Source organism: Neofelis nebulosa, chromosome 8 (assembly GCF_028018385.1).
Source record: "Neofelis nebulosa isolate mNeoNeb1 chromosome 8, mNeoNeb1.pri, whole genome shotgun sequence".
In the NCBI taxonomy this organism is placed as follows: domain Eukaryota; kingdom Metazoa; phylum Chordata; class Mammalia; order Carnivora; family Felidae; genus Neofelis; species Neofelis nebulosa.
This window is the reverse complement of record NC_080789.1, coordinates 9,806,671-10,050,342: the sequence shown is the minus strand read 5'-3', so window position 1 is coordinate 10,050,342 and position 243,672 is coordinate 9,806,671. Positions and strand designations below refer to the sequence as shown.

The 243,672-nt window shown below is 48.6% G+C and overlaps 8 protein-coding genes and 1 long non-coding RNA gene across 23 annotated transcripts; 4 read left to right on the top strand and 5 right to left on the bottom strand.

Annotated features, from left to right (window-relative positions):
* Positions 1–6,298: 6,298 nt before the first annotated feature.
* DMC1 (DNA meiotic recombinase 1) lies at positions 6,299–49,746 on the bottom strand. Of its 3 annotated transcripts, none has more exons than XM_058741276.1 (15): positions 49,577–49,746; positions 48,200–48,285; positions 47,551–47,595; positions 46,505–46,651; positions 43,721–43,803; positions 37,937–37,989; positions 35,697–35,738; positions 34,503–34,575; positions 29,429–29,520; positions 28,529–28,602; positions 28,285–28,399; positions 27,871–27,931; positions 14,604–14,720; positions 7,962–8,065; positions 6,790–6,865 (listed from the first exon to the last, which is right to left on the bottom strand). In XM_058741276.1, exons 2-14 carry the CDS (start codon positions 48,248–48,250, stop codon positions 7,999–8,001), a joined length of 1,020 nt encoding a protein of 339 aa, XP_058597259.1. In that variant the 5' UTR covers positions 48,251–48,285; positions 49,577–49,746; the 3' UTR covers positions 6,790–6,865; positions 7,962–7,998. The 3 variants fall into 3 exon arrangements, with proteins under 3 accessions (XP_058597258.1, XP_058597259.1, XP_058597261.1); XM_058741278.1 differs by having other exon boundaries at positions 7,962–8,041; XM_058741275.1 differs by lacking the exon at positions 7,962–8,065 and having other exon boundaries at positions 6,299–6,865.
* On the top strand, positions 48,148–64,562 carry LOC131518850 (uncharacterized). The gene is made up of 5 exons (XR_009265310.1): positions 48,148–48,258; positions 55,734–55,808; positions 56,420–56,555; positions 62,576–62,946; positions 64,326–64,562. It is a non-coding gene; the product is annotated as an uncharacterized LOC131518850 (long non-coding RNA).
* Positions 56,324–125,867, bottom strand: FAM227A (family with sequence similarity 227 member A). 4 transcript variants are annotated; one of them, XM_058741274.1, is made up of 15 exons: positions 125,692–125,867; positions 123,445–123,527; positions 114,950–115,026; positions 113,987–114,136; positions 110,871–110,972; positions 110,294–110,398; positions 108,530–108,653; positions 102,953–103,060; positions 100,955–101,034; positions 93,016–93,103; positions 86,654–86,748; positions 78,364–78,520; positions 75,997–76,150; positions 68,358–68,498; positions 56,324–56,562 (listed from the first exon to the last, which is right to left on the bottom strand). In XM_058741274.1, exons 4-15 carry the CDS (start codon positions 114,032–114,034, stop codon positions 56,481–56,483), a joined length of 1,284 nt encoding a protein of 427 aa, XP_058597257.1. In that variant the 5' UTR covers positions 114,035–114,136; positions 114,950–115,026; positions 123,445–123,527; positions 125,692–125,867; the 3' UTR covers positions 56,324–56,480. The 4 variants fall into 4 exon arrangements, 2 of the variants coding, with proteins under 2 accessions (XP_058597257.1, XP_058597256.1); XR_009265308.1 differs by lacking the exons at positions 123,445–123,527; positions 125,692–125,867 and adding an exon at positions 62,520–62,656 and having other exon boundaries at positions 114,950–115,019; XR_009265309.1 differs by lacking the exons at positions 123,445–123,527; positions 125,692–125,867 and adding an exon at positions 62,525–62,656 and having other exon boundaries at positions 56,489–56,562; positions 114,950–115,019.
* A 3,596-nt stretch (positions 125,868–129,463) lies between these two features.
* On the top strand, positions 129,464–137,725 carry CBY1 (chibby 1, beta catenin antagonist). Of its 2 annotated transcripts, none has more exons than XM_058741283.1 (5): positions 129,464–129,548; positions 132,484–132,599; positions 135,260–135,365; positions 135,452–135,570; positions 137,063–137,725. In XM_058741283.1, exons 2-5 carry the CDS (start codon positions 132,522–132,524, stop codon positions 137,141–137,143), a joined length of 384 nt encoding a protein of 127 aa, XP_058597266.1. In that variant the 5' UTR covers positions 129,464–129,548; positions 132,484–132,521; the 3' UTR covers positions 137,144–137,725. The 2 variants fall into 2 exon arrangements, with proteins under 2 accessions (XP_058597266.1, XP_058597265.1); XM_058741282.1 differs by lacking the exon at positions 129,464–129,548 and adding an exon at positions 129,564–129,759.
* A 5,267-nt stretch (positions 137,726–142,992) lies between these two features.
* On the top strand, positions 142,993–145,063 carry TOMM22 (translocase of outer mitochondrial membrane 22). The gene is made up of 4 exons (XM_058741284.1): positions 142,993–143,150; positions 143,397–143,515; positions 143,994–144,111; positions 144,322–145,063. Exons 1-4 carry the CDS (start codon positions 143,034–143,036, stop codon positions 144,394–144,396), a joined length of 429 nt encoding a protein of 142 aa, XP_058597267.1. The 5' UTR covers positions 142,993–143,033; the 3' UTR covers positions 144,397–145,063.
* A 1,060-nt stretch (positions 145,064–146,123) lies between these two features.
* Positions 146,124–157,925, bottom strand: JOSD1 (Josephin domain containing 1). Of its 3 annotated transcripts, none has more exons than XM_058741279.1 (5): positions 157,584–157,925; positions 156,491–157,323; positions 149,393–149,521; positions 149,078–149,272; positions 146,124–148,235 (listed from the first exon to the last, which is right to left on the bottom strand). In XM_058741279.1, the coding sequence occupies exons 2-5, from the start codon at positions 156,673–156,675 to the stop codon at positions 148,136–148,138; spliced, it is 609 nt and encodes a 202-aa protein (XP_058597262.1). In that variant the 5' UTR covers positions 156,676–157,323; positions 157,584–157,925; the 3' UTR covers positions 146,124–148,135. The 3 variants fall into 3 exon arrangements, with proteins under 3 accessions (XP_058597262.1, XP_058597264.1, XP_058597263.1); XM_058741281.1 differs by having other exon boundaries at positions 157,657–157,925; XM_058741280.1 differs by lacking the exon at positions 157,584–157,925 and having other exon boundaries at positions 156,491–157,534.
* A 2,252-nt stretch (positions 157,926–160,177) lies between these two features.
* Positions 160,178–197,693, top strand: GTPBP1 (GTP binding protein 1). Of its 4 annotated transcripts, none has more exons than XM_058741269.1 (12): positions 160,178–161,482; positions 164,523–164,634; positions 170,353–170,533; positions 171,170–171,518; positions 174,786–174,909; positions 175,740–175,854; positions 177,559–177,703; positions 177,835–178,017; positions 178,844–178,979; positions 179,559–179,737; positions 181,085–181,285; positions 195,742–197,693. In XM_058741269.1, exons 1-12 carry the CDS (start codon positions 161,291–161,293, stop codon positions 195,847–195,849), a joined length of 2,025 nt encoding a protein of 674 aa, XP_058597252.1. In that variant the 5' UTR covers positions 160,178–161,290; the 3' UTR covers positions 195,850–197,693. The 4 variants fall into 4 exon arrangements, with proteins under 4 accessions (XP_058597252.1, XP_058597253.1, XP_058597254.1 ...); XM_058741270.1 differs by lacking the exon at positions 195,742–197,693 and adding an exon at positions 182,199–184,980 and having other exon boundaries at positions 160,180–161,482; XM_058741271.1 differs by having other exon boundaries at positions 161,344–161,482; positions 170,327–170,533.
* Positions 186,067–205,565, bottom strand: SUN2 (Sad1 and UNC84 domain containing 2). Of its 4 annotated transcripts, XM_058741268.1 has the most exons (18): positions 205,378–205,565; positions 202,281–202,439; positions 201,215–201,405; positions 200,706–200,843; positions 200,028–200,123; positions 199,554–199,647; positions 198,281–198,351; positions 195,934–196,049; positions 193,249–193,506; positions 192,762–192,839; positions 192,249–192,292; positions 191,522–191,687; positions 190,961–191,182; positions 190,551–190,635; positions 190,024–190,139; positions 189,700–189,867; positions 189,287–189,379; positions 186,067–187,802 (listed from the first exon to the last, which is right to left on the bottom strand). In XM_058741268.1, exons 2-18 carry the CDS (start codon positions 202,400–202,402, stop codon positions 187,689–187,691), a joined length of 2,172 nt encoding a protein of 723 aa, XP_058597251.1. In that variant the 5' UTR covers positions 202,403–202,439; positions 205,378–205,565; the 3' UTR covers positions 186,067–187,688. The 4 variants fall into 4 exon arrangements, with proteins under 4 accessions (XP_058597251.1, XP_058597249.1, XP_058597248.1 ...); XM_058741266.1 differs by lacking the exon at positions 205,378–205,565 and having other exon boundaries at positions 190,551–190,632; XM_058741265.1 differs by lacking the exon at positions 205,378–205,565 and having other exon boundaries at positions 193,249–193,503.
* Positions 205,566–225,119: 19,554 nt separating this feature from the next.
* Positions 225,120–236,946, bottom strand: DNAL4 (dynein axonemal light chain 4). The gene is made up of 4 exons (XM_058741263.1): positions 236,816–236,946; positions 229,204–229,415; positions 227,456–227,539; positions 225,120–226,213 (listed from the first exon to the last, which is right to left on the bottom strand). Exons 2-4 carry the CDS (start codon positions 229,270–229,272, stop codon positions 226,049–226,051), a joined length of 318 nt encoding a protein of 105 aa, XP_058597246.1. The 5' UTR covers positions 229,273–229,415; positions 236,816–236,946; the 3' UTR covers positions 225,120–226,048.
* Positions 236,947–243,672: the final 6,726 nt, after the last annotated feature.

Genomic DNA, 243,672 nt, shown 5'->3' with positions numbered 1-243,672 from the left:
CTAGTTCCCTACTTCTTTGTAGGCCGTGTGACTGAGTTCAAGTCAATGACACACAAGCAGAAGTGTTGTGTGGGAGGGCTGCTTCACAGGGGCTGACTCAGCTGGAAGGAGCCTTTTTTTTTTTTCTCCTTCTGCCTTTCATGCTTCTTCCCCCAGCTTGGTTTCTCTGACTAGAGTTCCAAGCACTGTCTTAGGCCATAAGGTGACCTTGAGGACGGAAGCCAAGAGCTAGGGTGGTCAAGCAGAAAGACAGAGCCTAATGACAGAGCCACCATAGCATCTCTGGACTGCCTGGCTGCCGCTTACCTGCCGACGAGAGAAATCCAAACCTTGATTTTAAGACATTGCTATCTTTCAGTTTTTCTTTTATATTCAGCCACGTAAAACCCCGACTTTCCTTTTAAACTATTGATGACTGGTTGGGGCGCCTGGGTGGCTCAGTCGGTGAAGCGTCCGACTTCGGCTCAGGTCGTGATCTTGCGGTTTGTGAGTTCGAGCCCCGCGTCAGGGTCTGTGCTGACGGCTCGGAGTCTGGAGCCTGCTTCGGATTCTGTGTCTCCTCCTCTCTCTGCCCCTCCCATGCTCATGTTCTCTCTCTCTCTCTGTCTCTCAATAAGAAATAAATGTTGGGGCGCCTGGGTGGCTCAGTCGGTGAAGCGTCCGACTTCGGCTCAGGTCACGATCTCGCGGTCCGTGAGTTCGAGCCCCGCGTCGGGCTCTGGGCCGACGGCTCGGAGCCTGGAGTCTGCTTCCGATTCTGTGTCTCCCTCTCTCTCTGCCCCTCCCCTGTTCATGCTCTGTCTCTCTCTGTCTCAAAAATAAATAAAACGTTAAAAAAAAATTAAAGAAAAAAAAAGAAAGAAATGTTTAAAAAATTAAACCATTAAAGATCGGTATAGAGGAGGAATTTCTCATCTGAGTGTTAAGCAAGCCTCTCCTGGCTTCCTTTTTCTCCATTCCCCAGAAGCAGCATTTGGGAGTCACTTTCTCTGTGCCTTGGTTGGAATTCTAGGTTGCAAGTAGTATAGTCCAACTCTGGCTAACTGAAACAAAGGACAATTTGTCAGAAGGACATTAGGAGTCACTGAATTGGCAGGAGGCTGGAAAACCACCCTGGGAATGGACGGGAGTCTGAGCGACACTGCAGTTTAGCTTTCAGAAACCTGCAGTCTAGCAGCAGGAACAGACTGCCAGGTCACTGCCACTGCTGCTGGCTCTGCCGCCCTGCTGTCACTGCACGAATGAATAGCTTCTAACCCATGTTTTAATCCTTGCAACTGTCACTCAGTGTCCAATGTCTCAGGATAGACCATATGAATTGGGGAGAGGTAACTCTTTTTAAATTTTTTTTTAAGTTTATTTATTTTGAGAGAGAGAGAGAGAGACAGAGGGACAGAGAGACTGTGAGTGGGGGAGGGGCAGAGAGAGGGAGACAGAGAATCCCAAGCAGGCTCTGCACTATGAGTGCAGAGCCTGACACAGGGCTCAAACTCATGAGCCATGAGATCATGATGAGGTCATGACCTGAGCTGAAACCAAGACTTGGATGCTTAACTGACTGAGTCATCCAGGTGCCCTCCCCTTTTGTTAAAAAAAAAAATCTTTTTAGGGGAGAGGTAACTCTTTTTTTTTTTTTTTTTTTTTTGAGAGTAACTCTTTAAAAGAAAACCAGAGTGGGGGGTACCTGGGTGGCTTAGTCATTAAGCGTCCAACTCTTGGTTTAGGCTCATGTCATGATCTCGTGGTTCATGAGTTTGAGCCCCACGTTGGGCTCTGTGCTGACAGCGCAGAGCCTGATTGGGATTCTCTGTCTCCCTTTCTCTCTGCTCCTCCCTGTGTGCTCTCTCTCTCAAAAATAAAGAAGAACTTAAAAAAAAGAAAAGAAAAGAAAACCAGGGTGCTATTATGATGGAGAAATGGAAACTGCACAACCAAAAAAGTATACATATTCACTACATCCAAGTCAGTGTCAGGTGAAGAACACTTGACTGGCTGCAGCTTGGTTTCCAAGGTCCCAACCCCTCTTTTCTCCAGGAAAGATATCTCTTCTCAGGTGTCTTGTCTACTGGATTCCCTATTTTTGACTTGGCCACCTTATTCTGATCTTCTGGCTTTCTGAACTTGGTTTTTCTTTGCTCTTTAAGGAACAATTGAACAGGAAAGTAAGAAAGGGGTGGCAGAGATACTCTATTTCAACGCCTTCATTTTCTAAGGCCATTTTTATTTTATTTTATTTTTTATTTTTATTTTTTGAGAGAGAGAGAGAGAGAGAGAGAGAGCACAGAGGAGGGATGGAGGGAGAAGGAGAAAGAGAATCTTAAGCAGGCTCCACACCCAACGAGGAACACAAGGCAGGGCTCAATCTCATGACTGTGAGGTCATGACCTGAGCCAAAATCGAGAGTTGGCCAGATGCTTTACCGACTGAGGCACCTAGGGGCCCCTCAACCTCTTCATTTTCTAAATAGATACCAGGTTTCCCCAGATCTTGACTTACATGTTTCTGACTGTAGCCAGTATTGAGTAGAGATTGTGTCTTGTGCATCCTGGGGGGATGGTCATGGAGGGTTTGCAGGGAGGTCATGGAGAAGACCTGAATGCCTATTGACCTGTGAGCTGGACTCAGGTGATCAGAGGCTCCTTGCCCCTCGTCTGTCCTTGGAGTATGGATTTCACTTGTGTTTCCCATTTTGCCAAGGACATAGCCTTGAGATAGTGATGTGAAGTTGAGATGCATGGTATAATACGTAACTGAACCCAGTTAAGGCCTCTACATATACTTTTAACATTTGGCCGGCAGGGGCAGGGATCCATTTGTCTTACTGCTGCCCAAGACAAGCCTCATATTTAAGTTCCCTTTGCTTACTAAAATGACCACCCACCAACGGAAAGCCCTGCCTCTTTCTTCAGTCTCTCCCTGCCTTCCACCCTGGGAACCGATTTCAGATGACCCCCAGGAAGCTCCTGAGGAAGTTACAAGCCATCAGTGGTTGACCCTTGACTGCACCTGATTCTTACTCACTGCTATTATGGGTTTGTGTCCCCCCCTAAAATTCATATATTGAAGTCCTAACCTCAGAATGTGACCTTATTTGGGGATAAGGTCATTATGGATGTAATTAGTTAAATTGAGGTCATACTAGAGTAGGGTGGGCATCTAATCTAACATGACTGATATCCTTAAAAAGGGCCAATTTGAACACAAAGACACACACACACAGTAAGAATGTCATGTGAAGGGGCGCCTGGGTGGCTTGGTTGGTTAAGCGTCCGACTTCGGCTCAGGTCATGATCTCACGGTCTGTGAGTTCAAGCCCCGCGTCGGGCTCTGTGCTGACAGCTCAGAGCCTGGAGCCTGTTTCAGATTCTGTGTCTCCCTCTCTCTCTGCCTCTCCCCTGTTCATGCTCTGTCTCTCTCTGTCTCAAAAATAAATAAACGTTTAAAAAAAAAAAAAAAAAAAAAAAGAATGTCATGTGAAGATGAAGGCAGAGATGGGGTGATTCTTCTACAAGCCAAGGAATGCTGAAGATCACCAGGAAACCACCAGAAGCTAGGGAAGAGGCATGGAACAGATTCTCCCTCATGGACCTCAGAAGGAACCAACCTTGACCTTGGACTTCTAGCCTCCAGAACCATGAGGCAATAAAATTCTGTTGTTTAAGCTATCTAGTTTGTAGTACTTTGTTTTGGCAGTCCTAGCAAACAAATACACTAACCTTCCGAGGTAAAAGCCCTAATCTCTAGTTGACACTTCCTCGTTCCTGTTCATGATACAAACATAATCTCCTCTCATAGGTCAGAGAACTTTGTCACCTGTGACTCCTGTTTTTTACTGAATCTCACAGCAATTCTTAACTACCTTTTGTTTTTTTTCTAAAATATATATTTTTTAATTTATTTATTTTAGAGAGAGAGAGAGAGAGCATGTGAGCAGGGGAGAGGCAGATGGGGGGGGGGCGGAGAGAGAGAGAGGGAGAGAGGGAGAGGAAGAGGGAGAGAGGGAGAGAATCTTAAGCAGGCTCCATGCTCAGTGAGGAGCCCGACATGGGGCTTGATCTCACCATCCTGGAATCATGAGACCTGAGCCGAAATCAAAGAGTCCGACATGCAACCGACTGAGCCACACAGGTGCCCCATTAATTACTTTTGAAATGTCTATTTCACTGCTACCCCTCCAGTCCCATTCTTTATCTCACAATTTTGTTATTATAACTGTTTCCTAATTGTCTCCCTGATGCCAATGTTATTTCCTTTATCCATTTTCCACATCACCATCAGATTAATCCCCCAACTTCCCATGGCCACAACTTCCAACCGGAGCACACCTAAAGCCTTTCCTTTTTTCTACTATAAAGCTTTCCCCGTTCCTCTGCCTGCCTTTGAGTCTCTACCAAAAGCAAATGGAGGTCACTAACTCTCCTGCCATAGCAAACTGCGAATGCATAGCCTCTGTCCTCATTTGGTAGTCTTTGTTTTTTGTTTTTGTTTTTTGTTTTTCTACAGAATGAATAATGGAGGGAAAAAAGCATGCTTTTTCTAGTGGGTTTTTTTTTAATTTAGTGGGATGTAAGCCTAGAGCTGCAAGCAGCTTCTTGGCTACTGTGTGGGGAAAGCCTGTCTGAAAACAATAGCAGCATGGAAATCATCAGAACAGGAAAAGGAGGCAGGAAGAGCAAGTCCTGATGATGCTGTTTGAGATCTTGGCTCCATCTGTGGCCAATGTCAGCACTACTTCTGGACTTTTCAGTTTCATGAGCCAATGTATTCGTGTCTTCCATTTGCCGCCCTGAGTTTCTGTGGCTTGCAACCAAACGAATTCTGACCAATAAAATCTCTTTTTTGAGCTCTTCTGTCCCCCTTAGGATAAGGGGCGAGAGCTGTTTCTATAGTCAGGTGGAGAGGGAGGACTGAGAGCCCTGACAAATTGAACCCTGGCCTAGCAGAATTCCATGGGTGCCACACAATCTGCTGTGCTGTCCCAAAGTTGGGCCCCAAGGTCACAGCTTCTTAATTCACTGTCCTCAGTTCTCAGCTACTGTTCTCCAGAGCAGGACACAAAAGAGTAGCTGGGCCCAGAGAGCTTTAGCTACACGCCATATTAAAACTAGCCTCTCCACAGAACTATATAGGCTCTTTCTTGTATTAAGCCCTGGTTTCCAAACCCACTACCCACCTCTTGGTAAATTCTCACTGGTGAGGGGGTTACTCAGTTTAACCCAGAAAATTTTTCTGAATTTCCAATCTTGGGACTTTTGTTTCCTTTCCTACCAAAAAGGCTCTGGGCGTCTACATAAATTAGTCCATTCCCCTCCAGGGCTCCACATACCGTGGTATCTTTAGTTGTTATTCAGTTTTTATCAAGTAACAAAATCTTCCCTTCCCCAGGACAAAAGTATGCATTTATATTTGTATACCAAAAGAAGCCATTTGACTTTGCTGAATACAGAAAATCTGCTCCTAGATGACTTTGTCTCTGCTTATTCAGAGAAGCAGCTTCTGTGGTTTAAAAAAAGTAAAAAAAAAAAAAAAAAAAAAAAAAAAGCTCTTATTTCCCAGTACACCACTCTGAACAATTTCTGCTTGTCAGGCTGGTCTCTGTTTCCAAATCCCAACTTCTCTGCCTTTGCACACGCTGTCCCACAGCTTAACCTTTCCTCTCCCATTTTTGCAATCCTGTAATCCAAGACCACACTACTGATTAATTATATAATCACTTGATCTCTCTCATTCTTTCACAACTATTAGTATTTTAACACTAGTATCTTAACTAGTGTTCACATTCTTTGAGGACAGGAGTCATACTTTCCTTGTACATCTTTTAGCTCCAAGCATTGGTGAGCGAATGACAATGGATAATCCAATACCTTGTGTAACAAATGGTACTTTCGATACTTGTATTTTCATATGAAGTGATGCAACATAAGCTATGAAATCTTTTTGTGGTCAATAAAGACTGTCGTAAATATTGCTAGTATTTTAATTTGTAAATACTTTCAATCATACATTCATTTTGAAAACTACATTTTATTTTTGTGTCACAGAAAAACAATATTTTTTGTACATTTCTAAAATTAGTACTCAGAAATTTTACATGAAATTAACTTTAATATATCTTTTTAATATTTTGAATTCTCTACCCCAAACTTAAAATATAAAGCTCATGCACTATTGATTACCCCGAACTATAGAGTTCCTAGTTACCTTCCTCTTTATCTTCCCAATAAAAAATGTTTGTAAAAAATAAAAAATCTAAAAAACACGTTTTTTAAAAGTAATTTCAACTTGTCAAAAAGTCAAATGGTTTAAAATTTAGTTTAATATTTCCTTTCTGTTGCTAAAGGTGAATATACAATTTAATGCTGTAAATACAACAAAAACTTTTGTGTGTGTCCTGTAAACATTCCTTCCTTAAACGGTTCCCTCCTTTGGAAGTGTATCTATCTCTGTTAAGTGTTCAAGAGGGAATGGGACATTTTCGAACTCATGTTTTCCATCTGTTTAGTGTCTCACTTTGGACACTAAAGTGAGGGGATCAGTTATCCCTTCTAGTTTTCAATAGGTTTATATATATTTCAATAGTTTATATGTATTCCTGAATTGACATTCAATGTATAGTTATTACACATCAGAGACTTTTAGCGTAAATGTAAGATTTACATTTCTTTTGCTGACTTTCCTTTAACAATAACACATGAAAATAACAAACTCTTACTTCGAGACCTGAAATTTGAGACTGCTTTGCCATTTCTTTAGTTCCTAATAAGCACTAAGAAGCAATTTGCATCAATTCGCCACCTACTCCTTGGCATCCCCAATTCCTCCAGCAGTTATTGCGAAGGTGGCTTCATTTTCAGGCATCTCGGGGCTAACAGAATACAAGGGAACAGAAGTTTATAAAAAGCTCCATTTCTATAAATACCATATTCATGTCACAGGCATCACACTCCTATCAGTCTGAGTCTCCAGAGACATTTCAGAGTTGCTAGAGCTAAATGTGGACTACAGAAATTTACCCACAAGTATTATCAACTCTCACACTTACTGAACAACTTCCATTTGCAAGGTTCTGAATATCAAGAAAAATTACCCCAAACTTGGAAATAGGCAGAAGGAATAACTAGGGGGTTCTTTTAGTATACTCTCAGGCATTGTGTAGCAGACCTTTAGGGGCTCCGATTTGAAAGGGATGTGCACATTTCTACTGACTAAACTAACGCAGGGGAAAATTGTGAAAGGCTTTGAAGCGAACTAAAAGATTACTGAGGGCCTTCAGTGGAAAAATAGGTTGGGGTGCTTGGGTGGCTCAGTCAACTGAGCGTCTGTCTGACTTGGGCTCAGGTCATGATCTTGCGGTCCATGGATTTGAGCCCCACGTCAGGCTCTGTGAAGACAGCTCAGAGCTCAGAGCCTGGAGCCTGCTTTGGATTCTGTGTGTCCCTCTCTCTCTGCCCCTCCTCCACTCACACTCTGTCTCTCTCTCACTTTCTCTTTCTCTCTCAAAAATAAACATTAAGGGGCGCCTGGGTGGCTCAGTCGGTTGAACGTCCGACTTCGGCTCAGGTCATGATCTCACAGTTCGTGGGTTCGAGCCCCGCATCAGGCTCTGTGCTGACAGCTCAGAGCCTGGAGCCTGTTTCAGATTCTGTGTCTCCCTCTCTCTCTGCCCCTCCCCTGTTCACGCTCTGTCTCTGTCTCAAGAATAAACAAACATTAGAAAAATTAAAAAAAAAAAACAAAAAAAACATTAAAAAAAAGAAAAAAGAAAAGAAAAGAAAAGTAGGTTGCCCAGGACACCCTTCCCAGTTCCCCAGTTCTGTGACGACCCTGCCTTCCATTGTCTTTGAGCTATTTACAACTCTGTAAATTGTAGGTAACCAAGAGTAATACAAATTATTCTTGTCCATAGAAATGTAAATTGTATGAGGAGGAATACAATGGATTATTGTCCTATGGATACTGACCTGCTTTTGATCAATTTATAATTCATGTTAGCATTCCTCATTTGGCGCCATATGTGTGCTCATTTGATTTTTTCTTTGATCTGGTTATAAAATTGTATTGGTTCCTGCATTAATTAATGAGTTAAATAAAATCTTTGACATTTCATATTTGTATGTGATTGTATGGTCTTTAAATTTTTACCTTTTAATTTATTCTACAACACTGTAGGAGTCAAGGTTAATTTGTAGAAAAACGATAGCAATGGAGATGAGTTTTGTCTGAGGGTAATACAAATGATGCCACGCTATAGCACTGGAATCATTGTGTAGAGAAGCAACTGATTTCCCTCCAGTAGAAAAGACAACTTCAAATGCTATAATTTATCACCTTGTAGGATACTAACCAGTTTTCCATCTATTTGCAAATTTATTTCATCACTCCTTTGATTGACTACGTAAATCTCTGTCAAATTATCCTTTGAATCAATTTCTTCATCAATTAAGGAGTTGAAACAAGACTTTGACATATGTTTTATATTTACTTGCAAGAAAGTAATGTTTTTAAGCTTATGAAAATCATGCCTTATTATATACTAGATCTTACAGATTTCACAAAAATAGACAGTCTACCAGGTGAGGGGCGCCTGGGTGGCTCAGTCAGTTAAGCATGAGAATTTGTTTCAGGTCACGATCTCACAGTTCATGAGCATGAGCCCCGCTTTGGGATGAGTGAGTTTGAGCCCTGCTTTGGGTGAGCACAAACCCTGCTTCTCTCTCTCTCTCCCTTGCTCACTTGTGCCCTCTCTCTCTCTCTCTCTCTCTCAAAAAAAAAAAAAAGAAAGAAAGAAAAAAAAAGTCTAACAGGTGGAACTATGACAAATGACAGATATGCAAAGTAAGGTAAATTTCATAAAGTCAATATATATATTATAGAACTCTGAAGAGAGGAGGCATTATCCCAACTAGGTTGATTAGGGAAGGCCTCATAGATAAGCCTCTAGAGGCTTTTGAGGCAGAATTGAGTGGTATTCCAAGTAGAAGGAATAGCATGAATAAAAAATTGGAATGGAGATACTTGTTTTGTAGATAAGAAAGAGAAGACTGGGGCGCCTGGGTGGCGCAGTCGGTTAAGCGTCCGACTTCGGCCAGGTCACGATCTCGCGGTCCGTGAGTTCGAGCCCCGCGTCAGGCTCTGGGCTGATGGCTCGGAGCCTGGAGCCTGTTTCCGATTCTGTGTCTCCCTCTCTCTCTGCCCCTCCCCCGTTCATGCTCTGTCTCTCTCTGTCCCAAAAATAAATAAAAAATGTTAAAAAAAAAAAAAAAAAAAAAGAAAGAGAAGACTAAGAAGTTAGCTTTAGATATGTTCTGTTTAAAGTACCTGTGGGATACTCCTGTAGAGGAGTTCTGTAAGCAGTTGGAAGTGAATATCTAAAGCTTGAGTAAAAGGTTAATAAACAAGAAATACAAATTTGAAAATCACTGATCACAAGAGAAAGAGCCTACTGCTACTTTGTGCTGTTATTATATCCAAGTTGTGGTGACTGTTTAGTAATATTAATAGCTTTCATTTATTAAGTATTTACTAATTTACTACAGGCTCCTTTTTTTTTTTTTAATTTTTTTTTTAACATTTATTCACTTTAGAGACAGAGAGAGACAGAGCATGAATGGGGGAAGGTCAGAGAGAGAGGAAGACACAGAATCTGAAACAGGCTCCAGGCTCTGAGCTGTCAGCACAGAGCCCGACGTGGGGCTCGAACTCACGGACCGTGAGATCATGACCTGAGCCCAAGTCAGTTGCCCAACCGACTGAGCCACCCAGGTGGCCCATTACAGGCTCCTTTATATTATTTTACTTAAATCTTATGAGAACCCTTGGGTATGTATTATTATCCACATTTTACAGAGAAGATTGAGGTTCAGAGAGAAGTAACCAGGGGGCACACTGCTGGTAAATGATGATGCCAGATTAGAGACTAAAGTATTTGACTCCAAAGCTCATGTTCTTTTTTTTTTTTTTTTTTGAGAGAGAGAGAGAGAGAACAAGTGGCAGAGGGGCAGAGAGAGAGACAGAGAGAGAATCCAATGCAGGCTCTGTGTTGTCAGGGCAGAACCTGATGTGGGGCTTGAACTCACAAACCGTGAGATCGTGACCTGAGCTGAAATCAAGAGCAAGATGCTTAACCCACGCCCCCAAAGGTCATGTTCTTAACCAGACTAAAATACCTCTCAAAGTTGGTTTTTGGTTTTTGTTTTGTTTTGTTTTGTTTTGTTAGAGGGGTAGAGATTAGACTATACACTCTGAGCACCCTATGGGTCAGGTTACTTCCCTTAGGAAATAGCGGGGGGGGGGGGGGTTCCCCTGAGGATAGCAAATGGGCTATAAATAAGGCTTGCTAAGCTAAAACTACAGCTGCTAAAAAGGCCTGAACAGAATCAGAAAAGAATGTTTGATGGCAAATACTCAGCTGGCCACTTACAAATGGCAGGAAGATAAGGAGATGAGAAAGAGGGAAGCCTCGCAAACTATCTACAAAGTTGAACTGGTGTTTTTTTTATTCTGTTCTAGAAACAGAAAAAAAAATTACTTCCGAAACTTGACCATTTGGGTACCTTTTCAATTTTTGGTAATTATTTAAAATTTGTTTTTCCTTTGAATTCAGCGGGATTCTTTGTTTCTACTGTCCACTGACCTCAGATATGCTAAGTAGAATAAAATAAATGGGGTTTTTCTTGGTTCAAAAGCTTTAAAGGGAGAATAATGTATACTTGGGGGCCAGCAATAGTTACTTATGGGAGCAATAACTATAGTGACATCCTACGGAAAAAACTGAGTCCCTTTTTGTAGTCACTCCTGTACATCTGAGAATTCTTCTGATAACCCCTCTCTGTTCAATTCCTTGAGAATTTTGTGTTTTTTTTCTGAACAGGAAATGCCTTTCTACTACGTCTGTATAAAGTAGTAGCTGAGGCCATGGGACTAGCTATGACTGTCCTAAATAGATCATCTTCAACAAATTAAAAAATGGTGTAAGAGTAAAAGTGTCGGCCTTAGGGGTGCCTGGGTGGCTTAGTTAGCTGGGTGTCTGACTCTTGATTTCATAATCTCATATTCTGTGAGTTTGAGCCCCATGTCAGGCTCAGTGCTGACAGCATGGAGCCTGCTTGGGATTCTCTCTCTCCCCCTGTCTCTCTGCCCTTCCCCTGCTCATGCATGCTCTCTCTCTTTCTCAAAATAAATAAACTTAAAAAAAAAAAAGAAAAAGAAATAAAGGTGTCAGCCCTAGATTCAGACAGCACAGATTCTAATCCTGATTCCAATCTTTATCGATTGATTTTGGGGGAGTCCATTCATTTACTCATTAAGAAAATATTTATTGAGGACCTGCTATATCCTTATTGTAGGCGCTTGAGATCTAGAAGTGAAAAAAGTAGACAAAGATTCCTGCCCTGTGGAACTTATATTTGGCAAGAAGAAGAAATGGATAATAAATAATGAACATAATAAATACATTAGGTAATATGTTCGAAGATGATGAGTGTTATGGGGAAAGAAAAAATAGAGCTGGGTGAGGGAGACGGAAGTGTGGCAACTGGGAGGAGTTGCGATTTTAAATAGGGAGACCTAGACAGGTATTGTGGAGAAGGTAACATTTGATCAAAGACTTGAAGGAGGAGAGACTGGTTACCAGAATGAGGGCTATGTGGGGAAAGAGTATTCCAGGCAGGGATAACACTAAGTGCAAGGCCCCTAAAGTAGAAGTGTGCCTGGCATGTTTCTAACAGCAAAGTGCCCTCTGGGGTTGCAGTGCTGTGAGAAGGGGGAGAACAGGGGAAACAGGATAGGGATATTTACATAGTGCTCTGTAAACCACTGCAGAGACTTGAGCTTTTATTGTGAGTTAAAATGGGGAGCCAGTGGAGGGTTTAAAGCAGAGGACAGATATGATCTGACTTAATTTTACAAAGGTTCACTCTGGCTTCTATGCTTAAAATAGACTGTAGGGGCGCCTGGGTGGCTCAGTCATTCAAGCGTCTGACTCTTGATTTCGGCTCAGGCCATGATCTCACAGTTCATGGATTTGAGGCCCGCATCGGACTCTGCACTGACAGTTGGGAGCCTGCTTGGGATTCTCTCTCTCTGCCCCTCCCTTGCTTGTGCTCTCTCTCTCTCTCTCTCTCTCTCTCTCTCAAAATGAATAGAGTTTAAAAAAATGGAATGGACTGTAGAGAGGCAATGGTTACCTGTTTCCTCATGTGGAAACTATGGATAATGACTTCCATCTCTTAGGGTTGTTGTTATAAGTGATGAAATATATATATATATATATATAAAGCACTTGGTGCAAAGCCCAGGACTTGGCAGCCACTCAATGGGTATTAGCTACCATTATTATTAGCATCATCAACTTCTCAACCAAAAAGTTTCCTTTAAAGTCAAGAATTCTTTGTGGGAAATCTTTAGGGACCAGAAAGAAGGGAGGACAAGCTGCATAGCAAATTAAGTTTTGACATTTTAAGCTCTGATCTAGTTTTGGTGTTTTTATTCAAATTTATGGAAATTTGACATTACTAACCTCTATGATAACTTTAATTACCCTTTATTGAGTATGCAGAACCCTAGTATTCTCCCAAGACTGTAGGACTGCAGGAGTTACTTGTTCCTACAAATAGGGAGGATCTGATAAAATATGCAAATGATTGAATTCATTTGTTAATTCAACAAATAGTAATTGAGTTCCTACTATGTGCTACATACCATGTTAGGTGCTGGGGACATTGGTGAACCAGACTCAGTTCCTATTGTGAGGGAGAGGTACATGTAGCCATCTGATGTAATTCAGAGTGAAAAGTGTTTAGGGAAAGTTCTAAGCACAGCAATCTGTCTAAGATGCAGACCAAGAAATTTATATTTGTGAAAAGATGGAAAAATCCTACTACCTATTTAATTCAATAAAGAACATTTAGATTGCTGAAGCTTCATAAAACACAGAATTTGTATATTATAGCTTATAGGGACGGGTCATGAAAAAATGGTCTAAATAAAAATCAGATAAATGGGAGAACTGATTATTTAATGTTTATTCGATGACAGCTCATAATAAGTACCGTGATACATGGCAAAAACCAGATTAAGAGCTCATGTGATTTCCTTTTGCTGATTTTTCCTCCTTTGGGTAGAGTTATTACAAATCTTCTCCTTGTTGCTCAGGGTTGGCTAATAAATCAGTCACAAATACTGCACACGTATTACATCTCAGGCACTGATGGAATACAGCAGTGAGCAAGAGAATCGTGTCTCTATCCTCGGGGAATTTGCTGTCTAGCAAGGATGAGATACATTATATAAATCATTACCAATGGAATATAAGCTCTATGATGGTAGGGCCTTATCTTTTTGTTTTAGTCATTGTTCTATCCCCAGAACCTCAAATAGCTGGTATGTAGTATGTCTCTCTGTAAAAATTTATTGTTTGGGGCGCCTGGGTGGCTCAGTCGGTTGAGCGACCGACTTCGGCTCAGGTCATGATCTCACAGTCTGTGGGTTCGAGCCCCACGTCGGGTTCTGTGCTGACAGCTCAGAGCCTGGAGCCTGTTTCAGATTCTGTGTCTCCCTCTTTCTCTGACCCTCCCCTGTTCATGCTCTCTCTCTGTCTCAAAAATAAATAAACGTTTGGGGCGCCTGGGTGGCGCAGTCGGTTAAGCGTCCGACTTCAGCCAGGTCACGATCTCGCGGTCCGTGAGTTCGAGCCCCGCGTCAGGCTCTGGGCGGATGGCTCGGAGCCTGGAGCCTGTTTCCAATTCTGTGTCTCCCTCTCTCTCTGCCCCTCCCCCGTTCATGCTCTGTCTCTCTCTGTCCCAAAAATAAATAAAAAAAAAACGTTGAAAAATAAATAAATAAATAAATAAATAAATAAACGTTAAAAAAAAATTAAAAAAAATTTATTGTTTATAATTTTTCATTAAATATGTGAAGTACCACAAAAGAATATATAGTACAGTAAAGGGTACAGCCTAGACTGTAAGGGTTAGGGAAAGATTCCCTGAGGAAGGGATGTTTAAACTGAAACCTAAAAACAAAACAAAACCTAGCAGAAGAAAGGAGAATAATATATCTCTATCATACTCTGTGCACGGACACAATTTGGTTGTGGAAAATCATATTTCCCTGCACGGACACAATTTGGTTGGAATTGATTCTTTCATTATCTAGGTTTACTGTAACTTTGGGAGGCCAGGGACCAAGTCTATGTGTCAACAGAATCTCTGAATCCCTAGAACCTAGTCCATAGTAGGGACGTCACAATGAATTGAATACTTTCTGAGAAGGAAATTCAAGCATGTAGTATCTGCCAGTGGCATAATTACAGCCCCTTAGGAGAGGCAATTCTATTTAATGCCATATGCTCAAGAATCTGATTAAAAATAAGAAAATATTGGGCGCCTGGGTGGCTCAGTTAAGCGTCTGACTCTTGGTTTCAGCTCAGGTCATGACCTCATGGTTTGTGAGATGGAGCCTCACATCTGGCTCTGCACTGACAGCACGAAGGCTGCTTGGGATTTCTCTTTCCCTCTCTCTGCCCCTCCCCAGCTTGTGCTCTCTCTCTAACAAAAAAAAAAAAAAAAAAAAAAAAGGGAAAGAAAAGAAAAGAAAATATTTACCTGTCATAAATCTTGGCAATTCTCAGTTCTCCTCTTCCTTTTCTTAAGCTTATTCTTGTTGTTGAAGCATGAGCCAGAATGTGTCCCCCGATGGGTTTTTTGGGGTCTGCCTGAAAACTGAATTAATAAACACCTTTTCAGGATTTTTTTTAAGTTTATTTATTTATTTTGAGAGACAGAGCACAAGTGGGGGAGTGGCAGAGAGAGAAAGGGAGAGAGAGAATCCCAAGCAGGCTCTGCACTGTCAGTGTGGAGCCTGATAAGGGGCTCGAACTCATGAACTGTGAGATCATGACCTGAGCCAAAGTCAGACACTTAACAGACTGAGTCATGCAGGTGTCCCTACACCTTTTCAGGTTTTATCATATGGACTATATACAGTAAAATCTGCAATAAGGAGGGAATTTTTCTGTGGAGAACAGCAGGGGATGGGATTGGTGTATGTTCTAAGCAAGCAGAGGCTCATTTGTTAACTATAGAGTGGGGTAGTGTTTGGAGCTGCTATGTACCCCATTGCCATCCACTTCAGGCTTTTGAGAGTCCTATGATGAACTGTTTATGTTTTGATTAAATTTTTAAAAGGACAAAACACAAATAAAACATTATTCACTGTCTTAGGGTAATTCTTGGGGGTAAGTGATTTTTCTTCTTTATAAAATACAAAGATTGAACTTATTCATTCACTTATCAGAAATATTTATTAATGGCCTACTATGTCCCAAGCACTATTCTAGTCTAATGAATAAAAAATACCCAGTTATCCCTATGAGGACATGATGTAAATGAGAGCAGATTGAGAACTTCCTTCTTAGTCATTAACTGTATGTTGGAAGCCTTCAATGTTGCGCTCATTATGAATTTTCAGTGAGAATAATCTTGGAAATATCTGTGTCTTTATTACTTAAGCCTAAAGTTTATTCTTCTAAAATAAGTTGCAGAACAGATGAGTTTTTACTACATTTGTTCATGTGGATTAAAAAAATATATGATTTCAAGGTAGTTACAAATATTATTGATGCTCACCATGAGAGATCTACTCACTAGGGGACTGACACTTCCTTGGCAAGAAGTGAAAGGTTCTTAATAACCCTAATAGTGGACGCTTTACAAAAACCAAGTGCAAAAATCCTTACTAAAACACTGGCAAACCAAATCCAGCAGCATATTAGAAGGACTATACATCATGAACAAGTAGGATATGCCTTAGGAATACAAGAGTGGTTCAACATAGGAAAATCATCAGTGTAACATACCATGTCAACAGAATGGAGGAGAAAAAAAACCCCACATAATCTTCCCAGCTGACGCAGAAGAAAACCTAGGCCTTGAAATCATCAAGAAGGGGAACTGAATATAAACTAACAGGTTATACTTGATCAAAATAAACTGTGACGTAGCATAATAACCTCAGCTTTGGGAGAATATGGTTACAAGTCATTTTAAATTCTGCTTGTTCCATGAAGGTGTTGAGAATTCTAGTTACTCGAAGCAAGAGCATGGTGTAGTAAGGATGTGGCTGACTGGCATGAGGTTAAATAGATTGTAGGGTAGTGAGGATAAGAAGCTCTTTGGGAAAGGAATCTGCTATTATAAACTGCTGCTCGATTAAATGGTTTCGGGGGTTAGGACCGGAAGATCCCTGGCTGGGGCTGTTAGGATTGGTTAAGATTCAGCAGGTCCAATGTTGGAACAAACACAGATCGTTAATTTTGAAGTGAACCACTATCAAGAAAGCAGCAGCCAGAAAGTTGAGACTGACAGCAGTTAAGTCAGAAGGCTTGGGGTTCCTGGGTGGCTCAGCTGGTTAAGTGGCTGACTCTTGGTTTCAGCTCAGGTCATGATCTCACAGTTTGTGAGTTCAAGCCCTGCACCAGGCTCTGTGCTGGTGTGGAGCCTGCTTGAGATTCTTCTTCTTCTCTCTCTGCCCCTCCTCCACTTTCTCTGTCTCTATTGCTTTCAAAATAAATAAACTTAAAAAAAAAGTCAGAAAGCTATAGACCACATCCGCTTTACCCATTCATCAGTTAGTGGACATTTGAGCTCTTTCCATAATTTGGCTGTTGTCAATGCTATAAAAATCAGGGCGCATGTCTTCCTTCTATGTAGTATTTTTGTATCCTCTAGGTAAATACCCAGTAGTGCCATTTGCAACAATGTCGAGGGAGCTAGAGAGTGTTATGCTAAGCAAAATAAGTTAGTCAGAGAAAGACAAATACCATATGATCACTCATATGTGGAATTTAAGAAACAAATGAGCAAATGGGGGAAAAAGACAAGTAAACCAAGAAACAGACTCTTAACTATAGCAAGCAAACTGATGGGAGTGCCTGGGTGGCCCAGTCTGACTCTTGATTTCAGCTCAGGTCACGATCTCACGGTTTGTCGGTTCGTCGGTTCAGGCCCCGTGTGGGGCTCTGTGCTGACAGCGTGGAGCCTGCTTGGGATTCCCTCTCTCTGCCCCTCCCCTGCTCATGCTCTCTGCCAAAATAAATAACCTTAAAAAAAAAAAAAGATTTAAATAACAAACTGATGGCTACCAGAAGGAAGGGGAGGGGGATGGATTACATAGGTGATGGGGATTAAGGAGTGATGAGCACTGGGAGCTGTATGAACTGTTGAGTCACTAAATTCTACACCTGAAACTAATATTGCACAGTATGTTAATTAATGGACTATAAATAAAAACTTTAAAAAAAGAAGGTTAGGTTGCTTTCTGCAAGGCAGCTGAAGGGGTAGAAAGCAATAAAATGATCTCAGCTGGATAAAGTAGCTGGAGTTGAGTTGTCTGTATAATGCTTACAGATCGATACCACTCTTTTTTAATGGAATTAAATTGTCCAGGTCATCCTACATTACCAGTGGTTCTTCAAGGTCTTAAAAGAATCCTATGTTCTATACAGACAGGCTGCTTGAGGTGCTGATGATATCAAACAGGTCTGTGCACTCCGAACTTGCAAATACTATATTTACACTTCCCTAATGCACTTTTCATGTTGTGCCCTTAGTGCTATTATTATTCACCTGTTATATTCCCCCTCAATCTCTCTGCTATTACCTGTCACTAAGCTCCTTAAGGGCAAACAAAACTGGATTTAAGTTTGTAGCAAGCACCTATGCAGTGGGTCCTCAAAAACATTTTTGAGGGGTGTCTGGGTGGCTCAGGTCGTGATCTCATGGTTCGTGAGTTTGAGCCCCACATTGGGCTCTGTGCTGATCGCTCAGAGCCTAGAGCCTGCTTTGGATTCTGTGTCTCCCCCTCTCTCTCTGCCCCTCGCTTGCTCACGCTCTGTCTCCCAAAAATAAACATGAAAAAAATTAAAAAAAAATTTTTTTGAACATAAGATATGGAAGTTACAAAAAATATCAAGAATATTGGATGATAGAAAGATTAGTGCTTCCACAAGTTAGACCGATTAGAAATTTCTGTCAAGGGGAGACAAGGAGAGTAAAGCTAAATGGGTGAGGACAGGTTTCAACAGCTATGGTTGCTGCTTCTCACAGATGGTCTCTCAGTACTGCTTAGTAGTTCTCCTATATGAGCATGGTTGGTGTCCTTAAGCCCCCTTGTCCATTCTTGTCCCTTCATCTTGGATAACAATGCCTGCTTCTTTGTAACAAAAAAATGAATGCTCTCAGGAAGAAACTCCCTCAACTTTCCCTTCTTCCTATCTGCCATTTACATACTTACCTACGATTGTAGTCATCCTTCCTACTTCCCTCTCCAACTTTTCTTTTTTTTTTTTTATTTTTTTTTAATGTTTATTTTTGAGACAGAGAGAGACAGAGCATGAACGAGGGAGGGTCAGAGAGAGAGGGAGACACAGAATCTGAAGCAGGCTCCAGTCTCTGAGCTGTCAGCACAGAGCCCGACGCGGGGCTCGAACTCATGGACTGTGAGATCATGACCTGAGCCGAAGTCGGCCGCTTAACCAACTGACCCACCCAGGCGCCCCATCTTTTCTTTCTTCTTATTCCAAGTCCTCTCACACCTTGATGCCTTTGCACACATACTTCCCTGTAAACAAAAGCCCTTTTCCCACTGTGTTTGTTCATTTACCCACTTACCCACCAAGTGTCAGCCCTTCTTGGAAACCTTGCCTGATTCTCTGAAACAGAGTAGAGCCTGCCTTGTCTGTGCTTTCATGCCACCATACATTCCTTTCAAAGAATAGTACATTGGAATTTTAAATCCATGGGTCTCAGTCCCCTACTAAATCCTTATTCATCTTTGTCATTCCAGTGCCTAGGAAAGTGCCAATAATGGAAAAGGCACTGAATAAATACTGTTGAATGAACGGAGAGGAGGACAGTTTGGGTATCCCTGGTCTAGATCTTTCTGGATACAGATTTTGTGACACACCTTCAAAGAAGTTACAATTCAAGGAAATTTTGAAAGGTGTTCTGACAGAAAGGTAAATGTAAAAGGAGACAGAATTTCTCTCTAATGGAAGTAATCCAACCCCACCCCATTACAGATAATTTAAAGAACAGAAAGGTGGAGCATTTAGATGGATAGCCATGTTGTTTTCTTAGCAAATTATTGTTTGCTGTTACCGATGTGGTATCTTATGCACAAAAGAGAACAGGTGGGGCGCCTGGGTGGCGCAGTCGGTTAAGCGTCCGACTTCAGCCAGGTCACGATCTCGCGGTCCGTGAGTTCGAGCCCCGCGTCAGGCTCTGGGCTGATGGCTCGGAGCCTGGAGCCTGTTTCCGATTCTGTGTCTCCCTCTCTGCCCCTCCCCCGTTCATGCTCTGTCTCTCTCTGTCCCAAAAATAAATAAAAACGTTGAAAAAAAAATTTTAATAATAAAAAAAAAAACAAAAGAGAACAGGTACTACTGCTTATTACTGATTACTGTAGGTGAGGAGCCTGAATGTTAAGAATATTATCTCCAAAGGGAGATGATTTGGAATGAACTAAATGGGGAAATAAATTACAGAATATGCAAAAGTACTAAGAAAACATATAGCAAAGATATTATGGGAAGAAAATGTCCTCAAAAGTGATTCATAAACTAAGAGGTTATATGTCATTCAAATAGATTTCAACATACCATAACAGCCTTAGCTCTGGGAGAATACCAAGCCAAGTCAAATTTTACTTGAATTTTACATCCATCAAGGTGTTCAGGATTCTGTACAGAATTTTGCCTAGAATTTATGCTCTTAACTTTTCTTATAGGTCACTAACACTTGGTTAATTTATTAAGAGATATAGACTCTTCCCCAGAAAAATGCACATATGTACACACCCAAACTTTTCATGTAAGTTTAAGGGATTCATGGTTTCTCTCTCCTCTAATGTCAATGGCTATTAGTAATAATAATAACAGCTAAGATTTATTGAATCCTTACTATGTGGCAGATGCCCTTCTTAACTTATCCAGTGATTTCCTTTTGCTTCAATTCCATATCTAGTAAATAACTTTGGATTAAAATTTGAATTCCTACAGAGGTCTGCCTACAAGGAGAGAATGCACTGGTTGTAAGAACCTCAAATGTAGTTACATTTTTCATTGGCCCTCTGATCTTTCACGAAGCCTCTTGAGCTTGTGAGTCTGCCCCTGAGAAATGGATTGGTTCTCAGTAGGCAGCCCAATTAAATCTCTGCCTATAAGGCTGAGGGCTCTGAACTCTGGTCAATTCACCAGGGTAATGGATACATCCCTGCAAAGTTTCTCAAATGACAGCTCGCCAGCCTCTCCCCAAGCATATAAGGCCCTGATGTACTGTGTAATATATGAGCTTCGGAGTTAGACCAGGTTCAAGTTTAAGCATTGTAAGTGTCTGTTTCTTCATTTTTTTTTTTTTTTTATTTTATTTATTTTTGGGACAGAGAGAGACAGAGCATGAACGGGGGAGGGGCAGAGAGAGAGGGAGACACAGAATCGGAAACAGGCTCCAGGCTCCGAGCCATCAGCCCAGAGCCCGACGCGGGGCTCGAACTCACAGACCGCAAGATCGTGACCTGGCTGAAGTCGGACGCTTAACCGACTGCGCCACCCAGGCGCCCCCTGTTTCTTCATTTTGAAAGGGGTGGGGGGTAGTAAAAGTATCTAACTGGTAGGGTATCTGTAAGAATACAGGGTATCTGTAAGGCATTAGCCCAGTGGCTACAATCATCTGTTTTCCTAATCCTGACTCAAACACATATTGTCAGTGTAACCATGGGCTAGTTACTTAGCTTTATGAACTTTGGTTTCTTTAACGGTAAAATGGGATCAAAAAGACTTTACCTCTTAGGGCTACCATGGGGATTCAATATATATGTATAATTTTTTAAATGTTTATGATTGAGAGACAGAGAGAGACAGAGCGTGAGCAGGGGAGGGGCAGAGAGAGACGGACACACAGAATCCCAAGCAGGCTCCAGGTTCTGAGCTGTCAGCACAGAGCCTGACGCGGGGCTCGAACTCACAAACCACGAGATCACGACCTGAGCCGTAGTCGGATGCTCAACCGACTGAGCAACTCAGGCGCCTCTCGAGATATATTTAATATAACTCATTGAAAGCCTACTACACGCCAGGAGCTGTGTCAGGTCACTTATGTACATTAGCTCTACCGTTACACTAATCTCGGCACATGAGAGATACGAAGTAAATGGTAACTTAATTATTTAATTAAATGATTCAGTTAAAACAGTCACTCTTTCAATGACATGTAAACCAAGAAACTTTTCTTAAAGTTTCTTTGAACTTCCTGAGTATTCTAGCAGTTATAACTAAGGACTGAAGTTAAGTACGACAAGGTATAGAATTCCGCATCCTTTGAGAAGGCTTTAATTTACTTCTATTTCTGATCCAGTAAAAACAGCGTCAGAAAACCACCCACATCCCTCCTTTAGCCTATTCTTATTTCCCTTTCTTTCATATTTTCTTCTCTTCTTTCCTCCTTTTCTCAGGGGATGGGAGAATATGATGAGTGGGAGGAAGAGAGAGGGGTGGGTATGAAGAGAGGCCAAGAGAGACTGTGTCATTTATCCCCATCTGGTTGAACAGACACAGTGTATTACATTGTTGAGGGTAAGACCCAGAAGAGACTGACCTCCCAACTTCAAACCAGGGTGCTGGGGTCATGAAGTACAAGATTGTGGTGATGGTAGGGCAGGTTATATTTTCCTAGGACTAGCATAGGGAGGGTAGTGCAGTGAGACTAAAAGAGCATCAGCTTTGAAATCAAAGATTTGAAAATCAAACATTTGATTTGAACCTGGGTTCAAATCCTGTCTCCAGATTTTATTTATTTAGAGAGGGCGTGCGCACACAGGGAAGGGGCAGACAGAGAAGGAGATAGGGAATCCCAAGCAGGTTCTGCACTGACAGTACAGAGGTCTACGTGGGGCTCAGTCTCACAAACTGTGAGGTCATGACCTGAGCCAAAATCAAGAGTCAGATGCTTAACTGACTAAGCCACCCAGGCACCCCCAGCTCCCATTTTTAAACTGTATGATTGGGCAAGTAGATACTCTGAGCCTCTATTTCTTCCTTTACAAATTAGGAATAATAATAGTATCGACCTCAAATACTGGTTGGAGTGGAGACCTTCAGGGGTCTGTGCAAGGGCAAGTTGGTACTGTCCCTGAGGGACAGCTGGAACTCCTGGTACTTGCTAAAGGGGAAGCTTTTGGATGGAATTTCTGAGAAGGGGTCTACTGAGGAGAGAAAGGCTGAGTGAACATACCCAAGAATGGGAGGATCCTTTGAGATTAAGGGAAGATATGGAAAGAAGAGTACTGCAAAAAGAGAAGAATTTGGGGGAAAGAGAAAAGATTTTTTTAAATGTTTATTTATTTGTTTTGAGAGAGAAAGAGACAAAGCATCAGCAAGCAGGGGAGAGGCAGAGAGAGAGAGAGAATCCCATTGGCTTGATCTCATGACCCTGAAATCCAGAGTCAGACACTTAACCGGCTGAGCCACCCGGGCGTCCCAAAGATTTTTTTTTTTTTTTTGAAAGAGGTAGAGAGTGTGAGTGAGCAAGCAGAGAGAGAAAGAGAGAGAGAGAGAGAGAGAGAGAGAGAGAGAGAGAGAGAGAGAAAGAACCCCAAAGCAGGGCTCAAGCTCATCTGACATGGGGCTCAAACTCACAAACCGTGAGACCATGACCTGAACCAAAATTGGATGCTTGACTGATTGAGCCACCCAGGTGCCCCCAGAACTTTACTTTAAAAGATTTTATTTTTTAATATTTTTTAATGTTTGTTTATTTATTTATTTATTTATTTATTTATTTATTTATTTATTTATTTTTTGAGAGAGAGAGAAAGACAGAGTGTGAGCAGGGGAGGGGCAAAAAGAGAGACACAGAATCCGAAGCAGGCTCCAGGCTCCGAGTTGTCACAGAGCCTGATGTGGGGCTCAAACTCACAAACTGTGAGATCATGACCTGAGCTGAGGTCAGACCCTCAACTGACTGAGCCACCCAGGCTCCCCTAGAAGATTTTATTTTTAAGTAATCTCTACACCACCCAACATGGGGCTCAAACTCACAACCTCAAGATCAAGTCATGCTCCATTGACTGAGCCAGCCAGGTGCCCCAAGAAAAGATGGTTTTTTAAAAGGGTTATGTTTAAGAAGTTTTGTTAAGTAATTCCCCCCACTCCCACCATTTTCTCATAAAGTATGCAGAAAAATCTACACTTTTTTCAAAAGTTTGAAGATGGAACTCTGGGTTTTGAGCTAGGGGGACACATAGCACTATTCTGAGATTTGCTTCATAGAAAGAACAGGGAGGCCTAGGGAGCCTGAGTTTTGCTGGGTTGATATGAGAATTATGTAAGATGATGCATAAAAGCATCTGGCACATGGTGAGCAATCAATAAATAAAAGTCCTCTTAATCCCTTAATGGAACTCAAATAGTTTATTTTTATTGTTTATTTATTTATTTAAGTTTTTATTTTATTTAAGTAATCTCTACACTCAACATAGGGCTCAAACTCACAACCCCAAGACCAAGAGTGGAATGTTCTTCTGACTGAGACAGCCAGGCACCCCTGAAGCTCAGATAGTTTAAATAACTTGCTCATGGTCACCAGGCTAGTGGACTTGGCTTAATATTTCCTCTTTAACCATATTGCCTCTTAATTTATGCAAATGATGTCGAATCAGTGGGTGACACCCCTAGAGAATAAACTGCACATTTACAAGACCACAAATGTTCTAAGATGACTTCTTGTCTTAGCAAAACAAATACACAAATGAAGTAGGTGGCAACATCACGGTCTTATTTGTTGCTCCTATTATTTGCCCTGGTATGGGGCTTTGCGGGCTGGTACTTTCACTTTTTATCTCCAAGCCTTCATCAGCTGGATCACTCTACTTCTAAAATCTGTATCTGTAAGCCTCGTCTAGGAGCTAACGCTCTGCTGTATGATACAGCAGCTCCTTGCCTCTATAATTTTGTTCCTTTTTAATACGATGTGCCATCAAGTATAATGCATGGGATATAAGCCTCAATTATTGTCAGTATACTTGGGGACTCATACCAATTATAGTGCTATTTCTCTGACAGGTCCCAGGCGAGCTGCAGCTTGGAGTTCTTCAACACTGAGAAACAAAGATTTTCTTTATTGGAGGTTTTCTAATAGCATTTGAGATCCTTTAGTTTAAAACTGTACTGTTGTTGTTGTTGTTTGTGATTGAGTTGTGGCAACTTATGTGCTTTATATGAAGGCATGCATTTAATTTATATTGTTATAATTTAACATACTTCAGAATATACTAATTATAGTGAAGTTTGATTGCTCACAACTTGGCTCAATAGAGGAGATGATGTTTCAAAGCAGAGTCACCCAGCAAAAATACTAGTCTTTGTTACTTTCTCTGGCTCTTGGCTCACTTCGTTATAAATCTCCTCCTCTCTTCAGTTCCTTCAATTATTTCCTCTCTGTCACCTCTCTCTTTCTCCTTTTAGTGTCTTATTGGAGTCCATTCAAAATGGTTTTACTCTTTTTGAAACTTTCTACAAATAGAAGAAAAAGAACCCCTATCTGACCCAATTTCCACAGATCTCCTTTGCCTTCTAACTCTAGATAGACAGTTTTGGCCTCTGCAGTGTTCCCTCCTCACACCTGAAGAAAGAACATTGCTCTTTAACTTGTACTGTTTTATTTGAATGCAACCCACTTCCTCCCTCTGAGCCAATGAGTCATTTTCTCTTTTTAAAGTGAGCCCTAAAAATCTTCCATTTCTCTTCAGTTTAAAATTACACTCTTTGTGAAGTACTTCATGTCCTGTGTATGAAAGACACCCTATAAAACAGAGAAGATTGCCTTAACCACTCAAGGACTACAGGCAATGCGTGACCTACCAAGTCTTCACAATTTTAAGTGGACATCACTTATTTTCTTCTTTATGAAGTCAAGGCACATAGTCTTTTGCTCACTAGTGAATTCCCAGAAGGTTGGTACATAGTAGATTTTTCTTTTTTTTTTTTTAAATTTTTTTTTCAACATTTTTTATTTATTTTTGGGACAGAGAGAGACAGAGCATGAACGGGGGAGGGGCAGAGAGAGAGGGAGACACAGAATCGGAAACAGGCTCCAGGCTCCGAGCCATCAGCCCAGAGCCTGACGCGGGGCTCGAACTCACGGACCGTGAGATCGTGACCTGGCTGAAGTCGGACGTTTAACCGACTGCGCCACCCAGGCGCCCCCATAGTAGATTTTTCAATAAGTATTTATTGAGTGAATAAGTGATCGGCTTCCCCTTCTCAATTTTTTTAACTTGCTTCGTACCATTCATGCAGTTAATGTCTTTCACATTGGAATCTCCTGTGATTAAGTAGAAAATACTCATAAAAGCGTATTGAAAAGTGCAAGTATAAATTGTAGAAGATGCAGCAATATTCTTAGGGTTAGTTTAGAAAATGCCTAAAGAGGGGTGCCTGGCTGGCTCAGTTGGTGGAGCATGTGACTTTTTCTCTTGAGGTTGTGAGTTCTAGCCCCACATTGGGTGCAGAGATTACTTAAAAATAAAATCCTGGGGTGCCTGGGTGGCTCAGTCGGTTAAGCCTCAGACTCTTGATTTCGGCTCAGGTCATGATCTCATGGTTGTGAGACAGAGCCCTGCGTTGGGCTCTATGCTGAGTGTGGAGCCTGCAAGATTCTCTGTCTCTCTCTCTCTCTCACAAAAAAAAAAAAAAAAAAAAAAAAAAAAAAAAAAGAATTCTCTCTCTCCCTCTGCCCCTGTCCCCTGCCTGTGCGCTCTCTTCTCTCTCTAAAATAAAAAAATAATAAAATGTTAAAAAGTTAAAAAAATAAAGAAAATGCCTAAAAAGAGACACATACATTTCAGTACAATTTACAAAATTTACATTGGCATATCAAATATCCTCAAGTACATATGTCAATGACCCATTTATCTGTTATTAAATGATATATTGCCTCGGTTTAAAAATTTTTTAATGTTTATTTAGCTTTGAGAGAGACAGAGCATGAGTGCGGGAGGGGCAGAGAGAGAGGGGGAGACACAGAATCCAAAACAGGTTCCAGGCTCTGAACTGTCAGCACAGAGCCAGACACGGGGCTCGAACTCATGAACCAGGAAATCATGACCTGGGCCGAAGTCGGACACTTAACTAAATGAACCACCCACGTGCCCCATCTTGGTTTTAAATAAAACTATATTGCAATCACCAGAGTAATAATTGATTTAACCAAGAATCTTCAATGGATGCTAAAACCAAATGTGAAAGCTTATCGCAGAACATGATATTTACACACATAAAGTATCACCCCACAAACTGCTTATTCATTAAAAAGGTGAAAAGGTATTTTACAGTGGGGAAATCTTGTTTAACACGATCTTAATCACATGATCAAACTTCTCATCACTAATAATGGGACAAACTGCCATCATGTGTCCCCTGATACGATCTATAGAGAAGGTCATATTATTGCTTAATAATTTTCCCGCCAAAAGTGTTTACTATTTTAACTAATGAGGAAAAACACCCTCCAAATTGAGGGACATTCTGAAAAACAGCTGGCCTGTATTCTTCAAAACCGTCAGTGTCATAAAAGCCTAACAAACACTGAAGAGTTGTTTTGATTAAAGGAGACCAAAGAGACAGAACAACTCCATGTAGTGCGTGATCCTCATTAGTCCCGAATCAAAAACAAAATGTAAAAACCCCACCAGCTATAACAGACATTATTGAGACAAGTGGAGGCACTTGAATACAAATGTATATCAGATAACACTAGTGTGCCGATGTTAAATTTCCTGACTGATACTTATATTGTGGTTATGTAGGAGAATGTTCTTGTTCTTACAGGAAATATGCGGAAGTATTAAGAACTGAAGTGTCATAACATCTGTAAATAATTCTCAATTGTTCCGGTGGAAAACCTCTCAAATGGTTCACTAGAAAACACACACACACACACACACACACACACACACACACACACATATTTGAATATGCATGTGTACCTATGGAGAAAGAGATTTTACACACATGTATACACACACACACATACACACACAAACATGAAAGAAAAAATCTGACAAATGTTAAGAATAGATGACCCTTGGTGAATTGTATATGTGTATTCATTGTACTAGTCTTGTAAATTTTCTCTGGTTAAAATTTTTTTCTAAATATAGGCTTGTTGAAAAGACTGACATCACGAATGTGGGGTTATTTTGATTGCTTATTCAGATACATAATGTTCAAAATATTTGATGGTGGCAACTAATTTTTCTTTGAATCTTCTGTTTTCATCATCCTATTTTAGGTCTCCTTGCCTTTCTGTTCACTGCCATCTGTCAAGCAGAGCCATCAATAAGTATGTAACGTGCACAGACACCTCAATAGATTCTGAATATGCCTAGTGTGAACTGAAGTTCTGTTTCTTCTAACAGGAGACTTCTCTCATAGGACCTCTTATGTATCTCCTATAGAGAGCCTCCCTTTTTGTTTTTGGCTGACAGCTTATTAGCACAGTAGAAGCCATTCATGTATATGGAATATAAATTTTTATCTTTTTCTTATTGTCCTCCAATATCTTTTTAGTCTTAGACAAACGAGGAGCCCAAAGTATCTCTGAAAATGGTTAAACTATTGCTTCATCCTGTAAAGAACTAGAGATTCTGGAAAACAAGTGATATTTGCATTTATAAAGTAATATGCACTGTGCAATAAAGTGATTTGTGATATATTTGTGCCCACATCAGAACTGATCATTCTGGAATTATTTTCTATTCTTCACTCTAACCTTTTTGATATTAATTGAAACACAAAAGTAGAATATTGGGGCTTACGTCATAGTTGCTCCTGGATCAGCAGTCATTTGATTGGTCACAAACACAGCCACATTATATTCTGCATCAATAAATAAAATTGACAAACTAAGAGAATGGCAATATAAACAGTTCACTGTTTAGATTTCAGAGTTTAGGAATACTGTGCTTTAAATTTATTTCGTAAATAATATGACATTCCTATTTTTTCATTGATAACAAATTAATTTATTTAAAGCTATTATTGTTATTATTATTTTTAGGTACCTTATTTTGGTTTAAAGTCAGTATTTTGGTTTAATAAAAGAGTTGTAGTCCCATGAATTTTAGTTTTTAAAAATGTACTGCCTCCTGACATTATTCTGGGTTCTCTGCAAAGCCTACTCAACAGTCACAGATGCTATTCTGATAGTACCGTTTATTTTAAAAATCTACCTTCTGAGATTTTTTGGAGTCGTGACAACATCTGGGCCAATTTTTGTTGCCGTTCAGCCAACTCCCCACGACCGCTGAAATCCACTCGAAAAAGGGCCATTATTGAATCAATGATCTACACAGGATTCATGTAAAAATAAATGTGCATTCGGCAAAGGAAAGAAGTTCATTTGAATCGGAATCAATAGAAGAAAAATAATATGCTAAGTGGCTCTGTGAGGGAGCAGTATTTAAAAGCTTGTACCAATAGCTTGAAGATGCCAGCCTCTTCGTGGAACTTTGCTGCTACATAATCAAGTAGCTCCATCTGATGTTCACCTGGTGGGAAATGCAGTGAGAAAATGTTACAAAAGCTAGAAGAAGCAGAGGCTAAGATCATGTATGTTCTTGCAGTCAGGCAAAAGAGAGTACTGAAAGGATTTTCTTGGGCACCTGGGTGGCTCAGTCGGTTAAGTGTGCAACTCTTGGTTGTAATCTCATGGTTTTGTGAGTTCAAGCCCCGTGTTGAGCTCTACGTTGACGGTGCAGAGCCTGCTTGGCATTCCCTTTTCCCTTTTCTCTCTGCCCCTCTGTTGCTTGTGTTCTCTCTCTCAAAAAAAATAGATAAGACTTAAAAAAAAAGAAGAAGAAAGGATTTTCTTAATTATTTATGGATTTTTAAGAATAAATGTTTATTCATGTTTTGAGCGGGTGGAGGGGCAGAGAGAGAGAGGGGGACAGAAGATCTAAAGCAGGCTCCACGCTGACAGCAGTGACCCCGATGTGGGGCTTGAACTCATGAACCATGTAATCATAACCTGAGCTGAAGTCAGACACTCAACCAGCTGAGTCACCCAGGTACCCCTATTTAAGGCTTTATTAAATATGATTTCACATTCTGCCTTAGCATGCATGCCAAATGCTACATTATCCAAAAAGAATGTTACTCTCCATTTCAAAGACAAAGAACAAGGACTCATTTGAGAGCATTTTAATATCTAAGGGCTTGCCAGATGATAGGTAACATTTATGACTAAATATATTTGGAGGAAAGTAAAATTAAGAAAAAGAACAGTGCCAAAATGTTATAAGTATCACCCAAATAATAAATCAGTGCTGCCAACCTTAAAACAGCTCAAGCATTAAATTAACATGGGGCTCTTACTAGTATATGCACGTGCATAAAGTACATTGTCCAGTACTGCATCATGGTCTACATTGAAGCGGTCAGCAATGTCCCGAAGACGATCTGGACGGCTGGAGTATGCCAAGATTAAGGATCCAATAAATCAATTTCAAAAAAAAGTTTAGGTAACAACTACAAAAAATAATACCTTAAGTAAGTAAACTAACAGAGGCAAACAACATCCCTGCAAAGGTATTCTGGAGGATACTAATAATCACGTAAAATCTATATCAGATTTTATTTTTCATAAGTGTCCAAATTAATAAATACCTTAGGTAGGGATAACAGTGATAGAAATGATGAGGCAGTGATGAATTTAAATATTAAATAATCTAGGGGAACCTGGGTGGCTTAATCGGTTAAGCCTGGGACTCTTGAATTGAGCTCAGGTCACAATCCCAGGGTCATCGGATGGAGCCCCCCTCGAGCCCTGTGTGGGACTCCACACTGAGCGTGGAGCCTGCTTAAGATTCTCTCTCTGCCCCTCTCCCCACCTTGTGCACACACTCTCTCTCTAAAATAAATAAATAAATAATAAATAAATAAGTGGAATAAATATTAAATAATCTAATCTTTACAATAACTTTGGAAGCTGCTTGTTATGGCCTATATTACATTTTACAAATAAGGACACTGACCAATAGAGATTAGGCAAATGACTCAGGATCATGCAGCAAATCAGTTACAAGAGAAAAACTAGAGACTAGGATTTGTATCTCTCTTTTGATCTCAGTTCTATAAAAATAGATTTATCCTAGGAAGATAAATATCACTGAATTATAATTCAAGTCACTTCACAGTGAATTAATTCACTCTCTTTAAACTACTTATGTGTTTAATATGAAATAATTTAATATATCATTAACCATGAGTTTTCAACAAATGATAAATTTGACTACATGAACCGAAGGATCAAAAAGTAATTTTAAGGATCAAAAGGAAATTATCAACCTATGGTTTTTGGCTTATTTAGAGTTTAAAATCTACCTTCTTCTAAAGGACTTGTGTTAGCTTTCTGAAATCAGTAAATTCATTGGGAGGCAAATTCAGCGCACCAGCAAAGGTATTTTGGAAGATGCTAATAATCACTTATATCTATCTGAACTATATAGGAGTAATAAACATTCTTTTAGGTCTTATCCACGGTCTCGTTTCACTTTGTTTACACTGCTTTTATAATACTGATCATACTATAACTAACTGTAAAACAAGGACAATTTACAATCTTATTTGTGACATTTACAACTGGTTCCATATACGTTGAATTGGATTGTCTTTAGGATTTCCCAGCCATCTGGGAAATCTGCATATTCTAATGCAGTAGTATGTTCTTTTCTTCAGAGCTTCAGTGATAACCACTAAAATCTTCCATTGTTACTGACTATACCCCATAGACGTTTTTGGTGGGCAAGTCAAAGAAGACAAAGAATTGGAAGACTAATAAAAATGTTTTTCACTACATTACTTTTTACAGAACCCAGTTACTATGTGACTGGGTGTGTAAAAGGTGGGCTTATGCTGAAGAAAGTTCAAATCAACCTATAAAATATTTGTTAACCAATTACCATATGGAATTGATAATCATTTTAACCAATTACCAATGCATTGTGGAAGGAGGAGTTGTAAGACAACATAAGGAGTTGTAAGACAATCCATATTATAGGTAAACATAAAACAAATTAAGAAGGCAAAATATAAACATATAAAAAACAAAATATCAAGAGAGAGCAGTGTACCTGTAAGAGAAACCAAAGGAATGAGGACATTCCAATGGGGCTCTTGAATGTCCCTGTTCCCCCCAACCCCAGCTGTTCCTCCCTACTCCCTCTTGCGTATGACTTAGCTCCAGGCCGATCCCCTCCACCATTCTTGATAAAATCCAAATTGCCCAAACAGTGGCTGCTCATCTGCAAGAACAATTCCTCCCTCTTTAAGAACCATTCTTAATCAACTATTTCTGAAACTAGCTGAACTCCAGCTGCGCTCCTCTTGCTACAGCCCTACACAGCATTCCACCCTCCTTCCCCAAGTTTGGAGTCTCCTTCAGAGTCTTCTCATGCCCGCTATTTCCAAATAAAGTCTTCTGCACACGGTTCTGTTTTTTGGTTTTTTCCTTCTACTAGCGTATTTTAGATAGTAAATTCTATAACAGCTTAGGAAGGACCAGGTTTTTTAAGTTGAGTAGTTAGAGAAGATTAGAAAAGGCAGACCTTCAAAGGACAGCTTTAAAGGATTTGTATGATTCAGAAAGACTGTGAGGTAGGGGTAGACGGATCACATACTGAAGGAGGAGGATAGAAATATAGCCTGCAGGGGCTCCTGGGTGGCTCAGTCAGTTAGAGGTCCAACTTTCCGCTCGGGTCATGGTCTCATGGTTTGTGATTTATTTATTTATTTTTGGGACAGAGAGAGACAGAGCATGAACGGGGGAGGGGCAGAGAGAGAGGGAGACACAGAATCGGAAACAGGCTCCAGGCTCCGAGCCATCAGCCCAGAGCCCGACGCGGGGCTCGAACACACAGACCGCGAGATCGTGACCTGGCTGAAGTCGGACGCTTAACCGACTGCGCCACCCAGGCGCCCCTCATGGTTTGTGATTTTGAGCCCCACATCGAGCTCTGTGCGGACAGCTCAGAGCCTGGAGCCTGCTTCTGATTCTGTGTCTCCCCTCTCTCTGCCCCTCCCTTGCTTGCACTCTGTCTCTCTTAATTAATTAATTAACTAAAGAAACATAGCCCACAAATTTCTCTATGACTGGCCAAATTAACACTTAAGAGTGAGAACAAAATAAAGGCATTTTCAGACAAGCTAGGGCTCAAAGTTTACCACCTGCATTACTTTTCTGAAAGAATGACTTGAGCAGGTACTTCAATAAAACAAAAATACAGGAAGGAAGATTTGGGATGCAAGCAACCATAATGAACAGAGAAAATGAGTACCTTTATAGTTAAATCTAACTAACTGCTGATATACAATGTTTCCATGTTTTAGAGACAATAATATTGGACTAGAACAGACTGCATCCATTTGTCTCTAACAATGGTAATAGTGAGTAATGAGATCTGAGAGCTAGGCTGGGGCTTCATTGTGAATGGCCTTACAAACTTGTGCAAGACTTTTCCATTGTTAAAAGTAATTTTCGGGGCACCCTGGGTGGGCTCAGTTGCTTAAGCGCCAACTCATGGTTTTGGCTCAGGTCACGATCTCACGGTTCATGAGTTTGCGCCCCACACTGGGCTCTCTGCTGTCAGCACAGAGCCCTCTTTAGTTCCTGTCTCCCTCTCTCTCTGCCCCTCCCCTGATCTCTCTCTCTCTCTCAAAAATAAATAAAAGCATTTAAGAAAAAGAAAAAGAAAAACAATTTCCTGGGGTACCTTGATGGCTCAATTGGTTAAGCAACCAACTCTTGTTTTGGAGTCAGGTCATGATCTCACGGTTTGTGGGATCAAGCCCCGAGTCGGGCTCTGCACTGAAAGTGAGGAGCCTGCTTGGGATTCTCTCTCTCCCTCTCTCTCTGTCCCTACCTACCAGCAATCGCTTTCTCTCTTTCTCAAAATAAATAAACATTTAAAACAACAACAACAATTCCTCTGGGTGCCTGGGTGACTCGGTTGAGCGTCCGACTTTTAATTTTGGCTCAGGTCATGATGTCACGGTCATGAGATCAAGTCCCTTGTCAGGGCTGGGTGTCAAGCCTGCTTGAGATTCTGTCTCTCTCCTCTGCCCCCTTCTACCCCCCCACCCACCCCCTATGCGTGTAAAACAAAAAACCAAAAAGTTTCCTCTGAACCTGATAACCTCCTCAAACTACTGTATTTCATCTTCTATTTGTTGGTTAATAACACTGCCTCCATTCCTTACTGTTTATTCACAACAAGCTTCCATCATTTTACTTTACTGCAAATGCTCTCTTGGATTCCTAATGTCAAACCTCAGTGATCTTTCTCAGCTTCCACCTTCTCTCTCTTTCTTTGTGGAACAGTACTGACAACGCTTTTCTTCTTGAAATTTTTCTCTGGCTAAGCCTCTACAACTGGATTTTCTCCTACTGCCTCTGTCTGTATGACATCTTCTTTTTAGTCCCTCTTCCTAAGCTGAGGCACACCCCAAAGTTATGTTCTACCTCTTCTCGGGTAGAATTCAACATGTCCATGGATGTCTTCCTGTTCCTCACATTTAACACAGTAAAATGAAACACACCATTTGTCTGAAACATGATCTACTTTTGGCATGATTATCCTCCCAGCATCTAGACAAAAAAACCGGACAGTAGTGTTTCAAACCTCTCCTTCCTCTGTCTACCAAACACAGTCATCAAATCCTATCAATTTTCCTCCCTCATATTTTTGTCCCCACTTTTTTAAAGAATCTTATTTTTAAGTAGTCTCTACCCCCAACATGGGGCTCACACCTACAACCTCAAGATCAAGAGTGGCATGCTCTACCTATTGAGCCAGTCACGTACCCTTGTCCTTTTCTTTTTATTCCTACTGCTTCCAGCTTAGATCAAGCTCTCATTACTTGCCTGCAACATCGCAAAAGTATCCAATTTACACCCCTCACCTGGTTTTAAAGCCCTTCATATCTAAAACCCAAATCACCTTTCCAGCCTTGATTCTGAAACACATTTCAATTAAATTACAATTCTTTCTGTCACCCTACCAGGTTCTGCCCTTTTCTCTTCTGTGCTTTTTTGTTCTCTTCTTCCCTTTCCCTTTATTTTGAACCATGACTTTGAGAGAGTCAACAATCTTCTTCCTAACTATTAGGTACAATCTTTGGAGAAATAAGAGGATAAAAAACGAATAAAATATAATTTTCTCCCATGTATTCATTTTGTGAATTTTACACCAAACTCATCTGGAGAACTGAAACCTTTTGAAATAAAAAGTGACTTGAAAACTCTACCAACTGTTTTCCCTGTGGCTTTTCTCATTATTACTGGTTTAGGAGATGATTGTACAAATGACATATTTCAAACAGACTTTCTTTTATAGTAACATTACTACATCATACTAATTATGCTAGCAACTTGTTTAAATAAAAAGGTTACAAAGTGTTTTCTGTATCAATGAAGATAATCTTTCCTCCTGAGTAGCCACCTGCTCCTGGAAGTTGAGCTGTCACTAGGAAGCAATTAAAAAATTAAATAATATTAATAGGATTGAATAACCTTTGTACAAGTGAATATATAAATTAACATAGGATTTGCATTGGTTGCAACTCTGTAGTCAATCTGGCAAAGAATCATGATCCTTTAGTTTCTAAAAGCGTGTTATATTCTTGTATTACTAACCAATGGTAAAATCATAAATATTCCACCAGCGCGGTAGCAGTTCAACAAAGAATATCAGTATCTCTCACAATGGGAGATATTCACGAAAGTTAGTTCTCTTCTAGAGAACAGAATTTAAATATTACTTTCTTCCTATAAGAAACAATCACAAATATAATTTATGCTATATAAGTTATTTAAGTAACCTTTCAATTAATGCGTGTCAAATTTTAAAATGCATTGTCTCTCTAGGTAGTAGTAGTCGACACTAAGGAATTTCTTTATATTAGGTTCAAGTATTATTTCATTTATTTTTCAAAACAACCCTAAATTTGGCATTATCATTACTCTTATTTTACTGATGGGAAAATAAGACAGGTGAAGCCACTTGCCCAAGGTCACACAGTTAGCAGGGGTAGAGCCAAGACCGGAGCCAGGTATTTTGATTCCAGAATCCCATTCTTAACTGCTTAGCCATGCTTCTTCCACTCAGGTCAAAGAAATGCAGAGTAGTGTCTTTGTACAGAAGGAGATAGTTTGTTCATTTGTTTTAGTAACATTTAGTTTTAAGTCTTAGCTAAGGCCAACCTTACTCCATGGAAAGTTAGAGATTCTAGGTCTCAGCTGATTTTGTGACATTTTTGTCAACAGAATACAGAAAAGATGAAATGGGAAAAATGGAGACAGTGAGGGCCTCTCTCCACCATCAACCCTCATATACCTATTCACTTCCTCCCTGGTTCCATTCAGGTGTTCAGAGTGCAGCACATATACCATTACCTCAAGCATCACGCAGTCAAAGACTGGCTCTGATATTTGTGTAACGATGGGCAGTTTACTTAACCTTCTTGAGCTTTAGTTTCCTTGTAAATTTGTTCAGGTTACATGAGATCATATAAAGCACCAGGCACAAAATAAAATTAGTATGTGATAGCTACAATAATTATTGTTATTGTTGTTATACATCCTTACCACAGAGGGTATGAGAGAGCTGGGTTTTTCCAGTACGAAATTCTGTAAAATACAGAAAAAAACAAAAACCACATAGTTCATTTTTAGATGTTTTCATGAAGAATAAAATACAGCCTCTGAGTATGATTTTTCTTTCCAATTATCAAAACTTACATATAAAGTACTAGTATGTCATGGGTGCATTCTACAATATGATTACCAGTAGTAAAAATAACTTTAAAAAACATTTATCTATTTTGAGTGGCGGGAAGAGAGAGAAGGAGAGAGAGAACCCCAAGCAGGCCCCATGCTCAGCACACAGAGCCTGACACAGGGCTGGATCTCACAACAGTGAGATCATGACCTGAGCATCAAGTGTTGGATGCTTAACCAACTGAGCCACCCAGGCACCCCAGTAAAAATAACATTTTAAAGGTATTTGTTCACAGAACTGTCCTTTAGAAAAAAAAATTATTTAAACCAAGTTTTCCTTAGGATTGATTAATCATTGTGAGATAATAGAAAAAGAAATATATATATATATATATATATATATATATATATATATATATATATATATATATTTTGGTCTCTGCCCTCTAGTTCTTAGCACAGAGTTCCTAAAACCCTTGTAATTTCCTAAGTGATAAGAGCACTACCAGCATCTTTTGTTTCATTGAGGCCACTCAGGGTGGACTCCTGATGGCTTCTGATGGATGGATGGGGCTGGTCACCAGAAAGACCAAGCCATGATTAGAAGGTTGGAATTTTCAGCACTCTTCTCCTTCTCTAGAGAGGGGAGAAGGGCTGGAAATGGAGTTAATAATTGATCATGCCTGTGTGAGGAAGCCTCCTAAAAGTCCCAACAGGATGGGGTTCACAGAGCTACCGGGTTGGTGAACACATGGAGGTGCTGGAAGAGGGGCACGCCTGGAGAGGACATGGAAACTCCACACCTCTTCCCTCATACCTTTTCCTACTCATCTCTTCCCTCTCGATGTTCATCCATATCCTTTAGCATATCTTTAATAAACTAGTAAATGTAAGTAAGTATTTTCCCGAGTTCTGTGAGCTGCTCTAACAAATTAATCAACCCCGGGGATGGGGTGGGGGGGGAGGGGGAGGATGTTGGAATCTTGGATCTACAGCTGGTTGGTCAGAAGCAGGTAATAACCTGGGCTTGTGAATGGCATCTGAAGGCAGGGGACAGGTGGGGAGGGGATTCTTATGGGACTGAGCCCTTAGTAAACATATGGAATCTGATGCTATCTCTGGGTAGATAGTGTCAGAATTGAGTTGAATTCTTAGATACCCTGCAGGTAGCCAAGAATTGCTTACTGTTGTGGGGGAAAACATCCATATATTTGGTGACCAGAAGTGTCAGAAGTCAAGTGTATTGTATGAGCAGTAAAGGAGACTCAGAGGAAAAAATACACAGTAGGAAAGAACTGGGTTTTCACTACATAGGGAAAAAAATACTGAGTTTTTTCATTTTAGTCATATAAATGAAAGTTTAAGACCCTACTACTAAGGAAGGAGAGCCTCGGGTCCTCCCACTGCACTGAGATCCTCTTAGGGAAAGCTGAAGTAGTCTCAGATTGGTGGCATGCCCTACCTCCCAACAAAAGCAAATCCTTTCTAGAGAAAAACTTCCCCATGCACCAGTTTAGGTCCAGTGAACTCCCATAGATCAAAATCAGGCAATAAGGTCACAAATATCAGTAAATACACAAGAGAGTGAGCCAGTAAGACTGACAGTCAACAGAAATAACAAAAACCAGATTTATTTCTCTACATCGACAGAAACATCAACAACAACAAAAAAACCGACTTTGTTCCCCTAAGGACTGCAGATACTGGAATTGCCAGATATAGTATATAAAATAGCTGTGCATGAATTGTTTTGAAGAAAAATAGAAGATATGATCAGGGAAGAGAAAATCTACTCTCTACGTTCATGGAACATGCATATCCTAGAAATAAAATTGATCCCAGTATTCAACTACCTTTTGAAGGAATGATAGAAAAAATGTCTACTCTTTTAGGGAAGTCAGAGAAAAAGAGGACAAACGCCAACCAGACCTTTCTGTTAACGTTGGAATTTGTTTCAATTGCTGCCCAGAATGATCCTGTAGTATAACTGAGACTTCACCATAAGTTTCAAAATAGATACAATTTACTAATTGTTATTTGTTTAATTATATATGTATGTATGTGTGTGTACTTCTTTTCATATAACAAAATACGAAGGTTTTACTGACCTCCAAAAGCTTCTGTGATTGCCATGCTTTCAATTCCACCTCCTAGCAACTTACTGGAAATAGAAAGTATGCATTAGTAAAAAGAACAGAAATAGAAATATCAAGAAAGGAGAAAGCATATCATATGTCTCCTATCTATCTATCTATCTATCTATCTATCTATCTATCTATCTATCATCTAACATGAATGGGAATTCTTGGCAGAATAGATGACACTCTTCCTGTCTAGACCACAGGTTCTGCTGCATGTGGGCAGGGTGGATCAACAAAACAACATATAAGCCCTGCTGTTCTTGTTCTTACTTCTGGATACCAATAGGAAATGGGCTTTAAGTCTCATTTTTTTTTTATGTTTATTTTATTTTTGAGAGTGAGAGAGAGAGAGGGAGAGCACGCACACAAGCAGGGGAGGGGCAGAGAGAGAGAGGGAGACAGGATCCAGGAGGGCTCTTTGTTGACAGCAGAGTCCAGATCAAGAGCTTGAACTCATGAACCATGCAATCATGACCTGAGCCCAAGTCAGACTAAGCCCCTCAGGGGCCCCTTAAGTCTCATTCTTTACAACTGAATTGAAGCTTGAATAAATGGTCTTAGTTATTAACTGGGTTGTTCATATTGTGCTTGGGACTATTCAGTGTTTAAATATAAGGAGAAATGTATGTAAAATAGATATTAGGAGAATTCACTGACTGTCACCATGATTGGTGTATTTCACACAAACCACTCTATGAAGAACATGTCAGGATAGGAAATATTCAAAGGTGTTATAGGTAATGCTAGCAGTTAGAAGAATAATGGCCAGATTTTGGCAGCATACATTTATTTGGTAACCCAATGTTTCAGTGTATTTAATATTCTTTTAAAAAAATTTTTTTTAACACTTATTTATTTTTGAGAGAGAGACAGAGCATGAGCAGGGGAAGGAACAGAGAGAGAGGGACACACAGAATCTGAAGCAGGCTCCAGGCTCTGAGCTGTCAGCACTGAGCCTGACATGGGGCTCAAACCCATGAACCATGAGATCATGACCTGAGCCGAATACTTAACCACTGAGCCACCCAGAAGCCCCTACTTAATATTCTTGATGTGAAAAGACCTAAGGTTAAGTCATTATGTCATTCATTCATTAAATGCAACAAATATTAATTGTGTTAACTGTACTAAGACCCAGAAGGAGCGCTTTAAAAAGCTTTGCTGTTTTAGGGTGCCTTGGTGGCTCAGTTGGTTGAGCGTCTGGCTTCAGCTCTGGTCATGATATCATGGTTTGTGAGTTCGAGCCCTCAGTCGGGCTCTGTGCTGATAGTTCAGAGCCTGGAGCCTGCTTCAGATTCTGTGTTTCCCTTTCTCTCTGCCCCTCCCCAGCTTGTGCTCCATCTGTCTGTCTCTCTCTCTCTCAAAAATAAACATTTTAAAACTTTTTTAAAAACTTTGTTGTTTATACTATCATGAATGTCGAGACATGATCACAGATTAGACAAAGCATTAATAGATATGGATAATACAATAGATTTTATATTTACATAGTTTAAGAGGGCAATTTAAGTGTAAACTGAGGCAATGTCAGAAGTTACCCACAAATTTAATGAGGACTATGTACTTTAATGAAAAAAAGAAAAATCTAGGTACCACCTGTATAACTTGAATCTAAAGGCCATGGGTTGAAAGACCATCCCATTTGGAGGGCTTGCACTTGAAGATCTATAAATCTACAAACTATTAAATTGAGGTTTACTTGTCCCTCCTCACCTTGAGAAAAATTCTAAAAGGCTGTGGCTCTAGAAAATCTAGGACAAAATTTCTGGTTGATATGCAATCTTAATCAGGCAAAAAAGTAACCCCAAAGTTTATCTGACAGGGTACCCCAAAGTACTTCGGATAGCATAACTGTTCACTGTGAAACTCAGGAAAATTTAGAATTAAGTATAGGAATACTGTTTTTAAAGCTAGATATTTAAAAATAGAGCCACAACTCACACCCACAGACGACCATTTTCATATTAAATTTGGGAATAATCTACATATTTAGTATTTGAGAACTTTCATTTTTATTATTATTATTATTTTAAGTAGGCTTCATGTCCAGCATGGAGCCCAATGCAGGGCTTGAACTCTGGACCCTGAGATCAAGACCTGAGCAGAGATCAAGAGTTGGAAGCTTAACTAACTGAGCCACCCAGGTGCCCCTGTTTGAGAACTTTTTTTTTTTTAATTTTTTTAATGTTTATTTATTTCTGAGGCAGAGAAAGACAGAGCATGAGTGGGGGAGGGTCAGAGAGAGAGGGAGACACAGAATCAGAAGCAGGCTCCAGGCTCTGAGCTGGCAGCACAGAGCCTGACGCGGGGCTCAAACTCACGGACCGTGAGATCATGACCTGAGCCGAAGTCGGACGCTCAACCGACTGAGCCACCACCCAGGCGCCCCTGAGAACTTTTAAAGTTTAAGAGAATTTGACCTTTTTATTAGAACAGATTAGCCTCTAATTGATTAAATGAGTTGATAACTAGATTTATGCAAAGTATCTGAACATTTAAAAGTGCTGAAGATTCATTATACTTATAAGTTTAATTTATTAGATTTAGAAAGACATTCAGGTAATTGGAAAATTTTAATAATTATACCAATAAGGTCCTTAAAGGAAATATATTAAAATCACAAATATAACCTAAAATGTTTAAGGAAATTTAGTTAACCATGTTATGAAAGCCCCCTTGGGGCGCCTGGGTGGCTCAGTCGGTTGAGCGTCCGACTTCAGCTCAGGTCATGATCTCACACTCTGTGAGTTTGAGCCCCGCATCGGGCTCTGTGCTGACAGCTCAGAGCCTGGAGTCCGCTTCAGATTCTGTGTCTCCCCGTCTCTCTGCCCCTCCCCTGCTCATGCTCTGTCTCTCTGTCTCAAAAATAAATAAAAACAGGGGCGCCTGGGTGGCTCAGTGGGTTGAGCGTCTGACTTCGGCTCGGGTCATGATCTCACAGTCTGTGAGTTCGAGCCCCACGTCGAGCTCTGTGCTGACAGCTCAGAGCCTGGAGCCTACTTCAGATTCCGTGTCTTTCTCTCTCTGACCCTCCCCACTTGTGCTCTCTCTCAAAAATAAATAAATGAAAAAAAAATTTTTTTTATAAATAAATAAATAAATAAATAAAAACATTAAAAAAAATTTAAAAAAAAAGAAGCCCCCTTACAATTTGCCGGATCTATAAGTGGACTTGCAGCTTAAGGAAAAATGCACGACATGTTAATAAGTCAAATATTAATTTTTAAAAACCTAGTTCCCGAGTAATCTTTCCTGTGCCTAAAACTCAATACTGAGGACACCGGAAAACCCACTATGACAGTAATAGTTTCTTTAGCCCAATGTTGCCTAAATCAGGATGTGGTAGAGCAACTGGAGAATATCAAGTTATTATTTGAGTCAAGTTGTTTTGGTGACCGACCTGATTTTGACCAATTAACTTTGGGGTAGGAATTCCCAAAGACTCTTCCTTAGCTGTTACTTGAAAAAAAAGATTCTGTGATTTTTTTTAAATTTAGGGCAATGTTAAGTTAAAGAGGTGTTTTGTTTCACAGTAGGATTTCATACCCTTTAATAGGCTAGTGTGCACCGTGAATCTCCAAAAGAGTAATATATAGTATACTACACTTCACCAACTTATTTCATTCACTATTTGTTCATTCATTCGGTCATTTAATAAATATTCACCGAGAACCTAGTTCATGCTAGAGATGGTTTATTCACTTGGGGTAAAGAAGTGAACAAAAGACAGAAATTCTCTACTTTGTGGAGCTTACATTCTAGTGGGAGAACAGACAATAAATAGCAATAAATACTTAAGTAAAATATGTGGTATGTCAGATATTATTAAATGGTATGGATAAAAATTAGATCCAGAAAGGAGATAAGAAGTACAGAAGATGAAGGCAGGGGGTTTAAATATTTAAATAAAATGATTAGAGACCTCCCTGAGAAGTGGACATTTTATCAAAGACCTGAAAGCAATGACAGCAAGCCATGTAGATACAGGAGGAAAAAGTGTTCCAGGCAGAGGAAATGGTAAGTATAAAGGCCCTGAGGCAAGAGAGTATCTGGCATGTTCTAGGAATAGCAGAGAAGTCAGTACAGTTTGCGCACAGCAAACTAAAAAAAGATTAAAAGATGAGATTAGATTAGAAGTTAGAGAGGATTTTGGCTTTTGAGGGCGTCACTGGAGTAGTTTTGGGCAGAGAAGTGTTATGATCTGACCTAACTTTTAAAGGGATCATTCTGGCTCGTGTGTGAAGAACAAACAGCAAGGTCTGAAAGAGAGAAGTTAGAAGTTATTATAATACTCAAGAGGAGATATTAACAGGTAGTTTGAGCCAGTACAGTAACAGGGGAGGAGGTGGTGAGAATTTTTATTTCCTCTTTTTTCTTGCACACACACACACACACACACACACACACACACACACATAAACATTATTATGGAAAGTCTCAAACATAAAGTAGACAAAAACAGTATAATAGCGAGCCATCACGTACCTATCACTTAGCTTCAACTATTATCAACTATGAACTCATGTCAATCTTTTTTCATATAAACCTTCAACCACTTCCCTCTCTTCTCATATTATTTTAAGTAGATACTAGGCAACATATCATTTCATCCTAAATATCTCAGTAGGTATCTCTAAAAGATGAATACTCTTATTCTTAACATAATCACAGTACCATTATTACCTAAAAGAGTAGTAATTCCTTAATATCAACTATATAGTAAGTTCAATTTTCCATCTCATATATATCTTATTTTTTATAGTGTGCTTGAATCAGGAACCAAATAAAATCCACATATTGGGATTAGGTAAAAGGTGTTCTAAATCTCTTTTAATCTCTGGATCTTCTTCCTGACTGTTTTGATTCCTTGTGATTTACTTGTTGAAGAAACTGGGTGGTTTGTTGTTGAAGGTAGAGCATCAGGATCTGTTAATGAGGAAGAGTTAGGGCATGAAAGGAAAAAAACACAGCACCAAGGATGACACCAAGATTTTAGGTCTGAGGATCAGAAAAGAGGCAGATCTGAGATGAGGGAGGCTTTCAGAGGTACAGATCTGGGGCAGATATCAGAAGTTTGGATTTGGATCTGTGAAGTCTGAGTTGCCTAGTAGACATCCAATTAGTGGGATGCAATATTTGACTATGAAATCCTTTCTTCTTGGAGTATCTTGTGAGGCCAGGGTTTTGAGGAATATTTTGTGGAAATACTGCTTTTGTTCAAATCTTAGCCACTCATCTAATTTATGAATTAGTAATTCTGCCTAGTAAGGTAGGGAAAATAAAAAAACACATTCTAGTCAACTTGCATTAGGAAAATGATGACTACGTCTCAGGAATCATGAGATAGTAAGTAAAAGGGGAAGTTAAAACCGCTGATGCTAAAGAACAAAAACAACCCTGAATTATTTCTTCTAAAATATTCAGTCTAACAACTGATTTTTAAATAAAACCCAAAGTGAAATGGAAATTGCCTTTATCAACAAAAAGAAAAGGAAATGAAAAGTTAAACTGATTTTCAAAATGGTTTTTAAATACAGGCTGATTCAGAAACTACTTATAATTTGGATCTGAATTTCTTGTAAGGAATTTAATCCTGCTTCTATAAATCGTTTGGAATTTGTTTGCTTCAGTAGCCTTTCAAAAGGAAAAAAACTACTTCAAAAGAAAAAGCTATTTTGAACAAACTCAAGAAAAGAAATACTATATTCCGAAGATTGTGTCTAGTAGTTGTAAAAAATATGAGATACACACTCAAATTCCTGGCTCCCAGTGGTAATATGGAAAACCATCTTTCTCTTCTCACTATACTCAAAGGCAGTCAAGAATCCTGGTTCCTACAGAAAGACAAAAGGAAAGGTTCAAAAGGGTATACGCTGCCCAAAACTATTCACGTGATTATCAGAGTCATCGTTTGATACAAGCTACATACAGTTCATTTGTCTTTGAAGGCAGCACAAGAGCATAGTTAAGAAAACAGGCTCTGGGGTCACCTGGGTGGCTCAGTCAGTTGAGCATCTGACTCTTGATTTCAACTCAGGTCATGATTCCAGGGTTGTTGGATCAAGCCCCAAGTGTGGAGCCTGCTTGAGATTCTCTCTCTCTCTCTCTCTCTCTCCCCCTCTCCCCCACTTGTACTCTCTCTCTAAAATTAAAAATTAAAAAAAAAGAAAACAGACTCTGGAGCTACCCTATCTAGGTTCAAAATATGTCTTGGGAGCCTGGGTGGCTTGTCAGTTGGGCATCCTACTCTTGATTTCGGCTCAGGTATGATCTCACGGTTGTGAGATCAAGCCCTGCATCAGGCACTGAGCTCGGAGCTAGTTTGGGATTCTCTCTCTCCCTCTCTCTCTGCCCCTCCCCTGATCACCCACTCTCTTTCTCTCTCTCTCTCAAAATAAGTAAAAATATAAGAAAAATTAAATGTCTCTAACACTAGTTATATGATTTGGAGTAAACTACTTAATCTGGCTATACTTTAACTTCCTCTTTTGGATCAAATGGGGATAAGGAAACTGTCTCTCTAATAGGTAGCTGTAAAGTTTAAATGAAGTATATTTATGTCATAAAGCAGAATGGTATTTTACTAAATGATTCCATTGAATGGCATCATGCTCCCACCCCCCTCCTCCGCCCCAAGCTTGGCAAGTTTCAAGGAGCACAGAAATTCTAGTTTTCACTATTTAGGAGACATTATCTTTCACATGGTAGGAATACTACTTATCTGCTGAGTTAATGAGCTATAGCTGATGCAGTAGAAGAACTAGTGAGACTAGGCCCTGATGTGCTCTAATGACATGGTCTAATGGATTTCCCTCTATGTTTTATACTATGACAGTGGTTCTCAAGTTTTGGAGAACTTAAAGGGGGGGTGGGGTGGGTAAAAAAAGCCCAGGCCTATCCTATTTCAATGAATCCGGGCCTAGGTTTTCTTTATTAAGCCACTCCAGGTTATTCTTTTTTTTTTTTTTTTTTTTTTTAAATTTTTTTTTTCAACGTTTTTTATTTATTTTTGGGACAGAGAGAGACAGAGCATGAACGGGGGAGGTGCAGAGAGAGGGAGACACAGAATCAGAAACAGGCTCCAGGCTCCGAGCCATCAGCCCAGAGCCTGACGCGGGGCTCGAACTCACGGACCGCGAGATCGTGACCTGGCTGAAGTCGGACGCTTAACCGACTGCACCACCCAGGCGCCCCCACTCCAGGTTATTCTGATACACACCAATATTTGGAACCACTGTACTATGAAATTAACTTCCTTCTCTCTCTCCTTGTACCTCTCAAATCTCTAAGAATAAACAGCTTTAGTTAAGAAAGGATGCAGACTCTAGGTACAGTAGTGATGCTTAAGGAGAGGGGTTCTTTTCTTTGATAAGGGATTTAGTTTGCAAAGAAAAAAAGACTAATGCCTAGGGCCTATCAAGTGGCAGTTTCCCAAACTCTGGGTACTGCTTCAGGGCAGTTGTGGAATTGACCTGTGAGTATACTGCCTGAGTTTACTCAGAAGTTAGAACAACTGAGCTGGGTGCAGAGCAGTTTGGTTAAGTCCTCTCCAAGTTCAGGACCACACTGCCACCGTCATCACTCTCATACCCCCACTGCCCCTGGGGAAAGAAACCAAATGGCTGTCAGTGAAGACAGCTTCTAGGACTTGCTGGGAATGAGACCCTCATATACACATGTAGACATGGAGAGCCTTGTTCTTTTGCAAAGAGACTTGGTGACTATCTTTCTACACATTCCTATTTCCAGAGTTAGTGTCTCTGTCAGTCCCCAAAAGTTCTACACAAAAGGTTGTGTTAAAGGTATATGTTTTTGCTTGGAACCTCTTAGCTGCATGGGCCTTTCATGGTCTGTGAACCAGCTACAAGGTACAAGTTCAGCTTAGCTTTAGCTCATCTGCCTCACTGAGCATTTTTTTTTTCTTGGTCATATTTATCTCAACTGTACACAGGTAAACCCACACTGTTAATCTTTTTCTAACCCAACGCTCTCTTACCAACTGGCTTATACCAGGAGAGTGCAATTTCTTTCGTGCTGAGTGTTTTGAAACAACCAAAGACATATTACTTGAGGAGACAAAGCAAAACCAAAGAGGGCTTAAAACAGAGAAACAGAAAGGGAGAAAAAATATAAAAAAGGAGAGCAAAAAAAGAAAGTTGTGGTAAAAATAACTGCCGTTATAGTACTGAAGTCTCTTAACCCCTGTCTCAATCTGTCAGAAATTAATTGTTGTTGCTTTGAAACTGAAGTGATAAAAAGTTAACATGGGGAGTATAACAGATTGTGATTTACAGAAGTTTCTAGCATTGAATGAGAAAGGCTATAGAGTCTCACAGGGCCCTTCCTTTTTTTTTTTTTTTTAAGTAGGTTTCACACCTGACCTGGGTCCCGGACTCACAACCCTGAGATGAAGACCTGAGCTAAGATCAAGACCTGAGCTGAGATCAAGAGTCGGCCATTTAAGCAACTGAGCCAGCCAGGTGCCCCTCACAGGGCCCTTCTAAGCTAAAACAACAAAGAATCGATTTTGCTTACAATAAGTTTGTTGGCTGCCTCTTTAATCTTGTCCACTTTTGCTTCTGAGAGCCCTTTGACATTGCATAGTGCCCTTCTTGTTGTCATTTGTATCCCTTTGATGGTGCAGATTCCTACCGACTTCAGTTTTTTAATGTCAGCCACATTCTGTAAATAAAAGAATGGATGCAGCAGATTGATAAAATGCCAGCTTGCAAGGCTCCCATACTATGTCATGTGCTTTTGTGTCCATCTCCTTCCACCACGATGCCAATTTTATACAAGCAGCCAGGTGGAACCCACCCACCATGTAGCCAAATGTTCTGGAAATATCTGAGTAGAACATACCCAGCACGCTGCCAAATGTTCTGGCTGTGCCCTGATTTCCCGAGAATGTTAGTGAGACCATGGCAATGTAACAAGGAATTCAGAAGAAAAGTCTGTTGGTAGAAAAGCTAGCAAATTTATCACACGTTCGCCCCCTCAGTTCAGCTCTTTCCTTCTAGAGAACTTCATTATGAATATGTTCTTTTTAAAATTAAAATTTTTTTCCCTCTACCCTTGGGGAATGCAAATAGCTACATCGCCAAAGGGCCAGGATTTTCTCTTGCTCCTATTTTCTCAATCCAACTGAAAGAGATTAAATGTGAGGGCTTCAAAAGAAAATGTCAGAGAAGTTTTACTATCAATGAACTGCTGTTGAAATTCATCTAGTTACTCCAAGTCTGGTTTCTGTCATCATCATTTGCTCCAATCACCTGCCACAGAACTGAATTTTTTGTTGATGAAAACAGGGGTAGATAGCTCTGAACACCTCCCGTTGGGCCAGGGGTTCTCAACTGGGGTCCATTTTGCCCCCTTGGGACACTTGACGATGTCTGGAGACATTTTTGGTTGTCACGACTAGAGGGGTGCTACTGGTCAGGAGCCAGGGATGCTGCTGAACAGCCTATGATGCATAGGACAACCCCCCCAACTAAGAACTGCCCGGTCCCAAACGTCCAATAGGGACAAAGCTAAGAAACCCTGAATTGGAGGATTTCACACAGCATTGAAAAAATACTTACAATCCCATGTTTTTGTAACAGGTCAATGTCTTGAAACAAAGATTCCTGAAGGAAATGCAACAGAAAAAAAAAAAAAAGGAGCTTTGATTCTTCATATCCAGCTGTATCATATCTTTTATAGAGTTAATTCAGCATTATGAGTCACTCCAAAATGCCTCAAATTCCACTTCTCTAAACAGATCGAGGTGGGATCCATATGCTTTTTTCAAACACGGTGCTATAGATTTAGAAGGTGCACCAACATTGAAAGGGCTGGGAAGCCCAATATTTTTGTCCTGTCCTGTCCAGATTTTTAAGACCTTAACCCAAAGGCGTGGAACAACACTCAACCTCTTTTAAAATATGTCTTCTCAGCTTTCTGCCCCGCCAGACCTTGAACTCCTTCCTCTGCTATTGGGTACCAGCATGCAAAGATTACCATTATGGCCATACCAGTTGTTAGGTTATTAAAATACTTTTCATGCTAGTTGCTAAGTAGCTAATCTTAGCATCCCTTGCCAAACAAGTTGTCACATATTTGTAATATTGCCTCTCCCTGGAACTATGCTTTCTTTCCACTCTCAGTTTCTAAAAATAATCGCTAACAGAGAAGGAACTTCATTTTTGTGGAATGACTGCACGTCTACACGGTTCAACATTCTAGCCATACCTCTTCATCCTGGAATCCTGGTTCTTCCAGCACAACTTGATCCTCCTTCATATTGAAAGGTGAGCAAGCAGAAAAAAGAATCAGTTCTGGGAAAAAAAGAAATATTATTCAAGAAGCGGTCATAGATCAGACAGTACAAGAGCCTTTGCCCGGAGGCCTCCTTGACTTCATTTCAAAGTCGCCAGGGACCAGAAGAGCAATTAGGGAAACATTTGGTTTGGAATGACTGGGCTGGCCCATCTTTTTGCTGGGCACCTTGACTCTTTTCCCTGGGCCCCTGACATTACGTATGTGAGGGTGGGGAGACTTGGTTTCTTCTCTTTTTCCTCAAAACTGGTAACTTTTTCCTCATCTTTTGATTTCCTATAGCACAGATATCAGGACTGTCTGATAATGCCTTTTTGGTGCGTCTTGGGTTGCTAGTTAGTATTGCACATCGCGACTTAACCTTTCAGGTTTGTGCTCACAATGCTCTGGGAATGTTGACCTTATGTCGTCCTACCTGAATCTTCCCTGGCTCCGAGAACTTAGTCTACCCTCGATCAATACATTCTATTTTTCTCAGGGATGATGAACGCCTTCCCGCTTCCCAATTATGAACGGGATCTCTCGCAATAGATTGCTTTCATAAGACATTAGACACATTTTGCTTTATAGTATTTGCTAGCTTCGTAATTATTTTTAAGATGTACAATTATGGTGGGTACCCAATCTTAGGATACCAATAAGCAGCTACATGGAGTCTCTAACGCTGTGGCGTTCGTTCCAAGATCTCAGGAATCTACAGGGCATGACTGTAGACTAAAGTGCAGCCCAAGCAATCCGTTTTCTTGGTCTATTGCATTTCCTGGCTTCACATCAGAGTCACGCGTGGGGTCCAGCAGAAGGGGAACAAACCACGAAGGGAGAGAGAGGTTTGACGGCTGTCACCTAATACCTCTAAACAGCAAAATAGCTGAGGTAAAGAGGAGACCACGTAAAGGGAATCTTCTGGAACACTGTCCCGGGATAGGTAAATCATGTATATGACCACCACAAATTCCACACTGGCTGTGCTCATGGAAGGAGAAAAAAAAAAAAAAATCGTCCGTGTCTTCTCCCCCTTGATAAAACGAAAAGATAGTTCTTTCTCGAGTGGCCTCTGGTGGGCTGAAGAGCCGGATCCTAAAGCAGGATTAGGGCCACACCCCCGCGCCGCCCGCGGGCATTTCCCCCACCTCCGGTTGCCTCCCAGGGCGGGGACGGGCCGCACAAAGTCCCGAGCCCGGGGCCCAGCGGCGACCGCCAAGCGCCACCAAAGAAACGGACCTTTGGTTTCCCCTCAGATTCTTCACGCGCTTACCCTTTTTTTTTTTTTGCCACAAACCCCTCTCGTACCCCACAGTCTCCCCGAGGTTTTCAAGGTGGAATCCCTTCCGCGCCCCCCGCCCGGGCTTTCGAATCCTCCGGGGTTCTGACTCGGAACCCGAACGCGGAGAGCGGCAGCCCGCGCGTCGCTGACCGCGGGGTTTGGCGCCCACCGACGAAAGTCCGGGCGCGTGCCCGGAGTGGGCGGACCCACGGTGGGGCGGGGCCGGGGTGGAGGCGGGGCGGAGTGCGAGGGGGTGTGTTCACGGTGGGCGGGTCCCCGGACGCGGCTGGGACTGAGGCGCGGGGGCAGAGAGCAAGGGGGTGGAGGGTCCGGCCCTCGGTGGGCGGGGTCCGGGGCGGGGCAGGTATGGGGGAGGAGGGGCTACCGAAGGAGCTTCTCGCGGGGGGGTGGGGGCGGGGGCTCCCTAGGGTGAGGGAGGGCTTCTGAGGCGGGGAGAAATGTGCTGAGGAGAGGGGCTCCCCGGAGCTGAGGGAAGTGCTGAAGTCAGGGAGAGGCCTCCAAAGTCGGGGCACGGAGGAGCCGCGTAGAAATTAGGGGGCACTGAGGCGGGCGCTGAGGTGGAGGCGGGCTGCTGTGAGAAAGAAGGGTTCTAAGGTGCGGGTTGTTCCGAGATGGAGAGAGGCCTCTGGGAAGGGGTCACGAGGTGGAAAACCAAGGCGGGGAGGGGGTGCTCGGCGGGGGCGGCTGACGCGCGGCGACAGGCGACAGGCAAAATGCTTATCTTACTGGGGACCCGCGGTGAGGAGGTCGAACCTGGGGTCTTAGCCAATGTCCCCCGCATTCCTAATCTCTCTCTGTGACACTCTCTCGTCTCGAGGCCCATTCAGGACGGAGAGGAATTTTGCTGCGACTTAACTCGCAACGTGAAATAGACAACGGCGGCCAAACATATTTCAGTCCAGCTTCTAAATAGACCTTTTAGGGGCGCCTGGGTGGCTCAGTCGGTTGGGCGGCCGACTTCGGCTCAGGTCACGGTCTCGAGGTCCGTGAGTTCGAGCCCCGCGTCGGGCACAGAATCTGGAAGCAGGCTCCAGGCCCCGCGTCGGGCTCTGTGCTGACGGCTCGGAGCCTGGAGCCTGCTTCCAGATTCTGTGCCTCCCTCTCTCTCTTCCCCTCCCCCGCTCATGCTCTGTCTCTCTCTGTCTCAAAAATAAATAAGAACGTTAAAAAAAAAAAAAAAATTAAAGGGCCAACAAATAACTGCCTCAGCTCTTCAAAGTCTTATTTTCCAGAAGCAGAGCCTGTCCTTGGTGTTAAATGGAAACCGATGCCCAGTTTTGGGGTGAACTGGGTAGTGACAGTAGGCTTTCGCCCTGTGACCTCACCTGAAATAACTGTAGTAACTTCTGCACAACTTGTTAGGTGAGGACATCCAGTGTAATGGTAGAGCTGCAAAGAGCACAGCAAGATGATTTAGGGAAATAGAACATATGTAGTTTGGTGTAGTGACAGCTGGGAGAGAGAAATGTTCATAATATTTGAAGGTTGTGTGCAGTACATTTACCGAAAGAAACTGAAATGTGCGTGGTAATGACAGATCCTTGAAATGAGGATAAAAAATCATGTTTGGATAGGATACTGATGATTGTATGCAACTTAAAAAAAATTTTTTTAAGCCAAAAACGCAGGATAGTTAAAAAGTACACTTGAAGACATTTCTACTCAAATCAGGACCAAAAAAAAAAAAAAAAAGGTAGCCTTTCATACCACCTAAAATTTTTGAATATAATGACAGTGGTATTTCAAATCAGTGGGGAAATGATGAATTCAGTGAATGGTGTTGGAACAGCTAGGTAGCCATCTGGAAGAAAAATAAAATTAGAACCAAACTTCGCACCTTATACCAAGATAAATGCCAGATGGATCAAGAAATTAAATCTGAATATAATAATAAAAGTGCTAGAAGAAAAGACTTTTTTTTATTATCTCAGAATAAGAAAAATCTTTTAAAATATGACACAAAACTCAGAAGCCACAAAAGACTTATAAAAACGACCACATTAAAAAAACAAAAACAAAAAAACTTGGGTTCCAAAATGCTACTTTCCTATTTTAGATACAGAGTCCCGCAAGCCAGAGCTTGTGTCTCAATTAGTAATTGTGACAAAAAGCTTTCCCAGTGTCTCAAATCCTTCAGTGAGTCCACAAGTTCTTTACAGAATTTTTAAAATCTGTGTCATTTTTATGGTATTCTAAAAACAACAACAACCAGGCGGTGGGAGTACCTGAATTTTAAACCGTTACACTTTAGTGCCCCTCTGTGGACAACTGCCTTATAATCAGAAAAAGGCACATGATCCCACCGTCTGCAGTTGGGTTTCCTCAAACTGGTGCCTGCGGATATATGTTCTGGGAGTTTCAAGAGCTCAAACATGAGAAGTGCTTTGGTAGAGAACTAAAGAATGAAAGACCATCACATGCACACAAAAAGAACTTCACTGGGCATGTCTCCCCTTAAACATAGTTCATCCAAAAGATGTTTCCTGAATCCCTACTACTTGTCAGACACTGCTAGGTGTTGAGTACCAGGGTTTAAAGAACAAACAAGATACAAACCCTAATGGGGCTCTAGATTGGTGAGTTTCTAGGCAATTACAGTGAAACACACACACACACACACACACACACACACACACCCCAGTCATTTGGGGTCTTTCTCATTTATTTAGATTTATTTCCACATTTGAACACCTTCCAACTTCAGCACACAGCTCCCCAGAGAGGCATGCTCCTGACAGTTGATTCAACCAACATTTATTAAACACTGCGTGATCCCAGCTCTCTGCTGGAGAAGGAGATGAAGACAGGTCTGGACAGGAGCCCTGAGTCTAGTAGGGGGAGACAGATACCGAAACAGGTAATCACACACAGGGCAAGGTAAGAGATCAGACATGCAGTCGGGTAACAAGGAAACCTCTCCCTGCGGGATCCTCACAGAGGTAGTGACCCGTACTTTGGGGCTGGGAGGATGGGTGAGGGTTTGCTGGCTGGGCGGGGTGGGAAAGGCAGAGGCAACTCAGAGGCTCTTTTAGGGAACTGCAAGTGGTTTTGCTGGAGTGGAAGGTGCTAGGGAGAAAGCAGCTCTCAGAAGCAAAGGAGAGAAGCTCAAGGTAACATTTGATGACCACACTCATAGCACTTACTCCTTTCCACAGATTAATGCAACCACTCGTCACAAAGACACCATGAGGTAGGGACTATTATTACCCCTATTTACAGATGAGGACACTGAGGCATCACAAGGTTCAATAACTTGCTCAAGGCTCACAGTCTGGCTCCCGTGTCCATGTTCTTAACCAATCCACTAAACCAGTATATGGCAGACCCTGTATATTCATATGTGATTTTTTTTTTTTTTTCATTTATAGGAGCCTGGTTTAAGCACACATAGGAGTGGCAACTGAGCCAGGCTTAACATAGTACAGCTCAGCCATTTACTAGCTGTGTAGTCTTGGGGACATTAACGTCTGTGCCTCAATTTTCTCATCTGAAAACCAATAATGATAATAGTACTGAGTTGTTGTGAGAATTAAATTAATACACTTGAAGTATTTGGGCTGCTGTGTGAAGAATGGATTGAAGGGGGCAAGAGAGAGAGGGCAAGGAGAATGAGTACCTAGGAGAAGACTGTATAAGTCAAAGCCGGGGGCGACTTCATCCAAGAAAGGCCTCTTGAAAATGGGGAAAGTTGTACCTCACGCAGAGGGCTATAGTGAGAAGGCAATAAAGTAATGTGTGAAAATATGCTTAAAAGTGTTTAGTTCAGGGACACCTGGCTGGTTCAGTTGGTAGAGCGTGAGACTCTTGATCAGGGGGTTGTGAGTTGGAGCCCCACGTTGGGTGTAGAGATTACTTAAAAATAAAATCTCAGGGGCACCTGGGTGGCTCAGTCGGTTAAGCGTCCGACTTCAGCTCAGGTCACGATCTCGTGGTCTGTGAGTTCGAACCCCGCGTCGGGCTCTGGGCTGATGGCTCGGAGCCTGGAGCCTGCTTCGGGTTCTGTGTCTCCCTCTCTCTCCCCCTCCCCTGTTCATGCTCTGTCTCTCTCTGTCTCAAAAATAAATAAACGTTAAAAAAAATAAAATAAAATCTCAAAAAAATTATTTAGTTCATAGCAAATACCTTTAATTGTTTTATTATGGATAATTTTTAATATATACAAAGGTAAAATAATATATTTCCATCACCCAGATTCAACAAGTTTTAACACGCGGCCAATCTTATTTCACTTATAACTCCATCCACTTACTCCCTCTCATGTTATTATTTTTTGTAATCTCTATTTATTTTTGAGAGAGAGAGAAGGAGAGGGACAGAGAAGGAAGGGGACAGAGGATCCCAAGCAGGCCCCATGCTGACACCAGAGAGCCCAGTAAGAGGCTCGAAATCATGAACTACGAGATCATGACCTGAGCGAGCGGAAGTTGGGCGTTTAGCCGACTGAGCCAACCAGGTGCCCCAATCCCTCTCATATTATCTTGAAGCAAATTTCATACATCATATAATTTCATCTGAAATATTTCAGTATGTATCTCTAAAACATAAGGACTCTTTTCAAACAGAACCATAATACCATTAGCACACCTAAAAAATAATAACTTTTAATATCAAATATATAGGCAGCATTCAAATATTCAATTATCTCATCAGTGCCGTATATTGTCTGTTTCAACTGGGATAAGAAAATGTCTACGTGTGGCAACCGACTGATGCCTTTGGACCCTTTTCTGAAAATTCTATAGGTTTCTGTCTTTTCCCTTGGGTAAAGCACTGTGACAGTGCCTGGACGGAACTGGAGGGTATTCTGCTAAGCGAAATTAGTCAGTCAGAGAAAGGCAAAAATTGTATGACTGCACTCGTGTGAGGACTTTAAGAGACAACAAATGAACATAAGGGAAGGGAAACAAAAATAATATAAAAACAGGGAGGGGGACCAAACAGAAGAGACTCATAAATATGGAGAACAAACTGAGGGTTCCTGGAGGGGTCGTGGGAGGGGGGAGGGGCCAATGGGGAAGGGGCACTAAGGAATCTGCTCCTGAAATCATTGTTGCACTAGATGCTAACTAATTTGGATGTACATTTAAAAAAAAAAAAAAAAATTAAATTAAAAAAAAGAAAAGGAAAGGAAAGGAAAGGAAAGGAAAGAAAGAAAGAAAGAAAGAAAGAAAGAAAGAAAGAAAGAAAAAGAAAGAAAGAAAGAAAGAAAACAAGTTCAGGAAAGGTCAAGCCCCACAGCTACTAGGTCTAAAGTCCTATATCTATTATGAAGCAGGACTCAAGGCCCTGCATTTTCTGGGGCCAAAGCTCGAACTCCTTCTTCCATCTCTTCACCTGGGATATTCTCCAAGGGGGTCACCTAGGATTACACTCAGGGTTCAAGTGAATATGCATATCTGTGGGAGACACCTTAGGTCCCAAGAACGCATTTACTTTCTTCTTGGTTTAGGCAAATAGCCATCTGCTTGATTTCTTTCCTTTCGGCATTGCCAGGCAGACCTCTCTAACAGATCAGGTCACTCCCTTGTGTCCTGAGGCCCAAGTGATAAAAGCCAAGCCCCTCAGCCCAGCCACAGGTCCTTCCCCACACTGGCCCCTGTCCCTCTGTGTCTCAGTTGGTGAGGGAACAAAGGCAAGAGAAATGTAGCTTAAATTAAATCTCACAGCTTGTAGCCCACTGATAGACACCTGAAACATGCAAAATGTGACCTTACCCAAGCAGCTCATGGCTGCCTTACTTCCTTGATGTTTTATTAAACACTAAAAGTAGCCTTACCTTACCAGTAGCTAGCCCCTCAAGGTCACGAAAGCCTTGCTTCCAAGTTCCTTAGTAACTTTACTTTATCTTACTCCTCCCTCCACAAACTTAAAAGTATATAATCAGCCACTCCTCACAACCCCAGGGCAGCTCTTTCTGCCCACGGGTCCTGGCATGCTTTATTAAAATCACCTTTTTGCACCAAGGATGTCTCAAGAATTCTTTCTTAGCCATTTGCTCAAGAACCCCAGCATCAGTGAAGTCTTTCTCGATTTGGTTTTTTGTTTATTCCGCACAGATTTCTAGCAAAGCATTAATGTATTAGTTAGTTTATACATCCTTCACCCTCTCCCAGATTGTGTGTCCCTTGAGGTCAAGGACTGCGTCTTTATGCATCTCTGCAGGCATGGTAGAGAACGGACACCTGGAATATTTGCTCAACCTCTCCAAGCCCCAGTGTCCTCCCAGGAGAAATGGAGGTAACAATACTCACCCTGGGGGGAGCCACCAGGAGGGTAAACCAAGATAATGTCTAAGCAGGACTTAACAGAATTAAAAAAAAAAAAAAGTTAAAGAAAGGGTGGGGGGCACTTGGGTGACTCAGTTGGTTAAGCACCCATCCGAGTTAGGCTCAGGTCATGATCTCATGGTTTGTGAGTTCGAGCCCTGTGTCAGGCTCTGTGCTGACAGCTCGGAGCCTGGAGCCTGCTTCAGATTCTGTGTCTCCCCCTCTCTCTGCCCCTCCCATGCTTATGCTCTGTCTCTATCTCTCAATTAAAAAAAAAAAAAAAGTTAAAAAAAAAAAAAGCAGGACTTTAACAGAGTACTCGGCATGTCATTAAGTGCTCAATAAATGATTCTCCTATGATTACTATTACTGTGTTATATAATAATATTATGTATTCCATAGTATTACTGCTACTAAGTGAGTGGAAGATTTAGTTGGTAAAGGCATGAATGAATGAGGTGACTTCAGTTTAAATCCTGACTTCGGTCCAGAGAGAAGTGAACTTTAATATTCTTTGTCCCATGGACTGGGAATGATTAAATGTGTTGCAGTGTTATTTTTTTGTTGTTGTTTCTGTTTTAGATGAAACCCAACAACATGGGCAGGCTTCAGCCAAAAGTTCTCCCAATTCTTGGATAAGGATTCATCCAGGTGTGTTAGAAGGTGAGGGGTTATGGAAACGCACTTCCTTTTTCTGAGTTGGTTTTGACTCCTTGGTGTCCTTCCTGTGGATGAATCATAAAGGCACAAACAGATTAAAAACAAACATTGAAAAACCAGTGTGCTGAAGGGAATGCAGAAGTTAAGTCCCCAGGATTACATCAACAGCCTAGAGTGAAACCACCCAGAGTGAAACTGGTCAGGAGGCTGGGAAATGAAGGTGAAATTGATAGACTATGAAATGTCTGAATGTACTGGGGGGAGATTTAGGTGGCCAAGGAGAAATTTGGAGATAAACTGTGATAAGTACATAATGGAAAAAAAAAAAAAAAAAAAGGCAAGAAAACAGGCAGATTAAAAAGAGAGAAAGGCTTAGTCCCAGGGATAGCAAAAAGTTTTACAAGAAAACAAAAATACCATAGTACCCTCCATGGCTCATGGCTCACGGCAGTTGTGTTGATGGTATAATGCTGATTAGTGGTCCAAACCGAATCACAACAGAAACACACGGGGAGGATGAGAGACAGAAAGTGTGTGCATATGAGAGACAGCTCAGTCCTTAACCACTCCTGGTAGGAACTCAACAGACAATGCCTAACACTGAAAAATCAAAGAGCACCATGGTATTTAGACATTAGAAGGATAACAAATACCAAAACAATCAGTTAAGAAAGTGGAAATGAGAATGCAAAGGAGGTCCAGAGGAGTGCAATTTTTTGTAACAAGCTTTGTAGAACTAGTTATTAGTTAATTAGCATTTGCGTTATGCTTTCCATAATCAGTTAATTTAATAGGCACTTATATATTACCTTGCATCAGGCACTGTTCTCAGTGCTTTACATATGTTAACCAATTGAATCCTCATAACCACCTTATTTATTTTGAGAGAGACGGAGACAGCGCGAGTTGGGGAGAGGTGGACAGAGAGGGAGACAGAGAATTCCAAGCGGGGCTCCACACTGTCGGTGCAGAGCCGGACACGGGGCTCAAATTCATGAAACTGTGAGATCATGACCTAAGCCAAAACCAAGAGTTGGACACTTAACCGACTGAGCCACCCAGGCACCCCTTCTTTACTTAATTTTTAAAGGATGAATATGTATTATTTTAATTCAAATAAAAACAGAAACATTTGTAAATCAGTATGATCTTTTAAGAGGATTTATTTCCAACTTTATGGGTATAGAGAGGCCAAGTCCTAAAATGAAATCAATTTTTTGTATAAGCAACTGACTGAAGCAGAATGCTAAGCACACAGTAGCTGATCATTAATTCCTTCACCAAAAATTCACTGAATCCTTACTACGTGCCAGCCACAGGAGCAGGTACAAAAGATTCAATGCTGAATGAGACAAGGTCCTTGAATTTGTGAGACTTATAGTACAGAGAGGGAGACAGATAATTCCATCACTAGAGTAGGTCATATTCAATGGAGCAAGCTTGGAAAAGCACAGAACACAAGATAGGCAGTCACTAGTGCAGTCTGGGGAGACTTTCTGGAGGTAGTGATGCCTGAGCTGGCCTTTCAGGATCAGGTAGGAGTTAGCCACATGAAAAAGTTGCTAAAGCATATTTAAGGGAGAGGAAAGAGCAATGAATACTCGTTAAAATGAATTGAGTTGGTTGCCGTCCTCTCACATTCTAAAATATCAAAATGTCAGAAATAATAGTATTCATAAGCCCCTCCTAACCTGAAACATTCCACAGCCCAAACCAGTGGGGTGCAAACCATGCTGCTACATTCCGGTATGAGTGGCTATTTCTCTAATCAAAAGAAAAAAATAAATTGATAGAACTTTCTTCATATTAAATTTACTTCAGACTTCTCTTAAGGGTGCCTAGGTGGCTCGGTCGGTTAAGTGCCTGATTCCTGGTTTTGGCTCAGGTCATGATCTCACGGTTTCACGGGTTCAAGCCCCACATCGGACTCTGAGCTGATGGGTGGAGCCTGCTTGGGATTCTCTGTTTCTGTCTCTCTCTGCGCCTCGACCACTCGCGCTCTGTGTCTCTCAAAATAAATAAACTTTAAAAAAAGTTAAACAAAAAGAAGACTTCTCTTAAAAATAGTTAGGCCAGGGGTGCCTGGGTGGCTCAGTCAGTTAAGCATCTAACTTCGGCTCAGGTCATGATCTCATGGTTCGTGAGTTTGAGCCTCACGTCAGGCTCTGCACTGACAGTGTACAGCCTGCCTGGGATTCTCTGTGTCTCTCTGTGTCCCTCCCCCACTTTCTCCCTCTTTCAAAATAGATAAATAAACTTAAAAATATAGGGTGTAGCTCAGGCTGTAAAGTTTGACTGCTGGTTTCAAATCATTGTACTGTCTACCAAATGCAAGAGCCTGGGCAGCAGTCTCTAAACCTCTCTGAGCCTCAGTTGCCTCCATTATAAAGCGAGGATAATGACACCCCATATTTTACAGGAATGCTGTGGGAACTAAAGAATACACGGATCATGCTTAGAACAGAGCAAGGACCTGACAAGCACAATGCTATTGTGTGCCATTGCTCAAGGTGATAAAACAAATGAATAAGTAAAAGTTATAATTAAGAAAAAAATTAATTAGTAATCGAGTTGTAATTTCTTAACATATTATGTGTTACTTGAAGTTACCAAAGTGTGTAGATATACTGAAGATTTAGATTTTATGCCAGACCTGTATTGTGGGTGCCGGAATTTAGAGTGGTGATATGTTTACGGGGTTCTGCAAAGAGCAATATGACCTCTGGCTGTCCTGTCCCGCAGCACATGGGAGAATCAGGGCTCTGAGCTCAGGAAAAGGCCTAGAGCAGGTCAGCATCTGATCACCCGCCAGTCCATTTGCACTTGAAACAGCCTCTTCCCCCTCCCTAGAGCAGTAATCCTGTAAAACAACAGCTAGATGCTTTCTCTAAAATGGGTGTGCCCCAAACCTCCCAGTCCAGAAAGGAACAATGTACACTTGACCTTTGAACAACACAGGTTTGAAGTATGTGAGTCCACTTATATGCAGACTTTTTTCAATAAATACACTTACAGTACTGAAGAGGTATTTTCTCTTCCTGATGATTTTTTTTTAATTTTTTTTTTAATGTTTTTATTTATTTTTGAGACAGAGAGAGACAGAGCATGAACGGGGGAGGGGCAGAGAGAGAGGGAGACGCAGAATCGGAAACAGACTCCAGGCTCTGAGCCATCAGCCCAGAGCCTGACGCGGGGCTCGAACTCACGGACCGCGAGATCGTGACCTGAGCCGAAGTCGGACGCTTAACCGACTGAGCCACCCAGGCGCCCCTGATGATTTTTTTTTTAAGCTTACTTATTTATTTTGAGAGAGAGCAAACAGGGTAGGGGCAGAGAGAGAGGGGGAGAAAGAGAATCCCAAGCAGGTTCCACGCCATCAGTGCAGAGCCTGATGTGAGGCTCGAACCCTTGAACCACAAGATCATGACCTGAGCTGAAATCAAGAGTTAGTCATTTAACCTCCTGAGGCGCCCAGGCGCCCCTCTGATTATTTTCTCAAAGCCTTTTCTTTCCTCTGGCTTATTTCATTTTAAGAATACAGTATATAATACATATAACATATAAAATACGTATTAATTGACTGTTTATGTTATTGGGAAGGATTCCAGTCCACAGTAGGCTATTAGTAGTTACATTTGGGAGGAGTCAAGTTACATGTAGATTTCTGACTGTGCCCCTAAAGCCCGTGTTGTTGGAGGGTCAACTGTAGTTCCTTGCACTACTTTGGGCTCAGTGAATTTTCATGTTAAAAAAGGTCTAAGAGCTCTGAGGAGAAGCATTTGACCATGATGTCTTCTGTGTGTGTCAGGGAAAGCTTCCTGGAGGAGGAGACATCGTCTGCATGGACTCTGCAGAAGTAGCAAGGGCTGGCTGGACAGAGAGGTCAGGGGCGGGAGGGAGAATGGCATTTCCTACAGGGGAAGAAGCTTGTGCCCAGCAAGGCCCAAAGGCAGGAAGAGCTCAGCCTCCTGCCATAGCTGCGGGGACACGGTGTGGCTTGAGAGGTGGCTGGGAGTGGGGGTGGGGCTACCTCGAGAAGGCCTTGTGTCTAAGACTGAATTTGAACCCTAGATCCTCAGGAGATTGAGGAGAAACTGCAGATTTTAAGCAAAAGAACAGCACGATGAGCTACGGATGTTTGAAAGGGACCCACGAGGGCCTGGGTCTCGACTCTGGTGAGCCTCAGCGGCCTCCTTTGAAAAACAGGAAAAATAAAATTCACCCCACAGAACTGTTCCTAGACTTGAATGGGACCATGGACTATGCCTAGCACGGGTTGAAGATGGCTTCCCTCAGTTTCCCTTCTGGTATTTGTAACAGGAAGAGGGGGCATGCTCTTCTTCAGGCTCTGGAAAGCCTGACGTTGCCCCAACCCCCCCCCCCCCCCCCCCCCCCGCCCCCCGAGTCCTTAGTGACTCTGAAAGAAAGGTCTAGGGAGACATCTTCAGGCCCAGGCTATGCCCTGTCTGAATGCGAAACTTTGGGAGCTTAGAGACTTTTCCCCCGCAGGTGAGAATTTGTGTCTTTTCTGGAGCTTCACCGTTTCAGTGCCCTGTGGTGTGTGAGAAGGATTATGCCTGCCCTAAGAGGTGTGAAACCCGGCCTTCCAGAGCCCAGAAAACCAGGGAGTCCTTCAGGGCTGGGCTAGGCCAGGGATCTCAGGCAGCCAAGCTCAAAGCGTCCCGGATGCAGGAACGTAAGGAGATTTATGAAACAATAATACGAACCCTGTTGATTATTGACAGGTTCTATGCCGGGCTCTTTGGTTGCTCCACGTAGCAACCATCCACATTTCTTACGGCCAAGGAAACAGACCCAGAGAACGTAGGTACTTGAGGATGCAGGGCAAAGATTCAAAACCCCAGATCTTTTTAGAGCCAAAGCGCCTTCTACTGCTTCGTCGGCCATCAGGACTTTTAAAACCCAAGTATGATCCAAGTATGATCATGTGGTTCTCTTGTTAATATCTTTCAGCAGGTCCCTGAGACTTAGAAAATTGGGGCGCCTGGATGGCTCAGTCGGTTGAGCATCCAACTTCGGCTCAGGTCGTGATCTCGCGGTCTGTGAGTTCGAGCCCCGCGTCGGGCTCTGTGCTGACAGCTCGGAGCCTGGAGCCTGCTTGGGATTCTGTGTCTCCCTCTCTCTCTGCCCCTCCCCCTGGCTCATGCTCTGTCTCGCTCTCTGTCAAAAATAAATGAACATCAAACAAAAAAGAAAAAAGAAAAGAAAGTGCTTCACAGATGATATCCCTTCCTGGTTTGTCAAAGGATCTTCTCTGGGTTCACCTTCCCGGGAACCCTGTCACACACTTGCTTGATCCCCTGCCATGCTAATTCCTGCCTCTGAACTTTTGCCTCCGCTGCTCTGTCCACCAAGAATGCCTGTCTCTTGCCTCACCCGCTCCTTCTGCCTGGCAGACACCTTCTTATCTTTCCCAGATGTGGGTCAAGGGACACCACGCTTCTGTAAAGGGTTCTGCATGGCTCCTGGGTCCCCGCTGTGTAAGCACCTCTGGAGCTTAGGGCATTAATTTGTTGATACACCTGCCTTCTCTCCACCAGGTTGTGAGCCCCTTGAAAATAGGGACTGTGTGTCAGCTACTGTTATTTATTCAGCAGGGAACTTTGGAAGCCTCTTTGAGCCTGGGCTTGCTGCCGTGTAAAATGCCATGGGTAACCTCTACTCATGTGGCTGCTGCGAAGCTTAAAACGAGGTGATGTTTGTAGCGTGTTGAGCTTAATGTGTTTAGTTAATAAACGGTGGCCCTTATCATAGTATAATAAAACACTGTTAGTTGTAGTATTTTAAATAAGATAATGGGCGAAAGAGTAAATGCATGAGTAAATGTGGTTAGCCAAGCAAAAAAATAAATAAATAAATAAATAAATAAATAAAAACGAAACCAAAAACCACTTCTGCTTTTCACTCAGCCTCGGAAAACCTGTAAAACTATCGTGGAGTGTTTCCCTGTTTCTGTTTCTCAGTCTTTGGCTACAGTTTCCTTTTGCTCCTCTTGTTTTACCCTACCTGGCGGAAATATCCGGGCTCCTGCAGGAGCTTCCTAGTCCCAGGGAAGAGAATTAATCAGGGCTTGAGAGTGACGAGGGAGAGAGGCTCAACTTCTGTCTTGTTTCTCGTTTCCTCCCCTCCTTTCCCTTCCTGTGGGGGGAAACCAAAAAGACTTTACAAAACTCAGATCCAAAACCCCGTGTGGTTTCTTCAAAGGTTGCGCTGGAATCTTGATGGATGGTGAAAGAAAAAGCTGACAAATGAACCAATGACAACGGCAAACAGCAAATGACTGGCGCAGGGTCCCCTCATCCATCTTCTGAGCGCTGACTGAGGGCCTGCTGGGTGCCAGGCACTGAACTTGGCCCCTAAGGAAACAAGCTCTCTTGAGAGAGCTCCCCAAATCGTCACTCTGGGGAGATGGACAAGCGGACAGGCAAGTCTGTGACTAAGTAGGCTATGTTCTGTGGGGCACGATCAGGAGAGTGCAGGGCACACAATGGGCACCCCGAGTAGGCAAGTCAGGGAAGTCTTCCTGGAGGTAATACCTGAGCTGGGTTTTAAGGGTCAGCTAGGAGTTACTAGATTAAGAAGTAAGTAGAAGATGGGAAAGTCGGGGGGAGCAACAATATTCGTAAATTAAAATGAGTTGGCTTTTTATATTTCCGAGAATCTAAGGTGGGTATCAGAGAGATCCTTTCTGATAGGTCAGTGAGTCACTATCGATCCTGGGAGATTCCGCGGTTCAAGCCAGTGGGTCTCATGTCAAACTGCCATTATCAACAAATTCTGGGGGTGCCTGGGTGGCTCAGTTGGTTGAGTGTCCGACTCCTGATTTCCACACAGGTCACGATCCCAGGGTGGTGGGACTGAGTCCTGTGTCGGGCTCCATTCTCAGCATGGAGCCTGCTTGAGATTCTCTCTCTTTCTCTCTCTCTCTCTCTCTCTCTCTGCCCTTTCCCCTTGCTCACACGCTTTCTCTCTCTAAAATACTTTTTTTTTTTTTTGAAAGAGAGAGAGAGCGCAAGTGAGCGAGGGGCAGAGAGAAAGAGAGAATCCCAGGAGGGGGAAAGAGAGAGAGAGAAGCAGGGCTCGAGCTCATCTGAAGCGGGGCATGAGTCCCACATCCCCCAGATGTGGGACTCAAAACTCATGAACCACAAGATCATGACCTGAGTGGAAGTCAGATGCTTAATGACGGAGCCACCCAGGTGCTGCTCTAAAATAAATTTTTTAAAAAAGGAAAAAAAAAATTGTGGTCTTCTCCTCTTTAAGAGGAAAATTAAAATTGTAACCTTTAAGACTGGAAGGCTTCCAGGGTGCCTTGGTGGCTCTACTGGTTGAGCGTGGGACTCTTGATCTTGGCTCAGGTTATGATCTCGTGGTTCAGGAGATCAAGCCCTGAGTCTGGCTCTGCGGGGATAGCACAGAGCCTGCTTGGGATTCTCTGTCTCCCTCTCTCTGCCCCTCCCCGACTCGTGTTTTTTCTCGCTCTCTCTCGAAATAAATAAATCAACTTAAAAAAAAAAAAAAAAAGATTGGAACGTTTCCTTGGCTAAATTTCTCAACCCATTAAGCTTTGGTTTCTTCTCAAAAAATGGAGAGTATAACACGATCTATCTGTGACAGAGATGGTTAGTTACCAACCCATCATCCACTCTCCCTTTTTCTTTAGCGACGGAGTCAGTTTTTGTCTAAGATGGTAATATGTCCAGATTTTTTTTTTAAACTACATTTCCCAGTCTCCTTTGAAACTAACATCACCGTAATATCTGGCTCTTGAAATAAAGTGGCAATATTATATGTCATTTCCAGAGAGATAATTGAAAACGGAGAGGGTAACAGATTGACTACAACCAAGCATGAAGGATCTTTCTGGGATAATGAAAAAGTTCTAACACTGGATTGTAGCAGCTGTTGTTGCAAAACTCTGTAAATCTACTAAAATTAATTGAATCGTCTGCTTAAAATGGGCAAATTTTATGGTAAATTAGACCTCCATGATATTATAAAGTAAGAGTAACAATTATTATAACACAGCACTTAAAATAATATTTTTAAAAATAGAGGCATATCTCTGAGATATTGCAGGTCTGGTTCCAGACTACTGCAATAAAGTGAATATTGCAATAATGCTAGTAAATTATTGTTTCAGTTTCCCCGGTGCATATAAAAAATACACTTAGCTTACACTGCAGTCTGTTAAGTGTGCAATACCATTATATCTAAGAAAACAATGTACCTAGCCTGACTGAAAAATACTTTATTACTAAAAAATGCTAACCATCCTTTGAGCTTTCAGTAGGTGGTAATCTTTTTGCTGGTGGAGGGTCTTGCCGCCATGTTGATGGCTGCTGACTGATCAGGGTGGTGGTTACTGAAGGCTGCTGGGTGGCTGTGGCAACTTCTTTTCTTTTTTTAAAAAAAATTTTTAATGTTTATTTTTTGAGAGAGATAGAGAGAGACACAGCATGAGTTGGTGAGGGGCAGAGAGAGAGAGAGAGGGAGACATAGACCGAAGCAGGCTCCAGGCTCTGAGCTGTCAGCACAGAGTCTGACACGGGGCTCGAACTCACAAACCTTGAGATCATGACCCGAGCCGAAGTCAGATGTTTAACCGACGGAGCCACCCAGGCGCCCCTGTGGCAATGTCTTAAAATAAGACAATGGTGAAGTTTGCAACGTGGATCGATTCTTCCTTTCACAAATGATTTCTCTGTAGCACGCAGTGCTGTTTCATAGCATTTTGCCCATAGAACTTCTTTCAAAACTGGAGCCCTTTATCAACTAAGTTCACGGAATGCTCTAAATCCTTTGGTGTCATTTCAACAATCTTCATAGTGTCTTCACCAGGAGCGGATGCACATCCCTACAACCAATTGCTCGTCCATTAAAGTCTTATCGTGAGTCCGTGAGTTCGAGCCCTGCGTCGGGCTCTGTGCTGACAGCTCAGAGCCTGGAGCCTGTTTCGGATTCTGTGTCTCCCTCTCTCTGACCCTCCCCTGTTCGTGCTCTGTCTCTCCCTGTCTCAAAAATAAATAAAATGTTAAAAAAAATTTTTTAAAAAAATTAAAAAAAAAAAGTCTTATCGTGAGATTGCAGTAATTCAAATATAATTAAAAAGTTTGAAATACTGCAGGAATTACCAAAAAGAGATAGGAAGTGAGCAAATGCTGTTGGGAAAAATGGCGCTAATAGGCTTGTTCCATGTACAGGGGCCACAAACCTTCAATTTGTAAAAAAAAAAAAAAAAAAAAATGCAGCGTCTGCAAAGTGCCACAAAGCACAGAGCAACAAAACAAGGTTTGCCTGTATTTGTTTCTTTGTATCTTTAGGACCTGGCACAGTAGGCCTTCAGTCAGTGTTTACTTGGCTTGTCAGTGCCTCAGTTTTCCATTCAGTAAAATGGAAGTGATTGATGGAGGGGTGGGGGGAGCCGAGGGCAAAGTACAGACTAACAGCAACCCCCCACCCCTGCCAGGTGGGAATGTGTGATATTCCTCGGACACTTCTGGTTGCCCAAGAAGAGGGGAAAAGGAAAGAAGCAAGATGGCTGACTGATAGAGGTCACAGTCATGCAGGACAGGCGTCTCCTTCAGTCTACCGATAACAGTCAACTGCAAGAAAAAGGCAATCTTATCCAAGCCTAATCTCCAGAAACCTATAGACTCCGTTTCCTGGAGCCCTAATATTACCCTCGTCGAGATGTAAGGGGGTTTGGGGCACGCCTGGGTGGCTCCGTCGGTGAAGTTCTGACTTCGGCTCAGGTCATGATCCCGCGGTTTGTGGGTTCGAGCCCCACTTCGGGCTCTGTGCTGACAGCTCAGAGCCTGCAGCTTGCTGCAGATTCTGTCTCTTCTTCTTTCTCTGTTCCTCCACCGCTCATGTTCTCTCTCTCAAAAATAATTAAAAGATTAAAAAAAATAGATGTAAGGGGGTTTAAGTACTTGCCATGGTGATGTGAGAAACAAAGGCAAAAAGAATTAAACTCCCTACTGCCTCCAGCCCACTGACAAGTCCTTGAAACGGGCAGAGTGACCTCCCTCTAGGAGCTCAGAGCTGCCTCGATGATGACACTTTGCTAGGGACGAAAGGGAATCTTGGCTTAACATTATCCCAACCTCCAGGATCCCGTAAGTCTACCTTAACATATAAAAATTCCTTTCAAAACTTCCTTTATCTCAACTCCCCCAAGATATATGCTGGCAATCCTACTCCAAGCGTATGACCCCCTGATATACATCTGAAGGGTCTCATGACCGAGGTTTTACTAAACCGTAACAAATGGCATTTGCCTAACACAGCTAGCCCCTCAAGGTCCTGGAAAACTTGCTTCCAAAATATCTTGGAGACTTACTCTATCCATAACGCCCTCCCAACCTGAAGGTATACAGTTAGTTACTCGGGTATGACCCCAGTGCAGCTCTTTCTGCCCAAGGGTCCTGTCCCCGTGCTTTAACAAAATCACCTTTTTGCACCAAAGACGTCTTTAAGAATTCTTTCTTGGCCATCAGCTCTGAACCCCACCATCATCCCCAAACCCCATCAGTGATGATATCTAATAGGGTTTGATGAGATATAAAGTAGGCATGTTGTCTTTGTCTGATGGCATCTCACCCATTCAACTTATGTCACTGACTGTGCCCTGCTCTCTCAGGCCACAGGGACACTCAGGCCTGGCTAATCAAATAGCACTGCTTCTTGAACACAGTGTTCAAGAATACTTAAATACTGTGTTATACACAGATCGGTAGGGCCATTACCCAAGCAGAGCCATCAGACTTTTATGAAGCTTGGTTTATAGAGGCTGGGAAAGAATGTCCGTCTTCCTCTGAGGTCATAGACAGTAAGAACATAGACTTGGGGCTGTCTGTGGCCCTCTTTTTCTGTAGGACCCATTGACAGGTCCTTGAGACAGGCAGAGTGTGACGTTCCTCCAGGAACTTCCAACAGTCTTAAAGTCCATGCTTTGCTAGCAGGAAAAACAACTTTAGCTTGACGATAGCTAAGCTTCCTGGATGTGAGTCTTCCTTAGCATATGAAAAACCTTTTGGAAAAGTCCCCTTGTCTTTACCTCACTTCCAAGTATATGATCAGTCACCCCTGAGGACCCCAGTGCGGCTCTTTCTGCCCACTGGTCCTGTCCCCCTGCTTTAGTAAAACCACCTTTTTGCACCAAAGATGTCTCAAAAATTCTTTCTTGCCTGTCGGCTCTGAACCCCAACATTTCCAATCATTAAGAATTCTGACAGTGGTCACATTTCCACTTTTACACGGTCTTTGTTAGAACAAACCTTGAGGGGTGCCTGGGTGGCTTAGTCGGTCACACGGTCCTACTTCGGCTCAGGTCATGATCTCATGGTTCTCGGGTCAGAGCCCCAGATCGGGCTCTCTGCTGTCAGCGCAGAGCCTGGTTCTGATCCTCTGCCTCCCTCTCTCTGCCCCTCCCCCCACTTGCATGCACGAGCTCTCTCTCTGTGTCTCAAAAATAAATAAACATTAGAACAAAACAAAAAAGAAAAAGAAAAAGAAAGAAAGAAGGAAGGAAGGAAGGAAGGAAGGAAGGAAGGAAGGAAGGAAGGAAGGAAAGAGAGAGAGAGAGAGAGAGAGAGAGAGAGAGAGTGAAAGAAAGAAAGAAAGAGAAAGAGGCAGCTGGGTGGCTCAGTCTGTTAAGCATCTGACTTCAGCTCAGGTCATGATCTTACCGTTCGTGAGTCCAAGCCCCGCATCAGGCTCTGTGCTGATGGCTCGGAACCAGCTTCGGATTCTGTGTCTCCCTCTCTCTCTGCCTCTCTCTCTCTCTCTCAAAAATAAATAAACATCAAAAAAAAGAAAGAAAAACAGGACAAACCTTGAAATAAACGCCATCTCCCTCTCATGGCTTCCTCTAAATTTCTTGTCGGGGGACTCTTCAATGAAGGTTGAAGGTTGGATGAACATGCGATTTGCCTTCTTTTGATCCAATGCTCTTTGATCGATATTCTTCACCTCCCTGTGGGGGAAATCACAACGGCACATACGAAAAAAACCTCAAGAGTCCACATGATCTTTTCACTCCTATTTTCATACGTAAAGAGAGACAAGTATTTACAAATGTACTCATTTAAGAGCAGCTGACTAAAGTGGAGAGCTGACTCCATACCAACAACTTGGTCATGAGCCCCTGCTGTGTGCTGTAGGGGTCATATCAGCCCTTGGAGACCTAGAGAAGATGTGGTTCCTAAACTCAAGGAACACACACTCAAATTAGGAGGACAGGTGAAGAAATCAATGATCTGAAAGAAAGCTGAGTTTTGAGGGCAAGCTGAATTCAGGTTGGGGCGCTCCCACTTGCTGTGTGACTTTGGGCAGATTACTTAAGCTCTCCAGGCCAGGGGACCCATCTCGACACGGTGATAATAGGAAGTGGGGTTGTGGTGAGGATTGATTGAGTTGCTATACAGGTCAAGTGCTTAGCATAGTGTCTGGTACGTAATAAATAAAGGAAGTGCCCAGTAAATACCGGCTACTCCTCCTGGTGTTCTTACAGAAGAAGGTTTTCGGCGGAGTGTGTCAGATAAGTGTGTGGCACACTTTTGGAATGATGAATTGGATGACAAACCAGCTGACTTTTGAAATGTGAGTGGACATTTACTTGATGAAGAAGCAGGTATGGGCACTCAAGGTAGACAAAATAGCAATAGAAATGTATCCGTGCGAATTAAGATGCTGTCAGATACTTCTCTGCTGACGCAGGATAGATGCAGAAGGACTCGTATTAAAAAACCAGCATTGTGGGGCGCCTGGGTGGCTCAGTCGGTTAAGTGTCCGACTTCAGCTCAGGTCACGATCTCGCGGTCCGTGAGTTCGAGCCCCGCGTCGGGCTCTGGGCTGATGGCTCAGAGCCTGGAGCCTGCTTCCGATTCTGTGTCTCCCTCTCTCTCTGCCCCTCCCCCGTTCATGCTCTGTCTCTGTCTCAAAAATAAATAAACGTTAAAAAAAAAATTTAAAAAACCAGCATTGAACTTGGCCTAAACTGAGGTAGGGAGGCTGAAGGGCCTCCATTTTAGAAAGGCTCCGTCTCTGCTGTTGTTCTGCTAGGTCTCATTTCTGCATGAGCCAAAGAAGCTGTGTTCCCACTTTTAGGGGGAAGTAAGAAAGTTAATTCTTGTCTGAGTTTTGTCCTTGGCCCCCAGACACCCGATAATGTCTAAGAGGAGCCGGATCCCAAACACGTTCCAGGCTGACACTGGCATCAATATCTCTACTGTCGGGAATTTATGGAACCTGTTGTTCTGACACCTCTGATCGGACGCCACCCTGGACTCCTGAAGAAATACGTACCTTAGACCCCTTTCCAATATAAGCCCCTAACCCCAAGCAGTGATGAGACTCATTCTCCTTTCCTTTCCAAGTCTCCCAGACAATCCATCTGCTATTCTCTACCTGTCATTGACACTATTCAATAAAGTCTTTTCACTTTCTCTGGCTTGCATTTGATTTCTATCCTGCGCGAAGTCAAGGACCCCTTTGGCTGGTCCTGGGGGACCTTCCCTGGGTCCTCGGACTCAGCCTGCCTGTATCAAAACCAATGGTTATCCCAACAATGGGCATCTTTTCCCACGTCAAAGGAAGAAATTCTGCTACAACAGCATTCTTACATTGGGGATCTTCCGCCACAACTTTTCTTAACCCTGGGGAGCCTGCTTCTGCGTACAACGAAGAGTCAAGGGACAGCAAATTGCACGTGTCCTTGTTACGATCACGTTTTCTGACGGAAAGGCGTTGACGTAATTCCTCGGTAATATTTTCTATACTGTTATTTCTTGAGCTGTTGAAGCCTACGCGTGCCTTAGGCCCGTATTTTCCACTGGAAAAGCATCTTTAGTTTGTGGGACAGAATCATATGTTGAAACCTTTCACGGGGTTCTGCAAAGAGCATTCCGAATGGTGGGTGCTCTGCCCCCGGACAAGCGTGAGGATGGGGGCTCTGGACTCACATGTAAACGAAGTTCTCCGGCAGCCAGTGACCCGGCCCCCTCGGTCCACACACTCCACCGGCACCGGCAGACTAGGCTCTTCCTCCACCTACAGCAGGGACTCCTGGATTGCTTTTTCTAAGGGGGGCTGCTCCGGGTCTCCCCCCACTACAAACTTTCAACTCCGAGTCCTGTTCTGCGTGATGTGGGCTTGCGGGTATGATCTCTGACAGCCTTCATTTACTGAGCCCTTCCTCTGAGCCAGGCGCAGAGCTAGATATCTACAACGGAACGCTGTTCACCTACAACTGTCCTGTGAGAACAATCAGTGTCCCTGTTTTACAGATGGTATCCAAGCCTCACACAGGCTACGTGATGGACCTAATTCATGCAGAGAGAGAGACAGAGCTTTGGTCTGTCTGACTTCAAAAACAGTTCTCCTAACTGACATGCTCTGTAAGTGGTAACTGAGGTCCCAGAGGAGTCCTAGCCCACCTGCAAGTAATACTCCAAAGGGCATGGGTCACCTTTTGGTTTTTTGTTACGGCTACCATAAAAAAAAAAAAAAACCTCAAAAAATATATATAAAAGTAAAGAAAATTGCTTAATTAACACCATTTATCGGGGCGCCTGGGTGGCGCAGTCGGTTAAGCGTCCGACTTCAGCCAGGTCACGATCTCGCGGTCCGTGAGTTCGAGCCCCGCGTCAGGCTCTGGGCCGATGGCTCGGAGCCTGGAGCCTGTTTCCGATTCTGTGTCTCCCTCTCTCTCTGCCCCTCCCCCGTTCATGCTCTGTCTCTCTCTGTCCCAAAAATAAATTAAAAAATGTAAAAAAAAAAAAAAAAAAATTAACACCATTTATCCATTAGACTAACTTCAGTAGTTACCAACAGGTTAATCTTGATTCATTTATTACTCCCTTTGCATTCCCCATTCCCACCCCAAATGGGTTATTTTATTTATTTTTATTATTTTTTAAAATGTTTATGTATTTTGAGAGAGAGAGAGAGAGGGAGCGCATGCATGGGCATGTGAGCTGGGGAGGGGCAGAGAGACAGAGAAAGAGAGAGAGAGAGAGAGAGAGAGAGAGAGAATCCCAAGCAGGTTCCGTGCTGTCAGCACAGAGCCCATCACGGGGCTCGATCTCACAACCACGAGATCATGACCTGAGCCGACATCAAGAGTCAGATTCTTAACTGACTGAGCCACCCAGACGGCCCCCAAATGGGTTATCTTGAAGCAAATCCCAGACACCGTGTAGTTGCATCCATCAACGCTTCATTATGGAACTCTTTCAGATGGGAGTCTTTTAAAAACTAAGGTAACTGCAAAGCCACTGTAGTATTTCAAGGGAAAGGAACACACCAGGAAAAGAAATTCCTTAATACGTTCCTTTAGAACATAGATACCAAAGAGTTCATAGACTCTAAATGTGCAGCTCAAGGAGTTTTTGTGTACTGAGCCCACCCACAACCAGCACCCAGGTCAAGAAACAGACCACTGCCTGCTCCCCAGAGGCCCCCACAACCATATCCTACTCAGTCAGACCCTACTTCCCCAAGGGTAGCCCTGCCCTGATGTCTGACAGCACAGATGTGTTTTGAGGCCACCATTTTCCTCTGTAGACAAAATTTTTAGAATCACTTCATTAAATGCCTTCTCCAACAAAAAGTGGGTATATTTAGCAATGAGATTGCTCACACACAATTACAAAGTTTCTCCTGTCTTAAAATATCTACACTATAATTCACCTGATAAGGATGCCTTTATTAGACAAGGATGTCCTTATATATCGCTGAAATAAATACACTGTAGATGTAATGTTCAATAAATGTAGTATGAGCCCTAAATTATTTTCGCTTTGCTAATGCCACAGCTAGGTGTGACTCTTTCTGGTCAATGGAATGAAAAATGGAAGGTTTGCATGGGACTCACAGGAGGAATGCATTTCTTCGGACTTAGCTTCCTTTTTACTGGCTGGAACGTGGACCTGTTGGTTGGAGCTTGAGCAGCTATCTTAGACTATGAAGCTGAATCATGGGCGAAGGATTATGGAGAAATAAGGCAAAAGGGACTTGGGTCCCTGACACTGCGACCTGCCATATCTACTGGACTCCTTTTAAACAGTAGAAATAAATTTGTATCCTGTTTTAGCCACTATTTTGAGTTCTTTCGTCAGTCGAAGCTAAGCCTTATTCTAAGCGGTCCAATTACCTACTGTGGGCTTGGCCCTGTAAACAGGCTTTATGTGCCTTATTTTACTTGATCGGTGCCACTCTCCAAAGTAGGAAATACTATCTTCATTTAACCAACAAAGAAACTGAATACATGTGACCGGCCCGACATCGCAGAGCCAGCAAATAAAAACCCTTCCATCCCGACCCTAGCTGCTGTCATTCCAAGGATCCCACCTTCAAGGATTGTTGCAAGTATTGGGAGAGACAGACATGTATGTTCTAAACAGGACATAACACCTGGTGCGTAGAAGTGGCTGAAAATCTGTTGGGAAGATGAGTAAAGAAGAAACAAAGTATAGAAGAGACAAAGCATATGGAACTAAAGCAACGAAGGCAGAAGCAAGGAGAGTCCTGGAGAGCGTTTCCGGGTCCCCTCGCTTCCCCATCCTGACCCTCTCCTCCCTCACCTGCAACTCCCATCTCTCCCCCTTCACACAGGCTTGTATCTTCCACTTTACATTTAAACAGCCCTGTTACTCACCATCCAACCTTGCCCTTTTTGGTACAGAATTTTGTTCCTTCTGCTTCTTAGTGGTCTCCTTCACCCCTGGGGGTCCACACCTTGCCCCTAAGGTCCCAGACTGTGGTGTCCGACTTCAGCCCTGCTAAGACCACCCTCTACCTAATCACCAAACTTGTCTCAGCCCCAGGCTTCTCCATCTGGCACGCCCACTGCTGATCACTGCTTCCCTTAACCCTTTCTTGCCTTGGCCTCATGGTTGGTGCATCTTGATGTACAGGCTCTCCTTTCCTTCTGGCCACTCCTCCTCTGCCCCATATTTTGTCCTCCCCATATATGTGGTGGCCCTCTAAGGTTCTGTCCTTGACCTCGACTTCTGTAAAATGGGGATAAATAACTGTGTCTATCACACACACTATTTTACAGCCTGATATTTTTTAACTACCTTTTCTTTTTTTTTTTGAGAGAGAGAGAGAGAGAGAGAGAGACAGAGAATCTTAAGCAGACTCCATGCTTAGTGCTGAGCCTGACACGGGGCTTGATCCCATGACCCTGGGATCATGATCTGAGCTGAAATCAAGAGTCAGACGTTCATCTGACTGAGCCACCCAGGCACCCCACATCCTGATTTTTTTTTTTTTTTTGGTCTCAATAATATGTTGTGACCATCCTTCCTTATGAAATAAGAGCATTAAATTCACAGTGCCATTTTTCCTGGCTGCAGATATGCACATATGACAGCTTGTTAACCAATCATCTTTTGATGAACATTTAGGCTGAACTGCATTTTTGTGGTTCTGGTGTTTACCGGGTTTTTTGTGAGTGTGCGTGGATCATGTTTTGAAACTAATGCCACTATATCACTTGGTATCTGAAGTAGTTACCTATGTGTTCATAGTTGTCTTTCCTTCCTATTATGGCAGATACAGATAGCTGCCTAGCCAACAGCCATTCTCTCTTTCTCTCCCTTGCTCCCTGAATCCAGTGTTATTTTGGGTAATGAAGTGCCCAGCGGGTCCTGCTCTGGTCCAGTCATGGACATCTAATTTCTCTTTGCCAGATGTTTCCTAAGCTTCCTTTGTGGCCAGGATGTCCCTGTGAAAGAGTTATGGGAGCAGGTGAAGAAGACACAAGAGGGAGAGACACAAGGAACGAAAGAAGGTGATCTCTTCTTTACAGAGAAGTGCCAGCTATTAAATGGGGAGGGGATGGTGCAGGCGGAAGATGGCCCTTTTGCAAACCCAAATATAAGAACTGATTCGGGCAAAGACCATCCAGGGATGCTAAAACCACTGGGCAAAGATGTGGGGAGAACCTATTCATCCAGTCTCAAGGAATCACGTTGCTTATTACAGACTAACGACACAAAAATGGAGTCTACGGTGGAGAGGCCTGGCAGAGACCACGGGTCTGGCTGACCTGACACCGAGTGTCTCCCGGTGTTGTGCAGTGTGTATTCACAACATTGTCTATGAGGTGTTCTTGGCAAAAAGATCTTATCTGAATCCTATCAAGCACCTAGGATAGCCCCGAAGTCCCATCTACAAGAAATATAGGATAGGGAAGCCTGGGTGGGTTAAGCATCTGACTTCAGCCTAGGTCACCATCTCGCCATTTCTGAGTTCGAGCCCCATGTCGGGCTCTGGGCTGACAGCTCAGAGCCTGGAGCCTGCTTCTGATTCTGTGTCTCCCTCTCTCTCTGCCCTTCCCCCACTCAGGCTCGCTCTCTCTCTCTCTCTCTCTCTCTCTCTCTCTCAAAAATAAAATAAACATGAAAAAAATTTTTTAAAGAAATATAGGATATATTGGAATAAATGATACCCTGAAGGAATAATCAGAGAAATCCAGAATGTGGCCTGAGTCTTTCAAAAAAATCTATGTCATAAGAAACTAACAATGTAATAATTGATTCAGGGAATCATAACAAAGATGGAGGAAGAGCACCGGTATAGATTAAAAGACACCAAAGTGATATCACAAAAATTATAATTCCCAATCTTTGACTGGGAAGCAGTCAAAGTAGGACCAAAAAGGATATTCTGGGCACCACTGGGGAAATGAATTTGACCTAATTACGAGAGAGAGAAAGAAAATGTGGCAAAATGTGAAAAACTGGTGAACACAGTGAGGGCATACAATGTTCACTGCACTGTTCTTTTAACATTTCTGGAAGGTCTGAACATTTTCTAAATAAATTAAAAATATTGCAAATGGCTGGAGGCACAGGAAAATATCCATAATGCACTGCTAAGCAGGAAAAAAAGTCTAAAAACTAGGTTGACAGATTGTTTAGATTGTAAACTAGATTGTTTAGAGATACACCTCTACGGACCCAGGAGAAAAGACTAGGTCTTTTTCTAGAAAAATGTTGGCCAGGTGCTTTTCCAGGTCTGTTTGTTTCTTCTCACTGAACATAAGTGATGTTGTAGTTTAAGAAAAAAATAACTTTCAAGGCAAGATCCGGTCTCTGTTTCTCTGGGGTTTACATTCTAACCACAAGAAAGCTGAATGTGCTTAAGAGAGTCCCAGGGCTAGGGGCACCTGGTGGCTCAGTCGGTTAAGCATCCGACTCTAGATTCCGGCTCAGGTCATAATCTCACAGTTTGTGGGATCAAGCCTTGCATTGGGCTCTGCACTGACAGCTCGCAGCCTGCTCCTGCTTGGGATTCTCTCTCTCTCCCTTTCTGCCCCACCTCCCCACTCCCTCTCTCTCTCTCTCAAAATAAATAAACTTAAAAAAAAGATAGTCCCAGGGCTAGGCCTCCGATTAAAACCGGCCACGTGTGACAACAGACAGGTGCTCAAACAATGCCCCTGCCCTAAAGCCCTTAAATACCTGAGGAAGTTTTCTTGTAGTGCCTTTAGGTATTCATGAAAATAACTCCATTCATTCCAGTGGAGCCAGTTCAGCTCGCGAAGGTTTTCCTTCCGCTTCTTCATGTTGATCAGGGTCAGTTCGATGACCTCGGCGTACGTCAGGATGGACTCAGTGGCTTCAGCCGTCAAGGAAACTGCCACACTGCCAGTTGGTATTATGGACTCTGAGCCTGATCAGCAGGATGGCCTCGTGCATGGCCGGGCCGGGAGGGCGGGGTGGTGAGAAGGCAGAGTGGGGAAAATGACCTGCTTCTGGACCAGACCACTGGAATCTGAGCAGGAAATGACTCCTGCTCTTTGACCATGGCCTACTTTGGAAGGCAAGAGGCTATCCTCCCCAATAAAGCCCTTCTCTCCTCCCGCTGATGGAAAGGCTAGGAAATGCTTTCTTCACTTGATCTTAGCCAAAAGGCCGAGAAGCGATAGGAAATGCTTTCTTGGGACTGCCATCTAAAATGCCCACTCTGTATGGTGACAGATGGTAACTACACTTATTGTGGGAGGTGCTTCAAAATGTATAGAATTGTCAAGTCACTGTGTTGCACACACGAAACTATTACAGTATTGTAAGCCAACTACGCTTCAGCGAAAAATAAACACATAAATACAATTCTTACTCTATTGTCACAGTGGCCAAGAGGAAGGGATTCCAACTTTCCTTTCCTTTCGGTCCCAAGGGCTCATCCTCTATATCATGTGTGTACGTTGAAAAATCCTCTGTGCCTCCCCCACTTCTGTGCCTCCCCCTCCCTCTCTACCCCTTCTGGATCCACCAGCATCTCACAAGTTTGGGATCTCAAGTCAAGATAAGTCATTGTCGGGGCGCCTGGGTGGCGCAGTCGGTTAAGCGTCCGACTTCAGCCAGGTCACGATCTCGCGGTCTGTGAGTTCGAGCCCCGCGTCAGGCTCTGGGCTGATGGCTCGGAGCCTGGAGCCTGTTTCCGATTCTGTGTCTCCCTCTCTCTCTGCCCCTCCCCCGTTCATGCTCTGTCTCTCTCTGTCCCAAAAATAAATAAAAAACGTTGGAAAAAAATTAAAAAAAAAAAGAAAAAAAAAGATAAGTCATTGTCTACGTCTCCATTTTCTCCTCTGTAAAATAGGGATAATCATTCCTACCTTAGATGATGTTAATAATAATTACGATAGTTATTACCTATTTAGAGCCAGCCATCTACCACAGAATCCTGGTCACAACTCTATTGGTTTGGTATGATTATCCCTATTTGAGGAAGGAGCTGATCAAGACACTGAGCTCAGAGGTTAAACTGTGCACACGAGACCTTAAGGCCGGCGGCTTGCTGAGTTGGGACTCAAATCTGGGGCTATGTGTCCCCAGCCCAGGCTCCTTCTGCTGCATTCCACTGTCTACTGAGCAAAGAGGTGATACATGGGAAAGTGTTCTATGAATAATAAAGTGCTATGAAATGTGAGCTATTATTCTCTGCCTATAGGCATATAAATACATTTGGGGATATGAGCTCTACCGGGCAAGTGCTGCCCAGTCCATTCTGGAAGCTCTTCCTGCTGGGAAACGGTGTATTGACAGGTAACATTCAAGCACTTGTTACCTGCCAGGCACTACGGTAAGCCTTTAGGGCTGTTGTGCCTGTATTCTGCATAACAGCCCTAGAAGGCAGGTATTGTTATCCTATTTTATAGATGGAAAAAAAAAAAAACCAAAAAACAAACAAACAAACAAACAAAAACGAGGCTAAGAGAGAAGCTGAGACTTGTCTAAGGTCACTCAGCTGGTCAACAGTTGGGTTGTTATCTTGAGTCCAGGTTTAGCGGATTCCCTGTTCTGACCCCCTATGGCAAACTGCTTGCTAGGACTCAGGACACCAACATGTCACATCTGTTTTCTTAAGATCTGAGCCGGTTCCCCAATCTTTAAGATAAATGCCAACAGGGCCGGGGATTTGCTGATGAGCCTGGAGGAGGGGTGTGTGTGTGAGGAGGAGGTTAGAACAAACCCATACCTGGACCCAAAATCCTGATTGATACACACTCTAGGGTCAGTGAGCCTCTGGGAGGCATTACTGAGCTGCAAAATATGTTTGAACACCTAGTTAGCACTCACCCTGGTAGACAGGAAGAGATTTTGCACACAGGGAAATTTAACTTGCCCAGGATCCTACACGGCTAGCTCATGAGGCAGATTTGGAACTAAAACGACCCTTAGGCTCCTATCAATGGCTACCCTTGACGGGCACCTACTATGCGCCAAGCACTGTGCTCAGGGCTGGGTACCTCTCCACACCCTTGCTTCTGGGAGAAGCAGAGGCCTGGTGTAACGTGAGCCCTGCCCACTGGAGGAAAGGATATGGGATGCTCTTGGTTTTTTCCCTTCTGACTATCAACACGTCTTTGCCGTGCTGCTGCAGACTGGCGTGGTTCTGGAGGAAGTGCACAATCAAAGGGCTCTTCCCGTAAATGTTGAAGAAGTTCAAAGTCAGCTCGGGGCTTTTGCAGGCTGGGTAAGACTGAATAGGAAAGAGAGAGGGAAAAATAAGATATTGTCATTTTTACAGCCTGTATTAAGAAATGTAAAGGTACTCATCCTATTCTTTGTCCAGTAACTCCAGTTTTAGGATGCCATCCTAAAGAAATTACACCAATTAAAGAAAAAAAAGATTTAAGTACTAAATCAGATAGATATTTACAACGGCAAAAGATCAGAATAAACTGAGTGTTCAAGAAGATGTTGATGTCTCTACCCCAAGAAATAGTTATGCCACTATTAAAATGTTTATGAAGAGTCAATACTAAGGAACTGTTTCATATCTGATAGAAGATTAAAAAATCAAGATGCACCGGGGCGCCTGGGTGGCTTAGTTGGTTAAGCGTCCGACTTCAGCTTAGGTCATGATCTCGCAGTTCATGAGTTTGAGCCCCACATCAGGCTCTGTGCTGACAGCTCAGAGCCTGGAGACTGCTTCGGATTCTGTGCCTCCCTCTGTCTCTGCTCTTCCCCCTCTTGTGCTCTGTCTCTCTCTCAAAAAATAAATAAACATTTAAAAAAATTAAAAAAAAAAAAACCCCAAGATGCAGGGTGCCTCGGTGGCTCAGTCAGCTGAGCATCTGACTCTCAGTTTAGTCTCGGGTCATGATCTCAGGGTCGTGGGATTGAGCCCCGTGTCAGGCTCCACACTCAGTGCGGAGATTCTCTGCCCCTCTACTCTGCTTACGTGCTCTCTGTCTCTAAAATAAAATTTTTAAAAATCAAGAGGCAAAATTGGGTAGATGGTATTATGTATTTTCTTTTTTTTTTTAATGTCTATTTATTTATTTTAAAGAGTGCAAGTTGGGGAGAGGGGCAGAGGGAGAGAGAGAGACTCTCCAGCAGGTTCCATGCTCAGCATAGAGCCCGACACAGGACTTGAGCCCATGATGGTGGGATCATGATCTGAGCTGAAATCAAGAGTTGGACACTTAACCAACTGAGCCACCCAGGTGCCCCTGTATCTTTTCTATGAAAGAAATCAGTTAAGAAAAAAAAAAGATAGACAGGAGACTGGAAGCATAGTTACCAAAATGGTAACGATTCATTCGGCAAATATTTATTGGGTCCCTACCACGCGTATACACTGTTTTAGGTGCTGGGGATTCAGCCGAGAAGACAAATTCTAATGGAGCTTGCATTACAGTTGAGACAAAGACAATCAACAAACCAACAAATAAAAGAATAACATGACATTATGGAATAATAAGTGCTTCAGATAAGGATCAAGCAAGCGGGGCGCTTGGCATGTGACTCTTGACCCCGGATCTCAGGGTTGTGGGTTCGAGGCCACACTGAGTATAGGGATTACTTAAAATCTTTAAAAAAAAAAAAAAAAAGAAAAGAAAAAGAAAAAAAAAGAAGTGGGGCAAAGGGTGGAGGGTGGTGGGAAGGGAGACGGGGGAGGAGAGGGATCTTTTCCATGAAGTGGTCTGTGCAAAGGTAAGGAACCACAATCTTTTGTAAGTGTGACAGAAGCCACCAGAAGGTTTGAGCTGGGGCTCAACGTAATCGGACTAATTTTTCTGCAGATCCCTAGGAGTGCAATGCAGAGAAACTCCTGCAGTGGGTGAGAGGGGATGCGAGGAGTGGTTAAGAGGTCTCTGCAGTGGTTGGGGGGTGTTGGGTTAAAGAAGCAATACATTTTATTTAAAGAAGGAGTTATATGGGGCACTTGGGTGGCTCAGTCGGTTAAGCGTCCGACTTCAGCTCAGGTCACGATCTCGCGGTCTGTGATGAGTTCGAGCCCCGCGTCGGGCTCTGGGCTGATGGCTCAGAGCCTGGAGCCTGCTTCCGATTCTGTGTCTCCCTCTCTCTCTGACCCTCCCCCGTTCATGCTCTGTCTCTCTCTGTCTCAAAAGTAAATAAACGTTAAAAAAAAAATTTAAAGAAGGAGTTATAATTTAACTAAAAAACTCTGCCTCCTGCATAAGGGCTGTGACGACACCTGAGTGCACTCTTCTCTAAGCCTTTTTGGATTTGAATTGCTTCCTGAGATGTTTCTTCTGTCTATAACAGTCTCTGAACCTTGTCATTCGACATCTTGGGCCAGAAAACTGATGGTGGTGGGAGCTGTCCCGTGCATAGTAGGAAGCTGGGCGGCATCCCTGGTTTCTAGATGCCAGTAGGATGCCATCTCCTCCTTTACTCCCAGCTGTGACAACTGGAAATGTCTCTAGGCAGGGGCCAAGTCTCCCAGGGGGCAAACTTGCCCCTCCCCAGCCCCTATGGAGAATCACTGTTCAACAGCAAGATCCCACTGGGATCACAGAAACTTGGGGCTAGTAAGGAAGCTGCACATCACTTAGCCCAAGACTCCTAAACCCTACGGCCTACGAGGGGGCAAGTCTGTGTTCACTGGTCTCCAGTGAAATGAGGGCAAGAAGGAAAAAAATATTGTCGTAAATCTGACTTAAAGTGAGTGTATTCACTTTAAGGACGTTCTTTTATTCTGAGATTGCCTTTTCCGCTTTTTTGTATTAATAACCTTCCTTCTATGAAATGATGGTGATGGCAGATAAGCGGTCATTTTGCTTTAGTGAACTTATTTGGTGAAAAACAAATTGTTTCCCACAGTCTAGAAGATTCCAAAGTGGACCCAGGGTCCACTAATCTCGTTCCCCATTTATCCTAAACTTGTTCTTTTGTCTGCCCAGAATCCACCCTCCTTTCCTGACAGCCCCCGATTCTTGCACTGGAGGGAGTTCACCTGCCCTCCACTGCCTTCAGGCTTGTGGGGACTTTAAGCCAAAAGTCTTGCTCCCCCAGGGCGCCTGGGTGGCTCAGTGGGTGAAGCATATGACCAGCTCAGGTCATGATCGCTCAGTGCATGAGTTCGAGCCCCATTTCGGGCTCCGTGCTGACAGTGCAGAGCCTGGAGCCTGCTTCAAATTCTGTGTCTCCCTTTCTCTCTGCCCCTCCCCTGCTTGCTGTCTCTCTCTCTCTCTCTCTCTCTCTCTCTCTCTGTCTGTCTCTCTCTCTGTCTCTCAAAAATAAATAAACAATAAATAAACATTAAAAAATTGTTTAAAAAAATTCTTGCTCCCCTGTGAAGGCCACTAGCAGGGCCATCAGGGGGGTCTTCAGAGGTTTCACAGCTTCTTCCAGAGCCTGCCTCTCACCCACCCAGCTAGAACCAGGGCACGTGCAATAAGCTTGGTCAGTCAAAATTCCTGGGATTTTGAGTCTTGACTGGGGTAAACCGTAGACTGGAAACACATGGGGGCTCACCCGTTCCAGACATGTTACCTTGAAGAGATGGTTCAAGGGTTGGAAGGGCCATGATTCTTCTCCCGGTCCCTGGACTCACTTCAGACTTTCTAGCTACTCGATGTTCTTCTAGTCTTTGCTCACGGTGGCCAAGGCCGGATTTTGGCACTTACAAGCAAAGAATTCCAACGAACATACCTCCTTTTGATAATATTAGCAACAGGGAATGGTCCATTTTTGCTTCCCTAACTCTGGAAGCAAGGAATATATTACCCTCAGAAGCATCCAGTTCCACGGTTGGTAAGGACCTGATTTCTCCTCGCAGGGAGGAGGCAGGGGAGGGGCCTCGGGTACCGAGACCTGGGGACGGGAGTGCGAAGGGCTGGCCCTAGCCACAGCACCGGGCAAAGGCGGGCCAGTGTGCAAGGGGAGAGAGGTTCTGAGACGTCAGATCCAAGGGGCAGGGAGAAAGCAGAGTAGGGGCTAGGGTGAAGGGTTGGCATCAGAGACCTGGCAAGAGGAATGAGTTTCAAGAGGTCTGAGAGTCAGAGCTGGAACAAGCCCTGCAGACAGTCTGCCGCAGAGCCAGGTGGTAAAGCTGGTTTAAAATGACAACTTGGACCCTGAGGAAGTTCTTTCTTACGCGAGATAAAAATCTGACTCTCTGTAATTCTAACCGATCTTCCTCCAGAACCACGTGTTATGGAATAGTCCTTAAAATATCCGAGGAGAGCCCTTGATCTTCTCTTATTGTTGCCTTCTCCAACCTAAACATCCTTAGTGTTCTCGACGACTCATGGACAGGGGCGCCTGGGCGGCTCAGTTGGGTAAGCGTCTGACTTTGGCTTGGGTCACGATCTCACGGTTTCTGAGTTCAAGCCCCGCATCAGGCTCGCTGCTGTCAGCACAGAGCCTGCTTGGGATCCTCTGTCCCCCTCTCTCTGCTCCTCCCCCACTTGCACTCGTGCCTCTCTCTCTCTCTCTCTCTCAAAAAGAAAAGAAAGGAAAGTGGAGGGTGGGTCCAACTGGTGGGGCAACTAAAAGGTTTCTTTTTTTTTTTTTTTAATTTTATTTTTGGGACAGAGAGAGACAGAGCATGAACGGGGGAGGGGCAGAGAGAGAGGGAGACACAGAATCGGAAACAGGCTCCAGGCTCCGAGCCATCAGCCCAGAGCCTGACGCGGGGCTCGAACTCACGGACCGCGAGATCGTGACCTGGCTGAAGTCGGACGCTTAACCGACTGCGCCACCCAGGCGCCCCGACAACTAAAAGGTTTCTAAGAGCAACTCACTGTTCTTGGCCCCACTGTGATGAGGTCTCCCTTATTCTCACCTCTTTAAACTTAGTGATACCTTCTGTCTACTCGACACACACACAGGCCTGTGTGGGCGATTTTTCGAAAGTGAAGGGAAGAGGGGGGTTGCACATTTGGGCCCATGTGGTAGGTGCACAGCACATGCAGGACAGAAGAGGGGCTGGGTGCCAGTAAGCCCCCCAAGTTCACGGACATTTGGGGAGAGGACTGGGCTGCAAACAAATCCTGTAACAAATGCTTGAGCCGATCTTTGGCTAAATTCAAAGGAGCAGAGTGACCCCTGGTGACGTTCGGTCATGTGAGTAACGTTTTTGTATTGCAAATAGGCGATAATATAAAAATATTGGGGAAAAATTGGGAGAATATCTCATATAAGCGTAGAGTGATAAAGATCTTTCTTAATAAGAAATGAAATCAAGAAACCATAAAACAGAAGACCAATAAATATGGCTCTTAAAAAATTATGTTTCTCCCCCCAAATTACATTTTCTCACATAAAATACCATCATTAAAGTAAAAAGATTAAATAGTAAACATTTTTGCCAAACATATGACAAAGAATTGAACTTCTACAAACGAATTATAAGCAAAAGACTAAGAACCTCAAAAGTTGTCCTATTTCTACCAAGAATAGAAAAAACAAAAACGGGGCAGCTGGGTAGCTCAGTCAGTTAAGCACATGACTTCGGCTCAGGTCATGATCTCACAGTTCATGGGTTTGAGCCCCACGTCGGGCTCTGTGTTGACAGCTCAGAGCCTGGAGCCTGCTTTGGATTCTGTGTCCCCCTCGCTCTCTGCCCCTCCCCTGCTCACACTCTACCTCTCTCTCTTTCTCTCTCTCAAAAGTGAATAAATGCTAAAAAAAAAATTGGGGGGCATCTGGGTGGCTCAGTCAGTTAAGCGTCCAACTCCTGGTTTCAGCTCAGGTCATGGTCTCGCCTTTCGTGAGTTCGAGCTCTGCATCGGGTTCTATGGTGACAGTGCAGAGCCTGCTTGGGATTCCCTCTCTCTCCCTCTCTCTCTGTCCCTCCCCTGCTTGCTCTCTCTGTCTCTCTTGAAATGAATAAATAAACTTAAAAAAAAAATTTTAAACGTTAAAAAAAAATTTTTTTTTAAGAAGTTAGACACAGAGTTACCATATGACCCAACAATGCCACTCCTGGGTATATACCCGAGAGAATAGAAAAAATATGCACACACAAAAACTTGTATGTGAATGTTCATAGAAGCAGTGTTATTCATAGCAGCCAAACGATGGAAACAACCCAAATGTCCATCTGCCAGTAGATGGATAAACACAGTGGGTCTATTCATACATGGCATGTTATTCAGCCATAAAAAGAAATTAAGTACTGATCCACGGTACCGCAGGGATAAAGTTTGAAAGCATTATGCTAAGTGACAGAAATCAGTGATAGAAGGCCACCGATTGTATGATTCCATTTATACGAAATGTCCAGAACAGGGAAATCTGTACAGGCAGAAAAGTAGATTGGTGGCTGAAGAGACTGGGGGGACAGGGGACCGGGGAGGGACTGCTAATGAGTATGCAGCTTCTTTTTGGGGTGATAAAAGTGTTCTGGAATCAGATAGTGGTCATGATCACACGACTAAACTAAAGCCCACTAAATTGTACATTACAATGCTGAACTGTATGGTATATAAATTGTATCCTTTTGAAAATCTTGGTTCTACCACCTACTAGCCATTTGGCGTGAAGTGAAATGCTTAATATTTCTGAGCCTAAAATGGGGATAATAAGTAAAAACTACTTTTCATAGGGTTGTGCGAAGATTAAATGAGTCAATACATATGACGTGTTTAGAATGATGTTTGGCATACAGTAAGCACTCAAAAAATGTTGGCCATTATGTGTTAGGTTGAAAAAGCAAAGTGCAAAATAGTGTATATTCGATTGTGGTTTGTATATATTAAAAAAAGGTTTGTGTTCCTTGACATCCGCCCGATATTTCTGGAAGGGTATATGGGAAAATAGTGTTTGCCTCTGGGCCAGGGGCATAGGGTCTGGCGTGAAAGAGAAATTTACTTTTTATTTTTATTTATTTATTTATTTTTAAAAATTTTTTTTTCAACGTTTTTAATTTATTTTTGGGACAGAGAGAGACAGAGCATGAACGGGGGAGGGGCAGAGAGAGAGGGAGACACAGAATCGGAAACAGGCTCCAGGCTCCGAGCCATCAGCCCAGAGCCCGACGCGGGGCTCGGACTCACGGACCGCGAGATCGTGACCTGGCTGAAGTCGGACGCTTAACCGACGGCGCCACCCAGGCGCCCCGAAATTTACTTTTTATTACGTGCCCTGCAACGCTGTTTGATTTGACCATGGGCAAAGAACAGGCAGCAGGTTACATCCAAGCTGTGCCTCAAGTGGTAGAATCACACGTTGGCTCCTCGGTCAGGAGTGTCCCGCGGGCCCCCGTGAATAGCGTACTGAGCTAGCTCTCCTTTGGCACTTCCCTTCCCCTTGTCTCTGCCAGGCCGTTGGCTCTCAGCTGCTTCCCATTCCTTTTAAAATCCACCACCATCCGCTCCACCCGCTTGGCCTCCCCTCCCCACCAAGCTGGGTCACAGAGTAGGACACGACTGTTCATCACCCACCGCCAGCCCTGTCAGCAGGAAGGGCCGTCACCACTGCTGGACTTTATTTTCCCCGTTTTATGGAAGGAGGTCAGAAGAGTTGAGTCACCTGCTCAAGTAACACAGCTGAAAAGAGTCAGCACCAAGATCTGAACCCATGTCCGTCTGTCTTTTCCATCACGCCCTGCCCTACTTCTCAGAACGTCACCGCTAAATGCTGAGGGGGAACAGGCAGTGGTAAAGTATGGAGAAATGAAGGAGGCTCAAGAACCGAAGGCTGAAGGTGCCATTGATGTAAACTACCGTCCGCAGAGGTTTGTGGGGAAGAGCTAGGGGCGGGGAGGAGAAGAGGAGAGAAAACACATTAATCCAGGGACTTTCGAGTTCTGGGGACTTTGCTAGTGGCAAAGCTCGGTGATTAACAGCTCAGGCTCACAGTCTGACAGATCCGTGTGCAACTCTTGGCTTTAACACTCATCTGCTTTGTGAATTTAGACAATGCTCTGAGCATCACTTTCCTCACTAATAAACTGAAGAAGACTAGGAAGAGTTATCTCAGAGGACTGTGACAGTAAAATAAAATATACTGCGTGTACAGGTTTAGTTTAATGTCCGACATGTAGTAAATGTCCATTAGATGTTAAATATTACTACCTCAGGTGAACCTCATAAGAGCGCCATGACCTAGGAATTACTGTCCCATTTTCTAGAGTAGGGCAATGAAGCTCAGTGCTCTCTTCCCATTACACCAAGGCTCCTGAATTTCAAGCAGGTAATTTAACCCCCTGGAGAAATCCAGATAAAATGCCCAGTTAATGGGTGCCTGCCTCCACCAGGAATCACTCTTAGGAGATTTCCTGACTATATCACCCACGTCTGTAAGAAATACCCCCATTCTGACCCTGACATCTTCACAGGGCTGGCTTTTCTCCCCAGATCTCCTAGCCCCTCTGAAATCATCTCTACTATTATATTTCCAATCATGTGCTCACCTGCTTGGGAAGCATATTCTCATATTCTCTTGCTTCTGATATCCTCTTGACTTGCTTTGCAGCTTTCCTCAAGACCAGAGTCTGCCGGCGATTCTCTGTCCATATAACGTCGGCAAAAAAATAAATAAATAAAAGGATCATTGGAGCTTGCCAGCTGTGATAAGGAAGCATGTATGGCAGATCTCCGCTTCCTAATCGCATGCATTACCTGGGTATATTCAGGTCATTGGGAAATAGTTCAGGTAAATTCATACAATCTCACTTGTACTTTAGCCAGATATATACCTGCGGCCACACATTTGTCCCTCTACTTATCTGTCCATCCATCCATCCGTCCATCTATCCATCCAACAAACATCCACTGAGCATTTACTATGTGTTAGGTCCATGCACGGGGCTGGAAATAGACTATCTTCGAGCAACTCACAGCTTCGTGGGAAAAAAAAGACATGCAAATAACAAGTGTAACACCAACTCAGACGCCACGCATACGGTTCTCTACGAGTTACACCATGGCCAGAGAATAAGGAAGGGGAGGCCTGATGGCTTTAAAAATGCTAAGCAGCGGGGTGCCTAGCTGGCTCAGTCAGTAGAGCATGCAATGTCTTGATCTGGGGGGTTGTGAATTCAAGCCCCCCATTGGGTATAGAGCTAACTTTAAACAAACAAACAAACAAACAAATAAAATAAAATGCTAGTAGGATCAGAAAGGGTGTTGAGAATAAAAGACCCAACTCTTGCACAAAATTATGGCTTTACTGTGGGAGAAGGTTGACACAGACCATCTTAAAGATGGGCAGAGAGATGGGGCGCCTGGGTGGCTCAGTCGGTTAAGCGTCCGACTTCGGCTCAGGTCACGATCTCGCGGTATGTGAGTTCGAGCCCCGCGTCGGGCTCTGTGCGGACTGCTCAGAGCCTGGAGCCCGTTTCAGATTCTGTGTCTCCCTCTCTCTCTGACCCTCCCCCGTTCATGCTCTGTCTCTCTCTATCTCAAAAATAAATAAATGTTTAAAAAAAAAAATTAAAAAAAAAAAAGATGGGCAGAGAGAAACAACGGATCATCGATAAAGGGACAACAGAATGACTGCAGAGTTCTCAACAGTAATGACAGAAAGCAGAAGGCGATGGAATCAAATCATCAAAGCATTTAGGTAGACTTGTGGACCCATAGGAACTATCTTCAAGAACAAAGGTGAAATAGGGGTGCCTGCATGGCTTGGTCAGTTAAACGACTGACTCTTGGTTTTGGCCCAGGTCATGATTTCACGGGTTCGTGAGTTCCAGCATCAGGCTCTACAACGGTGTGGAGCCTGCTTGGGATTCTCTCTTCTCCCTCTCCTGCCCTCCCACACATGTGCTCTCTCTCTCTCAAAATAAATAAATAAACTAAAAAAAAAAAAAAAAGAACAAAGATGAAATAAAGACATTCATAGAAAAATAAAAACTAAGGGAACTTACCAAAACGCTTGTGATAAAGGAACTGCTAAAAATTCTCTTTCTCATTCTCTCTTTCTCTCTAAATATCTGTCTACCTAATTTTTTTTTTCCAGGAAAAATGATCCCAGAAAGATGGTCTGAGCATCAGGAAGCAGGAAGATAAACTGACAGTTTAAGACCAAACAAAAATTACCTGCTATAATAAGTGTAATATGTAATTTGTGAGGTTTTAAAATAGAACAGAACTAAAAACTCTAGACAAAATAGCATTTAAGTCTGGACAGAAGAGATTGGAGTTAAATTTGTCCAAGTCCTTGCTTTGCTCGGGAAAGGAAGTGGGTTAAGATATTATTTAACTTTACATAAAGCTAAGTATGCATGAGAAAATTTCAAATGCACACAATAAAGCAAGGTTTCTCAATCTTGGTGTTACAGACATTTTAGCCAGATGATTCCTTGTTGTGGGGGATGTCTTGTGCATCGTAGGATGCTTAGCAGTATCCCTGACCTCTACCCACTAGATGCCAGTGGCAATCTCTCCCCAGGACATTTATGGTCCCAAATGTCTCCAGACATTGCTAAATGTCCCTTGGCTGGGGTGGGGAGTGGTTAGCCCTGTTTGAGATTCACTGCAATAAAGAATAATCTGTAATGAAGAACAGAGACAGAATATATAGCATCCAAACAATTAGAATAAAATGGAGTAAGAAAAAAAGAACCAAAAGAATTCTATCAGGATTCCAGTTCTGGTTAAGATAAAGTAAGCAGTCCCTACTCCATCTCTTACTAAATGCAACTAAAAACCCTGGGCATAACGGATGGGGTAGCTTTCTGAGGAAAAGTAGACGCTGGCAGGTGACTTGGAGAAGGAAACCAGAACTCAAAATAAGAACCATATGGCAGTGAATTTCCTGGATTTATTTTCTTCCTCTTAAATGTCTCAGCTCAAAGGCAACATGAATCCCAGAGCTGAGCATCAGGGGAAGACAGAAAGAGATCTAACAGAAGCTCTCTGTTTGTGGTCATGATCCCCCCGCCCCCCGAAGAGTGGGGGAAATCCTGGATTCTTTTCTCTCCCACACGTGCATCTCGGCAAGCCCTCTTCCGGAAGCTTGCAAACCTGTATGGTGGTGACAGCAGGAGAAGTGGCAGCTGGATAGGTATCTAAAACTCTGAGGGACGGGAGCCCTTCTCTGGACCATGGATTTGTGGTTCAGAAAGTAGGAAGGGAATCTCTGTCACTTTTTTTTTCTCCCTCTGTCTTCCCAGTTGGCCATGAAGGCAGACCCAGTCACAGGAAGTATGCAGAAGAGTGGAGAGACGGAAGTTCTAACTTTCTAGCAGAAGACCAGACAGGGGTGCCTTTGGAGCCAGTGTGGGAAAGAAGAGAGAGGTCAAGAAGGGAATCCCATAGGGGTACCTGAGTGGCTCATTGGGTAAGCTTAAGCGTCTGACTCTTGATTTTGGCTCAGGTCATGATCTCAGAGTTGGTGAGTTCAAGCCCAAGTCAACTCCATGTTGAGTGTGAGCCTGCTTGGGATTCTCTCTCCCTCCTTTTGTGCCCCTCCCCCACTCACTCGTGTGTGTGTGTGTGTGTGTGTGTGTGTGTGTGTGCGCGCGCGCGTGCCCGCGCGCGCACACTCTCTCTCTCCCTTCTCAAAATAAACTGAAAAAAATCTTTTTTAATGTTTATTTGTCTTTGAGAGGGAGGGAGGGAGAGAGAGAGAGAGAGAGAGTGGGGAAGGGGCAGAGAGGGAGGGAGACACAGAATCTGAAGCAGGCTCCAGGCTTTGAGCTGTCAGCACAGAGCCCAAGGTGGGGCTCAAACCCACGATTCATGAGATCATGACCTGAGCCGAAGTCAGACAATTAACCAACTGAGCCACCCAGGCACCCCCAAAATAAACATTAAAAAAGCAGGGGAGCTGAAAGAAAAGAACTACCAACCCAGAATAACCAAAAAAAAAAATCCTTCAAGAAAGAAGGTGAAATAGAGACATTCTCAGATGAAAGAAAACTAAGGGAATTCATTGCCAGCAGGCCTATTGGAAATGGATTACTGAAGGAAGGGTTTTTTTTTTTTCCTCAGATAGAAGGAAAATGGTATGAGAAGAAAACCTGGAAATTCAAGAATAATGGAAAAACAATATGGGACGCCTGGCTGGCTCAGTCAGAAGAGCATGTGACTCTTGACCTTGGGGTTGTGAGTTCAAGCCCCACGTTGGGTGTAGAGATCACTTAAAAATAAAATAAAATAAAATAGAAAAGAATGGAAAAACAATAGAAATCATAAATATTTGGTTATGTACAGTAAATACGTGTTAAAAATAGTAAATATATAACGTAAATAGTATATAACGGTGGCTATACACAGTAAACATAGACTGTTTCTCCTCTTACATTCTTCAAAATATGTGGGATGATCACTTTGGAGTATAGCTTGGCAGTTTCTCAAACTGTTAATCATATGACCCAGCAGTTCTACCCCTATGTTTACATACACCCGAGAGAAATGAAAACATACGGCCACACAAAATCTTCTCTGTGGGTGTCCATACTGACATTCTTTATTTATTTTTTTAATTTTTTCAATGTCTATTTATTTTCGAGAGAGAGAGAGAGAGACAGACAGAGCGTGACAGGACGAGGGGCAGAGAGAGAGGGAGACGCAGAATCCGAAGATGACTCCAGGCTCTGAGCTGTCAGCACAGAGCCCGACGCGGGGCTCGAACTCACAGACTGTGAGATCATGACCTGAGCTGAAGTTGGATGCTCAACCAGCTGAGCCACCCAGGTGCCCCCCAGCATTCTTTATGATAGCTGCAAAGTGGACAACCCGAACTGAATAAAAATTAAAAGACCATATCCAACACATTTGTGAAATGCCTCCATGTGCAGAGGGAAATCTATAGCATTAAATGTTCATGTTAGAAAAAAAGGTTTTCATTTTTATTCAGTTCAAAATATTTTCTTACAAAATTTTTTTTTAATGTTTATTTATTTTTGAGAGAGAGAGAGAGAGAGCAGGAGAGGGGCAGAGAGAGAGGGACACAGAATCTGACGCAGGCTCCAGGCTCTGAGCTGTCAGCATAGAGCCCGATGCGGGGCTTGAACCCACGGACCACAAGATCATGATTTGAGCTAAAGTCGGATGCTTAACCGACTGAGCCACCCAGGCACCCCCAAAATATTTTCTAATTCCCTTTAGTACTTCCTCTTTGACTCACAGGTCTTCATGAATTTGAATGTGCAGTTGACCCTTGAACAATGTGGGTTGGAACTGTACAAGTCCACTTATATGCAGATCTTTTACAGGACAGTATATATACTTTAAATATATATATTTTCTCCACCTTATGATTTTCTTAATAGCATTGTCTTTTCTCTAGCCTACTTTATTATAAGAATACAGTATATAATACATATAACATGCAAAACATGTGTTAATCAACTGCTTATGTTGTTGGTGAGACTTTAAGTTAGCAGTAGGCTATTAGCAGTTACGTTTTGGGGGGAGTCAAAAGTTATACATGGATTTTTGACTGTGTGGCAAGATCATCGTCCCTAACCCCTGTGTCATTCAAGGGTCAACTGCATGCTTATATTGAGGTCTTATACTGAAGTCTCCTACAAATACATTTTTTTAAAATTTTTAATGTTTCTTTATTTTGAGAGAGAGACAGAGCACGCACAGAGAAGGGGCAGAGTGAGATGCAGACACAGAGACCGAAGCAGGCTCCAGGCTCCAAGCTGTCAGCACAGAGCCCAACATGGGGCTCGAACTCATGAACCAAGAGATCATGACCTGAGACACTTAACCCACTGAGCCACCCAGGCGCCCGTCTCCTACAAATATTGACCTCTGTTTGGAACCTGGCTGTACCTCTCAATGAGTGGTTCCCAAGTTGTTCTTTTTTTTTTTTTTTTAATAACAGCTTGATTGAGATATAATTCACATACTAACATCTCTGAGCTTCCATTTCTCCGTAAAGAAAAAGGATTGCTTAATTTTTTGGAATAATGATCGCATGCGTGTAATTGCCCGCAACGATACTTAAGAGTTCCTGTTCTGTGTTTTCTTAGGTTCTGTATTTGTCTATTTGGCATCCAGTAATTACAGGGCAAAACTGATGGCCAGTGCTGCTCATGTCTCCCCTGTGACCCAGAGGCCATGCTCTGAACCATCGACTTCTCCAACTCCCTCACACCAAGGCAGTATTTCCCCCGCCCCTAAATCACCCCAAGGCCCGGTGCCAGACAACCAGAGACAGTGCCTACGTCCCAGAGCCCACCAGGAACTCAAACTAGATAATCCCAACCTGTTTACCTTTCATGCCTTGTCTTTCCCAGAGAAATCCCAGTAAAGGTGGTGGCCTGAGCCTTCCCCTTGCTCCATTCCGCCCCCTGGCCGACACCGGTGATCCCTCCCATGACCCTGTGCGTCTGGGTCTCTGTTCCTAGGACAACTGTGAGTAGCAGACTTTTCTTTCAGTGGCATTGGCCTCTCTGTGTGGTCACTCAGTCTCCTTCAGAAATTAACACCTGGACACAAATCAATTCTTACCTCAACAAATGTTGAGTTTCGCGGGGGGAAGTGGATGGGAGCAGTAATCATGTCTTAGGTATTTTTCTTCCTTTGCAAACAACCTTTCTTCCCCACAAGTATCAGCGCTGTGCTGAACTCCTCATCATAAGAGTGGAACTTAATCAGTGTTTGTTGAACTGAAAAGATAATTATGTTCTCTCCTAAGATATCACTTGGTGTCAAGACCCAGGCTAGAACCACAAGTGTAGACCAGGGTGGCTAGAACCACAAGTGTAGACCAGGGTGGCACATTATGTCTGAACAAACCCAGGAACCCAGGGCTTGTGAGATCATAACTAAGTCAAACGCCTACATTTCCCTTTTAAGACAGCTCGTGTACCTTTTGTGGCATTCTGTGTTTGTGAGCCATCCCGTGATTTCTTCTTGGCCATAGGACCTTTCTCCGTGGTTGAATTTATACAGGAAGACTCCAGGAGAGGAAAAAAAAAAAGAAGAAGAAGAAGAAGAAGATGATGAAATTGAGTAAAATTGGTTGGGAGAGGAATACTAACAGTCAACATGCAATTTCCCAGATATTTCTCCTCGTTCTTAGCGATGCATCACGTGGAGGGAGACCACTCAGCAGAGCCTGGGCACCCAGCCCTCTAGCCAGGGCGCGTGGCCAAGAGGTGGCTGCAAATGCAGGTGCTGGGGGCTGAGCAGACCGGGATGCCAGTCCCAGCCCTGTCCCTCAGCAGCCGCTAAGCTTGGACAAGTCTCTGGACGTCTCGGTTGCCTTGGTTTCCTATTCGGTTCTTAGGAGGATTAAGTCAGCTAATGCGTGCAAAGCAAAGCACATGTGTGGCTGCTTATGGGAAGTGGACCGAGAGCACTGTGGCCATTGTTCACGCAATCACTTACCACACTCCCTCGGGGGACATTTCACTTAGCAACTACTACTGTGTCTATTACTAGGCAGACCCTGAGACCTAGCCCCTTGCCCAGAGGAGCTCCCAGTCCAGCAGGGGAGAGAATGGTAAGTAGATAATTACGCAAAGGGGTGGGCAGATTCACATATCTCTTAGAGAAGTAACGTAAGTTAGGATTAGGTTTGTAGATCAGTGACTCAAAATAACAGTGGCTCAAACTAGGTAGAAATTTCCCTCCCACGTAACAGTCTGAAGGTACGCAATCCAGGGTTTATATTGGTATTTCTGTGGTGGTAAGTCCTTAGGGACTCTGACTTCTTCCAGAGTCCCTTCTTCATGGTTCCACCTTTCCTAAGATAGGACCCTTGTTCTTAGGGTCCAAGATGGCAGCAAGAGCTCCAGCCATCACATTCACATTCCAGGCAGCAGAATGGAGAAAAGGAAACAGAGACAAAGGATTCATTCGCATGAGCTGTGTTTTAAGGAAGATTCCTAAAAACTGCCACTTCTATTTCCTTAACTGGATCTGAGTCACATGGGCTACATGTGAAATCTAGGGGGGGCTAGGAAACATCTTTATTCTGCCCATGTATGTGCACAGCTACACATCCAAGGTTCTTTTTCTACAGGGGAGGTGAATGACAGATAGTGGGGAACAATGACTAGTCTGCCACAGGCTGAACGAGCAGACTATAGGCAGGAAGCCAGAGTGGGGAATGCTTGATCCTGCCTGGGGGAGAGCTGGAGGGCTTCCAAGGAGAGAAGATGCTTTTGTTCTGTCTTTAAGGATGAGTGGGAGTTTGGCAACGTTAAACAGATGGCCCACCAAGAGGCAGACGAGCAGTCCACCAGCCTCAACAACCGCTTTGCTTTATATAAATACAGTATTTGAATGGGAGGAACGCTGAGACGGCTTCCCATGTCCCATGCAGCTGGCTGTCCGACAGCCACTGAGTTTTATAGGGTCGAAGCGGTTCCTGGGGTGTGAGACAGAAAACACTCCCGGGCTCGATGAAGCATCACGTGCCTTGTTAACAGGCCTCAGGGAGATCATGTTATACACGCGAGGAGATTGTCCTGGGTTTGTCTGTTGTTGGAAGGGCGGTGGGGCGATGCGAAAAGAGCTCGGATGCCAGCTGAGGTCAGCTGTTTGGCCCGGGGGAAGCTGTTCACCCCTGTGAGTCTACTGCTTTCCCCGTCAAATAAAGGCAATACGACATCCTTGCAAGGACGTCGTAAGGGCCTAGAGAGGACACTTCCCCACGCACTCTGTCAGGTTGTGACCAGCAGCCATGCCCAAGCTATGAGGCAAGGCGACTATCATGCAGGTGGGGCGTAGGCTAAGATTGTCCTGGGGCTCCCTCCCCAGCACGGCCCAGAGGAGACGGAACCGTTCTGTCCCACGTGGTCACCCTGCTACTCAGACGGCACGCGCTGAGGGCTCAGCTGTGATGGGACAGGGCAGCCCCGGAGCCTCTTTTTGAGCCAAGGTGAGATTCGATCTGGGGCTGCCCAGAAATGTCCAGGAGGGCAGTGGGCTTTAGAGCTGGTATTAGCAGGCACGGGCACGAGCTGGAGGAGTTGGAATCATTACTGTTATTGACCCTTACCGTACCCATGCCCTGGAGCTTGGGAAAACTCCGGATAAAATGAGTAGACACTCTGACCAAACCTGACTGACCTGGGGCCTCCCCTGTCAGGTGTGACGCCCATTGTGAGATAAGAACACAGAGGCTCAGATTTGCTCAGAGTTGCACAACTGAGAGATGACATCACCTTAGAGGGGACTTTAGGTCTGCTGCACCAAGCTAGCCTATGACTCCATGGGGGTCATTCACTCCTAACTCCCATACTTTGTCACAGATACAGACAACTTGGGTAGGACTTGATCTTTAACTCAGACCTCTCCTCCAAAGTCTAGCCTTGCAGACTGAACTACCTGGGTGACGTCTGCCTTCACGCTTCTCATAGGCTTCCTCAAGGTCACAAGTTCAAAACTGAGCTCTTGGTAGCTTTCCCCTGCCCCAAACGCTATGCTCTCCCGCTCAGTAAATGGCTCCATTCAGATGCTTCAGCCACACACCGGAAAGCATTTTTGGCTCCTTCCTTTTTTCCCTACCCTTCCTCCCCACTCCCAAGGCCATTCTGTGAGCACAGCTTGAAAGATCTGACTCCAAAACACACTTCAGGTCTCTGCTTCTCCTCATCTGCTGTCACAGTCTCTTCCCGAGACAACTACAAAGCCTCCTAACTGGTCCTCTGTCCCCTTGTGTTACATTCTCCGTATTCAGAAGACAGTGTGATCTTATAAAAAGAAAAGTCGAGTGGTGTCTTTCCCTTATTTTAATGGATTCCAGTAGCACTTACATTATATCCATACTCCTTGCTATGACTCTCCCAACTGTCCAGACCGCTGCTTCCCTCGCCTTGACTCCTGCCCCTCTTTCCTATGGTTCCGTCGCCTCTGGGATTGCCTGGTGGGGAGGGCCCCCAGGCAATCTTAGCTTATGCCCCATCTGCACTGGGTGACAATATCACTGGCCTTCTCTCTGTTCCTTGGATAGCTCAAGCTCTTTGTGTGTGTGTGTGTGTGTGTGTGTGTGTGTGTGTGTGTGTGGCTTCAGGGCCTTTGCACACATGTTTCCTTTTTCAGGAAGGTTCTTCCATTAACTCTCTTTTTTTAATGTTTCTATTTATTTTTGAGACAGAGAGAGACAGAGCATGAGCAGGGGAGGGGCAGGGAGAGGGGGAGACACAGAATCTGAAGCGGGCTCTAGGCTCCGAGCTGTAAGCACAGAGCCCGATGCGGGGCTCGAACTCATGGACTGTGAGATCACGACCTGAGCCGAAGTCGGACGCTCAACCGACTGAGCCACCCAGGCGCCCCTCTTCCATTAACTTTTAATGGCTGACTCCTCATCCTTTGGTTCTCAGCTTAAATGGCTCCTTCTGGGGGTGTTATCTGTCACATGTGTGCCCTTCCTTCTCCATATACGCAAGACTCATGCCCCAAGGTGAAAGACGTAAGGTACTCCCCCAGCTTCTTTTGGGCTGTGAAGCAGACATTTCACCAAAGTTCTACCCTTTAGATGCACCACACCTGCCTTCAGGGTATGAATGACCAACATGATGAAGCAGTGCCCTGCAGAGTCCAAGCAGACTCCAGTTTGGGGAAGTCTGTTGACAGGAAAGCAGAGCAGAGCTTTGAGCATCTGGTCCCAGGAACACTGACTGGGGCACAGCAGTGTACCTTTGTGGGGGTGGAGGGGGCGGCGGCGGGGGCGGGGAATGGTTTGGGCTTCATTCTTGGTGGCCTGGCCTTTGAAACCAACATGCTGGCCCTTCCTGGGGGCGGTGCATCACCGTTTCCCTTGAACACATTTCTTCCTGAAGGAGACTACTGTTTGCAGGTAAGAAGATGATGATTCTTCCTTACAAAGATCTTCTTTAACTGTCTTCTCTAATTTTTTTTAATTTTTTTTTTCTTAGCATTTATTTATTTTTGAGAGGCAGAGACAGAGAGAGAGCGCAAGCACAAGTCGGGGAGGGGTGGAGAGAGAACGAGTCACAGAATCAGATGCAGGCTCCAGGCTCTGAGCTGTCAGCACAGAGCCTGACGCGGGGCTCGAGCCCACGAACCGTGAGATCATGACCTGAGCCAAAGTCAGACGCTCAACCGACTGAGCCACTCAGGCACCCTGGAGTTTATGTTCTAATAGAGGGAGACAGATACTAAACACTACATAAATCCCCCAGGAAAAAGAGCAGCCTGTGATAAGCACTGTGCAGGGCATTCAATTAGCCACGTGATGATAGAGCGTCCCTGGGCAGTCAGGACCGGCCTCACTAGGGCAATGTCAATGAAACTGGAATCTGAATGTCAAGAAGGAGCCAGCCCTTCCTTAGAACTCTGAGGAAAGCACGTTCCAGGCGAAGGGGACAGTTAGTGCAAAGGCTCAGCTGGACACAGGCCTGGAGGGTCCAAGGGCAGAAGGAAGTCCGGTGGGCTGACTGGGGCCGAGGGAGGGAAAGGGTGTGAAGAGGCTGGAGAGAGAGGTGGTGGCCCGATCCTGAGGGGCAATCCAACTCAGGCTAAGGGGCCTGGATTGGATTCCCAGTGCACTGGAAAAACTGCTGGAGGCTTGAGGTGGAGAACAGCCTCATCTGGTGTCTATGAGAAGGTCACTCTGGTGGCTGTGCTGAGACTGGACTGGGGCCAAGGGAGGAGCCCAGGAAGAGGCTGCTGCAGTCAGCCGGGAGCAAACTGATGCCGGACCCTGGGAATCAGCAACCTCCTCACCCCTTTCCAGGTCAAGATCCTCCTGGCGGGGCCCCAGGGGGCAGTTGGATACACCAGCGTCGGGAGGGAGATTTGGGTGTTACTGGCCAGCGGACCAGATGAGACCACATGGGGAGAACATGTAAGTGGAGGGGAAGGGGCCGGGACAGACTGACTGGCTGAAAGGACAGGGAGCCAGCAAGGAAGACGGAAAAGGAGCAGCCAGCCGGGAAGGAAGCCACTTGCAAAAGCCTGGCAACACAGAAGCCAAGCGGAAAAAGTGGTTCAGGAAGGTGGGAGTAGCCAACCATGTGACACAGACTAGAGCAGGCAACAGATTAGGGTCTGGGCCAAGGCAGGAGCCGCCCCGCTGCAATGATGCCCTGAGGGCAGGAACCGACTGGAGGGCTGAGGCAAGGAAGTGTGGGTGCAGATGAGGCTTTCAAGAAGTTCTGGCAGGACAGGCAGCAGGAAATGGCGGTGCAGAGGCAAAGGCCGGAAGTGCTAAGGCAGGACTGTTCAAAGATGGGCGTGATCCCACCGAGTGGGAGAAAATGACGACACAAGACAGAGGGGTTTGGTCCCCAGGGGGTGGGGTCCAGGGCACAAGCGGGGGCAGGGCCCGTCCTCCATAGGCCAATGGTGAGGGTACAGATGGGGGCAGGTGCCTCGTGGTAGGAAAGGGAGTGCCTTCCTGCTGACTGCTTCTAATTTCCCAGTGAAGACGCTCCCTGGAGGGTGCTGGGGTGAAGGGCGAGTGAGACAGGCCGCCTGCAGTACAAGAATTCTGGGAAGGGAGACCAAGTGACATGAGGGTTTGGGGGAGGGGAGCACATGCTGGGGAAGTGTGCCAGCATAGGCGGGCAGTGCTAAGCGCCCCGTTGAGACGTGCGGCCGTGGATTGACAGGGGCCCTGGCCACACAGACACATGTGCTACGATCTTCATCATGGCGGGGAGAAGGCCCTGCTATTATTGTGCTCATGTCACACCTGCGGAAACCAAGTCTCAGAGAGGTTAAGTAACTTGTCCGAGGCTGCACAGCTACAATCTGAACCTGTGAGAGCAGGCGTTGAACCAGAGACCTTCAAGCCCTGTGGGGACATGGAAACTTTCCAAGGAGCACTGGCCTTGCCAGTTCAAAGAACATCCATTTCCAGATCCTTAAATGTGCTTACGTCCTGTTTTCTAAAAGTGATCATATTGAGAACGTAGCCTTTATCCCGCTTTACAAAAGAAAGGCACACCCTTCACCCATTCCAAACATTGGGTGAATGTGCCAGGGTGAAAACACCCCCAACTCCGCCCCAAACAAAGGGGAAAGTCTGGCCTAACGATGAATCGAGCCTCATATGCTACTTATTCAGAATGAAGCATGGCATTAGAAATGAGGATATTGGGGAGCCTGGGTGGCTCAGTCGGTTGAGCGTCCGACTTCGGCTCAGGCCATGATCTCGCAGTTCACGAGTTCAAGCCCCACATCGGGCTCTGTGCTGACAGCATAGAGCCTGGAGCCTGCTTCCGATTCTGTGTCTCCCTCTCTCTCTGCCCCTTCCCCGCTCGTGCTCTCTCTCTCTCTCTTTCTCTCTCTCTCTCTTAAAAATAAATAAACATTAAAAAAAAAAAAAAAGCAATGAGGATGTTGGTCTACAGCTTAAAGGTTAGTAGCAGAGGGGTGCTCGGGTGGCTCAGTTGGTTAAGCATCTGACTCCTGATCTCTGCGCAGGTCATGATGTCACCCTCATCAGGCTCTGCGCTGACAGCGGGGAGCCTGCTTGGGATTCTCTCTCCCTCTCTCTCTGACCCTTCCTTGCTCATGGTCTCCTTCTCTCAAAATAAATAAATAAAAGCTTTAAAAAAAAAAAAAAGATTAGTGGCAGAGACTGCCATGATCATAGGAATGACCGCATAATTCCGTAAGTGCTCTGAAGGACAGAGCTCTGAGTACGTATCACAAGGAACCAAATGCAGATGAGGGTCAAGGCTGCTGACCCTGAGGACAAGGGCTTCAGCTGAGACAGAAGGATGAGTACGTGTCCCCTGAAGCAGGGTGGCAACTCCTTCGGCCGAGAGCCAGAGAGTAAACGTTTCCGGCTGTGTGGGCCATGATGTCTGTACCGCAACTACTCAGCCCTGCCATTGCAGTGCAAAGCCAGTTGAAGACCAGTGAAGGGCAAGTGAGACAGGCCGCCTGCAGTACAAGACCAGGTCAACCAGGGACCGTGGCGGTGTGCCAGTGACGTTCTACTTACAAAAACGGGCAGCAGAAGGCCTCTTTCATTGTTTTCCCAGACATTTATTTGTCCAGCTTTCTGGAAAAAGGAGGCCTTGATCGGTAGTGGTAGCATTTGGTTTCGTGTTACCAGTGGGAGGAGATGCTGGCAATGATGGTGGCAGGAGGGAGCTTACCTGGGACAAGAGGAGTGGCAGGTACAGAGGCCAGGTGTTGGTAGGGGTGTGACGTCCACAAGGAACTGAGAGAACACCCCTGCAGGGGGAGCCGCAAGGGCCCAGGAAGGTGGAGATGGGGCCGGCAGGACGTGGCAGGGTCGCACAGGTCAGTCTACCCCACGGCAAGAGGAAGCCTTCTGAGGTTCGGGAGGTATTTTGTATTTGGGCTGGGGGAGGGTGTTTAGGGTAGGGGGAGTTGGGTGGGGCCGGGGGGGGTGACCTAGGACATAATTAGATCTGCATTCTGAAAAGATTGCCGGGGTACCGGGGAGCCTGAGGGAGCAAGGAGCCTGCTGTAATATGAAGGAGTTCAAACTGGAGTGTAGGGAGGGGAGGGGAGGGGAGGGGTGGTGCTGGAGCTGCCTAGGAGGGAACATCACAGGGCACAGAGGGGCAAGCAGGGGTCGAGAGGACAGCCAGGTGCAGGTTTCTGACAAGGACTGATGGGGAGGAAAAGACAGAAAAGCACCTTGAGCTGAGCCTCTGCTTCTTTTCCCTTCACTTCCCCATCACTGCATTTCTGGGGTCACCCTTTGGTGCTCTGCTCATGCACGCAGACCTAGAGGACCACCAGGACCCCTCCCGGAGACGCTGGGCGGGGAGCACAGAGATGCGGAACCACGTGGACGTCACTGAAGCATCTGGGATGCAAAGGGTCTGGGTCTGTGACTCTCTACTCACCTTCGGGCCCTGGGCTTCCTTGCTCTGGGTAGACTTCTGGAAGGGGTAGCTCTTAGAAGTGGACAAAAGAAACTCTCTTCCTAGGAAGGAGACAGAGTTGTGCTTCAGTTCCTTCTTGTCCTGGAGAGGACACCGTAGACCCGGAGTTTTGACACAGCCGGCTCCCTGGAGGACAACAGACCTCAGGCAAACCAGAGCCCCTCAGTCATTCCACCTGCTGAATGACCTTGGGCAAGTTACCTAACCTCTCGGATCCTGTTCAGGGCTTAAATACCAACTACCTTGCAGGGCTGGTGAGCCCAGTTCAATAATGTATGCGGAGCCCCGTACACAGTGCAAGCACTCAACCCACAGGGGAAAGAAAGTACTGGCTTCAAAAGAAAACCCAAAAGTTGAAAACATCCAAATGAAGACATGTTGGCTTAAACCCTTAAAAAAGTTAACAATCTATTCATCTCCTAGAGTGTCATTAAATTTGAAGACAGTTCACAGGTTAGATGTTGTTCACTTTGCAACTCCTGTGTGTCCACGGTGATTGCTGGGAAAGCGAACATATCAAGCGGGGGTCATGCTCTTCTCTGAGGCCTGCCAGGCAGTCCCTCCCCTGTGCCCTACACTGGCGCTTCGCAAACTGGACAGCGCTTACGGAGCCCTGGGGGACCACCGCGGAGCCCGGTGCAGCCGGGCTAGGGACGCTGACGCTGCTGGTCCTTCTAGGTGGCAAAGGCGTGGCTCTCGGCATCCCCGCGCAGACAGGGGGCTCACCATGGTGGGGACTGTGCCGCCTCTCAGGGGGCCCCTCCTTCCTGCTGAGTGGCATCCCCGAGCAGACAGGGCTGAGTGGCCTCGCATTCCCTGAGGGAGGCAGACTGAGTGGGGACAATGGCTTCATTGGCCAGAGGGCCCACAGGCTGCCTTCGAAGGCAGGAGGTTGATTAGCCCGTCTGGGCAAAATTCTGGCCCTCCAGCTGCGCAGGGGCGCCTTGGGCACATGAACCTCTCTGCCCCTCACCTCCTGCTGTAAGATGAGGGGGAACAGGCTCTCTCATAGGGGTAGAGTAGGCGGAAAACAAAGTAACACAAGCTGGCTGGTGCAGAGAATGAGTCAGTATGCGACAGCATGATTTTTACTGCTAATCAGAGTACAGCTTTGGGCTTAGACTCACATTCTTTCCGGTATGAACGGTTTCCACCATATTTGAGAAAAAAATCATTTTCTCACTCCTATCCTCCACTTCCAAAGGGTCCTGGAGGTGGCTGAGGGATTTCATTAGTGGGATGTTGTCTGCCCTCTGGGTCCTATTCACTTACTAAAGATAGGGCTTTTCTGTGTCCCTGGGGTGCCCCCATGGAAAGGATAGACCTCCCCCTGCTGGAGAAAATATCCACCTGACCCAACAGTGTGTCCCCTTGGCTTTGCAGTCCCGTGTTTGAATCCTGACTCAGCCACCCGCAGGCTGGTTACCCCATAAAGTCCTCTCACCGCTGCCACGAGAAATGCCTCTGGGTCTTCTCGCATGCTGTTCCCTCTGCCTGGAACAGTAATTCTCCCCTTCACCCGCCTAAAATACACATCCTTCGAATCTCAGCTTCAATGCCACTTGCCTGCTCAGGGCTGGACTGGGTACCTCTCCCCGTGCTGCCTCAGCACGCTGTAAGCCCCACCACAGTGCCCAATCCAAGGTAGTGTCACTGCGGTGCCTAAATTCCTCCTAGACTGCGCTATGGGTCCCAGTAACCGGACACCCAGAGACACCCAGTAACCGGCATCCATCGTTAGAATACAAAATTCCACCCCTGCAGCCCAGCAGTTATGTTGCGCTGACTTTTAAGTGCACCCTGAACATCAGCATTTCAGTCATTTTGGTGACCAGACAGGGGAGCGTCAAAGGGAACCTGGCCCGACTACCTCAATACTAAGGCCCTGCCCTGCCTCAACTGGATACGGCTGGGTGTGGCAGGGCCACAGGGGGCTAAAGTCCACAAGTGGTACCTTACTCTTTAACAGTCGTTTTCTCTGCAAAATTAATTCTTCTCTCCGGAATCTCTCTGGATCTAGTTCCGAGTAGTCCCAGCTGTTATAGCTCTGTAGGCAAGGATATATACCTAACAGAGAACGAAGAGGGATCGTGAAAACCTCCATGAAAGAGAAGGGAAGCAGAAAACAGAAGCCAGAGCCTCTCCTCCAGGAGCCCCCTGCTGGTCCTAGGGAGGCGGGGCTTCTAGCATTAGCCCCACCCTACAGTGGCTCTGAGCCTTGTGGAGGTGGGGGGAGCTCCCCCCCTTCCTCTCTAGGTCGGCTTGGTGCCTTCCTCTGGAAAATGGAGATGCCTGGGTGGCTCAGTTGGTTAAGCGTCCGACTTCGGCTCAGGTCATAATCTCGTGGTTCGTGAGTTCGAGCCCCATATCAGGGTCTGTGCTGACAGCTTGGAGTCTGGAGGCTGCCTGGGATTCTGTGTCTCCTTCTCTCTCTGCCCCTCCCCCACTCATGGTCTGTCTCTCTCTCTCTCTCTCTCTCTCTCTCAAAAATAAGTAGACGTTAAAAAAAATTTTAATAACTTAAAAAAACAAAACAAAGAAAATGGAGATGAAGTTCGCCCTGCGTTCCAGACAGCGTGAGGGTCAAGATCCGATCCGATCACACCAGGACACGTGACCCTGTGTACACAGATGTGAAGGGTTTGTAGACTTTGGTTTTCCTGCCCATCTCCTCTGCTCTTGCTGGACTGGGAACTCCCTGAGTGCAGGACCTGGGCCTTATTCACCTTTGCACCTCCAGGGCTTAGCTCTGGACCTAGCACATAACAAACAGGTGCTTAGGAAGTATTTGTCCAACATCTTATCACACTTAGCTAAGTACCAGAAATGGGTTCTCCCTAAACATTTGATGGTGACACTAATGGGGCTGATGCTTTTTCTTGTAAGAAAACCACGTGCTTCAGAGTCTTGGCTTCTGGAACCTGAACGCTCAGACATTAGAAGGATTCCACTTTCTCCCTCGGTTCTTTGGTGTAGAAAGGAAAAGACCAAGGATCACTTGAGAAGTTTTGACCACCTATGCAAAGATGCTGCCTCCACTGGACAAAGCAAGTGGACGGGGGGTGGGGGGGTGGTTATTGCTGAGAATGCGTTAGGGGAAGGAGGCACGGTCTTGGACAAAATGGGAAATAGGAAGGGCGAAGCGAAGAAAAGAGTCGGAAAATGAGAGGAAGGATGGAGCAGTGGTCAAGACCTAGCTTTGCAGCTGGACAGCCTGGACCTGAACACCTGCTCCCCTGTTTGGTGGCTGTGGGACTTCTTGGAGTCTGCATATGTTAAGAGGATTAAATGGGTGTGCAGAAAAGGCTGAGCAGGCACAAGGCTGCTCTCCTTGGAAAATCTTGCTTGTGAACTTGGCCTTTGGCTAGCATCTGCGAGTTGTCTGGTAAACATTTCTTTACACTGATATAACTTGCCCTAACTACCCAGAAGTGGGCAAATTCCTGGAAGTGTACAACCTACCACCACTGAATCATGAAGCAATACAAAAGCAGAACAGACCGATAATGAGTAAGGAGATTGAGTCAGTAATCAAAAACCTCCCAAATAAAGAAAAGCCCAGGACGAGATGGCTTCACAGGTGAGTTCTACAAAACACTTAAAGAATTAACTCCAATCTTTCTCAAACTCTTTCAAAAAAACTGAAGGGGAGGGAACACTCCCAAACTCATTTTATGAGGTGAGCATTACCCTCATACCAAATCCAGATTAAGTATGCTACAAGAAAACTACAGACCAATGTCCCTGATGAATATAGATGCAAAACCTCTTAAGAAAGTACCAGCAAACTGAATTCAGCATCATTTTAGGAGGATCATACCCCAAGGTCAAGTGAGATTGATCCCTGGGATGCAAAGATGGTTCAATAGCCACAGATCACTCAATCAACATAATACATGTTAATAGAAGGAAAGATAAAAATCATGATAGTCTCAATCGGTGCAGGAAGAACATTTGTCACAATTCAACATCCTTCTGCGATAAAGACACTCAACAAAGTGGGTACAGAAGGAACACACCTCAGTGTAACAAAAGCCCCATATGACAAGCCTGCAGCTAACATCATACTCAATGGTGAAGAAAGGCTTTTCTTCTAAGACCAGGAACGAGATAAGGGTGGCCACTCTCACTACTCCTATTCAACATAGTACCAGAAGATCTAGCCAGAATGATTAGAAAAAAGAAAGGAAAAAAGGCATCCAAATCAGAATGGAAGAAGTAAAATCGTCTCTGTTTGCTGATGACCCAATCTCGTATGCAGAAAAATCTAGAGTCCACCAAAAAACTGTTAGAATTAACAAATTCAGTACATTTTCAGGATACAAAATCAACATATGAAAGTCAGTTGGGTTTCTATACATTGACAAGGAGCTATGTGGGAAAAAAATAAAGAAAACAACCCAACCCCACTCATGATAACATCAAAAACAGTGAAATACTTAGGAATAAATGTAACCAAGGAAGTGAAAAGTCTGTACATTGAAAACTGTAAGACACTGATGAGAGAAATTGAAGGAGACACAAATCAATGGAAAAATATGCTGTGTTCATAGATCAAGAGAATTAATATTGTGGAAACATCCATAATACCCAAAGCCATCTGTAGATTCAATGCAATCTCTCAAAATTCCAATGGCATTTTTCACAGAAGTAGAGAAAACCATCCTAAAATTTGTATGTATCCACGAAAGACCCTGAATAGCCAAAGCAATCTTGAAAAGGAATATAGGTGGAGACATCACACTGATTTTAAACTATATTACAAAGCTAAGAAATCAAAATAGTATGGTACTGGCATAAAAACAGACACATGGATCAATGAAACAGAATTGAGAACCCAGAAATAAACCTACACATAGATGGTCAACTAACATTTGATAAGGGAGCCAAGAATGTACAATGGGGAAAAAACAGTCTCTTCAATAAATGGTGCTGGGAAAACTGGACAGCCACATGCAAATGAATGAAACCGAACCCCCTCATTTTTACACCACTTAACAAAAATGAACTTGGAATGGATTAAGGACTTAAATGTAAGATCTGAAACCTTAAAACTCCTGGGAGAAAATATGGGAAAAAGCTCTCTGACATTGGTCTTGGCCATTTCTTTTTGGCTACGACACCAAAAGCACAAGCAACAAAGCAAATATCAACAAATGGGACTACGTGCAACTGAAAGGCTTCTGTTTCAATAGCCTTGAATATAGCACGAAACAATAGCACGAAAAAGCAACATATGGAAGAGAAGAAAATACTTGCAAACCATACGTTCGATAAGAGGTTAAATATCCAAAGCATATAAGGAACTCATAGACTCACTAGCAAAAATAAGTAAGTAAATAAATAATAATAATAATAATCTGGTTAAAAATGGGCAAAGGACCTGAACAGTTATTTTTCCAAAGAAGACGCGGCCAACAAATATGTGAGAAGGCTCTCAACATCACTAACCAACAGGGAAATGCAAACCAGAACCACAGTGAGATATCACCTCACACCTGCTAGGATGGCCATGATCAAAAAGACCAGAGGTAACAAATGCTGGAGAGGATGTAGAAAAAAGGAAACCCTGTGCACTGTTGGAAGGGATGTAAATTGGTACTGTCACTATGGGAGACAGTATGGAAGCTCTTCAAAAAATTAAAAATAGAACGACTCTATGATTCAGGAATCCTACTCCAAAGGAAATGACATCACAGTCTCAAAGAGACACCTGCACCCCTAGGTTCCCTGCAGCATTATTCACAATAGCCAAGGCATGGAAACAGTCTGAGTGTCCGTCAATGGGTGGATGGATAAAGAAAATGTGGCATATATATACACAACGGAATGTTATTCAGCCACAAAAAGAAGGAAAGCCAGACAATGCAACAACGTGGATGGGCCTTGAGGGCATTATGCTAAGTGAAATTAGGCAGACGGAGAGAGACAAACACTGTTACGTGATCTCACTTATAGGCGGAAGCTAAAAAGCCAAACTCATAGAAGCAGAGCATAGACTGGTGGTCGCCAGGGCTGGGGATGGAGGAGATGAAGAGATGTGGGTCAAAGGGGGTAAAGTTCCAGTTATAGGAGGAACGAGTCCCAGGGATCTACGGCATGATGGCTACAGTTAACAATACTGTGTTGTATATTTGACTGTTGTCATGAGAGTAGCTTCTACGTGTTCTCACCATAACAACAAAATGATAATTATGTGTGATGAAGGATGTGTTAACTAACCTCATTATGGGAACATTTCCCAACATATGCATGCGTCAAATCGTTACGTTGTGCATCTTACACATACACGATGTTATGCATCAATTATACCAATAAAGCTGGGGGAAATTTTTCCCCTAACTGGTAAGAGTGGCAAGCTGTAAAACAGTGTGGCTTCTGCTGAGCACCTGCTTTCCTGGAATTTTGGTACATGACAGACAGAGGTCTCTATGTGACCAGCCCCCAATAGAAAGCTTGGGTGCTATGTCTCTAGCGGGCTGGGCAGAAACATCACACGTGTTGCTGCATTTTTGTTGCAGAGGGATGACAGTGCCCTGCCTAACTCCTCACGGAAGGGAGACAGCATGAGGAAGCTTGCACAGGAATTCCTCCAGACCCTGCCTGTCATTTCCCTTAGGAATATTCCCTGGCTGGGGTCACCTGGGTGGCTCAGTCGGTTGAGATCTGACTTTGGCTCAGGTCATGATCTCATGGTCCGTGAGTTCGAGCCCCGCATCAGGCTCTGGGCTGACAGCTCGGAGCCGAGAGCCTGCTTCAGATTCTGTGTCTCCCTTTCTCTCTGCCCCTTCCCTGCTCCCGCTCTCTTTCTCTCAAGAACAAATAAACATAAAAAAAAAAAAAAAAAAAAAAAAAAAAAAAAAAAGAATATTCCCTGGCTGTGTAACCTCATTGCACTGCCATAATCTTGGCTGTCAATACTCCTACACGCTGAGACCTGAGAGTTCGCCTAGCAAATACCTTAATGTGGGAATGACTTGGAGACCCCCAAGACAATAGGAAATGTAAAAGAGTGCTTACTTAGCACAGTACTTAGGACCCAGGAACTTCTCAATAGGTAGGAGATTTTAAGGGCCTTAGAAAATAATCTAGGTTGAGAAGAGGGGAGTGAAAAGTCGTTAAAAGCAAACACCACCCTGGGCACTCACTGTGTGGGCACCAGGGACAAGGGGACTACAGTTGGGCCACATGGAGTCACCCGGGGGAGGAAGGTTGGGATCGTCCAACCAGCATACGCTTTGGGGTTGCTGAGTTCTGCATCCACCAGCCCACAGCACATGGCCAACTAATGGGGCTCTGCTGGAGCCTACTCCCTACAGATGCACCGGGCACAAAAAGGGACTAAGAACATCTGAGAACTGTTCTGCAGAAGCAGGCGAGATCAGTACTCCACAGGGCTCTAACCGCACACCTTAGCTTCTTGAACGTCAACGAGAGTAGAGGATAGCTGCCTCAGTAAAGGGTGTTATGACCTAGGCTCAGGCAGAAAAGTGTTTCCGGAATCGTGTTCCCCAGGACAGAGCAGGCTCCTCTTACCCGAAATCCACAGGCTCATTGTGTTGCAGATGTCCGACTTGAAATCGTGCGTGTTGAACCAGGACTGTGGGAAGCAGCAACAGAAGCTGGTGTACAGGGCTTTACTCAGAAGTGATGGCAGCCTCTGGGGAGGGCGGGGGCGGGGTGGGGGGGAAGCAGAGCTCAGGCCATGTTCTGGACGTTTCCGCACCCAGAAAAGAGTCCCCGACCGTGGAAAGGATCTGTGATAAAACTCTCCACCTGACACCGTGCTGCCTTCCATTCATGGGGGGAGCAGTTTCTATCTGTCATTGGCCCACATCTTGGTGGACTCCTTACCCTACCTGGGGACCCCACCTCAGACCTCAGGCTAGGCTTGGCCAGCAACCTCCCCCTCTCGCTTTCCCTCTGCACGTGGTCTGCGGCTCAGCCCCTTCTGCCACCTCCAAAGAGTAGCCCGGATGACAAGATACATTTGACCCACCCATCAGAGGTTACAGGAAGTACTACGACTGTTATTTTTTTCCCCTCTGCACGCGTGGAACTGTTGTCCCTTCTTAACTACGGTTGAGTTCAAATTACACATTTCTGTCTGGCTTTGTTCATTTAACAACATAGTAGAAGCGCTTCCTCAGGTTGTTATAAACTCTTCGGGATTTTTCTCCCCACGAGTGAACTTCATAATATTGTGCTGAGTAGGCATATCAAAATTTACTTCAACACCCCCATCGGTGGATACCGTTTCTATGTCTGGCACATAGCAGGCAGTCAAAACTTTGTGGAATGCATGAGTGAAAGCAGTTTTTCCCGAGTATTCGATTATGACTTCCAGAACATGGAATCACGATAGTAATCATAGCAGCGATGATACGTTGGGGGCTTATCGTAGCAAAAATGTAACGATGCACTTCTCTCTCAGACTGTCAGAGTGTCATTTCCCTAGATCCTTCACAACCCTGGCAATTATTCTTTTTAATCCATGCAATCCAGCAGGTAAAAAGGGGCATCAAATGGCTATTGTTTTAATTTGTATGTTTGACGATTGTTAAGGGTGAACTTTTTTTCCCATTTGTATTTCTTCCCTGATGAATTTCTGGTTTGGTACTTTGTCCACTGGTCTAGAAGGGATTTCATAAGATTTATAAGAGTTCTTTTTTTTTTTTTAAGTTGTTGTGTATTTAAGTAATCTCTGTACCCAACGTGGGGCTCGAACTCACGACCCCGAGACCAAGAGATGAACTCTCCTCCAACTGAGCCAGCCAGGCGTCCCGATTTGTAAGAGTTCTTTCCATTGTGTGACGTATATGCTCCATGATTTCTGCAGTTTCGCATTTGCCTTTTAACTTTGTGGTAATTTATTTATGTAGTTAAATCAGTCTTTGTGAATGTATGTATATTCATACTTTTTAATTTTAAAATCACATGCTTATTTGAATACTACAGGAATATTTAAAGTAGAAAAGGAAGTCTCTTACAACCTCATTCCCCAGAGATAATCATTGCTAAGAGCTGGGTAAGTATTTTTCCAGATTTTTTTTTTCTATTCATAGGCACACATGCATATATACATATACATTTTTAAACACGGAGTTCTAGAAATTTCTTTGCTTTCCACTTAAAATACGCCATATATAGATCTACCTTATTTTTTTGTGACTGCGGCATTGCAAGTCTGTGTATGAATATAGCACAACTTACTAATTACTCCCTCACAGGAAGAATGTTAAGGGCATTCTATTGGCATTAGCGTGATTTTCTGTTCTTCCAACAGTGGTTGATGCTCACTTTTAAGAGAGCCTCTTCATAGTGGGATTTGGATTCATGCAACAAGAGAGACGCGTAGTGCTGGGATATCCGATCAAACAGCTCATTCTGGATCTCCTTGTTTGGCTACCAGGAATAAGAGTGGAGAAGGAATTACTAGAGCCTCCTGATGAAACGGCTAAGGCCTGAGGTTCTTAAATACGTACTCCTCTTATTCTCGAGAGGTTGAACCTCCTGTCATTTACGAAGTAGTACGCTGATTTTTATAGGATTTATGAAATAGATTTATACGTGGGGCGGATTGTTGAAGAAAGTGCGCAAACTCTGGGGTGGGAGGTCCCGACCCTGCTCCCGGCCCTGTGCTTGACCAGCCATGTGTCAGGGACCAGTTCCTGACGCTCAGGGGGCTACGGGACATTGTGCGGAGGCTGAAGCACAGGATGGATGGACGAGGCACGGGTGGGGAAGGGAAGGGGTGGCAGATGGGGCTGCAGGGGTGCTCCATAGAATCAGAGAGCCTGGTAGCCCATGTTAGAGACACTGGGCTTTATTCCATAGAAAAGTAACTTAAGCAAGGGAGAGAAGCACGCAGATTTACCTGGTACCTCTCGTGAAAGATCCACCAGAAGCTATCCAGCCATATGGCTCTTGGAGAAGGAGAAGAGAGAAACTTCTCTAATTCTCTATCGGAACAGAAAGACTTGGGAAGGAAAAAAACACAACAACAACAACAACAACAACAAAATTCACATTATTATTGCCGTTGTCTTTGAAAACACAATTTTTCATTGTTTCATTATTTCACTGTGGCTGTGGAGCCACAACCAGATTAATAATCCTCTCCGTTCAGAACCCGCCTTTCCTCCTGTGTTCCACAGCCTGTTATTGTCGCTAACCACACCGTCTTCCCACCCGTCATGTTTGGAGTCAACTTAAAAGAAACACTTACCCTTTTAGTTTAGTGAGTGCCGACTATTTGCCTTTCCAGGTATTTTTACACATTCTCATCTAACCGCTAAGATAATCACACCAGACGTGTTACTACTACCCCCATTTGACAGACGAGCGAACTGAGGACCGAAGAGCTGAAGTCTCTTGCCCAAAGAGATACAGCCAGCAAGTGGCAGAGCCAGCCCTGGAATCTGTAACTGGAGGCAGCTTCCCCGTCCTGTCACCCACTCCGCTCAGCGGCAATCAACAAACACGCACGCCACACAGCTGCAAGTCACCGGACCAGGAGATTCTGCGGGGTTCACGGTAAGCACATGCGACTGTAAAATCGGAATTTTCAGCGAACTCGGAGGGGCAGGAAGTTCAGACTTCATTGCAAGGCGACCCGGTAACCTGACTCTGATTCCAGAACTACCATCTGAATAGCGTAATGACACATAATATCTGTTGAATGTTTACCATGTGTCTGGCACAGGGCTGTGCCCTTCACCCCTCACCTCATTTCGTTTCTTACCGTCTAGGTGGTAGCTACAGGCATCCCCGGTTTATAGAAGAGGAAAGGGAGGGTCCGAAAGTGTAGGACTCTTGCCCAAGTTCGCATGGCCGGGGAGGCTCCGGAGCAGGCAGCTTGACCCCAGAGACACCACACACGCGGCCTCTTAGCATTATGAAGAGCAAAGAGATCCCATTCCTGCCCCCTCTTGGATGCAAAGGGGGAGACTCCTTGGCTCTCCCTTCAGGCCTATGGAAGCTGGGGGCAGGGTGCGTGGATAAGCCTCCCTCATCGGCAGGGGGTTCTCTGAGCCCAGGTCTCTGCTTTGTCTTTTTCACCGTTCCTCACGTTTCCTTAGAGAAAACATAGAGCCAGAGCAGTTCAGAGCACAGACTTTGAATCCAGCTGGATTCAAATCCAGCTCTTACGCTAAGAAGCTGTGTGGCCTTGAGCAGCGTTATTGAACCTGTATGTGCTCAGCTTCCTCAACCAGACGACTGAGGGAAACTGAAGGACTCCATAAGGATCTGCTTTCTGTGGGAGGCCTGAGTGGCTCAGTCGGTTAAGCTTCTGACTCTGGGTTTTGGCTCAGGTCGTGATCTTGCAATTTGTGGGTCTGTGTGCCTGCCGCTCCTCCACCCCTCTGCCAAAGACGGCAGGGGACCAGGCACCTGGGCCCGGAGCCCCTACCGGCTGGTTAAAGGCAGCTGTCCACTTGCTGACTGCAGTCCATGCTGGAGCCAGGGGCTGGAACTCCAGCAAATACCACTGTCATCTCGGGCGGCGGCTGCCCAAACAGACCATCACTCTTAGAAAGTCTGGACGCAAGACACAGAGGAATGAGACCGACGGAGCTGATGCAGAGACATTGCCGCCGGAGAGAAGGCAGCAGGGAGAAATCGTGAAGACAGGAGGGAGTGAAGGAAGGTGGCTGGGCAGAGGGAGAGAGGAGCAAGGGAAAGAGAGACAAAAGGACAGAGGGAGGAGGAGAAAAGAGAGAGAGGTGGGTAGTAAGTGGTTTGAGGCAGCAGTAGGAAGTACAGGTAGACAAGGCTAAGAACCTGGGTCCCGGCAGGGGACGATGATTGGAGCTGCTTTGGGGACACCATGAGGGGCGATGAGACCAGCTATAGGGCTGCGGATACCATTTCCTGGGCTTCCTCCCCTCCCCACACCTCTCTGCACTCATCCCCACCTCTTGAGTGGTCTCACATGTTCTAGGCCTTGGAATACCGTCCCCACCCTCCGCCCTGCTTCCCAAGGAACCCAGCGTGCTCCAATGCACTGCTCTCCAAGTGGTTGTTCTCCCCAAGGGGCAGCAAGGGACGTGGGAGGAAAATACTCTAACTAATGTCTAACTAAGAAAAACAAGAAATTAAGATTACTAATATATAATGTAGCAGTTGACAACAGAGCATGTCTGTATATCATTTACAAAAAAACATAGATCATGATGGTGCACGCTCAAAATTTTTTGCCAGTAAGACACATGATCAAAGCAGTCTGGGGGCACCTGAGTGGCTCAGTCGGTTAAGAGTCTGACTTCGGCGCAGGTCATGATCTCACGGTTTGTGAGTTCAAGCCCCACGTCGGACTCTATGCTGACAGCTCAGAGCCTGAAGCCTGCTTCAGATTCTGTGTCTCCCTCTCTCTCTGCCCTCCCTTGCTTGTGCTCTGTCTGTCTCTCTCTCGCAAAAATAAATAAACATTAAAAAGAATTTTAATGAAAAATTAAAAATTAAAAAAAACAGTCTGGAGGGGCGCCTGGGTGGCGCAGTCGGTTAAGCGTCCGACTTCGGCCAGGTCACGATCTCGCGGTCCGTGAGTTCGAGCCCCGCGTCGGGCTCTGGGCTGATGGCTCGGAGCCTGGAGCCTGTTTCCGATTCTGTGTCTCCCTCTCTCTCTCTGCCCCTCCCCCGTTCATGCTCTGTCTCTCTCTGTCCCAAAAATAAATAAAAAACGTTGAAAAAAAAAAAATTAAAAAAAAAAAAAAAAAAAAAACAGTCTGGAAATGAGTGCTCAGGAAGGAAGAATCTAGGTTTTGGAGGGAACATGGGCTTGGGTTCTAATCTCGGCTCAGTTACTTGCAAACTGTCTGGCCGTGGAAACTGACTTACTTAGTGACCCTGACTCAGTTCCTTGGGGTATAGAACGGGGACGGCTGTGTCTGTCTGCCACACGGTTGCTGTAAAGCTGGGGTACAGCTGGGCCCACAGCAGGGGGATCACACAGTTGGCAACATTGGTGAGCTGCCCACTCTCTTTCCTTACCTTGCCACTAAGGCGGTTTCTCTCAGCCCGGACCACATTGCCCACCATGTCACAGAAGTTCACCCCATTTGGAAGCCTGTTCGGCACAGCGCTGTTAAATTTATACGGGGGCTGGTACAGCTCCACCAGCAGGTTTTTATCTGCTGTTTTCTGAAACAAAAAGCAGATATGAAAATGAGGTCCATCATTTGACAGTTTAAACTAAAACTAAAAACGAGGATATCTTCCCCTTTTTATCACGAAGATGGTGTAACAAGCTTATAGAAACTGGACAAAAGGGGGGCACATTCAGGACCCCAGCACCTCTTACCAAACGATTTACATTATTTCTATTTTCCCTTTCAGGCTCTGAGCATGTTTACAAATATGCAGATATAACTCGACTCATGTTACAATACATAAATACACACACACACACACACACACACACACACACACACACACGGTGTCCTGCTTTCTCCACCTTAGATTTTCCACATTGCTACACTGTCTTCAAATTTATCACTTCAGAGAATAGATCCTGTTATGAAGGTGGGCTATCATTTAATTAACTACTCATGGATTACCTCCAATTAACATTACTGTCATTAATAATTTGGAGCATACAGTTTCCCCCTTGGGTTTATTCATTATGAATTTCTGGGGGAAAAAGGCAATATAACAACTATAAAAAATGTGAAGATACAGAAAAGTGGAAAGAGAAAACCAATTGCCATCACCCAAGGCACCTGCTGGAAACATTTTGGGGGGCTGAGTTACTTTTTTTTTTTTAAGTGTATTTATTTATTTGTTTTGAGATAGAGACAGAGAGAGCGAACTACTTTAAGATCCTCTAAAAAGGGCACTCTGCAGTTTTCCTGCACAATCACCATGCAAGTGCCAAGCGTCCCCTCCCCAGGACTAAAATCTATTTCATGCCCAGCAGAAACCAGTCAGAAAGAGACCCAGCAGCAGATCCCTTACCCTTTTATTGATGAAAGATCTGACATTCCTAGATTCTGAGCCTCTGCAAATATGCTGTGTTTTTCTGTGACTCTTGTCTGCAGAAGAATGGAAGAAGAGAAAGGATGTAACCACGAGGTTTGTGCATCGCTGTGCAGTAATCATAGCTGTGATGTTTCACTCACTCAGCCTGAGCTGCCAGAGGACAGTCACACTGTTAGTCTCACTGGTCCCCGCCTGAGTTGCTGGCTCACTGGATCCAGGACCCACCGCAGACAAGCTGTCCCCTTGCCCCCAAGCCTGTTCCCTCGTCTGTAAACTCTGTTCAGCGGCACCTAGCTCACACTTGGGGGCATTGCAAAGATTTAATAGGAGAAGTGCCACCTAGTAGGCCATCTCTAAGTGCGCCGTCCTTCCCTCCTAACTTGCCCAATGCCAGCAAGTCAGACATGAGACTCCTCCAGAAGAGGACAAAGCTATCCTCGGTTGAAATGCTGGATTCCTGCTTAACTGCGTTTGAGATACTAACAATAGCCACACCCCACAGAAACACCATCAAGGCTATGAGAAAGGATTTTTGCCTCTGTCTCCCGGGTCGGGGTCGGCGTGACTTTTCTCTCTCAAAGCCTTCTTCTCCAACTCAAATCTCTCAATTGCCTTCAAAAACCAGAAAGAAATGGGGCATTAGGGATTCGTGCAGATCTCGGTGCGGGACGAGGGTCAGAGATCAGGCCATTTCCCCCGCTGGTGCGCAAAAGGCCTGGAGCAGAGGTTGTGGCAGCGCCTCCCTGTCTTCCCCGTAGGCGCCAGGGTCTCCGTGGCCACTGGTGTCACTGACCTCGTTCCCACCCCACCTCCGCCCCCACCGAGTGTCACCACCGATACATCCCCCCACCTTGCCTCCTCCCACGCCGCCCCTCCTCCTGGCTATGCCTCCTCTTGTCTATACCTCTGAGGAGTTACAGGATGTGGGAATGGGGGCTCCAATCAAGCTCCCTGGGCTAAAAGCTATTGTTTAAACTCTCTGTGAGGAGGACAATGATACCTACCTTCTAGGGTCCTTGTAAGGGTTGGATATACATACAGTATTGAGTGCATCTTAAATTTTTTTTAATGTTTATTTATATTTGAGAGAGAGAGAGAGAGAGAGAGAGCGCGTGCGAGCAGGGGAAGGGCAGAGAAAGGGGAAGACACAGAATCAGACTCCAGGCTCTGAGCTGTCAGCACGGAACCCGATGTGGGGCTCGAACTCATAACAGTGAGATCATGACCTGAGCCGAAGTCAGACGCTTAACCGATTGAGCCACCCAGGCGCCCCTAGTGCATCTTAAAACACCAGTGCGGAGGCTACTACCAGATAGGAGCTGCTCAATAAAGGCTAATTATTATTATTATTATTATTAATCACCAGACCCTTGACTTCTCAACAGATTTCTCTTGATCTCTGATTCCTCCTCCCCCATTCCCGCATCCCCTCCTGAGGGAACAAAAGGAAAGAAAAATGAATGTCAGTGACCCAACAAGTTGTACTGATCGTCGGCCACGAGCCCGGCACTGCTCTTGGACAATAAAGTCAACGAAGAATGAGGATTCTGTGTCCTCGCCTTTAGGAATTTACAATCTGTTTGGACAGTTGACATCAGCACATGTGGGCCAAGTAGGTCCTAAATTGCTACATTTGGGTTTGAAGCAACTGAGAGTAGTGTGAACTAGAAGAGTCACAGAGGACCACCCACGAGCACTGGGGGAAACGATGAGGCATCTGTCGTGCTTGATAAACTGTGAAACGCCCCCTCCAGTCTTCTACCCCCTTTATGAGCATGTGCGCAGGTGTATGTAGATGGGGAAAGGGCTCACACTGGTAGGTCTACGTGTCAACGCTTGTCACTCCAAAAACATAGGCCAAGATAAGGCATGATGAATGAACGGGAGGGGTGTGAGCCAAGGCAGTGGAACAGCGGTGTCTCTGGTCCTTACCGGGATGCCACTTGTAGCCCATATTGTCAAGGCCTTGGAAGAAGGATGGACAAGATTTGCACACGGAGAGAGCAGAACAGATAGGTGAACGTTGGGAGACCAGCAAGTTTTAGGCGTCAACGAGGAGACCAGCACTGGGCCGTGTGCATCTGAGACGACAGTGGTACCTACAAGTGGGGCTGTCCCCCTACTTGGGGAGTTTTTCAGATACACCAATTCAGTGGAGAAGTTCATTCCTTGCGTCTGCCTCAGCTCATGAACTGTTTATGTACTGTGGCTCCTGAATAGTTCTCTACTTAAAATGTAAAACCAGTAAATAATTTACAAGGTACAAAATCAAGTAGTAGAGTAAAAAGTCTCCCTCCTGCCTCCCTCCACCCAATACCCTTAATTTCTTGCATAGCCTTCCGGAGACATCGTGTTCAAATGAGAGCAGGCAGAACACATGGTCCCACGTGATGCTGTTTTCACTTTTAGTTTTTTTAAAAACCTCCCAGGGGAGTCTGATGATCACTTAGGTGTAGGTGCCACTGCTCTAGGTGGCTGGGAATATAAGGCTGAGATACAGGAGAGAAGCTAGGATTTGCAACCATATCATTCATTCCACAGGTATTTCCTGAGCACCTGCTCAAGGCCAATGCTATGCCTGTGTCAGGGATGCAGCAGAGAGCAGCGAACGCTGCTGAGGCTTCAGGGATTAGTGGGGAGAAGCCAGGGATTTTGAGGTGGCCAGTGCTGCAGTGGGGAGGTACAGGATGCTAGCAATGTGCCCAGAAGGGGCCCCTCCACTAGTCTTGGGGTACGGGATGCAAAGAAGTCCCTTCTAGGGTGAGGACGTCCAGGCGGAGAGTGGAAGGAATGTGCCTGCCACTGGGTCAATGGTGAAGCTGTGCTATGAGTGGAGCTCTTGAGGGGAAGGGGGCCGGAAGGAAGAGCCAAGCAAGGGGTACCCGGTGCGGGGCGGGGGGGCGCTCAGTCGGTTTAGCATCTGACTGTTGATTTCGGCTCAAGTCATGATCTCACGGTTCGTGAGTTCGAGCCCCACGTCAGACTCTGCGCTCAGTGCAGAGCCAGCTTGGGATTCCCTCTTTCTCTCTCTCTCTGCCCCTCTCCCGTGCTCTGTCTCTCTCACGTGCTCTCTCCCTCTCTCTCTCACACTCACTCTCAAAATAAATAAATAAATAAATAAATAAATAAATAAATAAAGCTGAAGAAGAGCTAAGCAAGGTTCATGGCCAGAGAAGTGGGAAGCCCACACTTAGGACATGGAAGAAGGAAAAGAAAAGGGACATGGTGATGTGGGATGTGGGGAGGAGGATCTGGGGCTCATTCGTTCACTGGTGCACACTTAAGAAGCACCTCTTATGCACTAGGCACTGGGCTAGGTGCCAGGCAGCACGGCAGCATGGAGGCTGGAGAAACCAGTCTGGCTATGGCCCCGACACAGGAGAAGTGGCTGCACAGTCAAGGCCCGGTGGACACAGGGCAGGGCAAACCGCAGCCAGCAGAGCTTGGGCAGGGTAGCCTAGGGATGGGCTCTTGTGGCAGAAGGCAGTGAGCATCTGACAGATCTCACCAGCTGCTTGGGCAGAGGACAGGAAGGACAGGCAAGGGGTCCCTTCCTCCAGGTCATATGAGGACCCAAGGTTGCTCCCACCAGCCCTATCCTGGTTCTCACTGGCCATGAAGGGCACCTGAGAAGATATGCCAATGCTGGGCAATCTTTTTTTTCTTTTTAATGTTTACTTACTTATTTTGAGAGGCAGGAGAGCGAGAGAGGGACAGAGAGAGAGAGAGAGAGAGAAAATCCCAAGCAGGTTCTGTACCGTGAGCACAGAGCCCGACATGGGACTCTAGTCCATGAATCGTGAAATCATGACCTGAGCCAAAATCAAGAGTCGGACACTTAACTGACCAAGCCACCGAGGCGCCCCAGTGCTCGACAATCTTAAGTAGCCACCAGATCCTGTTTCTGGGAGCAAGATATTCTTCCTCTTGGTTTTAAAATTATCATAAAAAAATCACAGAACTGACATGCAAATACATTCCTTTTGTAAACCACATTACAGAAGTATCCAGAGTAAAAAACATGTTCACTCGCCTTCCATACCACCCCCTTTCCAGAAATGACCCCATCGACTGTTCGTTGTGTATCCTTCCAGACTTTTCTCCTACACGTTCATACATATAGAATGTCCTTCCTGTGAGCCAGGCACTCTTCTCGGGCCTGATTTAAGGGGCTTCATGAGTTTTAACTCCTCTAATTCTTGCAACAACCCTATGGGGTAGATACATTATTTTTGTTATCACCATTTTCTAGAAAACAGAGATTCAAAAAGGTTAAGTAATTAACCTAGTTTCACAATGTGAGAAAATGGAGCAGGAATTTAAACACAAACCGTTTTATTCCGGAGTCTGTGTTCCTAATGCTATACCTCTCCTGCCTACACAGGCACACACAGAGAGACAAGGTTTCTTAGCTTCTATGGAATCACTCCAAGTTGTGTGTGTGTGTGTGTGTGTGTGTGTGTGTATGTTGCCTTTATTCACAATTTAATTCTTTTTTTTTTTTAACGTTTATTTATTTTTGAGACAGAGAGAGAGCATGAACGGGGGAGGGGCAGAGAGAGAGAGGGAGACACAGAATCGGAAACAGGCTCCAGGCTCCGAGCCGTCCGCACGGAGCCCGACGAGGGGCTCGAACTCATGGACCGTGAGATCGTGACCTGAGCCGAAGTCGGCCGCTTCACCGACTGAGCCACCCAGGCGCCCCTATTCACAATTTAACTCTAAGCTCTACTCGATGGTGGGGTAGGTAGGGGCAAGTGAAGCTAATGGTCTCGTTGCTGCGTGAGTGAAAACATGGCAGAACCTCTGGGAAAGGCGATTCGACTGCATTTACCAAAATTCAAAATTTCACTTCTAGGACTCTAGCGTGCAGAAATACTTGCAAATGCGCCCCAAGATACAAATACAGAAATATTCACGTGTTCACTATGATGAAAACACCACCGAAATATTTATCAGTAGGGAATAAATTAATGATGCCGCATCCAACAAATAGAATATTATGCGGTCAGAAAAGACCAGGGCAGATCCACAGCAGTGACTTGGAAGCATCTCCAAGAGTTATTGAGGCTAAAAATAAATGAATGAATGAATGAATGAATGAATGAATGAAAAACAAACAAAAGCAGGTTACAAAAACGGTATTTATGGTATGACCCTACTCAGATTAAAAAAAAGAAAACGAGGGGCGCCTGGGTGGCGCAGTCGGTTAAGCGTCCGACTTCAGCCAGGTCACGATCTCGCGGTCCGTGAGTTCGAGCCCCGCGTCAGGCTCTGGGCTGATGGCTCGGAGCCTGGAGCCTGTTTCCGATTCTGTGTCTCCCTCTCTCTGCCCCTCCCCCGTTCATGCTCTGTCTCTCTCTGTCCCAAAAATAAATAAAAAATGTTGAAAAAAAAAATTAAAAAAAAAAAAAAAAAAAAAAAAAAGAAAACGATAACCCTAAATATATGTGTTCTATGTTTCTACATGTATAGAAAAAGTTCTTGGGCACCTGGCTGGCTCAGTTGATGGAGCACGCAACTCTTGATCTCAGGGTCATGAGTTCAAGCCCCATGGAGACATTATTTAAAAAATAAATTTTTGGGGGGCTCCTGGGTGGCTCAGTCGGTTGAGTGTCTGACTTCGGCTCAGGTCATGATCTTGCAGTCCGTGAGTTCGAGCCCCGTGTCGGGCTCTGGGCTGACAGCTTGGAGCCTGGAGCCTGTTTCGGATTCTGTGTCTCCCTCTCTCTGACCCTCCCCCATTCATGCTCTGTCTCTCTCTGTCTCAAAAATAAATAAACGTTAAAAAAAAAATTAAAAAAATAAATTAAAAATAAATAAAAAATTAATTTTTTAATTTAATTTAAATTTTTTAAAATTTACATCCAAACTAGTTAGCATCTAGTGCAACAATGATTTCAGGAGTAGATTCCTTAGTGCCCCTTCCCCAGTTAGCCCATCCCCCCTCCCACAACCCCTCCTGTAACCCTCTGTTTGTTCTCCATATTTATGAGTCTCTTATGTTTTGCCCACCTCCCTTTTTTTATATTATTTTTGTTTCCCTTCCCTTACGTTCACCTGTTTTGTCTCTTGAAGTCCTCATAGGAGTGAAGTCATATGATATTTGTCTTTCTCTGACTAATTTCACTTAGCATGATACCCTCCAGTTCCATCCACAAAGAAAAATAAAATATTTTTTTAAAAAACTCTGGAAGGATACAAAACAAACAATTAACAGTGGTTACTTCTCAGGAGGAAATAAAGGGCTGGGAGTGAAGTAAATTTTACAGTTTACTTTTATACTTGGAGATGGTTTGAATATTTTAGAATAAGGATGCATTGTCCTGACATTTAAACTTTTTTTTTAATTCTAATTTTAATTTATTTGGTGGGGGGTTGCAGAGAGATGGAGAGAGAATCCCAAGCAGGCTCTGTATCGTCAGCGCAGAGCCAAACGTGGGGCTCGATCTCACAACTGACTGTGAGACCATGACCTGAGCTGAAATCAAGAGTCAGATGCTTAACCCACTGAGCCACCCAGGCACTGCTAAATTTTAAAAAATAAATAAAAAAGACTAACTCAAGAGATGAACTGACCCCAAAAGTCAGCACCAGAAAAGTTGGGATAGGGGTGCGGCTAAAACCTGCAGAGGCATTCACCAGGTCTGGGCCCTGGGGACAGAGGAGCTTGGTGGAAAGCAAGACGCCAGGGGTAATGGGGTTAGGAGATTTAGTTGGAGCAAAGTGGCAGAAAAGATCTGCAAAACACACAGCTGGTAAAGGACTGTTATCCAAAATACACAAAGAATTGTTAAAACCCAACAATAAGAAAACAAACAACTCAATCAAAAAATGGGGCAGGGACACCTGGGTGGCTCAGTCAGTTAAATATCCAACTTCGGCTCAGGTCGTGATCTCGTGGTTTGTGAGTTCGAGCTCTGCGTAGGGCTCTGTGCTGACAGCTCACAGCCTGGAGCCCGCTTCGGATTCTGTGTCTCCTTCGCTCTCTGCTCCTCCCCTGCTCATGCTCTGTCTCTCCCTCTTTCAAATATAAGTAAAATTTTAAAAACATATATTTTTAAAATTATATATATATTAAAAAAATATTTTTTTTATTAAAAAAATAAATTAAATATATTATATTAAAAAAATAAATTAAATAAAACAAAACAAAATTTTAAATGGGGCAAAGACTTCAACAGACACCCCACTCAAGAAGAGAGACAGATGGCGAGTAGGCATATGGAGAGATGTTCAATGTCATTAGAGAATCGCAACTTCAAACGACAAGGAGATATTGCTATATCCTGATTAGAATGGCCAAAATCCAGAACACTGATAACACCAAATGCTGGTGAGGATGTGGAGTGACAGGAGCTCTCATTCATGGCTGCTGCGAATGCAAAAGGGTACAGCCACTTTGGGAGACACTTTGGCAGTTTCTTACAAAACTAAACATACTCTTACCAGATGGTCCAGGAATCACGCTCCTCACTATTTACCCAAATGAACTGAAAATATACATCCACACAAAACCCTGCACATAGATGTTCACAGCAGCCTTATGCATAATTGCCAAAACTTAGAAGCAATCAAGAGGTCTTTCCGTAGGTGAACAGATAAATAAACTGTGGCACATCCAGACAAAGGAATATTATTCAGTCCCAAAAAGAAACGAGCTATCAAGCCATGAAAACACATGGAGGAACCTTAAATGCATATGACCAAGTGAACGAAACCAATCTGAAAAGGCTGCATCCTGTATGGTTCTAACTCTGTCATTTTGGAAAAGGCAAAACTATGGAGACAGCAAAAAGTTCAGTGGTTGCCAGGAGATGCGGGGGGCGCCGTAAATGGGGGGGAGGATTTTTAGGGCAGTGAGACTATTCTGTAGGATACTACAAAGGTGGGGCGCCTGGGTGGCTCAGTTGGTTGGGCATCCGACCTCAGTTCAGGTCATGATCTCGCGGTTTGTGAGTTTGAGCCCCTCGTCGGGCTCTGTGCTCACAGCTCAGGGCCTGGAGCCTGCTTTGGATTCTGTGTCTCCCTCTCTCTGCCCCTCCCTGGCTCACGCTCTGTCTCTCTAAAATAAATGAATGTAAAAAAAAAAAAAAAAAGAAGAAGGATACTACAAAGGTGGATATATGTCATTACACATTTGTCCCAACTCAGAATGTACAGCACAGAAAGCCCTAATGTGAACAACGAACTTGGGGTGATAATGATGCATCAATGTGGGTTTATCACTTGTAACAAATGTACCAGTGTGGTGACAGGCAGCTTGTCCATGCGTGGGGACAGGGGTATGTGGGAACTCTGTACTTTCAGCTCAATTTTGCTGTCAACTAAAACTGCTCCAAAAAAGAAATCCTGCTAATTGATAAAAGATATCTCTGAGACCCCTATTGTGCAAATGTGCTTTCAAATAAATGGGCGGGACTCCCGGAGCCCTTCCTGCCCCAAGCCTTACCTCAGCACCCATAACTCACCAGGTTGTTGGCCAACGCATTGGGACTCAGATCTAGCTCCCCAATCGTTTCGTTCACCTGGTGGATGGAACCAATAAGGCAGGCTGGCAGGTGAGTTTGCTAAGGAAATTTTCTGGGTGCTATTCACGCAGGAACAGGATGGGACTAGGCTGGCAAGGACAGTCCCTTACTCTCTCCGCTTAACTACTTTCTTTGCAAACATTCACACTTCTTTTATCATTTTAAATGAGTGGCTTTAGGCACCTGGGTGGCTCAGTCCTTAAACTTTGGACTTCGGCTTAGGTCATAATCTCACGGCCCATGAGTTCGTGAGTTCGAGCCCCGAATCAGGCTCTGTGCTGACAGCTCTCACACTCACACTCTGTCTCTCTCTCTCTCTGTCTCTCTCTCTCTCTCTCAAAAATAAACATTAAAATAAACATTAAAAATACTCTCAAAAATAAACATTAAAAAAATGAAAAAAAAATGAGTGGCTTTATCAATTCTAAATGAAAACTAACCACATCCTAGACACCTTGGAAAAACATAAAAAGAAACACCCATTCTGCTACCACCCTAACAACCTCTGTTAGGATTCGGGGAGATTTCCTTCCAGTATTTTTTATACATGTACCTTTTTACATAATTGTAATCTCAGTGAATGCCTACTTTAGGACTCGGACTTCTCTTCCACTCATTATCATGATCATGCTCCATAGAGCTAAATAATCTTCATAGTATTTTAAATGGCAATTATATGAATCCACTTGGAGAATGTACTTTAATACACTTAATTGTTTCATGGCTATTGAATACTTAAGTTGTTCATCATTTTTTTGCAATTGTAAATAATGCTGTGGTATACACAGATAGTCGTTTCCATATTTTGGATTATTGCTTTAAGAGACATTTTCAGGTGAGGCATGGCTGGATCGGAGGGTATCTCAACCTTGTTTATCACTGTTGAAGTCTCTGCCTAGTTCAATGGCCCCTCTTGTCACCCTCTCTAGGTTTGCATTTCTTTCCGTCTTAGCCTCAATCGGTCTAGGATATATCCTTTGCAGAAGCCCCATAATCCTATCACTTCTCACTGCCTTCACAAAAAGCAGGGTTCACTCTTACTTCCATTACCCTTAAGCGTTCTTATAAACCGGAGGACACTTGACCAATGAAGACGCCAAGGAGGGACATGAAAATCATAGGAACGGAAATGGGTTAGTTAGGTTGAGAGGAGTGTGGGATTAAGGAGGAAGAGGGGGCATGAGAAAAAGGGCCAGGAAAGTGAGTCCCTGAAGCAGCCTCTGATGGGATCACTTGTGCTCATCTTGAGAAGGGTTTCTGAGAGGTGTAGAAAGCGAGGGGATACAGAGGGACACATCGTTTGGCTGGCAGCAGTGGGACTTGAAGGTCAATGGGCTCTTTATGAGATGGGACCATCTGGCGGTATTTATAACCTGAGAGGGTTATTTGCCGGATGAGCTCTAAGGTCCTCCAGAGATGGGGTTCTGCGGGTCCCTGGCATAGAGTTCAGAGTCACAGGTGAGATGTGGATCAATAAAGGGAGGGCTAGAGAAGTAAGATTCTGGAAGAGTCCAGGTGATGCCAGAGAGGGCAAACTCTGAGCCCAGGTAGGAGGCCTGGCAGGTGAGAAGTGAGGCCAACTGGAATGAGAACAATGAAGCTGGGTCTTTTTTTGTTTGTTTGTTTGGTTAATGTTTGCTTATTTTTGAGACAGAGTGAGAGCAGGAGAAGGGCACAGAGAGAGGGGGACACAGAATCCAAAGCAGGCTCCAGGCTCTGAGCTGTCAGCACAGAGCCCAACACGGGGCTCGAACTCATGAACCATGAGACTGTGACCCGAGCCAAGGTTGTATGCTTAACCAACGGAGCCACCCAGGTGCCCCAACAAAGTTGGGTCTCAAGCTCACTTATCTGAGGGCCGAGGGCTTCACCATGACTTCTTATTTGCTATCTATAACTATAATTCTTTGGAAGACAGAAGATATTTCAACGAATATGTCAACAAATGTTTCCAGTACTTCTTCCTTTGGGGCTCTTTCCAATTATCCTAGTAAAATAAATTCAAACCAAACAACCCTTCACAGTCTCAAATTCTTTTAGAGCATAGGTCGGGCTTAACTAATTGAAAAAAATCAATGAGCACATAAGGAAAGGAGCTAATAACGTGTGTCACAGACACAAGCCCTGGTTACAGGTCTGCAGCAGGTGTATTTGGTCTGGATTGTAGACGGCACCATAAAAGGATACAGGGTGGATTGTCTTCCAGATTCTTCCTTGCGGCATTCTTCATCGTGTTCCGCGCAGCGAGGGAGACAGTCAGGTGCTCGTCTACTGGCACCATTGGCAAGGCAGTGACATTGATGATATCTATGTTCCTGAAATAAGCCATGGTCCAGTTTCTCGTAAACTGATAAACAGTACGTTTCCACTTAAGAATCTCTCATTTCCCACTCCGATCTTGTTCTCTGTTCAGCCAGCCTCCTGGAAATCACAAATACCATAGAACCACCTTAGAAAGCATAACCACGCTCGTCTGGTAAGCAGGGCTGATGGCAAGGTGCACGCCGCCTGCGACACAGGGGATAAAGGCCTTCCTCTGACACGCCCTTCTTGACTGAGGATTTCAGACATATCAACTTCTTCTGGCCTGTCGATGTTCCCCCTGTTTGCCAAGAAAGCTGTTCTAGCTTTTACAGTAAGGAGACTAGAGTGTTGGAAAGGCCAGGGCTCCAGAGCACCCAGCAAATCAGTTTCCAAATTAGAAAGGAAATCAAATTCCTGTCTCTCTGAGGCTCATCTGCAAAGTCAGAGATTTGGATGAGATTCCTAAGACCCTTTTTCGGCTCTCAGCTGCTCTGATTCTGTGATACAGGGTCCATCTCCTCAGCATGAAGCTGGTGATCTACCTGAGGCTTTCTGCCCCCTCCCAGAATGTTGGCCCCATCACTACTCTTCCTCCTGCCTTCAGAACCCTCCGGCTGGACTGCCCTCCTGGATCCTTGCTTATTAACCAGGAGTTCATTCTACCATTTGTGGATCTTCCATATCCAGAGCCTGGTGGCATAGGCCTGTTTCTAAGGAAGTAAAAGACTCAGATCGGCCCTCAAGAAGCTCATACATAATGAAAGGGGAGAGGAAAGGTAGTTTAGTGGGAAAATTAACCAAGGCCCCTCTCATCACATTCTCTCTCCCTCTTCTTCAGTTGATGCCTTCTGCTCTGCCCTTTTCTATGCAACCACTCATCCTATAGGCCCACCCCTCTGAAATTGCTCCTCGTCCCTGCTGTGCTATGCTGCTGCCCTCTATGCCTTTACACACGCAATTCCATCTAGTCAATGCACATCCCGGGTGACACATCTTTTAGAAAACCTTCCTGAATTACTCTAGGCCATTAGTGACCACCCCTCCTCTGGAAAGTTCAGGATTCTGCTTTCATCTCTCCATTACAGCACTTACAATTCTCAACTGGAAGGATTTGCTTCCACACCTTTTTCCATTAGGCAAGTGGCTCCCTAGGGGTTCGGCACACTCAATATTTGATTCCATTTTAGACTCATTCACCACGCTTCTTTCTAGTCCAGAGAAGCTATCCATTAGGGCTTGGGGCTGTCCCAAGTCAGCTGGATTGCAGGAAAGGCTGTCCCAGGCCCAGGTCAATACTATTTTCTCTTTCCTGCTCCCAGCCATAAGCCATGTCGGCAAGGGGGAGAGGGGTAAGGTGGAAGCAGGTGCACTGCATGGCTTCTTGTTTTCCTCCTACTCACTCCCCAGCATGACTGGAAAACTATAGCATGTTCTCTGAAAAGCAGGCTTTTAGGGCAACCCTGTCAAGAAGGCTCTTGCTTTAACTTAACGTTCTTACTCATGCCTAATGCAAGAACTGACTATTACTATGCTCCTTAAAAGGAATGTTTAAGATACGCATGCCGTTCTCTTCTGAATTTTCTATCATACCCTTTTAGGTATTCTCTGAGATATGACAAGTTTTTACCTTCACTACTTGGGGAGGAAAAACGGATGGGGGAGACAATGAACTTCATGGAATGAACAACACTGCGCGGTGTTGGGGGCAGGAGAATAGCAAACGTTCTGCTCTCATGTAGCAAGTGTCCTGGCAGCCGAAGTGCGAATGCCCTCTGTTTAAAGTTAACACGTTAAACAATTTTAAGCATGTTAAATACGTTAAAACAATGCTGACTTTGGAATCAGCATTCAGTGTTGCCTTCAGCAATGACGGACTACTTACTGAGTGCCCGACACAAGCCAGCGGTGTGTTCTTCCTGGAGACAGGGTGGTGAGCGAAACCAGACTTGCTCCCTACTCTAAGGGACTTATGTCTGCCAGGGGAGACATGCGGTAATCAAACAATTATATAAATAATTGTGAATGATAACTGTGACCACTGCTTTGAAGGAACATACGCAGTGCTGTGAGATGAGCTGAGATTATGTAAGGATGTAGCCAAGCTTGGAGGAAGAGCAGGAGTTAACTAGATAAAGGGGATGGGGAAATACCATCCAAGCAGAGGGGAGCAAGTGTAGGAAGGCAGGAAAAGGCGAGACCCTGTGCATCGCAGTAGCCACTAGCCACATGTGACAACTGAGCCCTTGCAATCTGGTTAGTGTGACTGAAGAACTGAAATTTCAATTTTAGTTAATTTAATTTTTTTTTAATGTTTATTTATTTCTGAGACAGAGAGAGACAGAGCATGAGTGGGGAGGGGCAGAGAGAGAGGGAGACCCAGAATCTGAAGCAGACTCCAGGCTCTGAGCTGTCAGCACAGAGTCCGACGCGGGGCTCGAACTCACAGATGGTGAGATCATGACCTGAGCTGAAGTCGGGACGCTCAACCGACTGAGCCCCCCGGGCGCCCCTGATTTCAGTTAATTTAAACTTAAAAGCTGAAGCAGTATCAATGTAAAAGCACTAATCATATGTTGAAATGATAATATTTGGGATATACGAGTTAAATAAAATGTTCGAATTCACATAACCTGGTTTTTAAAAATCTTTAAAATATGGCCACTAGAAAATTCTCAATTACATACGTGGCCCACATCATGTTTCCATTGGGTAGTGCGGGATTAGACTGTGCAGGTCTTGGTTCTAGCACATGGAACTCTCCCCTTTTTAATACACTGAGGTGTAGTTGGAAGAAAATTGCACTTGGAGCCAGAGACCGATGGGTTCTGCCCCTCATTGGATGGATGGGCTGGTGCACTCACTAGGCACCCAATAAACATCCCTTGAATGGTTCTGAGTTTCTTTATTTTTCAAATGGAACCAATAGTTCACTGTTAGGACTTCAGGGGATCTGGAGTTGATTCTCGAGTAGTTCTCTGCCCTTGCTCACTGTGCCACCTTGAAGCGGTCCCTGGCCTCAGTTTCCCCTGTTTGTAAAAGCTGATGAGTCAGGAAACTGCAGTCTGCGGAAGTGGGCAGGGCGGATCATCGTCCTTCTTCTGTGCGTCTTACCTGAAGACATAGGCGAAATCCGACGAACTTGGGGCCGGTTCCGCCACGGGTCCCTCAGGGGACCCCGCAAAGTTCTGGATGGGACACCCGACATCCACCAGGAAGGGGTGCCCTTTGCTTTGTGCTCGGGGAGGAAGAGGAGGAGGAGGGGCGTCGGGGAGAGGCCCATTTTGCTACTGTGAGTCCTGGCGTTCCCCGGGCAACGCCAGGCGCACTCACCACTGCCACCCTTCCCACAACAATGGAACCGTAGTGAGCCACCGCCGCATCCGCGAGACGCCGTTACCACAGTGATGGTCCCGGGTGGTCGGGGAGACCAGACCAATGGGCTTGTGGGGAGGGAGAGTGTAGTTCCTCGTCCCAGCCTATCGCACGGGGAATGGAAATGACTCCAGGAGACATTTCCCCCCCCGCCGTGGATTGTCTTCAATGTATCGAGGGCAGTCCTCAAGTGTTTCTGATGCTTCGCGGAGGCTCCCGTTGGACACCCCGCCGCGCCGGGCACCCCCATATCTCTCGGTGGTAGAGGCCGGGGCGGGGCTGCGCGTGCGCGCGCGGGTGGGGGCGGAGCATCCCGGGAGCCGTGGTCGCGGTGGGTGACGCGAGCCTCTGCAGGCGGTTTCCGGCAGGTATCTGGCTGCGTTTTGTCCCTGGTTCCTGGGGCGCGACTGTTCTGAGCCTGGCGTCGCTCCAGGGCCCGAGGAGGGATGGGACGCCCGGGCGTGCTCCAGGGGACCCGGGGCTTCCCCGCCGCTGGAGCGGCCCGAGGGCGCGGCACAGGGGGCGGAGGCTGGGGTCATCCCAGGCCGGTCTCCGCACTTCTTGGAGCGGGTTTCCTCGGTGAGAAACCAGGGTGGTAGTTCCTCCCCGTCAACCGGCTGGCTGTGAAGAGGGTTAGATGAAGGCGTGCGTGTGAACGTTTGCTCTCTACGGCTAGTTGAGTCCAGCAGCCCCGGGTGGCAGAGTATCTGCGCGGCGCGGCTCTGAAATCTTTGAGGGACGCATATCTCTTCGAGAATCCAATGAAAGTCAAAAACTGCCCCCTCACCTTCTTGTTAGGTGAAAATAGGATAGTGTATGTTGTGGTCCATTGCAAACTGTAAAGCATTGCACAGTGATGAAGTGATTATTGTCATCAGCGCAGAGGAGTAGACCTTATTTGAAACCCAATTCCACCACCTTCCCACCGCGTGATTGGGAGCGAGTTACTTCTCTAAGCCTCCGTTTTCTGATCTGTAGACTGGGGCATACTTCACTTCATCTATTTCTCAGGGTTGTTGTGAGCATCAAATGCTCACAGCTTTTTATAAACACCAACACACTATAACAACCTGTAAGTGGGTAACTGTTGTTATCTCTGATTACAAATAAAGAAGCGGGGGGCCCAGAGAAGGTAAGTTCTGGGGTCCCACTGGGGCTGAGTGGCAGAGCCATGACTGGAACCCAGATGCTCTTCCTCCACTTCCTTAGAGCTGAGCCCTCTCTCCCCAAGGAGTTTCACTAGAGAGACAGCTGCCTTGGGCCACGGGGGTCAGCTGGAACTTCTGGGTCCACACTAATGTTCCAGGATCCTAGGGACTCAGCCAAAGTTGTTCGTGGATTATTGGTACTGACTTAAAAGGCAGCTCCACCAGACCCTTCCTTTTCCTCATCTGTAATATATTGATGATCGTTCTCTGCTTAAGGGTTATGAGAATGGATGAGGTTGTGAGGGAATTGCTCTTGGTAAAACCCGGAGAAATAAAGTAACTTGGCTAGGGTTTAGCAGGCAATTGAGGGGCAGAGCCAGACCTGGAACTCCCAAGTTGCGTCCAAGTGATACACTCAGGCATGACTGGAGGCTTTGCAAGAACAACTTGGCTAAGTATTTTTCCTTTTTCAGATGTCTCCAGATGCTTGGAAGGGCAGGTGCTGCCTTTTAGCTGTTTTTTGTTCTTTTGTTCCATAATTAACACATGAATATATTACCATTGTAGTAATTTATTAAATCCAGAAATATATTCCTTTAATATAATTTGATATTATAACATGGAATTGCCACCACTTGACCCTTTTTTACCTATAAAATGACAATGTCACTTAAGCCAGCCATCCCATTCCCCTTCCCACATTAAGCATATTGAGCAGTTTGGTGTATCTTTCCAGATTTTATTTTGTTTAATTTAATTTAATTTATTTAAGTGAGAGAAAGTGCATAAGCAGGGGGAGAGAGGGGGAGAGACACAGAAAGAGAGAGAATCTTAAGCAGGCTCTACACCCAGCACACAGCCAGACATGGGGCTCAATTCCATGACCCTGACATCATGACCTGAGCTGAAATCAAGAGTTGGATCCTGGTGCCCCGATTTTCTTCTATTTTTTAACGTGCACACCTACATTCTTGCCTTTTTTTAAATTTCTGTCTTCTCTTATACCATTATAGTATACAAACTGTTCTGTAGCTTGCTTTTCTTTTTTTTTTAATGTTTATTTTTGAGAGAGAGACAGAGTGCAAGCAGGGGAGGGACGGAAGGGGGTAGATAGAGGATGCGAAGTGGGCTCCCTGCTGACAGCAGAGAGTCTGAGGTGGGGCTCGAACCCACAAACCATGAGACCATGACCTGAGCCAAAGTCGGATGCTCAACCTACTGAGCCACCCAGGTGCCCCTGAAGCTTGCTTTCTTAATGTTAGAGTATGTTGGGTTCTTTCCAGGTCAGTCCATATACAGCTGCCTCGTTGTTTTTACTTGCCCTGTAGCATTCCATTGTAAGAACACAACAGTGTATTTGCCTGTACCAACCATTGGTAGACATTTTGGATTGTTTCTTTTTTTTTCACTGTTACCAACAGTAGGGAATTTTTTTTTTTTAAGTTTTTAAATTTATTTGGTGAGACAGAGTGTGTGGGAGAGGGGCAGAGAGGGAGAGAGAATTCCAAGCAGGCTCTGGGCTGCCAGAGAACCATGAGACCATGACCTGAGCTGAAATCAAGAGTCAGATGCTTAACTGACTGAGCCACACAGGCGCCCCAACAGTGGGGAACATTTATCTGTACCTGTCCAATTCTTTGTGGAGGACAAACTTTTAGAAGTAAATTTGCTGGCCAAAAAGTATACACATTCAAAATTTTGCTAGGTTGAAGCGCCTGGGTGGCTCAGCGGGTTAAGCATCCGACTCTTGATTTCGGCCCAGCTCATGAGCTCACAGTTGTGAGATTGAGCCCCATGTTGGGCTCTGTGCTGAGCATGAGGCCTGCTTGAGATTCTCTCTTCCTCTCTCTGTCCCTACCTTGCTTGTGCATGCGTTCTCTCTCTGTTTCTCTCAAAGAATAAATAAATGAACTCTAAAAAAAGAAAATAAAAATTTCCTAGGTTTTGCCTAACTGAAAAAATTGTAGCATCTTATGTCTCCACCTAGAGAAAATGAAAAGTGTGGGTGCCTGTGCGGCTCAGTGGGTTGAGTGTCTGACTCTTGATTTAGGTTCAGGTCACGATCCCAGAGTTGCAGGATGGAGCCCCGCATCGGGCTCCACAGTGGCGTAAAGTCGACTCATCTGTTTGTACCCGTGACTTTTCCTGACCCTAGGAGAAGGGAGCATTGGCCTTTCCTTCATCCAGCCAAAGATGCCTCTCTTTGGAAATACGTTCAGTCCCAAGAAGACGCCCCCTCGGAAATCTGCTTCTCTCTCCAATCTGCATAATGTGAGTATCACTACTGGGCCCATCCCGGTGTGCAGTGTGGCTGAAACATCAAGCCTGGTCCCTGATGGGAAGTGTCGTCCTCCAGAGGCACCCTTGTAAGGAAGACATCCTTCTAATTCATATTATTGCTATTGCTAAAAACCTTTTTAACTCTTGGGGCTCCTGGCTGGCTCAGTTGGAAGAGCATGTGACTCTTGATCTCAGGGTTGTGAGATTGAGCCCCATGTTGGATGTAGAGATTACTTAAATAAATAAACTTTTTTTTTTTTGGTTGTTTTTTAATTTTAGAAAGAGAGAATGCAAGCAGGGGAGAGGGGCAGAGGGAGAGAGGAGAGAGAATCCCAAGCAGACTCCATGCTCTGTGGAGCCCAATGGGGGGCTCAGTCCCACAGCCCTGGGATCATGACCCCAGCCAAAATCAAGAGTCAAATGTTCAACCAACTGAGCCACCCAGGCATCCCAAATACATAAACTTAAAAGAATTTTTTAATGTTTGTTTATTTTTATTTTATTTTTAATTTTTTTAACCTTTAATAGTTTCTTCTTTTTTTTTTAATGTTTATTTTTGAGATAGGGAGAGACAGAGCATGAAAGGGGGAGGGCCAGAGAGAGGGAAACACAGAATCTGAAGTAGGCTCCAGACTCCGAGCTGTCAGCATGGAGCCCGACGCAGGGCTCGAACTCATGGACTGTGAGATCATGACCTGAGCTGAAGTCAGACATTTAACTGACTGAGCCACCCAGGCACCCCTAATGTTTGTTTATTTTTCAGAGAGAGAGCACAAGCAGAGGAGGGGCAGAGAGCGAAGGGGACACAGAATCCAAAGCAGACTCCAGGCTCTGAGCTGTCAGCACAGCGGGGCCCGAACTCACGAACCGTGAGATCATGACCTGAGCCGAAGTTGGACACTTAACTGACTGAGCCACCCAGGTGCCCCCAAATAAATAAACTTTAAAACGAAACCAAAAATGGGGTGCCTGGGTGGCTCAGTCTTAGGTTAAGCATCCAACTTCCGCTCAGCTCATGATCTCGTGGTTTGTGAGTTCGAGTCCTGCATCGGGCTCTGTGCTGACAGCTCGGAGCCTGGAGCCTGCTTCGGATTTAGTGTCTTCCTCTCTCTCTGCCCCTCCTCCCCTTGTGCTCTGTTTCTCTCAAAAATAAATAAACATTAAAAAGAATTAAAAAACAAGAAGAAAAACCAAGAACAAGAACATTTTTAAGTCCTGTTTGGAAATCATTGTCAGAGCGTGTTCAAGAACCTAGTAAGACAGTCAATCTCATCGTGATTCGGGCTCCAAATGACACTAGCCAGCTCGCCTTCAGTTTATTCCCAGGACTTAGCCAAGAATCCATTTTATTTTATTTATTTATTTTTTTTTTAATTTTTTTTTCCAACGTTTTTTATTTTTTATTTTTGGGACAGAGAGAGACAGAGCATGAACGGGGGAGGGGCAGAGAGAGAGGGAGACACAGAATCGGAAACAGGCTCCAGGCTCCGAGCCATCGGCCCAGAGCCTGATGCGGGGCTCGAACTCACGGACCGCGAGATCGTGACCTGGCTGAAGTCGGACGCTCAACCGACTGCGCCACCCAGGCGCCCCAAGAATCCATTTTAGTTGTGTCTAAGAATCATACTCATTCTCAAAGGATGATGTTCTGCCACCGTTAGTGTCATTCAAGGCTGTGTGGAAGCTCTAGACAGCAGCTCCTCAAGGGCAGGGCTGGTCACATTCACCTTGGAATCCCTCGGCCTAGTCCTGGCGTGGCGTGGCTGCTTAGTGAGTTGTGGAAACTTTGAAAACCATGTTATAGACCAGCTATGACTGACTACTGATTGAGTGTTAGCATTTCATGCCTTTTTTGTGACCTGTAGCCCCCCATGGTGAGCAAGCGATCACCTCGGGGCTTATTAACCTTTAAAAAGGATTTTCTACTTTATTAAAAATGTATGGTAGGATTTCTTAAAACTGTTAAGTGCCAAGTAGACGTCAAATAATTCAAATTTCGATATATGTAGTTTTTCTGGAAAACCTGTATCTTACAATAAGGTGGGACGTTTCTTCCCTCTTAGAGTTTAAAAGGTTTTGTTGTGGGGCGCCTGGATGGCTCGGTCGGTCAAGCGGCCAGCTTCAGCTGAGGTCATGATCTCAACGGGTTTGTGAGTTTGAGCCCCGCGTCGGGCTCTGTGCTGTCAGTGAGGAGCCTGCTTCGGATCTCCGTGCCCTCTCTCTCTCTCTCTGTCTCTCTCAAAAATAATAAGTAAACATTAAAAAAAAAAGTAGGGGCTCCTAGGTGGCTCAGTCAAGTGAGCGTCCGACTTTAGTTCAGGTCATGATCTCATGGTTCGTGAGTTCGAGCCCCACATTGGACTCGCTGCTGTCAGCACAGAGCCCACTTTGAATCCTCTGTCCCCCTCTCTCTGTCCCTTCCCCGCTTACATTCTCTTCTCTCAAAAAAAATTTTTTTTTAATTTATTAAATAAAAGTTTTTGTTGTTTTGTGCCTTTTCTGACTTTTAACAAAAAGTTACGAAGTGTGTGAGGTAAGGATTAGAAAAAGGAAGTTAGTTCCTGGCATACAAATACAGTTAGCAGGAGAGTCACTGGGACTGGGGTCCTTCGTGTGCTTCCTGAAGCCTCCATGCAGTGTCTCGTCCACAGCTGGACCGGTCAACCCGGGAGGTGGAGCTGGGCCTTGACTATGGAACCCCCACTATGAACCTGGCAGGGCAAAGCCTGAAGTTTGAAAATGGCCAGTGGATAGCAGGTGGGCTGATTTCCTGCCGTTCTGTCCAGCAAGATTGTGGAAAGGAAGCCCCCACGTAACTAACTGCTCGTTCTGTCCTTCCCCAGAGATGGGGATTAGCGGGGGTGTGGACCGGAGGGAGGCTCAGCGCCTACGCAGGCGGAACCAGCAGTTGGAGGAAGAGAACAACCTCTTGCGGCTGAAGGTGGACATCCTGCTGGACATGGTGAGGAGGGTGATGGGGAGGGGCGCCTAGGCTTTCCTTGTGGGGAGGCTCCACGGAGAGTCATTCCATCCAGCTGACTCCTTTGGAATGCCAGTTTGCCCAGGTAAGTTGCTTTGAATCCAAAGATACAAATTTTTTTTTTCTACGTTTATTTATTTTTGAGACAGAGCATAAACCGGGGAGGGTCCGAGAGAGAGGGAGACACAGAATCCAAAACAGGCTCCAGGCTCTGAGCTGTCAGCACAGAGTCCGACGCGGGGCTCGAACTCACGGACTCGAACTCACGGACCGCGAGATCCTGACCTGAGCCGAAGTCGGACGCTTAACCGACTGAGCCACCCAGGCGCCCCTGAATCCAAAGATATAAATGAGAGAGTCCCTACTCTCAGGGCCTCACTGTCTCGCAGGGAGATGGACAAGAAACAAAATGACAGTGCCTGGGGGCAAGAGTAACAATTGGAGTGTGCGTAGGGCCTGGCGCCGGCACAAGCGAAAATAATTCTCTCCAGTCAGGAAGGTGTCACAGAAAGGGATGTTTGAATTGAATGTAGAAGGACCAAGGGAGGATTGGAGGGTGGGAAGAGGGCATTCCAGGAAGAAGGACTGTCTGCTCGTGGCCCAAAGGTGTCCCATATCCAGCGGGCATTAGTGAGTGTCAGACCTACCGAGGGGCCCGCTCTGTGCTAGTGTCGGTTTCCCGTGGCTGCTAAAAACCCCGCGGGCCGTTGGGACTGGGGGTGCCGGTGAAAGTTGGCCGGGAGGCAGGTGCGCCTCTGCTGTCACGGTTAAGAGCGTGCGTTCTGGAGCTAACCTGCCTGGTTCCTCGTTTGGCTCCACCACTGGCCATGTGACTTCAGCGTGTTGTTTACCTGCCCTGTGTGAATAAACTTAGTTTCGTTGTCGAATAGGCACAATGATAGGATCTGCCTCATGCTGAGTTAATCACACAAGCACCTGCAACAGTGTATGGCTCAGAAGGGCCGCTCGTATTTCACGGGAAGCCGACCTCCACTCTGGAGAGTAAAGTTTCTGTCCCTGTCTTGAATGTCTTCCACCTTCTACTCAGGGGCTTTCTCAAGCCCCCTGAAAGACCCTAGTAAGAAAAGTGGCATTCTTTTTCGAGCATTTTTCCCCCCTGATCACCATTATGGGAGCCACCGCTCAGAAGCTACTCAGACTCTTATTTCTTTAGCCTTAGAATGGTCCATTATGTGCCTTTTTCATCCCCTGAGGCCTGCCGTCTTCAAGGCGGTGAACTTGGTGCAATCCTAGGTGACCAAAATGTGGAGAGGGTGGACTGTGATTAAGTACCGGAGGCCCTGGGTTGTCAGGGGGTTGCATTCTGCCCGGGTACAAAGGGGTTCCCCTCGTGGGGGCCGTCAGTGGCGTGTGAGGGTGGGGATGCTCTCCCCACCGCGCAGAGCTGCCCTCGCAAACCTGCAACAGCCCCGGAAGGTCCTTCTTGGTTAACGGTCCGCTGCCTCACTTTCAGCTCTCTGAAACCACCGCCGAGTCCCACTTGATGGAGAAAGAATTGGAGGAACTGAAAAGCACCAGCCGCAGGAGGAAATGAAGACCCTGAAGACATTCGCTAGGAGGAAAGGGAGAAGCCCACCGATCAGAGGAGGTGGATGTGGCCGAGGGGTTTTTCTAGCCGAACTAGTGGACCCGAGTGTCCTATCACGGGGCCAGAAGGCACCGGCCCCCTCAGTTTGGCAGCGGGAACACACTGGTGGAAGCCAGGACTCCCTCCAGGCCAGGGCAGTCCTAGGAATGAGCCCTGGGATGCTGTCTAGTCACTCCACGTATGAATGCACCTTCCCAGGTTCGCCCTCACCGGACTGATGCTGTGGCCAAAGCAGCTGAAGTTCATTGTCTCCCCCCTCACGCTGGTGTCCGGGGTGTGGCACCAGTTCTAAAGCGTCCTGCCTCAGGGCCCTTGGATGAGCAGCTCTCCTGGTCCTCCCCCCCACCCCCACCCCTCCCCCCCAGGCCTACTCACTTTGTCCTTTGAAGAATACTCAGTCCCCAGATCCACAGCCTCTTCTGGCTTCAGCTTGTCAGTGGCCAGCACCAGCCTTCCATGGGCAACACTGCATTTTTGTGGTACTTTCCTGTTTACACATTTTTCTGAAAATTAAATGCTGGTATGTAATCTGTGTGTGGCCAAAGTGACTGAAAAATGAAAGCAGCAGTTCTTGAAGAAGTACACAGAGCCTGGAGTCGAAGCTTCTGTTTCGCCATCTAGAGACCGAATTTTTGAGTTGTGGGGAAACGCCACCACGGCAGGAGAAGCGCTCCAGCTTCCCGGGCATCGGCAGAGGCCGACCTGGAACAGAAGCGGTGTCCCTGCCCAAATTCTGCTGCAGCCCTTCAGAGATTTGCCACCAGCCTGGACCTGGCAGGGACCGAGCGGTCGGGGTGGGAGGCTGCATTCCTAGAGTGGGAATTTGCACCCAAGTCTATGTGAGCTGCTCTGGTTGGAGGAGGGAGTCAGTGAGAGGGAACCCAGCTCCACAGTTAAAGGGGAGGGCGCCAAGACGGGGACAGAGTCCAGGCCTTTAGACTGGGGATGGCCACTATGGTCAATAATTTCTGAAAGCCGGTGACTTGCCTAGGACAGGCCTCAGCACTTTGCCCCTGCTCATTTCCTCCCCTGCTCAGCCCCGCGAAGCAGGGACCGTCAGCACGTGTCCTTGCAGGTAAGGAGCCAGGCTCCAGGAGGTTCAGAAACCGGTCCGGGATCGCACAGCAGAAGCGTGGGAGCCTGTGGACTCCTAGCTCCTGGTAAAAGGGAGGGGCCGGGTGGGGCACAGCCTCTGTTGGAGGCTGCTGTCCACAGCCCACCCTTAGGAACAGCTTTGGGGGAGATGGATAGAAGCTCCAGCCCATAAACCTTATTTTCCGATAGAGAAGAACTCTGAAAAAATTAGGGGAGGTTACAAAGACGTGCGAGGTGTAAGTCTCCAGGTGCAGATATTGGGAGCAGTTGGGGGTTGGCACTTCCTAGGCAGCATCGTTGGCAACCACTTCCTGAGTGCCTTTGATGCCAGACAGCCTGTTGCTAATTCTCAGGATTCAAGTGTGTCATCGTCCCCTGCTCTGACATGAAGAAACGAGTCCGGCAAGGTGACACAGCTGGAAGGGACAGAGCCCAGGCTGAAACCTTGGGAATCATGAGGGGCAGGATTGGGTGTCAGTGATGTGGGTCCCCCTCTGCACCCCCACTGGCGCCGGAGGGGGTTGGAGTCACTATGTGGGACCGTTCTGCAGTGAAGGAGGACTTTTCATTTGTTTAATGTTTATTTATTTTTGAGAGAAAGAGAGAGTGCAAGTGAACGCCAGAGAGAAAGGGAGACAGAGTCTGAAGCGGGCTCCAGGCTCCGAGCTGTCAGCACAGAGCCCGACGTGAGGCTCAAACCCACGAGCTGTGAGATCATGACCTGAGTCAAGGTCGGATGCTCAACCAACTGAGCCACCCGGGAGCCCCAAGAAGGACTTTTATTTTGAGTGAAAAGGCAAATAAGCCATTGGTGGGTTTTGAGCAGAGGAGTGTTACGATCAATTTTTTTTTTTTTTTTTTTTTTAATCCTCTGGCCAGATCCTCTGCCTTCTGTGTGGAGAAAACAGACTGAAGGGGGCCAGGCTGGGACAAGACAGGTGGCAGGAGAGAAGGTGAAGTGGTCAGATTCTGGACTGAATTGAAGGTGACACCCACCAGTGTTTGGTGTTTTTCCTCGTCGAGGTGCTATATTCTTTCAAGTCCCTACCTTCCTTTTGTTAAGGTTTTATTTTTAAATAATCTCTACACCCAACAGGGGGCTTGCACTCATAGCCCCGAGCTGAAGAGTTGCACACGGCACCGACTGAGCGAGCCAGGCACCCCCTCAAGTTCTTACCTTTCTGGTCAGATCCATCCTTCAGGTTCTGGTTAAAATTCTTCCTCCTTCAAAGCCTTTATTAACCAAATCTGCTACTTGGGGGACACCCAAAGAAACAGTACTGTCTACGTGACGGTATCCCTTGTGATCTACATACAGCAACTTCTGGGACTTTCTGGGCCGCATGTCCGGTTAGGGGGAGCTGTTACTGAGGAGCTTCGCGAGAGCTCTGGGGGCCTGAGGGAGCAAGTGCAGGATTAGGGGCAATCAGAGGAAGTTGTACAGTTTGAGGCCTCGCAGGGGGCCCCCACCTGCACTATCGCACAGATAGGGGCTGATGGGAGGGGCTTCCAGCTTTTCTAGGATTCCCAAAGGGATCTGTGCCCGTCCATGGACCCACATAAAGAGCCGTTACCGATTTCAAATTCTGATGGGCCGGAAACAGGAGAGATGGAAAGCGTGGACTTGGGGGATGGGGTAGGAGAGGACCTGGAGGCTGGGGTTCTAGAACACCCCATCTCCTTCTCCATCCGGGTGGCGGAGTCACTTTGTGCCTGCATGGGGCATCCACACTCACTCGTTAGCACCTGCACTTGTGCGTTACTCTTCGACGGTGACCCCTGCGTCCTCACCCTGTCTTCTTTGCTGATTCTGAGCAGTTCTCCTTGAAGCCTTCAGTGAAGCCACCCTTCTCCGATCCTTCTTCTTCCTCTCCAGCAGCTCCTTGAGCCTCTTGAGGTGGAGGAAGAAGGTCCCCCCCCCCTTTTATCCCCCTGATGGTTCTGCTTTTCTGCTTGTCTTTACATTTTCTTCTATTGTGGCAAAATAACAAAATTTACCACCGTAACCGTTTTTAATTCTACAGCTCAGCAGTACTGAATACGTCCATCGTGTGCCATCATCACCGCTGTCCCATCTCCGGACACTTCAGCCTGTAAACTGAAACTCTATACCCATCAAACAGTGACTCTCCGTTTTGTAACTGAACCCAAGTTCGTGTGCCCGATGTGCAGCAAGGCTGATCGTTGAGACAGATCTCTAGTGGGCAAGGAGGCAAGAGGTTCTTCTCGAGGCAGCCACATGAGGAGATGGGAAAATGAGCCTCAAGTCGGCCTCCCTGAAGCAGGATGGCCAGGAATTTTTTAAAGGCAAGTAGCAAAGGGTGTGGGTAAGGGGAAGGAGAGAGGAGCTTTGTGACTCAAAATCAGATAAAGGAAGTTAGGAGGTAGGGGAAGGTTAATTTCATTTTGTTGGGCTCCAAGGGGAGGTCAGTGTCCTGACTGGTTCTAGCTGGCTTCTTGACGAAAACCTGAGTTCCTGCAAAACGACTAAATTAACCATTCGGTTATCATGGCATGACTATTATCGTACAGGAACATGGTGGCAGACAGCATTCTGAGCACCCCCAAGCAGGTTTGGGGAGAAGTTGCAGCTGCCTTGGCTGCCCTGTTAACTCTTTGGTTATGGGTTTCTGTTTCCTCTCCCCCAGCCCCCGGCAACCACCTGTCGACTGTCCGTGATTTCACTGTACCTTTAAATGTCTGATCCCACAGGATCCTGGCCTTTGTCTTCCCTTCTCACTCTGCCTTTTCTAGACCATCTCATCTGTTCCCAGGGATCTGAACAGTCTGCACTGCATGATTCCCTTTTTTCTTATCCCTTTGCAGAGATAAAATTACTCCCAAGGTTTTTTTTTTATTATTCTTAAACATAGGTGTTTTTTAAAAAAATGTTTAACGTTTATTGTAGGAGAGATAGAGTGAGTGAGTACATGGGCAGAGAGAGAGAGGGGGAGAGAGAGAGAGATCACGCAGGCTCCACACTGTCAGCACAGAGCCCAACGTGGGGCTCAAACTCAAGAACCGTGAGATCATGATCTGAGCCGAAATCAAGAGTTGGAAGCTTAACTGACTGAGCCACCCAGGTGCCCCACATAGATTTTTTTTTTTAAATCATGTATTGTTCTTGTGAATATAAACAAAATTAGTTGGTTAAAGTTTTCCTAAAACTTCTTCACATTAGCATTACGACTTTCCAGTTGGAGGCATTAATGCCTGTACCTTCCACGTAAGATTGCCTTCTCTAGGGGTGCCTGGTTGGCTCAGTTGGTAGAGCATGCAACTCTTGATCTCAGGGTCATGAGTTCAAGCCCTAGGTCGGGTGTGGAGACTACTTAAAAAGAAAAAAAAAGATTGCCTTTGAGAGCGTTGGTCTTCCAGCATTTCCTAAAGAGCCCACAAGAGAATCAAAAGCCATTGGTACTGGGCTCTCAAGCTGCCCTTGCATTTACATAGTGCTAGCCAACTTTAAGTAATTTTAACATGCAAAAAAGCATAATTCATAAGTATCAATAATACAAAATGAAAATACCCATGCGAACACCACCCTGATCAAGAAATGGAATTTTACCAGCACCCCAGAAGCCACTCCCCTGCCCCTTACCAAATATTCCCCACTCTGAGCTAATCAAAGGGAATCACTAATCCTCACCATAGATTGGTTTTGCCTGTTTTTGAACTTTATGTAATGGAGTAATACAGTAAGCAGCCTTTTGAGACATAAAAGCTTTTTGTAGTCAGTGTTGCCCTTGCTCAAAGATGAAAAGGACCAAGGCCTGTTAGGGGAGGAAGTGCAAACCTACCTGCCCCTCATTATGTAAGCACGGGACAAAGGACAACATCGTGCATCGGACAGAGATTTGGACCGTCCAGTCCTGAGATTCTCTGATTCCGGGGTCAGCTGGCTAAAGTGTGTATCAAATTACTACCCTTGTATTTAAGGTGCAGCACATTATAAAAAGAAGTATTTAATCCATCATAAAGGCAAAAAATTAAAATACGGGTAACGCTTAATGCTGGGGACATTGTGGGGAAAAGGACACTTCCATTTACAATTAGGTAAGTATATGATCTAATTTTGAGGACGGTCAGCTAATACCTACCAAAATGCTAAATGTTCATACTTTTTGGCCTGCAAACTTCCTCCTAGAAATCTATCCTCAAGAAAGACTTCCAGCAACTCTGTACTGAGCCTCAACTTCCCCGTTTCTTAAAACAGGGATGATGACAGTACATGGCTCAGTGGGTTGTTGTGCCAAGCAGATGAGTACACACACACACACACACGCTGCCTGGTACTCAAGTATTTAAGTGGTAACTCTTGCCTTTGTCTCAGTACATTGGTACTGTTCGCTTGACGTTTTCACAACAGATCGATAAAACCTTCAAGTATCGAACTCCTACCAAAGAACACACCCCTCAGGGAAACGAAGCTGGATTTTTTGTTTGTCTCAGTGTGACCCCCTGGGAGCTTACTGAAGTGCAGGTTTCTGGGCCCACTCTAAATGAAAAGAATTACCGCGGAAGCACCGCGACCCTATCCTTGAACAAGCTTCCCAGGTATTTCTTAGGAAGTCGCCGCCGCCTCGTTGGCCGAAAGCCGGTGGAGTCCGCCAGCCAGACGGTGTCGCTCTTCCCCAGCACTTCAGCCTCCGGCTCCCGGAAGAGCAGCTCTGTCCGCCGGGGGGGGGGGGTGGTGCTGCACTCGCCTCCTCTCTTCCGCTTCCGGTGTCCCCCTGCAGCCATGGCCGCCGCCGCTGCCGCTGGCGGCCCTGGGGCGCCCCTGTCCCCGGACGAATTGCTTCCGAAAGGCGATGCCGAGAAGACTGAGGAGGAGCTGGAGGAGGAAGACGACGAGGAGGTACTGGGGCCCTGCGGTGTGAGGCGGAGTGCAAGGTTACGGGCCGGGAGCGGCCCGCACGGGGGTGTGAGCTCCGCGTGCTGCGGGATCCGGGCGAAAGCGCGTCGCGGAGCCCGGAGAGGTCGGAGGGGAGGTGTCTTCTCCGGGAGGCGGGGTTAGGGCCCCCAGTGGGCCGGAGCGGGCTGCCCTAGCTCCAGGGGGTGGTTGCCATTGCTTCGATCGAGATCCGCGCCGCCTCCACCACAGCTAGATGAGACCCTGTCGGAGAGGCTGTGGGGTCTGACGGAGATGTTCCCAGAGAGGGTCCGGTCCGCGGCTGGAGCCACTTTTGATCTCTCCGTCTTTGTGGCTCAAAAAATGTACAGGTAAGGTCCGAGGGCAAAGACGTTGGGGTGTGCCTGGGGTGACCGAAGTGCTGTGAATGAACATGGGCTTTGGAAGTAGCAGAGCGGGGCTGGAGGCCAACCTGCCACCTAGATCACTGAGTGAGTGACCTTGGACTGGTCTCTTAACCTTTCTTGATCTCCACGAACTCTTCCCTAAAGTGGCGATTCCTGTGGGGCAGGGTCGTTGTGAGGATCGTTTCACGTTACGCGAGGTAATTAATGTGTCGTAGAAGTAGCTTCGTAAGAACTCAGGAGGATGTTAGAACGGCTCTCGCTAGGTCAACAGCCGGCAGAACTGCACGTCCTGTTTCTGGTCCGAGTGTGGTGCACGTGTTGGGGAAAGAACGTGCCTTTCAAAAACATTGGCGTGGGAGAGGTTTGGTTACTGGGCCGTTCTTGGTGAAGAAGAACACATCTGTGTTTGTGTCTTGCTGTCACGCTCACACCCCGTCTGCAGGTTTTCCAGGGCAGCCTTGTGGATTGGGACCACTTCCTTCATGATCCTGGTCCTTCCTGTTGTCTTCGAAACGGAGAAGTTGCAAATGGAGCAGCAGCAGCAACTGCAGCAGCGGCAGGTGAGCCCAGAGCCTTTGCCTGCGCTGCGGTGCAAGGTGTTGATTTTCCCCAAACCTGGGTAGACCCGTGGGTAGAGACTGGGATCCAGCCCACGCTCTGTTAGGTGCCCACGTGATCGGCAGTGTTTGCAGACCTCCTCTGCCCCGTCACAGGGAAAATGCGATCCTGAGGCTCGTCCCCTGCCTTACACCTCTCCTTTTCTTTTCCAGATACTTCTAGGGCCCAACACAGGGCTCTCAGGAGGAATGCCAGGGGCTCTACCTTCACTTCCTGGAAAGCTCTAGATTGTTACTGCTCTATGACTTGTCTTGGTGGGACGAGTTTGAAAATTCAATAGTGTTGAACTGCTGATGATTTGGATTCTTTTCTCTTTTCCTTTTTTTTTTTTTTTTAAACTTTGGCACATTGATTTATCTAAACCTGGAGAGAATTCTCCCCAGTGTGTCATGGAGACTCCCAACTTGCAGCTGTGCCCTCCACGCTGTCCCATTTCTTCTGTCCTCACTCTGATACCAGAGTGCAGCAATGCAGACGGTTACTCCAGCTCTGGCCATCCCCCCCCCCCCCCCCCTTCACTAAATCACTAAATCACTCGTGACCGGAAGATCTCAACTATCTGATTGTGGCAAAGGAACCGATGCCACTGGGAAGGACGTACCCCTGACCATTTTTGTTTTTAAGCATGGAGATGTTGGGAAGGGACATGCACACAGTATGAAATACATAGTGCCGTTACAGCTGCAGTGTAAAGCAGCCACTGTGAATTTCTGGGGTGGAAAGGAGGGAGGGCTGGGCAGCAGCTTCGACCACGGGATGGGGACTGTGGAGGGCAGAGAAGAGCTCATTTTCTCTGCCGGTTTTGGCTATTAGAGACCTGTGTGTGTGTGTGTCCAAAAAAGAAAAAAGTGCTCACTTTTTGTATTTAAATATTAAAAATGATTCCGACAGAAAGTGTCATCCATGTACTTGTGATACACACCTTGAGGTCACGTCCTTCGACTGCCCCTTGCATTTCCTCTCCGAAGCTAACACCACTGTGTGACACTGTTTGACCCCTGAGGCCCAAAAGTGGAAAACATGATTCAGTTTGGGCTAGGAACCTCTTTTTGTTGTTGTTGTTACAGATTTTATTTTTTAAGTAATCTCTACAGCCAACCAGGGGGAGCTTGAACTTAACCCCGAGATGAAGAGTCACATGGTCTTCTGACTCAGCCAGCCAGGTACCCCAGAAACCTCATAATAGTAATCTTTGCCCTGAATTCAGGCAATCATGTTCAGATCCACCAACAAAGGATTGGGTCCATGTATTTGTACGGTCTACAGTGATACACAGTTATAAAGGATTTGTAGGGAATGACCTACTACTAACTTCTGGTCTAGGAAGGGAATGGTGGCAAATAGAACTTTTTTGGTCCATTTAAAAATAATTGCTGAGATGAGCTGATTATGAATTCCAACTATAGCCCTGCCTTTGAACCTTGCAGTTTTTGCATTCAATGTAAATTTTTATTAGCAATGTGCTATTAACAATACTGAGCCTTTTATGTGTATTCTGTTTATCAGAATGATGCTACAGAATTTAGGGTGTAGTGGTAGTTCTGTTTTACAGAGGAGGAAACAGTCACAGAGAGGTTGGATAATCTGTGCCAGACCGCCCAGGAAATGATGGATCTGAATTCAAGTCTAACAGGCCCCCTCTGCTATGTGATCTTGATCTTGTTAACCAGAGAAAAACGCTAGTCATTTGTCAGGGCTGGTAACGAAAACTTGTACTTATTAGGATTCCTCAGATTGTTAAGCCTAGTTTTTGTAAATTGAAAAGTGCCTCAGGATTTTGAACCAAATTTAGTGCATATTTTGTCTGGATTTTTGAGGGGAGAGGTTGGACCAAAGCACAAAACAGCTCTAAAAGATGGCTTAGAATGGTAGTGAGTTTCTTCTGAAGCATCACCACACTAATGTTTACTTTTTTCCTTTACAGAATTACAAATTCAGGCAGACATATAACATGTACGGAGTTTTCCATTTTTAATATTTGGTTAAACAAAATACATCTTTTGTAAACAAACCCAGCACAAGGCCAACAAAAAAAAGGAATAAAAGCAAGAAAAACAAAAAGCCTAGGGTTGCCCCTTATTGGGCATCAGGGTCAGGCCTGCCCCTTTCCTTAAAGGACATGGGGCTTTTTGCCCTTGGGCATCAGCATGGGTCCCTGTTCCTAAGCACCAGAATTGGATATGAACAGAGAAACCAGCCCTGAAATGTGTCAGCGTCTTTGCATATCCCATTGGCTCATGGACTCCAAGTGCACGGACACTCCTTTGAAGTGCCATTTGCACAGGCCCAAGCAGATTGGTGGAGAGGAGTTCCCTCCTCCCCCTCCCAGGAAATGGCTTACTATCACTGGCAGTGCCCGTGGACCCAAGGTCCTGCTCGTGACAATCAGGTTGGCTGTAACTTCTGGCTGGTGGTGGTTGGAATGTCATTGTGCAGGGGTAAGGAGCTCCCTGTGGTGCCAAGCAGGTCTGGTGTGGAAAATGGTGCAGAAGAGACTGCAGCCAGTTGCCGAGAGGGTGTAATGCAGTAGCCGCTTGGTGGCCTCTGTTACTCAGCATAAAAAACGGCCTTGTTGGATTGAAGATACATGTGCAGAAAAAGTGCTGGTGTAAACATGCACTCCAGTCACAGTGGGGAGAAAGCCTCAGCTTCGTCCTGTCAAGCCTGCTCAGTCTTGACGCGCAAGCCCTAGGCTGGCTTTGCCGCTGGAGAGGCGTGTGGCCAGCGGGGCAGCTCTCAGACCTGCCAAGACCGTGGATGTGTAAGCGGCAGACAGGCCATCCCCGCCCGCCCCGCCCCCCGCCTCGAGGCAACTACGACCACTTTGGTGACACGCCATGTGGTACACTTCCCCTCCTTCTCTTCTGTTTTCCAAAGTTACAGGAGAAAAGTGGCCTACAGCTGTTTCAAGAGGTAGGGGGTAGATCAACTTTCAGTTGACCTGTAAAGGAAACCAAAGACATGACAAACCCGGGTCCTCTAACGTGATGCACATAAACACCCAACTGGAGGGCTCTGACTCTTGTCACTATAGGGACTCAGCCTGGGACTTCTACCAGTTCTAACGGCTCTTAATCTCTGAGAAGCTTGTCTTCACGATACTTGCCTCACCCAGCTGTGTCTCAAACTAGTGGAATTTGCTATCAAAAGCAGACTTGTTTCCTGACTCTGCCAGAGTGTGTCAACTGGGAAAACTGCCCTTTTGCCTGCCTTGTGCCCAGAGCCCCCTAAATCAATGTAGTGAAGCGGCAGGGACGACGCTGGAGCGAGGCGGACAGGCCCCCCGGGCCTGCCCCAGTCTGGCTTCCGCCACGTCCTCTTAGGTATCTAGCTCACCCTGTCACACTAGAATATTGCGGGCCTCAACCACCCGGCGTGGAACGCTAGAGAACTTTTCATTATAAGACTCCAAGGATGGCCGTTGACCACCCTTAAAAACGGGGGTAATGGGTGGCATTAAGGGTTGGAGACGGCATGCTGTACCACTGCTGGCATTTTGGAGATGGTTTCCTGAGAGGCCCTTCTGCTCTGGGTCCGTCAAGCCAGTCGTGTGGGCTTCGCGTGTACTATGTCTTCAGACCCACTGGTTGCCAGGAAAGGGGAAGTGGAGGCAGCATCTCCAGGTGAGTCACAGCAGCAGTGAACTCCAGCAGAGCCTCTGTCAAGTTCTCGTGGGAATGGGGAAAATAAGCTGGGACCCACCTTCCTTTCTCCTCTCTGAAATAAAACAAGGGTCTTCCAGAGCTGGCCCTAAGCACACAGAGCTCCTACCTTCCTTTCCCAGGAACGAGTAACGCTGGTTGCTTCTCGTAACAGTCCACACGTCTGTCCTATTGCACTGTCAAATCTGAGGGCAAGACCCAGTGAGATGTTTGGGGAAGTGGCAGGGGCAGACCCGCTGTATAGGCCACAGCACGTTACAGATGATTTCGGGGCTGAGGTGAGGGAAGGATGGGTAGAACTGCGTTACACGTCAGCCCTCCAACTCTGATGGGCCTCCACCTCTTCTGGTACCACCAGCAGGAGTTCACAGTTCTTTCCTCGCAAGTGATGTTTTAGAAATTTCCTGTGGGAACAACGGGTAGATGAAAGAGAAGATGAAGTGCTGGTAAAACTGCAAATTCCAGTCTCAGGGCCGTGTGTTCGCCAGTGACCTCCTCAGCTATACCCTCGGCAGTCCCCGAGCTTCTGCAACTGGCCACCCCTCGATCTGGCCACTTAATTTCCAAGCTGACTTTTCGCTCATTCTCATATAGAACTGCCAAACTATCGGGGCACCTGGGTGGCTCAGTCGGTTGAGCATCCGACTTTGGCTCTCGCAGCTGGTGAGTTCGAGCCCCGCATCAGGCTCTGTGCTGACAGCTCGGAGCCTGGAGCCTCTTCAGATTCTGTGTGTGTGTGTGTGTATGTGTGTGTGTGTGTGTGTGTGTGTGTGTGTGTGTGTGTGTCTCTCTCTCTCTCTGTCTCTCTCTGCCCCTCACCCACTTGCATTCTGTCTCTCTCTCAAAAATATTTAAAAATAAAATAAATAAAATAAAAGTTTCTTCTTCGGTCTCTGGGAAATTTAGCCCTCTCTGGCCTGAATGTCTGTCTTCCTCCCTCTGAACTGGCAGCTTTACCATCAGTTGTCTGAGTACAGAGAATGCTACAATGCCAGTCGTACCAGACCAGAGGGTCAGCATGCCGGGGGCTGGGGCTTCTCTACCAAAGGGACTTCCCGTCCTCATGGGCCATCAAAGATTGAGGTGTTTCAAGCCCGAGACCCTGTGATTCTAAGCAAGGCGGGGAGAGGATCCCAGGAGCTAGGAATCTCATCTCCTTCGTCGAGTAAAAAGAAAAAAAAAGAAAGACGGGCTCAACTTCCCCAACACACCAACGGAAGGAGTCCAGCACGTTCCCAGCAGGTACCTGAGCTCGCTCTCGCCTCCAATCCACTCGGGCATCTTCAGTTTGGAGTCGAGGTTGTAGTAGGCACCTCCCACCTCTCGAACACAGATCCAGTGCTGCCTTTTGAGAGGCAACTTCAGTGGACCCCAGCACAGGCTGGAGGGCAGGTTCATGATGAAGCCCATGACGTTAGTGAGAGCAATGGCACTGACATCCCTGCGGAGGAAGAGCGGCGTCAGGCTCCGAGGCTGTCCACGCCCCAAGGTCCCCCCGGGAGCACCTCCCCACGCGTGCCCGAGCGACAGTCCTCATCGGGTCAAGCCTGGTTCGGGTTACCTGCGCTTGTCCCACCAGACAGCTTCGTAGCCTTTGGTCTGAAGTGCTGCCATAATGACGTTCACATCGTAGTTCCCGTTTCCTAACATGCTCTTCTTGTGGGGCGTCACCATGGTGTTCGGAGACAGCCTGCACGCGTGCAAGGAGCCAGGCTGAGACTCGTGGGCCCGGCCGCCCGACCTCCTGCCCCACACGCCCCGGACACCTTCCAGCGTTCAGCGCAGCGCGCCCCCGCAAGGCCTGTTCCCCCCACTCAGGTACAAGGTAACTCAATATTTTACTGATGTATTTTACAGTCGGGGCTCCTACTGCACTAGGGATTGCCTTTCTTCTTATGCAAAACATTAATTCAGTGGTGCCAGGGCCTAGCTGTCTGTCATCCAGAAAGTCACTGGACACAGACTGTACTCTTATGATGGAGTCTCATTTGTGAAGCCCCTGGCCTATCCCTGTCTGCGGCCTTCTTCACTGCAGACCTTCCTGCTTTAATACAGCCATTTTTTTTTTTAAACATTAGAAAACAGTAATTGTTATTTTCATTTGCGTGGATAGTATTTTTTGCTACTCTTGTTTTTTTTACAGTTTAAATGCTTTCTATTTAAGGCTTGCACACTTGGTAATCATTAATCCTTAAATACTCCAAGGGCTACAGGAGCCCAGGCATGAAACAAAAACGTATGCACCGGGGCCACGTGTAAAGCACTAAGAACTAATAAGGCCTATATTAAACTGGCATGTCTGAGCCACCTAAAGCATTTCAACGTGTTTTTTTTGTTTTTTTTTATTTTTATTTATTTATTTTTTTGGGGACAGAGAGAGACAGAGTATGAACGGGGGAGGGGCAGAGAGAGAGGGAGACACAGAATCGGAAACAGGCTCCAGGCTCCGAGCCATCAGCCCAGAGCCTGACGCGGGGCTCGAACTCACGGACCGCGAGATCGTGACCTGGCTGAAGTCGGACGCTTAACCGACTGCGCCACCCAGGCGCCCCTAAAGCATTTCAAATATACGTGTCTGGTTGTGTAAGTACTTGAATAAAAAAAAAATTTTTAAGCTTATTTATTTTGAGAGAGAGTGCATAAGCAAGGGAGGGGGAGAGAGAGAGAGGGAGAGAGAGAATTCCAAGCAGGCTCTGCACGGTCAGTGGAGAGCCCAGCACAGGGCTGTATCTCCTAAACTGTGAGATCATGACCTGAGCTGAGATCAAGAGCTGGAAGCTTAACCGACTGAGCCACCCAGGCGCCCCTGGAATAAAAAAGTTTTTAAAAACTGAAACACAAAGAATCAACTGAAAACAATGTCTGTGCCAAACAAAACTCAATTACGGTCCATGCGCCCACCCCGCTCTGGGCCATTTTTGGCTGGGCCTCATTAGCTACTCCTTTGTCTCCAGCAAGGTCAGCTCCGAAGGCACTTCCAGTCCTATTATTTGGTTTTCACAGGCTTGTCAGGCCGGGACTTGAGGAAAGGCCTTCTTGAAGGAAGGGCTGGATTCCTTTTGCCTGGCTGTGAAGGGAAGTGTGAGCTTCTTGGGAACGAACGTGGAGGGCAGTATCCAGGAAGCCGCTAAGGGCCAGCTCCAGAGGAGAGCCAGGGCTCAAGGGCAACTCTGAACACTCAAGAACTCTTACAAAGTTTGTTTGTTTTTTTTAAACTTCTCTGTACATGGTGACCACACTGATATTTTTCAAACATAAAACATTCCTCCCACTGCTTAAACCTTCCAATGGTTCCCAAAGCACTTAAATACAAGCTAAATGATTTGCTTTCTAGGCAAGGCCCTCAAGACACTGCTGACCTCATCCCTATCGCTGGGCACAAAGACCTTCTCTCTGCTACTTAAACACACAAAACACCTTCTCACCCGAGGGCCGTTGCACGTGTTCCCTGTTTCTACCACACTCACTGTTCTGCTGTCTGGAATGCTCTTTCCCTAGGTCTGCACTTGGTTTGCTCCTTATTATTTGGGTCTCAAGTGTTAGTGCCTTAGAGGCCTTCTCTGACCACCCCAACCTTCAGTTTCTTCCAGGCACCAGCTCTTACCCCACCTGCTTTAATCACAGCCCCTGTCGCCACAGACGCGTCTGGTTTTCCACACTAGAATGACAGGTGTCTCCATCCCGTTAGGGCTACCCCACCAGGACCCAAGGGGTGCCTGGCACATAACAGGTGCTCACGGAATGTTTATTGAAACATTCACCATGTTTATTTTGTTGCTCTCTTTCTTGGGAAACTTTCATAGCAGACCCTTCCAAAGAGCTTGTGTGCTTGTTCTCCAGAGCGAGCAAAGAAGAGGGCTGGAGGACACTAACCTTCACTCTGCAACCAGATTGCATCTTACCATCATAATAACTACTACTTATTGAAAAATTTCGTGCCATGCCGTCCAATGCTAGATCCTTTCATATGTATCTCACTTAATTTTCACCAGAAACCCATGAGGCTGTAAGTTATTCCCATTTTATAGGTTAAAAAACTGAAGTTTGGTGATTTAAAATGACTGGCCTGTAATCGCTTATCTTATAAGTGACAGCACTAGGATTCGTTCGTGCTTGGGTTTGTCTGACTCCAGTGCTGTGCTTCCCGTCTTGTGTCGAGGAGCCAAGAATCAGAGTGGGTGGTGGTAGCCGGCTGATAAGAGGAAGAGCTGGCACACCCTGGGGTCTGGGGCTAAAATGCAGCTTAAGAGGACAAAGGCCCTCAGTAGGCTCTCGTATTAAAATAAAAAAGCATATGGAAGCAAGCCTAGCTCCAGGTATATCAAGCTCCTACCCTTTCACCGATTTTCCAGTAGCTTCTCCCTACTTTCAGTGAAGTCTCTTGCCAGGAGATGCGTGAAGGCTCCAACAAGGAAATTTCCAGGCCTTCTACCTTGTTCACCATTTTACTCCCTACCAAAACTTACAGCCACGCTTTCCCGAGGGTGCTCCCAGAGGATCACAGAAGGTGTTCAATACAATAACGGCTGAATGAATCAGGTAAAAAGGTTTCCTGCAGGAATTCCTAGAGCCCCGAATACGCTAATATTTACCTTGAGTCTTGAGGAGACAGGGTACGTTGCGGTTCCCAAACGTATCTGACCACACATTTTTTTGAGGTGCACCGTACTGGAGTTTCCTAGGGTCTCCTTGTCCCATACATTCTATCTCCGATTCCAACCTTCTCCTGTCTATTCCCATTGTCTCTAGCTGAACTGGAGCCTCCTTGCTCCATATCTGGGCTTTTGAAACAGGTTCCTAAATTGATCTCACTTCCAAACTCTCCTTCCACCAAGTCCCTTATATGTTCCTGCCACACTCACCAAGGTACGATGTTCTTACTTTCATGTAAGAACTGCCCGCTGGCTAACTCCAACCCTCCCGGCCCTAAGGGGCCTGCTGTTCCTTTGGGCTTTTTAGTGCACTTCAAACACCACGACCACACGGCCTCTATTCTCTCATCGTATTTCCTGTTCCAAGCCAAATCCTAAAGCTTCTTCAAGGTCAACCTCACATCCTACCTTTGCCACGGAATCTTTCCTGGCTCCTGTGTAGCAGAAAATACAGGGAGATGGGGAGGACTACACATTATCCTAGCAACCAGCACCGGGACTAGTCGTGAGATTTAATCTCCATGCCTCTTAGCGTTATCTGTAACAATGGGAACAATTCCCATTTTACAAGACCATTAGAGAATTCCGTTGTCTTATACATGTCCAACCAAACAGCAAACTCCTGAAGCAAAGGGGATGGCTCTGCTACTCTGCAGCCCTCACAGCTAAGCAGTGGCAACTGAGTAAACATATGTGTCGCCCAGATGATCAATACAGGAAATGCCGAGAATGGCTTCCACCTCATTCCCAGGGTGGTCATTTGAATACGCGGGGTCCGTCCAGTGTGCCCATTATATCAGTACTTGTTTTTACTTTAACGATAGTCAAATGCCCACTGTGTCAGCTACTCTTATGAGGTTTCCCTCTTAATCCTTCCAATAGTCCTGAGATAGAGGTTAATCTCACAGAGTGAATAAGGATGCTTATGGTGATTTGCACGATCACATATACGGCTGGTGAGTGGTACAGCTAAGATCCAACCCCTTCCCCTAAGACTACGCTCAGCAGTGTCCTGGACAGTTCAACACACTGGACCCACTGAACTCCCTGGCATCCTGTTCTGTGATTGTTTTCTGGAGACTCCTTGGCAAACTCTTGCTCGGGACGGCTTTAGTGACTTGGACAGAAGTTCTGGACTATAAAGCAAGCCTCTCACTTCTGTCGTCACAGCCACAGGTTGGAGCCATGAGATCTGAAGTGATCTGTAAGTGAGAAGACAGGCTCTTGCCAGGTCTCACTAATGCCTAGGCCCTCAGCTGAGTTCCTGGTCCTCCCTGGAGGTTACCACTGTGTCTGGCTATGGTGGGGAGTTCAGATTTTAACAACGACAACAAGATGTGGAAACATTCATGAAGAGTCCTTTCTCTCCTAATTATGACTTTCCGTTTCATCAGGTCTGAAGAAATGTGCCATTAGAAAACAGGGCTCAGAAGAACTTCATGGTGTGTCTTTAAATCATTAAATACATAAAGCCCAGATCACAAGGCCGGGCACATAGATGTACTCTGCAGGTTCTGGCGATGATGATGTGTTTGCCTGGCCCTTACACAAGATAATTTCAATCTCTGCAGGCTAACATTCAATGCCATTTCTGAATTTACCACCACCACACCTTTAAATGTGGCGCCTTCCACCTGCTCAGGGACATTTTACTGGGGAGGCTGCATTTCTTTATGGTAGAAAACGCTGGCTGTTCACCAATACCTAAAATCTCTTTGTCCCTTCCAGCTTGCATTAGATTTTTTGAGCGGTATCAGCCTGGTTTCTGTTTAGATTTTAACAGCTATTTCACCTGGGGAAGGGATGCATAGCTAGCTGCAAGAACATTTAATCACTGAAAAATTGAGGAGAGCCTCGTGAGGATGGTTCGAGGCCTGAGGATTTTCCGAGTAACAACTCTGCAAGGCTGCCGCCTATCATTTCACTTCCCAATGTTTCCTTTTTCAACGCAGAGGGACACATACGATGAAATGTTCAGGATCGGACATCCGCATCTGAATACATGCACCACGTCACCTGCCCAGTTTCTGAGCTTTTCTCCAATTTCACATGTTGAAAACTGATCCTTTTCAAACCAACGACCCCTTTTGCCATCACTGCGGCGGTTACCACGATCTTCAAATCCTGGACTCTGCCACCTTGACTCCTCTCTTCCCCATCCCCAGGTTCCTGCTGAGCCACTAGCTTTGGTTCTAAGTCCCTGCTCATTTCTATTCCAAACATGAGTCATCTCAAGTCCCATAACTGTATTGAAACTCTACCCTGCCTTTGTATTTCTTTTTTTATCTGGCTAAAAGCGAACTGCTCCGATGAACTTCCTCTCAACAAACAGCATTCATCAAAATTTTTCTCCCATTTCTCCCAGCCATCAGCCACATCTTCAAACAGGGACAGAACTTTGTATCCGGGAATTTGAAATTATCTGGCTAAACCTGCCAACATTACTACTGTTTCCGTTAAGACCCAAACAGATCCTCTTTTCCCCTCCGTTTAAACGGCTCTAAATCCCTCGGGTTTTAACTTCATTTGAGTCTGTTCTCAAGGCCTGGTCAGTGTATGGCTCTGGGATGTACTTAGCGGCTGAGTCCTGTTCAACTTGTTTTCTCTACAGTGCCCAGCAGCGCTGGGCTGGCTGCAGGCAGCTCGTAAATCCTTGTTTATACAATTCTATTGCCTCTCCCTCATCTCGTCTCCCCTCCCTCTGATCCCTTTCACACTTTGTTTCTATTTATCCACGCCAAATCTTTCCACCTCAAATACACAGAATTCCACCTCTGGAGTGGGAACAGAGTGTATTTTCTTCCGTACTGGTTTGCTATTACTTTGAGATGGATCCTTACATTGTGCGGACCGGAAACTGGGGAGGCTAGTACAAATTTGCAAAAGCTTTAATAGCCAGGAACAGAACTCCGGTTCCATGTGAGTGTTTAGCAAATATTTAGCATTCTTTCATTCAGGGAAAACACCACTGAAAAGAGTCCTGCAATTACCCGCAAACTGCTTATAATCATCATCCATATCTTTGGGCCCAGGCCCAACATACTAGCAGGGTGAATGGATGCAAATAATAGAACTACTCTGACACGCCTTTCCAGGACTCAGAAAGCAGCAGAGCAGATGGCCTGCTATGTCCATCCAGACACTGCAGAACTAATTCTCAAACCCTTTTGATAAAAACAATTTTAGAACATCAGAGTAGACAGAGAAAGAGCTGAATTTCTATCACCCTGTCAGGTAACATTTTGCAAAGTGGGTAAAAAAAAAAAAAAAAAAAAAAGGCCATCTAGAATGAAGTGGAAAGGGGAAGAGATCTAGAGTCCATTTCAAAGCACAGCTTTGCTACTTGGAAGCTATTTGAACAAATTACCTGACCTTTCTGCCTGTTTCTCTATCCATAAAATAGAGACAGTAAAATGACTGCTGGGGAGGGGTATACAGAGCAATGCACAAAAAGCACCAAGGTCAGCACATGGCCTCATGGGAAAACTGGGCACGGTGCATAGCTGAGCACCCTGCTTATAAAACCCACAACATTCCACCTCTGATGGCAGGTGACTGAGCGTGTACAGACCTTGTCCCCTTTCCAGACTGTAAACTCTCAGACCAGGGCTTGAGAGGCATTATAGCACAGTGGTCAACAGCACAGACACGAACCTGAATTCAAACTTGGCCCCATCTGTTGTTGTTACCTAAGGCAAATTACTGAACTCCTCTGAGCCCTGTTTGTACCCGTAAAATGGAAATAACACAAATTGCATGGGATTGCTGAGGACATCACACGAGATGACACAACAGAGGGTCCTAGCACTATGCCCAGCCTACAGTAAGTGCTCAATAAATGAGAGTGATTCTTATTTTTCCCATTTCTGTGTCCCTTACATCTGCTAACAGCATCTAGCTAATTAATATGTTGGTTTGAAGGCTTACCTAGCGGAGACACTGCCCCACCCACAGAAATGCAGAAACAGCAAAACGTGTAAAAATGGCAAGGAGAAGGAGTCCCCTACCTCTGGAAAATCTCTTGCAGCGTTTCGCGGGTGAAGGCGTTGCTGTCCTGGAAGACGTTATTGAGGGCATGCAGGGCACAAAGCTCCCTGCGCTGTTTCTCATGGTAGATTTGTGGGGGTGCTGCCTGGGGCAGCTCTACAGATTCAGATTTGGCCTTGTCTCCTTTCCATGGCACGCAACTCATGTTTTCGTTTTAGGCTCCAGAGAGGGCTGAAAACACCCCACCCTTCTTCCCTCCAGAGGAAGAATGTAAGTAAGCTTCTCAGTCTTTCCAGGATTCCTGAGGTCCACCTTATTTTCTGATGTCCATGATTTATGCTTGGTCACGGGGAGAAGAGGTTGGAATCAAAAGGAAAAGAAAATCCACCTCTTCTCTTTTCAATAGGAAGATCACTTTTGGATTTAGTGTTATTTCGCCACCGCTGTCAAAGTGCAGAATTTTTTCAAAAATCATAGGAAATCTAAGACCTTGCTTCCTTCCTCCCACCCTCCCCTCCAAACACCCCCGACGATTTTCTTGCTGTATTTTCCTCTCTGCAAATGCCAACCAGGCCTCAATGCAGGAGGACCGAACGGAATTGGTCACATCGCTCCTTTTCTTCCATTTCTTTCGAACCGCAACGCCACCGACTCAGGAGACAAGGCCTAGGTGGTGGGTAAAACGCAAAATTCGAGCAGCTAGCGAGGGCAGGCCAGCGTGGGATCGCGGGCGGTGCTGGGGCCTCGTAGGCGGCTCTCCATCCCCTCGGGTGCGGCGGGGCCCCGCAGGGCGCGGGCCGAGGCGGGGGCGGCTCCCTCGGAACCCGCGGACTCTCACCCTCTCGCCGCGGCCCTGCGGAGGAGACAACTCCGGTCAGCTCCGGCGGTCGGGCGGGAAGCCTCGGAGAACCAGGCTGGCGGGCTAAGCGGCGGGGCGGGTCCGGCCCCAGCCCGAGGGAAGGTCCTGCGCAGCGACCCGCAGGGCCGCGAGGGGTGGGGTCGGGCCCACCCCGCTTCGCCGCCCACACCCCAACCTCCCTGCCCGTCACGTGAGTGCAAGGCGACACGCCCTCCCGCCGCTGCCCCTACTCGCACCGCCCGTCGCCCCCTCACCGCTACTGGCCGCCACCTGACGCTGCGGGCCGCCACCTGGGCCGCGCTCGGGCGGGCGGGCAAGCGCGCGCACCTGAGCCCGACGTCAGCAGCCCTCGCCGGGCGCGTGCTCCGGAAACGCCCTCCTGCGCCGTCCCCGCTCCCGCCCGCCGCGGCGTCACCTATGACGTCAGCCAGTCGTCAGGCGGCGCCGGCTCCAAGGCCCCGGCTGCCACGGGTCGGCCGAGTGGGTGTGGGCAGCGTGGGGCGGCCTAGGGACAGTAGGGCCAGGGGGTGCGGCGGCTGCCGCCACTAGAGCTGGTGCGCGGCTCCTGGTTCCCGGGCTGGGTAGGGCGGGGCGGCCTGCCGGAGTCTCGCCTCGACGCCCGCCGCTCCCCACCCCTCCCCTGGCGTCGGCGACGTTCCGGGGCGGCGACCCGGCCTGCGGCTGCACTTTGCGGCTCTCCCCGCCCTTTCCCCCTCTCTGGGCCAGGCTTCTCGAGCGGAGTGCTTTCGAGAACCTGGACTAGCTCCTCCTGCGTTGACCGTTCTATGTTTGCCTAGCGCGCTGTTCACCAGGTGATTTCCAAGAACCTTACTGATGCGGCCGGGCGTAAATTGTCTTGGTTAGTGGGCCCGCCGCCCCCCACTTCCTTGGGAGCGCTGAGGGTAAGTGCCTCGCCCGGAGTCACGTTTCAAGTGAAACAGAGTCCGATTTCAGTGCCTTGGTGTCGAATTTCGGTGCAATACACTGAGACCACTGTCCTCTCACCCTCGCCCCTTCCCCCCCCCCCCCCCATCTTACGGGGGTTGACACAGAATCCTCCCTGGGTTTTCTCAAGGTGTTTTGTGTGTCAAGCAGGTAAACTCCCTGTCTTGCGTGAACTTTCCCCCCTTACCTAACTTCTAGGTCATGTGGAAGGCGTCATCCACCCTAGTTGCCCTTCTTCGGGATTTTAGTTCAGGGAATTGGAAAAACAATAAAAAATCATGCAATTCATTTTTTAAAAAGATTTTTAAATGTTTATTTATCTTAAGGCTTATTTATTTTGAGAGAGAGAGGGAGAGGGAGAGAGAGAGAGAATCCCAAGCAGGCTTCTTGCTGTCCGTGCAAAGCCGGATGTAGGGCTCCATCTCCCGAACCGGGAGGCCATAACCTGAGCCCAAGTGGGGACACTTAACCAACTGAGCCACCCAGGCACACCAATTTGTTTCTTTCTTTAGCCCTGCTACAACAGTGACACCATTACATTCACCACAGTTGCTACTTTAACACAAGCTTGCGTGCTTACCACGTGGTTGGGAGTCCTACCCTAGTCCAGACAACTTTTAAATTATCTTAAATTTTTGTAATTTGTCAACCACCTAAGAGTTGCAGTTCTATTTTAATAAGATTAGTTAATGGAGGGGCGCCTGGGTGGCGCAGTCGGTTAAGCGTCCGACTTCAGCCAGGTCACGATCTCGCGGTCCGTGAGTTCGAGCCCCGCGTCAGGCTCTGGGCCGATGGCTCGGAGCCTGGAGCCTGTTTCCGATTCTGTGTCTCCCTCTCTCTCTGCCCCTCCCCCGTTCATGCTCTGTCTCTCTCTGTCCCAAAAATAAATAAAAAACATTAAAAAAAAAATTAAAAAAAAAAAAGATTAGTTAATGGAGGCTTGCAAGCACTGTTCTAAGTGCTTACCATATGCTAATTTATTTTCTGCTAACTGTGCCTTGAGGTAGCTGCTTCATTTTTTTTTTAAGAGGAGACCGCTCAGGCTCAGAGAGGTTAATTAACTTGTTGGAGGTCACACAGCCAAGTAGTGGACCCAGGATTGAACCTAGGTTCTACCCTGTCTTCAGAAAGAGGATGTAAAAATGGGTAGGGAATTCCCTTCCCCAAATGTAGTTGTAGATTTCTCTATTCAAGTAAAGAAGCACCTTCTCTTGAGAATATTTTTTTCTGGGCAAGCACTATAGTGAGGAGGACATGTGTTTTAGTGTACCAATAGATGTCAGCACATTCTGAACTTAAATTCTTTCTGGAAGAGCCAGTTGGTAAGATGCTAAATCCCAATGATTATTCTAGATTACTAATGCTTGATATTTGGCTTTTCGGCCAAATCAAGATTTTAACATTTTTAACTACCTCATAGAGTAATAGGTAGGATAGTTGTGAGCAACGTAGCCAGAATAAGAAAAGAAAAAACGCATTTGAAGAGCTGTTATCAAGACCCTTGGAGTTGAATGACTTCTGGTTCCAGATTCCCAGCTGTTTGTGCACATAAGACTTGAAAAAAAAAGGGGGGGGGGTGGGTGGGGGCAGTCTGGGTGGCTCAGTTGGTTAATTCTCAGACTTCGGCTGGGGTCGTGATCTCACGGTCCATGAGTTGGAGCCCTGTGTCGGGCTCTGTGTGCGGACAGCTCAGACTGGAGCCTCCTTTGGATTCTGTGTCTCCCTCTCTCTGTCCCTACCCCGCTCATGCTCTGTCTCTAGGTCTCAAAAATAAATGTTAAAAAACATTTTTTTTAAAGAAAAAAGGCTTGATTTTAGTTGAAAACAGGAGCAAGTGGAAGTTGCCTCTTTTTTTTTTTTTTTTTTTTAAATCAGGTGGATCCTTAAAACTGACGGCCATTTTGAACCCCGACTCTTACTAAATCTTGTGTTCCAAACCCTGGATCTTGGATAGGTTATTGTCTCAGTGGCTGCTCTTTCTTGATTGCTGCCTGGGACGAGTGGCCAAGGCCAGATACGCGAGTTTTGGCTAATCTCTAATTTTATCAAGCTTTTCAAACGTTCGAAACCGAGAAAGATACTTAAAACTTGTGCTGATAGTATTTTGGATTGGGGCTTTCCACAACCGATTCTACTCTTTAGGAATCATCCATTGGAAACTACCCTCACAGACCCTAGATCTTGGCTTCACAGTTCACAAATGCGGTGAGGTAGTTTTGGCTTGTATTTTAGCTGGTTGCCTCTTTTTGGTCCCGTAATTGCTCTCTCCGCAGAGGCAGTGAATGGAGAATTCTCCCTAAGGTCAGCGTTTCATTAATTGCCTCGCTCTGCTGCTATAGTATTCCAGGCATCGATCCTACTATTAAAATTGCCTGGAGGTTGCCAGCACGTCGGATTTCGGTCTTGCAGGAATTGCCCGGAGTCATTGAGTTAAGAGGAGGGAGGCGCCTTGTGCAGTTTACTATCTCGCTGGGCGGTGGCCCGAGGCGCGGGACCTATCCGGTGACTGGATTGGGCCTTGCCCCTGTCCATCATCGGGAGCCTCTCCCCGCCGACTGTTTTGCCCTAAGATTTGGAAACTGAGCACCGCCTATGGGAAAGGGGGAAGTGAGGGGCGGTGAGGGTAAACGTTGTGTGTGTTCCCCCATTTATTGGATGGCTGCTGTGTCAGTCATACTCTGCCCACTCCCGTTGGCTGGAAGGCTCCAGGCAGGTAGCGTGGACGCGGCGCTGCCCCCTCCCCAGCTGCGATCCAGGCGCGTGACGTCTCAGACATTTGTTGTTGGGGTTTGGGCCTCATTAATTATTCATTAGGTACTTGAAAGGGCTTCAGTGATTGGTGGCTAGGAGGCCTGGTCGATTGTTTCTTAGCTAGAGATACGTGTCACTCTTTACGCGGCTGGAGAAGTTTCGCATAAATTATCCAATGAGGGGCAGGGCGGGGCAACGCATAGATTAGGCAAATGAACCGGGGAGGGAGGGGAGGCCGGCTACGAATTAGCCTAAGTTATTAAAGATGGCGGCGGAGCGGAGTCGCTCCCCGATGGACTCGCCGGTCCCGGCCTCTATGTTCGCCCCCGAGCCCAGTTCGCCGGGGGCGGCCAGGGCCGCGGCGGCTGCCGCCCGGCTCCACGGCGGCTTCGACTCGGACTGCAGCGAGGACGGCGAGGCGCTCAACGGCGAGCCGGAGCTGGACCTCACCAGCAAGGTAGGCCTGGGCGCCGGCGGCGGCGCTGAGGGGGGACAGGGCGGTGGGCCGAGCCGTCTCCGGGACAACGGTGATGGCGCCGGCGGGGGCGGGAGGGGCCGGGCCAAGCCCGCCCACCTGCCGGTGCGGGACGCGTCTGGAGCTCCCGGCCGAGTGCGAGGGGGTGGCCCCCGAGGGCCGCGCACCGCCGTCCTCGCCCGGCGGCGCCTACCCGGCCTCCCGCCGTCGGGCTCCCGCCGAGATCGCTGCCCCCCCCCCAACCCCCCGGCTCGGCCACGTGGAACGGGGGCGCCCGCAGCGCCCCGCGCGGTTGCGGTCCCGGTCCCGGAGCGGTGCCGCCTCCCCCGAGACGGCAGCCGAGAGTCGGAGGTGGCTGGCGCAGGGGGAGCGGCGGCGCGGGAGGATCAGGTAGCCCCACCGGGAGCAGGAAGGCCGCCGGGGCTCTGCCTGGTGTCGGGAGAGGAGACCGAAAGTAGTTGCTCGGTCGGAGGGAGGGTTGTCCGAGGAATTCCTGCTCGACGAACCAAAACTGAAAGATGGGCAGGACCCATAATCTCGCCATCCTGGGAGTGGAACCTCATCCTGTCTGAATGGAATAATGAAGGACCGTCTAAATCGGGGCTTCTGAGCTTGGGAGAAGGTAGGCAGGAATTAAGGGCTCCGCTTCTGCCTGGCATTGTGAGAATGAAGCAGTAAGTGTAAGACGCGACTGGTGTTTTGAAGGTGCTTAAACATCAATAAAGGAAAGAATGCCAATTTGGGAGTCAGGGCTGGGTTCCCTTTCCTGCCCTGCCACTTAAAAAGGCTCTGTGACCTTGGGAAAGTTTCTTAACCTCTCAGTTCTATAGCTGCATCATTTATAAGTCCAAGTATGTTGTAAAAATGAGAAATGTATTCGACGTGTTAAAAAATAAAAACAAAACAGGCCCAGGATGGAGTCACTTGCCCCCAGAACGGCAACACTTAGTTGCAGCTTCAGCCTCTCCCAGGAGTGAAATTTCTTGGTCAGTACTAGTGAGGTAATCTGCCTGATAAGACCCCCCCTGCTTTTCCCAAAGAGAAGGTAACCTTGCCTGAAACGGATCCTTTCTTTTCTTTCGCTAATAACCTTGTCTCACCTCATTTCTGCCTATAAAATCTTTCCTTTCTGTACAGCTACATGGAGCTCCTTTCTCCTTGCTGGATAGGATGCTGCCTGATTCATGAATGTAGAATAAAGCCAATTAGATCTTTAAAGTTACTTGATTGAATTTTGTCTCTTTAACAGACCCCTAGTATAGCGCCCGATACATACCACTCAGTAAATGTTTGAAGGGAACTGAACAACTGGTAATTCCCTGTGCAGATTAAATAGCAGCGGGTGGAAGACAGAACATCAATGCCACCTCCTACCTGTTGCTGGATAGTTACAATGAAAGGTGTTTGTCGAGCCTTGAAAACATTTGTGCCTTGTCAAAGTCTGGTGGCAAAACTGCATGAAACTTGACCCAAACCGGAGAGAAGTTCCCTTGCAACCTAAGCAACCCAGTTTCAACTGTTTTCTCTCCCTCTAGTCTCAGCTGCCTACTTAGAAACCAGCTATCTGGCTTCCTTAACAGTCTTCTTGTCTGCTGTCTCCACTACGGTAATGAGAATAGCCAAGCTCAGAGAGAGGGATGGCCAGAGGCAATGTGTGAGGCCATGGGCTTGAAGCAAAAGACCCAGGCAGCACCCAGGTTTACAAGGACAAGCCCTACTGAGTCAACTCAGGAAGTTGTAAGAAATGCACTTGCTTCAGAAGCAGATGAGTCGGGTGTCAGTTCATGGTCAAGGTGCTGAAGAATCCTGAAGACACAGGGTGGAAACGTGCAAGGCAGAGTTGCAAAGAGAGTAGTACCGTCATTTCCTGACCAACTCATTTAATGTTCCGGGATAGGCAAGTGTTACTTCATTGCAGAGCTGGGGAAGTCCTTCTCACTGTTTGGAACTTGAGAAGCCGTAGGTCTGTAAATTTTGATGATATTGAAAAGAAAAACTGACAATGTGGAGAGGGAGAAGGGATGTGTTGATTCCTGAGGAAAAGACTAGAAGCTATAAGTGTATATACGCTTGCTGCAATGGACTATGGAGACCAAAAGTTCTGAGAGCTTTCAGAGGGAGAAATGATCAGTGAACTGTAGTGGCTAGTTTCATCTGAGAAGGTTTTCCTAGGGCTGATGGGGCGAAGGAAACGAATTCCCACTTACTGAGCCGTGGACTAGGTGTTTTTACATGTTATCTTACTTGGTCTTTGCAGTGGCCTTAGGATTCAGGTAGTATAATCCCTATTTGTAGATTGAAAAACTGAGACTCAGAGAGGTTAAGTTCTTTGTCCAAGGTCACACACAAGCGGTCAGAGAATGGAATCTGACATACCTATTGCTAAATGGCCTCCCCAAATAAGCAGTTTATATTTTCACGTTATTGACAGAAATTTGCAGAATGATGGTGCTAATTACCCGCCTTACTGGTAATGGGTGTTTTGTTGCTGGAGATGAGTCTTGCAGCAGTTTTTACTGCCGATTCTAAATAATCAAGATCTTGCCAGGGCGAGATGGAACCGAATTCTTTGGTTACTGTGAGAACCGGCGGCCTAGGGTGGCGGGAATGGCAGTGTAGGAGCTCTCTGTCCGGTGAACTGCAAAGTGCGGGTAGCAGACTTTGGCACGTAGGTAACAAAGCATGGCTCCTGAATGCCTCCCCACAGTGCCCCGTTGTCAGTCGTGGTGGGTCCTGCCCCTCCTGTCAAGCAGCAGGAAGCAGGCTGCTCACACCCTTTTGTCTGTGGGTTGTGGCTCGGACATACTCATTTTAGTACATCATAGAACTCAACTCCCAAAAGGCTAAGGCTCAGAGGCTATTTCGAGGGAGGCAGAGAGGAGGACATGAGGGGGGGCGCGTAGTTATTTTAGATCAAGATGCTGCGGGGTTCGATCAGGGTCTTTGGGCAGGCCACTGATCTACCTTGGCTGTGGTGCTCTTCTAGTAAGTGTGGTCTTAAGGCTGTTGGTTTCTCTTCTAGCTGGTTCTAGTGAGCCCTACATCAGAGCAGTATGACAGCCTACTTCGGCAGATGTGGGAGAGGATGGACGAGGGATGCGGAGAGACCATATATGTCATTGGGCAGGGATCAGGTGAGCATAGTTTTCCTTTTGCTTTATTTTTAAACAATTATTTAGAGCGCATTGTCCTTCTTTTATCAACTTCCTGGTCCCGTGTCGGCTGCAGTGATTCTTTAGTGTCTGCACAACTGTTTGGGAGGACATAACAGTGCACAGTGGTAATGCTAACTCCCACCTTAGTGACCATAATATGCTTGATGTCAAAGATTCACTGTCCAGGCGGTTCTACAGATGCTTCCTTGCTGTCTCCAGTACCCTCAATTTGCATAAAGGGAAAGCACAAAGCGAGGAAACTTCTTATCCCAGGTAACAGAGCAAGTCACAGTGAGGTCTACAGTTAAGTCTGCCTTGGGCAGCTAGCTCTAGGCCCTTCCCTCTTTAGGCCCGGTTTACGGATCCCATTGCTGTCATTACCTGTTTTGCAGAGAACCTTCGTGATTCTTCTTCTTGACGTCTTCAAGAAAAGGACACCCAGCGTTCCTCCCTTTGGCAAGACTGCCTTGCCTCAGACCACACTGACCATTCGCTGTGGTTAGCTGTGATAACAGAAGTCTTCTTTTTCTCCCTGTGAGATCCTGTCAGACATGTAGCCTTGTTACCATTCTGGAAGGGGCTGATCAATGTCCTCCAGCCTGCTTGTTCCATTGTAATGGGGCCCACTGTTTTAGAGGAGGGCAGTCCTCTAACTTTTATCTTGGGCTTTCCCCCCGCCCCCCTTTGGTCACTCCTAGGGATACCCTACCTCAGAGATACTTTGTGTGGATAAGTTAGGTATTAAAAAATATTCCCTCGATACAAGGCCTACTTACTCTTGCTTCATTATGACATTGTTTTTGCTGAACTGGCAGCTGGGCTTGTTAACAGTTATGAATTTAGCCTGGACCAGAACTTGGCTCTGTCGTCTTCACAGGAAGCCCTGGTAGGCCTTGATGCGTCATTAAAGGAACAGTTCTTTGCTGAATGCAGGCTTTGTAGAGGCAGGTAATAATTCTTTTTAGTCAGAGATGGAGAAAAACTCAAAGCCATTCTTTAGCTATTTGACTAGAAGATCTGTTAAGTATCTTCTAAGGGCTTGATACTGTTGCAAAGTACTTTTGGATACTTATAAACTGGCCTCTGACCCGGGAAGAAAGATAGTATATACATAGATAACCTGAGCAGAAAATATTTGGAAATGCCGCAAGACTGACGTATGGAAGAAGGGTTTGATCTCCAAATACTGCTGTGCTTTCCTTTGAAATGTCTCTCCTGTCCGTCCCTTCCATTCCATCTTTGCTGCTACCTTCCCAGTTTCGGGTCTTATCACTTTAAAGAAAGCATGGTCAGAGAGGTAGACACACTGAGAGGCTGCCTGACAAGAAGGGGAGGGGGTTGGTCAGCACTGGCAAGTGCTAAAGACAGCAAGGAGAGTCAGGTTCAGAAAGAGCCGTTCTATTTGGCGACCAGGGGTTTGTTGGTAGTCTTTTAAAAGCTTTTGTTCAGGTACACATCTGGCCTGCTGTGTTAGGATGAGCCACTCTCAGGCCACTTCACGCTTGTAGAATTGAAGAAACCATATCTAGACCAATTTTGACAAGCGTTGGGACTGTTCTTTGATGGTCTGTATTCTTAGGACCCTGCCCTTCCCCCGCCCCCTCCCCCCCCCCATCATTACCATGCCTTGGCAGCTCACAACTAATTAACCCTCCAGTGGCAAAGCATAAGATGTTCAGTATTCATTATTACATCCACACACCCAAGCATTATCTTTGCATCCACCAATTGGATGCTGTTAGATTCAGTGACTCCTTCCTACTGGAATTCTTTAGAGGCAGAAAGAGAGCATAACTAGTTAAACAAGTTGAACATCAAATAGAGGACTAAACCAGATGCAAGGCCCCCAGGGGTCAGCTTCATTACCGGCTTCCTGTGCTTTACTTCTGTTTATCACTTCCTTCGTCTGTAAAATGGAGTTAATGGCACGCTTCCCCACCCTACCTCAGAGAGATTTTGTGTGGGTAAGTTAGATGTTAAAAAGTTCTAGGCAGAGTAATATGTTCATTAAGTATACGTTCCTAATTGTAAAGGAGGCGGTCTCACCCGGTAGTAGATCTGCCTTTGCCTACTGGCTCTTTTCCTTGTCTTCAAATGGGGTTGATAATAGAATCTGTCCCGTGGCGTCATGGCGAAGATTAACGCTTGACTATAGTATTACAGAAATGTTACCTAGTATTAATCATGGCAGTAATAATTTTTTAAAGAATCCAGGTTAGAGTTGATTGACCAGGAGATTTTTTTTTTCCAAGAAGAACTTTGTTCATTTTTCATATTAAGTCATGGCTTTCTAAGAACCAGCTCCTGTATTAAAAGTTCAGGGAAATAGGAGGAGTGTCAGGTCTTTGGGGGGCAGTCAGCAAGGGCTTCAAAGAGGAGGTGCCCCTTGAAACGATACTAAAGGGTGAGTAGGAGTTTTCCAGGCTAAATGGAGGCAGTAGTGAGTGAGCTGAGAAAGCCACGTGCACAGAGGCACAGAGGCATTGGTGATTGTGGAATAGTTGGTGGACCAAAAGTGATTCTGTAAAGTGGGAGCATAGAATGTGAGGTTGGGAGTATCAGGAGGGTAGGCTGGACAGATCAGCAGGGCCCACATCTTGATGGTTTTTGAACGCCATATCAAGGAATTAAGACTTTTATCCTAAAAGCACGTTGAGGAGAGTGCATACAGAAAAGGTAAGCCAGATGGCAGGACAGAAATCTGATTAGGTCTGGGCATGGCTAAATATGTGGCCTTAAGTAATTGGACCTCTACAGCTTTTCTCCTTGGCCTTTGTCTGCACTCCTACAGAATGAGGAATGCAGTGCACGCTGGAGAAGGGTAATGTGACTAGGGGCATTCGCTGGGAGGTCTGGATAGACAAGGTGACATTCGTGATTGCCCCTTGGTGTGAAACAGAACCCGGAAGCATTTTGTTGTACCAGAAGCAGGGAAGGTTGGATAGAATTTGGGAGTCTGGCTAGAATGGCAAGGTTAGCAGTCTTTCTCTTAGGAACACTTTCAGTAAGCCCTTCTCTAACCTAGAAGATTTCTAGAGCTAAGTAGGCCATGCGTTCGGGAACTCCTCAGCCCAACCAATCCCTCTGTATTCTTTTCTTTTCTTTTCTTTCTCTCTTTCTTTCTTTCTTTCTTTCTTTTTTTTTTTTTTTTTTTTTTTGCATTTTGTAAACATTTGAGGACTTGATGGAGGAAAAGCACCCTCATGGGGCATCCAGGGAATGTTTGAGATACCCTGTCCTCAAGATCCTTGTATATAGTGGGGGAAGACATGCATCCAGAACCCTATTCCACAAGGGGGGTAGTGTGTGGTGTGCTGATGTGCTTTCTAGGATGGGAAATACGTAAGCAAAGGAATAGATCTGAAGAAGTGTAGGGGACAAGGAGGGATGGTAACTGAGCCACTTGCGTTGGGACAAAACAGGAGGAGGTGTGGGATAAATGGGGGAGACCTTGAAGAAATTGGAACCGGTTGCTACTGGACTGGGGGAGCCCGAGGGTTTGACTTGGAAGTAACAACGCCAGAACTGTGCCTGGATCAGGAGCTTAAGCTTGTGTGTATGCAGGATGGGTTGCAGGGAATAAAGCCGGGATGTGCTACGACCAGCTAGGGGTCTTGTAGTGTTTGAGGTGGAACAGGGCCTGAATTGGGCTGGTGGCACTGGATTGGCAACAGGAGAGCAGGGACAAGGACGGAAGGGCGAGGCGTAAAGCTAGAATCAGGACTGGAGGGATGAGTGTTGAGCCTGGGTGACTGGAAAGGTAGTGTTGCCATCAGAAGTAGGGAAGGCAGGGGAGGAACTGGCCGGGCACGAAGAGGAACCCTGGCCAGAGGAAAAGGCTCTACGTTTGGAATCAGAAAACCCAAACGCCCACGGCCCCTTGGCTGTCTACCAGCTCTGAGACCTCTCCGGGTCCTGTTTATCTCATTGCTAAATGGGAACAGTAATGCTTACCCCATAGGATTGCACGGAGGACTAAAGTGCTTTACTAGCAGTGTTCGTTTTTGTGCTGTGGTTTAAAAAGGGGTGTGGAGTGGTTGAGTTTAGATGCCGGGCTTCTAAGAGTTCTCACGCATGCAACTGGAAATCCAGTCTGGAGCTCTTTGAAGAGGACAGTGCTAGAAATGAGTGTTTTTGTCGTTTACAAAGTGACGGTTGGAGCCATAGGATGAGATGGCCAAGGGAAATAAATGTTCAGAGGCTAGAGAAGAGGACCACTGAGAGAGGAAGGAACCAGACAGAGGGTAGAGAGGTAAATCAGAAGAGTTCAGGCAATAGGCAGGCAGCATGGGAGGGAAGTGCTTCGGGAAGCAAAGGTAGGGTAGCCAGCAGTGTCCAGTGTTGTAGGGGGTCAAGTAAAGGGCATTAGATGAGTGGTTGAAGGCCATTCATGACTTGAAAATTAATTTCTTCCAGAGTCCTCAGAAATACAGTCAGCAGGTGTGATCACTCCCTTGAGATGCTTGGTGGTAGAAGGGAAGAGGGGGTGGGAAAAGGCAGTGTAAAGTCTTTGAGAGGCAGTAGAAGAGAAGGGGTTGGGCACATGCTGGGGGATTAGCCTGGGGAAGGGGCAGAGGCACTCGCTCTCTGAGACCCAGAGGCTGGAGGAAAAGCCGACGAGCTCTTGTGGGAGGAATTGAATGATCCCAAGTTGAAAGCACCTCGCTGGGATTACCTTACCGTAGACACTCTGGTGATTTGGTTGATTGGTCCATGTCTTTCCGTTGGACTCCCTTCCTCATTCTGAGCTCAGACTCATTTTTTCCGGCTACTTGCTGGATGTTTCACCTGAGCCACCTCAGTTAAAAATCTATCCCTAAAATCATTCTTAAATTCTCTCCCAATTTTCCTTTGCCTCCTGTCCTCATCATTTCTTGCTTGGGTTATTAGAATTAGTTCCTAACCGGGCTCCCCCTCTCTGGTCTCTCCCTTGCCAGTGCATACTTTCTGTTGCTGCTCAAGACCTCTTTCTAGCCGACAGTGAATCTGATCGTGTTACACCCCTGCCTGAACTCCCAAAGCTTCCCACTGCCTGGTACATAATGTGTTTTGCTGCTGTCTGGTGTCTGTCTGCTCTTAACGGCTCTCACCCCTTGTAGGGTCTCTCACCACTTGACATCCTGCTCCCCAACACACCAAGCTGCTTATTGGTCCTTGAATGTGCCGTGATCTGCCATGCTCCGTGCTTTGCTCCTCTGCCTAGGATGTTTTTACTCCTTTCTCCGTAGGCCCATTTTTCATACTTGGAGACCCAGCTTGGACTCGGCATCCTGCAGAGCTGTCCTCAGCTTCCCTAGGCTGTGCCAGTGGCTTACACTTTACGTTCCCTTTGTACAATTCTATAGTAAAGCACTCAAGTTGTATTGCAATTAATTAATTTTCGGCCTCTCCCGCTGGGCTGTGAGCTCGCCGAGGGCACCTGTACTCCCAGTACCCAGCATGAGACTTGGCATAAAACCTTGGAGAGTCTTAGTGATTACTGTCGAATGAATTAGCGAATACCCTGCTTCAAGGGGAAGCCCGTGGCACTATTATTTATTAACTCTGTGTGTGCCCAAGTTTTTGAAAAGTGTCAGGTAGAGAGAGCGGTGTTGCTCTCCAGTGCCTGGGGTCGGTGGGGGGGGGGGGGTGCGGTTTGGTGGGGGTGGCTGAACGGCTGACTTGTTGGCAGGCTGATGTCTGGGCTCTTGTCACCAGATGGGACTGAGTATGGACTGAGCGAAGCTGACATGGAGGCCTCCTACGCCACAGTGAAGAGCATGGCGGAACAGATAGAGGCTGATGTCATCCTCCTGCGGGAACGCCAAGAAGCGGGGGGCCGTGTGCGTGATTACCTGGTCCGGAAACGAGTAGGAGACAATGACTTCCTGGAGGTCAGGTGAGGAGGCCTTCGGAACGGTTCAGGGGTTCTGAACCCCTGCGTGACCCTGCGGTCTAGGGCTTCACGGAAGCAGCGATTGAACCTCTGGCACTTGACACTCCTTCCCTTTCTGAGGCCAGGAAAGAGTGTCCAGAGATAGGATAGCTCTGTTTTCTGCTTCTGTACTTCCCCCTCCCTGAATATTTCCATTTGGTAAGAGTGGAGGCCAGCCATCCATTTGTGGCCACTGTGTGGGCTGCCTTTTCTTAACCGACTGAGCCACCCAGGCACCCTTTTCTTATCCGAGGCTACGTTGTCTCCTCTAATCAACCTGTGAGGCTGAAAACCAGGATATTGGAGGGGAGCACTTTGTGCCTCTGCCGGCTTGGGGCTCCTGTCTGGCAGCTTTGAGGAAGCTAGTGGACGACGTCAAGAGAGAAGGCCATCGTGATGGGAGTCTGGTTCCTCCGAAATAATTCTTTCTACTCTGGAGGCTGTGCTTCCAGGGACATTCCCAATGTGCTCAGCCACGAGTGGGAGGAGCAGTGGGCTACAGAGGCTCAGGGGCAGTGTGTCCTTAGAGATCCAGGTACTCGGGTTCACTTTGCTTACCCACTAACTCTCACAAGGATGTATGGGTTCGTGTACATGCAGGGTAGCAGTGGTAGGCAACGTGGATGCCGGCAAAAGCACGCTTTTGGGGGTCCTGACACACGGGGAGCTGGACAACGGCCGAGGCTTTGCCCGCCAGAAACTCTTCCGCCACAAACATGAGATTGAATCTGGTCGCACCAGCAGTGTGGGCAACGACATCCTGGGCTTTGACAGTGAAGGCAATGTGGTAAACAAGCCAGACAGCCACGGTGGCAGCCTGGAATGGACAAAGATTTGTGAGAAATCCACTAAGGTCATTACCTTCATCGACTTGGCTGGCCATGAGAAGTACCTGAAGACCACTGTCTTTGGCATGACAGGTCATTTGCCGGACTTCTGCATGCTCATGGTAAGTGGGAAGCACTCCTGAGGAGGGGAGGCTCCAGCTGGGTTGTTGGGGAGGTGGTGACGCGCGAGTGCTAGAGATTGTTCTGCGACAGAGGCCTGTTGATTTGGGGCTTTGACGCTGGGTAAGGATGACACATTTTACAGGGATGCCTGGTCCCCTGAGTGCTGTGGTCTTGTACCTTGGTGGTGTACGTACCTCGATCTCTCCCCCTGGTGCCGGTTGCAGACCTGTTTTATTTTTCAGAGAGGCATAGAGGAGGGTTTCTCCTGGGGCTCACTTACCACCTTCAGAAATGTTTTCCCATGGCGGGGTTAGGCTGCTTTGTGGAGGTGATACTAGGTGGCACCCCCAGAGACGACGAACCTGGGAGGAAATGGAAGAGAGCACAGATGGCAATCAAGAGGGGCCCGGGAGGTCACCTCTGTCAAAGCCTGGGAGGAGAGGCTCCCGTGGGCCTGGCACCGTTCCTGGGGCCTGAAGGATACAGGGCCACCCCGGGCTCCCGTAGAGCTTACAGTCCAGTGAGTAGATTTTTTGGCAGCTCATCAAAATATAGATCAACTGAAAAGGAAAGGGAGCAGAGGCTTCTGTGTTGGATCATGTTGCAAAGTTTCCATTTGGGTCCCACTGATTTTCTTCCCTGGACAGCATGTGGGAGTCTGTGAGGCCCACTGCCTTGCACACAGCTTCACAGCTTCCACGGAGAGCACAAGTGAGCAAGTTTTCCTTTGGCAAGTGCTTCTCAAAGCCCTTCCCCATTTCCTGGTTCCTCCAGCTGCCTGTATTAATAAGTGTAGTAAACACAAACATCTGTTGAGAGCATAATTGATCAAGTTGCCCCACAAACACAGGTTCTCAGGCAAATTCTCCCCAAACTGGAGAGTAAAGGAGCAGAGCATATGTGTGAACACTCTTGGTGGCTCTCTACCCAAGGTTCTTGGGATCTCATTAAATCAGGATCTCCCATATCCTTGAGCATTTCAGGGGCCACCACCAACTTTGGGCTAAGAAAAACTTCTACAAGAAGGGGTTTCAGAGGAAGAGCCATAGGGCGTATTTGGGGGACTGTTAAGAAAGGTGTAGAAACCAGTGTAAAGTAAGCATTTTTCTAACTAAGTATAGTGAACAAGGGCAATTAAAGGAAATACCTTCACCCTAGATGAAATGTTCTACATTATCTGACTTTTAGGCTGTAATTCAAATATTAAAAATTTCTGTAGAAAACATGAAATCATCATGGCTCCATGATAATAAATTTCCGGGGGGGAAAGGAGTCTATAAAATATATAGACAACAGAGCGATGGAGCATTCTCTTATCCCAGCTGGAAAGAATGCAAACAAGTCTGGGTTGGATAGGCAAGGTGGTTGGAAGAAACGGGAAGAATTAGAAGGAAGAGAGAGGAGGTGTCTTGGTGTGAGCAGAAGGGAACATGGCAGAGGACGTCTGTGTCAGTGGGATAGTGGCTCACCTGTGAAGTGCGATCAAATGAAGGGCATCGCTTGAAACCGTTCTGGAATGTAAGGGGCACCCGGGTGGCTCAGTCGGTTAAGCATCCAACTCTTGATTTCGGCTCAGGTCGTGATCTCACGGTTAGTGAGTTCGAGCCCCATGGTCGGGCTCAGCGCTAACAGCTCGGAGCCTGCTTGGAATTCTCTCTCCCTCTCTCTCTCCCCCTACCCCACTTGTGCTTCTCTCTCTCAAATCAATAAACTTTAACACATTTTAAAAGGGGAAGAAACCGTTCTGGCATGTATTAAACGCTATGTAAATATGTTATGACCATATTTATTTTGAGAGAGCGAGCGAGTGAGCAAGCGCAAGCATGTGCGCAGGAGCAGGGGAAGGGCAGAGAGAGAGGGAGAGAGAATCCCAAGCAGGCTCTGTGCCTTCAGCACAGGCTGACAGGCTGACACAGGGCTCGATCTCACAAACCGTGAGATCATGACATGAGCCGAAATCAAGAGTCAGACATTTAACAGACTGAGCCACCCAGGTGCCCCGTCATAACAACTTGAACTCAATTTTAGTAAGTTTTAGTAAGTAGCGCATTCTTATGGCACAAAAACAAAAAGACACCAAAATGCTTCTACTGAAATGTCTCCCTTCCTCCTCTGTTCCATTTCCTCTCCAGGGCAACCAGTATTTCCAGTTTCGTATGTAGTCTCCAGAGATATTTTGTAATCCTACCAGCAAATGCGGATGTATTCTCTCCCTCCAATTTCAGACAGTCAGGAAAGTTGAAGGAATAGTACAGCGAATACCATCGACCCACTGCTCGGATTCAACAATCATTAACATTTTGCTGTGTTCATCTGTGTTTGTGATGGATGCATATGTGTGTTTTTGTTGTTTTGGTTGAACCATTTGACAGACTATAGGCATTGTGACTCTTGACCCCCAAATACTTCAGCACACAGCTCCTAAAAGTAAGAACTGTCTCCTACTGTTACTGTAGCTGGGAAGATGAACACGAGTTCCCTAATATCCTCCAATATCTAGGCTCTAAGTGTTTGTATTATCTCAGATGTTCCCCAAGTTTCTTAAAGCTGCTTTTTTCAAACCCTGATCCATTCTACACCCTTTTAACGGTAGCATGCTACATACACCTTGCCTTTTTTTTCCTCTTAAAAACATGTCTTACAGATTAACCCATATCAGTAGATAGGAGTCTCTCTTTCTTTTTGATAGCATGCTTGGTACGTTTTGTATGGCACACTTGTACATGTGCCCTAGTTTATTTGGGCAGCCTTTATGGTGATATTTTAAAACATTTATTGTTAGGGGAAGGACCAGTAACAATAACAACGGCTGCCATTGCCTGAACACCTCATTCGTGCCGGTTGTATTGGATCTCTGACGTATGTTATGACACTTGAACCTTAACAGGCCCTCTAAAGTGGATGTCATTACTGCTCCATTTTATAGACCAGGAAACTGGAGGCCAGTGATGTTAAACTGAATGTATCCTTGATGGCTCTAGACGGTTGTTTTCCCAGACTGTCTGAGTTTGTCTTTTTTATCGTTTCCAAGTCTCCTCTGATTTGGATAGCCTACATGGTTAAATCAGAGGTCAAAGCCATTGGTGCCTAGCCCAGCTTCCATCTACAGCTGTTTGGTTTCCGGCCCAAGACTTCTGCCCCATGTGTCCTGTTCTGATGGAAGCCTCAGAGATGGGAGCTCTCTCTTACCCCAGCCTTCTTTGAGCCCCTGTGCTCACCCTTACTCTGTCTCCCTTGTCCTGACCGTTGCTTCTGTGTTGGGGCAGGTGGGGAGCAATGCTGGCATCGTGGGGATGACCAAGGAACATCTGGGCCTGGCATTGGCACTCAATGTGCCTGTCTTTGTGGTGGTCACCAAGATTGACATGTGTCCTGCCAACATCCTACAAGGTAAGTGAAGCTTGCAGCTAGCAGCAGTCTCTCTATTTGGGGCTGTCGCCCACTGTGGCTCCTTGGTGGTGCTGCCAGGGCTTCAGCCCAGAATCTTTTGCTTTTTTCCCTTGTGCTCAGACCTTGGTCTGAATTTCCGTCAACCCGGAATCTTCTGCTTCCTCCTTTGTTTAGCTCTTGGTCTGAGCACACCCTCGAATTATGCCCTGCTCTTTGTTCCTTCTGGTTCCAAATATAGGATTCTTGAGATCCCTGATCTGGCACCTCTTTTCAGCTGGCCACAGGGCCAGGGCATTGGCTTTTAGCATCTAAACGGGATATATATGGAGACATTTGGGCAGAGGGTCTGATTGCCTTCTATCACCAAAGGCTTCAGAACAGCCTCACATTTCTTCCTCACTGCTACAGACGGTAGATGAGAAGTAGAGAGGTGTCCTTTTGGAATGCCTCATAAGGGCTTCTGTGGATGTGTAAATGTCTTAGAGGTCCTTTGTCAGATGAATTTTTATCGAGGAAGCAGAACATTCTGAGAACATTGGCTTTGTCGTGGCTTACAGGATGTGGGTCTTTTAGAGACTCTGGAGAAATCTGACCGGTTTCAGACTTGTAACCTTACCAGAGAGACCTTATCTATGCTCTTTTCAACTCTAGCAAGCACCTACCCACCCCAGGTTTTGATCCTCCTTTAGCTTCTCCAGGGCTGCCATTTAATGCTGTTCTGTCCATCTGTCTCCTGCTTATGTCAGTAAGGAGTGGACCAGTCTTGCTCTGGAAGCCTGGCCAAAGAGAAAGCTGTGTCCCCCTAATTGTGTTCCATTTCACCCTTTAAGAAACCCTGAAGCTGTTACAGCGCCTGCTGAAGTCGCCAGGCTGCCGGAAGATCCCTGTGTTGGTACAGAGCAAGGATGATGTGATTGTTACGGCCTCCAACTTCAGCTCTGAGAGGTAAATGGGTAGTGAGCACTCACTTCTGGGCAGGCATAGAGATTGGATGGACTAGAAGATTCTGAACTCAGTACAGGTTCTCCTAGCTGGGCAGTGTTGCCCAGAAGTTCTGTCAGGCAACCCATATTCTGAGGTGCTGGCCTTGCTGAGGTTGGAATCTCAGCTGAGGCTTCAGTGTCTTCTTACCTGTGAAATGGGAATAATATTCCCTTCTCCATGGCGTTCTCATAAGTGTTGGAAATGATGTATGTAAAGCACTTAGCCCTGTGTCTGGCTGCTGTGTGATACAAACGCAGCCATTTTTATAACATTATTAATTAAAAAAAATTTTTTTTAATGTTTATTTATTTTTGAGAGAGAGACAGAGTGTGAGTGGGGGAGGACCAGAGAGAGAGGGAGACACAGAATCCGAAGCAGGCTCCAGGCTCTGAGCTGTTAGCACAGAGCCCGATCGATGCAGGGCTCGAACTCACGAACCGCGAGATCATGACCTGAGCTGAAGTCGGACGCTTACCGACTGAGCCACCCAGGCGCCCCTTATTATTAATTTTTTATACTGTTGTCCCCCAAAAGCTGTCTCATCACAGATCAGTTTTGGCATTTACTTATTAGTGTATCCTTTGATTCCATAAACACTTATTGGATGTTTGTTCTGTGCCAGGTTCTTCATCCGGGCATTGAGGATTCACAGTTAACTCAGGCACAGTCTTTGTCCTCAGGGTGGTCACCTCCTTGGTCAGAGAGCTACTCTCTTGATAATAGTGAACTTTGTTAAGTTTGCTCCTTTTCCCAGAGTCTGGGGGCTGCTTAGGAGCCATCGCCTCCTGGCTTGGTCTGTAGTGCAGAACCCAGAGCAGCCTGGCATTTTGGTCTATGGCTGTGCCCTGATGCTGTCTTCAGTACCACCAGGCGGCCAGCAGAGGGGGTATGTTTTAGCTGGCCCCATTTCATTTCATTTCGTTCTGAGCGCCTCTTCTGTGCAGGTGTTATTCTAGAAGCTATGGAGACTATATAATTCCCAATCTTGAAAACTCTGATTAACCCTGGATAGGAGACAGAGAGCCTATTGTAATGACTGATGGAAACTGAGATGTAGTCACATGTAACAGACACAAAAAGTTTTCCAAGAGCTGGCAGGAGTCAAGAGTGCCCATCCGGGAAGGGTTTCCTGGAAAAATCTGCATTGGAGATGGGCTCTGAAGGATGAGAGGGTTTTTTAGTTGGGTAAAAGGGAAGAAATTCAGGCAGGAGGATCAGAGTGAAGATACACACGGGGAGCAAAAAAGTGTTAGGCTTTCGGGAGAAGCAAAGGTTCTCTGGTCTGGCTGGCAGACAGGAATTTGAGGGAAATAAACCTGCCGACATGCTGGACAGAGGGAAGTCAAGCTGTCTCCTCTGCAGCAGAAAGGCAGGTAAGAATTTTAAACAAGCATGTGTGTGCTTTAGGAAGAAGAGGCAGTCATACGAGCCCCAAATAGAGCAGTGGTGGAAGGACAGGGACGAGGGGACAGATTTCAGAGAGAAAACTGAGTGAGAGAAGAAGGCCTTAGAGCAGGTCTGGCCAGCCCTTGGAAGGTCAGGGCAGAGGCGTAGAGCCCTAGGAGGCCGGGGGCCCTTAGCAAGCAGCACGTGCTTACCTTTCCCACCCTGTCACCCAGTAGCTGGCCATCTGAGCTCCTTTGTCTTTCTCCACCCTCCACTTAGGATGTGCCCGATATTCCAGATCTCCAACGTCACAGGTGAGAACCTAGATCTGCTGAAGATGTTCCTCAACCTCCTCTCTCCCCGCACCAGCTACCGAGAGGAAGAGCCCGCCGAGTTTCAGATTGACGACACTTACTCTGTCCCAGTGAGTGGCTTCTGGTGGACCGAGCGGCGTGGGAGACTGGGTGGGCACTTCCTACAGGGGCATCAGGACAAGTATACGGTGGAGAGGGTCTGAGTAGGCATAGACTTACTGGGCCTTGGCCTTCTCTGCAGGGTGTGGGGACAGTGGTGTCGGGGACAACGCTGAGAGGCCTGATCAAGCTGAATGACACACTGCTGCTGGGCCCAGATCCCCTGGGTAACTTCCTGTCCATTGCTGTCAAATCAATCCACCGCAAGCGCATGCCTGTCAAGGAGGTGCGGGGGGGCCAGACGGCCTCCTTTGCGCTGAAGAAGGTGAGTGTCTAGAATATGAAGAACAGCCCCCTCGGGTTCCGTTATGCTGGGCTCAGGGCCATCTGCAGTTGTCCTGGCTGCTCAGTAAGGCAGGGATTACTGACCTCACTTTTACAGGTGAGAAAACGGGGGCTCAGGGAGCCCAGGTGACTTACCTAGGAACACACAACTAGTAAGTGCTATAGCCAGGACTTGAACCCAGGCCGACCTGCCTCCTCAGCTCTGTTCCCCCTTCTAGTGCCTGAGGAGGGTCCCCCAACTCAGTGGTGAGGTCAGAAAGACACTTCCCTCCTATGCAGATGGTCCCACTGCAAAGGGCCATTGGGGTCCATGCCAGATCCTCCTCCCATTCAACCTTCCATCCCTCAGGACTTGGGATGAGTGCCAGCTATAGGGTCACCTGCCTTCCCTGCCAATCAAATTAACCAATGGAATGGGATTTCCTTACTCCCTCCAGCAGTCATCATGCTCACCCTGTCTCTGACATCTGTATACTCGCCTGCCTGTGCCCTCTCACCTCCACTTAATTCTTATTCATCATCCATCAAGGCCCAGCTGAAATGCCACTTCCTGTGTGAAGCCTTTCCTGACACAACCACCCCTCCCCGCCCCCGCTGCCCCGCAGAGCAATGTTTAAGCTTCCCATATAGCACTTAAGCCGGCCTTGTATTGTCCACCTGGAAGGCCTGTGGTCCAGTGCAGTAAGAGGGCAAGGCTGAGCTGGGGTGGTCTTCATTCCCAGAGGGGACGCCTGGTCCTCTGGGACCAGGGGATAGAATCCTGGGCATCATTATCCCTGAGGTCTGGGATTCCCTCTTTCTTTCAGATCAAGCGCTCGTCCATCCGCAAGGGCATGGTGATGGTTTCCCCACGCTTGAATCCCCAAGCATCCTGGGAGTTTGAGGCCGAGATCCTTGTCCTCCACCACCCCACCACGATCAGTCCACGCTACCAGGCCATGGGTAGGTGTCTAAGGCCACTGCCAGCCCAGGAGGCCCTCTGCTCTAACTCCCTCAACAAAGTGTTAACAGCTCCCCAAACCCCAGAGTCAGGTCTCCGTCGTGTTTAGTGATGCCTTCCCCTCTGTTCTGCCCACAAGCCGCAGGGTTTAATCAGTTCCTGCACACATTAGCTGAGTGCCGGTTCTGTGCCGGGCTCTGGAGGCCCAGACTTGCCCTCAAGAGCCTCACACTCACTCCTTTAGCAAACGTCGGCCTGTTATGTGCCAGGCAGTGTTGCCAAGGTGCCAGGAACAGAGAGATGGGCAAACTCTGCTGTCAAGAGGCCAACAGTCTAGAGAAGGTACACATGCAAACAGAGTGCCCTGTATTTGGGGACCAGGACTGTGGGTCCGGGGACAGGTGGGGTCTGACAGTGTGCAGCAGGAGCAGACCAAAGAGCGGAACTCCAGCTCGCTTGGCCACACGCGGTCCCCTGAGGCCTGTAGCTGGCCACAGCTCAAGCGTGTGCCATGCTCTCTCTCCTGCCTGGGGGCCACTGAGCAGCTGAGTCCTATCCTGACCTCCTGGCTCTTTTGACAGTTCACTGTGGGAGCATCCGGCAGACGGCCACCATTCTGAGCATGGACAAGGACTGTCTGCGCACCGGGGACAAGGCCACCGTGCACTTCCGCTTCATCAAGACCCCTGAGTACCTGCACATAGACCAGCGGCTGGTGTTTCGGGAAGGCCGCACCAAGGCCGTGGGCACCATCACCAAGGTATGGCCAGGAGGACCTCTTTGCCCAGTCCCAGGGAGTCCTGGGGACCATCCCATTCTCAGACTGTGAGCACAACAGGAGAAGCCCTGCAGAATCCTGCTAACTGCCAGGGACAGAGGCACTAGTTCCTGCCTTGGGAGAGCTAAAACAGTGCTCAGGTGGTTCTCTCTTTCCCGAGAGGTGTCTCTGGGCCTTCTGCCTCCCTGGGCTTTGGTGGTGACTGTGGAGGAGAGGAGGTGGGGTTGAGGCCTGGCTGTCCTACCTAGGAAACAGTGGTAGGAAAGTATCTGGTCCCAGCTATGGTCGGCCTCTGAGGTGCCAGGCATAGGCTCCAGTGGCCTGGCTCGGGGGGGGGGGGGGGGGGGGGGGGGCACCCTGACAGCAGTGGGTCAGGATATAGTGACTGTTGGACAGCTAGGGTGCCTGGGCTTGAGCTGTTTCTGTGTCGTGGAGCCCACTTCATGCCCTCTGCGGGCTTCACCCATGTTCTTGCGTAGGGGCAGTTGATAGAGTGGTTTGATTCTTGCTCTAAACAGCCTGTGTGAGATCTTGGGATCCACCTCAGGCTGGCCTTGCCTCCAGAACGGCCTTTCTCAGGCTCATCCAGGCAATTCCAAGGGCTGTACTGTGGGTGGAAGATCGTATCTTTGAAGGCTGCTTGCCTCTGGGGCTGGCTGAGAGTGGCAGAAGCTGCCAGCACGTGCCATAGTGCCCTTGGGGGTGTAGCCAGGCCTCCTCCCTGCTTTGAGATTGAACTTAGACCACAAGGGAAGGCTTTAAATCAGTCTCTCCTGGGTGGGAGCTCTTAAGATTCATGAAAGCCACACTCCAGATGTTTCCAGGTGCTGAGGCATTCAGGTGGTTTCTTTGGGAGGCCTGAAGTTAAAGCCTGCCCCAGACTCTTGTCACGGGGGGCAGCAGGGGATTCAGTTGATTCCCTGAGGAGTTCAGCCAGCTTAGCAAGGAAGAGAGCCTCAAGTTGGGTTCACAAGGTTCTGGGCAGGCTGGACTCCAGCTAGGAGCGAGGCTAGGTGGGAGGTTGACAAGATTCACAGTGGCCTGCGGGAAGAGCAGCTGGGGCAGGGGCTAGGATAGAGCCACTCTGGGCTGGGCTGAGGCAGGCAAGACGTCAGCCTGGGTTGGAGCAGCCCCGAGACACTGAGTGGGAATGAAGACCTCCCTTCATCTGGCTGCCACTGTCACGGCCTCCCTACCGCCCACCTCGCCCAGGGCTAGCCGGGCCAAGGAGGGGGAGGTCCCTGGGGGCGGAGGCACAGGGCCTGGGCAGCGGAGCTGACGTCACTGCCTGCGGCTCCGGCCCCATCTTCAACTCCTTGGCTCCTGCAGCTCCTCCAGACCACCAACAACTCCCCGATGAATTCGAAGCCCCAGCAGATTAAAATGCAGTCAACAAAAAAGGGCCCCCTGGCCAAACGAGAAGAGGGAGGCCCGTCTGGAGGGCCAGCAGTAGGGGCACCCCCGCCTGGAGATGAAGCTTGCTCTCTAGGGACGGTGCAGCCGGCTTTGTCCAGCGGTCTCCAGGCACAGGTGAGTGGACTTCTCGGGCCAGTCTGGTCCCCTGACCACCTCAGGGTGGCAGTGGGAGGGTGGCTGTTCCTCTAGCCAGTGGGGGTGACAGGAGAGCTTCGGGCAGCCTGTGCTCAGCTGCCGTGTCTGCAGTTCATAGAAGGTGCCTCCCCTCCAGCTCTTGGCACGTGAGTGCTAAGTGTGTGCTGGTTGTCTCTTGAGGCAGAGTGTTCTTCGAACACTGTAGAAAGCCCTGTAGAAAGCCCAGTTTAGTCGGTCCTGCTTAGCATTTGGTGTCAATAATCAGAATAGAAAATTGTCAGGGGTTCCCTCTCTGAGTAAGAGTGCTTGCGGTCTGTGTGTGGGGGGGGGGGAGTGGGGTATGTCTGTGGTGGTCCAGAAGGTTGGAAAGGCCCTGCCTTAGAGGGTCGTCCTGTGTGGCAGGGGTGGAGTAGGTGGCCTTGGGCCCCGTGCCAGTGTGGTTGTCGCTTGGCATCTCCTGTTAGGTTTGTCCCCCAGTTCTGTCCCGTTCGTCCCCTCATATTGCTCCTTCCGGTGTCTTCTCCATCTGACCCCGCTTTGGAGAAGGAAACTTCTGCTTGGACCTGTCCTTTCTGTTTTCTGTCCCACATTGAGCCTTTCTCTCTGTATCAGTGGGGGCAGGTGTTGGTTCCTGCTCTCCTTGTGCTTCTCAGAACGGCTCACTGTCGTCAAGTGTGACCTGCCCGCTAGGGAGACAGGGTGGATGGCGGCTCCATCTGACAGAGAAGTGCTGTGCTCTAAGTCACACAGTAGCTGACGGCTCGGGCTAGGCTGGGACCATACCGCCTGCTGGCTTTCCTCCCGCCCCTCTTCCCGCTGCCTTGCCCCTGTGCCGCCCTGCCCTGCTCCCAGTGGGCCACTACTTTTCAAGCTCCTTCTTTCTCCCTTTCAGCCCAAGCCCAGCAGCGGGGGCCGGCGACGGGGGGGCCAGCGTCACAAAGTGAAGTCCCAGGGGGCCTGCGTGACTCCTGCCAGCGGCTGCTGAATCTCCCCTGGCCCACCCCCACCACCCAAGGGATCCTTGTACTCTGGCCACTGTGCCACCAGATGGGCCAGAGCAGCTCTGACCACCACCCGTCCTCCCCCAGGCCACAGCTGGAGCCTCATCATGCTCCCCCCACCCCCATTTTCCAGGGGGGTTGTAATTTATAAGCTGAGGAAGGTGGCCAGACTTCCGGAGGACTGACCATCATCTACCTTCTTCCCTGCCTTCTTCCTTACTCACATTTTTTGTATATCTGGGCCCTTAGTTTTTATTCTTTTTATTATCTCTCTCTCTAGTGTGTGTGTGTGTGTGTGTGTGTGTGTGTGTGTGTGTGTGTGTGTGTGGGTAGGTGGGTGGGTGGGTGTGTGGTGCAGAAGTGTAGCCAGTCAGGGCCCTGGCAGTCTTTCTCCTTTTATCCTCTGTGGCCACCAGCCTCCAGGAGCTGGCTGCCTGCCCATCTGTCCATCCGTCTGTGTGTTTCTGTGACAAACTTTAGGGGCTTTCAGAAGCTGAGGAGCACATCACTCCTCTGTGCTCACCCTCCTCCCCTGTGCTCACCCTCCTCCCCTGTGCTCATTCGTCTGTGCCCAGAGCCCTCTACAGAGCCGGACTCAGGGCTTAGGGGATTCATCAGTGTCTGCTGCTGCCCGAGCAGGGAGCCTTCCTTCTGGGACTAGGGGGATTTTAGCAGAATGGAGCGTGGTGGCCTCCTTTTTTCTCTCTCCTTTTTTACCCCCTTAAACCCAAAACCATGTTATGCCAAAAGCTCTTAAGTTGTAGCCTGTAGATGTGTGGAGGGGAGTGGCACTTGGATTGTAGGACCCTTCCTGCCCCTAACTCTGACCCTTGCCACTGACCCAAAGACAGCAGGTGGGTTTTTTTTTTCTCCTTGGAGACAATCCTGTTTGCCTGGCCAGGCCAGGGCAACTCCTGCTCTGCTGATTCTGCTGAGCTGAGGCTTTGGCCCTTGAACTTTAACTCTGCATCTTGTTGGGCCTGGGGGCACTGATGGCTGACCTGGACTCGCATCAACTCGCTCTGGGTCCTGCTCACCAGCATCTCCTATTGGTGGGGATGTGTTCCTCTGAGCCAGGCCTGGGCTAGAACTCCTCTTCCCTACCACAGCCCCGCCGTGTTGCCCCAGCTGGCTGCTACAGGAGCACAACAGGGAAAGGTCTGAGCCCCAGTTTTGGAGGCCCCTGTGGGGGTGTGGGGAGGTTAGGTAGGGGGTTGTGAAAAAGATTCTTCCAGGCCCAGCACAGAGCATTAAGCCCTCTGGAAGATTCACCGCCTGGGGTCCTCCAGGCCAGAGATGGCACCGTGGGGCCCAAACGAGCCTGGCCTGAGCTGCAGACAGAAGCTCTTGGTTTAGGGTGGACTGGTGGGTAGAGATACGTTCTTCTAACCAGGGCAGACACCCAGCTGGCTGGGTCCTTCCTCAGCCTTGCCTTCTTCCCATCCCAGCCCTCTCCATTCTTCTTGCTTCTAAACTGCTGGTCCCTTCCCCTCCCCTCCTTCCAACTATTTCTAGTTACCACTGACCCATGGCCATGGACTGACCGGACCGGCACAGAAAATAAAAGTTTGTTCCAAGTTGATGGTGTCATGTTCCCGGCCCAGGCCCTTCAGGTGGAGGTGCTGCCATGGGGAATGCTGGCTGTGCCTCTCTGGAGCCCCCAGCTGTGGAGCAGGGCGGGGTCAGGAGGAGCCCAGCTTCTCCTCTCGGGCATGTGTGGCTTCAAAACCCAGGCTCCTCTGCCAGCGGTGACAGGGGCCAAGCTGCCAATCTTCTCTGACCCTCAGTTTCCTCGTCTAGAGCAAGAGGTAAGCGCCTCTGTCACGGGGGTTGTGAGGATTCGGTGAGAGAACGTACGGTGAAGCTGTGATGTGCCCAGCACATGGGAGGTGTCCAGTGAACGGTCCCCGTGCTGCTTACCACTGCACCAGCTGCCAAGTCCATGTGGCGATAGGCAGGCTCGGAAGGAGAAACGTGGTGTTGACAAGTCTCTGTGATGTGGCTGTGCTGTTGGGTGTCTCCCTCACTTGTTTGATTTTGAAGCTACTAGATAGGAAAGAGGTGGTGTTCCATTTTTCCGGTTAGGAAACAAGCTCAGAGAGCAGTCCTCCAGTGGGCACGTTCATTCCTGCACCGGCCCACGCCGCGGCCATCCATAGGCAGCTGCTCTGCTCCTTGCCCTTTGGCCCCTGCCTGTTCCTCGGTGTGCTGTGTCCTTCTTGCTTTTTGACCTGGTTCTGCTTATAGGGGCCTCTGCCCGCTGGTGCCTTCGGAAGTGGAGGACTCTAGCATTGGGCAGCGCCCCCCCCCCCCCCCCCCCGCTCTCTGTCCCCGTGGGAGGTACTGTGGCGTCTGTGTTTCCACAGGGTTTCTCCAGGGTGGGACCTTGTTTTGCCTGAACTCTTTGGCCCCTAAGAGCATCACCGCTTTACTTTTGGAAGCTGCGGCCTCCACCCTGGCCTCTGTCCTCAGACACTCAGGAGGTTGGTTTGGATCTGTGGTCGCCAGGCCCACACCTGCTGGCAGGGGCTGACTGAATACAATGTTTTACTGTCATTAACAGGGACTCCAAAGGTCCCCTACGGGTCTCAGCCCTACCAACTCTCACTTTGGAACAAAACACCAGCCCTTTTGTAGATGATAAAGAATAAAGTTGTTAACTGATCATCTCGACATGGCCAATCCTGCCCTTTCTGTACGTGCAGCTAACATTTGTGGTGTCTTTAGTTCAGCTGGGACCCCTGTTCTGGCTTACTGAACAGAATAAGGTAACAGAATATGCCACGGCACAGAGGGAAATGCAAGCTTGGGGGTCACGGGGCGTGCCTTGGGGAAAACGGGGTGAGAGCTGCGCCCCTGAGGAGACAGTAGGACTTGGACGCGGGCAGGTGGGTGGTGGGCAGAGGGCACACGCCCAGCCCGGAAGCACACAAGCAGAGGCACGGAGCCCTGACTGTGCGTGGCAAGTCCCAGGCACTCGTTTACTGGTGCGGCTTGGGGACATCCCCTTTGTTGAGCAGTGGCGCCAGATGCAGAGGTGTTGAGTGAAGTAAGGGGAATGGAGCGCGTGGTCGCTGGGGGTGAGCCCCAGGACCGGCCTTTCCTGGCGCACAGGACTGAGCGGTTAACTGGCCCGAAGCCTCAGGGCTGGATTTACGTTGCACCTGCTACTGTCTCCTGTGGTTTATCCCCAGCCCCTCCCTACTGACTTGTCCCTGCCTTTATTTTCTCAGCTGCAGTGGGGACCAGCCCTGGGTCAGGTACCGGGTACACTGGAAAGCGTGGTTGGGGACCCACCCCTGTCCCTTCAAGCGGCTTCTCGGGAGGCACTGGATCTGGGGACAGAGTTACAGGGAAGGGCCAGGACCTGTTCCCCTGAGCTGGTAGGTGCGGCTCTGCAGGGGCTCCATCCCAGCACAGGTGCGAGGGGCAGATGCCTAGTTGCCGTGGGGAGGATCCGCACTGAAGGCAGACGTGGTCGGTTGTGAAGCAGGTAAGTTCTTCTGCCTTCTGCTCAGATGGCACTGAGAGATGCAGGGAAAGCTGCCCCTTCACACTGGGGTGTCTGTGAGGCCTGGTAAAGCCACCTCCCTTCTTTCTCCTGTCAGCCCCTGAGCCCAGAATCGCAGAGCAGGGCCTGCCTCAGGCCCCGTTCCAGCTAGGTTTTAGTGGAGAAGTCTGGTTTCTAAAGTTCAGGAATGAGCCTTTGGGGCATTGTTTAGGCTCAGACTTCAGATTTAAAAAAAACTACACACTCTATTAATCTTGGGCATAATTTATTTTTTTTTGCATAGGCATAAATTAGAATCTGGAGATAAAAAATTCAGAACCAATAGTGCAGCATTTGTGACAGGAGAGCGCAAAATGAAACCTGGTTGTCTGGGGGGGGCGGGGGCTGAGCTGGGGCCAGTGCCAAAGGCCCACAGGTGGCCTTAGGCCTCACCTTCCTTCTAGCTCCATCCCCTTGGAGCCCATTTGGGGCTCAGCCCTGTTCTTACGGCACCTGCCTGCACCGCAGCCCCCCTTGGCAGCCAGGTTACAAGGAACTGAAATCACCCGGTGCCCCACAGAACGGGGCTAGGAATCAAGCCCAAAGCTTTTCAGTTAAAAAACAGACCTTGAAAAATATATACATAATACAGCAGAGTCTGCTGGGTCTCAAAGCCCTCTCTTCCCCCAGCCCACACCCCTGACAGCACCCCACCCCCCCACCCCCCCTAGAAAACGAGCCAGAAAGGAAACGATCTGAGCAAGAGCTGAGAGTCTCGAGGGAGTAGCTGAGCCCCTTACAGTCAGGTGGTGGTGGGACCACAGTGCAGACAGGCCTCTTCCCACCATGACACCCTGAATGTCACCATCATTCTCATTGGACCATCTCGAGAATCTGGGGAGTATGCTGCTCCCCACCCTTTTAAGCTTACCCCAGCTGCTTATGGCCTCAAAAGGCAGGTCTGGGCTCCCTGCACCTTGGGGGAATGTGGCAAGCTTGCTCTGGGGCACAGGCATGCCCTAGCAGGAATGGGGAGCAGAGTGGGCCTCGGTCCCAACATCAGGGGAGAGAGAAAGCACTAACCCCAGCAGAGGGGGAATCCTACCGGCTGCCCCTGTGACCCCTCAGAGCCAGAGAGGCAGCCTCCCTTAGAGGCTCATAGGAGCCCGACCCTCAAGGGTATGAGAAGCCCCGTGGCCCACTCTGACCCAGAACACATACAGTGTATAGAGAGGCCTTTGGGGGACGTCAGGGGGTCAAGCTCCATAGGTTGATGGCACTAGATTTCTGGAAGAGCCCGGCTGCCCTGCACAAGCAGCTTCCTGCCTGGGGCTCAGCCCCAGCCTGCACTGTGAGCACCTTCCTCCTAGAGGACGTCACTTCCCTGCCTGGTGATAGGGGCAGCTCACCTGCCCCAGGCCCTTGCTTGTCCCACCCATGGCTTTGGCACCTGCTTCATTCACACGCCTACCAACCGCAGCTCCTTGGGTGCCAGCCCCCCACCCTGGGTAAGGGGCAGACAGGTTTCACCCACCTTTGCTGGGACGACATATGTCCACTCACTGCCTCTCCCCCTGCCTCATGATCCCCCATGATATGCTACATATATACACCCTCCCAAGAGGGGGAAGTAGACACCCAGTGCCTGGCACAAGGAGGTCACAAAAAGGGACGCCGGAACTTGCTGTCTACCTCGAGCTGCCCCGCGCTAGGAAAGCCCTGCATATTCTTTCTTGTCTCCATCGGGCCAGAGGTCCTTGCTCCTGGAAGTCAGTGCGCTGGTCAAGCATGTGGGGAAGGGGCAGGGGTGCTGCTCTCCCACTCCCAGAGAAGGGGGCACGTGCTGGGAGGGGCTGGCCTCCCAGCTGGCTGGCAGCAGCACAGAGAAGGCCTAGTGGGTGGGTTCCCCATGCACCCGGAAGCGGTAGATGCAGGTGTACTCCGGGTGGCCCCAGTTAGTCAAGATCCGAAGCTCCACCACCTGGTATGTGGCCATTTTAGTGTCCTGGGTAGAGAAAGAAGGTGTTAAGAGTGTCCCAAGCCCTCAGACCTCGCTGACAGGAGGGCAGAGAGGGGGACAGCCACCCCAGGGTCAGATGCCCCCCTCCCCCAGGCCTCCACAGCGAACTGGACTGCAAAGCTCCTGTCTTCAGATCATGGAGCAGAGTTTCCAGCTTGTGGGCCAAGGAGTCCCAGGGGCTTCAGAGGCCCTCTAGGGGCCATGACCCACAGCCACATAAAAATGGCCTTGTAGCTGAGGACCAGCCAGATTCATTCCAGACAGATGCACAGGAGCTCTTTATCATGGTCAAGGGACACAATCACTGTCACGGAGGATCTGATATGTGTTGACGGTGGAAAAGAATCCTTTTACTCTGAATTAGGCAGAGTTTTCTTCCTCAAGTTCTTAGCAGGCCTCTGTCCTCTTTGCTCCAAAAGCCACGATTTTTGAGCTTTCGGAGCAAATGGCCCCCAGTTCGACGCCAACAGACACAGCGCTTTCCCGTTCCCTTCCCGTCCTCTGGCCTTCCGCACAGCCGCTTTTCCTCTACTGTCTCCTAAAGGCTCGGTCAGCACACCGCCCCCGGACGTCCCAGGCACTCCCATGGCTCAGTCTTTGGTCCCCTGGTGGCTGCATGGGACTGGCCCACAGGTGCCTCAGACTTGGTGGCCAGACCCACTCCTGCAGTAGCCTGCCTCTTGGCACCTGGGACAGTCCTCCCCTCCCCCTTCACCACTTCTGTCCAGTCTGACACTTGCAACTGTGTATCTACCTCCTCTCCATCCTCACTCCCGACACTCTCCGCAGCCACTTCCTGACCGGTCTCGTCCCCTGGATGCACCGTTCACACGGTCACATGATCTGACTACAGCGCACAGTCTTGTCACTTCTCTGCCTAAAACGTGGCAGTGCCCACCCCAGCCCCGAGGGCCAGAACTCTTTGGCCTGGTAGCCAGGCCTGCCCCTCTCCGGCCTCCCTTCCCACCACTGTCCCTTTGCCACCTCACCCATTTCTTCACCCCTAGTGTAGCTCTCAAGCTCCTAGCACAGCATTCATCTGGGCTGTCAGAACATTGATGTCTTGGGGCTGCCGGGATCTGGGAGCCTATGTCCTGGGGTGGAGACTGGCAATCTGCATTTCTAACAAGGCCCTGGGAGACTGATGCCCGTTCAGATCGAGGCCAGAAGTCTCCCTCAGAGCCCTAGCCGTGCGGCACTGCCTGAGGCCTAGGAGGAGCACCCTCTGACAACTGCCCCCGGCTCCCCGTCCAGGATGGGCCCCTCTGTGTGGATGTCTATGTGGTGCCTCTCCTGTGCCACTTGGACAGCTGTCCCTGTTCCCTGCCTCGAACTGTGGGGAGGCAGGGGCTGTGCCTATTCTTGACCTGAGCCCGCGGTGCCTGACACGGAGTAAGTGCTTGGAAACCATCTGCCGAACGGATAGGAAGCTGAATATACCATTCCGCTGGCACAGCGGAGTCCCATACCTGAAAGTAAAAGGTCTGAATGGGCTCCCCATCCTGGTCGTAGGTGAACTGGCCAAGAAGTGTCCCCTCTTGCTGCGCATCTTCATCAAATCCCTGAAAAGAGAACAAAGGATGGAGGGAAGATCTTGCTCTTAGACGAGTGCCCCAGTCACCCGGGGAAGAATGCTCTCCCTTCCTGTTCCCACACCGGGTCCCCCGCCCCCGAGCAGATCAGCGCCAGCCTTGGTAGGACTCCAGGGGCCTGAGCACTGGACGTGGGTTCTTCCAGCGCAGCCTAAGCTACCATTTCCCAGGCTGGGGCTATCCCTTCCAGATCTGCCCCCTTCCTCCCAAATAATGGTCCTGGCTCTATCCTTGGTAAAGACTCACAGGGTCCCGTAGCCCCTCTGACCCCCCAAAGGTAGAATACTCACAAAGATGGCAAAGTCCTTGGGGGCACTGGAGATGGTGCTGTTGGGGGACAAGGACTTGGGGACGTGCTCTAAGGTGACAGCAGTGGGGCGGATGCGGGCAGAAAGGCGAACCACAGCAAAGCCCTGGGGCCCCTGGAAGGCCCAGCAGTTGCCCGGGTGCACATCTGGCTGGGGGGACGAGGAGGAAAGGAAGTCCCATCGGCACGGGGCGGGTGACAAAGACGGCCCACCCTGAGCACGGCTTTTGCTGGCTCAGGACGGGAGTCACCCAGCTATGCAGGCGACCTGCTCGGGGCCCCTGCTGCTGCCCTCACGGGTACCTACCTGGAGAATGACTCGGGGCGACTGGGAATGGTACCACAGGGGGATGCCGAAGAGACTGAGGAGGGCCGTCTTGGTCTCGTAGGTCTCAGAACATCGGGTGCTGATAACACTAGCCCCTGAGACAGGAAAGACAGGCAGTGTGGGCACCTAAAGCTGGGCCCCAGCAGGGGCGGGAGGGAGACGCCGACGCCTGTGCTGCTCACCGGCCCAGGGAACTCGAGAGGGGACCCCTACTGCCATGTCCTCTCTCAAGGTGGGAGGGCAGATGCCCCAGGCCGTCTTCAACCTCACCCCAACTACAGCTGTGAGCGAGCATCGGTTTCCCTGGCCAAGGATGGTATTCCGTTCATCCGGACTTCTCCACGTCTCTTCGCCTGCCTTTGCTGTGACTCCTGCCCATCTCGAGCCCTGCCCGCCTAGCACCACGGCTGCCCGGCAGAAGCCGGGGAGGGGGGGGGGGGGGGGGGGGGGGAGGGCGGCCAGCACGGGACCAGGCTCTGCCAAGTGGGGGGAGCGCACACACAGACCTCCTGATTCCAGGGCGTAGTCCACCATCCCGATGCGGTCCTCACTGTAGCGCTTCAGGGCCTGGTTTACGATGCGCTGCACCTGCTAGAACAGGCATCCGAGGCAGCTGCCACGAGCAGCAGACCCGGCCACCCTTGAGCCCCCACTGCCGGGGGCGAGGGACCCCCGGACTGGCCCCCTCCTATGCTGCACCACACACTGGTGTCCAGCCACATGTGCCACTTAACCCAGATGCGCCCCCCTCGCCCCCACCAGCCCCAAAGCAAGCACCGGAGCCTCCCGCCCGTGGTCTTGGGACGTACCGGGAAGCTGGTAGTGCGCGACTGCGCGGGTCCAGGCCTCCCAGGGAGGAGGGCGCTGGACGAGGGGGTGAGGGTGGGGGTTGTCCCCGGGGCCCCACGGTCCTCACCTCCTCTGTCACCCCGATCGCGCCTTCCCTCTGCAGCGTCAGCCCCAGGCTGGCGGCGGCCTCCCTCGCCGACTCGCCCCGCATCTCAGCCACGTGGGCGAGGATCCTGCCCTCCAGCTCCCGCAGCTGAACTTGCATGTCTTCCTGCTGAAGGAGCCCGTTGCGGGTCCCCCCGCCGCGCAGAAGGAACTGACTGATCCAGGCAGGGAACCGGGACTCCACCTGGCGACGGAAGGAAGGTCTCTGAGAGGCTCACAGGGACAGTGCCGCTGTGGCGGCTCCTGGCCGGAGTGGAGGGGGCGGGAAGAGAACACAAGCCGGGAAGGGAAGGGCCAAGCACACCCCGCTAGTCCACCTGAAGGAAAGCGTTACGACCAACTCTCCGTGTTACTGGTAACAAAACAGGAAGAACTGCCTACGAAAGCCAACATCCGGGCCAAGTCCAGACTCAGGGGACTAGCAGGCCACCAGGGCAAAAGGCTCTTTGCCGTACAGACTCGTAGGACAGACACTCTCAGAGGACACGGTGTCCGGCAGGGGACTTGGATGGTTCCAACTTACGTCATCCCTCACCGCCTGCAGCTGCTGGGGCAAGAGGCCCACTTGGTCTGCCACCGAGCTCTGCTTCAGGCTCAGGGCCGCCAGCTCCTGCCGCAAGCCTGCCAGCTGGCCCTCCAGTCGCCCCAGCTCCTTCATGGAGTTCTCTCGGAAGGACTCTTGGGTCATCCTACTCCCAAGGAGAGGAGAAAAGAGTAAGCCTTGGATCTCTGGTGAGGTGTGAGGCCACGCCGAGGAACACAAGGGGATCCCCTAGTTGGCTCCCGACAGAAGTGAGTGCCCAGCACCTGCACACGAATGCAAGGCCTCCACCTAGGGACCCTGGCTGTAGAACACAGCCCCAGTGCCTTCGAATTGGCTTGCCGATCCCAACGAGCGAATTCTTATCCTGTTCCCTTCCTAAGACCAGAGCCATAATTCACTCTGCCTCGGCCTCTCCATCCTCCACACGGGTGGATGTCGGGGGCACGGAAGGCAGCCTGCATGAGTGTGTACAGAAGAGGTAGCAGGTCTACAAGTGAACCCACAAATCCCAGTTCTCTTGTGGTGCCCCTCCCCCACCCAACTGTTCTTGCCCTTCAGATTTCCTGAGCTAGTTTTCAGCCATCCCCTCTCTGTTCAGAACACAATCAGAACTCTGCTCCAGGGCTCTGCTCCCCAGGCCTGCCAGGGTGTGGGGTGGAGGGGTCGGGGGTAGAGCAGACCCAGGCCGGATGGCAGTGCCCATTACCTTTGCCACTCGGACTTCAGCTCCTGGAGTCGAGCCTCAGACTCCTGTAAGCAGGAAGAAGGCAGAAATACAACATATGCCAGGCTCAGAGCAGTCAGTCTCCCAGAGCAGGATCTATTCTGTCTGGAGTCTCTGTTCCAGCAGAGCCCTGCCCCAGGCTCTCCTGACTGCTCCAGCAAACATTAACCACCTCCTGGCCTAGGTCCTCATGAGAGGCTTGCCCCGTCCGCATGCTTAGGCATGCATACATTCCCTCATTCATTCAGCATCTTATACCCAGCACAACAGGCCTCTTGAAAGCGACCCTTCCTCAAACACACCCCCGGGCATCCCTGCAAAGCATTCCTGTGCACGTGGGTTCAGCTCCAGCAGAAGTCAGGAGATGACACCCCCACCTCATCTAGTGTCTAAGCACCCTTTGGGAGAACCAAGCTGCCTCAGCCCAAGAGCAGATGTTGAACTATAGATCAGGGCCCCACTGGGGAGGCCCCAGGTGCCCCTGAGTCCACCAACCTGGGAGGCCTGGACGATTTTCTTGAAGAGGTCTTCTGAGTCTTGTTGATGTTCTGCTCTCAGGGTGACCAGCTCTTCCTGTCAGACACAGGAGAGCGTCTTGAGGATTTTACTGAGTTACGTGCAGAGAGAACTTACAACCAGTAAGTGGCAGAACTGGAGACTGAACCAGGCCCGTCTGCCTGCAAACTTCGGCTCCTGGCCTTTGTGCCACAAGTGCTTCTCAAACACGCAAGACCCCCTTGATCTCTGCTGCGCCCCTACTGTGCCAGGCACTCTGTGGTCTCCTGTTTCCACAGTCGGGGTTGGGAGTGCACGGGGAAACCTGAGGGTCTCCATTTTAGAGGAAGGAACGAAGGCTTAGAGAAGGTGAGTGACTGCCAAGTGACACGGCTGTCCCTCTCATGTCAGGGTGTGCAGGGCCTCACCCCTCCACCCCACACACCCACGGTGTCACCCACACGCCACTCTGCTCACGCTCAGAGACCTGGATCCGAGCGGCGGTGTCCCTACGGAAGTCCTCCTTCAGGGCAGCCTCGCGGCGGCTCACCAGCCCTTCTAGAAGTGCCAGGGTGTCCTCGTGGCTCAGGCCTACGTGGCCTCCCCCACCAGCGGCCCCTTGCCGCAGCTCCAGACGTTCCAGCCGCACAGCCTCCTTCTGCCAGTTGGAGGAAAATTCAGCAGCGAGAGCTTCTAGGCGCCGCTCCAGAGAGTGTACCCGGGACAAGATGCGCTGCTCAGCCTGCTAGGGGGTGGGAGGGAAAAGCCATAGAGGTGAGGGGCCTAGGACAACAGTGCTTCCTGGAGAGAAAGGGAAGGGAATCCCAGGAACACCCAAATGTGAACTCACACTGGCCCTGAGGACCATCCGTGCTCAGCGAGGTGAGTACCCCAGCAGGGCAAAGGGGTACCGCGAGTATGCGGACACGTGACAGAGTGCAGCACAAGGTCCTAAGGACGGGTGCGCAGGCAAGGCGGGAGGGGAAACAGCGCCCTCTCCAAAGAGGGTCCAAATGGAGGAACAGGTCCAAGAAGAGGACCAGAGGAGCGGCAGGGGGCAGGGTGGCCTCCCGGGCCGGAGCCAGCCCCCTTCCCTCTCCTACATGCAGGAAAGCGAGCGGCCGACAGGTTCAGCCGCCCACTTCGTTCAAGAGAACTATGGGTAGGGGCGCCTGGGTGGGTAGGGGCGCCTGGGTGGCTCAGTCAGTTGAACGTCTGACTTCGGCTCGGGTCATGATCTCGCAGCTGTGAGTTCGAGCCCCACGTGGGGCTCTGTGCTGACAGCTCGGAGCCCGGAGCCTGGAGCCTGCTTCGGATTCTGTGTCTCCCTCTCTCGGCCCCTCCCCTGCTCGCTCACTCACGCTCGCTCACTCACACTCTCTCTCTCTCTCTCTCTCTCTCTCTCTCTCTCTCAAAACAAACATTAAATTAAAAAAAAAAAAAAAAGAGCTATGGCTAAAAGACGAAACAATTTGAAGAGGCTCTCTTTCTTCTAACTAGATGGCCCAGAGTAGGTAGAATAAGTCCTTTGGACTGGACGGTGGCACCTGATAGCATGCCATGAATTTTGAAAACCTTGTTGGCTTGAAAACAAAAATCTTTGCCAAGAGAAATTATAGTCTCTCAACTGTCAATTAAAGACCGGGGCCGCCTCCTGAGGGCAGAAGTTGCTTCTGATCTTTAAATGTTGTAACACAGGCAGTACATCTGCAGGACTGAAAGAGCAAAGAGTGACAAGTCCTCTCCTAACCTGTGTCCCATCCACCTGGGGCCCTCAGCCACCACCGGCTCCCACACCAGGCAACTATTTTTATTAGTGTCTTTATGCAAACGTAAGCAAGTACAACAAAGGTGTGTTCGTTCTTTACCTCCTCCTTCTCACAGAAAAGGGAGTCCTGAAATTGAACTGCACTTAACATCCTTACTAACGATTCCAAAAGGGAAAGTTATAATGCCAGAATAGGTCATGATGTGATAACACGGCAGTCGGGAAGGTAATATTCGCCAAAATAAATGGTTAAAAATGTGCTCCCCAGTTAAATTCGGCAACATACAAGCAAAATTCAGATGTCATTAGGGGAAAAAGAACGAAAAACTTTTCACTGGTGACTTCGTGACATGTATGCACACATTCTGGTTATGTGTGCCCTGTCACCTCCCACGCCACACTGCAGGCTCCTTGAGGACACAGCTTGGGCAGCCTCGGGCAGAGTGCAGACAAGGCTCTTGTCCTCCCGTCCTCCCTGTACTTGTACCCTCTGCAGTGTGGCCTCGCATGTGCTATATCAAGAGGTGGTGTCTACCCCGCCCCCTTTTTTAATGTTTTTATTTATTTTTGAGAGACACAGCATGAGTGAGGGAGGGGCAGAGAGAAAAGGAGACACAGAATCCGAAGCAGGCTCCAGGATCCGAGCTGTCAGCACAGAGCCCGACGCGGGGCTCGAACTCAAGAGCCGTGAGATCGTGACCTGAGCTGAAGTCGGACTCTCAACCGACTGAGCCACCCAGGCGCCCCTATTCCCCCCTTCTTTGAGTCTAGACTGGCTTTGAGATTTACTTCGGCCTGGAACGTGGAGGAAGGGACAGTGTGCTAGTTTTGAATTGAGGCCTGATTTTGCTCTTGTGGCACCACGGTCGTCTGCTAAGAGAACGAGGCGGGGCTCGCCTGCTGGACGAGAAAAGCACGTGTGGCACCCAGCCTGCCCCTGCTGACCCAGCAGCCCGTCCCTGCTTAGACCAGAAGAGCCACCCAGGGCACCCACGGGCTCGTGAGCCAGTCGAATGCTTGCAGCTTTAAGGCACTGATTTTAGGGGTGATCTGTTTGTGGTAATCGGTAACTGACCAGCCCATCGCCTTACTCTTAGAAGATGCTGAGGAAATATTTATGAAACTATAGAGAAGGAACAAAGTAGCTGAAACGATTTGTCTGATTCCTTTTCCTTCCGTTTTTGTTTTGTTTTGTTTTTGTGTGTGCTTAAGATGGCAACTGATTTGGGACAATTTGGAGTCCTATTTAAGCACAAACTGCTCTCCCAGTGCCTGTACCCCAAACAGCAGAGACAGGGGACAAGGCAGTCTACCAGCTAGGACACCGCCTACGGAAGCTATAAGGGCAGAGAAATCAACTGCAAATAGAGGCAAGGTGAGGACCCGTGACCCTAAGCTACTCACCTGGAAGTCTCTGGACTCCCACACGTCATGCTGCCTGCTGCCGCCCTTCGCCGCCCACCAGGAAACCATCGCAGGGTGGAAGGTCTGCAGCCCATAGGGGTAGAAATACCAGGCACCTGTACACAGAAGAGAGGGGGTTATCCAGGCCTGTGGCCATAAGCCAGAAGGCACACGCTGCTGAAGACGGCGGCCTAATCAACATGGGTTATTAGCAGCCTGTCCCATTCTGCGAGCTGGGCTGCTGCTGGAAGGCGGTACGAGGGATGGAGGTTCCCATCATTCTCTGAGGCAGCAACTTCCACCTGACGGTCCCAGAGTATATGCTTTCTCTCACTCCTCAGGAATCCCCATCTTTCTGTAAATGGCAAAACTCAGAGAACATAGCTCTAATAAAGCTAGGGATGATCCAGAGGTACAACCAGAGGACCTGATGGTGGCTCTCAGCCAAGACTGTCCGGCAAGATCACCCAGGAAGCTCTTTGGGCGCCTGAGTGGCTCAGTCACTTAAGCGTCTGACTTCAGCTCAGGTCATGATCTCGTGGTTCATAGGTTTGAGCCCCGCATCAGGCTCTGTGCTGACAGCTCGGAGCCTGGAGCCTGCTTCAGATTCTGTGTCTCCCTCTCTCTCTGCCCTCCCCCTCTCGTGCTCTGTCTAGGGTCTCACTTTCTCTCTCTCAAAAATAAACATAAAAAAAAAAAAAAGATCACCAGGAAGCTTAAAAATACCCAATATCTGGCCCCACTCTCTAGAAAATGAATTCACTGGTCTGGAGTATCCCTCTATAGGTGAGTCTTAAAAGCTCCCCAGATAACTCTAATGAGCTGCCATGGTTGAGAATCCCTGAAACAGGAGACACCTGCTAAGAGAAGGTGCTTTTGACCCAAGACAACACAAGGCAGCAGCCACAAAGACGCCCGCATCTTGCATCAGGGGCCATCTGCGTGTGATGTGTTTACTCCTGAGCTTATGCGTGTGGGGTGGGGGATGAGGGCACCTGGCGAGCCGTATCAGCCTGTGGGTCTCCATCCCAGGGAGACCACACTTGCCACTCAATCATTGGCCGTGAGCAGGTACAACCGGAAGCACACACCCACCAGGCTTTCCATCAGACCCTCTGGACACACCTCACTTAATGCACTCGCTGAGCAGCCCACTCCGCCGGCCTTTCAGGCCCTCCACACACATCAGCCCCATCAACCCTATGAGGCCACGGTGAAGCTCAAGTTAACAGAGGAACTCCTGAACAAAGCACTATATGATCGTAAAGGGTCATTATTACTTCAAGGGCGATGCCCAGTTTCCACTGGACGTGAACAAGCTGTTCTCGTAACAGCAAACAAAAAGGAAGTCAACACTTGGAAAACTTTTCTACCTGGCTGTTAAATAAAATAAATACTAGTTGAGTAGATGCTAAACCTATAAAGCCAGCTCTAAAAAAAGGTAAAGCGTGGTCTTTATAAGTTAATTATAAATTGGTACGATAATTAAAACGGAGCCTGGGGGCCATGGAGGCAACTCACGTGGAATTGTGAGACCGCAACACTGTCAGATTAGAAGCTGAACACGATATATATAAATAATGATTACAACTATGTAGAACACGTGAAAGTCCTAAGATAGAGAATGGAACACCACCAAGCATCTTGTGAGGCTCTGTGCTGACAGTGCAGAGACTACTTGGGATTCTCTTCCCCTACCCCCTCCTCTCTGCCCCTCCCCAACTCATGCTTTCTATCTCAAATAAACAAAAAAAAATTTTTTAATGAAATATCTTAGTATAAAAAGGCAGACTTCTGTTTACAACTTTATTGTTTGGATCTTAAAGATTGAACTTGATGTCGTAACAAGAATTCACTCACTCAGACTACACCCTGATTTGGAATGCCAGGAAAATGACTACTAACAACAAGATCCCTGGCAAGATCCCTGCTTTTTACCCCAATACTCCTGTACTAGGGCACGTTCTGACTCAGATGGCCCCAAGGATGCTCTATTGACATGCCAGGCAGTCAAGTGCGGCCACCCAAACAGAACACAAGATCAGCGGATTGGGGCATATCCCTTCTCACCCACTGGACACCCTGCAAATGCCACACAGGTCCAAGAGGAGCCAGGAGGGCCAGACAGGAGTGGCCGAGAGCTTGGGACTGAGCTGCCCAGGCTCAGTCTGACTCCACTCATCCTGCCTCTTCCGTTGCCTGTAGGCGATCACCATCCCTCTGGTTTTTGCGTGTCCGCTCAGCGCCAGCCCCCCCACCCACACTGCCCCGCCCCTCTGGCTCACCAGCTCCATTTCGGCCTGGCATGCTCGTCCTACCCCTGCCCTGCAACACCGGGCAAGCTTACCATAGGTCAGGCCGGTCAGAAGCAGCAGCAGCAAGAGGAACCACAGGAATGTCTTCACGGATGAGAAGCGCCTGGGCCACAGGAGGGGACAGCAGGGGAGGAAGAGGTGTCAAGAGAGCATCCAGGGCTCTATATCCCTGCTGGGAGTCTGCAGAGGCTTTCCCTGAGTGCCAAACTAGAGTTGGGAGGGGGATGCCCTGGAGCATCTCATCTTGCCAGGGTTGGACTGGAGACTTTTAGAGCTTTGCCTGCAAGTCTTGGAATAATGGGGACAATGCTGACTCTGAATTTTATTGATGTGATTAAAATAAAAACGGGGTCTTTGTAAAACCTGAAATTTTCATATGTACAAGTCCTCTAAGCAAGCAATTCTAGAAAAAAATACAGAACTCCTTAAACAATATTTTCCTTAAAAAATTTTTTTTTTTTAACATTTATTCATTTTTTTGAGAGACAGAGTATGAGCTGGGTAGGGGCAGAGAGATTGGGAGACACAGAATCCGAAGCAGGCTCCAAGCTCTGAGCTGTCAGCACAGAGCCCGACGCGGGGCTCGAACTCATGGACCGTGAGATCATGACCTGAGCTGAAGCTGGACGCTTAATCGACTGAGCCGCCCAGGTGCCCCAACAATATTTTCTTGTAGAAAAATATGGAACCTTCTTTTGGTGACACGGATCCACCCTTGGCCCTCTTCTCAGCATAATCCTCAGACAATCATCCAGCCAGGATTACGTCCAGAGGACCTTGACCTCTTGGCTCAGTCTTTTTTCCCGGCTCTGCTGGGTCAGGGACTTAGAAAATCAACCCACAGCATCACGCAGCGCCTATCCCTGGCTTCTGAACACCCAGCAGAGAACACTGGGTTCTAGACTGCCCCAGGGCCAGGAGGAAAGCTGAACTTTCCTCGGAAACACCACTTGTTGGGCCAGAGCCTGAAACCTGACCAGCCAGAGTAAGACCAGGCTGTCAGACTCAGACGTGGCTGGATGGGGGCTGGCATCTAGCAGGAAGTAGCCAAATAACAGGAACCCATAATTTCAGAATTCTCCCTGAAAGGCTACTGGTTTGGAAGGCAACACTTGACTCGATCCCATTATCTGTCAGGCAGAGAGGGGCTCTGGATAGCCTACTCCATGCTCACTGATTAAAACTACACGTAAACTCGAGAAAAAGAAACCTTCACAGAAAGGACATATACAGGTTTAGAAGCCTTATCGGTCCCTTCTGTCCCAGGGCTTTCTGAGTCATTGTCAGGGTGGGAGTCTCGCTCACCTGGTTAAAACGAAGACATCGAGGAGGGAGGCAGCTGTTGTCAGGCGATACCAGGTGGTGCCAACCCACCAGTAGAGGAGTCCAAACAGCCGGCCTGGAAGAGGGACCGTCAAGGCCTGAGTGTCGCCCTCAGCCGGCGGCCTGCAGCTTGTGGTTTCAGAGCATTACCGTCTCCACCTGCAGCCCTCCCTGCCGCTACCCCCGATGCTGACCTGCCGGTGCACCTGTCCTCGAATCCCACCTGCCTACTCTGCCAACATTCTCCATCCTGCTCCACAGCTGCTCCTGCCCTTCTGAGTGGGAGTGTTAGAGTGTTGGCTCCTGGTTTCCAGTGGCTTATTCTAGGACGAGCTCTCCCTGCTCGTCCTATGGTCTCTCGGTGGGATGCCCAACCACAGGGAGAAGAGGGAGAAGGGGGAGAAGGGACTGCTGTAGAGAATGGAAATAGCCGTGCACAGAGTAGCCAGCACCCACCTGGAGAAGTGACCACCATCCAGAAAAAAGAGGCTGCCCAAGAGGCTGCGTTCCTTAACCGTGAACCCGAACCACGGTGGTCAGTCTCCGAGTATCCTGCAGGGACAGAGAGGCCACGGCTCAGTCTGTCCTCCCTTTTAAGAGCCCAGAGACAGGGAGACTGCCTATTATTTATCTTCTCCTTTAGACTGTGAGCTGAGACCACGTATCATTCTCCTTCGCATCCCCAGAGCGTCACCCAGGCCTGGCACCTAGCGGGTCAGTAAAGGTCTGTCAAAGGAACGCAACGGGAGGTTTCTGACATTTTATTTCCCTTGAGCTTACTGTCTGCACCCCTCTCCTCACCAGCAATCCTTCGATCCATCGTTCCGAGCTAGACCAAAGGGGTCAAGCAGCTCCTACGTGTGAAGCGCCCCGTTAAGGCAGACACAACGGAGTCGACCATAGGCTGCTCCGACTGACGGGGACACAGTATGTCACAGTATGTCAGGGGCCGCCCCAGGCCTGGGTTCAGGGTGCCACGGTGGCATGACCAGGGGGTGCCCAGCTGGTCTGCGCAGGGGCCGGCCAGATACCACGCTCTCTCAGGCTGGCAGGGGGGCACCTTCCCCGGGCTTCCCGTCACCTCCCCCAGCAGCCCCAGAACCTGCTGGAGCGTATCCCTGAGGCGTCACCCACCTGCATAGTCATCCTCTGAAGAGTAACCTGAGGAGGACCCCAGGAAGTCCTCGGAGCCCTTGTTCTCAGAGAGCCCGTTGAGTTTGCTGCTTTCGGTGCCGCCCGTGCCTCTCCTCCTCCTCACCCGCAGATCCTCACCTGAGGAGGGAAGAACTCGGGGTTCTCCTGGGGCAGGAGGCTATCCCGGAGGGCCTCATGGAGACACCTTGAGGAGCGTTTCTGACGGACAGATGGAGCTGCCTTGAGCTTCCTCCTGAGCTCCCCGGGTCCATGGGGGGGGGGGGGGGGGGGGAGGGGTCTCCGGGCCTGGAGCAGCATCGTGGCCACCTCGTTGCCTGAAGTGGCCTGTGGCCCCTCTTCTGAGGGCTTCTGAGGACGGGGAGCCCTTCCTCTGGCCCGGCGGGGATTAGGAAACCACTGGGGGGAGGGGGGGGGAGGAGGGGGGAGAGTTTGGACCTTAAATTTCCAGAGGAAGCAAAGCCTCTGGGAGGCAGGTTTCAGACACTCACCCCAGTAGGGGTCGCTATGCAGCTGGTCGTCGAGGATGGAGCTCCTGGCAAGGGAGGCGGCCCGGGGGCTGCCAAAGTAGGACTCCCTGACCACCGACTCGCTGTAGTAGGACGTGTGCGTGTCGGAGGAGGGGCCCAGCTGCGGCGCTGGGGAGAGGCGCTTCATGTTGGCGGACTTCCTCTTCAAGGTCCTGTGGGAGGGGAGCCGGGAGGGGAGAGGAGGGGAGCAGGCAGGTGAGCCCAGCCGGGAACAGGAAAGGGAGCCGCTCTGCCCGCCTCTGGTGAGTGGGTCAGCCTTGTTGCCAGGCAACTGACAGCTCCCGGCTGCCGACGGCGCTAACCACAGGTGCAGTCGCTGCCCCCGTTATCTCCAGATCCCACCAGCAGTGAGTGATGAAGGCAGGATTCAAATCCAGGTCTCTAACTTCAAAGCCAAAGTTTTCTGTCCCCCGCCGCCATGCTTGTAAGGGAGTAGCAATTTCAGCCACCCACTGAAATCCCAGACCAACTCGACCTGGCCTCCCAGGGCTAGCCAAAGCCTCGTGAGCGGTTATCTGGGCCTCAGATCTGCAAGCGGGGCAGGATGAGGCTGGCCCCTGCTGTAGCTCATTTGCCATGCTCCTCGGACCGGGACCTCTCCTGGGCTGCCTCTGCGGGCCCCGCTGAAGCCCTGCAGAAGGTACTCCTGGGTCTGGGGAGGATGGTCAGACGGGCACATCCGTCCGGAGCAGAGAGGGCTCCTGTGAACCCAGCCCGCACGGGCGGGGTTTCTGGCCTGGCTTACTCTCGAAGCTGCCTCTCCCCACTTCCTGTTCTCTGACCGACCGAGAGGGCAGCAGCCTGGCTTCCAATAGGGGGAGAAGAGACAGCAGGGCTGGGGCCTCGCATCCTCAAAGGTGCGAATGCTCCCCCTCGGCTGGATACGGGCACCTGATCTCTGCCCAGTCAGGTGGCGACAGGACGAGGCTGTGCAGCGACCTGCCCAAGCCCTCTGCTCAGCAGGTCAGCGCTATCCGTGGGTGGCCGGGGCGGGGCGGGGGGCGGGGGTGAGACGGCAGTCCCCTACCTGAGAGGGCTGTCTTTAAACAGGGTGCTCTGGCTCCCCATCACCGAACTCCCTCCACTGCTGCTGCCGCCGTCATCATCGCCCTGGGAGTAGCGCGTGAGGCGCTGGCTTCGGCGAGACATGACGAGGTAGGATGGGGCCTCTCCCCCTGAAGAGAGTCTTGGGACAGAAAGGAAGACCAGTGAGGCCTGGCGGGGGCAGGTGTTTCAGCTCCTGCCGGTGAACAGCCTACCCCCTGCGCATTCAACACAGACAGCCCCAGAGCTGGGGACAAGGGGGCGTGTACGGAGCATCTCCCGGCACCACCCACCCTGCCGCCAGGCGGCCCTGCCTCGGGCTCACTTAGTGCCCAGGTGGCCTCTCTCACGGTGCTTTCCACTCGCTCTTCTGGCTTTCGGTTTGACACGGAGCTGCCTGAGAGGCAGAACCGGACCTTCTGCAGCCTTTAGCAAGTAGCAGAGCAGGTGGAACGTGAGAGGCACGCAACAGACGCTAACTGAATGCCTTTGATCGTTACTGCCCACACAGAGTCTCTAGTGGGGCCATCCCACTACGCTGCCCTCCCCCTGGAGCGGGGTGCGCCCGCCTTCCAGCTGTTTCTCGTAGAGGGGACACACTTTCTTTTCCTTGTGGCTAGACTCGTTGACTCAGGGTCCCAATCCAACGCTGACCGGAGAAGACCTTTCTGGGGTGAGCCCCACCTACATCCTGAAGGTGTCCGCATGCCGTAGCCCCTCAGTGATCATTGTAGTGCAACATCAGGGCATCCTGTATGATGATAATTGTGATGACGGAATACTTTGCTAATGCCTCCTGGGTGCCCGGCTTCTTTCGCCCTCATTTCTGATCCTTACGAACACGGGAGGTACCATTACCGCCACTGTGCAAGGGGGGCACCTGGGACCCTGAGACGACCGGTGACCTTGCCCACAGTCCCCTAGCCTGTACATGACAGAGGCAGGGTTTGAGCTCAGATCGGACAGGTGGCACAGCCTGGCTCTTTCCCCCTCTACCATAACGTTTTCAAATTGCTTTAGGAAACGTGTGTCCCCAACCAGAGTCTTTGACGGCCCTGAATATGCACAGAACGGGTTGTCACACGACAAATATTTGTCAACAAACTAACAAAACAGGGAGGTGGAGCGGCCGTGTGGGATCACAGTCAATCCCTGCCGGAGGGAAGAAGTCACCACGTGCCGTGGGAAATCAAGGCTCTGGAACGGATACCGAGGACTCGAAGCCAAGGTGAAGAGTTGTGGCAAAAGGTGGTGTTTGACAACCCGGGGGGGGGGGGGGGATTAATCAGCCTTTCAGATGTAGAAACCCAAATTCAAAATCTCAGATTTCCCGTGTGAGGAGTCTCAATGTGGTGCCTTTGCCTGCCCATGCTACAAAGTCTTTGTTACACTTAGGCCCCCACAAGAGTCCCTGGTACTTGTGACTTATTATCACTTCTCATATTCCTTATACTATTAGTTCCCTAGGTTGTGCAGTGGGTATAGGCTCTAGTGTTTCCCAACTCCAGCCTATGGAAACCAGAAGGTCTGGTTAGTCCAGCCGGACAATTCAGAAGTCCTCTTCTGAAAAACAAGCAGCCTCACGTCTCCGTCTGACTGGCGTCTGCCCAGGTAGGATGCCCACCTGGCATCCCCCCCCTGGTTTTTAGCCAGTGTTAGTAAAGGGACCAATCGGTAGTAGCCAAAGCAGGAAGCTGGCCTGGCTCCTTTTCTGTATTCCTCTCCTTATAAGGTAATGCCACCCCCACTACTCCCCTCCCCACCTAAAAGCTCCAGATGCTCATATAGACTCCTCTTCCTCAACCCCCACCTGCTGAAGTGGACGAAGCCTTCACCCGGGGCGGGGGGGGGGGGGGGGGGGGGGGCAGAAACAAAGCAACGTTTCTGCCAACTCAAGCTGCTGTTGGCAAGAATATAAATATTCAGACGGAGGGGTGGGGAGGGGAGGTGTGGGGGGGCGTGGGGAGGTGGGGGGGCTGAAAGCATCAGCAGTCAGCACCCTCCTCCACACACACCCCCCCCCCCCCGAGGCTTCTTAGCTTTTCCTGTAGTCCTAGTATCAAAAAAAAAAAAAAAAGAAAAAAGTTTGCAACTGAGTCCGGTTTCAGAAAATGAGAAAGGTCAGGGCCTGAATCTTCCAAAACAAAACAAGAAATGAATCTCTAGCAGCTCGAATCTTTTGCAGATCTGAATAGACCCCACCCTCACCAACACACACAGTTAAGAAACCCTCAAACAAAACATCCCTCCCCACTTCTGTGCTGAACCACATCCCTTTTCTCAACTCCACCTTTCCCCACACCCCCCTCAGCAAACTTATATGGCAGTGTCCACCTAATCTGCAAACTCAGATCTCCGGCAACTTCCACGGGACGTTTTCACACTACTTTCCCTCGTGGGACCTGTAAAACGCTCCAGGAGCTAACTCCCTTCTCCCTTCATTTTCCCCACGGGCTGAACCTGCAGAGATTTTTTTTTTTTTTTTTTTAAACTAACCACGCGCCTTCCCTGCGGCTCTGCACTAAGTCACACTCCCGCCTCCTATTTGTTTTGGTTTCTTTTTTTAAGAACTGAACAAAATGGGCCTCCCTCCTATTCCCGGAGTCTGACAGGCAGAGGGCAGAGAACTGCCTGTCCCTGGAAACTGCCTGCCTGGCACGAAAACACAGGCACTGCCCTGGGCCGGTTTGAGGTAGCCCGGTTCTCGCTCCCCTCCTCTCGGGGAGGTTCCGCCCCGGGGAAGTCCCGCCTGGAGACATCCGCCCTCCGGGCTGACCAGTGGGCGGCCGGCCCCGGGGACGGGGGGCGGGCTGCGGAGATGAGTCAGGGCGGCTGGCCCCAGCACGGCGCTGGCCCTTCCCGACCGGCCCAGGGGCGTGAGCCAGGCGGGGCTGGAGCCTGGCCCGGCTTGGCCGGGAGAGGAAGAACCAGGCCTGGGCAGCTCGGCCCTGGCTGGGGCGGCCCGACGGTGACCCCGGAGTCCGGCCGGGGCCCGCGGGGAGGCGGGAAAGGCCGGCCTACCCCGCCTACCACCCTTGCCCCGCACGTCCGCCCGCCAGAGGCCTACCGCCGGCTGTTACCTGCTGCCGCGGCTGCTCCGTGCGGGGCCGGGGGCGTCCGAGGCCCGCTGCGCCGCCTGGGCGCGCCCCCTTCCCGCGTCCGAATCCTGCGAGTGGCGCTAGGCGCGGGGACCCGGGGCGCGCGGCGCGGGACGAGGCCAGCGGGCCGGAGGGCGCAGCAGACAATGAGACCCGCGCAGAACCGCGCTGCGCGAGTGGGGCCGGCCGGCGCGCGCGTGGCCGAGTGTGTATGTGTGCGTCTGCCAATCAACGCTGACAGGCCGCCGCCCATTGGCCGGGCCCCTCCCGCGTCACCGCCCACTGCCACCGCCCATTGGGCTGTTTGAACACAAAGGCCCCGGTTCGCTCCGCCCGCCGCGTGGGCCCCGGGGGCCCGGCGAGCCTTGCCTGGAGTCCGCGCGTGGGAGGCGCGAGGGGCGGTGCCGAGCCCCGGGAGCACGCAGCTGGAGCCCGCAAGTTGGGGCTCGGCGGGGCTTGACTGCGCACTTGACTCCAGGTCTGGTGGCTCAAAACACCTGATCCCGCTCCGAGCACCGCCTCGTGCGCCTCACCCCACCCGTGGACTTCCGGCCGTGGCGTCCCCGCGCTCCGCAAACGGACTCCACACGCGGGATGCCAGGGCTTTAAAGGCATCGGGTGATTGAGGAGGCACAGCCTCTGAGGACGGCTCCCCACTAACCCCCCCACCGAGTGGGGAGCAGGAAAAGTAGAAGACCCTTGGCCTAAGGCCCACCTGGAAGGGTAGCTAGTAGTTAGTCCTCAGCGGACTAGCCAACGATTGTTGAAGGGATGCTAAACGCCTGGCGCATGCGTAATTGTCCTTTTAGCCAGGCATTTCCACACCCATTTTAGAGGTAAGGAAACAGGTTCATAGAGGTTTTAAGTGATTTGCTTCAAGCCACAGCCAGAAGGAGGCAAAAGTGAGATTAAGAGATTCTCCTCGCATCCAAGTCTGCTTTTTCTGCTTAAGAGTTGATTTTGGGATTCCAGACAGGGCAAGGAGGCTCTGGCATTTCCCCGTCTGCCCCCAGGGCCCCCAAGTTTCACTGCAGAAAGGAGGGAGTTTGCTACATTTGGTACTGAGAAAGCAGGGCTGGTTACGTCTTCCTCTGCCTCGCTCAAATTTATGTGACTGATAGATAATGAATGAGCACAAATGTCACCTGACTCCTGCCACCGGCCAACTTTACCCAAGTAGCAAGTGCACAGCTTGGGAGGAGTCATTTCCTGTGCAAATGCTTCTAAGGGTGACAGTGCCGTTATTTCACGCTTAAAGCACCAAGAGGAAGAGACAAGAAATTACAAAATCACTGAGACAGGACAGGAAGGCAGTGGGGGTAGAGGCGTGAGGAAGAGTGAAACCCTTGTGCTAAGTTGACTCCAGACAAAAAAAAACGACCCCTCTTCCTGGGCCTCTACAGGCCCACCTGGGAAAAAAAGGGGCCTCACCTGCACTTAGAGCATCTTGAAGACAAGGGTTAGATGACAAACTGCCTGGCTCTCCAGGACCTCACGTGGGGCCTGAGTATCTGCTGACCGGTGGAAGGAATAAAATGAGAATGCAAATCAGATGTAGGGCCAGCATGCAGGGGCCTCCCTTGACACCTTCTCACCAGGGCACTTAACTCCCCAATCCCGTGCTGGCCAATTCCAATGGAGGGCCTGTACCTCGCCACCACCATTGCAGAACCTGTTTCGCTCTCCCAGGATCCTGGCAGAAGGACCCTTTTCCGGAATGTGCCTTCTGCTGGTCTCAGGCGGAGGCCACGCCCACAGGCGGTGTTGCCTCTGTGGGCCTGCCGGGTGGTGAATAATGGCCCCAAGGATATTAGGTCCTAATCCCTGGAAACTGTGAAGGTGACTGAAGACAACATTAAATGAAGGGTTTTGAGATAGGGAGATTATCTTGCATTATTAAGGTGGCCCTAAATGGAATCCCAAGGGTTCTTTAAGAGGGAGGCAGAGAAGAGGAGAGGGCAGAGATTGGAGTGGTGTGGCTATAAGACAAGGAATACTGGAGGCTGCCAGAAGCTGGAGGAGGCAAGGAACACACTCTCCCCTAAAGCCCCCAAAGGGAGCATGGCCCTGCTGACACTTTGATTTCGGTCCGTTGATTTTGCTTTTGGATTCCTGGTCTTCTGAACTGGGAGAGAATACATTTCTGTTGCTGATAAGTCACCGAATTTGGGCTGACTTGTTACAGCAGCCACAGAAAAGTAACAAGGGCCCCGGAGAAATTCTCGCCTTTGCTGTTGAGGTCTGCCGCGTTTGTGCCGTGCCCCTCCGTCCGTCCTGACTATCGTCACTGATGCCACCCATCGGACTTGTGAGATCACACGCAGACCCGTCTCCCCATCTCTCGGCACCTCGCCTGTCTGCCGTCCACTCATTCAGCAACGCTCTGCCCTTCTGGGCTCTTCCCTGTGCGGCCGCCATTCAGTTGGCCAGTCTTCCCCCAGCTCGCTTCTGCCCTCGTTCTCGGCCCCGTTCTTGCTCCTCCCCTCTCTCATCATCTCAGACACAGTGGCAGGGCAGGCGGTGGACAGCTTTGCCCATTGGAACAAGGGGGCTGACAGTGTAGACGCTGCAGTGGGGCCACACGATGGCTTTCCTTGTCGCTAGACAGTTTTGCCTTGGTGGCTCCTTCCTTCATTTTATATGTATGTGTATACACACACACACACACACATATAAAGTTATACGTATACATATATATTATATATGTATATATGTACATATATATAAAGTTTATTTATTTTGAGAGAGACAGAGACAGCATGAGTAGGGGAGGGGCAGAGAGAGGGAGAAAGAGAGAGAGAGAGAGAGAGAGAGAGAGAGAGAGAGAGAGAGAGAGAGAGAGAATCCCAAGCAGGCTCCATGTTGTCAGCACAGAGCCCAATGCGGGGCTCAAACTCACAAAACCATGAGATCATGACCTGAGCTGAAACCAAGAGTCAGACACCTGAGCCCTCTGGGTGCCCCCATAAATATATATATATATATATATATATATATGTATATATATATATATTTAAAGTTATATATTATGATCACATTGGCCGAAAGAGTACTGCAATGTAGGCTTGATTCATGAGTAAATATTTATTACTATTATATGTAATTTTCCTTCTGGCGTTAAAAGGATGAAAATGAAAACATTTCCGTGGGCCCTGGGTGCCATGCCTGTTCTGCCTGATGGGAAAGTTCGCCGTGCGCTGGGGATGTTCGAGGAACAGCTCAGCCGGGGGGGGGGGGGGGGGGGAGCCCGAACGGGCCCACCGGGGCACTCCTGGGCCACAGAACACTCTCCGGCTCTCACCCAGACCAGCCAGAGGAAGTGAGGCGTCAGGGTAGGAGTGATAAAAAGTGAGGAGGATACAGGAGCCGCAGCCCTGGCTCCAGGCCAGGTGCCCCACTTGCTTGCTCTGTGATCCGGGGGCGGCCACTTGGCCTCTCGGAGCCATTTGCCTCGCTCATAAAATGTGAATAGTAGCGACCATCCTGTGTGTGACCTTGGACGAGTCAGCAAGGCCCCCTGGCCTCTGTTTCCTCGTGTGTGAGGTCGAGTGAGGAGAGAAACTGCTCAAACATCAAGGGCTTTTGCCACTGGAGATCTTTGGGAAGACGAGGGAGGAGGTCAGCCTCCTGGTCTGTCGTGGGCTCATAGTCAAGTCAGGGAGCTTCTCTGTGCTTCCAGAGACCCGGGCGCCCACATGGAGGTGGAATGACCTGTGTACCCCTCTGCCTGCCCCACGTGCCAGGGACGGGTCCATAGCGCTCAGTCGTGCACACAAGTGACACACAAGTGGCAGTAAAGCCTCCAGCCACCTCACTGCTGCCCAGGCCACCTCTACTTCCTCTCTGCTGTCAGCACAGGTCAGCAGCCAAGGGTGTCTGCGTCTGTCACTTAATCATCACGAGCACAGCATCCTTGTTGGGGGTGCAGTGGGGGAGGACTTGACTTTAATGTCAGGCTTCCTGGCAGCAGGAACACGTTTGGCAGCTATGGGGGAGGAGGGGGTGGCCTCAGAGGATCTTGGGGCCCTCCCACCCCCCAGGGCTGTTTCTCTATCTCCTTGGGATCTGATGTGGGCTCCCCGTTCCACCCTGCCCCAGCTGGCGACAGGACTCCACATTTATGGGATCTTTCATCCCGAGAACTCAAAGAGCTCTGTCACTAGGTGGCAAGCACAGTTAAGCCTGTTTTATGGACGGGAAAGGCCAGTCCGAGGAAGGAAAGGTACTGGGGCCAGGTTACTAAGTGGGCCAGCCGGGCGCCAGGGACCTGGAACAGAAGGACACTCCCAGCCAGGCTCTTATGGGTGACTGTGCCTTAGTCGTCTCTGTCCCCCCACGCCTGTTACAGGGCCAGCCTCCTAATAACCGCTCAGTAAACCTGCTTCCGCTAACTGCCTGACTCCCCAGCCTGCAGACACCCCACACCCCAGTGTGGCAGCCGCAGACCCCTGAGTGCCCCGCTTGCACTCCCCAGAGCTGAGCCCTCCTTGGCCTCACCCAGGGCCCCTCCCGCTCGCACACCTTTGCCCAGGCCGCGCACTGGCCTAGAATGCCCTTTCCCCATTTCTCGGCCTGATGAATCTCTACGAAGCTTTCAAGGATGGGCTCAAATGTCACTTGTCCCATGGAGGCTTGCTTCCTTGCCTCCAAACTCCCCAGGCGGGAGGAAAGGCTCCCGTACCATGTTCCGGCATCCCTCATCCCCTTGTCCAGGCATTTCTCACACTGTGTTCTGGAATGGGAACACCAGTCACCCACAGCGCCCAGGGATAGCATGAGCTCTAGACAGGCCAGTGCCTGGCACTCGGTGGAAACTTTGATGATCACTCCTTGCCCCCTGCAAGGCGTCTGGCCGAATGGCTTGCCCGGCCTCTGCGGTCAGGAGGCCAGTCAGAGGCAGCACTGGGGCCTCTGAGGGCACTGGCCCCTGGGCCACTGCTCATGGGCTCATGTAGAAGAACTTGCCTGATACCCCCGTGAGGTTGTCTCTCCTGCCAATGACTCTCAGCCCCTTGACATCCCCACCACCTGCTCCCCCTCCTGTGGGGACGTTGCTGGGCCCATCAATCAGCCCTTCTCAGCCTCAGTGTCCTCATCCGTACAATGGGGATGGCGTTGACGTGTCTACTTCATACAAGCTTAGCCCAGTGCTTGGCACAGAGTGAAGTGCTCGATCAATGTCGACTGCTTTCTAATTTACGAAGCATTTGTTCACCCGATGCCGACTACGTGCCTGCTTTGCCAGTGACCCAGAGCCGGTCCCGCTGGAGAGGGCTGCACCGGACGACAGGGGCAGCGGTCCTCACAGCATTGCTACTGTTGGTCTGGCCAGCAGGCCTCTCCCACGCAGGGACAGACCTCCCAGGGGCCCTCGGCCCTGAGCACCCAGCTGTCAGCGCAGCAGCTGGTACGGGGAGGAAGGTCCCATCATGAGTCACTCGGTGCAGTTCCCAGAGAGGGCGCAGGACTTGTGAGCCCTTGGGCGTGGCTGGGGGCGTTTCAATCTGGGGACCCCAGATCATTCAGTTCTCCTGTGCCCCGCCCCTGTTTCCTGGGGGTATGTACCTCCGCGGGCGTGGGCCAATCTGGCTGACTGGTTCTGGTGGCCCATAAGTGGGGCGGGGCAGGACAGCAGAGGCCACCTGTGGTCACCTGCTCGGCTCAGCCCTACCAGCCCATGAACTTCTCGGCCAGCACCTCCAAGGGCACAGTGTCCAGCCGGGTCGGCAGCCACAAGCCCAGGGCCTCCCTGTGCTCAGACTCCCGCATGCCATCGCTTCCTGGTGGTCAGGGGCTGTGGGCTCAAGAAGTTTCCCTTCCTGTGACTCAGCCTTCTTGTCACGCTCTTGGCAGCTTTCCTCTTGGGGCCAGGGTGGTCCGCGTTTATTTGAAATTCAGGCAGTTTCTCAGTCTTCCCTCTCCGGCCCCTCCGCAGCTGTCAGCCCCCCACCCCAGATCCTTCAGAGCTGGGTCCCTGCTCCACTTCATGCCTCACCCCTAACTGCCAGCCTCCCTCCCGAGACCAGCTCCTTGAATCCTGTCCCCCTTCTTCTTCCCTCCTAGGCTCCAACCTTTCCCCTGGGAACCCCTCAGCGCAGTGTGACCTCCTCCTCCCTGCCCAACAGTCCCTCTGCCCCTTGGGGCCCCTCATGCTGTCGCCCTCCCCTAAGAACTCCAGCCCCAGAACTGCATTCTGAATGATCTCTGCAGCAATCTGGTTCTGTGCCCACTCCACACTTTCTCTTCAGCCTCCACAAAGGTTCTAGAACAATCTTCCTTAAGCACAGGCTGGACTTTGTCCCCTGCCTCTGGCTTACCACCTGTCCTTGGCTCCATCAAGCCCAAGGTCAGGTCCAGCCTGGCCTCGAGGGCCCGCATGGCATGGCCTCTGTCTGCACCTCCCCCCACCCCCCGGCCCTGTGGCCTTCCCTCCCCACCTTACACAGAAAAGAATTAGTACACCAGCCTTGAGACAGAGACCTGCTTTCCAAGCTGGCCCTTGGCTGGCATCTGGAAGCCTGGATTTCTGGATGGTGACCCCCATTGCCTAATAAGAGTGGCTCACTGTGCTATTCCCCCAGAGCCTAGCATAGCAGGTGCTCAGTAAATACCAGTTGAGCGAATAAATAACAGCCTTCCCTGGTGCGCATTGTTGTCTCCCGATGAGAAAAAGGGATGTGATGCGTGATTCGTCCAAGGTCACGTGGCCAGTTACTGACAAAACCAGAGCCTTCTGAATCCAGGGCACGTGTTTCGTTTCCTTTGGCCAGGGGCTGCCTGAAAGCTCAGAGGGAGGTGCAGGAACCACACGGGCAATGAGAGAGGGGCCCAGTGGGCACCCTCTGTCCACGGCCTCGACCAGAGCTATTCTAGAGGACAGGTCTGTGCCCACTCACTTGGCCTTTTGCTCTTGCTGGAAGAGCATCTCCAGGGGCTGCGCCAGGCCCGCCGCACAGCCCGGGCTCAGTACTGCGGCCGGAGGGGCGTGCGCGGTTGCTGGCTGCCCGGGGAGCAGAGCCGAAGGCGGTGCCAGGCCTCGGAGGGACCTGCCTGGCTCCTGTCCCTCCGGGCTCAGCCCGCCCAAGTGCTGGGGATGGCTTGGGGGCGGGAGGGCCTCCGCCCCCCATTCTGCCACACAGCGGTAACTCCCTTGGGCTCTGGCCTTACACCACCTTCTGCCACTTTCCCCAGATCCCAGCTACACCTGTGCCCGGATTCTGATGATGTGTCCCCTCTCTGTAGCTGCCGGGGCGCGGCGGAGTAGTAGAGGGGGCACAGGAGCGTAAGCCCTCTTGTGCTGCAGTGACCAGAGCACGGGCATCAGAGGGCTCGAGTTGGCTCAGGCCTCCCGTGTACCCAGGAAGAAGTTGGGGGACAGCAGCATGCAGCGCACGTGATCCCTTTCGGTCACAGAAGCATCGCTTCCCAGCCTGCTCCCACAGCCCCCAGGCTTACTGTTCAGAGCACAAGCGAAGATAACGCAGTAAACACAAAAGGGTCCCCTCATCATTTAGCTGCGGTGCCAGCGAAGGTCATGGCACCAGCACTTTGGAACGACTCAGGCCAGCAAGCCCTGCCCCAGAGCCTCCTCCCTGTGCCCCCGCCCCCAATCTGTTCCTTTCCTTTCTCAAACTCCAGTGACAGCCACAGGGACTTGCCTACCGTTTTCACACCGTCAGGCTGCTTCTAGCCTCCACGCCTCTGCTTGTGACCTCTACCTGGCAGCCCATGTCACTTTTCCTGTCTTGGCTAACACTCCCCTAACACACACACACACACACACACACACACACACACACACACTTAAATCTTTCAAATCCTACTGACAATGGCATCTCCTACAGGAAGTCCCCCTGGACCCCAGGGTGGGCTGTGAGTCCCTTCACGGGACTCTGTGCCCTCTGCTGCCTTCCTCATTAGCACTGTCCCCTGCCAGAGATGGGCCAGTGTCCGAGGCTCTGTCTTGGGCTGGCAGGCAGAAGGCTCACAGGCACAGTGGGTGGAGTCCAGAGGACCACGGTCTGCGTCCACTATGGAGATGGGGTCCCCGGGAGGAGGAGGGGGATGCAGCCCACATGGGGGACAGGACGGGGAGGGGAAGCTCGGGGCATGGCCCAGGATGGGGGGGGACTCTCAGTGCGCTGTGTCCCCAGGCCGGGCCCGCTCACCTGGGCGTGTGAAGAAGATTTTGCAGAGCCTTCTGTCAGTAGTGTGCCGTCTCAGGTCACCTTGACAATGTTCACCCTTCTGCCCCCAGCTGGGGGAACCCTCCAGAATTCCAGGATTCTGTCCCAGAAAAGAGGGAAAGAAGGACACGCACTCATCAGGCCCTGGTTCACTCTCCTAACACCTATCAGCTCAGTTAAATCTCTAAAATGTGAGATATAGGCTGACCACCACCTTTACAGGAAGCTGAGCTTGGAGAAATTAAGTGGCTTGTCTGAGGCAAGCATCTGGTGAATGGTGAGGCCAGAGGGTCTGATTCAAAGCAGATGCCCTTTCTACCCTCCAGGTGCCCCCTCTGGGGGGCAGGGAAACCCAGGGGCAAGATGGAGACCCGCAGCCCTGGCTGTGCTCCCGGGGCCCCGGGCTTCCAGAAACCTGGCCTCAGAGGCTCACCGAGACAGGAGAAAAGCCACCCGTTCTAACCGTGTTGCTCAAAGGCAGAGAAGCAGCAGAGGTGGGCAGGGGTCTCCCGATCCTGGGTCAGCCTGATATTCGACAGAAGGCCCCCCCCCCACTTCTCACCCGGCCCTCGGCCCCAGAGCCCAGCACTGGAAGCCTCATGCTGGGCCCGAGACCGGCTGGTCCTGGGGGAGGGGGTGTCTCGGCACCTTGCCCACAGCACCAGGGACAGAATCCTGCACCTGTGAGGGAGCTGCATGGCTGTAGGGGCAGCTTTGCCTCCCTGGGCCTCAGTTTCCTCATCTGCCAAAGTGGAATAAAGACGCCCACTTTAAGGGACCACAGTGTGGCTAGAACGATGTCGTGGCACAGTCTTGCCCTTACACGCTAGCTCCCTTCCCTCTTCTCTGGCTTCCTTCCAAAAATGGTCCGCAGGAAGGCCTTTCTTTTCTTTTTTTCTTTTTTTTTTAAATTTTTAACGTTTATTTATTTTTGAGACAGAGAGAGACAGAGCATGAATGGGGGAGGGTCAGAGAGAGGGAGACACAGAATCTGAAACAGGCTCCAGGCTCTGAGCTGTCGGCACAGAGCCCGACGCGGGGCTTGAACTCACGGACCGTGAGATCATGACCTGAGCCAAAGTCGGCCGCTTAACCGACTGAGCCACCCAGGCGCCCCAGGAAGGCCTTTCTAAAGTCAAGAGAGAAGGGGCGCCTGGGTGGCTCAGTCAGTTAAGTGTCCGGCTTCGGACCAGGTCGTGATCTTGCTGTTCATGGGTTTGAGCCCCACGCCGGCCTCTGTGCTGACAGCTCGGAGCCTGGAAGCTACTTTGGATTCTGTGTCTCCCTCTCTCTCTCTCTCTCTCTGCCCCTCTCCCACTCATGTTCTGTCTCTCAAAAATAAATAAACATTAAGAAAATTAAAGTCAAGAGAGACGGTCCAGCAGAAGGGGCCTGGGCGAAGGGAGGGGGGTGGTTTGTCTCTGAAGAACACTGCACTTACAGTCTGCTCTGGACTCACCTCTCTGCTCAGCTCTTAGTGGCTGTGTGGCCCCGGGCAGGGTAGTTAACCTCTCTGTGCTTCAGCCTCTTCACCCTGCCTCACCAGGTCCGATCACAGATGTGTGAGTGGCTGTGGAGGAACATTCCTGGGTTTTTTTGGGTTTTTTTTTTTCCTCTGGGAATGTGGAGTGTGGCCAGTGTTCCTTCCCAGGGTGACTGTCGGCTCGGGGTGGGGGTGGGGGTGTCTCTCCTCTGGAGGCGACGCTCCCAGCCACAGGATGGAGACGTGCCAGGGTGTCCCTTCTTGCTTTCTGGACGGGGGGGGGGGGGGGGGGGGGAAGCCAGAAGGCCAGGATGGCTTCTGGGGCGGGGGGGTGGGGTGTCGCTGAGAGGGACGGGCCCTGCCTGCATTTTCCTCTGCACCCAAGTCCTCTGGCCTGTGTTGGCCATGGAGGCGGGGTAGGGGCTCCGCCCTGCCCGGCTTGGGGTAAACCCTCTAAGCGGAAAATCCAAAGGGGCCTGAAAGGCAGCTTCTAGAGTGCTCCCTCGCTCTACGAAAGCTTCCCAATCAAATTGTATTAATTTGGCCTCTTCCCCCGGAGGCTAAAGTGAGAGTCAGAGCCCAAGTGGCCCCCCCAGAGGGGGCACTCCAGCACAGAGGGAGGTGCTAAGGTATTGGGGCTTGGGGGTCGAGGGGGAAACCCTCGGAATAACCCTCTGGACAAAGGGGCGATGGAGTGCGGAGGTGGGAACGGGTGGAGGATGAGGGGGGGCAGAGACCTGCCGCATCTCTGGCGTCTGCCCTGGGCCGGGTCCTAAGCACCTGCCCCTCCATGCTCCCGCGGCCCTGCCAGGTGGGGACTGTTGAGCAGGCGGGGTGACCGGAGGGGGCTCAGGGATTGAAGTGGGCGTGCTGAGGCCTGGCTGGGTCATAGCTTGCTGCCCCCGCATGCAGGACACACAGTAGACGCTTAATAAACGTTTGTGAGTCACGATCGGAAGGCAGAGCTCACTCAAAGCCACCACACCTCTTCCCACTTGGGCCTGATGAACCTGAAGAGGGGGCCTGGCTGGGCCTTGGAGAAGAGCAGGGTGTAGGCAGAGCCCCGCCGGCCCTCCCAGCGCCCTCATGTGGGCCCCGGGGGGACGGTCGCGGCTGAGCCTTGTTATGCCCACGTGTGGCCACAAGAGGTCGCCCCGCACCGCCAGCTGCAGCGAGAACAGCCTCCCAGAAGGCTCCTAGCGGTAGTGGAGGCCACTCAGCTTGGAGAAAAAGGACAGCACGGCGTTGCGTGCGGGGTGGACGGGACGGGGGCTGAACTGTGCCATCTGGAAGGTCAGCCCTTGGGCACAAAGAGGCAATGGGCCCAGAGAGGGAGTGGCTGGCCCCTGGGACACCCAGCCAGCTCATGGCAGAGCCAAGAGGCCCCCTCCCTGGTCTCTCCTCGTGGGCTCGGGGACGGTTTACCACGGGGCGCACACGACAGTTAGCTTGCGCCGGGTTCCCCCAGACTTCCGGGCTGTAAGGAGGAGATAGCATTGGGGAGGGCAGGGCTGGGAGTTGGGGAATGTGGGGTGGGGGCACGCAGGTGGGACTTGACCGCACCCAAGGCCACAGTCCTCTTGGACTCCTCCAAGAGTCACAGACACGCACCCAGACCTCCTCCAACAGGGCGGGCCCAGCAGGTCACACTGGGGGTACAGCTCTCAGCCCGGTGGCCGTGGAAACGTCGCCACGGGGGTAGGAAGTGCCCTCGGGGGTCTGGCTTAGCAGCTCTGCCCACCTGAGGGTCAAGGCTGGCCCCGGGTGTCGAGGCAGCTGGACCTTGCTGACAGGGTGAGGAGTTGGGTTTTACCCTGGGGCAGTGGGGGGCTGTCAGGCGGGCATTAAGCTGGGGCACAGCACAGTCCTTCTGGCTGCCGTTGGGGGAGCGAGATGGGGGTGACGAGCTGGGTTAGGAGGCCCTGCTCTCCCGTGCACCTGCGGCATAGCCACGGCCCAGCTCCACCCTTGACTAGCAAAGCAGGTTACTTACTGGCTTCCGGCTGCCTCTCCCGAGTCCTCGTCCTCGGAGCTGGAAGAAGAGGCCTTTGTTCCTGGCTCTACGGCATCACGATCCTGCAGGAAGCTTCCGTGGCTCCCTCCCTGCTGACACGGGTGTGCCTCACCCAGCCCTAGCCCCAGCCCTGCCCCTCCCCACCCCCAGCTTCCTTGGCTACAACGCCAGACCCTGGGCCCTATGGAAATCCCTTCCAGGTCCAGCTCAAATGTCACTTCCTCTGAGAAGCCCTCTGGGCCGGTCTGGGTATTGAGGCTTCTCCCCGGCACCCCCAGCCTGTGGGATCTCAGCACTCACCAATTAGCCGGGGTTGTGGCCAAGGTCCCGGGGGGGTAGGGAACACGCTTAGTGGCAGAGACTGGCTGTTTCGAGTCCCCGGGGCCCAGCAGCAGACGGAACATTCAGCAGGAGGGATGAGGAAGAGAGGAAAGGCAACCTGAGGCAGAGAAACCAGCCCCCGTTCTGGAGCCTGTCTGAGCCGGGCGGCCTCACAGAGGCCCAGCTGGAGACGTGGAGGGGCTTGGTCTCTCTCTGGGGCAACGGTGTCACCCAGGAGCCGTACCTTCTCCATCCAAAACTCTTGCTGTTTGTCATCGAGTTCTTTTGGGGAGGAACTGGAGGCCCGTGTCCTTCTCCTCCCAGCATGGGCACGGGGGTTTTACAGGGGTGGGCACACAGCTCGGCCAGTGTGCCCGTGGTCGCCTGGAATGCTGTGTCCCCTCCCCGGTTTCTGCTGGGCCTCTCCAGCGTCCTGTTGAAGTCCCATGGCTTCTGGCCGAGGGCCTCCAGGGGCTCCTGAGCTGGGGTGGGGGAGGAAGCGGGGGCTGCCCTGGCTGTGACAAGGCCGCCTGAAGGGGCCCAAGAGGAAGGGAGCGAGGGCCACGGGGATGAGTCCCAGGAGCTGGAGGGTGGTATCCTTGTCACTATGGAAACAGTGGGGGGGAGGCGGGCCATGGAGCTGGGTGGGGCCGACGACCTCGCAGGAGGTCACCCCCTCCAAGACACCGCCATCCCCAGCACGTGACGGGTTACCACACACTGTCGCCTCCCCCCCAGCTCGGCACCCTCGCACCATCCTGGTGTAGGCCTTCCCCCTACCCCCGGCCTGACCTCTCTGTGGCAGCTGGACTCTGCCACGTGGGTCCTGTCACTGCCTTCGTGGCCACCTGCTTCCACTCGTCGTCTCGGTGAGCGAGGCCCACAAAGGCCTGGCCCCTGCCCGCCTCTCCAGAGCCCCCTCTCATCACTGCCTCAGTCCCTTCCCCTTGCGTGGGACCCCACGTCCAGTTCAGTTCAAGGTCCAGCTCAAACGTCCCTCCTCTGGTCTCTGCGCCCCTCCTGGGCACTTCCACCCCCCAGGATGGCACTTTGTCCCCAGAGCTGTCCCCGCTGGCTCCCAGGTCTGCCCAACTGCAAGCTCCCGAGGGGGTGGCGAGCATATCACACTGACCTGTGTCCCCCCAGCCCTGCCCCCGCAGAAGCTGGCACAAAGAATGCGCTCAAAGATTTGACAGAATGAATACATGGACAAGGACATTCACGTAATAAGCATTTATTGAGCACCATCTGTGTACACAACCCCGTGCAAAGCCCCTCAGCTCCCACAAGTGCTCCAGACTATGCATGTTCAAGGGGGAGACTCTGCCCGCACCGGGGCGATCAGGAAGGTTTGGGGGAAGCTTTCCGGGGGGGCTTGGAATACACGTGTCCTGAACATCCACTGGCTTACCCGTGGCTCTGCCCGCACAGGGTTCTCCAGGAAGCTCCGTCAGAGTCCGTGTCCTCACTGAGGGCAGGGGCCACAGTGGGTGCCCATTTCCTCTGCGCGGGGCCCAGCACTTCCTCAGAGTTTGTCAGATATTTGCTAAGACCACCGTGACAGCAGGTGGAACTGAAAGTGGTTGTCAAAGGCCAACCCAAGGGTAGGAGCCCAGCTGACAGTTGCCTCTGGCAGAGGCTTTAACAACAGTAGCTAATTCGGGACCCCTTTCAATTGCTACTCCATACCCTTAGCCCTCGCAATGACCTCTGGGGTAGGAGGGCAAGGACTTCTCCCCACTTTACACATGAGGAGAGTGGGGGCTCAGGAGCTGAAGGGACTCACTCAAGGCCACACAACTGGCAAGTGGTGGAGCTGGCACTGGAATTCGGGTCTAACTGAAAACCCAACACCCTCTCCCTGCTTTGCAATGCTCTTCCACCCGTGGGAACCCACTTACGCTGCTTCTGGATTTGAAATGGTTCTTAGGAACCAGGCCCAAGGTGAGTGACTTTGTGAATCCCAAGCATACCTGAGGCCTTCTGTGAGGAGCCTGGAAACTTGGCATCAGAACTCAAGGGACTAGGTTCAGCCCCTGACTCAGTCATCGCTGATAGCCTGCCTTGTGTGCCTGTTGCTCTAAGTTTCCTGGGACTTTTTCACTCATCCATCAACTGTCTATCCACCATCCATCCATCCATTTCCATTCTATCCATCACCCAGGTATTCATCATCCATCCATCCATCCATCCATCCATCCATCACCCATCTATCCATCATCCATCCATCCACCCATCCATCCATCCATCACCCATCTATCCTCCCATCCACCCATCCATCCATCCATCCATCCATCCATCCATCCATCCATCATCCATCACCCATCACTCATCCATCTATCTATCCATCACCCATCCATCCACCACCCATCCATCCATCCTCCATCATCCATCCATCCACCCATCCATCCATCACCCATCTATCCTCCCATCCATCCATCCATCCATCCATCATCCATCACCCATCCATCCATCATCCATCACCCATCCATCCATCCATCCACCCACCCACCCATCCATCCACCCATCCATCCATCACCCATCTGTCCTCCCATTCATCCATCCATCCATCCATCCATCCACCCATCCATCCATCACCCATCTATCATCCATCCATCCATACATCCACCCACCCATCCATCCATCCATCCATCCCTCCATCACCCATCTATACTCCCATCCACCCATCCATCATCCACCACCCATCACTCATCCATCCATCCATCCACCCATCCATCCATCCACCCATCCATCCACCCATCCATCCATCACCCATCTGTCCTCCCATCCATCCATCCATCCATCCACCCATCCATCCATACATCCACCCACCCATCCATCCATCCATCCCTCCATCACCCATCTATCCTCCCATCCATCCATCCATCATCCACCACCCATCACTCATCCATCCATCCATCCACCCATCCATCCATCACCCATCCGTCCTCCCATCCATCCATCCATCCATCCATCCATCACCCATCTATCCTCCCATCCATCCATCCATCCATCCATCATCCACCACCCATCCCTCATCCATCCATCCATCCACCCATCCATCCATCACACATCTGTCCTCCCATCCATCCATCCATCCATCCACCCATCCATCACCCATCTATCCTCCCATCCATCCATCCATCCATCCATCATCCACCACCCATCACTCATCCATCCATCCATCCATCCATCCATCACCCATCTGTCCTCCCATCCATCCATCCATCCATCCATCCACCCACTCATCACCCATCTATCACCCATCCATCCATCCATCCATCCATCCATCCATCCATCATCCACCACCCATCTATCACTCATCCGTCTATCTATCCATCACCATCCATCCACCACCCATTCATCCATCCATCCATCCTCCATCATCCATCCATTCATCCATCTTTTCTTTACTCACTCACTACGATGCATCTTCAATACATATCAGGCCTTGTGCTAGAGAGATAAGACATAGTCCCTGCCATCAAGTCAATAAAATGTTGCAGGTGTAGATACCATGACAGAAGATGTGGCATGCTGGGGACACAAAGCAAAAGTGTAGAAGGGGTGTCCAGAGGGTGCAGTGGGGAAGGTGTCCTGGGGGAGCCAGTCACTCTCACCACATCTCTGTTGTGTGCTGTTGGTGTGCAGGAGAGAACCCTTAACCCAAGGCCAGCTCCCGCTGCTGACCTGTCACAAGTTCTCTATGAAGCCATTTCCCCACTGCTGCTGGTAGTGGGGATCCTCATGGAACCTACCTGGCTCACCTCACTGGGCCATTTTAAGGCTGGAGGTACAGACACAGCTTGGAGGAGACTTGGGTAACAGCAAAGTCCTCACAAGCACTTGTTACTGAGATTGTCTTCCCTGGCTCAGGATGGAAGGGTGGGTCTAGTCCAGCTGTTTGGGGTCCTTGGTCACCAGAAGTGTGTGTATGTATGCGCACCTGTGTGTGTGGTCACCCTGTCGTTCACACTCTAGCCTGGCAGGGCCGACGTCTCTAGGGGCCAAGAGGCCCAAGCGTGCGGGATGGCACCCCAGACTGGCTCTGACCCAAATCCTGGATCAGCCCTTCCAACCTTAAGCCACTTCCATGTCCGTGGCCACCGTGGCCCTAGTGCCCTACAGTGACCTTGGGAAGGAGACCGGGCCGGGGCCGGGGACCCTCTTTTGCAGGTGAGAAAACGGGAGATCTGAGGACCAAGTGGCTCATCCCAGCTGGCGGGCAGACCACTGGAGAGGTTTAAGCACTGGGGCTCTCGCGTCACCGGCCTACGGTGGTGCCTCTCAATCCGTGACCTGGGGCTTCAGCTCTCTGTGCCTCGATGCCCCATCTGAAGAGAGGGGGATATTGGACAGTATCTCCTCACAGGGTGGATGTGAGAATTACGTGAGCCAGAGTTTGGAAAATGCTCAGTGGAGTGCCAGAACGCTTGGTGGTGCGGGAATATTATTAATACTAATTCAGAACTTTTGCCTCCTGGGCGCGCTCTCTTTCCACTCCCCACCCCCCTGCCGGGCCTTTCTAAGGATCGAAGACAGCAGCTGGCAGTGGGAGGTGGTTGCTTTAAATATGAGATGAGAAGAACAAAAGGAAAATAGAACAGGGTGGTGGCTTGTGGCTAAACTTTAACAATTCTCCTCCCCGAACTGGGGGAGGGTCTAAAGGACAGAATCAGATGCTGCCCGCTTTTGTCTTTAAGGAGCTAAAGGCCCTGCTTCACAGCTCAGTCGCTGGTGTGGGCTGGGACCCCACAGCCTAAGGGGACACCCTCCTGCTTGCCTGTTCTCCAGAGAGGCAGGAAGTAGGTTAAGCGGGATCCTGGAGCTTCTCTGCATCAGGTCTAAGATGACATTAAGTATCCACCAGATTTCTCCACAGGCCACACAGCCTGCCCCCTGGCAGTTCGCCCACTGCCTCCGTCACATGAGCCCCATTACCAAGTTCTCACACTGACTGCCCCAGCGCCCCATGCCCCCCCCCGTCCCCGACCTCCCCTCGAGTCTGCGCAGGCCGTGTTGGGGCAAGGGGGCAATGTTTCATTCCGTCTGATCCGCTGGCCACTCACTGCTCTCGTAGGCAGAGGGACGGAGCCCTGGGGGTTGGGGCCTATGACTCGGCCTCTAAACGAGGCTGCCAACTGCCCCCACCCCGACTATGGCCAGCCGGGCAGAAGGGACCGAGGCGGTGGTGAGCCACCGAACACGGAGGGCAGTGGAGAGACGGCCCGCAGGTGCTGTGGGTCCCGCCTCCAAGGAAATGCCCGGGGCTGCTGTGGTCCGAGCAGAGGGCAAGGTGGACACCCGAGGCCGGTGGGAGGCAACCAGAAGGCCTGTGAACAGAGCTTGTGCAGAGATGTGCGCGGAGAGCAGAGGCCCGAGGCCGAGGCTCAGGTTCTGGCCAGTCCCTTCCCAGCTGGACCCTGGGCAAAGGCCCTCATCCTCCCAACCTCAGATTCCTGATTTGTAAGTGGGGACAGTGACTTACCGCCTGGGAGGTCTGCTCAGGATACAGGACATCGTGGTCATAAGGGAGGGAGCCCAATGCTTGCCAAGTGGGACACGCTCAACAGACAGCGTTCTCTTCCTCCGTGGCCCCCGCAAAGCCCTCGCCTTCAGCTTGCTCCCTTCCCCCGTGCCCCTATCTTGCCCTTTGGTCCAACTCCAGGCCAAGGCCTCCACCTCCCCGAGCATCTCGGCAGCGTTCTCGGGCCACCGGGGATCTGCACGTGCTGCTCCCACAATCGACGGCCCCTTCCCCCTGCCTCCACCCCTGGAAAAAGCCGAGGCCTAGCTCAATGCCACCTCCTCTGTGAGGCTTTCCCCCAGGGCCCTGGGCAGTGAGTTGCTCCCTTTCCCGAACCCCGCATTTCCCCGAACCCCGCCGGTCTCCTCCTAGCAGGTGACTCAAACGCATCCTGCTTTTCTGTTCCTGGGTCTGTCTCCCTCGACAGACCTGTAGCCATTCACTGCCATTCACTGTAGCACCTTCTTCATCATTGTGTCCCTCTCCTCTTCGGCACCTGTCAGCGCAGGCTTGTCGAACCCCTGGCCCCGAGCAGGGAGGCCCCCGTGAGGGAGGTCGGGGTGACCGTGGCTGGCCCCGACCTCGGGGAGCAGAAGGAAGAAATCCCTGGGAAACAGGTGCCACGGTGCCCGGTCACCTGACCCGGCCCAACAGTGACCACGCCCTCTGTGGCAGCAGGACGGGGAGGTGGGGGGAGGGGGCCCTACCAGCGGGATCTTGCTGAATTTCCACTCCGTCCCGAGGGGCTGGGGGTCAGGTGGGAGCAGCAGCACAGGCAAGGGTGCACATCCAGACAGCAAGAGTGCACGGCACCGGGGCGTCACCTGCCCCGGATGCGGGCCTGAGACTCCCGACCCCCTCGGGAGGCTGGTGCTTTTTATCCCCATTCTGCAGACAAAGCCACTGAGGCACAGAGAGCTTAGGAAGAGCAGGGCTGGGCCCGAGCCAGATCCGTGGGCCTCGGAGCCCACACGCCCAAGTGCCACCCCCACCACCTCGGCCGCAGGCTGCGCCAAGCCTCACTTGCTGGCACCCGCGGGTGTGGATTCACGGAGAGAACAGACGCAAAGCGGGCGGTTAGCAAACCGTGGCTATTCCAGGCCTCGGCGCCCCCTCTCCCGTCACTCCTGTGTGCCCCCAATCTCTCCAGCCTCGGAGTGGGGACCTCGACTTCTAGTTCAGGTCTGCCTGTCGTCAGCCTGGGACCCCGCGAGGCACCAACTCAGCCAGCACTTAGGTCCACGAGCGACCACTAGTCTCTCTGCCCAGCCGCCCTGGTCTGTGTGAGCAAACCTTGGCTGCCTGAAGCCACGATGTCCCGCACGTCTGTTGACAGATCTAGTCACGACTGGACTCAGCCTCGGAAGGGCGTGGCTGGGCCAGGGGCCGAGACTCCCGGGGCCCCAGTGTCCCGCGTGGGCCAACCCAGGAGGCCCCGTGGGGTGGGGAACAGAGGCTGCAGGGAAGAGGGGCCTGCTCTCCCTGGGGCCAGTGTTTTAGGGTCTGAGACTGGAATTGAGGGGCCGGCCCCTGAGCCGAAGGGGCTTCGTGGTCCCACAATGTGCCCCCCCATCCTCAAATCACTTTTGCCTCCGTGTCTCTACTCCCGTCACCCCTCGGTCTGGAGCAGCCCCTCCCCCAGTAAAGCCCCCTCTCCCTCAAGAGTCAGCTTTCGGGCCTCGTTGGCCAGAAGCCCACCTCACTCCCTGGGCTGGGACCGGAGGCGCCCCTTCTCCTCCTGGGGTGCCCTGTCCTATCTTTCACATCTGCTTGTAACGACTGGGTTCAAGTGTTCCTCCACAGGAGACTGTGGGCTCACTGAGGGCAGGCTCTGTGGCTTTTCCATCTCCGGGACCCTGCCCCTGGGCCCTGGCATCCACCAGCTGTTGAATAAACACCTTTGAACTGAAACCACGTTATGCGAGACTGACGGCTTTACGGCAGCTCGGTCTGGCCATCGAGGGCGTCTCAGTCAGCGTCCGTGTGGCCCCAGCGACCGCACTCAGCCCCCACCCGGGACGGAACGGTGGGAACGGTGAGCGGCGGGGCCTGGGCGAGCAGGGGCTGTGTCTGGGCCCAGGTTCCCAGGAGCCTCGCTATTCAGCCAGAAGTCTCTCTGGGCTCCCGGGACCCACCGCAGCCCGAGGATACCCAGCCCATCTTCCCCTAACCTCAAGAGACCGTAGATCAAGGTCCATTTTTGGTCACTTTAATTGTAAAAACGAAGACATTTATATAAATAAGACCGCTGTGTAAAATAGGATTCACCCTTCTACTAAAACCCTTCTCCCCACGCTCAAAAAAGAATATAGAAAAGCCAGCAGAGATCGAAGTACAAATCAGCATGCGGTCCCTGATGAGAAGTAACTGGCAGGCCAGGTTTCCCTGCCGAAACAGGCCTCGTGGTGAGCGCACTCCTGGCCCAGGAGCCTCGCCGGAGGCTCAGTGACACCCACGCCCTCTGCCACGGGAGCCCAAGTGCACAGGTGGAGGCGGTACAAAAGTTCGCGGCCTGGCGGCTGGGGAGGGAGGACAGCACGTGGGGAAAGGCTGTCGGTCCTCACGCCAAAGCCGGGGACGACGGAGCTAGCGGTCCAACGAGAAGCAGAGGTTTGTTCAGCCTGGGGTCGGGCTGGGGAAGGGGCTTCTGGAGGGTCACCTCTTCTCCAGAGGACGAGGGGAGAAAGCTGCCAGTGTCCCTCGAGAGGACAGGCTCCTCCTGGGGCCACGTGCGTATGACCGATGAAGACAAGGACAGTGCAGGCCGGCCGCAGTGCGGGGCGGCGGGGGGGGCGGCGGGGACTCCCGGGAGGCGAGGGGAGAGCGGCCCCCAAGAGAGGTGGGGCTGGCGTGTCCTTGTGCGAAAACTCCCACCTCCCCACCCTCCTACCCTGTCACACCTCCCACCCCTCCCCTGCGTCCAGACCGCGGCCTGCTCTCCCCTTCGCGCGCTGGGGGCCTGGGGAAAGGTGTCCACGCGTTCACCCGCTGGGCGCGGCTCGGGAAACTGTCATCAAAGGGCAAAAGGAAAGACCCCAGGCTCTCCTTTGCAAAGCGAGGGCCTGCCTGGGGCCGCTCCCCATCCCTGCAGGGGACGGGGGCAGGGGTGGGGGGGGACGGTGTCAGGAGCACTTCCAGACACACACAGCCAGGGTCCCCCCGAAGTACAGGTATAGGAGGTTCTTCACCTCGTGTGTGATCTCAAACCCAAAGCCCTCGCCGATGACCACGTGCCAGGAGGAGCCGAACTTCTTGTCCATCGTCTCTTTGATCATCTTGGCGGCGCTCTGGAACAAAGGGGACGCTCATCAGATGGGAAAGGCTTGGGGGGTGGGGCACGAGCCAACCCCCGCCTCCCCCCGGGAAGCCGAAGTCTTGGCGGGAGAAGAGCCTGCACCCCACTCTTCTGCCTCCTGCCAGGGGCTGGGACACAGGGACGGAAGAGCAGACCCTACCCCACCAGTCAAGAAGACACTGGCGAGGCTGGTCGAGCAGGCCCTGGTCTGAAGAGGGAGCCCTGGGTCGGCGTCCAGGTTCCGCCGTTCAGTGCCCGTGTCCGGGTTGGCGCCGCGAGGCTGTGGTCGGGACTATGCGGTCGGGACCAAGCGCGGTAACGCGTGACAGCACTCCGCACACCGTGTGCGGTCCTCATCACTGCGAGGAGGTGTCAAGTTTGTCTCCAGGGAACAGAAAGGCTTTTCCCTAATGGGTCCGGGGAACTTCTGGAAGGGGAGTTGGACTGCTTCCCTCAGTTACGGCAACAGCCCCCACTCCTTCCTGTGCTGGCTCTTTCAGGAAGCTTCTTCTGAGAAGAGGCCTAGGGAGGGGCAGAGGACCCAGCCTCTGAGGGGGAGTCCGTGCCAGGCGCTTGGCCCGCGTCATCTCAGTACACACGTTCTCGCGGCCCCCCGGTGGGGAGGCAGCATCTCACTCCCCGTTACAGACTAGGAGACTGGGGCTCAGAGATGAGAAATGGCTTATCCGGGGTTAAAGAGCTCGGAAGGGCTGGAGACAGCATTTCAACTTGGGCCTGGGTCTGCCTCCCCACTGGCTGGGCTGTCGTGATGCTGACTTCTTTCTCACTCATCACCAGGCTGATGAATGGCATTCCTGCGTCACTGCCTGTTGGCCATATCCCCAGCACCCAGAACAGTGACTGGCCCAAGGGATGGCGTTTAACATCTTTTTTTGGATGGATGGATGGACGGGTACGTGAATGAATGCCTGGGCCTCTGTTCTCCCCTGGGACAGAGCCAAGGGGGAGAGGTGCCCCATCCAGCAGACCCCCGGAGATAGGGAACACAGGCAGGGGCACCTGAAGAGCCCTCTAGGGCTGGGCATGACCACCATCAGATCAGTGCCCCAGAGACAGCACCGGCCTCTTCCCTCGCTGGCTTTCCTCGGGCTTCGAATGCTTCCAAGGAAGGCGCTAGCCAGGCCCCAGTAGGACTCTCTGGAGCTGGCTGTGGGGACCGGGGCCACTTGATTCACCCACGGGGGTCACCGAAGGCACAAGGGGCCGCCTGTACCTCATTGTTGTTGGAGAATTTCTCACAGGCCGTGACACATAGCTCCATGGTCTCTACTCGCATCTCCTCTGGCATGTCCGAATGCTAGAGACAGGGCAGGGAGACAAACAGAGAGAGGCTTAGCCCACGAGCTGGCCTTCTGGGCTGGCTTCGCCGTCCCAAGCTTAAGGCATGGACATTGGGTAGCTGCCCTGGCACGGCCCTGGGCAAGCCCATCTCCTGACTCGGGGCGTGCAGCTGGGACAGAGGGCATGGAATCTGGCGAAGCCGAGTGGGCTTTAACGCCCGGGCCCCTCTGCAAGGGCACGAAGCTTCCGGCATCACGCTCCAGCCAACAGACACGGGGAGAAGGCTGGCCCGGGTAGGAGAGGATGCCGGTTGCGGAAACAGTTTACATCGGCCCCAGAGCACAGCTGGATCTCAGCCGGAAGGGCCTGGAGAGACAGCTCCGGGTTCTTCCTAACTCTGACCGCTCTCTCTCATCCACTTGGCCGGATCCCCCTCCTCCTCCTGATTGCGGGAGGGCCCTGGGCTCCGTCCCTACCCTGTCTCTTCGCCAGCAAGCTCCTCTCCAGGAGGTCCCACCCTGTTCCGTGGCGTCGTGTATCTTCTACGTGAGGGTTCTTACATTTTCGCTCCCAGCTCTAACCTTTTTTGGGGGGGGCTCCGGACTCCTATGGCCAAATCTCTACTTGACAAGCTGACTTAGGCATCTAAAGGATAACTGGACTTTCCCCACAAACCTACACTTCCTCCTCCTTCCTTTTCTTGGTAATTGACACCATTTTCTCTCCTGAGTTCAGGGGAAAAAAAAAAAAAAAGTCCTGGGAGTTATCCTTGACTTTCCTGTCCTCACACCTGGCACCCAATGCGCCAGTGAGTTCTACGGCCTTTCAACCTCCAAGATGCGTCCTGAGTCTGAACGTGTCCACTTCCACTCCGTGACCTGGGCCTAGCCGCCCCCTCGTCTCCCTGGGCCTCTGCAGTAGTGTCCTCACGGGTCTCCCCACTTCCACTCCGGTCCCCTAAAAATCCATTCTCCTTACAACAGCTGGAGCGATCCTTCGAAAACATCAAACGCGTCCCATCACTCCTCGGCTTAAAACATCCGCTGCTCCCTTCGGGCCCAGGAGAGCGTCCACACTCTTCACCATGACTGTCACAGCGCCTGGCCCACCTGTGAGATCTGGCCTGCTGTCACTCTGGCACGTCCCCCCACCCGCCTCGGCACTCGTCGGCCTTCCTTCTGTTCCTCCAAAATGCCGAGCTCACTCCCACCGCGGGCGTTCGGGGCTCGCCGTTTCCCCTGCTTGGCACGTGCTTCCCAGACCTTTGCAAGGCTGTCTCCCTAACTTCATTCAAGTCTCTGACCAGAGAACTCTGTCCAGAGGCTAACCCCTACTCTCTAGCCCCTGACACCTGCTTTCTCTCTTGATAGCACTATTTACCGGAATTACGCTCCTTAAAACTTTTCTTCCTGTGGCCCAGGCCTTTGCCTGTCTTGCTCGCTACTGTACCCACAGTGCCTAGAAGAGAGCCCAACGTACAGTAGGTGACCTAAGTAAGTACTTGTCGAGTGAATGAAGGAACGAAGGAATGGAGCACTGTCGACTCTCAGACCTCCAGACCTGAGCCAGGAGAGCCCTTAACTTCCTCCTCCTGCTGTCCTGCAGGGAACGAGCTCTCTGCCTCGCTTCGAGGCGGTGTGGGCCCTGCTGGCCGCCCTGCCTCCCTGCCCCGGGGCTTACCCTGACCAGAGGGAAGGTCTGCAGTCGCTTATAATCAGCCTCATCTTTCTTCCCTTCTGTTTCTCCCATGATCCTTCCACCGTGACCCCCCGGAGGGAGAGAGTGGGCTCTCGGGAGGTGCTGGCACTGGCAGTGAAGACCACACCCTGGAGATTCAGGAAGCAGGCCCTGCCAACTGGGTGGGAGCAGAAAATGTCTTTCCTCAAGGGGTGCTGTGGAAAACAGGAAAAACCAGGAGAAAGAGTTGGCTTTCAAACCATACATCACAAATTAGAAATGTCTCACTGACAACTTGACACCTCCCCGTCTTAACTCCTCCGCATCCTTTTCCAAATGGCCAGCAAGTCTGCAGACGGGAGGATGAGTCAACGCGAGATGCTGGGACCCGGTGCTTAAGAACACACTGGTATGCGGCTACAAGCCCACACTGTCATTATCAAGACAAATACCGAGTGCGGGCCAGGCCGAGGGTGGAGCCTGCAGCTTGCAATTAACGCACGCAGCTTCTCTGCATGCACACGTATGTACACGGTCCTTACTCCCCAGGACACGTAGCTGGAAAGGGAAATGTCGGGTCAGGATCAACAATCCCGGGCTTATGTGCAAGCCGGAGCCTCTTCCACGGGTCCCTGATCTGCGGAAGGAATGGGAACAGTGATGGTCCGTGTCCTCCTCGGCTTGCCCGGCTCCCAGCACTTCCTGCCCCCTCCCCCTCAGGCCTGCCTGGTCCAGAAGCTGTAAGGCCTGGGCCTCCTGGTTCTACTGTTCCCCAGCAGTGTGGCCTTGGGCCTCAGGGTCCTCACCAGGAACCTGGGGGCAGCCACATCTATCTCGTGGGGCTGTTACGAGACTCAGATGAGAAGGTACGTGAAGCTAACCCAGTGCCCAGCACATGGCCACATACACGAGAGACTGTGTGTGGATATGAATGGAAAGTTATAAAGCCTAATACATATGTTTGGATTTTTTTTCTTTCCAAATCTAGCTATGTAAAAACAGATGGGACTTTTCCTAAAGAGAGGAGCTGGGTCCTAATGTCTGTGAGCACTGCTGGAAATCCTGGTTGTTTCCCCTTATTCTCCAATTCAATTTAGCCTGTAATTCAAGGGACTTTTTCTCTCGGAAGAAGGACTCACACAAGTGCCTACAACCCACCGTGCCGCGAACCCTGCTTAACCATCCACATTGGACACCTACAAGCAAATAATGTTACGCCAGCGTTCCCGACGTTTCCAAACTGGTTTGTTTTCACGGCACGGCCGCCGAAGCCCGAAAACGCCTAGCGTAGCAACTAATGGGCAGTCGTGACAGGTGACGTCTGTCAGGTTTCCTGTCCCTAGCGCCCCACTGCTACAACGCCCCTGCGAGTTAGGGCCTGCACCCAAGGAGGCGTAAAGCTGCTCCTCCACTGGCCTGAGGTCTCAGCCGGTGAGCGGCAGACCTGGGGTTTGACTCTGGGCGCGGTCTCCCGCGTGGGCCCCTCTCTCTCCTTCTCGTGGCACCGACACAAGGTAGGCGCCCGGTGTGCCACCACCAGCGCGGGCCGTGTGATCCCAGCTGCGAAATGCACGTTTGACGTCTGACCGGTCGGTGACGACCGTTCTCATGTGGACTCGACCCGCGTGTGGCCGAGCACCGAGCCTTCCGCGTGCTTTTTCCGGGCTGTGCTCTCAACCGTCTCCGTCTCTCTGGTGCTTCAGAAGCCCTCGGCGCCACCCCATTTGGTGGGCTCCCTCGAACGAGGCTGGAAGCCTGCCGCCGACTCCACCATCCCGCGGCACTGGTATTTTCTGGTTTCCCGGTGGACAGACGGTTCCTCTGAGCTCGTCAATTCTGGGCACCTGTACCACTCAGATATTAGCAGTTCTGGTTCGTCTCTACAGAGGAGTTGGTGAATGACCAGGCACGATCTCACTGGACTTTCTGCTAATGTTTCTGATTTCACAGAATCCAGGGAATCGTTTTGTCTCTGCTCGTTAATGGCAAGGCCCATCTCCAATCCCATCCTGTCCTGGCTTTCATAAAGGCCACTTGCTTGCTGCCTCCTCCCCGTTATCAAGGTGCAACAGAGGTGACGATCAAAGGATACGGGCTTTAAGGTGTGTTTACCTCCCAAGATTCTCAGCTTCAAATGCTGAAGCAGGCGCTGAGGCATTTCCCACCTAAATACTGAATTAAATATTTCAATCCGATCCAGTGCATCCTCGGGGCTCAAGAGTGCTGGCCTGGCGTGGCCTGGAAGGGAATTCAGTCAAGGGTGTACCTGCCTGCCCTTGGGGAGGGCGGGGGCTGGGGCTGCTGGGATTCTGTTTCAGCATATGGAACCCTGGTGAACCAGACTCAGAGGTCAGAGATATTACCAAAGTCCATTCTTCAGGAACAAAGGGGAAAAAGCCACCGGGACAGGTTTTTTTTTTTTTTTTTTTTTGGAGGGGGAAGGGCGTGGGGAACCGCGAGGTGGGGTATTTAGGCTTGAAGGCCCGTTCTATAACCAAAATGAATTTTGTGCCCTCCGTGCTTTGCAGCCCTGCACAAGTAATTTAACCCGAGCCTTGGGTTCCGCCTCTGTGCAATGGGATGAACCCGTCTTCTTATTCTCAGAAAGCCACTGCAAGCACCAACGGTATGTATGTGAGGGCGTGGAAACCGCAAAGCTCTGTGCACTATTCTCATCGCGCTGCTCGCGCTGCCACCCTGGCGTCGGCCAGCACGTCTCCAACATTATTCAACCACGCTAAGGACCACGGTCGCGAATGCCTTTTCCTAACCACTGCCAGTACTTCTGGGGATCCAAAAGGGACGAGACTTGCAGGATAAAAAGGAACAGTTATAGATGACGTGCTTCCAAATACAGAAAGGCAGGAGAATCTTTTATGATGCTGTCTCATTAGAGTACAGCCACAGTCATTTGGCCACGGTTGAAAGCCCGCCTGGAAGAATGCTGCCAAAAATAGCAGACCCAGAGGTTTTAATAGCCTTATCAATCTCCCGTGCGAATGAGTGTGTGTCTGACAGCTCCAGGCCAGAAAGAAGTCCCATCAGGCCTAAAAGAGGGCCCTTTAATAATGTAAGTGTGCCCACGGCCAGGGTGCTTGAATCTGCTGGGCACCAAAGCTCAACCTGTCCTAGGGACGTCCTGGTGCACAAAGCCAGTGGCGGCCTCGCCCTGTCTCCCGTCCCTTGTTCTCCTCGCCCAAGGACGCCTCCGAACGCTTGGCACAGCCTCGCCCCTGTCTACTGCGAGGCTACGCCCGGGGAACGGGAGGAAAAGACAGGGCTCTTTCTGTCACCACCTTGAAAAACCCAGCGCCCCTTGTCCTGCTGTCTGTGCCTCATTCTTTCGGACACTGACCTCAGTCACCGTGTATTGTTTTGCTCCTGAAGCACTTGGGAAGAATCCTTAGGAGGGTTAAGCGGATGTGAGAGGGGTGGGGGGAAAATGAAGGACTCTGGGAATTAAGGCCGAAAGTGTCTGCCAGTGCCCTGGAGTGGGGGTGGGGGCAGCCACTCAATGCCTGGAACACTCCTGGCTTGTGCATCTCGGAGCACCCCCGGTCACCACCGCCAGGATCCGAAAGGTGGGAGGGCACACTCAGAGCAGGGCATGGGGGTTGGTGGGTGCAGGCTCCGCGGGCAGGTCTGAATTCACATCTCGTGCCTCAGACAAGTGTTTCTCTCTCGGAGCCTTCGTTGATCTCGTCTGGAAATTGGGACGAAGAACAGACTACCTCACAATGAGCGTCAGCTCTTGTTACCGGTGCAGTGAGAGGGGGACCTGCGATGTCTTTCTTCATATACCAGCCCACTAAACACCTAAACGTTCAGCCAGACAAACCAATAGTTACTGAGTCCCCACTCCGCAAGCCACGCTGTAAGCACTGACGGACAAAAGTCACAAGGAAAGTCTGTGGAACACAGCTGGGGCCAGTGGTAGTTGGGGGGGGGGGGGTTACACCGGGTTTTCATTCATTGTCTCCTTTCATCCAGTAACAACCTGTGAGGGCAGCATCCACTCCCAGTCCTCAGATAAGGCACCCGGGGCTCAGAGAGGTTTGGGGGCTGGCCCAAGGGTCCTGAGCCAGCAGGGACAGAGCCAGGATCCAAACCCATATCTACCCTTCTGATTCTACCTTCTAGGCCTCTTCCCCGGTCACAAGCAAGTAGGAGAAAGACAGAAACACAAGTAGTTTCAATTCTCGGCATCTGCCAGTCCAGCCACCTGCCCGGGCACGTCTCCTACTTCCAGACACGTTGGAGGGACACGCTGGGTGCCCTGGTCATACGCCCCGCCCTTCCCTGCCACGTCGACCCTCTGCCTTCTGGCAAACAGAGCAAAGCTGGCAAGGTGAGGAGAAAGGAGGCTAAGGGAGTGAGGGCATTCATCCAAGATGCTGGGGGTGAGGTCAGGAGACAACACGGGAGACCCGGATTTCACAGATCAGTTTCAAAGGGGGGAAGCAAACACAGGATTGCGTTTTCAAGTTACGCTGAGAACATTAAACACATCATCTACTATAAATGAAGGTTTTAATAGTTAGAAGGAGATGGTTGCAGAATAAAGGACGGTCCTCAGAAAAGACAGTTACTTTCCTCTCTCTCTCTCTCTCTCTCTCTCTCTCTCACACACACACACACACACACACACACAGGAAGTTGCTGCTGTTAGTGTTGTTTTTTAACATTGTCCTCGTTTTTTCTCGTTTTACTGAGGTCTAGTGAAGACTTCTGATGTGCCTTAGACCATGGGGAGGGAGGAAGGGAGGAAGAGGTGGGGGAGATAAAGACATTTTCTTTATGTGTAACACGACATACTAAACAATATTGACTCACGTGGTCCCCCCCACCCCCGCCGCCGCCACCAACATACCCGAATTTGGATGAAATCCCAAACCTTTTGTTCAAGATACAAAGTACAACAAAAAGTCACGGCCATCACAGCTATTAGCTCCAAGCGAGCACAGATGCTCACCACACACAGCCGACTACGCAGTTTGCCGCCCCTCTCCTTCCCGCTCAAGAGAACAGATTTGAATGTGAGGGACGAAGAAGGACATTATTCCAGAAATAACTTGGAGTTGGCGCTGATTGGTTATTATTATTTTCTTTTAACCATTCGCAGCTGCGAATTACTGGTGGCATGTCACAACCAGCCACGACTGAGCAGTTGTGTCGCGAGTCCAGACAGTCACCTGAGGCTGAAGGGTCTTCTCTCTTCCCCTGTAGATGCCCCAGGGCACTAGTCCAGTGTCTGACACATGGCAGAAGCCCGACAGATATCTCTATTGTCGTTAAATTAGATTTCATTTGCTCCCTGAGAAGCATCAATCCATTTGAGTATCAAATCCATTCGATCGGATTTATTGAGCACTGACCAGAAGCAAGGCAACAGGACGGGTGTTCTACATCCCCACTTACTGCCCCCTGTCCCCAGTAACTCTGCTACACAGGTGCTATTATCCCTACTCTTCTCATGGCCACGACGGCCGAGAAAAGGAAAGTGACTTTCTACCCAGCTAGTAAATGGAGGAGCTAGGACTCCCTCAGTATATAGGACTTCAAGATTAGGCTTTTTCGATGACTCCACTTTAAGCAGGAGACAGTCTCTGCTTTCAAGGGGCTTATGATCTGAGAGACCACCACATACACAAGGAACTATGGTTCACGACAGAAAGCAGAACATGCCACAAGGCAGATGCAGAGATAGAGGCAGGAGGAGAATTCTAGAAGGGGCAGGGGAGAGGATGGCAAGAAACGCTTGGTGGCAGGGGCAGCCTCTGAGTGGGAATCCTGGCAAGCGGACAAGGTGAGGAAGCCGTCCTGGGCAGAGAGATGAACAAACACAGTGACTTCAAAGCAGAAAGCTCAAAGCATTTTCTGGGAAAGTCCAATGGTTCAATCTGGCTGGGGACAGAACTTGGCACAGGAGAAGGGAGAAAAAAAAGGCTAGGAAACAATGCTGGGGGTGGGTTTGTGGAATCATAGAAAGGCCCTATAACCTAGGCCTGAGAAGCGTGGACATTTTTAGTGGGGAAAGAGAAACGCTTTGGAAGTCTCTCGGGGTTGGTGACATTGCATTGTTTTCAGGCAATTATTCTGACGGGCTGGGTAAACAGAGAAGAGACTGGAGGTAGGGACACCAGTTAGGAAGTTACGGCACTGGCTCAGGTGATCTGAACCAAACTGGCCGCTTCTGGAATGGAGATGTGAGATCCTCAAGGAGGCAGCATCAAAGCAACTTGACAACTGCCTGAGTGGGATGGGACGGCAGAGTGAGGGAGGATGGCCATGCCACTGAGAAAGACGGCATGTCGGGTAGGACAGACGGATGGTGAAGAAGCGGGCCGGTCTGATTTTAGAACTACGGAGTGTAAGTTGCTCGTAAGACGCGGCGAAGAAAAGCGTCTCGTCAGGAGTAGGTAATCACCGAATCGCACGTCATCAGGCACAGAAGGGAAGGTACTGAGTCCAACCACCACAGCAATATATCACGCACTACCCTCACCCCCACTCCAAAGCATCCCGAACCATGAAAGCCCAGGAAAAAGATCGGAGCACGGGATCTGGATTTCATGAAGGAATGACGGCTGATAATAAGGGAACTGATGACACTTCTCAGAGGGGGAAAATGTGGAGAAGAGACAAAGGAAGTGAAGTCACAAATGCGGAATCTACATTGGACCAGACTCTTCAAGAAACAAACAAACAATTCAGTTTATTTATTTTGAGAGGAGGGGCGAGGGGCAGAGAGAAAGAGACTCCCAAGCAGGTTGGGGGTATCCAGCGCCGAGCCCTAGGAGGGGCTCGAACTCACCAACGGTGAGATCATGACCTGAGCTGGAATCAAGAGTCCTACGCTTAACCGACTGAGCCACCCAGGCGCCCTGGACCAGACCCTTCATACTCAATTCCTTATCCTCAGAATTCCCCCCAAGGCGATGTATCCTGATTTTATATATACTCAGACTGGAGTCCAAGGAGGTTAGATAACTTGCTAAGGTCCTGTGATTGGGAATTCAAATTAGGTTTGTCAAGTTCTGTTCACTACACCCATGGGTAGCACATCCTCAGGGAAGCCCATGGTTGGATCAAAAAGCACATCCTAGAACGTCAGGGTCGAAGAGGCCTTAGAGATTATTCCAACCAACTTCTATTTACAGACGGGGAAACTGAGGCCCAGAGAAGGAAATGACCAGCTTGGGGTCCCAGCACGTCACCAACGGCCCAAATCAAGCGTCCTGGGCCAAGGCGATGGCGACCACCGGTCCAGCCGCGGGAGCGGGGAACTGCTCCGCGAAACGTGGGGGGGAGATTAAGGTCCTGGGGGGAGTCGGGTCAGGGAGGATGGGGGACCGCGCAGCGTGACGGGGCTTCGGGTGTGTGGGGGAAGGACCGCCCCGTACAGTCGCCACAGCTAATCGGTCACGGCCCATTTCCCAGGCCCCCGAAGTGAGGGGGTGGGGGTTGGGGGGACCGGGGGCTGGGGACCAGCAGGCAGGAGACTCGAGGTGGGGCCTCCGCGGTGGGCGAGGCCCCACCCGTCCCGCGACGCCTCGCGGCCCCGCTTCGGGCCGGCCCTCCCCGCCCGGCTGCCCGCCGCGCCCCAGGGCCTCACCTGCTCCCGCGGGGGCCGGAGCCGGGGCCACAGCTAGCGCACCCCCGCCAGGGTTGTCAAGGAGCGAAACAAGAGTGTCTTAGCAACAACAAGGAAGTTCTGCCCCCTCGCCGGACGTTGACAGGGATTTCACTTTTTATTGGTGAATAGAAGTGTCAATCAACGTTAAAGGCCCCTACAACGTCAGGCTGGTACGGAAAGGGGCGTGGCTAGGGGCTGGGGAGGCGGAGCTTCGGTTATAGTCGTCTTAAGTGGGCCTGAGGAGCCGGGGAGGTACGGAAGTTCTCGTCTTTGAGAAGCAAACTGGGGAGAGTGGTGTTACTTCGGGCGCCTCTTTGAGCCATTTGAAATTTACAAATGCAATTTGTTGGTGTCCTGACCCTAAGATACTGCTTTATGAGAATCTCGAAGGCCTAATAATAACTAGCAGTTATGTAGGCTTCGCAACGAGTATTTCACGTGATTCTTCACATCTTTTTTTAGGTAATCATATTCGTAACCCCATCCCGGAGAGGTTAAGTAACTTGTTAAAGGAAAGAATCAAAGTAAAACTCCCTGACGTTGAACCAAGCCCTCTTTCCACCGGAGCACACCCACATACTGTTTCCTAATTCCGTAGGAGATGTTGTACCATCTAAAGACACAGTTGTCCAGAGCGTGCCTTTTCTAACTTTTAGGAGGGAAAATTGATCTGAAAGTCTTAGTGTAACTAGGGAGAAAGGAAAGCGAGGAGCAGAGAAGAACCTGCAGATTCAGTTATTTGATGGGTGGGCCAAAGAGTGGGTGGGGTGACGCCATAATTTAAACATTTACTTTTTCATGATGGTGCTTCAGGCGAAACCCCACTTCACATTCACTGGCACCTGCTGGGAACTCAGCCCCTGGCCAGGTGCTGGTTATTCAGAGAAGAGGAAGAGGAAGACCTTGGCCCCAGAGAAGACACAGTCCAGTGAGGGGAGAGCTGTGTCAACAAATAGATATAGAAGACTTTATTCTACCTGTACTCTGGTATAGGTGTGGGGTGCTGGTTCTCTCCAAGGAGGGAGTAACTAACTCTCAGAGGAGGTGGTTTGAGTTTGCTGCATCTAATGCGACTAGTAGGCTAATGAGGGTGGGAGAGCACAGTTTACTGGGGAACTGCCAGCGACTCCCTGAGACCTGGGATCGGGACGAATGTGGTACAGTGGGAGGTGGCAGTGAAAAGGCTGGGGGTGATAAATGTAGAGGGAAGTAGGGACCGCAAGAGTCAGAAGGATTTTGAATGCCAAGTTCAGGGACTTGGGTATTCCTGGGAGTGTTCTCCGGGGTCTTTTAGGTGAGAGTGGAGAAAGGAGCTGTTGGACAGTTCCAAGTAGGGCAGAAATGTGGTCAGATCTTTTTTGACCATTGAAAGATCACTTGGGTCAGGAAAATGGTGGAGCAGACTTGGAGTGGGTAGACAGAATACGGGCACAGTGGGTTTGGCTTTAAGACTTGGCAGCTTGAGGTGTGCTTGGCCCTTGCCGATTCCCAAATCGCCTTCCTGGTGCGTTCTGAGGGTCCGTGGAATGTCTGACTCAGCCTCCAGATTTCCCCAATCCACTTTGCCAAGTTTCTCCAGGAGATGGAAGTTGGCCTTTGAGGGGGATGAAGCTCTCGCCTCCGCCTCTCATCCAAACTTCTAAAAGGGGTCCACGTTTGCTGTGTTCTCTTTCTCACCTCCTATTCAGTCTTCAGCCCACTACAATCTGGCTTCCACTCCCACGCTGCCACCACCGAAATTACCTCTTCCATGGTTACCGGTGACCTCCTGAAGAGTGGAATCCAACAGACCCTTTTAGTCTTTATCTTTCTGGACCCATCCCCTCTGCTAGTGTAAACTTGTCGACCACATCCGTCTTTGTGAAATTCTCTACTCCAGAAGTAGTGCCGCAGAACTCAATTTTCAGTGCAGATTCTAGGGCCCCATGGCATCAGAATAGTGACGGGCAGGAATCTGTATTTTTCACAAGTACTCCCGGACACATTCACAGTTGAGAATCGCTGCTCTATCTTAACATCTGGGCACTTCATTCTCCTGGATCTCCTTAAACCTCTCTTCCTTTCTGGCTCCTTTTTCCTTGGCTCTCTGCGCCCACCTTGACTCTATTTTCTTCTTACCGGTGTTCTCAAATTTCTTCCTACCCAAGGTCACATCCTCAGCAGCAAGAGTTACCCTTGGTCACACTGCCTAGGCTTGAGACTCTGGAAAAGCCCCTCTGGTGATTCCAGACCCTCCCAGAGAGTTATGCCACCCCATGCGTATCTTGTTTAGAATTGCTGCCTTAAGACTTGTCCTTTGGGGATTTCATCTACTCCCATGGTTCCATTGCCAGTGTCCTAGATTCTGATGGTTCTTGTGTTTCTCTCTCCAGAGTGGGCTTCTCACTGGAGCTCCAGACCTAAATATCCAAATGCTCCTGGCCATCTCCACCGCCAGAATGTCCCACAAACCCTTCAAAGTCAGTATGTCCCAAATTGAATTGATCATCTCCCTCTGATTTGCTTACAGCCCCTTCTGGCTGTCTTCATGGCACTCCCCGTGTGCACAGCACTATGATCCCATCTGTATCATTGCAACATCTTCCTAAAGGGACTCCCGGACTGCAGTCTTACCCTTCTCCAATCCGTCCTCCACGCCACTGTCAACACGATGCTTCAAAACCCAGTTTCACCACTGCGTTCCTCTAACAACTCCTCCCCTTTGTCCACAATTCCCCATCGCCTTCCAGGTGACATCTAGATGCCCCAGCCTGGCATTTGAGGCCCTCCCACGGCATGGCCCATGGGTGCCTCCATCTTTTCTTCCTTCTCCTTCTCCTGGGCTCTGCACCCCAGCTACACCAACTCTTACGGCTGTCCACACCGTCCACACTGTTTCTCACTTTGTCTTTGCTCACACATCCTCTTGGCCACATTCTCCCTCTAGCCTTCCAAAGGGCCCATACACTTTTAGTCTAGGTTGTATACACTGGGATTCCACCACTTGCAATCAGAAGAGACCTCTGTGCTCCCATCTCCTCTGGTGTCTGTTCCTGTCTTTGCTCTTCTCCACAGTTTAATTCTCTGTCTTCCCCTGTGAGCTCCTGGAGAGCAGGAACCTTGTCCTACATATCCGTATAGCCCTGTGCTACACACAAGATCTAGCAGAGAGTAGGTGCTTAGTAAATGTTTCATGAATGGATGTCCGAGTGAGTGAATGAAGTGGATAGGGTCTTACCCTACTTCTTCAGACTCAGCTCGTGTCAATGCTCAAGATTCAGCCCGCATTCCAGCTACACCCTTTCATGTACTGCTCCTGATGTTTAACCTGGCTGTTGGGGGGACACCCTGGAATCAGTTCGCAACTGGATCAGCCGCAAGTAACAGAGTGACTTAAAACAACATAAATTTATTATCTTATAGTTCTTATAGTCAGTCAGATGACCGACATGGGTTTCACTGGGCTACAATCAAAGCATCCCCAGGGCTGTGTTCTTCCTGAGGCTATAGGCCATAGGTGAGACTGTTTCTTTTCCCTTTTCCAGTGTCTAGAGACTTTCCACATCCCTCTGACCCTGGCTCTTCAGCCTCCCTTTCATATCTGAGGACTCTTGTGATTCCATCGGGTCTATCCAGATAATCCACGTTAATCTTCTCTCCCGGCCATCTGATTAGCAACCTTAATTCCATCTGCAGTCTCGTTTCCCCTTGCCACGTGACTTAACATAGTCACAGGTTTTAGGGATCAGGAGAGAGACATCTTCGGGGGACCATTCTTCTACCCACTCTTGTCAGTTTGGGTAAATCTTCCACATGTAATTGAAAAGATTATATACTCTGTAGTTGCTCCGTTAGGTCAAGTTTGTTCATTGTTTTGTTCAAATTTTGTATACTCATACTGGATTTTGTTTGCTAGCTGTATAACTTGTTGAGGGAGGTGTGTTAACATATCCCACTACAATTGTGGATTTGTCAAATTTTCCCTTTGGTTCTGTCCATTTTTACTTTCTATATTGGGAAGGTGTGTTAATACATGCATCCAGATGTATAATTGCTATATCGTTCTAAAAGACGGACTATCACCATGAAATGTCCCTTTAATCTCTAGCTGTGCTTCTTGTCTTAGAGTCTAGTTTGAACTAAGTAACACCAGCTTGCTTCGAATTGGTGTTTGTGTGGTACATATTTTTCCGTCTTTTAAATTTCAACCTGTCATATAACCAGTTTTGCAAGATTAAAATTTTTGTTGGAACATTTCTCTTTTTTAAAAAAATATTATTTGGGGGGGAGAGCACAAGCGGGGGAGGAGCAGGGAGAAGGGGACAGAGGATCTGAAGTGGGCTCTATGCTGAGGCTGACAGCAGCGAGCCTGGTGTGGGGCTTGAACTCATAAACTGCGAGATTATGACCTGAGCTGAGGTCAGATGCTCAACACGCTGAGCCACCCAGGCACCCCCGGAATATTTTTCTTTTAATATTTAATGTTTAAATCCGTCAACTTACTATTCATTTCCTATTTATTTCGCTCTTTGCGTATTCTCTTTTCTTCCCTTTTTAAACCTTCTTTTGAATTATTTTTATTATTCTTTTTTCTCCTGTTGTAACATGTTAGTTCCATATTCTTTTACAATCCTTTTAGTGATTACCGTAGGAAAATAAAATATTGATCCTAGATGTATCAAACTCTAATATAAGATCAATACTCTCACTACATTCAGGACAATGCAAAGGAATTAGAATATTCTAACTGCATTTATCTCTTCCCACCTTTTATTCTGTTATGAATTTTAAACCTCACAGGACATAGCTGTTATTATTTTTCTCAATTGGAATTAACTCAGATTTACCCACATGCTTATGCTTTCTGTTGTTCTTCATTAGAATTTCCATGTTTTCTTTCAGGACCCTTTTCCCTCTCCTTAAAGAATTTTCTTTAGTCCTTTAGAGAAGCTTTGTTGGTCACAAAACCCATCGGTGATATTTTCATTTTTCCTTGTCTGAAAATGTCATTAGGTCATTTTTATTTTTGAAGAGTTTTCACTGAATATAGAATTCTAGAATGGTGGTTATGTCAATACTTTGAAAGTATCACTTCCTTGTCTTCCTTTTCCCGTTCCTTCTATTAAGAAGTTAGTTCTGGCCATCGCTCCTTGGAAAGTAACACGTCTTTTTCTCTGTGGGAACTTTTAAGATTTTTCATTTTTGTCATTGATTTTAAACCTATTTCACTATCAAAGTCCTAGTCGTGGTTTTATTTGCATTTTTCATGCTTGGTGTTCCCCGAGATCCTTAAATCTGTGGCTTAATGTCTTTCAACAGTTTTTGGAAAATTCTCAGGTGTTGTCTGTTCAAATACTTTTTCTGCCCTACTTGCTGCCTCCACTTCTGGGGCTTCTTCTTTTTTGACCTTTTCACAATGTCCCATATTAATCTTATGCTTCCCCTCCCCGCCCCCCCCCCCCATTTACTTTCTATTTTCCCTCAGTTTTTACTCTGGCTCATTTCTTTTGAGATCTCTGTGAATACAGTTCACAATTCCTTCTTTAGGTGTGTCTGACCTGCTGTTAGACTTATTTATTGAGTTCTCAAGTTCAGATAATGTATTTTTCAGCTCTGGAATGTTCATTTCATTATTCTTCATAGTTGACAGTTCTCTGTTGAAATTCTATGTGTTATCTACATTTTTCTTTTTAAGTAGGCTCCACGCTCCATGTGGAGCTTGAACTCACAACCCTGGGATCAAGAGCCAGATGCTCTACTGATTAAGCCAGCCAGCCATCCCTGTCATCTGAATTCTTAAATATATTAACCATAATTATTTTCAAGTCTGTATCTCATAACTTCACCATATGGATCTCTTAAAGAGGTCTTAAAATTTTTTTTAAATGTTTATTTATTTTTGAGAGAGAGAGAGAGCGTGAGTAGGCAAGGGGCAGAGAGAGAGGGAGACACAGAATCCGAAGCAGGCTCCAGGTTCTGAGCTGTCAGCACAGAGCCCAAGGTGGGGCTCGAACACACAAACCATGAGATCATGACCTGATCCGAAATTGGACACCCACCCTCCTGTGCCACCCAGGCGCCCCTAAAGAGGTCTGTTTAAAATGAGGCTTTTAATTTTGAGATCAGTATAGATGCACATTCAGGTGTAAGAAGTAACACAGAGAGATCTTATGTGTCTTTATCCAGTTACCATCAACGGTAGCATCCTGCAAAACGATAGGAGAGTATCACAGCCAGGACACTGACATTGATACGCTATTATTCAGATTTCCCGTTTGTACTCAAGTGCGTGTGTGAGTGTTTGTTTTGTTCCATGCGATTTTATCATACGCGTAGGTTTGTTGGCCTTTAAAAAAAATTTTTTTTTGCCTCTTGATTTTTAGTCATTCAGTTTTGTTTCCAGATATGTCTGGTGATGCCAAACCTTGTGTAACAAAAATATAATGTGAGTTTGGATGATATTGTTATCCTTCCTCCCGAGAGAATTTACTTTTGCTTTTGGCAAGATGTTGGTGAAAGAGCAGACACCTTAATTCAATCAGTGACTGAGAGGATTGGAAGGCAAGATTCCGTCTTTGGAGGGCTGGAATACTTCCAATTTACCCTACTCTCAGAGTGTAACCTTTTGGGGTCTCGCTGAAAGCCTGCGTCACTTACCTAGAGCCCCTTATCTTGAACTCCAGTTTTTAGCTGGAATCTCTACTTCTGTGTGTCATACGGTTTCTTGGATCCATTAACCAGCTGCTCAGCTACTGCCCTCTGCTCAACTTAGGCACTTGGTGTAAGTGGGCAGGTGCCTCAAGAGGAAAATTGGAGCCCCCAAGTCAGGCTCACCTCTCTGAGCTTCTGTGCTCTAT

Coding starts and splice junctions, on each gene's coding strand:
- GTPBP1 (XM_058741269.1), top strand. CDS start 161,291: ATGGCGGCGGAGCGGAGTCGCTCCCCGATGGACTCGCCGGTCCCGGCC. Junction 170,534..171,169: donor AATGACTTCCTGGAGGTCAG/GTGAGGAGGCCT, acceptor GTGTACATGCAG/GGTAGCAGTGGTAGGCAACG. Junction 178,018..178,843: donor CCTCCTTTGCGCTGAAGAAG/GTGAGTGTCTAG, acceptor TCTTTCTTTCAG/ATCAAGCGCTCGTCCATCCG.
- DNAL4 (XM_058741263.1), bottom strand. CDS start 229,272: ATGGGAGAAACAGAAGGGAAGAAAGATGAGGCTGATTATAAGCGACTG. Junction 227,540..229,203: donor AGACCTTCCCTCTGGTCAGG/GTAAGCCCCGGG, acceptor CCCTGTCTCTAG/CATTCGGACATGCCAGAGGA. Junction 226,214..227,455: donor AATTCTCCAACAACAATGAG/GTACAGGCGGCC, acceptor CCTTTGTTCCAG/AGCGCCGCCAAGATGATCAA.
- TOMM22 (XM_058741284.1), top strand. CDS start 143,034: ATGGCCGCCGCCGCTGCCGCTGGCGGCCCTGGGGCGCCCCTGTCCCCG. Junction 143,151..143,396: donor AGGAGGAAGACGACGAGGAG/GTACTGGGGCCC, acceptor CCTCCACCACAG/CTAGATGAGACCCTGTCGGA. Junction 143,516..143,993: donor GTGGCTCAAAAAATGTACAG/GTAAGGTCCGAG, acceptor CCCCGTCTGCAG/GTTTTCCAGGGCAGCCTTGT.
- CBY1 (XM_058741282.1), top strand. CDS start 129,627: ATGGGACGCCCGGGCGTGCTCCAGGGGACCCGGGGCTTCCCCGCCGCT. Junction 129,760..132,483: donor TCTTGGAGCGGGTTTCCTCG/GTGAGAAACCAG, acceptor TCCTGACCCTAG/GAGAAGGGAGCATTGGCCTT. Junction 135,366..135,451: donor AAATGGCCAGTGGATAGCAG/GTGGGCTGATTT, acceptor GTCCTTCCCCAG/AGATGGGGATTAGCGGGGGT.
- JOSD1 (XM_058741279.1), bottom strand. CDS start 156,675: ATGAGTTGCGTGCCATGGAAAGGAGACAAGGCCAAATCTGAATCTGTA. Junction 149,522..156,490: donor CTGCAAGAGATTTTCCAGAG/GTAGGGGACTCC, acceptor GCACGCGTGCAG/GCTGTCTCCGAACACCATGG. Junction 148,236..149,077: donor GGAGGCGAGAGCGAGCTCAG/GTACCTGCTGGG, acceptor TTGTTCCCACAG/GAAATTTCTAAAACATCACT.
- FAM227A (XM_058741274.1), bottom strand. CDS start 114,034: ATGGTGGGCAATGTGGTCCGGGCTGAGAGAAACCGCCTTAGTGGCAAG. Junction 101,035..102,952: donor GAGAAAACGACTGTTAAAGA/GTAAGGTACCAC, acceptor TCTCCTTCCTAG/GAAGAGAGTTTCTTTTGTCC. Junction 56,563..68,357: donor GAGATGGCGTTTATTTCAAG/GTTTGTCCTGTT, acceptor ATTCATCCACAG/GAAGGACACCAAGGAGTCAA.
- DMC1 (XM_058741275.1), bottom strand. CDS start 48,250: ATGAAGGAGGATCAAGTTGTGCTGGAAGAACCAGGATTCCAGGATGAA. Junction 35,739..37,936: donor AATCACAGAAGCTTTTGGAG/GTCAGTAAAACC, acceptor TGTATTTTACAG/AATTTCGTACTGGAAAAACC. Junction 28,603..29,428: donor TTATGCACGTGCATATACTA/GTAAGAGCCCCA, acceptor ATTTCCCACCAG/GTGAACATCAGATGGAGCTA.
- SUN2 (XM_058741268.1), bottom strand. CDS start 202,402: ATGTCTCGCCGAAGCCAGCGCCTCACGCGCTACTCCCAGGGCGATGAT. Junction 192,840..193,248: donor ACACCGCCGCTCGGATCCAG/GTCTCTGAGCGT, acceptor TGTGTCTGACAG/GAAGAGCTGGTCACCCTGAG. Junction 189,868..190,023: donor CGCCCCGAGTCATTCTCCAG/GTAGGTACCCGT, acceptor TCGTCCCCCCAG/CCAGATGTGCACCCGGGCAA.